General features: G+C 38.1%; 1 long non-coding RNA gene across 1 annotated transcript; it reads left to right on the top strand.

Annotated features, from left to right (window-relative positions):
* Window positions 1-103467: 103467 nt before the first annotated feature.
* Window positions 103468-273450, top strand: LOC117980418 (uncharacterized). Its single transcript, XR_008625468.2, has 3 exons — window positions 103468-103604; window positions 271566-271667; window positions 273061-273450. It is a non-coding gene; the product is annotated as an uncharacterized LOC117980418 (long non-coding RNA).
* The last annotated feature ends 14908 nt before the right edge of the window (window positions 273451-288358 follow it).

Below are 288358 nucleotides of genomic sequence, written 5' to 3'. Positions count from 1 at the left end.
GCATTCTTTCTGTGTGCCTGTCTCTGTCTAAATGCTCTCCTTTCAAAAGAGACTAGTAATATTGCGTTAGGACCTGCCATAATGACTATCTTAACTAATTACATACACAACTATTCTATTTCCAAGAAAGGTCACATTCTCAAGGACTGGAGTTTAGAACCTCAACATTTTAATTTTAGGGGGACACAATTCAACCTATAACACCTTGCAAGAAAGTTATCTTTTTTTTTTTTTTTTTTTTTTGAGACGGAGTCTCGCTCTGTCGCCCAGGCTGGAGTGCAGTGGCGCGATCTCGGCTCACTGCAAGCTCCGCCTCCCGGGTTCACGCCATTCTCCTGCCTCAGCCTCCCGAGTAGCTGGGACTACAGGCGCCCGCTACCACGCCCGGCTAATTTTTTGTATTTTTAGTAGAGACGGGGTTTCACCGTGTTAGCCAGGATGGTCTCGATCTCCTGACCTCGTGATCCACCCGCCGCGGCCTCCCAAAGTGCTGGGATTACAGGCGTGAGCCACCGCGCCCGGCCGAAAGTTATCTTTAATGTGATGAAAAGGGAATGGAATTGTAGGAACAAGTGGTGAATTTTACTTGTTGAGGGTCAGTCTTTTTAGGTATGAAGAAGTTTTAGGCATTGTGCTTTGACATAGTGGGTGCTCAACAAATGCAATTGATTGTATTTTTAATTGATCGTATTTTTAATTGATCTGGTATTTTAAAATACATTTGTCTTCAAAATCTTGTGTACCACAAAAATTTCTTGGAGAAGGCAAGCTCTTTTCAATATTTATCCCTGTGTTCAGTTTCATAGGAAAGCTATGCTCAAGATAGTAACATTCGTGCTATTTGCAAGGAAGATTGGCTTTGTAAAAGCAGTATTTATTCTTACCTATTCCTGCATGTTTCAAAAAAAGAAATGAAATTATATCCCCCTCTAATTTCCAAAGATTTAGAGGCTCCATTAATTTCTTTGGGTTTTTGAGTATCTTAGATTCGTCAGTCTAAGCTTTTTTTAAGGACAATGTCAGGTTGTAGTGTGTCTGGAATTGGTGGGTTCTTGGTCTTACTGACTTCAAGAATGAAGCCACGGACCCTCACGGTGAGTGCTACAATTCTTAAAGGCGGCTTGTCCGGAGTTTGCTCCTTCTGATGTTCAGATGTGTTCAGAGTTTCTTCCTTCTGGTGGGTTCGTGGTCTCGCTGGCTCAGGAGTGAAGCTGCAGACCTTCGCGGTGAGTGTTACAGCTCTTAAGGCGGCGCATCTGGAGTTGTTCATTCCTCCGGTGGGTTTGTAGTCTCACTGGCTTCAGGAGTGAAGCTGCAGACCTTCACAGTGAGTGTTACAGCTCATAAAAGCAGTGTGGACCCAAACAGTGAGCAGTAGCAAGATTTATTGCAAAGAGCGAAAGAACAAAGCTTCCACACTGTTGAAGGGGACCCGAGTGGGTTGCCACTGCTGGCTTGGGCAGCTTGCTTTTATTCCCTTATCTGGCCCCACCCACATCCTGCTGATTGGTCCATTTTACAGAGAGCCGATTGGTCTGTTTTACAGAGAGCTGATTGGTCCATTTTAACAGGGTGCTGATTGGTGCATTTACAATCCCTAAACTAGACACCAAAGTTCTCCAGGTCCACACTAGATTAGCTAGATACAGAGTGTGGACACAAAGGTTCTCCAAGTCCCCACCAGAGTAGCTAGATACAGAGTGTCGATTGGTGCATTCACAAACCCTGAGCTAGACACGGGGTGCTGACTGGTGTGTTTACAAACCTTGAGCTGACTGGTGTGTTTACAAACCTTGAGCTAGATATAGAGTGCCGATTGGTGTATTTACAGTCCCTTAGCTAGACATAAAGATTTTTGAAGTCCCCACCAGACTCAGGAGCCCAGCTGGCTTCACCCAGTGGATCCCGCATGGGGGCTGCAGGTGGAGCTGCCTGCCAGTCCCATGCCATGCGCCCACACTCCTCAGCCCTTGGGTGGTCGATGGGACTGGGTGCCGTGAAGCAGGGGGCGGCACTTGTTGGGGAGGCTCGGGCTGCGCAGGAGCCCACAGGTTGAGGGGAGGCTCAGGCATGGCAGGCTGCAGGTCCCAAGCCCTGCCCCACGGAGAGGCAGCTAAGGCCCAGGGAGAAGTCGAGCACAGCAGCTGCTGGCCCAGGTGCTAAGCCCCTCACTGCCTGGGGCCAGCCGGCTGCTCCAAGTGCAGGGCCTGCGGAGCCCACGCCCACCCAGAACTCACGCTGGCCCACAAGCACCGGTGTGCAGTCCCGGTTCCCGCCCGTGCCTCTCTCTCCACACCTCCCCGCAAACTGAGGGAGCTGGCTCCAGCCTCAGCCAGACCAGGAAGGGGCTCCCACAGTGCAGCCGTGGGCTGAAGGGCTCCTCGAGTGTGGCCAGAGTGGGTGCCCAGGCAGTGGAGGCGTGGAGAGCGAGCGAGGGCTGCGAGGGCTGCCAGCATGCTGTCACCTTTCAGTAGCAACACATTGGACTAGGCTTTGGGTCAGGAAGATGGATTCTAATTCTCAAGTCACTTTCCTTGTCTTAGTCTATTTGGTCTGTATAACAAAATACCATAGACTGAGTGGTTTGTCAACAACAAAAACTTATTTTTTACAATTCTGGAGGTTGGGAAGTTCCAGACCAAGGAGCCAGCAGATTCAGTGTCTGGTGAGGACCTGCTTCTTCATAGATAGCTGTCCTTTCACAGTGAGGTCACCTGGTGGAAAGGTATGTGGGGATCTCTCTATGGTCACTTTTATAAGGGTACTAATCCCAATCATGAAGATTCCACACACATGACCTAATTACCTTCCAAGGTTCCACATCCTAATATTATTACATTGGGGGTTAGGATTTTAACATATGAATTTGAGGGGACATTAACATTCATGCTATTGTACTCTCTTCATACTCAGCTTCACAACATGTAAGATAAAGGTATAGACTGTATCAGGGGTTGGCAAACTACAGTTCATGGGCCAAATCCAGCCATCTGTCTGTTTTTCTAAATAACGGTTTATTGGAATGACATTCATTTAGGTATTATCTATAGTTGCTTTTGTGCTATGATGACAGAATTGAGTAGTTATTGCAGAGACAGTATGGCCTGCAAAGCTAAAATATTATTTGGCCCTTACAGAAAAAGTTCGCTGACTTCTGAATTATATGGTTGTTAAGGTTCTTCCTGGTTCATAGCACTCTATAGTTGACTGCAGGATCCTGTCAGAGAGTATAAAATGGAACTGAAACTGCCTTTGCAAAATTATGACAGTAAGAGAATCTGACATAGTTGACTGTATCTTGCTTCCAACCTCCAAGCTGTCCTTGGTCATTCCTGGCTATAGGCCAACCTAACTTAGGGAAGAATTTAGTTTATAGTTTACCCTTAAGACAAGAATGATAATAACCCTTCCCCAAACTAAACCACCTTTGTAAAAACTAATGAAAGCCCACAAGGTTAGGAATATGAGAGGAGGCTGAATTCTGCTAAGATGTAGGCATGGTTAAGTGATAACTGGCCTTGTTCCAGGGTCACAAAATTTATAATTGTTCATATAGATAACATCACTATTATAGAACCTAAGATTGGCCTTTTGAGATGGTTTTCAGACTTTTGGCTTTCTGATGACCAACTGACTCTACTCGGTCCCACGACTCATGACTCAACCAGTCTTGTGACTCCCACCCAGAGGCTGGCTCAGGGCACAAGAACTGTTTTCCATACCCCTACGATTTCATCCCCAACTAATCAACATTTCCCATTCCCTAGCACGCTGCCCAGCAAACTATTCTTGAAAAACCCTAGGCCGGGTGCGGTGGCTCATGCCTGTAATCCCAGCACTTTGGGAGGCCTAGGTGGGTGGATCACGAGGTCAGAAGTTCAAGACCAGCCTGGCCAAGATGGTGAAATCCCATCTCTACTAAAAATACAAAAAATTAGCCAGGTGTGGTGGCATGCACCTGTAATCCTATCTACTCTGGAGGCTGAGGCAGAGAATTGCTTAAACCTGGAGGGGCAGAGGTTGCAGTGAGCCGAGATCGTGCCATTGCACTCCAGCCTGGGCAACAGAGCGAGACTCCGTCTCAAAAAAAAAAGAAAAACCCTAACCTCTGAGCTTCCATGAGACTGATTTGCATAAGAAATCCGGAGCTCCCAAGTGGCCAGCCTCACATTAATTATATTTTTTCTTTACTGCAATATTGTGGTCTCAGTGAATTGGTTTTTGTCTGTGCAGCAGGCAGAAAAAAACTGTTGGATGACTACAGAACTTATTTTAGATTAACGTGATGGATATCTGAGGATGTGGTATTATAATTTGAGACATAGGGGATTTTTAAGCGTTAAGGAAGTCAGAAATGGGGGAAGGGCCTTCTAAGCACAATAATAGTTTTGGGCCAGGTGCGGTGGCTCACGTCTGTAATCCCAGACGTGGGAAACCGAGGCAGGCGGATCACTTGAGGCCAGGAGCTTGAGACCAGCCTGGCCAACATGATGAAACCCCATCTCTACTAAAAATACAAAAATTAGCCAGGCATGGTGACAGATGCCTGTAATCCTATCTACTCGGGAGGCTGCGGCAGGAGAATCTCTTGAACCTGGGAGATGGAAGTTGCAGTGAGCCGAGATTGCGGCACTGCACTCCAGCCTGGGTGACAGAGTGAGACTCTGTCTTAATAATAATAATAATAATAATAATGATAGTGATAATAATAATAGTTTTGTAAGATTTCATTTCCAAAAGAAAGTTTGGTGGCCCAACAGAAGAGGGAAATGAACATATAAATACTACAAATGTTATTGTATAGGGAACAGGATATTATGATTTATGACCTTCATTAGTGATCTTATGTCTCTTTCTACAGCTAACTAAGCATGTGAAATGAGAGGTCATTCAACCTTTTAGAGAAGAAGTCAGCAAACTTTTTCTTAAAAGACAAATACTAAATATTTTAGGCATTGCCAGCTATACAATCTCTGTCATACAAAGACTCATCTCTGTCATTGCAGCATGAAAGCATGACACAATATGTGAATAAATAAGCATTTGCTGTGTTTTGATAAAAGTTTATGAATACTGAAATTTGAATTTCATGTTATTTTCAGTATTCATGAGATATGTTTCTTTTGATTTTTTTTCAATGACTTAAACATGTAAAAATTATTCTTATCTCATGGGCCATGCAAATACAGGTGACAGAGTAAATTTGGCCAGTGGGCCATAATTTGCAGACTCCTGTTTTAGTCTTATCATTCCTTGTGTGTAAAATGCAGATATAATTCCTCTACCAATCATTCAGTGTGGTTATGACTGAATGAGAAACATTTGTCCTTGAAAAGTTCTTTGCATGCAATAATATATTCAGATATAAGATATCATCCTTTTATAGTCACAAGACTTATTGAATTATCTACGGTTGCAGGATACACAATTCTCCTGGGAGTTGACGAGAAATTTATCTTTTTCATGAATAATTTTTGCTAAAGGAGGAGAAAAATAGGAATGCATCTTGCATATTTAATAAGTACAAGCATGATTCTATTATTCCAAATATTCCTAGAACATTGGTTGGTAAATCAAATAATTTCCTAAGCAGAAAAGGTTTTGAGCTGATTACCTCAACTTGGAAATCCTGTTGTACTTTACTTTTACTCTTCTCATTAAACTTATTATTTTCTATTTTATGAAGTTAGTTTATTGTACAGACTGGATGTGAGAAGGTGCAATCAGGAGTCAGCTTCATTAAAAACAGCTTTATTGAAATACAAGTCAGGTATCATACAATTCACCCATTTAAAGTGTACAATTCTGTGGTGCTTAGTATGTTCACAGAATTGTACAACTATCACCACAATCAATTTTAGAACATTTTCATTAGCTGGCAAAGGAACTCAATAACCATGAGTAGTCATTTCTCATTTCTGTCCTCCCCCCACCCTCTCTCCTACACTCTGGCTCCAGGCAATCACTTGTCTAGTTTCTGTCTCTGTAGCTTCATTATTTTCTAAGCACTACCTTCACCTACATTCTCTGGGTTCTCCTTCCCTATGGCAAAAGATTTCTTAGGCAATCTTATATGCCTTCAGGTATTAGTACAGTCTCATCATCAGGTGTTAAGAATTTCAGTTCAATCTTGATCAAAACTCTAATCTCTCATTCAAGTCAACGTTTCTGTCTGGCCAACCTTCCTCCTAGGCCTGCCACTGATTCCTCAGTCCACCAGCGGGGAAGGGTCACAGACTCATTCTCTGCTCTGCCTTCTCCGCCTCTTCTCCCCAATTCATCTGTGTTCTGGCTCCTCTAGAGTAAAACATTGAGCATGTGTGTGAGAGAGGGAGACAGAAAGAGAGAGAGAGAATGAGAAAGAGCACGCGCGAGAGAGCATGTATATGTGTATATCAAGTATGTGTGCTAAATTTACGAAGAAAGGGCAAGTATTATTTGCCTGATGCTGGTTTATTTGATTGCCAGTGGTTTCTTTCATGACAAGGCAACCTTTTGGCTCTTCCTCACATGGGGCACTTACAGGAACTCTTTGAGTACCCAATAAGGAGCACATTCTGCCCTCTTAGGCTCTTGACTTTCCCTTAGCTCCCGCCTATTGGCAGTACACTGCTGGCTTCCCTTCATCCTAGAGCAAGAGTCTTTTTAAGAGGACTCTGGTCCAGCTACATTTCTATGTGAGTACCTACCTCCTCTTCTCTCCACACACTCTGGGTTTCTCTCCTCCCATCTCCCTAAGGAATTCTCTTGCCAACCTTTCAGGTGGCTTGAGGAGAGAGAGGGGATAAATGTCACTCTATCCCTATAAATACCCTTCAAAGTATTTTCTGTCTTCCTTATAGAATCTCTGGGCTTCTTTTATTGTGGTTGAAGGTTTTTGGTGAGCTAAGAGTTACTGCTAGACTGGTTGAGTTACCTTTTAGCATGTCCTTCAGACATGTGTCTAGCACACCTGTGTTAAAGGCATGGGCATTACTTACCCATCATGGTCAGCACCAGGTCTCCAGGAGATAACAAGAAATTGCTGTTTCATTGGTATATAGCTATTTGTTTACCCCGACATATTTCCTTGTACTGTATTCATAAGCAATCTGAGGGCAAATTTTCTTTTAAATTTTTTTTCAGTTTATTACTTGTTCAATGAATAAGTAGACATTCAGTCCTCTAATTGCTAATTAAATGAGGATAGAATGTGCCAAGTTTTATAGTAGGTGTTGGGGATATAGCAAAGATAACAAAGACATAGCCCATGACTTTAAAGTTCTATTTTAATGGGGTATATATATATTAAAGAAGCACAAAAACCTACAGTTAATTTCAAATGTCGATAAGTGCTATAAAATGAAAATGGAGAGTCCTGTCAGAAGGCATAAATGGAGTGGGGTGAGATGAGGATAAAGAAGCAGTTGGGGTCTGACCATGCAAAGAACTGCAAGGCACTCAAGAGGATCTGGATTTTTGTCTTAAGAGCAATGGAAAGCCTTTGGAGGGTTTTAAGTACAGGAGCATTGTGTTCCCATTTTCATGCCCAGGTGGTTCAGATTCAATAACTTTTTGGCATAGAGGACATAGATAACAAATATAGGAAAGGTCACTCATCAACAGAGGGCAATGCCTCAGTTTCAGTCCCACAAATGTCCTGCAAATCCTACTGCTGAAGTCATGCTTCCAAAAACTTATTATGCTCCCTGCTGATCTGAGACTGGATTTGATCAGATGGAGCAGTGTTTAACGGACAGTCCTCTTCTCTGCAGAAACATTTTGGTGCAGTCCTGCAGATTTCAGATAACCTAATGGCGAGAATTCTGTTCTTTCAGTGGGAAACCATAGCAACAGGCCACTTAGGAGGCACACTATATAATCTATCTGTTCTTCACTTAGTATTCTGCAGTCCTGAAATAGTCATCATTGCCTAATATGAGTATGCAAAAGGTCAGGCAAATATAAGCCCCATGACAGTGCAGTTCTCTCTCTAACCACAGGGTAGGGGCAGGGAAGGCATCCTCTGTTGGAGGCAAGAATCAGATTTATTGGGGCCAGGAAGGAGAAAGGATTTGGGACCAGCAGCTCTTTGTTTTAATACAAATTGTAAACCAATCTTTAATCTCCAAGTACATAGAATTGCTCCTTTTCTAAAACTGTATACATAGTTAAACACGGTATTGTACTTGGTACAATAAATGCTAAACTGCAAGGTTTAGGGTTCAGAACGTTTATGTCCTAGCATTTGCGATGCCACAGCACATCTCCTCATCTGCTTTAGGTGAAAAATAATAATCCATAAGCCCTTTGATAATTGCATGTAGGATTCGGGACTACAAAGAGCCAAAATTTCCAGCTTAGTATCCATCAAAGCATATAATTTAAAAGGATCTTTGGTAAAAAACAGGTGGAAATGGTAAGCTCTTTAGGGAAGAGGATTCAAAACAGTTGGTCACCGTGTAATTTGGTTAGTATTTGGTAGGTGGAAAATGGAGAGCCACAGAAAGAACAAAAAAAGAGAGAGGAAAAGGAAAAGGATCTTTTTGGGCTTCCCACTATGCTAGTAAGACTTTTGGAAATGTATATATTTATATATATACACATATTACTACTACTTTGGTAAGCTGTCTGAGGGCAAGGCTTCTTTTACTTGCCCTCAGATTGCTTACCATAGTTGTAGTAATTAAGTAGTAAGGTATTTATATATATATGTTTGTATATATAAAGCACATCTTAAGGTGCCACTTTCTTTTTCTTTTTAAACCCTAACTGGAAAAGTTTTCCCTTTTTCTTTCTCCCCTGTGATCTCACTGGGTCTTGCATTTCCATTTTGATTTCTGGTGCTTGGCACTGGTACCATTTTGTGAAGTGGTTCTCCGAGCAGCCATCCCTAAGTGCTCCAGTGGGCTGTATTCTACGTCTATCACCCTCTCCCTAATGCAAGCACCACAAAGCCTGGTGGCTAAGAATATTTACCTACCACCATTGTTGATTCACATCATTGCTTTTTCAATGGCTCACTAAGAAGACCTTTAAAGAAATCACACAAGTCACATGGACATGACACCATGGCCAGAAGCCTAGGGGAACAGAGGGATGAACCCCAGTGTAAAATGGACATTTGCTAGGCGGACTGCACCTGAAGTTTAGAAAGAGAGAAATCAGAGCTCCTGGAAATGATGCCCAGAGGTATTTAGTTTGCTTCACTTCTTTATCTATCCTTTATTCTTTCATTTATTGAACAAATATTCTTCGAGCTTCTATTTGCCTGGTGTTGTGCTAAGTATTGGGGACACAACAGAGAACCGAATAGATGTAGTTCCTACCCAAAGAATATCATGATCTGCTGTGGAAACAAATGGGTAGGCAATTAGAATACAGTGTCATGAGGATCATGAGCCTTGGTCATGTGACTTTTTTTTTTTTTTTTTTTTTGAGCCGGAGTCTCGCTCTGTCACCCAGGCTGGAGTGCAGTGGCGCGATCTCGGCTCACTGTAAGCTCCGCCTCCTGGGTTCATGCCATTCCCCTGCCTCAGCCTACTGAGAAGCTGGGACTACAGGCGCCCGCCACCACGCCTAGCTAAGTTTTTTGTATTTTTAGTAGAGACGGGGTTTTACCGTGTTAGCCAGGATGGTCTTGATCTCCTGACCTCATGATCCACCTGCCTTGGCCTCCCAAAGTGCTGGGATTACAGGCATGAGCCACCGCGCCGGCTGGTCATGTGATTTTATGTGTGTGAGAAATAAACTTTTCTTGGTGTAAGCCACTGAGATTTTATGGCTGGTTGTTGCTACAGTATAGCCTATCTTATCATAGCTAACAGGCTGTATCTGGGTGAAGAGGGATTATGCCAGCCTAAGTAATCTCTTAAGCCTTGTTTTTTCATGCTTCAGGAAGAAAGAGCTTTCAGAGGCCAGGATTCATTTCACAAATTGATCTCTAGCCACAATATTGTAGAAATTGGCCTTTCTTTATTTCTGTCTTACTAAGAAAGAAAGCTAGGATGGGTATTCCTTCTGTTTACCTTATATTTATGGTCTTCCTGTGCTTTAGCTGATTTTGGCATCTGAGGAAATTTCACACCATCAATTCTCATAAACCAAGGAGGGAGTTCTGTTTTTTTCCCGGCTTCCATGTGCCTGCTTGATACAAATACAGCTGAGTAATTTTTCCCTACTTCTTGCCCTTCTAGAGCACCAAAGATGTCTTTACTTTAACATTATTGTTTTTTTCATATTGTGCAACATTTTCAAGCAACAAGAGAAATTACCTACAGCTGCCTATCAGCAGGGCTGGCGCAAAGAGATTACAAAAGAAGTTTTATTTTAAATGAAATCGAACTAGTTTCTTCAACACAAAATATGCAGGCTGTCTCTTCCAGCCGTTTGCCGGAAGGGGGCAGTATAAGAACATGGTTTGCTCATCCCTTACTGCACCAACTCATTTAAGAATCTGCATTTCAGAGTGTTTATATTAGGAATCACACTAAGTGTTTTGTGAAATTATTTTTACATGTATTTCCAGGGCTGAGAAATTTCAGAGCACTCTGAAAAAAAAAAAAAAAAGACCCAACATGTATGAGAGTTTTTTAATGGACTTGGTTTATACCCCTGAAGATCAAAGTGGATTTCTTTTCTTTTCTTTTCTTTTTTTTTTTTTTTTAAGCTGAAAGGTTGGACAAAATGTAGGCTGGAGGAAGACCAGGCACATGAATTTAAGCCCATACTGGCCTTTGTCCTGTTTCTTCTACTCTTGGTGGAATGGTTAATGCAGAGTGAAAACTATTTGCAGAATTTGGCTTTCTCATATCCTTTCTCTGACTAGAGGCAGCTAAAACTCAGCAGTCCTTTAAAAAGGATTCCTAAATCAGCACGAATTCAACATATTCAAGTGCACCAACAACTAGATATTTTGGAGTAGAAATGCTGAATCTGACAGGTGTGGTGGAAACAACAGTGGCTTCTGAGTCTGTCGGTGAAAGTCTGCGTGGACTTCAGCTTCTTCTTTATTAACTACAGGGAATGAAAAAGAATCTCTGTGACCCTTTTTATATTTGAATATCTATGATTCCAAAATCTGGAATTATTATTCTACTACTATTATTACTAATACTACTGCTACTGTAAATGACATTTATTACACTATTAATATCTGCAAGGGATATTAATGAATGCTTCCCATTCATTATGTCCTTCGGTTTTTACAGCAATACAATGAGGTAAACATTATCAACCTGATTTTATAGGCTACAAAGCTGAGGATCAGAGAAGTTTAATGAGTTGTCCAAGGTCACAAAGCTAGCAAAGGGTGAGAACTTGATCTAGATCCAAATATTCTGACTCCAAAAGTCTCTGTCTATGCTTAACCTTTGCTATGCTATTTTTTTTCTTTTAAATTCTAGCACTTGTCTCTTTCTTTGGTCTCTGACATACCCATGCGTGGTGCCAGGCTAATATGATTACTGTCTTTGGCCACTAGCCTTTGCCTCTGCCCATCCCAGTTTCTAAGGCTCCCACTACCCTCTTCCTGTATATGTAAATATTATTCATTCTTCAAGTTCTAGTTTATGCCTGTGTTCTTGCCTGACTCCTCTAGCCCATGTGAATCTGTTTTTCTCCTGGAATTTTATTGCACTTATAAACCATTCTATATAATTTAGACTCAACTCGATCTTGTCTCTCATTTTGCTCTGTGTTTTAAATAAGTTGGCTTCGTCAACATTAACCATAGTGCAAGGCTCCTGAGGATGGAAAACACATTTTAGTCCTTTTAAGCTCCTGCTATGAAGAGTGCAGGGTTGCATAACAAGTTGGGGATCAATAATTTCTTCTTGTTTGCTAGAGATAGACCTCAGGCAAAAATGATCTCTTTTACTTCCAAAAATTATGGCAGTCTATGAGAAAAATAGTTTTCTAGTCTTGCTTTAAAAACAAAACTAAAAACAAAACAACAAAAACCTAAGAAATTTCAAACCTCCCTGGCCAATATTGTTACTTATTTCACAAGTTGAACAATCAGAAATTATTATTGTTATTATCATTACTATCATATAAATGGTTAACATTTATAGGTTATTATATTCCAAGCATTGGGCTTAGTTGTTTTACATGAATTTTATTTCTGTATTCAAAATAGCACTATCAGGAGAGCAAGTCTCTCACTTTATAGACAGTATAGCAGGTTTAGAGAGGTCGAATAATTCATATAAGCTCTCACAGAGCTGGTTAGTGGCAGAACGAGGACTATAGCCTATTTTTTTTTTTTTTTCCTGATTTCAGGCCTGGTTTTCTTGTGTTTGGCTTAATTGCACCGTGTTGCAGATTTGCTTGTTCCTACAAATGACAATGCATGTCTGTTTTTCAAACATACCTGTTCCCCTCCACCTAGAAAACTGTCTAGCTTATTATTTTTAGATCTATATTTTAAATACTCATCTCCAACCAAGTGTCCAGTGGGAATTTGGCCGTCCTCATGATAGTAGACTGAATTACGGTTCTCCAAGGATGTCTACATCCTAGTCCCTGGAACCCATGAGTATCGCAAATGTTGCAGATGTTGCAGAAAGTTTGCAGAATGTGGTTAAGGGTCGTAAGATGGAATTATCCTACATCATTCAGTGGACCTTGAAGATAACCCTAATGGCCCTTATAAGAGGCAGGCAGGAAGGTCAAAGACAGGAGAAGGCTGTGTGATCATGGAAGTGGATATTGAAGCGATGCTGCCAGGAGTTCAGGAATGCTGCAGCTGTTAGAAGCTGGAAGAGGCAGGAAAACAGATGTGCCTCTGGAGCCTTTGTAAGAATAGCCTTGCCAACATCTTGATTTTAGCCCCTTAAAACACGTGTTGACCTCTAGTCTCCAAAGTATAAGAGAATAAATTTGTGTTATTTTAAGCTGCTGAGTTTGTAATTTTTTTTAAATAACAGCAATAGGAAACTAGTACTCTAAGAGTTCCATTGGATATACACACTTTCATGGCCTGAGGAGCAGGACTGGGTCCAATTGCTTATACTAAACCCTTACTCTTGCCTCTTGGAGCTACAGGGGATGAATCCATCTGAAAGGAGTGAAGAAACTAGGGCCAGCTCTAAATGCTGTCTAGTGTCTAGGCAGTAATAAGTGGGCAGTACAGGAGAAAACTGCAATCATACCCTCAATCCACTGAAGTTTTTTTTTTTATTTTGACAAAGTGGGGGAAAGCTGATGGGACAAGATGTGACTTCATAATGTACCATGGAATGAGATGGGCTTACTGTTTGAGGGTTTTAATGAAGGTAGTTCTTTATTTTGTTGTGTTTGTTTTTGACCCCTTAGTAGATGATGTAGTTTGGGTATTTAGTCCCCCTAAATCTCATGTTGAAATGTAATCCCCAGTGTTGGAGGTAGGGCGGGATGGGAGGTGTTTGAGGCATGGGGGTGGATTCCTCACCCAAGGCTTGGTGCTGTCCTTGTGATAGTGAGTGAGTTCTCCAGAGACCTGGCTATTTAAAAAATGTGTAGCACCGGCCGGGCGCGGTGGCTCATGCCTGTAATCCCAGCACTGTGAGAGGCCGAGGTGGGCGGATCACGAGGTCAGGAGATCGAGACCATCCTGGCTAACACGGTGAAACCCCGTCTCTACTAAAAACACAAAAACAAAATTAGCGGGGCGCGGTAGCGGGCGCCTGTAGTAAGCTATTCGGGAGGCTGAGGCAGGAGAGTGGCGCGAACCCGGGAGGCGGAGCTTGCAGTGAGCCGAGATCGCGCCGCTGCACTCCAGCCTGGGGGACAGAGCGAGGCTCCGTCTAAAAAAAAAAAAAAAGAAAAATGTGTAGCACCTCCTCTTCTCTCTCTTGCTCCGCTCTCACCACATGAGACGCCTGCTCTCCCTTCACCTTCCGCCATGATGGTAAGTTTCCTCAGAAGCCCTCACCAGAAGCAGATGTGGGCACCACACTTCTTGTACTGTTTGCAGAACAGTGAGTTAATTAACTCTTTTTTTTTTTTTAAATAAATTACCCAGCCTCAGGTGTTTCCTTGTAGCAATACAAATGGCCTACGACAGTAGAATTCTTTTTGTTTGGATTTAAATGTCTGTTTTCAAAATAACTACCACTCAGACCCTCGATTTTAGCACAAGGTGCTGTGGCCATCTGTCATCCTTAAGCTGCCTACTTTTCATTTTGTTCGTGAGCCGCGGAAGATAGAGAGTTGCTGACCCTGCTTTTGGGCACCAATATTATGCATTCTTTTAAAGTAGGTAACAAATATCCACCTGGGAGGCACACTTCGTTTTGGAGGACAAGGAATAATGCTGAACTACTTGAGTTTGACAATGACAAACAGAACCCACAGCTGTTATGAGCTTTGTTGAGGAGTTAGCAAGCTAAACCTTTGATGAAATCTTTTCGGAGGACATGCCAGTGAGGTCATCCATCAAGGCTGCTCCATTCCGTTTTTTCCCGTAGAGCTTAGCTGCCAAATCAGAATCGGAGAGTTGTGAACAACCTCGGGAAGTCATCTAGAAGCTGTCTCACACAATGATTAGGAACAAAGTTTTGTTCAGGAACTTTCAATTATTTGTTGTATGACCTTGGATAAGTCACTGAACTTCTCTGAGCCACAGTTTCTCCATCTATAAAATGAGGATAATTATAGTTTCTCACTTACACAAAAATTTTACCTTAGTATCTAGCACATAGGGGCCCATCAAGAGCTTTTCAGTTACAAATAGCAGAAACACAATCCAAACTAGTTAAGTAAAAGGAATGAAACTGAACATCAAAGACTAGACCTGGCTTTAGTACTTCTAAGTTCCATAATTTAAAGAATATGATTAGAGAGACACATTCATTTCTGGACAGGTTATCTCCCTGCAGGGGGCAAGGAAAGATTGCTTAGCAATCCTGGGAAAGGAAATAAACCTTTTCCTCTAAGAATGCTGGCTGAACAGGGCTAAGGAGGCCCTGACTTGGCCCCTCCATGATCCATGAATCATAGAAAGTAATTTGAAGGATAAATGTGTTCTGATTGGCCAAGCCTCTGTTTCACATTGTTTTGAATTCCTTTTGCTTGCAAGGAACAGAAAAACAAATTCAAACTGTTTGAAACAAGAAAGAAAATCTATATACTCATGATAGATTGGATTTTGAGTGAAGATCAGTCTACAAACTGTGTCATCAAGCATCGGATTTCTTCCTATCTCCTCACTCTTTGTCCTATGTCATTGCCTCATTGTTAGGTTCTATACATGGCCCTGGCTACTGAGGTTCTCCCTTGACAGGGTCAAAATGATTTCACAGCTTACACCATATGATCTCTATTTACAGAGGAGATCTCTTTTAGTGCTCCCACCTCATTTCTGGCATTCACTCTCTCTCTCTTTGACTGGCTGGCATTGGGTCACATGTCTCCCCTTGAACCCATCTCTGGGGCCTGGAGGATGGGATACAGAAACTGTGTTAAGCCAAATGTAATTCATTCATTCACCTTGGAACATGACTAAGAACGGGAAGATGAGTACTCAAGAAAGAAAATCAGAATTATTTGGTGGGGGAAAGGGAAGAAAATGCTGGGGAGAAAGGTATTGTGCTAGCACAAACTCAGTGCAGAGTTTGGTTTTCTTATTTATAAGATGGGTTCTGTTACTAGAAAGAAGATGAAAGGATATTGAGGATGTAAAACCGTTAGCTATTCGTGACACATCAGTCAATAATTGTTACTCATTATATTAGGATATTATCCATCCATTCATTTTATAGAAAGTGGGGTCCAAAAGATGCTGTGACTTCATCAAGGTAGCAGAGGTAATAAGTGGCCAAATTGGTACTAATATATTCATCAATATATTATTATTATTATTTTGAGATGGAGTCTCTATCGTACAGGCTAGAGCACAGTTTCACCATCTTGGCTCACTGCAGCCTCTGCCTCCCGGATTCAAGCGCTTCTCCTGCCTCAGCCTCCAGAGTAGCTGGGACTACAGGTGTGCACCACCATGCCCAGCTAATTTTTTTTCTTTTTTTGTATTTTTAGTAGAGACGAGGTTTCACCATGTTGGCCAGGCTGGTCTCGAACTCCTGACCTTAGGTGATCCACCTGCCTTGGCTTTCCAAAGTGCTGGGATTGTAGGCATAAGCCACCGTGCCTGACCCATCAATATATTTTTGTGAAAAGAAGATATAGGAAGTACGTAGAAGGGCCTCAGTGTTCAACCTGGATGTGGCATTAAGTAGGAGAAACTGCACAAGCATAGACAAAAATACTGAGAAAGGAAAAATGATATTTCTTTTTTATTTTTGAGACTGGGTCTTGTTCTGTCACACAGGCTGGAATGCAGTGGTGTGATCACAGCTGACTGTAGCCTTGACCTCCTGGGCTCAATCCATCCTCCCATTCCAGCCTCTAGAGTAGCTGGGATTACAGGAGCATGCCACCATGCCTGGCTAATTTTTGCTTTCTTTTTTTTGTAGAGACAGGATTTCACCACATTGCCCAGGCTGGTTTCGAACTCCTGGGCTCAAGTGATCCTCCTGCTTTCACCTCCCAAGGTGCTGGGATTACAAGTGTGAGACACCGCACTTGGCTGCAAAACCAGATTTCTAGAAAGCACAGTTGTCTTTTAGAAGGGAGATCTGACAACTATTGTTCTGGTGTTTTACTTGAGGATCCATGGTCTACAGTTTGGGAAATCACTGACACCATTAACTCAACAGCCCTGAGGCATGTTCTTTGCCTTTAGCCACTTCAGCTTCTCCCTTAGCGAGGTGGGCTAGTTAGACATGTGGCTTCTTTTTTTGAATCCATTTTCATTTTTTCTTTTCAAACATTCTTGCTCTCTTTCATAAGCAGTGCCTATATCAATTTGTGGGAAACCATTTTAAAATTTAATTCATCTCAGAATAATGAGGATCAAGGACCCATCAGCGTTATAAAGAAAATGATTACATAACCTAAAGTCATCCAAAACATTTCATGCTGAAATAAGAAATGATGAATATATCCCAAAAAGGGGTACTGAAACCATGGTCAGTGTAGGATGAGTTTGACCAGTGGGTGACTAGACTAGACCATGTGGGAATGGCAATTGGACATAAGGCAGTTGCTGGAGCAACCAGAGGAAGAACCAGGCAGATGGGACCTCATATTTATAGAGTATAGTGGCAGGTGGCAGGTCTTAATCTTGGCTAGTTTTTGAAAGGATGGATATTTGTTTGAAAGAATGTTATAGCAGGCAGGCAGATAGTACCTGTGGGAAAATTTGGATTTTTTTTTGTTTTTGGCCTTGATATCCTTTGTACCTAGTATAGTGCTTATCATATAGTAAAGTCTTAATGTTTCCTTAAAAAAAATCGACATTTAGGATGCAGAAAGGCAGCTGGCATAAAGGAAATTTGGTAGCTGGGAGAGAGGTAACACATCAATAGACAGGTTTCCTTGGATTCAGGACTTTCAGTGGTAAAACTGAGATGATCCTGGGTGTAACAGCATGGTTGCTCACCCTAGCTCATGTGGATGAATTCAGAGAGGACAGTAAGAGTAAACAGCATCCCTTCTCAACTTCCTACATGCCGTATCTGGTTCAATTCAAGGTATATGGACAAGTGTGGGACCAATTTACTTGACTTAGATCGCCTCTAGTTTGTGGCTTCTCTGGGATGAGAGGTGAAGCTTCTATTAAGCCTCAAGTTGCTTCAGAAAAACCAATCGGTGTCCAGGTTATCATGATCAAAATGGCCATGAGAGACACGCAATATGCATTGATTCTTGGCCCAACAGAGCACATATCATTTGGTTGTTAATAATTTGGTCTTTGGGGTCAAAGGGACCTGGGTTTTCACCTCTGACTTCACATAATAGGTTAGGTGAGTTACTTATTTCTCTGTTACTTCATCTGTGAAATGGGCATAATAGTCCCTACATCAAAGGGCTATTATAAAGCCTAAGTACTAAGTGCTTTATATTCTTACTATCTAAGTGTAAAGCACTCAGTACAGCACCAGCCTCATAGCAGAAGACCAATTAATGATAGATAGATGCTATCCTATGATAAAGCTTTCCCATCTGCTTTTGTGGGCTTAATGATAATACCTTAATATTTTCTAAACACAACTCTAGGTTTGAGGAGAACCCAAAGGTGTACATGGTCCAGAAAATAAATGAATTTGATTAAGACAAGCTAGTACATAAAATATGAGAAAATAACTCAAATTTAGAGTATTTTATGCACCCATTGAAGTCTGATAGGGTTGTACATTGTATGAATTATTAAAAAGCAATTCAAATCTGGAATGTTTGTGATTAGTATACTTTTACTGAAAAAAGATAACTATAAAATATAAACTTATAATTTAAAATCTGTTTTTCCTAAAAGATGTACCAGTATGGTACCTCATATAAAAAGTACCTTATATAAAACCTGTCTATTAATATATTACATCTCTCCCAGCTACCAAATTTCCCTTATGCCAGCTGTCTTTCTGCCTTATATAAAAATTATTTATATAAGCTTTCCTGAAGATAGGAAAAATAATTCCATGCCTCAAAGAATTTATATAAATTCATTGTAACTGTCTTTCCAATTTATTGACAATAATTAATGTTAACTTTGATGGGAATATGATTACTGTTATCTACCTAAGTGAATATATTCATTTCCAGAAAAGCAGATCAACCAGGTGTTTATGCACCATGAGTTTGCTTCAGCATTAAATGGGAGGTCTGCTAGTGGGTTTTGCTCTCCTTTCTGCTCCTAATTATCTGTAGTCTTAAACAGGTCACTTGTGCTCTTACGTATAACTTTCTCATTTATTACTTTTATTTTGGGGGCGATGGGAGAAGGACAAAATGACATATTAAATGTTTACTCTGGGCTGGACATGGTGGCTAATGCCTATAATACCATCACTTTGTGTGGATCACCTGAGGTCAGAAGTTCAAGACCAGCCTGAGCAATATGGTGAAATCCCATCTGTACTAAAAATACAAAAATCAGCTGGGCATGTGTCATGCGCATCCATGTGAAGAGACCACCAAACAGGCTTTGTGTGAGCAATAAAGCTTTTTAATCACCTGGGTGCAGGTGAGCTGAGTCTGAAAAGAGAGTCAGCGAAGGGAGATGGGGTGGGGCAGTTTTATAGGATTTGTGTAGGTAGTGGAAAATTACAGTCAAAGTGGTTGTTCGCTGGCGGGCAGGGGTGGAGTTCACAAGGTGCTCAGAGAGGAGCTTCTGAGACTCATTGTCCAGGAGAAGGAATTTCACAAGATAATGTCATCAGTTAAGGCAGGAACCGGCCATTTTCACTTCTTTTGTGATTCTTCAGTTGTCTTAGGCCATCTGGATGTGTACGTGCAGGTTTGGTCTCAGAGGCCTGACATCCCTGTCTTCTTATATTAATAAGAAAAATAAAACAAAATAGTGGTGAAGTGTTGGGGCGGCAAAAATTTTTGGGGGTGGTATGAAGAGATAATGGGTGATGTTTCTCAGGGCTGCTTTGAGCGGGATTAGGGGTGGCCTGGGAACCTAGAGTGGGAGAGATTAAACTGAAGAAAGATTTTTGGGTAAGGGGTGATATTGTGGGGTTGTTAGGAGGAGCATTTGTCATAGAATGATTGGTGATGGCCTGGATGTGGTTTTATATGAATTGAGAAACTAAACAGAAGACACAAGATCCAAATAAGAGAAGGAGAAAAACAGGTGTTAAAGGATTAAGAATTGGGAGGACCCAGGACATTCAATTAGAGAGTGCCCAAAGGGGTTCAGCATAATTACTTGCTTGGTTGGTGAGTTTTTGGGCTCTATCCTTGAGTTTTTTTTTTTTTTTTTAATGTTGTCGTATACCAGGCCAGGTTGATTTAGGTAAAAACAACACTCTTCATTTAAAAATATACAGAGTCTTTCTTTTTCAGCATTGAGTAAGTCGAGGCCTCAGCGGTTTTGGAGGAAAGAGAAATGCAAAGCCAGCAACTGTTTGTTAAAGAAGGATTAGAAACGGCTAGGAGAGAGTGAGTGAGATTGATAGTGTGGTGGAGATAGCCGGGGAGAGGTAAAGGGTGGAGAATAAGAGTGAGTATAAAAGAAAAGAATAGGACTTCATCAGGGTCAAAGTATTGGAGAGTGCCCTGTCAGCAAAGATCATCTATCCACTCCAAGAGGGAGTCAAGAGTGGTGGATTGGGGATAGTACCAGGAGATATCCTCTATGATGGTTTGGAGGAAACGTGTAAACCAGCAATGTAAACGGGGGCAGGGCATTTATGACTAGTTGAGAATGGTGAATAGGAGTATGACTAGACAGAAGATAGGAGGGATGACAAATTTTTTGGTGTGCAGTCCAAGTAGTGGGGGTGATTGCGTAAAGCCCTGTTGCAAAAAGTAGGGTAAGGACTAAGACCTAATAGAATGAAGGGATGTATTAGGCTCATAAGGGTTATTACTGCTCTTCAGAAATGCGAGTGAGTTTAAGGGAAGTAGGGGAGAGTATCTGTGACTTCCAGGAGGAAGAGGAGAGATCAGGCTGGCTGTCCGATGGACATGCTTTATTCTGGAGTTGTGAACCTAATGGGGAGGGTCCTGCAGGTGGATGGCAGTTGGGGTACTATAGATGACTAAGTAGCATCTGGTCCATCGAGGCTGTAGAGTTTGAGGTGTCAGATTCTTAATAAGAACTGATTGTCCAGCTAGGGTGTCTTCATATGGCTGGGAATCTGGAGTAGGCAAGAGAAGATTAGCAGCTTGGCGAATTTCCTGTCTAGCCTGCTGGAGGACTGGAAGAGAGTCGCTTAGAGGGCTGGTGTCTGGGACGAGGTTGGGGCTGAGTAAGAAGATGAATTATGTCTGACAGAAGGAAAGAAATGACCATGGTGGCCTTCTCAGACCCTGTGGGAAAGGCCTCTACCTATCCAGTGAAAGTGTCTTTCCAGACCAAGAGGTATTTTAGTCTCCTGACTCGGGGCATGTGAGTAAAGTCAATTTGCCAGTCCTGGGCAGGGGCAACTCCTCAAGCTTAATGTGTAGGGAAGGGAGGGGGCCTGAGAAATCCCTGAGGAGTAGTAGAATAGCAGATGGAACACTGAGAAGTGATTTTTTGAGGATAGATTTTTACCATGGAAAGGAAATGAGAGGTTTTAAGAGGCGGGCTAGCGGCTTGTAACTTACATGGAAGAGGTTATGAAATGACGACAGAATAGAATGGGCCTGTGAGGCTGGAAGGAGATTTTTTTTGGTCTAAGAATCATCTGCCTTGAGTGGGGAGGGACTGATAGGTGGAAACTTCAGTGGGAGAGTAAATAGGAGTGACTGATGAGTAGGAGAAAAACTGGCCATGAGGGACAGAAGTAGGAATACTGGCTGCTTCTTTAGCTGTCTTATCAGCATAATTGTTGCCTTGAGCAGTGGGGTCTGATGCCTTTTGATGGCCTTTGCAGTGAATGACCTTAGCTCTTTTGGGAGTAGAGCAGCTTTAAGAAGAGTTTTTTTATTCAGGAGGCATTAATGATGGAGGACCTTGTGTAGTGAGGAAACGTCTTTTAGTCTATATAAACAGCATGGTGGTGCAGGAGATGGAAGGCATATTTAGAATCAGTATAAATATTGACACGCAGTCTTTTTGCAAGAGTGAGGGCTCGAGTTAAGGCAATGAGTTTGGCTTTCTGAGAGGCAGTGGAGTGGGGCAGAGTGGTAGCCTCAATGATAGATGTGGAAGACACTATAACATAGCCTGCCTTTGCCAGTGATTGGTGATTGGGCCTGGAAGAACTGTCATCAATAAACTAAGTGTGGTCTGGGTGGGGAACAGGAAAGAGGGAAATATGGGGAAATGGGGAGAATGAATGGTTTAGTTAGGATGGCAATACCAGGTATCCAAAGGCAAAAGTACCTAAACATGCCTAGGAAGGAAAGGAGTTGTTGCTTTGTAGAAGGGGTTGGGGTTTGCGAGATTAGCCAGACACGATCAGCAGGGAGAGCACATGTGTTTTCATGAAGAATTATGTCGAGATAGATAACAGATGAGGAAGAAATTTGGGCTTTGGAGGGGGATGCGTGAATAGGTGTTGGAGGAGCAGGAGGGTGTCCTGTTGGGAAGATTTGTAGGAGGGGTATAAAGTAGAAGGTTATCAAAATATTCATTAAGGTGAGAAGTATATGGTTGGAAAGAAAGTAAATCATGAGAAAGGGCTTGACTGAAGTAATGGGGGCTGTCCATGAAGCCTTGCAATAGTAAGCCCAGGTAAGCTGCTGAGACTGGTGGGTGTCAGGGCCAGTCCAAGTGAAAGCGAAGAGAGGCTGGGATGAAGGGTGTAAAGGAATAGTAAAGAAAGCATCTTTGAGATCCAGAACAGAATAGTGGGTTGTGGAGGGAGGGATTGAGGACAGGAGAGTATATGAGTTTGGCACCACGGGGTGGATAGGCAAGACAATTTGGTTGATAAGGCGCAGATCCTGAACTAACCTGTAAGACTTGTCCGGTTTTTGGGCAGGTAAAATGGGGGAATTGTAAGGAGAGTTTATAGGCTTTAAAAGGCCATGCTGTAGCAGGCAAGTTATAACAAGCTTCAATCCCCTTAAAGCCTATTGTGGGATGGGATACTGTCGTTGAGCTGGGTAAGGGTGATTAGGTTTTAATGGGATAGTAATGGGTGTGTGATCAGTTGCCAGGGAGGGAGTAGAGGTGTCCCATACCTGTGGGTTAAGGTGGGGGGATACAAGAGGAAGATGCGAAGGAGGCTTTGGGTTGGGAAGAAAGGTGGCAATGAGATGTGGCTGTAGTCCAGGAATAGTCAGAGAAGCAGATAATTTGGTTAAAATGTATTGGCCTAATAAGGGAACTGGGCAGGTGGGGATAACTATAACAGATTGCATAAAAGAATGTTGTCCAAGTTGGCACCAGAGTGGGGGAGTATTAAGAGGTTTAGAAGCCTGGCCATCAATACCCACAACAGTTATGGAGGCAAGGGAAACAGGCCCTTGAAAAGAAGGTAACGTGGAGTGGGCAGCCTCCATATTGATTAAGAAGAGGACGGACTTACCCTTCACTGTAAGAGGTACCCAAAGCATCTGCGATGGTCCAGGAGGCTTCCAAGGCGATTGGCCAGTGTCAGTTTTCAGCTGCTAAGTTAAGAAGATCTGGGAAGGAGTCAATCAGAGAGACCTTTGGGCCAGAGTTCCAGGGGCTCTGGGAGTGGCTGCTGGGCGAGTTGGACAGTCTGATTTCCAGTGGGGTCCTGCACAGATGGGACATGGCTTAGGAGGAATCCCAGGCTGCAGGCATTCCTTGGCCCAGTGGCCAGATTTCCCACACTTGAGGCAAGATCCTGGGGGAGGAGGTCCTGGAGGAATGCCTGGCCACTGTGGTTTAGGTGTTTTGAAGTTCTTGTATGCTGGAGATATGGCTGGGGTTTGTCTCACAGCAGAGGCAAGTAATTGCAACTCTTCTCTGTTATTGTACACCTTCAAGGCGAGGTTAATTAAGTCCTGTTGTGGGGTTTGAGGGCTGGACTCTAATTTTTGGAGCTTTTTGTAATGTCAGGAGCAGATTGGGTAATAAAATGTATATTGAGAATAAGATGGCCTTCTGGCCTCTCTGGATCTAGGCCAGTAAAGCATCTAAGGGTTGTTGCCAAATGGGCCATGAACTGGACTGGGTTTTTATATTTGATGAAAAAGAGCCTAAACACTAACTGATTTGGGAGAGGTAGGATAAAGAAAAAGGAGTATTAACCTTGATTAAGCCTTCAGCTCCAGCCACCTCTTTAAGAGGAAATTGTTGGGCAGGTGGGGGAGGGCTAGTTGTGGAATGAAACTGTAAGCTGGACTGGGTGTGAGGAAGGGAGTGATAGAGGGATTATAGGGTGGGGGAGTGGAGGCTGAGGAAGAATTAGGACCTGGCTCGGCCTGGCAAGGAGCAGCCTGGGGAGGATGGGAGAGGTCAGATGGGTCTGTAGAAAAGGAGGATTCAAAGGACTCAGAGCTTGGGGTGGAGACTGAAGGAACAGACAGGAGAGAAAGAAGAAAGATCTGGGACGAGTTGCATTGGGAGCAGAGACTAGGGAGGGACCAATGTGTAAAAGAATGCCTGGACATCAGGCACCTCAGACCATTTGCCCATTTTACGACCAGAATGATCTAGATCTTGTAGGATAGAGAAACTGAAAGTGCCATTTTCTGGCTATTTGAAACCATTGTCGAATTTGTATTGAGGTCAAGTGGTATTGCAGAAGAAAATAAGGCATTTAGATTTTAGGTCAGGAGAGTTGAAGAGGTTTTAAGTTCTTGAGAACACAGGCTAAGGGAGAAGAAGGAGGAATAGAGGGTGGAAGGCTGCCCATAGTGAAGAGGCAAGCCCAGAGAAAAGAGAGGGTGGAGACACGGGAGGGGGTGGGTACTTGCCCCCAGGGGAGGTGGTGCTTGCCACCAAGGTGAAGGATCACAGCAGGCATCCCTGCAGTGATCAGACACCTCTGAAATGTGGGTGAATCATCAGGCAGGCATCCCCGCAGTGATTAAACACCAAGGGAAGACTGTCTTCCCGAGTCCGTGACTGGCGCCGGAGTTTTGGGTCCATGGATCAAATGCGTCTCCTCTGTCTCTACCAGAAAAGGAAAGGAACTGAAATTAAGGGAAGGGAGATATTGAAGGGTGGTGCTGAAATTCAGGAGAAAGAGGTTGAGGGACAGTGAGAGAGGTTGGAGAAGAGAGTAAAAAGAGGCCGCTTACCCGATTTAAAATTGGTGAGATGTTCCTTGGGCTGGTTGGTCTGAGGATCTGAGGTCGTAGGTGGATCTTTCTCATGGAGCAAAGAGCAGGAGGACAGGGGATTGATCTCCCAAGGGAGGTCCCCCGATCCAAGTCATGGCACCAAATGTCACGTGCATCTGTGTGAAGGGACCACCAAACAGGCTTTGTGTGAGCAATAAAGCTTTTTAATCACCTGGGTGCAGGCGGGCTGAGTCCGAAAAGAGAGTCAGTGAAGGGAGATAGGGGTGGCGCAGTTTTATAGGATTTGTGTAGGTAGTGGAAAATTATAGTCAAAGGGGTTGTTCTCTGGCAGGCAGGGGTGGGGGTCACAAGGTGCTCAGTGGGGAGCTTCTGATACTCATTGTCCAGGAGAAGGAATTTCACGAGATAATGTCATCAGTTAAGGCAGAAACCGGCCATTTTCACTTCTTTTGTGATTCTTCAGTTGCCTCAGGCCATCTGGATGTATACCTGCCGGCTTGGGCTCAGAGGCCTGATAGTGTGGTAGCATGCACCGGTAGTCCCAGCTACTCGGGAGGCTGAGACAGGAGAATTGCTTGAACCCAGGAGGCAGAGGTTGCACTGAGCTGAGATTGTGCCACTGCACTCCAACCTGGGTGACACAGTGAGACTGTGTCTCAAAAAAAAAAAAAAAAAGAAAAAAGTTTACTCTGTAGGTAAATGGCTTTCAACTGGTTCTCCCCCCCACACCCACCCCCTTCCTGTAGACATTTGGCAATGTCTGGAGACATTTCTGGTTTTCACAAACAAGGGGAGGTGATGTAACTGGCATCTGGTGGATAAAGGCCAAAAATGAAACTAAACATCTTACAATGCACAGGATGGTCCCCAACCTGACCCAGCCCTTCTTCTATGTCAAAGAATTATTATGACCATAAAATTAATTGAAGGTTTTCCTCCTTTTACCATTAAAAAATTAGAGAGAATATCTACCTGTGTTCTCTGCTTTACATACTCCTAAGATTTTGTAAATTTGTTTGTAAACAGGATTTTTATGAGTGAATTATGGATGTCCTTCTCCATTCCAGGCTTAGTGCTGAGTGCTGGTATGTGGTGAAGAACCAATTAGGTATAGTCTTTTTCTTCACACCGTTCAGTCTTGTGGATGAGTCAAACAGTGACATAGAAATACAAGAGGAAATATACATTACAACTTAAATGTCATGAGGTAAAACAACAGGGAGCCACAAAGGGAGGTTAACAGGGAGATTCTCCTTGGAGACAATGCTCAAGGAAGCCTCTCTGAAGAGGTGACTGTTGTGTTGAGACTTTAAGGGGTTGTTGAGACTTTAAGGGTTGAGTTGGTGCTAGTGTTTTAAAAGATGAGTAGCAAGATGTTCTAGTGTGTTTACAAGCTCCAAGATGCGAAAGAACTTGCTGTGTCAGAGGAACTGAAAAAAATCTATTGTGACTGGAGTGTTGTCAGTGAAAGGGAGAGAAAGGTGGAATGAAGTTAAAGAGACAAAAGAGATAGGCAGCCACCAGAGCATGTGAGTTCTTGGAAGTGTGGGAACAAACTTGGATGGTTCTGTAAATGTAAGGCAATATCATTGAAAGGATTTCAGTAGGGGACACGTTCTTATTTATGCTTTTAAAAGAGATCATGTTGACTGATATAGGAAAAAGGAATTGAATGAGGGCAAGGGCAGAAGGAAGAGGCCAGTTTGAAGGTTATTGCAATAGCCCATGCAAGAGACAATGATGGCCTGGACTTGGGTAATGGCTGCAGAGCTGAAGAAAAGATGATCTAAGGAAGACATAAGTTAGAAGGATAATCGATAAAACTTGAAGTGGGTAAATTTGGAGAAACATGAAGGAAAGAGAAAAATCAAAGGTGACTCTTAGATTTCTGCTTTGAAAAACTTGGTAGATGAATGAGGGTGCCATAGTTAGATGTCAATGACAAGGAAAGAGAAAGGAGATAGGGCACACAAATTAAAGATTTCTGTTTCGGATATAGTAATTTTGAGGTGCTTGTGAGTCTTCTAATAGGAGATGCCAAGCAATCAGTTGTAGAATACCTGTCAGAAGTCCAGAAAAGTTAGGTTACAGGTGTAATCTGGAAGTAACTTGCAAAGAAAAGTTAATTAAGGCCACAGGAATTGATGGAATCATCTGAGAAGGGGTATGGAGAAAGAACAGTAGTATGGGGTCTGGTACTGAGCACAGAGTGACTGAAATATTTAGAGATCTGGCCCAAAGAAATACAATGCATTGAATGATAACATTTTATTTGTTGGCTGGGCACGGTGGCTCAAGCCTGTAATCCCAGCACTTTGGGAGGCCAAGGCGGGTGGATCACGAGGTCAGGAGATCGAGACCATCCTGGCTAACACAGTGAAACCCCGTCTCTACTAAAAATACAAAAAAATTAGCCAGGCGTGGTGGCGGGCGCCAGTAGTGCCAGCTACTTGGGAGGCTGAGGCAGGAGAATGGCATGAACCCAGGAGGCGGAACTTGCAGTAAGCCGAGATCGCGCCACTGCACTCCAGCCTGGGTGACAAAGCGAGACTCCGTCTCAAAAAAAAAAACAACAAAAAAAATTTCATTTGTTAAAAATTTTATTCCGTTCTCTTCTCCCCTATCCCTCACATTTTAAGTTCCACATTTTTAGTCATGCTTCTTTTGTTTATTGAGCTAACTGACAGAATTCCAGCATTAGTCTTCAACCCATAGGTGCCTGTAATTGCTGGTGCAAGAAATCTTAGTGACACAAGTAGAAAATTTCCCACCTTTTCTTGTAGCTACAGAAAAGCAGATTCTATTTTACATCATAACTTCTTGTAAGACACACTAGGACTTCACATATTGTTAAGTCCTGTGAAAATAACCTTTAACCTCTAGAATCTCTGCAAATCTTATTAGTTTTGCATAATAATGTGTTGTCTTGGAAATAATATTTAAATGTACATTTTTGCTTTTTTAAAAAGTATAAATACTTGTGAATTTTCTCTGTTAAACAAACAAAGGAAACTTCTTCTTCTGCATGAAGGAAGGTTACATAAAAAAATAACTTTATGTCTCTACTAATTTCTTTTTTAAACAGAACATTTGAGAAACTTAAAAACGTATAAATTAACAGACAGAGAAGCCAGCAAAGAGGGTTGAGAAGAAGCTGCCAGAAATGCTGGTAAAAAAAACGGGGAGCATGAAGAGCAGACCGTAATGAAGAGACTTTAATGAAAGAGGTCAGTTATGTTGAGATGTCTAAAAAGATAATGACTGAAAATGTCCAATAGATTGATACAGCATGGAGGTCACTGGTAACCTTGGCCTGGACAGTTTTAGCATAGCCTGAAGATGGAGGCTGGTCTGTGCTCAGTGGTTTGAGAGGTGAGAAAAGTGAGGAAAATCTGAATGGGGGAGAAAGGTATGAAGGAAGTAGGTGTAGGAGTAGGTGTAGAAGGTGAAGGAGGCACCAAGTATCTCCTAAGCAGCATGGAACCAGCATGTGGCAGCATGTAACGCACGATCATTTTGCAAGAGTTTTTATTTTTATTTTCAAGACCTGTATAAAGTTAGTGGGATAGATCTTTTATCCCCATTTTATTGATAAGGAAATAGAAAGCCAGTTCATTACTCAACATTTCAAAGCACAGAAATATGGAGTCACAGAAGCCAGGGCTTGAAATGAGGTCTGCAGAACCCAAGCCAGTGCTCTTTCATCTTAAACACGTAAAAGGGGGAAGTAACAGAAGAACAAAACATCCAATACACATTTATCTAACCTCCCCTCTCTAACTGGGCCTATACTTGGTTTTAACTTTTTGCATGGGAATGAAATGGTGGAATATGCCTAATTCTTTCCAGAGGAAATGCTATATCTGAAAATGCTATATTTTTAAAGGAACCACAATTTAGAGAGCAATAAGCAATGAAGGATAATTTTAAAAACTTAGCAGCAACATCTGAAGCCCTCTCTGTTGCTTCAACTATGCTAATAAGAGGTGCTGGGTCCTGGAAGTATCAGTGTCAAATAAACTTTGCATAGGCTCACCTGGTTCATCCTGGTATCTCAGAAATCCAACTGCAACATAATGAGAAACTGAGTGAGTTGGTCATAGGAAATGGATGTGTTGAACTCTTGAACACCTCGAATTTAAAATAGAAAAAGTATTTTTATGTCATATTCTTTAAAATTTTTGAAACCACTGTGGGATATGATGAGGTTTCTCTTCAAATAATCTGATCAATCTTTTATTCTTTAATTCATAGTATCCCCCATTTTTCTCCTTTTTTCCTTCTTGCCTTTGTTAAATGCCCAGGCACATGACAGTACCAAGCGTTATCAGTACCAGCTCACATTCCTTTCCTTATTTGGAAAGAGGACTAACTTTCTGGCTCGTTACAGACACCCCTTCCGCTTTCCCTCCACTTTCTTTTATGTACCCACCCTATCTAAAAACATCAAATGTTTAGCCAACTGGGATTAGTTTAGATTGTATGACCTGTCCCCGGCCAATGGGGAAAGGGTACAAGGGCAGGACTTGCGTCAGGAATAAAGGCTCTTGTGCCCCTTTGTTCAGATGTGTTCTCATGGCAACTGGCCAAGGAGGCACCCCTCTGCGCAGAAGTAAAATTGCTTTGCTAAGAATCCTTTGTTCGAGTGTTCAATTTCCTTAGAATTTTGAGAGTTATTCCTAACACCACCTGTGCAAAAATTATGTCAGTGAGAGAATTATGGCAGTGGGATAGATCTGATCTAACTAACCCTCACTCTTGTCCTTATCCTTCAAGCTGCCTTAATTATTACTGGGCTTAAGCCAAGCTGACTTTGGAAGACATTTAGTTTATAGTTTAAATGATAATAGCCCTTCCCCAAAACCCAACTGCCTTTGAAAAGCTAATGAGAGGCCAGGAACCTAGGAGGATAGAGGAGCCTGAATTCTGCCAGCCATTATTCCAGAGGTCACAGGATATGCAACTTCCTCAATTACTCCTGCAGATAACATCACTATTGCGGAACCTAAGATTGACCTTGTGAAATACTTTTTTTTTTTTTTTTTTTTTTTTTTGAGACAGAGTTTCAGTCTTGTTGCCCAGGCTGGAGTGCAGTGGTGCAATCTTGGCTCACTGCGATCTCCGCCTCCTGGGTTCAAGCGATTCTCTTGCCTCAGCCTTCTGACTAGCTGAGATTACAGGCGCCCATGACAACGCCTGGAACATTTTTTGTATTTGTAGTAGAGATGGGGTTTTACCATGTTGGCCAGACTGGTCTCGAACTCCTGACCTCAGGTGATCCACCCACCTGGGCCTCCCACAGTGCTGGGATTACAGGTGTGAGCTTTTGTGATACCTTTTTAGATTTTTTTGTATGTCTGACACCGGTGATGACTCTATCTGGACCTACCAACTTCTCCTGTGGCCCCACCCAGAAGCCACTCAGTGCAGGAGAATCATTTCACACACCCCGATGATTGTACTGCCAACCAGTCAGTAGCAAGCACCCATTGCCTAGCCACCCCACCCATTCCCTGAGACTATCTTTGAAAATCCCCTAGCTTATGGGCCTTTCATGAGACTAATTTGAGTAATAACTCTTTCCCCTGCATGGCGTGGCCAACCTCACATCAGTTAAACTCTTTCTTTACTGCAATGTCATGGTCTTTGTGTGGCAGGCAGGAAGAACCTGTTGGGCAGTTACAATATTAGAATATCTAGATTAGTTCAAGATATGAAAATGTTGAGATCAATTGAAAATCGTTCTACAGCTTTTTCTTAGTCTTTGAAAATATGCAGGAGGCAAACATCAACACGGAAGTTCTGAGAAAGATCCAATTAAAAATAAGAGGCTTATTTACTGTTGCTGAAGCTTGATAACCTTACTGGAATGGTGGTCTTTGTTGAGAAAGATGTGAGACGGTTACTTCTGACAGTGCTGCCTGCCTTTCTGTCTCGGTGAGGCCTCCACCTCCAGCCTAGTCTAAATCCTGTGGCTGCCTGTAAGCCATTGCTTCTTGTACCAAATACTAATGAAGTGCTTTTTTCCCCTTTACTCTGCCCTCACAAGCTTCATATCCTGGGATCAATTTGAGCTACTTTAGAGCCCTATAAATAACCTGACTACTTAATTATAGACTCTTAATGAAACTTAAAAAAAACCCTTTTTCTTATGGAAAATTTTAGTTATTTTCAAAAGTAGACAGAACCCTTATATACTTTGTGAAAGTACAAGGAACCCTATGTTCCCATCACCAGCTTCAACAATTACCAATGGCTTTTTAAATTACCATTTCTCCTCCTCCTGTATGATTTTGAAGAAATTCTCAGTTATCATAGTAATGAAGCGTTTTTGCTTTAATCTCATCAGAATTGCAGTTGCTTGCTTTATGTATGTTAAATGTACAAAACATATTCATTGTGTTCTTACATATTATAATGTTATATTTATTGTTTCTATTATGGGAATTACTATGAATTAAACATTTGCTTTAATATTTATATACCTTGTGAATGGGTACATGGTTCAAAATTAAAAAGATTCAAAAGGATATCCATAAAAGGTAAGTCTTTCTCTCCCCACCCCATCTTCCTTTCCCTCCTAGGAGACAGCACTCTTGCTGTGTTCTTATGCATTTTTTTTTTTTTTTTTTTTTGTATTTTTAGTAGAGTCAGGGTTCTACCATGTTGGGCAGGCTGGTTTAGAACTACTGACCTCAAGTGATCAGCCCACCTCGGCCTCACAAAGTGCTAGGATTACAGGCGTGAGCCACTGCGCTGGGCCGCATTTGTTTATGAATATTGCATGCATTTAAAAATATATGTGTGTGTGTGGATGTGTGTGTGTGTGTGTGTGTGTGTATGTAAGCAACAGAGAGAGAGAGAGAGAAAGGAAGATGTAATAACTTCTGACAGTGTCTGGGTGTGGTGCTGACATATCTCTCTAAGAAGAGAAGATTAGGGCTCCAGGGAGGGGACTTATGGACAATAAAGTTCTTTTTAGTTCTTTTGAGAAGATCTGCTTTTAGGCAGATAAAGGATTTCAGGAACTCAAATGCCTTCAGTTCAAAGTAATTTTGATGCCATAGAAACTTATTCTGGACCCCTTCACGTCTTAAAGGGGGATATAAAGTTTTTAGGATGTAGCTTTTGTATATAAGGAGTTAAAGAGGAAGAAAATTCTGCTGCTAACATCATTGGGAGAAAAGAAGATCATTTTTATATGTATAAATCTGCCCTTATTCACATAGCACATGCAAGACAGGGAGATAGAACTCTTTTTTCATTGATTTCCCCTTAGAGTTCATATTCATGGTATCTGTTTCCCAACTCTAAGTCTGTCCTTGGATGCTCCTGGAATCATATTTCACATAAATGACAGCAACAGCAGCAGCAGCAACTAACACCTATTGAGCATTTACTGTGGGCCAGACACTGTTTCAGTGCTCTACACGTGTGTATTTGATCCTTACAACCATCCTATGAAGGAGATACTATTGTGAATGGAGAAACTGGGAGCAGAGAAGAAAAATAACTTGCTCAATGTCACAGCTACTAAGCAGTCAAGCTGAGATGTAGATTCTGACTTTAGAATCTGTATTCTTAAGCCCTGTGATATCTTTCTTTTGAATAACAATATTTGGGAGAAAGGATGCTTCCCAAGTGATATGGATTAGTTCACTGATGTTCAAATTCTTACCCTAGAAATGGGGGCCAGGAGTTGGATAGGCCTGTGGTTCCATGAGTCAAAGCCAGGTATAGTATAGGACAGTACTGCTTAGGGACCACCAATGAAGTCCTCACAGCAAGCATCTAGGAGAGAAGCTGAAGTCAAGTCAGGCACACAGTTCAGCCAAAGGATTACCCTAAGGGAGTTGGGCAGAATTTGAAAACAAGTGGGAGGCAGCAGGGTAGAAACTGGAGACATCAGACGTTGGGAGAGGGTAAACAGGTTCAGCATCAGGGGAAACAGGCTAATCTCTGAAATACTGGTGCCCAGTATTAGGGGCTTTTTAAAAAAGGAGTTTATAACCTTTTTTGTGGAGGAAGAGATTTGATAATCTCTTCTTGTGTTTGCCAAAAACAAGTCTGTATAATAATCACATAGAAAGCTGGTTAAGGCTGGGTGCATTGGCTCATGCCTGTAATCTTAATGCTTTGGGAGGCTGAAGTAAGAGGATTGCTTGAGCTCAGGAGTTCGAGACCAGCCTGGGCAACATAATGACACCTCATCTCTACAAAAAAATTTAAAAAACTTCACTGAGCATGGTGGTGCCTGCATGCCTTTAGTCCCAGCTACTTGGGAGGCTGCCGTGGGAGGATTGCTTGAACTTGGGAGATTGAGGCTGCCATGAGCTGTGATCATGCCACTGCACTCCAGCTTGAGTGACATTGTGAGACTTTGTCTGAAAAAAAGAAAAAAAAAAAAAAGAAAGCTGGTTAAACATTCATATTCCTGGGCCCCAACCTCTGAGATTCTGATGCAGAAGGTCTGAAATAGGATCCTGAAATCCCATCTCCAGCAGGCATCTCAGTTGGTTCTGAAGCAGAATTTCCATGGACCTCACACTGAGAGACAATGGATAAATGTGAAGAGGCAAAATTATTATCTTTTCATTGCCCTAAAATTCAGTTTAGTTAAATGCTAGAAAAAAAATGGTGTCAGGAAATTACACATTAGAGGCTAGTCAGGGTTATATATAAAACAGAAAAAAATGTCCATGAGGGTGGGGTGAGGAGGGTATTCCTATTGTATATGTCCATTCTCTGGGTCCACATTAGAAAAACAGCTAGGGAAGGGATTTTTCACTAGATAGTGCCTTTCATGCACCTAAGAATGGCCTGTTTTCTATACCCAATATATTTGAAGATCAAGGGGGAAAAGCTAGATTGGGAATTCCATTTATTCATGTTTTCATCATATACTTATATAATTAAATAATGAAACATTCACTGGGCACCTAATATTTGCCAGGCAGTGTTCCAGGATTTTGGAGACACACAAATGAAGAAAATGGATACAGTCTTTGATCTCATGGGGCCTAGAGTCTAGAAAGTAATAGAAAGAGATGAGCTTGAGTGAAAGTTCATTTTATGTTTCAACTTGGCTGGGCTAAGTGATGCCCAGATAGTTTGCAGAACATTATTTCTGGGTGTGTCTGTGAGGGTGTTTCTGGAAGAGATTAGCATTTCAATTATTAGACTGAGTAAAGATTACTCTCACCAGTGTGGTTGGGTGTCATTTGACCTGTTGAGGAGCTGAAAAGAACAAAAAGGCAGAGGAAGGGTGAATGCTTAGCTGGGCCCTCCCTATTTTCCTGCCCTTGGACATTAGCACACCTGGTTCTTAAGGCTTTGGACTTGGACCAGGACTTACGCCATTGCCTCTACTGGCTTGCAGGACTTTGGGCTTGAACCAAAACTGTACCACTGGCTTTCCTGGGCCTCCAGCCTGCAGATCATGGGATTTCTCAGTCTCCATAGTCATGTAATCCATAATCACATAACCATAATCATCCATAATCACCAATCCCTCATAGTAAATGTATTTCATATACCAGTATATAACCGATTGGTTGTGTTTCTGGAGAACCGTGAGTAACACAGCTTGCCTAGTGGCTAAGAATGCAGTCTCTGGAGTCAAGATTGCCTGGTGCAAACCCTGGCTCTACTACTTACTAAACTGTGCCTCACTTTCCTCAATTATGAAAGATGGATGATAATGATGCTACCCTCATGTAGTTGTGAAGATTAAACTAATGTTTGCAAAACAAATATGCCTGGTACATGTGTTTAATAAATAGCACTGTTTTTCCAAGGCTAGAGGTTTATTCTTCTTTTAGTGTCTTTGATCTATGGCTTTAGGTCTTTCACTTCTTGGATCGCCTCTATTTGTTCACCACTTGAGTGGAGCTCAGGTCAGGAAAGCTTCTTGCTTCTCCAGCACCTTTACTTAGAAAGGAGGTTCTGTAAGCTTCAAACTTGGCCACTTATTGCAATAGAAACATACAAATGTCTGTAATCTTGTGGATGTCCAGCTCAAAGTTTTGAATTATTCTAGTCAGAGTGGGAAAATGTTGGGGAAAGGAAAAAGAAGTGCTATTCACTCCATGTGATTTTTAGAAAAGTATTCTGCATGAATATTCATGGTCCTGGCCAGCATTAGTGACAGCAAAGGTTGGCCTAACATTTGCTCCCTCGAGTATAGTCTTTTTTATCTTCAGACAATTTTATATAAAAATATTTATATTATAGGGCTGGGAACGGTGGCTCATACCTGTAATCCCAGCACTTTGGGAGGCTGAGGTGGGTGGATCACCTGAGGTCAGGAGTTCAAGATCAGCCTGGCCAACATGGTGAAACCCCATCTCTACTAAAAATACAAAAATTAGTAATCCCCGCTACTGGGGAGGCCGAGGCAGGAGAATCACTTGAACCTGGGAGGCGGGGGTTGCAGTAAGCTGAGATAGTGCCACTGCACTCCAGCCTGGGTGACAGAGCGAGACTCTTCCCAAAAATAAATAAATAAATAAATAAATAAATAAATAAATAAATAAGTAAAATATAAAAAAATTTACATTATAAAATAGAAAGTTAGAGTTGATGCTTTTTGAGATGTTAGGAGGGGATATATGGAGCCATTGTGTGCTTTGATAATATCCGTGTCTGAGTAATTAAGTATACTTTAAACATGTCCAGATTCTACTGCATTCTTTCTCAGGAAACTGCAGAATAATTAATTTCTCCATACACACCATTTAAAAAACAAACCTGTCATGGACAAACTTTTGCAATAAAAAACTGTTTAATGAATAGACTAATTGAGAATGTTTACAAATCACATTCAAAGCTTGGGGAGCACCTGGGAACTAAAATATACATTCTGGGCCAGGTGCGGTGGCTCACGCCTGTAATCCCAGCACTTTGGGAAGCCGAGGCGGGTGGATCACGAGGTCAGGAGATTGAGACCATCCTGGCTAACATAGTGAAACCCTGTCTCTACTAAAAATACAAAAAATTAGCCGGGCGTGGTGTCTGGCGCCTGTAGTCCCAGCTACTCGGGAGGCTGAGGCAGGAGAATGGTGTGAACCCAGGAGGCGGAGCCTGCAGTGAACTGAGATCGTGCCACTGCACTCCAGCCTGGGTGACAGAGTGACACTCTGTCTCAAAAAAAATAAAAAAAATACAAAAAAATACATTCTGTTAGTGGGGATCTAGGCTAGAGTCAGGCTGGCTTTCAAATGGAAACATGCTGGTTTTTAAGACTCACATGGAGCCTTGTTTCCTGGTTGCATAATAGAATGGTGCAGGCAAGTTAGTAAATTCTGTATTTGCCACACAATAAAGAAGTCTCCCTAAAACCTGACACCCTTGCTATGAGGATTGCTCAAAAACTTTTACATCAACCCTCTTCCCAGATTCTGTTTATCTCAAAAGAGAAGACACAGGCTGATCTGCTTTCTGCAATTGACTGCCCCTAGCCTCTGCAGTGTGCAGATTTGAAATTGACTTTCTCCCTGGAGGATGGTTCTTGGACCAGGAGGGTAAGAAAAGTCAGCTAAGCCAAGGCATCTTTAAAGATCTTCTCTCTGAAGCAAGATACAAACTGTGCTCTGTAGACAACACATTTTCAATGTTCTAAATCATGACCTTCCCTACTTCAAATGAATACCAATGAAAATCAATTCCTCCTGGAGTGAGAAATAGAATTTACTGGGGTTTGGAGGTAGGTGGGAAGGGAATTTTTTATGTGACGGGAATTGTAGGCTTTCCAGGGGTTCCTGAAAGTTTTGTAAGTATTGCTTATAGGGAAAAGAGCTAAATTCCTACACATTAAGGAGAGTGGGCAGTGGGACATTTACCTCAATTTTGGAATTAAACAAATTTCAGAATCTTGTCACAAAATGGACATTCAGAGGCTTCTGAACGTAAAAGCACTTTTTCCTCAACAGAATCACTGCACTCCAGTCTGATCATGTTTATCTTTACTTTGACAAACACGGTATTGAAAAGAATTAAAGTATCGGATTAGGCAGACCTCCTTTCAAATCCTGACTATGTCACTAAAAGCTCTGCATTCTAACTTCTCCGATCATTAGTTTCCTTCTCTGTAAAATGGAATAATACCTTGCAGTTATTCTGATGATTAAATGAGATTACTATGTGAAGCAATTAATGCAGTACTGGCACTCATTGGGAACCCAAGATATGGTCCTTTTTCTCTCTCTGTATCTCTCACATCCATACACACCCTACACCCCTGATTCCCTCTGTGTATTGCTCTATCCTCTCTTGTGTTTTTCTCCCATCTGCTCATTCTTTAAGGCTCAGCTCCTATTTTTTACTTCTTGTCCCTGCCTTCTATAGAGATCTCACCTTTTCACTTTTTCTAGTGCTTGTAGTTTAGTTTATCATCCTCAGAAATGTTTTATTTGGCTGGGTATGGTGGCTCATGCCATTAATCCTAGCACTTTAGGAGGCTGAGGGAGGCGGAACGCTTGAGCCCAGGAGTTTGAGACCAGCCTGGCCAACATGGTGAAACCCAGTCTCTACTAAAAATACAAAAATTAGCCAGGCATGGTGGCGCAGGCCTGTAATCCCAGCTACTTGGGAGACTGAGGCATGAGAATCACTTGAACCTGGGAGGTGGAGGCTGCAGTGAGCTGAGATCACACCACTGCATTCCAGCCTGGGTGATGGAGTGAGAGTCTGTCTCAAAAAAAAAAGAATGTATTATTTGATTAATGTGGCAAATATAACATTCACATACTCTATGGCATCCAATATCTTGAAGGACACATAGCAGGTCTATAATAAATGTTTACTGGTTTATATTGTTATGTACTTCAGATAATAAGCCCCTTAATTTCTTCTTCTTTCTAAGTGAATCTGAGGACATCATTAATAATATTCATAGAATAAACACATGGTTTACCTGTATTTACTCAAAGCTTCACAAGCACTCTATAAGGCAGGTATTATTATCCTCATTTTGCCAATGAGCAAACAGGGTAATAAGCGAAACATAATTTGCCCAAATTATATACCAGACATAGATATTGAGGATTTAAATTCAGGTCTTTCTGATTCTAAAGCTTACATTTTGCCATATTATGTGAATTTTTCCATTAAGTGTTTGATACAAATGTAGTTAGGGTTTAAAGTCTTGGCTTTGGAGCAGAACAGATTTTCTCTGTAAGCACTCTTCGTTGTTATAATTGTCTATTCATTGGGACAGCTACAGCCTCTTTTGTTGGTCCTTCCTATGTGATTCTTGGTCCCTGTGAGCAGTGCAAGGAGGTGCTTGGATTCCTCCCCCTTGTTGAGAGGGTTTCAAGATAATTCAATCTTCTTACTCTTCTCATCATGGGCATTATTGTACCAGGCAGTACCTTTCTTAAAAGGGCAAGAGAGGCCGGGCGCGGTGGCTTACGTCTGTAATCCCAGCACTTTGGGAGGCTGAGGCGGGCTGATCACGAGGTCAGGAGATCGAGACCATCCTGGCTAACACTGTGAAACCCCGTCTCTACTAAAAAACAGAAAAAAATCAGCCGGGCGTGGTGGTGGGCGCCTATAGTCCCAGCTACTCGGGAGGGTGAGGCAGGAGAATGGTGTGAACCCGGGAGGCAGAGCTTGCAGTGAGCCGAGATCGCGCCACTGCACTCCAGCTTGGGCGACAGAGCGAGACTCCGTCTCAAAAAAAAAAAAAAAAAAAAGGGCAAGAGAGAACCATAGATGGAGAGTAATCTTGTTCAGAAGAAAAAAAAATAAAGGGCTCTTCTCAAGAGTTACATATATGGCTTTGGCATCTGCAAAAACAAAACAAAAGAAAGGAAAACACTCACTCATTTACAAATAATTTGCTTCTTAAATACAAATTTTTCCTGCCATAAAACTTTGATAAATAGCTTGAGAAGTGATATGACCCCATCTGTCTGGCTAATCCAAATTGTGTTTTCCCTCCTTAAAATTAGTGAAAGGAACAGTACAATTGCAAATAAATTCTATTTTTCCCCACAGATGAGAAGTATTTTCTATACTACAATGCTTTCCAATTATATTGGGTAGCTTCATGTTGAATAACAACAGAAGTTCCCAAATTGAGTGCTTGTGGCCAGCATCCGAAGTTCAATAATTTTGGTAATAGATCTTTTTCCTGCTTAAATGGATATGTAAAATGGATATGTAAATGAATATTAGAGGTTTCAAGAGATGTAACACATTTCTTCCAGGCCCTATAATTTCTGCTTTGGATAATAATTAGTGATTTTCCATTACATTTCTAACTTTTACATTATTTATATTTTTAAAAAAATCCTTGGTGCTAGAATTGTGGTTTCTATTTCCTTTTGGAGGATAATAAGTTCATTAGGTTAGCAAATTATTTAAGTGTTTAATGTAGTTCTCTTTGCTGTGAATTGCTATACAATTTTGGGGAGGATGATTTATAATTTCCGGCCTTTTTCCCTGCATTTTTGAGGAGGCTGAATAAACGTATTTTCTGGAATGAAGAGAGAAAAACAGAAGAGAAACATTTGAGGGAGGCACTAGAGGGTGACGTTTCAATTTTTAATGTAGTCCATAATCAAACTGGATTCCCAAAGTTGGATACAAATTGAGTATGGAAATCAATTTTATTTCATGTCTTTCTCAATTTAGTTCCTCACTTTGATTTTTCTTTCAATTGGCTTGAGTGTATCCTCAGGTAAGACTCTTTGGTTTTATGCATCTGAGCATATCTTTATGTTGCCTTTATGCATGAGAGACAAGTGATTAGGATGCCAAATTATTAGCTCACTGAATTTTTCTTTCAGAATACAATTGGTTGTTAAATATTGGGCCAGTCCAGTTTTTATTATTTGTAGGTAACCTGTTTTCTTGCTTCTCCTGGTGCTTTTAAAATGTTTTCTTTATCCCAGTAAACCAAATATTCGTCATGATGTGCTTTGATATGGGCCTCTATTGATTTCTCATGGAATGTGGTGATTGCATTCAAACTGCATTCTCAGGCTTTATTACAATTTTTTTTTAACAAGGAAATTTTTTTTTGGATTATGTCTTTGGTCATGTTTTAGCATCAGAAATTTTCCCTTGTGGTCTTTTATAGGTACTAAGTTTACCTAAAAAAGACGGTGAACTAATTCTTTGTGACCCAAGGATATTCTATTGTCCATATCATGAGACAATGTGATGCGTGAAAATAGCACTTTTTTTTTTTTTTTTTTTTTTTTTTGAGATGGAGTCTCGCTCTTTTGCCCAGGCCGGACTGCAGTGGTGCTATCTCGGCTCACTGCAAGCTCCACCTCCCGGGTTCATGCCATTCTCCTGCCTCAGCCTCCTGAGTAGCTGGGATTACAAGCGCCCGCCACCACGCCTGGCTAATTTTTTGTATTTTTAGTAGAGACGGGGTTTCACCGTGTTAGCCAAGATGGTCTCGATCTCCTGACCTCGTGATCTGCCCGCCTCAGCCTCCCAAAGTGCTGGGATTACAGAAGTGAGCCACGTCGCTCAGCCGAAAATAGTACTTTTAAACCAAGTCTATATGGATTATAAAAACACCTTTACTTCAGCGGTAAGAAGAGGCTGTTTTTGTTTTTGGCTCCTAGTTTTTGTTGTCTACATGGCGAACAGTACCTGAGTGCTTTGCTCACAATTTTGTAATTCCAGATAGGTCTCTTACTTCAAAACATCCAAGTGGTATAACCTTAATGCAAGAAGGAAATCTAGGTTGCTAGGGCCAAAAACATTAAGGGTGTGTTGGTGAAAGAATTGGTTAGCAATATTTAAAATCAACAGAAAGAGTAAAAGGAAATCTAGATTTTAAACTATTCTGATTTCATAGTGTCCATATCTTTCACTGTAAATAAGCTGGAAAGAATTATAAACATTACTTAACTGCATAGTATCACAAGCTTATATAACTGTAGAAATATACATTGATAATTGTGTTTGTCCCAATTGCTCTGTTTTGTTGCTTGGGAATATTTCTAATTCCTAGCTTGGCTCACTGTTTTCTTTTCTCTATATCTAGCATTTTCTCTCTCATCAAACTCATCTTCTTGTTTTTTTTAGTTAATCAGCAACTGTTAATCACAATGTGATTAAATATCTCATTAAAGCTGAGAGAAGTGGAAAAGGAAAGATGAAAGTAAACTCAAAATATGAGGTGAGACTTTTAGAAAGGGTAACATGTGATCAAGCCCTTTATGGATGCAGAGGACTAACCAGGCCTAGAGAAGACACCTGATAGAAAAGGTGCTGGTTAAGGAGTGGTACTGAGGGAAGAGAGAGACCCTCTCATATTGTTTTATATTGTTTTATACTCAGTACCTGTTTTAAGAAAAAACAACAAGGAAGTAAAACCAAAGACAGGCAGCCCGGCGCCAGGCCCGAAACCAGGCCTGGGCCTGCCTGGCCTAAACCCAGTAGTTAAAAATCAACTCATAACTTAGAAACTGATGTTATTCATAGATTCCAGACATCGTATAGAAGAACATTGTGAAACTCCCTGCACTGTTCTGTTTCTCTCTGACCACCGGCACATGCAGCCCCTATCATGTACCGCCTGGTTGCTCAAATCAATCACGTCCCTTTCATGTGAAATCTTTAGTGTTGTGAGCCCTTAAAAGGGACAGAAATTGTGCATTTGGGGAGCTCGGATTTTGAGACAGTAGCTTGCCGACACTCCCAGCGGAATAAAGCCCTTCCTTCTACAACTCGGTGTCTGAGAGGTTTTGTCTGTGGCTCGTGCTGCTGCATTTCTTGGTTCCCTGACCGGGAAGTGAGGTGACTGACAGACAGCCCCTTAGGCGGCTTAAGCCTGCCCTGTGGAGTGTCCCTGCAGGGGACTCCAGCCAGCCTGAGTGGCATGATCCAAAGAGCACTCCCGGGTAGGCAATTGCCCTGGTGGAACGCCTCGCCAGAGCAGCGCATAACAGGCCCCTGTGGAGGATTAACACAGTGGCTGAACACCCGGAAGGAACTGGGACTTGGAGTCCGGACATCTGAAAGTTAGTAAGACTAGTCTTTGGAACTTGCCCCACTCCATCGGAGTGGAAGTGTGGCCTGATCACCCACGGTGTGCCTGTATTGGCACTTTTGTTCTGGTTTTGACTTGGCTTGACTTGGTACGACTAGACTTTGGAACTTGCCCCACTCCCTCTGAGTGGAAGCGTGGCCTGATCACCCATGGCGTGCCTGTATTGGCACTTTTGTTCTGGTTTTGACTTGACTTGAATTGCTGGATACTTTGGTTCTGGTTTTGACTTGGCTTGAATTTTTTGGTACTTGGATTTTGAATTTTGTGATTTTGGTTTGGTATAAATGGTAAAAGTGTGCATGTGCCCTCTTTACCCATTCTTTGTCTTGTGGTGAGTATGTGTGGTGTGAGCATGGTGTTTTGTCTTGAAGAAGCATGGGTCAGGCACAAATAAGCCCACTCCACTAGGAACTATGTTAAAAAAAAAATTTCAAGAAAATTTAAGGGAGATTACGGTGTTACTGTGACACCAGGAAAACTTAGAACTTTGTGTGAAATAGACTGGCCAGCATTAGAGGTGGGTTGGCCATCAAAAGGAAGCCTGGACAGGTCCCTTGTTTCAAAGGTATGACACAAGGTAACCTGTAAGCCAAGGCACCCAGACCAGTTTCTATAAATAGACAGTTACAGCTGGTTTTAGACCCCCTTTCCCCCCACAGTAGTTAAAAGAACAGCAGCATAAGCGGCTGGCAGAGGCAAGGAAGGACCAGCAGAGAGAAAAAAAGGCCATCTATACCAATTCTAAGTTAATTTAGACGAAACAACGTCTTATTAATAGCAAAGGATAATTGAAATCCCAAACTTACAAGGTTTTCAACAAAAGTGAAGTTTGCTAAAGGTTAGCAGTGTAGCATGTATTATGGTAACTTCTAATCTTGTGGCCTTAGACAGTCTAGTCCAAAGACATAAAAAAAGTTCCCTTTAAAAAAAGGAATGGTTATCTTCCAAAAAAAAAAAATAAAATGGGAGGCAGAATTTATGTAAAAGGAGTGTTATATGGTAAATTCTTGTCCTGAAATAAATTAACTGGTTGTTTAAAAAGAAATGTTTGTAGTAAGTCAGAAAGTTGAGACATGTTGAAGAATTGTTGGCCAAACTCATGAAAAAAAAGTTATAAAAAAATTTATGCGAAAAATGTTGTATAATTTAAATGTAATAAGGCATTCTGAGTACTATTAAAAAATAGTTTATGTGCAAGGTGTATAAGAAAAATAAAATATACCTTTGGTAAAAAGATTATAAAGGGGCATAAGAATGTAGATTTTTACCTACATTAAAAGGTTAAAAAAATTATTGTTTTAAAAGTTTAAGCAAGTTTTAAAATGTTAATTGTAAAAAAAAATTCTGTGTGTAAACATATTAACTAAAGTTAAAAAGGTATCATCCAGTTTTTCTGTGAACTGGACATTAAAGTAAAAATGCAACAGATTTTTCTGAAAGCATCAACCTGCTCTTTAACAAAAGTTACAAAAGGTTAAAAAGAGTCTATAAAATCTTACCTTATGGTCAAACATAAAAAAAATTGGATAAATATGTCTACAAGGTTTTACTAAAATTGTTTAACTTTAATAGCTCACTAATATAAAGGTAAAATTTAGCTTATCTGGTATAAAAATCATACAAGAAGCATTATTAAATATAAAATGGTGTTTAGCTCTCTTTGGTCTAAAAACTAATAAAAATTGGTGCTAAAGGAAACATTCATTTTACTAGAGGATCATAAAAGTTAAAGACTTAAAAAAAACTTTGGCAATTAAGACAGCATACCAAGATGCAAATGCCTGGTTGAAATGGATCAAATATTCCATCTACACATTAAACAAAAGCAATTGTTATGCTTGTGCACATGGCAGTCCAGAGGCCCTGATTGTCCCCCTTCCACTAAGGTGGTCCTCCAGTCGACCAGGCGTGGGCTGCATGGTAGCTCTTTTCCAGGATTCTACAGCCTGGAGTAATAAGTCATGCCAAGCTGTCTCTGTTGTATCCCGAAGTCCCTGCGGGTCAGCCCCCAAGGGCCATCCAGCTTCCGTCTCCCAACACTAAGTTCACTTAGTGTCTCTCATGGCAGGGAGGAGACTTAGCATTCCTTGGAGACCTGAAGGGATGCAGTGAGCTTAAGAATTTTCAAGAGCTTATCAGTCAGTCAGCCCTTGTTCATCCCCGAGCGGGTGTGTTGTGGTGGACCTTTACTGGGCACTCTGCCAAATAACTAGAGTGGCACTTGTGCTTTAGTCCATTTGGCTATCCCTTCACCCTGGCATTTCATCAACCAGAGGAAGGAAAAAAAAATAAGACACTGTAAAGCGAGAGAAGCCCCTTATAGGTCTTTCAACCCTCATATCTATTTAGATGCAATTGGAGCCCCACAAGGAATACCAGATCAATTTAAAGCTTGAAATCAAACAGTTACAAGATTTAAGTCAATATTTTGGTAGATGACAGTCAATAAAAATGTAGATTAGATAAACTACATCTATTACAACCAACAGCAATGAGCTTTTCATGAATTAAAAAGAAAAACTCATGTTGGCCCCAGCCCTGAGGCTACCTGACCTGACAAAACTCTTTACACTCTATGTGTCAAAAAGAGAAAAAAATGGCAGTTGGAGTTTTAATCCAGACTGTAGGCCCCTGGCCAAGGCCAGTGGCCTATCTCTCAAAACAACTAGATGGGGTTTCCAAAGGCTGGCCCCCCATGTCCAAGGGCCCTGGTAGCAATGGCCCTGTTAGCACAAGAAGCAGATAAGCTAACTCTTAGACAAAACCTAAACATAAAGTCCCCCCATGCTGTGGTGATTTTAATAAATACCAAAGGACACCATTAGCTAATGAATGCTAGACTAACTAGATACCAAAGCTTGCTCTGTGAAAATCCCTGCATAACCGTTGAAGTTTGCAACACCCTAAACCCTGCCACCTTGCTCCCAGTATCAGAGAGCCCAGTTAAACATAACTGTGTAGAAGTATTGGACTCAGTTTATTCTAGTAGGCCCAACCTCCAAGACCATCCTTAAACATCAGTAGACTGGGAGCTGTAAGTGGATGGGAGCAGCCTTGCCAACCCCTGCAAAGTGACTCTGAAGAAAACTGCAAGCCCTGCTCCAGTCACACTGGGAAGCCTACTGGTCCACACACGGCCGAAGCATGAGAAAACTCATCACGGGACTCATTTTCCCTAAAATTTGGACTTGTACAGTAAGGACTTCAACTGACCTTCCTCAGACTGAGAACTGTTTCCAGTATATACATCAAGTCACTGAGGTAGGACAAAAGATTGCTACAGTCCTATTATTTTATGGTTATTATAAGTGTACCAGGACTCTAAAAGAAACTTGTTTGTATAATGCTATTCTATCCAAGATATGTAGCCTAGGAAATAACCAACCTGATGCGTGTTAGGACCCATTTTAAGCCTCCCATGATCACAGTTTTTAAAATAAAATTAAGGACTGGTCCTTTTCTAGGTGACACAAGTAAGGTAATAGCTAGAACAGAAGAAAGACGGGTCCCCAAAAATGTAACCTTAAAATTTGATGCTTGTGCTGCTATTGATAGTAAGCAGCATGGAATAGGATGTGGTTCTCTAAATTGATTAAAAAAGTGACACAGTAAAAAAAAAAAGTATATCTGTCAAGAATCATATTTATGTAAGATGTGTCAATACTGGTCTTGTGTCATTTGGGCTACTTGAAAAGAAGATAAAAAAGATCCTGTTTGGCTCCAAAAAGGAAAAGTCAGCCCCTCCTGCACGAGTGGGAGCTTCAACCTTTTAGAATTGATAATCACAAACCCCTCAGACCCAAAGTGAAATAAAGGAAAATATATAACATGAGGCATTGATGGAAAAGGACTAGATCCTAGTTTAAGCATCCTAATAAAAGGAGAGGTTCAGAAACGCTCTCCAGAACCAGTATTTCAGACTTTCTATGATAAACTAAATGTGCCAGTACCAGAGACTCCAGGAAAAACCAGAAATTTGTTTTTGCAATTAGCCGAACATGTAGCCCAATCTCTACAAGTCACCTCACGTTATGTTTGTGGAGGAACCGTAACAGGAGATCAGTGGCCATGGGAAGCCCAAGAATTAGTTCCTACAGACCCAGTTCCTGATGAATTCCCAGCCCAAAAGAACCACCCTGACAATTTTTGGGTTCTAAAAGTCTCAATTATTGGACAGTATTGCATAGCTAGAGAAGGAAAAGGATTCACTCATCCTGTAGGGTGGCTTAGTTGTCTTGGGCAAAAGCTATATAATGGTACCACAAAAACAGTTACATGGTGGAGTTCCAATTACACGGAAAGAAATCCATTCAGTAAATTTCCAAAGTTGCAGACTGTTTGGGCCCACCCAAAATTCCACTGGGACTGGAACGGCCCCCACCAGGTTATACTGGATATGTGGACACAGAGCTTATGCTAAGCTGCCTGATCAGTGGACAGGTAGCTGCGTAATTGGCACCATTAAACCATCTTTCTTCTTACTGCCTATAAAAACAGGTAAACTTCTGGCTTCCCAGTCTATGCTTCCTGCGAAAAACGAAGCATAGCCTTAGGTGATTGGAAAGATGATGAATGGCCCCCTGAAAAAATCATATAATACTATGGACCTGCCACTTGGGCACAAGATGGCTCATGGGGATATCGAACCCCCATCTACATGCTCAGCTGAATCATATGGTTACAAGCTGTTTTAAAAATTATTACTAATAAAACCGGTCAAGCCTTGACTGTTCTTGCCCGGCAAGAGACTCTGATGAGAAATGCTATCTGTCAAAATAGACTATCTCTTGACTACTTGCTGGCAGCTGAAAGAGGAGTTTGTGAAAAATTTAACCTTACTAATTGTTGTCTACACATAGATGATCAGGGGCAAGTAGTTGAGGATATAGTTAAAGATATAACAAGGCTGGCACATGTACCCGTACAAGTGTGGCACGGACTCAATCTGGGAGCCATGTTTGGAAACTGGTTCCCAGCAATAGGAGAATTTAAAACTCTTATAATAAAGGTAATAATAGTAATAGGAACCTGGTTACTGCTCTCTTGTCGGATACCTGTATTTCTCCAAATGATAAAAAACTTCGTTGCTACCTTAGTTCACCAAAATGCTTCGGCACAAGCATACTGTATAAATCACTATCAACCTATTGCACAAAAAGGCATAAGTAGCAAAAATAAGAGTGAGAACTCCCACTAATAAAAAGTGAGAGTCTCAAAGGGGGGAAATGAGGGAAGAGAGAGACCCTCTCATATTGTTTTATATTGTTTTATACTCAGTACCTGTTTTAAGAAAAAACAACAAGGAAGTAAAACCAAAGACAGGCAGCCCGGCACCAGGCCTGAAACCAGGCCTGGGCCTGCCTGGCCTAAACCCAGTAGTTAAAAATCAACTCATAACTTAGAAACCAATGTTATTCATAGATTCCAGACATCGTGTAGAAGAACATTGTGAAACTCCCTGCCCTGTTCTGTTTCTCTCTGACCACCAGTGCATACAGCCCCTGTCACGTACCACTTGCTTGCTCAAATCAATCACGACCTTTTCTTGTGAAATCTTTAGTGTTGTGAGCCCTTAAAAGGGACAGAAATTGTGCATTCAGGGAGCTCGGATTTTGAGACAGTAGCTTGCCGATGCTCCCAGCTGAATAAAGCCCTTCCTTCTACAACTCAGTGTCTGAGAGGTTTTGTCTGCGGCTCATCCTGCTACAGTACCATCATTTGGGTACTTTTTAGGTAAAGATGGTTTGTGAGTGGCTTTATGTTGCATGCTGAGTACAATGAGATTTTTAAATTTTTTAGGGCGGTGGGAACATAAAAATGAATTTTAACTATGATTACTAAGGGACTTAAGTAGGAGCATGAGTGACACTGTCACACATATGGCTGGCAGCAGGCAAACACTTCTTAGGTATGAATCAGAAAAAAGAGAGGGAAGAAAGCCAGCGAGGGCAGGGTGAGCCATCAGATACATCAGTGCACAGAAACGTCCTGAGGTCTTTACATCAGGAAGTCAAGCTAGAAATAGGGAGACCTGGGTATTAGTCAGGGTTTTCTAGAGGGACAGAACTAATAGGATAGATGTATATATGAAGGGGAGTTTATTAGGAGAATTGACTTACACGATCACAAGGTGAAACCCCACAATAGGCCATCTGTAAGCTGAGGAGCCAGGAAGCCAGTCTGAATCCCCAAACCTCAAAAGTAGGGAAGCTGAGAGTGCAGCCTTCAGTCTGTGGCCAAAGGCCCGAGAGCCCCTGGCAAATTAATGGTGTAAGTCCAAGAATCCAAAAGCTGAAGAACTTGGAGTCTGATGTTCCAGGGCAGGAAGCATCCAGCACAGGAGAAAGAGAAAAAGCATCCAGGCAGGAGGAAGAAAACAGATGGAGAAAAATGAAACAGAAGACTTAGCCAGCCTAGTCTTTCCATGTTCTTCTGCCTGGTTTTATTCTAGCCATGCTGGGAGCTGATTAGATTGTGCCTACCAGATTGAGGGTGGGTCTGCATCTCCCAGTTCACTGGCTCAAATGTTGATCTCTTTTGGTGACACCTTCACAGACACACCCAGAAAGAATACTTAGCATCCTTCAATCCAATCAAGTTGGCACTCAATATTAACCATTACCACCTGCGATATCAGGACTAAGAACTGGGAACCAGGATGCTAGACAAAGTGGTCAGTGTCATTAGTAGAATATCATAGTAATTAACTTCAAGAAATGTGATAGGATTAGGATCAATGCACCAAAACTGACATTCAGCAAGCCCCTCCAATCTGTCCCTTATGTGGGGTCAAGGCTGTTGTTTCAGTGGGGAAGGTCTTACTTGGATCCTTTGTTCCTGAGTGAAATACAAATTGAAGGACATTTGCATTTGTAAGAGACAGAGACTTGTCAGATGGCTTCATTTTCCATCTACTTCCTGTCTGCAACAGTGCCAAGTCACCTCCCAGATATTACCCGCATGCCATCTGCAAGTTGGGAGTCTTTAACTTTTTGAAAAGTCTCTGCCCCTTAGCTGCTGTGGCACCAAGTCATGGACATCAACAAACAAAGGATGATGGATTTCCAGCACTACACCAAATCTGCTACAGTTAGGGCTATCTTGGATGCATGTGTGTATGTTATGGGGAGGGAATTTTCCGTTTCCTTCATTATTTTCCTTAAAACAGAAATTTTGGGCCTTTGGTGACACTCACTCATCACATTCCTTTTCCTCATTTGTATCACTGTTGTTTTATAAAATCCCAAGAAGCAGACACACGATTTCTAAATAAAAAGTCCTTTAAGAAGAGATTTAAGGATAGTATAAATTTTCTTTTTTCAGTACAGACATACAACTTGTCTCTTGAAAGGCACATGGCCATTGGCTTAAGGAAATTGAATAAGAACTTTCAGTTAAATGTGGAGGATTGAACACATGCATTTATCTTTGCAATCTCCTAAACCTCCCAAAACGAATAAAAAGTATGTACTCATTTAAAAAAATGAAACAGAAGAGAAGATGACAACACAGGAAAGACGTTAACAACATTTTGGAAACTGAAAGCAGATGGAAGCTGAGTTAACCAATTTGAAAAATCTGAAACTAAAGTCTGCAGTGAATGAAGCCAGTAAGAGAAAAAAAATGATGTTCTAGAATCAAGAAAGGCTCAGCAATTGGAGACACCGGGCACCTTTAAAAATGGGGCATGAAAAGAAGTAAAAATCAAGGGATTTATTAAACCTTGGTGTAATGAGCATTTAGACTCCCAGATCATCTCTCTCAATCCTCCTAGCCTGGAACCTGTCCCTTGTCCATCCTGGTAGATAATGAGAGCTTCACATTGGAGAGGTTTGTACAGCTAGGGTACTGATGAGATGCTGAATATCTGTAACTTGGATGGTGAGATACCTCATTCCTATTCTTCTGAAATGCTTTCAGAATACTGACAGCCAGGCCTTTTATGCCCAGGAGGAGGTACTCACACACGCTGACAGGTGGGTGCTCCCCAACCAAATGGCCCAGTCCCTACCCCACCATCTGATTGTGACTTTAAAGTTACATGGATGTATTACTTCACTAAAATTAAGAAAACATTAAGTAAAAAAGAATAACTCACAGCCTGTTAAACCATCTACTTCTAGCAAGAAGGAAATAAAATGCTTATAATGAGGCAAGAGTGGGGGATCTAAGACCATGTAGGGGATATTTCCAAGGGTATAACATAATAGATGGGAATCCCAGGTCCACAGGTATGCATGTAAAGAAAGCCTTCACAGAGATTGACTGATTAGAGCTAGACTTGGGGAAATGGAGTTAACTCTACAGACACCTTCCTTGAAATTTTTTCCAAATAAGTATAAAGAGAAAATCTGTGCTTATCAGAGCCTTCCTGTTTTGTTCTGTTTTTCAAATTACTTTTTCCATTATTTTTCCAGGTTACAATGGCACTTCTAAAAGCCGTATGTTTCTTGCTTATATTTGTTTGTTCATTCATTCATTCCAAAATATTTTTTTATGCTCTTCTATTGCCTTCAGTACTATTCTAGGCAGAGTCCCTGAGTCATGCAGCTTACACACAAGAGGAAGAGATTGACAGAAATAACACTAGTTTCTTTCTTTCCTTCCTTTTATAGGAGTTGACTTCCCCCTCTTCTGGGGCCAAAAGCAGGGAAGTAAGATATTTACATTTTAACATTTGTTAGATTGGGAAATTAGACTTAAAACCAAAATGAGGAACCCAAACTGGAACTTCTCTATGGAAGGAATCAGCCCTTGAGGTGATAGTGGAAAGCCAAGTGTTAGAGGAAACTGCGAAACTGGAATATCAAGATGAACAAATGGGATATACTGCACTAAGCTGCAAGCAGACCACTCTGGGAAAAAGCACATGTATGTGATAGATATAGGCACAACTATTCTCTGAGGTCTTTTTGTTCAGTTTCTGGGAGATTTTCTCACCTTAATGATTCAACTATTCCAATGAGTTACACACACACACACACACACACATCCGTATACATACATCTATAAACAAACGTGTGTGTGTATATATATATATATGTAATTGTTCTCAGTAGTTCTTTTTTGTTGTGTTCTTTTTTCTTCTCTTCTTACCTCTCCCTCTTTCTTCTTTTATTAATAGTACACTGTTGTATTCACGTATATTATAGCTTGTCTAATCTTTAAAATATATAGCAAGGATAGTTTATTTAAGGTTTTATTCTCTCTGTAAAGACTGTTCCCTCCAAGTCACTTTTACTCCTTTCAAACCCTGTCTTTCATGTTCAAGGGTTTTTTTTTTTTTTTGGATGTTGGTGATCCCTCAAAAGTGGGGCAATAAACAGCAGAGAGGAATCTCCTGAGGGTATGTGTAGGGTTTCTGGACTGATCTCAATGAGTCTTTTCATTGAGGGAATTCCTGATGGAGAATCCCTCTTTTCCATACATTATCTCTACCCTTACCTATGCCTTTTATTTTCCTTAACAAAAAAGTAAGCTTTTCTTATTTGCTCTAGAGAGTTAGCCTCCTCTATCCTGTTGGGGCAGGTAAGATGCACAGACTGGCTGAATGAAGTAGGAAAGGAATCAGGGATGTAACTGTTGCTCAGAATTCTCTTACTACTTCTTTAACGGTCTTTCAAACAATTCTCTTGTTTTTAATTTTACTTTCATATCTATTCCCAGAGAACCTGATGTTGCCAATTCCAGAGACTTTGTAGATTCTGCAAAGCATATATGTTTTTTTCTTGGCTTCTTCCACTGCTGGTTTAGGCTTGAGCTTTCTTTGAACCCCTTAGTCAGTTACCACTCATCCAGCTTTAAAAATTTTGCTGCTGTTGTCTCTTTTTTGTTTGTCCTTATGATTTTGTGCCCTTTAAAAAGTTCTTTTCTGATGTTTTAGTGTAGTTTTGGGAAAGAGTAAACTAAATAGAAATTTACCTGAAGGTCTCTCTTGTTTTCCTAATTATTTTAAAAATTACACCAGTCATTCAAAAATACATGACAATATATGACATGACATGAATTTAAGATTCAAGCAATTTATCATTATATGAAAGAAAATGTGACTCTTTCCCCTCCCCTTCAATTCCATATTTTACCTCTTCTGAGATGAACAATTTTAACTATTTGATAATTATTTTTCCACTACTTTTCCTGTGCATTTGCGTGCACTTGCTTATATATGTATACATTTCAAAAAATAATTGCTATCATGCCAAATGTATGGCTTTATGAGTTGTTTGTTTCTGTTTGCTCGTTTTTTAAATTGGTAATCTTTCCATATAAACACATGCAGATACTTCCCAGCCTTTGAACAGCTGCCTAGTATTCTAGAATATTGGTACTATGCTTTATTTGTCCTTTTCTCTATTTAGGAACATTCAATTTGTTTTCATGTTTCCTCTATTACAGGGGTCCCCAACCCTGGGACCATGGTCTGTGGCCTTTCAGGAACAGGGCTGCATAGCAGGAGGTGAGCAGAGGGCAATTGAATGAAGCTTCATCTGTATATACAGCCACTCCCCATTGCTTGCATTATCACCTGAGCTCCACCTCCTGTCATATCAGTGCAGCATTAGACTTTGATAGGAGTGTCAGCCCTACTGTGAACTGCACATGTGAGGGATCCAGGTTGCATGCTCCTTATGAGAATCTAATGCCTGGTGACCTGTCACCATCTCCCATCACCCCCAGATGGGACTGTCAAGTTGCAGGAAAACAAGCTCAGGGCTCCCACTGATTCTATGTTATGGTGAGCTGTATAATTATTTCATTATATGTTACAATGTACTAATAATGGAAATAAAGTGCACGATAAATGTATTACACTTCAATCATCCTGATACCATCTCCCACCCCTAGTCCATGAAAAAACATGTCTTCTATTAAACTGGTCCCTGGTGCCAAAAAGGTTGGCGACCCCTGCTCTATTATAACAATGCTGTGGTGAACATATTTGAACATTCTTTTGCACATGTACAAGTATTTCTTAAAGAAAATGTTGGCTGGGTGTAGTGGTTTGTGCGTGTAATCCCTGTGCTTTGGGAAGCCAAGGCATGAAGATTGCTTGAGGCCAGAAATTTGAGATCAGCCTGGACAACATAGCAAGGCCCTATCTACACACACACACACACACACACACACACACACACACACACACACACACACACATATACACACAGAGCTGGGTGTGGTGGTGAGAGCCTGTAATCATACCTGGCTAGTCAGAAGGTTAAGGAAGAAGGATCCCTTGAGCCCAGGAGTTCTAGGCTGCTGTGAGCAATGATCTCACCACTGCACTGCAAACTGGGCAACAGAGCAGGGCCTTGCCTCTGAAAGAAAAAAGAAAATGCTTAGTGGTTCCTAGCCTAGGTATGTGTTTTCTAAATTTAACTCAGTTGCACATACTGAATGATTTTTCCATTAAATTGGCTAATTTTAATTTTGTTTTATAGAAGCTTTTATTTGTTCAATATATATATAAAGAGGAAATAATATCACCATAAATAGATGGTAACTGTAAAAGTAAGTGCAAATTTAATAAAAACAATATTATTGAATTCAAAGTGGATGTGATTGCCTGCTCTCTTTGTTGAATAGTAACAAGTATTGGAGAGATGTTAATATCATATTAGTACCAAATCAAAGACTTTTTCCTTTAAGTTTTTTTTTTAAAAGAAAGTTAAAATAGAATATATTTTTCACTGTGCAATTCAACATTATACAACTTCATGTTCACACACCACCTGCATTCATGTGCCATCAGTGCAACAGGTGTACCATTGACAGTATTATCTTCCTTTGTTGCTCCACCATGTTACCCCTCTTCTCAAAGTTTCTTTAGATCTTCATTGCCTAGAGAATAAAGTAAATATCCTAAGAGTTAAAGTTCATCAGCTGATCTCAACCAGCCTCAATATGGGCTGTTTTAGAGTCTGTAATGCTTTCTGAGTTTTATAAAATGACTATGTATACAGAATTGCTTTGTTGTGACATTTCAGCTTTTACATCTTTTCTTGCATTCTATTTATTGTATCTTCTCTAATACACCATTACTTCTTGTGAGTAAGACCTGGGTGTTCCATGTTCCATCTTCCCTTTTTTGATGTCCTTCATTACCTAGCACAGTGCCCTCTACCGGGCAGATACTTCATCATCAGAAGGTAAATTATTGACTTCTAAGCTTTGTTACTACAAATTCAGCTTTCATTACACAAAAGATTAGTGGATAAGATTCAACTGTGAAGCCATCTAAATTCTCATGATAGCACGATTAGAAGGTTCTTTGTAATATTACAACACGAGAAAATACAATAGAAGGAGGACATTCTAGTGGCAGCGGACACTTTTATACTGAGTTTGGGATTATGTTTATCATGTTTGTTTTCTTAATTTGAAAGCCTAAGCTCCCATATAACTTTTTATGAACTAGCTGATTTTCATGTTTCTGAGTCACTTTGGAACACATTTTATCTTAATAAGAATAACTCATGGAGCAAAAAAGACAGCAGGCTCCTTATTATCATGCTCTGCATATAGGAATTTTTGTCTTTTGGCTGCCAAACCTGTATTCCACACTGTCCAGCTTTAGAAAATGGATTGTTTTTAATGGGTGAGTTTGAGTGACAAAGGCAGAGAGCAGGCCAGTGGCCTGTCCCCTCAGTTGATAGGATTAGATCTGAGTGAATAAAGACAAGTGATGGGCTGCAGACTTTAGGGGGAAATTTGCAGTGCACATTGGCACTTCTGAGTGGCACTAACATTCTCCGTTTGCCTTACAAACCCTTTAAAATGCCATTTGCATTAATGATGGTATAATTGACATTGCTTCTCCAGAAGCTCAGAGGATTGTGGGGAGGCGGAATAAAAAAAAATTCATCTCCTCTGAAGATTCTTCTCTAGCTACAAAATGTGAAGAGACAAGGACTCCTGTCAGTGTGTGATGTCATATTAATAAAAAATCAAGCACAAAACCTATCCATCATCACAGTTTTCCCAGTAGCCTTTTATCTCATTGTACATTATCTTTCTAATTGACACATATCAGTATTATTCTGAATGGTTGATATAATTTTTTTATACTAATAATACCCAGAATTCTTCATGATCCATTTGTTCACATTGATTTCTCCTTAAGAAGTGAAACTATTGTAGTTCCAGCAATAGTTTAATGCCCCAAATACCCATGAATGTGTGTGACAGAGGAGACGTGGGCAGGGGACTCAGGATTCAGTCTCTGTTATAACTGAATGGGGTTGAAATCTTTATGAAAGAAATGACCTTTTAGAGGTCAAAGATCAACTGCAGCATGTTGGAATCATAATTTAGAAAGACGTATACACAGATGTCAGTAAGGTTTTAAATGAAAATATCAGATTTTTAACAAGGTCAGTTATAATGTATTTATTCCCTAGATTTGTGCTGGATCAGTGTATATTAGCAACATTTTAGTAAGTGTTTTGTGAATGATAGGTTAGTAGAGGACATAAGTAATTTCTAACTAGAGTTTTATAACACCTATATTAGTAATGTGTGTTTTCTTATAGTATTTTACCAAAGTTAAATCAGGCAAAAGACCAGAGAAAACCAGAGTATAAGCACAGTTTAGATTCCTAAGGGAAGAGTGTCATGTTTTTTTTTTGTTGTTGTTGTTTTGTTTTGTTTTTGACTAATGCCAGTAAAATTCTCCCCACTCATATTATGCCAAATGGAAAATATCTATCTTCTAATGATACTTGGTGTTGGAGAACACATTTCTGAGGCATTGCATTATTCTGAAGGGCCTTCTAAGTCATTCAGGAAAGATCAAATTATGTGTGGTGATGTGAAATGTTGAGGTTGTTCACACAAAAAATTATAATTTTTTGATTTTTTAATATTTTGATTTATTTTATTTTACAGACAAGATCTCACTCTGTAGGCCAGGCTGGAGTGCAGTGGTGTCATCATAGCTCACTGCAGCCTCCAACTCCTGAGCTCAAGGAATCTTACCATCTCAGCCTCTCAGAGTGCTGGGATTACAGGTGTGAGCTATTTTAAACTACATGTAGTGTGTATGTGTCTTAGGGCATGCTTAATTGCAAGGAAAACAGATCTATTCAAATGTACTTCAGGAATTTGTGGTGAAAAATTGAGGAGAATCACAGAGAAGTCAGTTTTAGAGAGTATGGCCAGACCTTGAAGTGAGTAGATGGATAGAGACTCAACTCAAACTAGCTAAAGCAAAAGAGAGATTGTTTCCCAAACCTGAAGACTCATGCAAGCAGAGTCTTCTGCTCCTCAGGCAGATGAACTTACCAAGCCAGGTGAAGGTGAATGATTTAAGAAGATCCTGCTTGTTTTTTTTTTAATTTAAATTATTATTATTTTGTAAATTTCATGAGATGGAAAGTAGAAGTAGGCGATATAAGAAGAAAGACCATGAAACTGGGTCAGGCAGAAGCAGAGGTCTCCATCTGGTGTAGCAACCTCCACACTATGGACATTTTGAACTAGAGGATTCTTCCTTTTCTTTTTTTTTTTTTTTGAAACAGAGTCTTGCTCTGGTGCCCAGGCTGGAGCTGGAGTACAGTGGCATGATCTCAGCTCACTGCAACCCCTGCCTCCTGGATTCAAGTGATTCTCCTGCCTCAGCTTCCCAAGTAGCTGGGATTACAGGCACCTGCCACCATGGCCGGCTAATTTTTGTATTTTTAGTGGAGTTAGGATTTCACCATGTTGGCCAGGCTGGTCTCGAACTTTTGACCTGGAGTGTTGCACTTGCCTCCGCCTCCCAAAGTGCTGGGATTACAGACAGGAGCCACCATGTCTGGACAACTAGATAATCCCTTGTTGTGGCAGACTGTCCTCTGTGTTATAGGGTGCTAAGCAGCATCCTTGGTCTCTTATCTACCCTGAAACACAAGAGTAAAACATTTCTTGAGACGTTTCCAAATGCCCCTGGCAGTCAAAATTGCCTCTAGTTGAAAACTTCAATACGTGAAAGTAGGTGTATGGATTTCAGACTATCACAAAACTCCTCAATCATTTATAACCTCTCTTGTTGTGGAAAGAATCCAATAAGGGGTGAAGAGAAGTGTGGAAGTTTTTTTTTTTTGTCAAGTTCTTCCTAGTGGGAGTAGAAGTTTTGATTAAAATTTCTATTTTATGGGACAAGGCGAGAATGCATTAGGGGTAGAGGGGTGGTGTAAGAAGAAGAGGTTTCCAGGATACCTTTAGTGTGTTGTATCTTTTCACAGTATGTTGAAGTGTAGTTTATCTATTTCCATGGAAATATGCGTTAAGCTAGGCTCATCTCTCCAAACTGATCTGTTGAGCCATTTAGATCTAAAGCCCTATGCTATTTAAAGTATCAGACAAACATGGCAAACAAACTGGCAGTTTATACAACAGTTTTTAGTTTTTCAGGAAACAAAGAAATTTTATTTCTGACTTGATTCTTACCTTACTTGTATAAGTCTATGAAGAGGTGCATGGTAAATACAGGATTTGAGAGTCACCAGCTCTACTCACTATTCCATCCTTGTTTTGTTTTATTTGTGTCTCAGCCAGGTAGGTGTTTCCCTTTAGTTGGATGGAAAAATAAGCCAAACAAAACAAAATCTAAAATAACTCTCTGCCCAACTTTCACAATATCGTCAATCCTATTCTTTAATGTCTCCATTGATTCTTTTAATCTTTAAATTTCATTTTTAAATTTTACTTTTTATTTTGTTTTATTTTATTTTATGTTTTGAGATGGAGTTTTGCTCTTGTTGCTCAGGCTGGAGTGCAGTGGCACAATTTCAGCTCACTGCAACCTCCGCCTCCCAGGTTCAAGCGGTTCTGCTGCTTCAGCCTCCCAAGTATCTGGGATTACAGGCATGCACCACCATGCCCGGCTAATTTTTGTATTTTCGGTAGAGACAGGATTTTGCCATGTTGGCCAGGTTGGTCTCGAACTCCCGACCTCAGGTGATCCACCTACCTCAGCCTCCCAAAGTGCTGGGATTACAGGCGTGAGCCCTTGTGCATGGCCCATTTTTTAAATTTTAATAAATTGTATCTCCACATCATTATGCTGTTTTTCCTTTCTTAGTTTACATTTGATTTTCTGCTCTTATTTCATAGAAGTTAGGTATTCTGGCATCCTTTTGAGGGGTGTTATAAAATTAGTAATGATTTTTCCTCTATTTCTACTAGTAAATGACTGTCAGAGTAATGCTCTTTTAATTCTTCAGTATGATATTCTCTTCTTAATATTTTGCATATATCATTCTTTGAGGAAATCTCTGCCTTTCTTTATCTCTATCCATCCTCAAATTAGGAGATCTTTATTCAGATAATGTTTACCAGCAGGGTTGTGTATTTTTCTTATGGCGCTTCTCACTGTTTGCTAAATTCTTGTATCAAATCAACCACAAAAAAGTAGCTCATTTCCCAATGCCTTACAGATTTCAGTACTGAGGTTCTTAAATCCTCCTGCCTGGAAACTTCACATTCGAGCGGATTTCAAATATAAAAATTATAACCCTTGCATGTATTTCTTTCAGGCTCTTTCTTTTTTAGCTTTTCTAATAATACATTCTTTTCTAGGAGAGATGCACCTCTGCAGCCCCTCATCCTGTGTCACCCAATTATATATTTTTGAAAGTTGTCATTCCCAAATACCAAGTACTGTCTCTGGTTATCTAAGCCAGAAAGGATTTAATACTTTGGAAGAAGTTAGGACATTGTATGAGTATTGGGATGGTAGAGGGGGCATTACCACTGCAGTTGGGAATGAAATGTAAAGGTCTTTTACCTTCGTGTCACTTAATCTAACTTTATTAATATATGGCGTGGACGCATCCAGTGAGCTGGAATTAGGTCATGTGCCTGGGTTGGAAAATGGGACAATAGGACCCCTTTCTTTGAAAAACAGGGCAGAAGGATGTTGTCTCAAACCAGAATACTCAAGCTGTGGGTCCAGTTGTGTCCTCCAAAAAGAAATGTTGAAGTCCTAACCCCAAATATCTGGAAAGATGACCTTATTTAAAAATGGGGTCAGATATAATCATGTTAAGATGAGATCATTAGGGTAGGTCCTAATTCAATGCCTGATGTCTTTATGAGAAGGAGGAGATTTGGACACTGACACACAGGGGGAGAAGACCAAAACATGACAGAGGTAGAGACTGGAGTGCTACAGCTGCAAGCCAAGGAACAGAACATGAAGAATTGCTGGCAACCATCAAAAGCTGAGAAGAGCCGAGGAAGGATCTTCCCCTAAAGCCCTCGGAAGGACCATGGCCCTGCTGACACCTTGACTTCAGACTTCTAGCCTCCAATACTTCGAGAAAATAAATTTCTGTTGTTCTAAGCCATTTGGTTTGTTTTCATATATTATTGCAGCCCTAAGAAATGAATAAGATACACAATTGGGGATTCCTTTGAAATTGCAAAGGATGTGGGTAATGATGGACAACCGTAGAAATCCCAAGGTCCAGTTGGGAGAGTGTATAAGGAGACATTATTCACCGTACATCCCAAAGTGGTACTCTCGAACTAGATGACTGCTCACTGAGTTTTCTTATTGGTACGCATCCTGGATGTCTCAGGCATGAGACTAGAGTGAAAGAGGAATAAAATGTCTTCCTGCCTTCTCTCTGGGTTGTTCCATTTGATGAACCCATGCATGGGTAAGGAATTTTTTTTTCTTTATCCAGTTTCATAAGCCATAGAGTTGTGAGAAATTCCTCCCAGATTTTGGCAATAGTGTATCTGTTCAACTTTATTTTAAGCTCTTTTTCAGTTGTTATTATGTGTGAATATTCATGAGACTTTTTGTTAGAAGTTAGGAGGATCTGCACCAAAGATACCTCTTTAAATTCCCCTATTTTTTTTTCTATCTTTTAAATCGTAGGTATAAGTGAAGAAGGTTTAGGGAATAAGGGCAAAAGGGGCACCAAGTTAGACATCAGGTCATATTGGGATTTACTCTAAAAATTTGTCAGCTTTCTTCTCCCTTTCCCCTATAATATGGGACAATTTTCCTATTTCTAGAGACTTCTAGATTATCTAGGGCTATCTTTACATAGGTACTGCAGTCTTAATTAACAAGTTATAGAACTGAACATTTTCCCTTTTGTAATATCTTGGTTTGTTAGTCCTTGAATTATGTAATATGTAAATAGCATGAAGCCACTTTAAAGAACTTTAAAAGTAAAATTATGCACTGAAGTACTAAGCCAACAGAATTAAGAGTAAACGAATGTGGCTGCTTTTGAATAATAATTCAAAGGATTTAATGGAGGTAAGCTTCTAAACAAGTGTAAGAGAATGAAGACATAATCTTGGACTTTGAAATACTTTTGAGAGCATCTTAAGCAATAATTTGTTAGCTTGAAATTTATTTCAAATGTCTATCCCAGGAGTGTAATTGAAGGAAAAATGGTTAGTCTAATTTAGACCTTTATGCTCTACTTTAAACTTTGAACAAGTTAAAAAAGAATCCTGTTAGGGCCATAACGAAAGGGTTTTCTTTAAAAAAAAAAAATCAGAAGTCTTCCTTTATTTTACTTATGTTGAAGATACGTTTTTTGATTAAAATGCAGTAAAAGCTATACTAGAGGAAATTTAAAGGCATCTGTTCTCAAAGTTAAGGTATTTACAAATGAAGGCTATCCAAGATAATTTAAAAAGCAGTGAGACTTGATGAGGGGAAATCAGTGTTTTATTTTCGTAATGTTACTGCCGTCAATCAACTCTGCAGAGAAAAACGAAGAAGAAAGAAACAACAAAAAGACAAACTCATTTATCTTTAAATGTTCACAAGTTGCAGGTGCTGTCTCTGCATTGGTTTGCAAATGAAAAGATTTTTCTTCTTTTTACTTATTTTCATAGACCTCCCTAAACAAGGGGAAAGTATTATTTAGAAGATTCAGAGTCAATGAAAATTGGTGTGTGTAGGAGCTTGTAAAATTAATTTTAGTTGCTAGGCCTTTAATACCAGGGTGTGTCCAATGCACTGTGCCCTTTTAAATAATCCTTTTATGTTGCTCAGGGCAGATATATTTTGAAAGTGGCACCTCTATTAACCTTAGCTGTATGCCTTTTGGAAAAGAAGTAAAAAAATCACTGGAATTATATTTTGAATGCTACTCATGCTGAACAATTGCCACAGAACATTAGTTTGAAATCTAAATGAAGTCTTGACTATTCTTTTCAGGTAGGAGAGAAACAAGGCAGGGAAGAAAAACAAAGACGCTTCTCACTCTGAATTTCTATTATGATATTGTGATGTTATATAGGAGCTTCTAGAGGAAACTCAATAATCAAAACAAGACACTTTAGAAGGGGGAAGGGAATTATCTATGCAAGTCACAGCGCCAGACAGCTAGATGACAGTAACTAATGTTTCTTGAGTGCTTATCAGATGCCAGAAGAGCACTAAATAAATGCATTTTGTGCTTCACCTCTGTTTCCTCCCAGTCTCTCACCCTTGTAGGACCCCCACCTAATATTATCATACCAGTTTTACAGATGAAAAAACTCCCAGCACTTTAGGAGGCCGAGGTGATCGCTTGAAGTTAAGGGTTTGAGACCAGTCTGGGCAACATAGCAAGATCCTATCTCTAAATAAATAAGTAAATAAGCCAGGCATGGCAGCATATGCCTGTAATCCCAACTACTTGGGGGGCTGAGGTGGGAGGATCACTCGAGCCTAGGAGTTGGAGTCTGCAGTGAGCAATGATGGTGCCACTGTACCCCAGCCTAGGCATCAGAGTGAGACCTTATCTCTTAAAAAAAAGAAAAAACTGAGGCACAGAGAAGTTAAGAAACTTGGCTGGGGTTCTCACCACTAGTGAATGGTGGACCTAAGATTCAACTCTTCGGACTGCCTCGCTAGACCTTATTCTTAACAACTCTCTGTGCTTCTTGTAACACCTCCTCCATCTCAGATCTGATTGAGAAGTGTAGAAGATGTAAAGTTCAGTGAATGAGTTGGCTGATTATTTATAAGTTTCCAGATGTGTGATGTTGTGTGGACTGTGGTGGGCGTGTATTGATTTTGTGTGTTCAGCATCTCCTCTCTCTTATTTTGGTATCCACATCCCAATTTTGCTTAGGGGAACTTTCCTTCCCTCATCGTGTTTGTCTTGGTGCTCTGCATTTCCTTGGCTAATGGGTAGATATGAGACAGAAGCCAGCCTGATCACATGCTCTGTTCCTGGAGTTTGAATCTTGAGGGGGATGATAAAGATCTAAAATAGTTGCAGAGTTTTTTTATCCTGATAGAAGTGTCTTGTGGAGACTGACGGTTTTTGCAATGAACCGTGATTACTGAAACTGCTCTTCTTGGGCCTTCTCATAAGTCTGGGGTGTTGGCTTTTCTGTAGGCTGTCCCTTGCTCCTCCCATGCATTCCTTTCTGCCTTAAGAGAACCAGATTCTATTTATTTTCCTTGCAACCAAAGAAGTTTAACAGAATCACTGACAACTGTTCCTTTTTCATGAGACTGACTTAGTGGTGTTGTGGGGAGCCTCCAACAGTTCAGCTTGTAACACCATGACTAGGGTTCACAGCTTGCGGGAAAGGTGTAACAGAGTTTTGGGCCTGTTGCTTTCTTTTTCTTCCATGCATGCATCTGCCACTTTGTGTCAAAAAAGTAAATTTTTTTTGGTAGAGATGAATTTTTGGTAGAAATGAATTCTGGTTTCACTCAGAAATTTATGGTGTCCAGTAGTGAGAAACAGGCAAAACACAAAAGAGTAGTGAGAAACAGGCAAAACACAATGAGCCTAACTCTGTTAGGCTCTTCTTAACACATTTATCTTTCAAATAAAAAAAATAGTCTTACTTGAGGCCAGACGTGGTGGTTCACGCCTGTAATCCCAGCTCTTTGAGAGGCCGAGGTGGGTGGATCACCTTAGGTCAGGAGTGCGAGACCAGCCTGACCAACATAGTGAAACTCTGTCTCTACTAAAAATACAAAATTAGCCAGGTATGGTGGTGGACGCCTGTAATCCCAGCTACTCGGGAGGCTGAGCAGGAGAATTGCTTGAACCCAGGAGGTGGAGCTTGCAGTGAGCTGAGATAGCGCCATTGCACTCCAGCCTGGGCAACAAGAGCAGAACTCTACCTCAAAAAAAAAAAAAAAAGTCTTACTTGACAGACATATATACAGATATATATATATGTAAGATATACATGATACTATATATAAGATATATATATATTTATATGAGATGACATATATACCAGTTTATATACAGATATATAAACTGGCTAAAATTATTATTTAAATTTTTAAAATTTCAATAACTTTAGGAGTAGCATGGCTTTTGGTTACATGGATGAATTGTATGGTGATGAAGTCTAGGATTTTAGTGTGCTGGTCACCCACGTAGTGTACATTGTTTCCAAAATGTAGTTTTCCATCCCTCACCTTCCTCCCACCTTCCTCACAATTTTGAATTGTGCTGTGATAAACATAAGTGTGCAGGTGTCTTTTTTATATAATAACTTCTTTTCCTTTGGGTAAGTACCCAGTAGTGCAATTGCTGGATCGAATGGTAGGTCTGCTTTTAGTTTTATAAGGAATCTCTATACTGTTTTCTGTAGAGGTTGTACTAACTTACATTCCCACCAGCAGTGTATAAGCATTCCCTTTCTACTATATCAGCATCAACATGTATTGTTATTCCACTTTTTTATAACGGTCATTCTGGTATCTTATTGTGGTTTTAATTTGCATTTCCCTGATGATTAGTGATGTTCAACTTTTTTTTTTTTTTTTTTTTTTTTTGAGATGGAGTCTCACTCTGTTGTCCAGGCTGGAGTGCAGTGGCAGGATCTCGGCTCACTGCAACCTCTGCCTCCCGGGTTCAAGCGATTCTTGTGCCTCAGCCTCCCCAGTAGCTAGGATTATAGGTGTGTGCCATGTCCAGCTGATTTTTGTATTTTTAGTAGAGATGGGGTTTCACTTTGTTGGCCAGGCTGGTTTCAAACCCTGACCTCAAGCGATCCGCCCACCTCAGCCTCCCAAAGTGCTGGGATTACAGGTGTGAGCCACCATGCCTGGTGAACTTTTTTACATATGTTTGTTGGCCAATTGTGTGTCTTCTTTTGAGAAATGTCTACTCATGTCTTTTGGCCACTTTTTAATGGGATTATTTTATTTTTTTCTTGCTGATCTGTTTGAGTTCCTTGCAGAGTCTGGATATTAGTCCTTTGTCAGATGCAAGATTTGCAAATATTTTCTAGAATGGTTAAAACTATTATCACATCTTTGGAGAGCACAAGTAGACCTATATCATCCCCTGCTTCCTTCTTTCTCCGTACTTGCCTTTTAATAATAAGCAACATTTGGCCAGGAGTGGTGGCTTATGCTTGTAATCCCAGCACTTTGGGAGGCCAAGGCGGGGAAATCACTTAAAATCAGGAGTTTGAGTCCAGCCTGGACAACATGGTGAAACCCTTTCTCTACTAAAAATATAAAAATTAGCCAGGCCTGGTGTCAGGGGCCTGTAGTCCCAGCTACTCCGGAGGCTGAGGCAGAAGGATCACCTGAGCCCGGGAGGTGGAGGTTGCAGTGAGGTGAGATCATGCCACTGCACTCCAGCCTGAGCAGCAGAGCAATACCCTGTCTCAAAAAAAGAAAAAAATAAAATAAGCAACATTCATTGCCTCTGTTTCTTGAATTGGCTGGGTTTTTTCATGTATCTCATGTGATTTCCCTTGCTTAAAATGCCCTTCTCCGGCCGGGTGCGGTGGCTCATGCCTGTCATCCCAGCACTTTGGGAGGCCAAGGCAGGCGGATTATGAGGTCAGGAGATTGAGACCACCCTGATTAACAAGGTGAAACCCTGTCTTTACTAAAAATACAAAAAATTAGCCGGGCATGGTGGCAGGTGCCTGTAGTCCCAGCTACTTGGGAGGCTGAGGCAGGAGAATGGCGTGAACCGGGGAGGTGGACCTTGCAGTGAGCCGAGATCGCACCACTGCACTCCATCTAGCCTGGGTGACAGAGCGAGACTCCATCTCAAAAAAAAAAAAAAAAAAAAAAAGCCCTTTTCCAATATGTGCACCTAGCAAACTCCTATTAAGCCTTCAGAACCTAACTCCAGCATCTTCTCTGTGACCATAGCCTTACCCTATTGTGCCAAGCTTTGTAAATCGCTTTGTCCCCTTATGCTAATCTTTGTGAGCTTATTTTATTAGGACATGCATTACATGGTATTTCAATTATTTAACTCTAAGTTTATTTCCACCGTTTGGCTGTGAACTTCCATAGTACAGTTCCTTGGATTTTTGCATCTGTAGCAAATTTTGTGACATCAAAAATGCTTAATAAATATTCAGTATACCTTGAAAAAATTCCTGAAACTTGCCATTAAAAGAACTCTATTACTGATGCACTATAAATTCAAAACTTTTTTGAAAATGCTAAAAGTCATCTCAGAAAGGATGTTTTACAACTCCTTTTTTCTTCCCTGTTCATACATTTTTGGATTACTTTACTACATTTTTAAAGTTGCAGTGCAATCATGGGAAACCATGTCTGTTACCTACACAGTTCATGTCCTCCGGACTTGATGACTGTCAGTTTTCCTGTAGACCTTTCTGTGTGTCCTACCTCTAAATCCCCAGAAATGTCATTAGCTGTGTGTTTGACAAGGCAATGCCACAGCAAGTTAGAGCAGTGAGGGAGAAAAATCAATTCTCAGCACATCTTGTACAAAGCATTCAAAAAACAGACTATGAGGTTGCTGAAGGCTATGCATCTATTAAAAGTTGTTATTAACAATGGAAACATATTTTAAAGTTGTTGGAACTTCCATTTTTTTTTTTTTTTTTTACAAACAAGCTTTATTTCAGTTTTGGGGGACTATCGTCTCCTAAAGTCCTCCTTTTGGTTGAATTTGTCTTGATTTTAAGAGGCACAGAACTATCTCAAGTAGAAGAACTGAAGATAGTAATGAGAGAATGCTCCATCACAAAAGCTGTTGTATTTACATGCAGTTAGAGACCTGCTGGTATGTATATACTCTTGGGAGCGATTTTCCCTTCTGTCCATTTCCGGTCTTCTACTACATATGCAAGTGTTTTCCAAAGGGTGTTTTGAGAAATATTGCTTTCTCTAAGTATTAATTAGTGTTGAAGGGTGGAGAAAAAAGCTTTTTCAAGTTAATTTCATTTGGAAAGCATGAGATTAAACAATGTGTAACCAGTTTTTCACCATTACATGTGTTAATTGCTGATGAAGCCTAAACCTACTTGACCATAGCACTGTCACAGATAATGTTCCATGGAGGGCACTTAGGCAAATGCTGCTCAGATAGTATTATATGAATCTTCCTGTTAAAAGAACAAGTCCACACTCATGGCTATTGAATATGTTGTAGCATTGCTAACCTTCATTCACTTGTGTTCAGCCTCCAGAGAGCCTTAGAATTAATTTGCTGTTTTCTGTTCTCCGTGAATAGGTCTTGCTCTGTCTCTTGCTTGATGACCTTTTTCTAAGTGCTTAGGATACTATGCCTTTATGTTTTTCCTTTCCTTTCCTTTTTTTGAAATAGCTGATACTAATACCAAAACATTTCCTTCCACACAACAAAACAACACAAAACAAACAAACAAAATCTAAATACCAATCCTTAATGTCTGTCATAGGAAGTTAGCCAAATTCAACAGGATGAGTTTCATAGTAATAACTCAGGATTGGTGAGTTCTGAATCTAGTGCTGCCCTGAATTTGCTGACTGGGAAGATCTTGTTGTCTATAAAATGGATATATTATAAGCCTTGTGAGCAAGTTCATTTTTCATGAATTCAACATATTAATTCAACCCGAATTTATTAAGCATCTTATACTGGTCCTAGGGCCATAGTGACTACAATAGAATAGATGTGAGCTTTTATGAAGGTTTCTATCTGGTAGGGTAGAGAGAGAAAAAAAAAGAGAATGACAGTACAGGTGGGTAGGTGCAGTGATGAGTGAAGTTTTATGAAAATACAGAAAGGCCATCTGTATATGCAAAAGATAAGTTATTCATCATAAAACGAAGTGAGAGGGAAAGGATATTCCTAGCATGGGAGAAAATATATGAATATATTTTTTATTGAGCATATAATTTGTGTCCCTGTGTTTTAGGCACTGGAGATAACAGTTTCAGTTTATATGAGAACACACATAAATAAGTGGTTATTTACAGTCAAGTTTGTGAAATGTTAGAAAGAGGTTTCTATGGGGGCACACAGTGGGAAGGATTTGTAGCTAGAACATTATGATATTGCCTGACACATGGTAGCTAAGAGTTACTTAGTTGTCAATTGCTACCTTAAAACATCCCTAAAATAGGTTGAGATATATTTACAAGGCAGGGACTCTCTGGGACACAATTGTTTTCCCAGTGTTGCTGTGACATTTACTACCTACAGCTCAATTCTATGCAAGGAACCTGTACTAACTACTGAGGCATCTCAGAGATTCTGTGCTTCTTTTGTTCATTGGCTCATTGGGTAATTCAAAGGCTTGAGAATCGTTTCTTTTTATACTCCTTCTATGGCTCAGATTTGACCCATTTGCTATTTCTATATTTAATAGTGACCATCTTTGTCACCCGAACACTGTACTTTGGCCACACTTGTTCCTGTTCTTTGAATGTGCCAAATCCCTCCCACTGCTGGGCCTCACATACATTGTCCTCTACAATTGAGGATGCTTTCTGCTCTCTTTGTTTTGAGTAACTCAGTTTACTGATAGTTTAGGTCCTAAGAAGAGTTTTTCTTAGGATTGTCTCAGACCTCCCCTTTCCTAGAGTAGGTTAGGATCCTCTGTAGATTTTCTTCATGTACTTATTACCATAGCAATTAGCAATTATGCTTTTGTTGTTTTTCTTTTTGACTTGACTAAAAGATTGATGAGGGTAGACACTGTGTTTGTATCTCTCTGTTTCTCTTTGCTGCATCTCCAGCACCTGCTACAGAGCCTCATTATTCTAGTAGGCATCCAGCAAAATAATGTTGGAATGAATGAATCAATGAAAAGTAAGACAGGTGTTTTAGTTTAGTTTTGCAGAGGATCAGAATGGAGAAGATAATAGGATGGAATGAAATGTCAAACTAGTAATTCAGATAATAGTAACTACAATTTGGAACATATGTGATGCTCCAGTGAGTCAGATTTTAAAAATTATTGTAAATCCAGACAATAACTCTGCAAGGATAAACTTGAAACTCACAGAGGCAAAGGACCTTGCGAAGGCTCACACTACAGTCTGTGGGGAAGCAGGCATGGACCCAGATCTGTGTGACTTTAAAACTTCCTTCCACCTTGTCACACATTTCATAGCATTTCATTGATAGATATTGTGGCCAGAGCAGTTAGTGAGTTATAGAGCGGTAACCAATGGCTGGGGGGGATCAAGCAGGCATAATAACCCTGAATGAGTAAGAAGAATGTTGAGACTAAAAAAGCCTTCTAAGACAAGGAGAAACACACTTTGCCCTGAATCTACAGAGATGAAATACAGGGTCTAGTGCATTGGGTGAATGAGACACAAAGCCTAGGTCAGGAGACCAGGATCTAGTGGAATAGGGATCTATTAGAGGTTCTGTTCAGAGAGATCCAGAGGTTGTTAGAATCTCAGGGCTATGATCTAGAAAAGGGGCCTGAAGCATAGGCATTGACAAGAATGTGTGCCTCTGGTCTGTCTGACACATACTGTGCCTTGTAGACCACCCTCACCCACTCTGCCTCCAACCCAGAGTCAGACCTAACCTCAGGACAGAGGCTATTATTCTACACTTATTACACATTTGTTACCACTCGTGTGCTTAGACTCTTTTGCTTCTGGCCTCTCTTTTCTCCCTTTCTTTTTTAAGTGAGCTCCGTTTGAAATTCCTGGACTGTTACTTCATTTCTCTTTTACTTTCTGCTTGATATATATGTGTAGTGCCATTTAATTTTCAGTCTTAAATTGGCTAAATTTCTTTTCCTGCCAGAAAAATGGCAAGCCCAATTTTAAATGTCCCATGTTGTTTTAATAAGACATATGAGTATACTGTGCCTGCTCGTGCTTCCATTTTACAGAGGGTCTTCTTAAAATATATATATGTATATATTTACATATATATGAATTTATATATATATCCTAGAATATATATATCCTAGAATGTATCTATGTATACCAGAATATATATATTCTTAATGTGACTGTGTGTGTGTCTGTGTGTGTATGTGTATAAAGTGTTTTAATATGAGATGTGAAGTGTCTTGAATCAATCCCCGTGGAATTCTTCCATGATGCACAAGTTTGATTTACTGTCAGTTTATTTTTCTACATTTTAATGTTTTTTGAAATAGTTTTCCAGTTTATCTGAAATTAAAAATAAGTGTACCTATTTTTTTTTCCTTTCATAGGCAAAATAGTTGTCTTTGGTATGTGGTCTTCAGGTTCGTTTTCTGCCGTGGAGTGTTCAGAACATTGCTGCCTGCTTTTCCAGACTTTCTTAACCCTGTCTTATGTCTGGGCTTATGGTGATCTGGGTGCAGGAAAGGCTTTCTAAATCACTGGTTACACTTCCTTGTTTTTTCTATGACTTTCAAACTGATCATTTGAAATGAGGTTTTATTTCAATTTGTTTCCCAAAGCAGAAACATTCTGAGATGATGCTCGATAATAATAATAATAAACAGCCACAAAATAAGACAAAAATAGCAAACACCTTCCCAAATTAGAAATCATAATTTAAAACAATGAAAAAATGTTTGCATCTGCAGTGCTCTTCCTGTGCAAGGACAGTTATTTATCTTGGTTAAGGATTTTTCCATTAAAGAAAATTGGATGATGTTTTAATTTCCCTGTGGCCCTTCAACACTTCTACAGAGGTAAAAACAAGTTGCAAAGTATTATTTTTTCATAAGTTTGAAAATATTTTATATATTGGACAGCCTGTGTGCGAATCTTTCAGGTCAGTTCTCCCTCATCCACTTTCTTCTCTGTAGAGAGTTTATATTTAGGTATTATGATGTTAGTATTGTTGCTGTCTTTATTATCATCATCATCATTGTCATCAGTATTATCCTTTTAACCAAAGCCAGCCATTGTGAAGGGTTATCATCCCTAAATTCTAAATACATAATTTCTCTTTACAAGAAAAGTAAAGTTCCATTCTTTAACATAATTTGCACATACAGAAAGAGTTAAAAACAGAGTTACCAATTGATCCAGCAATCCCATTTATGGATATATACCCAAAAGAATATAAATCATCATACCATGAAGACACATGCACATGAATTTTCATTGCAGCACTATTCATAATAGCAAAGACATGGAATCAACCTAAATGCCCATCAATGACAGATTGCATAAAAAAATGTGGTACATATACACCATAGAATACTATGCAGCCATAAACAAGAATGAGATCATGTCTTTTGTGGGAACATGGATGGAGCTGGAGACCATTATCCTAAGTGAACTAACGCAGGAACAGAAAACCAAATACTGTATGTTCTCATTTATTAGTGGAAGCTAAATGATGAAAACTATTGGGTGTTAGGCTTAGTACCTGAGTGACAAAATAATCTGTACAACAAACTCCCGTGACATGAGTTTACCTATATAACAAACCTGCACATGTACCCCTGAACTTAAAATAAAAACTAAAAACAAACAAACAAAAAACAAAAAAAAGAAAGCACCCTAAATACGTTTAGCTCCCAAACAGATCCATTCTCAACAGTTGTTTCCCCTCGTTTTACTAGAAGCAGCAGAATAATATATTTGGTGCCATAATTTCAGGTGGGCAATGTTGACATAATAAAGCTCAGGCCTGGCATGCTAAATAATCTTTCTTTTCTGCTGTTATTTCTAGAGGCCATAGAGGACATCACCAAGCAATCATAAAACATCTCCTCCACCTAGATATTATTAATCTAACCAGAAGCCTTCCCTCCACCCAGGAGAACCCAGATATACTTTTTTTTTTTTTTTCTTTTGAGATAGAGTCTCGCTCTGTCGCCCAGGCTGGAGTGCAGTGGCGTGATCTCGGCTCACTGCAACCTCCCTCTTCCAGGTTCAAGAGATCCTCCTGCCTCAGCCTCCTGAGTAGCTGGGACTACAGGCACCTGCCAGCACGCCTGGCTAATTTTTGTATTTTTAGTAGAGACGGGGTTTCACCATGTTGGTCATGCTGATCTCTAACTCCTGACTTTGTGATCCACCCGCCTTGGCCTCCTAAAGTATTAGGATTACAGGCGTGAGCCACCGCGCCCAGCCCAGATATGCTTTTGAAATTCTCAACATGGAGCTTCAGGATTCCCCTACCAATTGATCCTAGTTGGCATGTGACCTGATTATAAGATTCTTCTTCCTTCCACAGGCTTAAAGAGGAATACTGGGGTGCTCACAGAATCCAAGGGGCTGGCTGAAGGATCAGGGATGGTACAGAGCCCTCAGAGTCAGCAGCAGTATTCTCTCTGCCTTTTTTGCTATCTTTATCTTCTCTGGCCGTTGTTCTCTTTGAGATGATAAAAGCAAAAGAGGTTTGTTTTCTAAGCACAATACAAAAAGAAGGCAATGGAGGACAATGATAACCATGCAATGTAGCAAAAAAAAAAGCAAAAATGTAACAATTCTGAGTCACAGAATATGGAATAGGCTTTCTAACTATACTTTGGATTAATGACTTAGTTTTGCTGGACTTAAATTTCCCTACTTAAAAATGGAGATTAGAATACTTTCTTTACACAAATATGAGAATTTTGTAAATATTAAAATAAAATGAAAGAATAAATGCAAAACCTTTTGTATAAGAAAAACACTAAGTGCTACATTATGAAATTATCCTTTGGTTAGAGCAGTGTACTCATTAATCCAAGCTTGTTACATTCCATTTCCAAAGTGGTTTCTTTTACACAAATCTCTATCACTCAACCTCCCTGACCATAAGAAATTGAATATGAAATGAACACCTGATTCTTAGTCAGCAGTTCACAAGATAGCCTGTTTTCTATGTGGTAGTTCCAAGGGGCCTGTAGACCAAGTAGTATTATCCTAATGGAAAAGTCTTGCCCACTGACAAGTCATGAGATTAATCGGATCTTTTCTTTTAGAGTTTAGATTCAAGCCTTGTATGAATATTCAGGTAACTGTGGGAGCAGAGGCCAAAAGATAGATGGAGAAGTAAGCATGATTTTTCTAAAAGGAGAGATTTGAAGAATGAAAGAAATTCTTCTGCTTTCTTTGAAGAAGCCAACTGTCATGTTGCAGAGAGGCCCACACAGCAGGGATCTGAGGATGACATCTGGGTGGCCCTAGGGTGGTCATTGGCCAAGGGTTAGCAAGACATCAGAGGAGATTCACTTGGACCCATTCAGTCTTCCCTGTGTCACAAGGTTGCCTTGCCCACTACTGCCCTGTTTTATAAGCAAATTCTAACTATAGAAAAAGGTGGCTCTTGGAAAAACACACATAATGGCTTCTTTGGGTAATTAGCCTAGTTCTACTTCAGATTACAATGAAACTGTCCACCTGTGGTCTTTGTTTCCCTCTTTCCTTTTATCCCTGCATGGATAATATTAATCATTGTTTTAAAATGTCGAGTCTATGGTTTTTCTATCTACACTATTCTCAAGCTTTAGAAGACTCTGAGGGCTCTGTACCATCCCTGATCCTTCAGCCAGCCCCTTGGATTCTGTGAGCACCCCAGTATTCCTCTTTAAGCTTCAGCTAGTTCTGGATGTATTCATCCCACTTGAAACTAAAAGAGTTCTATTTCTTTAAAATTCATAGCATTATATACATTTTCTAAGAAAGGTATTAATGTCCATAATTTAGGGAAAGAGACACAGCTCAATTATTTGCCAAAATTCTCACATTATTAGATCTCAGATGATCTTACTCCAAAACCCATATTCTTTCAGTCTCACTAAACTGAAAGCTCTTTCTAAATTCTTTCTCTCAAACTGAAAGCTCCTTCCAAATTCTTTCTCCCTTCCTCTCCCCACTTCCCACCTCCCTTCATCCCTTCCTCCCTTCCCTTTTTTCCTCCTTCCTTTTAAATATTTATTGAGTGAGAGTAAATGGAAGATTTTTTTTTTTTTTTTTTTTTTTTTTTTTTTTTTTTTTGAGACGGAGTCTCGCTGTGTCACCCAGGCAGGAGTGCAGTGGTGTGATCTCGGCTCACTACAACCTCTGCCTCCCAGATTCAAGCAATTCTCCTGCCTCAGCCTCCCAAGTAGCTGGGACTACAGGCATTCGCCACCATGCCCAGTTAATTTTTGTATTTTTAGTAGAGACGGGGTTTCACCATGTTGGCCAGGCTGGTCTCGAACTCCTGACCTCATGTGATCCAATCGCCTCGGCCTCCCAAAGTGCTGGGATTAAAGGGATGAGCTGGCCTGAATGGGAGATTTCTGTGGAATTCTCCCAATTTGAGTGACAAAATGGTATACACTCCAAGAAAAAGACTGCTCAGGAAGCTCTCCACCATTTCAGATTCTATAGCTAACACGTGAGTATTATTGAGCCTCTTCACTCTGCCCAATACTGTATTCGTAAAAGGATATGTATGTAACAGGCAATGAGAAGAGAAATAATACCACAATGATTTAAAATCTACTTGGGGAGATGGTACATAAACCTAAATTTTATATATATATATGTGTGTGTGTGTGTGTGTGTATACACATATATATCAGTGCATGGTTAACAGGCTTGATCACAAAATTAGACAATTTCAAAACAACTGCAAAGATAATCTTGGATGCTGATTGGGTTGATCTAGTAGTATGTACAAAAGGAGTTAGAGACAGCTGTGTTTGGGAGTCATTGGGGAAATAGTCTTATGACATTTCTTTCCTACCATCTTACTTTCCTACATCTTCTTTCCTACCATCTTACTCTCATACATTTACCTCTCAAAGGACCAGAGATTTCATACATTTATCCAACATTTACTGGGCACTTAGTGGATACCAGGAGCCGTGCTAAGTGCTATGAATAAAGGGATGATGGAGGCTTGAGTTTCTAGGACAGATGAATTGCTTTATCAAAACATCAGTACATTCTTCTCATTCCTTTCCAGAAAACTTGACATTCTTACTTTTCTAAATACCATTCATATGTTTTCCATTTGCCCTCACCTTATATCCTAGGCAAAAGTCCCCAAAGAAGGCAATAATCAAAGAACAGGAGTCTTCTCAGCAATGGGTCTCTCCTACATCATCAGTGTGCAGGGGATGCACCAGAGCTTCATTTAAAAGCATTTCAGGAGAAGCAAGCTGGTAGCTGGGGAGGAGACTAGAAAATTTGTCCTAAAACTATATCGCACAGCAGGCACACTAATTTTATTTAGATTCTGTATTTGAGTTAGTTTGGGGAAAGAGGGAGAAAAGAAGATGGAGAATATTGAGAAAAATGGACAATTCCCCTGAGCTACCCCTTGGGGCTGGTATGGTTGGTAGGACTGAGAAATGTTCTACTGTTTCTATAGCTGAGTGTCTTACGAACTGAGAGCTATCTCGAAAATTTAAGGAAAAGCAGTTTCTATGGCAACACTCAAACCTTTTGAAGCGTGAATAGACAATCCTTTCTTATAACCAAAAATACAGAGAGATGGAAATGTATTAAAGGTATATTTCATATAACCTGAGTAATATATATTCAGGTTAAGTATGTACCTTCCATGACATGTTACATATTCAGGTTAAGTATGTACCTTCCATAACATGTCATATACCTGGCATAAATCCCAGAGCGTTAAGTACTGATGTACCTCAATGGCTTAATTAGTTTTCATATTCAGACTGCTAGGAGCATTACCGTCATGTTTAGGGACATGTATTGTGGAGACTAACTCTCTGGATTCATATCCTGGCTCAGACACCAATTATACTCTCACTTTTTTAGTTAATTGACCTCTCAGCTTCTGAGTTTCTCACCTTTGCAATGAAAGCAAACATAATATCTACTCATAGGGTTTTTGCACATGATAAGGAAATGAATATGTATAAGTAGCTTAGAATAGCACCCAGTAAATAATAATGGTTTAATAAATATTAACTGTTATAATTAGCAAGTTTTTCAGAGACTAAGCAGCTTTCTCTTTTTACAGATACAATTGGAATTCATAGTACATTTAAATCAATATAAGTTTAACCACCATTTCTTGGCCACCTGTGTTACACAAGGCATCATAATAGACACTGTTGGTAATCAAAAATGAACATTACATCATTTCTGCTCTTAAATTGGGTATTATTCGGTGGAAAAAGAGGAAAGAGATGTAGACAACCACTGACATCCTAGATTCCAGTGGCAGAAGGGCTTTATAGAGGGTCACATTTTCAGCTCCTCTTCTCTTCTAGCTTTAACTCCAGATACTCTAGCCTACATTTGGTTTCAGAAACACCAAGCTTATTCCTGCCTCAGGACCTTTACATATGCTATTTCTTTGCTGGATTGTGCTGTCTCAGTTCTTATATGCTGATTCCTTCTGGTCAGTCAGGTCTCAGCTGAGGTGTCATCTCCTTGGGGAGGCCTTCCCAAAACACCCTTTCAAAACTTGGTTCCTCCTTGTCATTATCTATAAGAGCACCCTATTGTATTATTCTCAGCATTTTCACAATTTATAATTATTGATTTTAATTAACTTGTTTAATTACCTGTCTCATTGACTAGACTGAAGTTTCATGAAGAAAGTGACTATTTCTGTTTTATTCACAGGTTTTTCCCCAGTGCATTTCACAGTGTCTGGTATCTAGTAGGTATTTGTTGAATGAATGAATGAATGAATGAATGAACATAGTGAATGGAAACAGAGCAGGAATTAGTAGTTTTGACTAGGAACTCCAAGTTTCTTAAATTATAATTTTATTTTTTATTATTATTTATTTTATTTTATTTTTGAGACAGGGTCTCACTCTGTCACCCAGGCTGGAGTGCAGTGGCATGATCTCGGCTCATTCAACCTCAACCTCCCAGTCTCAAGTGATCCTCCCACCTCAGCCTCCCAAGTAGCTGGAACTACAGGCGTGCGCCACCACAACCAGCTAATTTTTGTATTTTTTGTAGGGACAAGGTTTAGCCATGTTACCCAGGCTGGTGTCTAACTCCTGAGCTCAACTAATCCACCTGCCTCGGCCTCCCCAAAGTGCTGGGATTACAGGCATGAGGCACCGCACCCAGCCTTCCATCAAGTTTTTAAGAGAAAGGTGGACAATGTGGAATTGACTTTGTAGCGCTCAAAAGCAGCATGAGGAAACACATGGAGGATTTTGATGCCCTTATCTGCCTTCTGTGGAGAATCTACCATCTGATCTTTTATTTTTTATTTTTTCAGACAGAGTCTCGCTCTGTCGCCCAGGCTGGAGTGCAGTGGCGCGATCTCGGCTCACTGCGAGCTCCGCCTCCCGGGTTCACGCCATTCTCCTGCCTCAGCCTCCCGAGTAGCTGGTACTACAGGTGCCCGCCACTACGTCTGCCTAATTTTTTTGTATTTTGTTTAGTAGAGACGGGGTTTCACCATAGCCAGGATGATCTCCATTTCCTGACCTCGTGATCCGCCCGCCTCGGCCTCCCAAAGTGCTGGGATTACAGGCGTGAGCCACCACGCTCAGCCCCATCTGATCTTTAACGCACAATTGCAGAGTCATGTTTCAAGTTTCCTGCATATTCTCAGAGCCAGCTTCACCTTACCTAGCCCCTGTTATTGTGTAACTTTTCTTTTCATAGGCTTGTCATTCCAATCTTATCTTTCCACTTAGAGAAAGGTACCAGAATGGAGTGCCATCTTGTTGTCCTGAGGATCTAAGCAGGAGATTTTGTTAAAACATTCACACCCTCGCTCAAATTATGTGTTCATCAGGGAGTGCATAGATAGCACAATCATGTTTATGCAGCTGAGAGCAAGAAAAGATCAGGTGACTGATGGAGATCACTTAGCTAGGAGCTAAGGGCTTCCATTAACTATGATAACCACAGTCTAATTTCAATGCTGCTGAATGGGGACTGTAAGATAATTAGGAAGAGTGCAGGCCAGAATGCCAGTGCACATTTCTCCTAAATTAATACAGCCTCATCAAATAGATTATATTAAAAACAGACACTGTGTGATACAAGATCATGGATTGGCTTAATTAATATGAATCAACAGGCAGAGTCAGAGCCTGCATTAACCTTGACAGCAGTTGAGAGTTTGGGAAAAGTAATTGAGTAAGAATGATCTGGTGGTGAATAAATCTGGGCTCACAAAATAGCATCTGAAATGGAGTCTGGCTGTTGTGCATTGATGTAAATATTGTGACCTCCACACCTGGTCTTTCTCACAAAGGTGCTTTTCTGGGAATACCCACTAGGGTGGTGTTTCAGAGTAATGGATGGAAACTGACTCCTGAAAGACAGATGCATGGTTCCAAGTTCACTGGTGGAGACAAATCAATTAAAAAGTTCAAGATTTTCTAGCTCTGATAGCAAAAAGGACTCCCGAAATTAAAGCAAAAGTAAAATGCACAAAAAGGTCAAGACTTAGAAGTGATATTGTCCAATATATTAAGCAATGCAGGCGCTTATTGTACAGCATTTCTGATAAAGTGGCTATCTAGCCCCACTTTACATCTTTCTAGTGAGTTCTTAGCTCAGAAGTCCCACATTCCATTTTACGAAGATTTTGGGGTATCTTACTTCCTAGGCCAGGGAAAAACTTTTGTTCTGGTTTTAGGGATATTCTAGGAAATCTCCAGTTATTTCTAGTACATTCATTTTTGGGTTGCCAGATTTAGCAAATAAGAATACGAATGCCCTGTTAAATTTGAATTTCAGATAAACGTGATATTTGGGACATACCTATACTAAAAAAATTTGTTTTCTGAAATTCAAATTTAACTGGGTGTCCTGTATTTTATCTGGCAACAACCAGAGGTTGTTTTAATTTGCTTTTTTTTTTTTTTTGAGACGGAGTCTTGCTCTGTGGCCCAGGCTGGAGTGCAGTGGCACTATCTCGGCTCACTGCAAGCTCTGCCTCCCGAGTTCACACCATTCTCCTGCCTCAGCCTCCTGAGTAGCTGGGACTACAGCTACTCGCCACCACGCCCGGCTAATTTTTTGTATTTTTAGTAGAGACGGGGTTTCATCGTGTTAGCCAGGATGGTCTGGATCTCCTGACCTCGTGATCTGCCCACCTCGGCCTCCCAAAGTCCTGGGATTACAGGTGTGAGCCACCACACCTGGCCGAATTTGCTTTGTTTTTAAGTGGGATATCTTCTGCATTCACAGTGAAGAAGAATACCAAAATATGTTAAAACAAACCAAAACAAAAAACAGCATACCTGTATCTAGCATTTTTCTGAGTTAACTAACAGAATAAAATGAGTATGACTCAATTTCATGCCCTCAAAGGCATTTCAATGTATACCAGGGAAGACAGACTTCAAAGAGTATAATTCTACAATTGTTTAACATACTATACTAGTAGTATATTCATGAAAAAGTAAGGTCACACAGGAGGGAGTGATCACAGAATAATTAAGGATTACTTTTCCAATTAGGGAATAAGAATATCTTACATTGATAATGTATTCCATGCTTTTCTGCCATGCCCAGTTTATCTTCACAAAGATTAATTCTTAAAGGGATGTGGAATAATGGATTAACTTCTTGGGAATCAGCATTCAGGCAATCATAATATATAGTCAATAACCTTTAATAAAATATTCAGAAAGCAATCTTAAAATTTGTAAAAGTGGTTATTTGGTAGAAATGATTCAATAATTATAGCCAATTTATACAGAGATGATTGTAGCACTGATCCGTCCATTGGGGCTGTCAGTGTACATGGATCACCTTTGTGCTGATTGAGAGAAAATGGGTAGCTCTGATATGAGCCAATTCTGCTGCTAAAAGACACTTCCATTATTTAAGTAAAGAAAAAAATATACAAGAAAAAAATCAATGTTTTCTGTGTTCTTAATACTTAATGACTCCATTCTTTCTTAAATAGCTTTTTGGAGACTTGATCTTGCACCATCACTGTACCACTGAGACCAACTTTAACTGTTCCATAGAAACTCAATATATGCATATTTTTTAGTTTTGTCATTCAAGATTGACCAACTGTTGCTGATTAACCTTAGATTTGGCAAAGGTTCAGAGAAAGTAGTACTTCCACATATTGGCAGTACCTAATTTATATTAAATGCTAAATAAATATTTGTTGGGTAAATACTGGTTAAATGAATACTCTCTTACACAGAGTAAGTCTTTGACCTGAGACTGGGTAAGTTATAAAGACAAGAGATTTAATTCACTCATGGTTCTGCAAGCAGTATAGGAAGCATGGCGCTGGCATCTGCCTTGCTTCTGGTGAGGTCTGAGGAAGTTTTCAATTATGGTGGAAGGTGAAGGGGGAGCTGGCGTATCACATGGGGAGAGTGGGAGCAAGAGAAAGCAGGTGGAGGTGCCACACTCTTTTAAACAACCAGATCTCATAAATTCAGAGTAAGAACTTGCTCATTACTGCAAGAATGGTGCAATACCATCTGTGAGAGATCTGCCCCTATGATCCAACACCTCCCACCTCCCACCTCCAACATTGGGCATTACATTTTAACAGCAGATTTGGAGGGAACAAATATCCAAATCGGATCACACAGCAATTTTATTTTTAGGAATATGAATGAAGAAAATAATAATGGTGTGAAATGTGAAATGATTTAGGAATAAGACTGAGTGCAGAATTTTTATTTTATTTATTTATTTATTTATTATTTATTTTCTATATTTTGTATTTTAAGTTTATTTCTTTATTTTATTTTATTTTATTATTATTATACTTTAAGTTTTAGGGTACATGTGCACAATGTGCAGGTTAGTTACATATGTATACATGTGCCATTCTGGTGTGCTGCACCCATTAACTCGTCATTTAGCATTAGGTATATCTCCTAATGCTCTCCCTCCCCCCTCCCCCCACCCCACAACAGTCCCCAGAGTGTGATGTTCCCCTTCCTGTGTCCATGTGTTATTATTGTTCAATTCCCACCTATGAGTGAGAACATGTGGTGTTTGTTTTTTTGTCCTTGCGATAGTTTACTGAGAATGATGATTTCCAATTTCATCCATGTCCCTACAAAGGACATGAACTCATCATTTTTTATGGCTGCATAGTATTCCATCGTCTATGTGTGCCACATTTTCTTAATCCAGTCTATCGTTGTTGGACATTTGGGTTGGTTCCAAGTCTTTGCTATTGTGAATAGTGCCGCAATAAACATACGTGTGCATGTGTCTTTATAGCAGCATGATTTATAGTCCTTTGGGTATATACCCAGTAATGGGTTTGCTGGGTCAAATGGTATTTCTAGTTCAGAATTTTTATAATGGCTAAAAAAAGGGAAGGAAGCTAAGCAAAGCATGTTGAATTTAAAATATGATGGCTATCAGGATGCTGAGGCAGGAGAATCGTTTGAACCCAGGAGCGGAGGTTGCAGTGAGCTGAGATCATGCCACTGCACTCCAGCCTGGGCGACACAGCAAGACTCCTTCTCAAATAAATAAATAAATAAATAAAATAAAATACTATGGCTACATTATACAATGAGCTATTGACCAGCCATTAAAATTATTGTACAAGATGCACATTTATTGACATAGAAAAGCATTCACAATATATTATTAAAGAAAAAAACAATTTACCAGTGGCAGATATTCCAGTATCCCAGGATATGTGAGTGAGAGTGTCTGTGTGTGTGTGTGCACGTGCACTTATATATATGAAAAAAAAGCCTTGAAATGTTTATATCAAATATTAAAATTGATTATATCTGGATGACAGGATTCTTGATAACATTTTTTTTCTTTTTGTTGTTTTTAATTTAATTTTAAGTTCTGGGATATGTGTGCAGGATATGCAGGTTTGTTACACAGGTAAATGTGTGCCATGGTGGTTTGCTGCACCTATCAACCCATCACTTAGGTAGTAAGCTCTGCATGCATTAGCTATTTATCCTGATGCTCTTCCTCAACATTTTTCTACACCAATTTATTTCTCCTTTCTTCGACTCCAGTAACATGTTAGATCCTTAGATATGGTTGCACAGGTTGGAGGCTTTTTTAGTTTTTGCAGTCTTTTCCTCTCTGTTCTTTAAATTGCATAATTTCGATTGCTCCGTCTTCAATTTCACTGGCTCTTTTCTCTTTCATCTCCATTATGCTATTTTGCCCATCCAGTAAATTTTTCTGATTTTTCTGTTCTCAAATTGCCACTTGATTCTTTTTTATAGTTTTAATTTTGCTTCTGAAAACTTTTATATACCCATTCATTTCAATGTGTTTATCTTTATCTAATGGATTATTCTTATAATAGCTACTTTAAGGTCTTTGATAATCCCAACATCTGGGTTATCTCAGGCTTGGTATCTGCTGAGTATCTATTTTCTTAGATATTGGTTAGATAATTTTGTTTCTTTGTATGTTGAATGCTTTTGGTTTGTATCCAGAATATTTTTAATATCATGTTGATAGATTCTAGGTCCTATTAAATCCTCTGCAGAATGTTATTTATTTCTTTATTGTTTAAGCAGGCAATTGGCTAGGTAGGTTCAGACCACAAGTTCTGATTCTCCTTCTTAGGCTGGTGGTTCCAATATCATTTCAGTTTTCCAGGCCTGTCTTATGCTTTTTGAGTCTGCTTGGCACATGTGCATCTTAGGGGTTTGTCTTCAGCTGGACCAGTGGTTTATACGGCAATTCACTTCTTAAAGCCTTTGTTGATTTCTTTGAGTCTGTTGTGTACATGCACAGCTTGGACATAAGCCCAGGACTTATGTCACTTCATACACAGGATCCCCTTCTCCGGTTCTTTCCTCTTTGGGATTTCTTTCATACTCTTAACTTCCAGTGGTTTGTTTTCCTTATACCTTTGGCCAGAAAGATGCATTTCTCTCAGACTTTTAGCTTTCACTGTCATTATGAATTTCCTAGTGACTGGAGTCTTACTTTGCTGGCCAACATTTAAATTTTCACTTTAGTCCTCAATTCATTTGCTATTATTGACTTTTCAGAATTCTCAAATAGTGCATTTGGCAATCTGTTCAGAGTTTTTAGTTGTAACAGTAGAGAAATAACCTGTATCAAGTTCTCCATTTGGCTGGCACCACATGTACCCTGATATTCCATTTTTCCTTAAGTGTTTATTTTCTTAATCTTCTACCATTAACATAAGCTACATGTAGGGGTAAATATGAAGTTTAAAAATTTTTTTAATTAATGTTTTTCTATTGCTGCTGAGCAAATTAATATATTTTTTAATTTTAAAAGGAGTCAGTATTGTGAGAAATACCATAATTTTTCAGTAAATATTATAATGATGTAATATTTTTCAGTGATCAGATATTCAAACATGAAAATGATAACCAATTTAGGTGCATATATGGGAAAATAGGCAGTCCCCACTTAGATAGTGGTATGCAAATTAGTACAGTCTTTTTCATAGTCAATATGGAGATCTTGATAAATTTCAAATGTGTACATTTCCTTTGAGCTAAAAGTTCAAATTTCAGGAATATATTCTATGGAAACACACCAATGCATCAAGTAAGTGTGTATATGTTAATTGTTGCATCATTATGTGAAAATTGGAAAGAAACTCATCAACATGGCGATAGTTTAACATCCTACCATAGTTCTATACAATAAACTTATATATAGCCATTAAGAAGAACATGACACCTGTATCTACTCAGAGAAAAAGATAGTATCCACAATTTATGTCTGAGTAACAAGTGGGTTACAGAACATTATACCTATAGAAAGTTCCCTTTATGTTTATTTATTTGTTAATAAATAATACACAGAATTACTATATAGCAAGACTCACAAATTTCTATTGCTGCATTTTCAGTTTCCCTTTCTTTCATCTCCATTCTGCTATTAAGCCTATCCACTAAAATTTTCTGATTTAAAATAGTGCATTTTTCAGTTCTCAAATTTTCATTTGATTTTTTTGTAGTTTTAATTTTGCTTCTGAAAATAATCCTCTAAGGAGATTTGAGATTGGGCTGTTATGGGAACAAGGATGCTTTTCATTGTCTTTATTGCTTGAAGGTTTGGAAGACTAATAAATATTTGTATAAATTTTTTTTAATGAAAAAAATTTAAAAATATTCCTAGAAAGGACTTCAAGCTCTCTGAGAAATTCAGATTTTTATTTTCTCTACAATTCATAATTAAATGATCCCTGTTAAACCTTGGGCAGATGGCATGATGGGAGAGATAGGACTTAGCTTCAGGTGGCCCTCCTGGGAATTTCATGGTACTACTCTAAATGGTAATGAAGAAAACCTTCTGGACAACCATCTAGAAAGAGTTAGTATTTACTGGTGAGGAAAAGCATAGTGTGACATGAGGGAGGCCAGGGGGACACTGACTGTGAGACAGGGATCACAAATTCATGCCTCCAAGCTTGCCTTAGGGTATATTCGAAGGTTTGGTTATAGAGCAACAAAGGCAAGAGTGAGTGGTCCCACATACTCTGTTGAAATCAAGGGAAGGGTTTACATGCAACTGGTTCCCACTTGCTGGATTGACCACCTTAGCAGAGAGTAGCGGTTTTGTATCAAGGTCCACGTCTTTGAATTAAGTAACAAATGACACGGTTGTTAGATCTAAGGTCAAGGCAAAAGAGAGCCTTGAGAGGATCTCTCTGAATTCTAGTATACTAAATGTCCAAACAACTTACCTGGACACTTAGTCACCTACATTCTCAAAGGATTTGAAAAATTATTTCGTGTATGTGAGACTCATTTTTATGTTGTGTGTTTCATGAGGGAATGACTCCTTACTATGCTTTAATTTTCTTGAACTTGCATACTACTTGACATTTTCTATGACATTTTAATTTAATTTTGTTGTTTTTCATCTGTTTTCTCCACTACAATGTCAGCTCCGTGAAGCACTTTACTTCTTTTGTTCTCTGCTATAGACCCAGTATTGAAACGGTGCCTAACACTGACTGGGGACTCAATAAATATCGTTGATTAAAGAATGATGCATGAGGACTAGAAATGGGGTTTATACATTTTCCATCTCTTTCCTTACATTCCTTTAGTGTTAGGACTTTGACATCAATCAAGAAGAGGATTTGAAAGTGTCCTTTCCATTCATCGTTTAAGTACTCTGAACTTGGCTCAGATTCTCCACTATTGGCAACACATATGCAATGGATTTTAAAACAGGAAGAATCACAGTATTCATTTTCCTATTTGAAAAACTTATGCATTTCCTCCCCAACTGGTACTACGATTAATACATTTCAACCTGCTCTGTCCCAAATTCAGTTCATCCATTATATTACCATTTTCCCCGATTCTGAAGTGAGCCTTTGATTTCGTATTTTAATATATTTGAAATATGAATATCTCTTACTATCATTTGCATCTTAGCAACATATCATAGTTTAATTTGCAATGTTTTCTATGTCGTACAATTAATGGATCTTAGGTTTTTGTGAAGTATGATATTTGGGTTTCTCATACTTCCATTTCAGTATTTTAGAACATTCAATGGAAATTAGTGTAGTACGAAGAGAACTTCGGTTGTAAATAAAGGAACTGAATTTAGTTCTGCTAATTATGTAGGTGAAAATGAGCAGAGCAGGAACTTCACCCTTCTGGGTCTCATTCTCTGTTTTATAAAATAGAAGAAGGCATTGATCTAATATTTTAGTGAGGGAACATTTGGTTGTGTTAACCTTAAATAATGAGATTCAGAAAATATGATTAAGTATAGAGTTTATTGGAATGCTAAACTTGAGGTTAGACACCTGGAAATGGACTCCAAGAGAATGGGGTAGTGTTCCTAAGTGGAGAGTTAAGGTTTCATTTATATAGAGATGTTAGCAGGATTTTAACATTTTCCATACAAGACTAGTACATACACCACTGCAACTTAATTGGTCACAGAGTGGTACATTCTAAGGAAGGTTATTTTATTACTCCACCATGAGGAGGGATAATAATCTGAGGGGTCTTATCTCTGATGTTGTTTGGTCTTAATTATTTAGAGAAAAAAAGGCAGAAGTTGCAGCTGCATTCTGTGTGACTCAGGTTGCATAGCCATATTCCTTTCAAGGCTCAGAATAATTTAAAATTCCAACAGTTTTAAGTTTGAATTAATTTTAAGTTTGAATTATTGAATTCCACAGTTGCCATAAACAAAAACTTTAACTTAAGAGTGACTGAAGTGGATTACAAAACAATTAAGAGCATCACATGTAAACCAAGGGCAGAAAGTGATTGAGTCTCATGAATTATTGATGCTTGGGAGTAGAAAATTGTCAGAATGCAAGGAAGACATTTTCTTTTTTTTCTCTCTTCTGACCTCTTTCTCATTCCATGTACTTTCTCTTCTTATTTTTTCTGTTTGTCTTGATAAAAGAAAAACTTCAGCTGAATTAAATTTAAAGGAGTTTGAGCAATGAATGATTTATGCACAGAAAATGGAAGTGAGATTCAGAAACAGCTGGATTGGTTACAGGTTGGCTTTTGCCTTATTTGAACACTATTCAAACAGTTGGCTATATTTGATTGGCCAAAACTTGGTGATTAGCATGAGTGTAGGCTATGGTCTGTTTACACCTTTACTTGTTACAGTTTACAATGTACAGAAAAACCTTTAGGCCAAACTTAAAATATGTAAAGAGACAGTTTTTGGCTAAACTTGATTTAAGTCTATTTTCTTTTTCTCCCATACTTCCTTCCCCTGCTTTGTGACAAATTTGATTAAATATGGCTTCTCTAGCCTCTAGTTTAACCCCTGAGGCCAACTAGCATGTTTGAAGTTCAAGACTAACCTGATTTATCATGTTGATCCAGGAATTCATACCTGTGATGAAATAGAGAGGGGTCATGAATTACAAACATGGCTGAGAAGTCTACTCCAGTATTTAAGGGAAGTTAATTCTCAGAAAAGAGGAGGAAAAACTAGGCAGATATTCCAGAAGTTTCTGCAGTGGCTAAATAATCTCAGTGGACTCTTCAAGCTGTAAACCAAAAATAAAATACTAAGCCCCCCAACAGAATGAATGGATCACTTCTCTGGGCCACGGGGATTCCAAAGATACATGAAAAACTAGTTCAGGACATGATGGGAAGAGGGGTTGGACATGCCTCAGTATGCTCTCCTCCCATTAGAATTCAGGCATAGCTGACCAGCATTAACATTAAAACAGAGACCTTAAGACCAATAGTAACAATAAGATACCAAATTCCAACCTGACTCTAGGATAGCATCACATGACAGATAGCAGGCCCTGAAAGAAATCAAAGTATTTTACCCCAGAATATATTTCTTTGACATATTTTGAAACGGCCCTGCAAAGCTATTTCTTGTAGGGGAAATTTACATTCCTTAGATAATCCCCTTACCTTTCCAGGTCTTTTGCTGATCCTGAAGAGATTAGCTAAGAGTCTAGCACCTTTTAAAGATCTGACTAGGAAACATTAGCCTATAGGGGTGGCCACCTATGAGACTTTATCTACATAATAAGAACTTTGGTCTCCACAATCTCTTATCTTAACCCAAACACTCCTCTCTATTGACTCTAGGTCTTTAGATAATAACTTATCTCTTTCAAACAATTGCCAATCTGAAAATCTTTGAGTCTAGCTATGTTCTGTGAGACCCCACTGCAAGCTGTCCCTCCTTATGGGACAGAACCAATGTATACCTCACATGTATTAATGTCTTATGTCTTAAGTCTCTCTAAAATGTATAAATTCAAGCTGTGACCTAACCATCTTGGGCACATGTTCTCAGAACCTCCTGAGGCTGTGTCAGAGGTGTTTGAAACAGAGCAAGTCCATCTTGAATAGGGGCTGGGTAAAATAAGGCTGAGACCTACTGGGTTGCATTCCCAAGAGGTTAAGGCATTCTTAGTTACAGGATGAGATGGGAGGTCAGCACACGATACAGGTCATAAAGGCCTTGCTGATAAAACAGGCTGTAGTAAAGAAGCTGGCTAAAACCCACCAAAACTAAGATGGCAACAAGAGTGACCTCAAGGTCATCCTTACTGCTACACTTCCAGCAGCGCCATGACACTTTACAAATGCCATGGCAATGTCAAGAAGTTACCCTATACGGTCAAAAAAGGGGAAGAACCCTCAGTTCTGGGAATTGCCCACTTCTTTCCTGGAAAACTCATGAATAATCCACCCCTTGTTTAGCATGTAATCAAGAAATAACCATAAAAATGGGCAACCAGCTGCCCTCGGGCTGCTCTGCCTATGGAGTAGTCATTCTTTTATTTCTTTACTTTCTTAGTAAACTTGCTTTCACTTTACTCTATGGACTCACCCTGAATTCTTTCTTGTGCGAGATCCAAGAACCCTCTCTTGGAGTTTGGGTTGGGACCCCTTTCTTGGTAGTAGCTGTGTCATGGGTTATGGTCTTCACATTTGGCTCAGAATAAATCTGTTCATATATTTTACAGCTCTAAAATTGTGAGAGCAGCAGGAGGCAGCCAAATGCATAGGCAAATAGGGGTAGGATTCCAGTGAAACCCCACCTCCAAGCCAAAGAGTTTAAAGCCTGAAAGCCAAGCCACAAGTTAATTCCTCAGACCAGACTGAGAACTTGTTTTCCTGTTTGGTGTGCTTTCCTCCAATTGGTCCTCACCTTTCACCTATTTTACATATACCTACCCTTTCCTAAATGGTTTTCTACACTGTTGTGCTCACCTTTGCATGGTGTCTTTGCTTTAACCATTTTTGCATACTCACAGACCAATCAGCATGCACTCCAGATTCTGAGTCTATAAGACTCAGACCCAGCCACACAGGGGAACCATACCCTGCACCCCTCCATTCCCTCTCTGCTGAAAGCCATTTTCATTACTCAATAAAATTCTTCTCTTCCCTCTTCTCCCTTCAATGTCCCATGTATCCTCATTCTTCTTGGGCATGGTACAAGAACTCAGGAACTGCTGAGCATGGGTACAAGCTATAACACAGGTGAGCTGGGGCATGCCAGTGTGGCTGAGTGAGACCCAGATGGGGTATTTCTGTCTAGGGGGTCCCAGGCTTGCAACGTGACTGAGAGGAAGGATCCTGCATTAACTGGATGAGCCGTGATGTAGGGAAAAATTGAATTGTTTACATAGTTTAGGACTTTTCTCCTAAAGAATGGTCTTGATAAGATATTGCAGGAGGTGAATAACCTTTCCTTTATATTAGTTCAGTAACAAATATCTTACTAATAACTTCTGGACTTCTTATTTTTAAAAAAGTCCTATGTATGATGTGGCTTTTTTCACATTAGGCATGAAATTAGAGAGGAGAAAGCTTTACAAGACATTAATATCATGATTTTCCAATTTTTAAAAATTAAAATAATTAGCTTAACAATTTGTCATTATGAGGTATTCTTCTATCATTAGAAAGATAGCAATTCAGCATCTTTCTTTAGAGTTTGTATTTTTTCTCTTGTTTCCATCTAGTGAAACATTTTAATCTCATTGATGGTTCTACTTGCACTAAGACACTGTGTGTGTGTGTGTATGTGTGTGAGACAGAGAGAGAGAGAAAGAGAGAGAGAGAGAGGAGGTGGAAGAGAGGAAAGAACAAGAGCATTTATTATGTACCTACACCAATATTTTCATTAGATACTTGGGGACAGGCATGGTCAAAGCTAATTCTTTTAGGGTAGTAAATTTGTTATGTTTGGGCAAGTGGAAAAGCCAAGGTCAATAAAGTTGAGATGCCTATAATAATTGTTCACCGTGAGGAAAATGCCTAAGAGATCCTATTTCTTCTGAAATGATAAAGAACTTGTATGCATCCATACTTTGTACCAGATTCTTTTTGTATGGTAGCTCTAATCCTCATAAAAATTTGGCATGCTATTGTTCTTTTCAACTAACTGAAGAGAAAATTGAGGAATAGTAATGTTGGGTAACTCGACCTAGGTTACACAGCTGGCTGTGGTGGAGCTGGGATTTGAATGCAGACATTTCTGATTCCAGAGCCTGTTCACTTTGAATCTTTCTGCTTGCTCTTTAGGGTCGATATTCAGTGGATGACTTCTAGTTCCAACTTTTGTGAAGTTGCTGTGATATCTTAGGCAGCTTAACATTTCTGTGCTTCATTTTCATAAGGCATAATGTCTATCAAATAGAAATTGCTCAAAAAGTATTTTCTTTTTCTTTTTCTTTTTTTTTTTTTTTTGAGACGGAGTCTTGCTCTGTCACTCAGGCTGAAGTGCAATGGCATGATCTCGGCTCACTGCAACCTCCACCTCCCGGGTTCAAGTGATTCTCCTGCCTCAGCCTCCGTAGTAGCTGGGATTACAGGCACACGCCAGCATGCCCAGCTAATTTTTGTATTTTTAGTAAAGATGGGGTTTCACCATGTTGGCCAGGCTGGTCTGGAACTCCTGATCTCAGGTGATCCACCCACCTTGGCCTCCCTAAGTGCTGAGCCACCACAGCTGGCCTCAAAAAGTATTTGTTTTGATAATCACCTACATACGGGGTTAATGTGAGGGTTGTGGTGGTTGATATATGTAGAGAGGATATGGAGTAAGAGTTTGGGCCTGCTGGTGCACCAACACAACTTCAGGCTTATTTACTTTCTTTATGCTTTGGTGACTTAATGATAAAATGAGGAATCTTAAAACAACTACCATTGGGTCATTATGAGGATTAGAATACATTTTAAGAATAATTATCATGGTGCTAAGTGGATAGAAATTACACTACACATTTTAACTCCCCACCATTATAAAAGAAACTTTAGATGGGCAAGGACTTTGAAACCTGAGTGTTGAAAAAAACAGAAGTTGGGGCTTGGTTTCAATCCTTGCTTTGGTGAGGAGGTAATCTCATTTCAGTGTCTTTGGGACACAAAAAAATCACGTTTCTCTGTGGCAACTTCTGACTCCAGTTTTGTAAGCAATCCAATGGGAAAAAAAAGATAAGAATTCAAGAAACCATTAGAAGGCATGTAGAAACTTTCTGAGGTTTAAGACGTAAGTTTAATTTTCCAATTTTCTTTACTGAGACACAGTTCTATAACCCTGAATATTTATGACTTTTCACTAAGACTTAGAAATCTGAGAGCATGATAGAGGAAAAAAGATGGAGAAAATTAGCAAAAAGTTTACACTTACGATCAGGATTTGAAAGATTCAATCTGTGTCTGTCTGTATTTACATTTGCTTATAATCTATATCTACTAATTTTAATGTAGAAAAATGACTAATTTCCCTCCTATATGCCACAATTTGTACAGCAATTGGCACTTTGTCACCTTTTAAAAAATATATCACTGTAAAATATGTAGCTGAAGAAAGTGGAATATCTTCCACTCTGTAATGCAATTACATAAATCGCTTTAGAATTCAACTTAGATTTGTGAGGTTCATTCTGTGAAATTACGGGACTCTCTTGGAAGTTTGTTTTTAGATGCTGTATTCCTTACCACTGCCCACTGGTAGATTTTAATGTTCAAGGTCCAATCAACATCCTTGAATAGAACTGAATTTTGCTTCCCTTTGTCAATATAAAAATTCTCTTCCAAAGACTGCAATGTATTTACTGGAATATTCAAAACCCACTGGTAATTTATAAATAAATCTACTGGGCAAGAATTAACCTTTTTCTTTATTAGAAGAACTTAAGTCCAATTGAGTGAAACCATAGGAGAATTAAAATGAAAGAGCTAATCAGGCTTTGCTGCAATTATAAAGAAAATGACGTGAAAATGTACGTTCTGAAGAATTTAAAGAAAATGTAATACATTTTTAAATCTTGTCACTATAATGTCAATATTGCACATTATAAGACTCTTCATTTCACCTGTGGGCAGTAGATAAATATTCAGGACTGAAATATTTAAAAGTGAAAGGTTGTGTAGTTCAAATTTTATGAGAAGAGATTATATTTGAGGTCTGCTTTCTTAGGACTCTGACAGTGGAATTTTTGAAAAATTCCTCTTCAGTCTAAAGCTGAAGGTGGAGCCCTTGTGCTGTGTCCAAGAGACATTCTCAGCATTAACTCTTCCAAACTTGCTTATACAGTTTGTTTTAGTTCTGCAGTTCTCAAAAGGACATAGTCTAGGAAAAAAAAATGGTGGCTGTTTTTTAACTCTTGGATTATCACCTTGGATATCTTGTGGATAGATGGGATTTCACAGGACATGGGAAAACCTGTTGAGGTTTGGAGTTGGAGGTTTTTGCAGTGACTCGTGGTTTCGGCTCCTTCGGGGGGATAAGAGGAAACTGTCATTGTCCATGTCTGTGTGGGATGTTTCTCTGGAAATGTCTCTGCATGGCCTCAGTTTCACCATTTGTAAAATGAGTAGGTTCTCTTAGCTATCCAGGTAAGCTTGCTCTTTGAAAGAATGGAACCGTCCATGCTCCAGGTATGAGGGCAAGGGAAGAAAAGAGGTAAAAAACATTAACACACATGAAGTCCCTACTCTGTGTGCCCAGAACTTCACAATTGCTATCTCATTTTCTTTCCAACAAAAACCCTGTGAAGTAGATATTACTAGTACTCTTTTATAGATAAAGATGCCCGAGGTCAGTGACATTAATTTCTGCAAAGACACATATTGAAGAAGCGATAGGGCTGGGTTCTGGACCCAGCTTAGTCTAACTCCATTTTGGAGAGTATTGCTACTGTAATCAAAGCTTTGTGTACACTTGCAACATAAAATATGGAAAATAGTCTTTTTTTTTTCCCCGAAGTGTAAGCAGAGCCTTAATTAAAAATAAATAGCATGAATTTAAACAACGTTGAAATATTAGTTTTGACCTATGAGCACAGTGAAAATAATTAACACATTGTTTTGACAAAGACGCTGCAGAAGAGGTACTGTCATGCTGAGTATGCATGGGATCTATACATTTCACACATTTGAGAGGTATTTAAGCATTATGTATGTCATTAATTGCAAAAATCTTCACCTAGATTGTTTTTTATCTAGTTTTTCTTTTAGGTAATGTTTCATAAACACATCTTTCCCAGTTTGAAATTTTGAAAGGATTTGCAAATGGCTTTTTCAAACACTTTTATATTTCAGGAAATCTTTAATCTTTTTGGAATTTATCCAGGTGTAAGACAGAAGCAATTTTCCAAATGGCTATCCAGTTGTGCCAGCCCTCCTTATTGCATCAGTCACATTTTCCTTGCTGCTTTGAGGTGCCCATAATATAAATTTCTGTGTGCTTTTGGGTTCATTTTTGCACTTTCTATTGTAGTCCATTGATTATCTCTTCATGTGCTGTTGCCACACTGCTTTAGTTATTTTGGCTTTATAATGTTTAATTCCTCTTTGGGCTCATCCCTATTATACTCTGAATTTTTTTTACCCAGATTTTTTTTTTTTTCCTGGCTACTCTCGTGTGTTTATTATATCATTTAAATCTCATAGTTAAGATTTCCCTACATTTATAGATTAAGGAGAAATAACATTTCTATTAATGTTTAGTCTTCCTAAGAATATGTTATACTTTGATTTATTTATCATTTTACATCCCTCAAGAGTATTTAAATCCGTTTGTTATTTAGATCTTGTTAATTATTTACTTACAATATTCTTGGAGATTTATTTTTTATTGCTATTTATTTTTTGGTACTTTATGCCATTATTCGTTAGAAGTAGTTATTGTTTTTAGATATTAAAGCCATCAATTTTTGTATATTAATTTTATATCCAGCCTACTTAGTTGTATTTGCTTTTTTTGGTAACAAGTTTTTCACTTGGAATCTTGGATTTTTCTTACGTACAATCATATAATCTTCAAATACTAAACAACTTTACGTCCTTATTTGTGCTAATTGGAACCTCCGGAACAATGTCAAATAATTGAAGTGAGGGAGGATAGCCATCTGTTTTTGTTTCATAGAAATTGTTTTCTAATGTTAAACCACGTCTGCACTTCTGGTTCTACTCCAGTTGGTTATTATGTTAAATTATTTTAATATATTGCTGGATTCATTTTGCTAATGATTTTTTAAATCCTCACAAATGAAACTGATTTATAATTTCCTTTTTATTATACTCTTATTGGGTTTCATATCAAAATTAATATCGCTTCATAAAATGAACTGTGAAGTTTTTCATCTTTTTCTATGGTCTGAAACAGTTTATAACAAAGGAATTATCTGTTCCTTGAAGTTTGGGAAAATGTGTCTCTAAAACATGAGTGTTTCATAATTATCTTTTAAATTTTTTGTATGGTAAGTAGTTTGTTAAAGTTTATTATGGATTACAGATTCAATATTCATAAAACATGTTCCAAGAGAAGTTTTTATTTTATTTAGAGTTTTTGATTTATTGGCATGAGGCTGTACAGAATGTTTTCTGATAATTTTTTGACAATATAAATAAAATATCATTTTTTCACGCCAGTGAATTAATTGGCTAGGCAATGATTATCAATTGCTGCTACATCACAAAAGCAGAAATGGTCAGATCTTGATGGAGATTCACAATGTCATCTATGACGTTGTCTTATCAAATAATGGAATTTGAATCTGATGAAGCATCTAGATGTAACTGCCAATATTCAGCAAATGAAGAATATATAAGAATATATTAAACAGCACTGCAGGATATAATCAACAAACTCCAGACTGTAAGCAAACCACAGGATAAAAGACACCATTTCTTCAACAACAACAGCAACAACAACAACAACATTTATAGGGGGAAAGCAAGAGCTAAAGAGAGAAGGGAAACCTATACATTAGAAGAGACCTAGAAGAATATCAACCAATTGTAATGTATGGATCTTATTTGGATTCTGGTTTAAACAAACAAACCAAGAAAATTATAAGAACTAAAAAATATGAAAACTTAAATATGAACACTGAATCTGTGATGATGATATAGTGCTGTCTTTAAAAGGAGATACTACTTTTTAGTGATACACACTGAATATTTACAGCTGAAATGGTTTGATATCTGACATATGCTTCAAAGTAATATAGGCTGCAGGGAGTGGATGGTGATAGCAATGAAACAAAATAAGCCATAGTAATTGCTGAAGCTGGTTAATGGGTACATTAAGTTTTATTGTTCTATTCTTTCTATCTTTGTACATATTTGACATTTTTCAAAAATGAAAACCAGAAATACTTTGAATTTCCAGTTATGTTTTCTTTTTAATGATTAATATTGGTTATTTGATGTTTTCTTTTTTTGTTTTTTTGATAATGCTTTCCAGAAGTCAATAAGTCTGTTTTATTAATTTTTACAGAGAACCAGGCTTCTGTTTTATTAGTCTACATTTCCAAAATTTGATTAGTTTTCTATTATTTTCTGATTTTAAAAAATGCATCCCATGCATCCCATTCTCCTTTCTTCAGCTTCTTTTTATTTATTTATTTATTTATTTATTTGAGAGGGAGTCTCACTGTTGCCCAGGCTGGAGTGCAGTGGTATGATCTTGGCTCACTGCAACCTCCACCTCCCGGGTTCAAGCCATTCTTCTGCCTCGGCCTCCTGAGTGGCTGGGACTACAGGCGCCTGCCACCATGCCAGGCTTATTTTTGTATTTTTAGTAGGGATGGGGTTTCATCATATTGGCCAGGCTGGTCTCGAACTCCTGACCTCATGATTTGCCCACCTCGGCCTCCCAAAATGCTGGGATTACAGGCGTGAGCCACTGCGCCCGGCCTCTTCAGCTTCTTTTTAGCTGTATCCCTAGATGCTGTCTGAGACAGGAGTGAGGTTTGAATTTTTTCCCTGAGCATTTCAGTCCATAGTACTGTATCTGATCACTCTCTTTCTTCTACGAGACTGAGGATTAATTTCACGATGCCACACATCTGTATTTACTTTAGTAATCTCTAGAAGGCAAAATCTTCCTGGACTTTCATTATCACCCCCATTTTTGTCATCTGTACAGCAATCTGTACATCGCCAACCCCTTGTTGTTAGAATCCCAAAGCTTCCTGTATCCTCTGGGACCTGCGCTGTTGATCAGTAAAGTGTCCTGTGTCTCCTCTCCTCTTTGCATCATGTTCTGTTCTTATTGTGATCAAAATCTGTGTATTCTGTGCGTTCAATTCTCTTTAAAAAAGGCTGTATTTTCCTCTTCCCTCCTGCTCCATGTACCTCAAGTAGATGCTAGGATTTATATACTCATTCTCTATTACCTCTTCTAGACCAGAACCCTGTCTTATAAAAACCCCTGCTCCTTCTGGAAATGCGTAATCTCTTTTTCCCCATAATGTCCCTACCTTATTGCATTGTCTTTCTTATGATTTCAATGCCTGTTATCATGCTTGGCAAATCCAGTTGCTATCCTTCAACATCTGGTCTGTTAATTCCTTGAACTTTTAATGATCTTTTTCCTTTATTTACCAGCATAGTTTTTGATGGTTAGCATAGTTTAATTCTAAAATTTCCTTAATTTCTGTTTTTATATTTTATTATGAATACACTATGATTTTGAAAATATTTGCGAATAAATGCACATATTCCCATCACCTAAATTCTACCATTAACATTTTATTCTACTTGCTTACCACATAGCTATTCGCCTACCCATTGCTCGCTCTATGCATTAAGCCATCATATTCTTTTTTGAATAAATGTCAAAGTAAATTGCAGATTTCAGTATATTTCTGTCTACGTATTTCATAATGCATATCATTAACTACAGTTCAATATTCATTTACATGTTTATTTATTTTTTGAGATGGAATCTCTCTCTGTGGCCCAGGTCAGAGTGCAGTGGCATGATTTTGACTCACTGCAACCTCTGCCCGCTGGGTTCAAGCAATTCTTTTGCCTCAGCCTCCCTAGTAGCTGGGATTACAGGTGTATGCTACCATGCCCAGCTAATTTTTGTACTTTTAGTAGAAATGGGGTTTTGCCATGTAGGCCAGGCTGGTCTTGAACTCCTGACGTCAAGTGATCCACCCATCTCAGCCTCCCAAAGTGCTGGGATTATAGGCATGAGACACCACGCCTGGCCACGATTTAAAAATTATATACAATGAAATGCCCAACTCTTAAGTGTATCTTCACTGAATTTTGACAAATGCATATTGCTGTGTAATCCAAATCCAAATCAAGATATGGAATATTATCATGATCCCCTAATGTTTCCTCATGCCCTGTCCCACTCAATCCTTTACACTTCCAGAGGTAAGCATTGTTCTGATTTTTTAGCTCTATATCTTTGCATTTGCTAGAATTTCATATGAATGAAATCAACTAGGTGTTTCTTTCTTGAACTGATTTTTTTGCTATATTTTAAAATTAATTTTTATTTAAATAAATTTTTATTTCAAAATACTTTTAGATTTACAGAAATATTGCAAAGATAATACAGAGAGTTCTCATATACACCTCACCTAGTTTTTCCTATTGTTAATATTTTACATTACTGTGGTACATTTGTTACAACTAAGGAACCAACATCAGTACATTACTGTTAACAAATTTCTATACTTTATTTGAATTTTGATAGTTTTTAAAAATAATGTCCTTTGTCTGTTCCAGGATCCCATCCAAGATACTACTTTATATGTCTCTTTGGCTCTGTCTGGTTTGTGAGCATTTCTCAGTCTCTTAATTTTTAATAACTTTAATAGCTTTGAGGTCAGTTTTTTTGTTACTGTTTGTAGCATATCCCTTATTTTGGGTTTGAAGTATTTTTTTCCATGATTAACATTAAGGAAGGAAAGAAGATCACAGAGATGAAGTGCCATTCTTGTTATATCATATTAAGATCTAGCTGAGGTAGCGCTTGTCAGAGTCTCCAGTGTGAATTTACCTTTTCTTCCTTTCTATACTCTTATTCTTCGTAAGTAAGTCACTAAGTGCAGCCTACACTTAAACGGTAGAGAGTTAACCTCCTTGATGGGGCAGGGTCTACATAAGTTATTTGAAATTCTGTATGGGAGATCTAGTTCTTTTATGGAAAATTTATTTTTCCTTTACCAAATATTAAAAAATTATTAATTTCTATTCTATTATAAGGTAATGGCAAAATGGTCTCTACTTCTTGCAAATTATGGCTTCAGTAGGGGTTCAAAAATATGATTAATTTTTGTAAATGTTTTAAGGACATTCAAAAAGATTATACATGCTCTGTTTCTTAGATATAAGAAACTTATTGTTACTCAAGTATTTTATGACCTTTTGCAATATTTGATTACTTGATACGTTATTTTAAATTAAGTATGTAAAGTCTCAACATTATTATAATGTTTATGAGTTCTTACATTTTTAGTGGTTATTCATTTATATATCTTTACTTTGTGTTATTAGGAGCATAAATTTTCTTTTTCCTGCTTGTTTGCTTTGGGTGTAATGTAATTTCTACTAACATGAAACAGCTTGCTCTAGTTCATTTAATACCTTCTGCCTTGAATTCTATATCTAATTTTTTTTTACCGTACTTGCTTTCATTTTGTTTGCACTTACAGGTATACCTTTGTTCATACCTTGTAGTCAACCTTTTTTTTTCTTTTATATAGCATATAGCTATATAAAAATTATATATATATATTTTCTTATTAGAAGAATATAATTTGGGTACATATATAGTGATTGCTGACACAAATAGGTTTATTATTTCCTTCATATTTAATGTTTCTGTTTACCTATATTTCCTTTGTCTTATATTTTACTAAGTAAATTTTTTCTTTATTTTCTTGTTATTTTATTGTTTTAGATCACATTAATTTTAGTAATTCCTCTTAAATTTTAATGAATACATTTTAACCTAGTTTTCTAAAAAATTAAAAGTGATTAATACTTATATCTTTCTAAAAACAAGATATAAGTATTCTGCTACTTTTCTTCTCTTGGCATTCTGCATTTTTTTCTTTCTTTTTTTCTTCAATCATGCTTTCAATTTCTAGTATGATATTGATTACCTTTTAAGATAGTACTTTCTTGTTTTACTTATAAAATATCTTGTCAAAGTCTGTTTTTTTAAAAAAATTATCTTATGTTGCTTATATAATGTCTATTTCCTCTGAAGTCAGTTTTAATGTTTATTTTTATCTTTCTCTTTCATGTTCTTGTTGTCCTCAGATGTCTGGAGTTTGATAGTTTTTTTTCAAATTTATACATAAAAGACAAAGTTGATTAAAAGACTAGATGGCACGTGAGTCCTCCACAGTTTTGTTTGCTTGTTTAAGAAACAGGACTGTCACAGGATCGGGAGGACTAACTACCAGCTGACTCTTTGTAAATAATGTGTACAGGGGATAGGTTGTCTTCTTAGGATGCATGGAGGGTGGGTACCAATCTCACGCTCTCTACTTCTGTCAAATTAAGGATGGCTTTGCTCTGAGTATAGAAAAATTTATTGTGGTAATAATATAACAATTGCAGGAGCAAACACTTGTTGAGGGTTTTATATAAATTAACTAATACTCCCATAATTCTGTGAGGTAGAGACTATTATATTATTTGATATAACAGATAAGAAAACATGTACCAAGGGCTTTAATTCACTTGTTCTACCTTATGCATTTAATGTGTTAAGGCTGTATAGCTGTAAATATGAACAACACTAGTCATTCAGGCTCCAGAGACCATCCTCTTAACCACTGTAATTCTTGCTGCCTTTTACTTGAAGAGGAAAAAAAAATCATTTCAGTTTGGCACAGAGCTGCCTTTTCCTGTCTGTATGTCTGCACTTATCTTAGTTCATTTCTGCTTCATTTCTAGGCCCTGCGCTTATGACAGGAAAATTCCTTTTTCAGTTCCTCTCCTGTATGTCCTTCTCTACTCTTGCTACTATCATCAGACCTCCCACTTTGTTTAGAGTAGTGGCATGTAATCAAATTTTCTGCTATAATAGAAATATTCTGGGGCTGTTCTGTCCAATACTGAAGCCACTAGCCACTCGTGTGTTGCCATATTGGACAGCATAGGTTTAGAGAACTGTTTTTTACTGTGCTCTATCTGGGATGCATGTTGCAATCAGCCTGTCTGTACACACGGATGTTGGCTGGAAACTGGCCCACTCGTTAATTACCCTGAGGGCTGTTCCATGTCCTGATGCTCCTTCCAGTTCTTGTTGACTCTAAACTTGGAGTTTTGTTGTATCACCACTGGGAAATGTGGCTCTGTAGTGCCCTTCTCTTTTGTTTCTCTTTGATTGTCTCTCTTACTTGGACTCTTCTGTCAATCTTATTCTATTTGCTCTCTGCTTTTCAGAAATTTCTTCAAAGTTTGGCTCACTGATGAAATGATTTTCTATTTTCCAGAGTTTGTCGGTGTTTAAAAAAATACGTGTTTTTTGGTATTTTCCTAAGATTTTAGGAAGGAAATAAAGGCATTTACATATGATTATTTTATGATCTTGAGTCAGAGAGTTAATGTGCTTTCAATGATTTTACATGATATGTAATGTAATGGATGAACAACCATAACAAAAGTACTTTCTCTTTTCTGGAGCCATTAAGAAAATATTGTTCTTATTTAATATTTCAGAATAGAAGAAATGGTCTTAGTACCATGGGTAACTGTAAGCTATTTGGACCTCTTTTAGATGAATATAAGCAAGGACATTTTATTTTATATAATCTTTGCTCCTTTGTAAATAATAGATAGTCCTCTTTTCCTCTCTCCCTTTCTCCTTCACCTCTTCCTGTTTCCTTTCTCTGGCTGGTGCAGATAAGAAGTTCAAGTATATTGGTAAGCAAACTTTCTCTTATCAGTTTTTTTTTTTTTTGGTTTATATAAACATTGTAGTATTTGTGGAGACTTTTTGCCATTTCATTTTATTTTATTTTTTGGCTTATTCACAATAAGGCTACTGGTCACTAAAATAAAGGATGCGTTTCTGGAGGGACACCAATAATATTTCTGAATTGCAATAGGAAGTTAAGAGGCTGCACAGCAGATGATATCATAATGCCTCCTACTCATACAACATTCTGATATGGGGATATGTGATGTTCATGATGTTTCAAACATTTATTCAGTTTGCAGAGTGTCATGATCATAGTGTTCTTGGAGTGGGTGCAAAAGAGTAATTTTGCTTTTGAATCATAGTGTAACAAAGAAAGCTTTTAAAGACAAGGCATGAGAATAGTAGGTGCTATTTTGGCTCTGAACAAAAATATTCCAGTGAACTCTATCTGCTTCCATCATGAAGGCACCTGGTGAGAAACACCTGCTGCTCCCCTCTTCTATCATTAAGGAACTTGATGTCAGGAAATAAAACTCTTCCACTGACATGTTCTGAAAAGAGATGTTGCAAAATGTTATATGTTGAGAAGGCTTTGATTTTGAGATGGTAGCTTAGATCAACTGCGCTTTTCCTTCTCAGGATAAGTGTGTCAATATTTTTAATGACGTTGGTCATGGATATTATTTTATAGGATCTCCTTTCAGCAACAGACGTTATTAATATTTTGGTCAATATTCTTTCAAGATATTTTCCATGCTGTATGTAAGTATATGTATACTTTTATAATACTATAACCACACCAAACATACTAATTTAGGACATGTAAATTCATGTACACTTCTTCATGTTGTTAAATATTCTCCTGCAACATCATTTTATTTTATTTTGTTTTTATTTTTATTTTTTTTGAGATGATGTCTCGCTCTGTCACCCAGGCTGGATTGCAGTGGCACTACTTTGGGTCACTGCAACCTCCGCCTCCCGGGTTCAAGTGATTCTCCTGCCTCAGTGTGTGCCACCATGCCCAGCTAATTTTTGGTATTTTTAGTAGAGACGGGGTTTCACCATGTTGGCCAGGATAGTCTCCATCTCTTGCCCTCGTGATCTGCCCGCCTAGGCCTCACAAAGTGCTGGGATTACAGGCATGAGCCACCGTGCCCGGCCAACATCATTTTAAATGGCTACAGTGTTCTAACGAATAAATGTACTGTAATTTAACATCTCATTATTAAACAATCACAAATAGTGCTGTGATGAACACATTTGGATAGTTATTTTTGACAATATCATTGATTATTTCCTTAGAGTGAGGTTTCTCAACCTGGCACTATTGGCATTTGGGGAAGGATAATTATTTGTTGTAGAGGACCGTCCTGTGCACTGTAGAGCGTTTAGCAACATCCCTGGCCTCTACCCACTAGATGCCAGAAGCATCCCTACCCTGGTGGTGACAGCCAAAACTGTCTCAAGACATAGCCAAATGTCCTTGGAAGCCAAAATCCTCCCCCATTGAGAACCACTGCCACAGAGTAAATTATTTAAAAAAGAATTTCTCACACAAATCATATGCACAGATTTAATTTAAAAAAATCTATGTGGGTTTTATTTTCACTTTAAATAAAGTAATAGAAAGTTATAAAGAGACAACTTTAAATTTGTGGAAAATGTTTTTCCTAAACCAAGGGTGTCCAATCTTTTGCTTCCCTGGGCCACATTGGAAGAAGAATTGTCTTTGGCCACACATAAAATACACTAACATTAACAATCATAAACAATCTTATAATGTTTTAAGAAAGTTTACCAATTTGTATTGGGTTGCATTCAAAGCTGTCCTGGGACACATGCAGCCCACAGGCTGTGGGTTGGACAAGCTTGCAAACCTTCCCTACCAAAGTTCTTAAGGTGTAGTGTACCTGGTGATAAATACAGGTGGGGTCCTGTTTTATTGTTAGCTACAGAAAAATCTTTCTGTGTAGCTATATCTGTGAGCTTTAAGTGATAAATCTCACAGATATGGAATGAGAGAAGACCCAGCTCTCAAACTGCTTCTTATCTTTTTGACTACGTAATATTTCATGATTTCAGATTCTGTAACCACATTACACATTTTTTTTTTTACATCTAGTGTTTTCCTTTTCTAAGCAGTAAATAGACTGATTAAGTGTTTGGATTTGGAATCAGTCAAAGTAAGATTCCGATGTGATATCTTACCAGTTTCTAACTAGTTAATCTTGGGCTGCTTTAATCCTCAGTTTCTGTAACTGAAAGATGGGAATAAGGTTTACTATCCAGAGTGGTTGGAAAAATTAAAAGTCAAATGTTTTAAGGCTCTTGACAATGCTTGGCACCTACAGAGCACTCATAATAGTATCTACCCCTTCCAAATTGAAAGAATAATAATAAATTTCCTCAAATTAATTTTGTGTCGCTACACTCTCTAAGGAGGCATTTTAGCAGTAAAAGTTGTCTCAAAAGATTTTGCTGGTTGAGTAGATGAAGTTGTAATATTTTAGGGGTGTAACTTTTATAATTGTGTAAGAGAGAGCATGATAGTTTCTTCTTAATGAGTTATTTGGAACAGAAACCCATTGGATGTGGGAAAAAATACTAGAAATTTGATTTTCTGTATATTTTAAATGTCATGTTTTAATTTTAATTTTTATATTTGATAATATTAGTAAAATGGTGTGATGTATGTGACTTTGTGACTGCTTGCTCAAAATTTCTTTATTGCTGATGTGTGAGAGCAACATCTGTTTTGGAGACCACTGACTGAAGGTAGTTTTTTTTTTTTTTACTGTTTCTGTGCTTTGAGAGAGAGACAAGGAGTTGGAAATCTCACTGACTGTCAGAATCCCCACAATTCACTGTGTGTTGTTTCAACATTATTATGCTTAAAGTTTCATTATTCTTGCAGTTTTCAATCACAGCAGAGGTATATTTTAAATGTTCCCACCCCAGTTGTTCTCTCAAGATTGATTGAAGTGGGGAGCAGGATGCAGCATTTGCCTAAGTCACAGATAGCACCTGGGAAGATTTTATTTCTCTCTGTTTTAGAAATGTAAAATAAAACAAGAGATTCTTTCTCTTTTGAAAAATATAAGCTAGCTATCAAGTGACAACAATGGCCAAATTAACTCTTGTCCTAGTCCCTCTCGCCTGTCTTCCTGTGAAATAAGAATACCTTGAAGAAATGGAGACATTCCCTGATGGAAGGCATACTAGGATATCAGGTTTTAGAAGCTGGTGGAAGGGAGTGGGTTGTGTATGTGTGGGTGTGTTTGTGCACACTCAGTCATGTTTTAATAGGGGACCCAATATTCACTGGTGTCTGACAGGCTCTTTATACTGTACACTTACCATCCAATTTCGCCTTCACACAGGCAAGATAAGAGAGAAGAGAATCTCTTGCCCCTCTCATGTAAACATTTTTGTCAAATAAAGAAAGAATAGGTGGGAAGTTAAGGTCCTATTGTATCCACATTGACTTCACCTCTGCCCCTGCTACCTTAGTGTTCCCCTCCACAGACTTATTGGTATTTTATACTTCCAGAAATTTCTATGTACACAAGGAAAAAAATATGTATATGCTGTTTTCACAAATGAGAATCATAGCATGGAAATGGAAATCATGTGATAGCTATTGCTATTCAAACTACTTTTCTTCACTTTGCAATATCATTGGGATAATTTCCATATCAGTATATATAGATTTACCTCATTCTTTCTAGATCCTCACGACATTCCACTGCATGGATTTACTATAATTAATTTAGCTACTTCCTTATTCAACACTGTAATATCATCTGTATGCATCTCTGAACACTTACCTAGGGTTCAATTTATAAAAATGGGAATTACTGTTTCAAAATGTATGCATGTTTAAAATTTAGATTCAACAACAAGAGTGCATCAATATATCCTCCCATAGGTGAGAAATTTTTTCCCAAATTCTCATATGGTTTAAATTTTGGGTAAAAATAGCATTTAATTTTTGCCTTAATTTATTATTCTTGAATAATGAGTGAGATTGAGCATCTCTTCATAAGCCTATTTGCGTGTGTATCTCCTGGAAATAAGTGGTTTTATAATCATTATCAAGAAGGCCCTCCTATTGTACTGGTTGCATCTCTGTTTTTGTACTTAGGGTCACCAAGGAAGCCAGAGTGGAGGCTGCAGGGAATATGGATTTAAATGAATTTTGGCTGTACCATCAAGCAGTCTGATCACTGAGGAAATATCAAAAGCTTCACCCGAGTGACTCATCACCCAAATTCAACAGAGGTAATAGAATAACTTACATTGCTCAACGTTTTGGCTATTTAGCTGGCTGTGTGAGATCAATGGTGCCCACTTTCTCTGCTGGATTTTGCTTTGGGAAAGAGATTTATTGGTTAGATCTCACATTACAATGCCATCAGTGTCTTTGGGACCCGATTCCCAATACTCAGAAGCATAGAACAAAATTATTTAACATCTTGGCCTCAGGTAACAATATCTACTTCATTGAGTTGGATCAGGCATCAAATTCTGTGGGGATATACTATTGTCCACTGCATGAGCTCTCCTTCATCTTGTTTCATTATTTTCTGAGACTTTGCTTTTTATTGGATAGTGAAAAGCTTGTGGATAGAGATAAACCAAAGTGGCAATTTTAGGAGACATGTGAAATTGAAATGTGACTGGTCATGCATATGGATTATTAGATGTATAATGTATAATATAGCTTTCTATATGTAGTGTTACCTAGATTGGGCTCATGTGCTATTATTATGCTTTTAAGATGTATTGCTTTTTCCATGAAGTTCAGATGGTCTGACTAGTTTATATTCTCTAAACATTTCTTGTTTTACTCTTTCATCAGTTTCTACTCTTAAAAATTCACTGCATGGTCTCTACAGACAAGAAGCAAAGGTTCTGCACTGCTACAGCTTTCTGTTAAAAGACAGAGCGTCCACATTTTCTCTCATTTTACTCTGAGACGGCCAGTCTGTTTTACAGTCTCCCACACACACTTTTCTTCTCTCAAAGACATTTCCAAGTTTAATATTATATTTTAAAAAAGTCTAGAATCACGCAGGCTTTAAAAGAAATACCAGGAATTAAAAACCAGAAACAACTCCCATATAGAGCCATTTACCACATCTATCTAAAAATTACAACAATGCCTTTGCTAGTTAAATTATTGCAGAATTGCTAATATCATCTACTTTTCAAAAGCATTAAAATAAAATTGTTTAGAAGTAATGTCATTTATTAAAAAAATTGGGCAGAATAAAGAATATATGTCTTTATATTGGTATAAGATGATTAAATATTTTTCATGGAAAATGAGACATTTCAAAGATTAATCTTAACAGGGAAGTCTTTTCCTATGTAAGTATTTTATCTCTTTACACTGTATAATATTGGAGATTTTCTGATAATTCGTGGTTTTGAAAACTATAGGGTCTTAGAATTTATTCATTTGAAGATCTTTTAGCTTTTATTATGAGGGTACACTGACCAAAACAAATTATATGTCTCATGTTATTCTTCGTAGTGCATCTAGTCTGGTCAAATGGAATCATGTACCTCTGAAATAATAGTGAAAGAAAGCTATAAAAGAAGAAATTGCATGTAATTGTAGTAAAGGATAAGTGTTTACTGATCAGACAGAAAATACCAAAGACATACTTGCTCTCTGTCCCTGTGTAATGGTGATGGGTTAGTAATATTATTTTGTATAAAAAAGGCTTTTTAAACTGTATTACATTTTTCTGTACTGAAGAGCATAAAATAATCGAGAGTGATCTGTAATTCTTGCCAGAAAGAGACTTTGACATTGGATAGGATCACTTTTACAGTCTATTCATTTATCCAACAAGCATGTATCGAAGGTAGGTTTCTTGTATGGACACTGCTAGGTACAGAATTTGGGGTGTGTACGTTAGTGGTAAAAAGTTCATGTTAGTGTATGTTAGTGGTGAAAAGATCAGTAATCGTTGCACAGGGTATGGGGAGCAATCTTTTTTTTTAACTTTTTTTTTTTTAATTATACTTTAAGTTCTGGGATATATGTGCAGAATGTGCAGATTTGTTACACAGGTATACACATGCCATGGTAGTTTGCTGCAACCACCAACCCATCATCTACATTAGGTATTTCTCCTAATGCTATCCTTCCCCTAGCTCCCCAACCCCGTGACAGGCCCCGGTGTGTGATGTTCCCCTTCCTGTGTCCATGTGTTCTCATTGTTCAGCTACCACTTATGAGTGAGAACATGCAGTGTTTGACAGTAAATGATAATATAAAGAAGAATGAGAAGTAGTCATCAATGGTAAAAATGATGTAGTAATCACTGCTGATTTTAGCAGGGTGTTTACTAATTTCCCATCATTAGTGAAGGACTTGACCATCCATTGTGAATATTATGTCATCCTCCCAACATCCAACTGCCTCTTCTTCCTTATCTTATACCTACTGTGCAGTTTATAGATGGAAAGATGCTTTCCAGGATTTGTAACCCCTTTCTCTGTGCTAGGGTGAGCAGGTCTGAGCCAATTAGTGCAAGGAATTCCCTTGCCCCAGGCAATGGTTCAAGAATGCGACTTTGTGAATGTGAATGGGAAGAGCCATTTCTCATGTGAATGGGAAGAGCTATTCACATCTGGACTACAGGCCATGAGAGGTTTTTCTGAGAATGGCTGGAAAAGTTCTCTCACTATTTTGGGAGAACTTTTTGAAGTGATCATTTTGTTCATTCCTTTGCTTTGGAAGAAGAAGCTCCTTGTACCTGTGAGGGAAAGCAAGCCTGCTGACTCCACAGAAGGCAGAACAGAGGGAGTAAAAAAGAAACCACTTCTTGAATCTGTGGCTTAGCCACTGAAATCAAACCCAGCCTGAAGACTCTTGTTTCTCTGGACTTTCAGATTAGTGGGCCAGTAATACACTTTTGTTGCTTATGCTAGTATGAGTTATATTTCCTCTTACCTTCAACTAATCTAAATTATACCCAGAAGTTATCTCTTCCATCTTCATAATGATTCTGTGAAATAGATGTTATTACTGTTATCATTTTAGGGGTGAGGAAACTGAAGTCTTAAGGTTAGAACACTTGTCCTGAACCACAGGGGCACAAAGTGGAAAAGCCAGGACTTTACCTGCGTAATTTAATCCAATGACCACATTCCTAAGCACTGTATTCTATAGCTTCACATGCTTTGTGGATCCAGAGACAATGTCAGTCAACTTGGAAATGTAGAAAACTCATCACTATGGTGGAAGCATTTGATCTGGCCTGTAGGTAGAACTTAAATCAATAAGAGATGGAGCTGAAGCAACAGCTTTAGAGTAGAGGAGGTAAAGTAGCTGAGGCTGGCATCTAATCTCCGTGTAGTTCCTTAAGGGGGATGATAGGAGATGGGACCCATAGGAAAGCTTGGGGGTCCCACAGAGGTTAGAAGACAAAGATTGAGATCAGAAAGACGTGGCAAAATTAGATGGAGGAGGTTAATAAAAGGAGGATTCCCTGAAAGGGAATGGTCAAACAGTGGAGGAATCAGAAACATTGAGGCTGGTACCCACCTACCTGTAGTTTTTGAGATAATGGGATGGTAGGGTGAGGGACGGGTTAGAAAAGAAAATGATCACCAGGATTTGCATATACTTAGGAGTTCAGTATCATCATAATCAGGGAAGGGCCATGTTTCAGTTTAGGAGAGAAGGTGGAGGAAGTATTGCCGGAAGGACTGAGTCGGAATGTGGGTATAAAGGTTCAAAAAAGCACAGTGAAGGATCGGTTACCAGGGATATGGAGGATGGATGTATGAGGATAACTGTGCTGGGTTTGAGATGGCTAGTGGGCTGGAAGCATGTGCATTTTGGTCACTAACGATTAAAACTGGGAATCGTGGGAAGGAAAGAGGCTGTTTCCAGCTTGAGCAGCTTCCCAGGTTACATTTACATACGTGGATTCCTTCACAATACTGACTGCCAGTGCACCATGTCCTGCCGGCAGAAGGGAGCTGAGGTGGCTATGGCAACCTGAAAAACCTCAAACTATTAATATTCACAAACATATGGAGGCTGCAATTCTTTAAAAACAATAACATCAGCAGTGGCAGTGGCAACAGGAACAAGCATAGTAAGTTGTAACTCTCACCTCTGCAGAAACACGGAGCTGCATATATTATTTTTTAATAATCAGCCACAAATTAACTAATTGCTGCAATCCTGAAACCCGCTTTTCCCTGTAGCTTGTCATTATCAGCAGATGTCAAAACAAGTAAAATAAATGGACTAGATTTCCTTGAGATGTTTGTTGATAATAATTGTTTGCCTCAAAAAAATGAAAAATTGTATGTCTGGCAGCAAAAGCTCCTTCCTCGGTTATTACTTTAAAGTTTCTTTTTCATCTTTGAATATCTGGTAGAGATTGTTAGACTCTGCCTTCCTCCTTTTCTGAATCATCAAATTCAGTGGTTCAGTTGAAGAACCACTGATTAAAATCCACTGTGGGGTTGCAATTAGAAATGCACATTCCTGGTTCCCCACCCTAGAGATGTGGATTCATTAAGTCTAGAGTAGGACCCAGGAATTGGTATTTTAAGTGAGCTCCCCCACATAATTCTGTTGGTGAGATGGTGAGAAACAAAGCTTTGGAGAGCTGGTGGCTGAAGCTTACAATAGGGAGGTGTGCTCTTCTGTTTTGGAAGTTGTTTTTGTTTTTGTTTTTTTTCTAACCCCATTCTTTCTTCTTCATCATAAATCTTTGCTCCTAGAGACAGAATGTTATGATGGAAAAAGCTCTGGGACCAGCATGAGGTCTGGATTGGAGTCCCTGGTGTGGCATTTATAAAACGTGAACCCTAGACTGAGACAGGTAAACTTATTCTGAGTCTCAGTTTCTCCATCTTTGAGATGCCCTAAGAGTCTTCCTAGAGCTCTAGTGATGATGTTTAGAGAGTATCTTATCCAATACCTAGTACATAATAAGTGCTTAAATAATACTATTATTATGACCTTGATTTCTCCTTGGCACTAACTTGTTGCACCTGCCTCTGGGGTTGCCAACACAGAAATGTTACCTTGTAGAGGATTACTTGTGTCGAGCACACACTAGGGGAATTTTTCTGCTCTTTTACTCCCCTCTTTCCCTTTTCCTTAGGCTTAGAAAGAAAGCCCATCAGTGAGGACCTGAGCCCAGTGATGAGGTGAAGAAAGGGAAGTGGTCCTCAAGAGAAAACAGCAGAGCAAGAGTATGCCGGCAATGAGATTCTCAGAAACCCCCAATCCTGCACAGGGAACTAAATGAAGTATGGTGCTGTCAGCATTTGTAGCATCTGTTGGTGGCACTGAGTAGAGGAAGTAGATGCTATTATCTTTGCCATATCTGCCTTTTCTTCTTGAAAGTTGACAAGGTGAGGTCGGTTGGGGACAGAAGTTAGAGAAGGATTCCCTTGTTAACATTGTCTTCTCTGTGTTCTGTGTCCCCTCTGTGTACTATAGACACAGAGACCTGGTGAAATGGTGAAGAGAGAAAGAATGCTCAAAGTTCTGTGTGTACTGCTTGTGCATTCCACAAAACCTGTTACCCATCTGGTGTTTTGGCATAATAGAAGTTTCTAGTTTCAGAAATATCATTGAATAGGGCCTCATGGATAGGGGTAGATATTTTAACTTTTGGCTTGGATCATGGATTCCATAAAGACAGAATTTCTTGGAAATTCTCAATATATTTCTTAATGCAGCAGTGCCAAATGGCTTTAATAGTTTTGATATAGATTGTAAATTGATGGCTTATGGGCAGAATTTCTCTTTCAAAATGTCTACTTCTTATCAGTATTATATTTTAAAAATGAAATTTCTCCTATGTAAACAAATAATTAAGCAAAAGCAACCAAGAAATTTTGCCTTTAAATTCAAATTTCAGGCTTTTTTTTGGAATAGTCCAAAGACGTGACAATATTGGCTGAGGAGCAGGAATTGAATGTACCAGTTTGTCACAGGCCCCACCTGCTCATTATGTTTCTTGCCTGGACTTCAGAGGCATTGGGAGCTCAGACTTGAGTACCAGCTCTAGACTCAGACTGCCCTGGTATAAGTACCTGCTCTTCCAGTTATCCTATATAACTCTGGGCAAGCTAGTTAATCTTTGTGTTATTTTTTTTGTCTGCAAAATAGGAATAATGTCTTAGTCAGTTTGGGCTGCTATAACAGAATAAAAAAAGAAAAAACTTCCCCACAATACTGTTGTTATATCTTAGAAGAAATAACCCAAGTACCATATTACTTATGCAATTCATATGTAAGTTTCCTCAATTGTCCTGCAATTATCTTATGTGATTTTTCTAAAAGAAGAGTCCAATGTTCACATGTTTGGATGAATTTTAACCTCTTTTAATCTAGAGTAGTCCCTCCATCTTTTTTTTACATGTTAAAGTGAGATATAGTTGAAATAAAACTGCATATATTTAAAGTGTATAATTTGATAAGTTTAGACATGTATACATGGTGAAACTATCATCACAATCTAGGCAATGAATGTATATGTCACCCCCAAAGCTTCTTGGTTCCCCTTTGTAAACTTTCTCTGTTGCCCTCACTCTACTTTCCTCCCTCATCCTCTGGCAACCACTGATCTTTCTGTCACTAGAGATCATTTGAATTTTGTAGGTTTTCATGTAAAGGGAATCATACAGTATGTACTATTTTGTGTCTGGCTTCTTTTCCTCAGTGTAACTATTTTGAGATTCCTCCATGTTTTTGCATGTGTCAATAGTTCATCCTTTTGTTGCTGCACAGCATTTCATCTTGTGGATATATCACAATGTGTTTATCCATTTACCTGTTGATGCCATCTGGGTTGTTTCCATGATTTGGCTTTTCCAAAGAAAGTTGCTGTGACTATTTGTGGTCAAGTCTTTGTATAGACATTTGCTTTTTTTGTCTTGAGTGTATTTCTAGATTGGAATGGCTGAATCATATAGTAGGTATATGTTTAACATTTTAAGAAACTGCAAAGCTGTTTTCCAAAGTGGTTGTAGCATTTTACATTTTCACCAGCAATGCAAGAGAGTTCCAGTTCCTTCTTGCCAACATACTTGGTAAGGTATGTTTTTAAAAAAATTTAGCCATTATAATGGCCGTGCCTCAGTCTTTCTTCTTTCTTTTTTTCTTCCTTACTTTCTTGCTCTCTTGTTTGCTTTATTTTTTTGGTGTATGTCTGTTTTTGGTTTTCATGACATTCACTTTCGAAGAGTTCAAGAAAGTCACCTTGTAGAACCATGTGTATTCAGGAGTTTTTGAAGGTGTTTTAAAGGACACTTTATTGGGCCCTTTTATTTTGTAGTCTTTGGCAGGCAGTCACTTTGTGGATTCTCTGATTGTCAACTCCAGATGAGATGGATACAAGGCAGGAGGCGTCTGCCCACGCCATAATAATGGGATTGTCTTATGAAAGTTTATTCTGGAAAAAAAAATCAGTATTAAATCTTAAAAAAAAAAATTATAATCCTATAAGAAAGCTCAAATTGGCTGCGCGTGGTGGCTCATGCCTGTAATCCGAGCACTTTGGGAGGCTGAGGCGGGCGGATCACGAGGTCAGGAGATTGAGACCAGTCTGGCCAACATGGTGAAACCCCATCTCTACTAAAAATACAAAAATTAGCTGGGCATGGTGATGCGTGCCTGTAATCCCAGCTACTTGGTAGGCTGAGGCAGGAGAATCGCTTGAACCAGGGAGTCGGAGGTGCAGTGAGTCTGTCTCAAAAAAAAAAGAAAGCTCAAATTTTACCCAGCTTTGGACTTTAGTATAGAGGTGGAGTATCTGGAGTGGCATGCCAAATTTGGTTGAATTGCACTTTTATATGATAGGCTTCACTCCCTTAAGCTAATATGGCAACAATTTCTGAGTAAAAATGGCTATTTCTGCTGTAAGACCTCTCTTTTCTTTCCAAGGAAATTGACTAAACAGAAAAATATTTCAAAGGGCTAGAGTTCCATTTGCTTAATTTCTTACATTTTGGGCCCTGACTGGGAAAAAACAATGGACTGTGAAATGTTTGACTCCATGAACATACCTTCCTTCTGACTAGTTCACCCAGTAACGATGATCAGCTATCTGGCGCAGATGCCTTTAGGAATATTGCCTTGTATGGTAGGATATTTGTAGATGAATTGATAATGATAATAAGGACATTTGGGATAATACTCCCTCCCCATTTTAAAAGCATACTTTGAGTCATAAAAGGAGTTGTAAAAGAAATACTATCAGAAAACTAAGAAACCTTAAAACGTGAATAAGAACTTCTTTTCTTGTTTCCTTTTTTCTTTTTCTTGTTTTAAGATTATAAATTCACAGTTATAGTGAACCCTTGAAACAAATTAGTAGATATTTGAGGTTTAATATTTAAAACCTGGTCTCCCGGAGCTCTCAAGGCCACCTAGGGTAAAGGTCACCTTATGTATTAGTCAGGGTTCTCCAGAGGGACAGAACTAACAGGACACATGTGAAAGGGAGTTTATTAAGGAGAATTGGCTCACATGATCACAAGGTGAAGCCCCATGATAGGCCATCTGTAAACTGAGGAAGAAAGAAGCCAGGAGTGGCTTGGTCTGAGTCCAAAAGCCTCAAAAGTAGGGAAGCCAACAGTGCGGCCTTCAGTCTGTTGGCAGAAGGCCCAAGAGCCTCTGGCAAACCACTGGTGTAAGTCCAAGAGCCCAAAGGCCAAAGAACCTGGAGTCTGATGTCTAAGGGCAGGAGGAATGGACAAAAAGCATGTACACGGAAGGAGGATGAAAGCCAGGAGACTCAGCAAGCCAGCTTCTTCCACCTTCTTCTGCATGCTTTGTTCTAGCCACACTGGCAGCCAATTGGATGGTGCACACCCACATTGAGGGTGGGTCTGCCTCTCCCAGTCCACTGACTCAAACGTCAATCTCCTCTGGCAATACCCTCCCAGACATACCCAGAAACAATACTTTACCAGCTATCTAGGCATCCTTCTATCCAACCAAGTTGACACCTAATATTAACCACATCTTATTTCTATTATATTCCATAGTGCAATGAACCAGAAATCAGAAAAAGCTGTTTGGCTTATTGATATGGAATTATTTAACAAGCTAGTTATCTTCACCCCCATGGGATGGCCTTGACAACTGAAAACTGTCAAATCCTTTTGGGATGCATATGATTAGAGGGAAGCCTTAAACTCTAAGAGTAGTTATATAACAAGAATAACCTTTCTCTTGCAAGATGGATCAAATTTTCTAAATGGCAGTGGATCAATATTTCATAGCTAGAAATAGCTAGAATGGATATCAGATATCACAATAATAAAATACCTAACGGTTATTATTTTCTTCTATATCAGGTGCTATACTTTGCATGCCTTATTTTATTTCATTCTTTTCAGCAGCCCTTGCCCTTTGTACTATTATTTCCCCCATCTTAATGAGGAGTCTAAAACTAAAGAGGTTAAGGAAGTTGATTAAGGTTATATAACTCATTTTCCTAACACTTTCATCTTGCAATTGTGGGTTGATTAGGTACTTTCAAGGTCATTTGTAAGTAGCAATTTATTAGAAATTATTTTTGGGCATGGGATTTAGGAAGCAAAAATTTCTGGTTGCCTGACCACAATTGTTGTTGGTTTTCAGACCTTTCACGATTTAATGTGCCTGCCGAGAAGTTCTTTTTCCCATTGCAAAGGCTCATAATATATGGAGACTCCAGAGCCCAGTTTGACTTTCCTATGAGATGCTTATTGACTGAGCCATGGAAAACTCTGTGTTGCTGAAGAAAAATTAAGTGATGTCTTGTGTGAATAAGTCTCCTGTTAGTTGCTGAAGTAGGGGTTTAATGCTTGTTAGTTTTTTTCACTCCGCTCTGTAGGTCATGTCCATGTTTAATGTAGTGGCAGGCAAGAAAAATGATAAAGAGAGAATGTGCAGGCAGAACAAATAATTTGTCAAACAACTTCCTCTAAGCATTAAAAATTGATCAAGATAAATTATATCAAGTGTCCTGCATTTAATATGAGAACTTCATTACAGATAATAAAGCTTTGATTAGCTTTGCTGTGGAAGATAATCTTCTGTAGGCAAATGCAGGATGCCTCCTGGCCTTAGCTCATGTTGCTTTTGGATCTTGTGGATGGGCACTTATCTATTCCCCTTAATGGAAAAGTCCCGTAGGCTGTGATGGTTGTGAGAATTGGCACCCATAGATATGCTCAGGTTTCGAGAAGCAATAGTAATAGCAATATCCAGTAATAGCAAAATCGCAAAAAATAGCAATACCAAAAAAGCATTTTTGGTAAGTGAGTAATAGTAATAGCTTTCTTTGCTCCAGGTTTTGGGCCATTACAACTCTGTAACTTGGTTGTAAGGCAAATGATAATTCTTATTTGACAGGTAAGGCATGAGAGTATTAGAGAAGCTAAGTAAGGTGGCCAAATAACTTTGCTACAATGTGTAGAGATGCGACTAAACCCCAGGTCTGCCTAAACCCAAGTCCTGTTCTCTGAATGATTATGCTGTATTGTGCCTTCCTCTTTACAATGCCTTGAATAAAACATAAATGCTACATTTACTTAAACATTTCTCCCTTTTAAATAGAAGTTTGTTCTAATTTTCCAAGGCATAATTAAGCTGTCATATATATAGGAAATTACAAGTTTGAGATAAATTATAGGTACAAACAATGGAGAATTAAAAATGCATATTGCATTAGTAAGGATCTCAGCAGGAAAGGGATGGCATATTCGTATTAGGTAATTTGAGAAGATTTTAATAAAGGGATTATTATAAGAGTATAGGTGGGATCAATGTCTTAGTCTGCTGGGCTGCCATAAGAAAATGCCAAAGACTGGGTGGCTTAAACAAAATAAATTTATTTCTCACAGTTCTGGAATTTGGAACTCTGAGGTCAGGGTGCCAGGAAGGCTAGATTCTTCATTAGGGCCATCTTCTGACTTGCAGATGGCTGCCTTCTTACTATATTCTCAAACAGCAAGAAGAGAAATGGAGGGAGAGAGGAAGAATGAGAGAAAGTGAGAGGAGGAGAATGAGAGAAAGAGTCAAGAGTCAAAGAGTTGAGAGAGAAAGAAAAAAAGGGAGAGAGAGAGAGTGAGAGAAAGAGAAGAGAGGAGAAAGAAGAGAGAAGAGAGAGAGACAGAGAGAGCTTTGGTGTTTCTTCTTTTAAGAGCACTAATTCCATAATGAAGATCCTACCCTCAAGACCTTTTCTAAACCTAATTATCCCCCAAAGGCCCCATTTCCTGATACCATCGCACTGTGGAGGTAGGGCTTCAACACAGGAATGCTAAGAGGACACAATTCAGTCCACAACAGTTAGGAAAACCACAAGGGATACTTCAGTACCCTGGGACTAGAAACATTAGGGAGTTATTCTTAGACCTGCAGGAACTAGAGAGGATTTGACCACTACTCTGGAAAGCCAGGAAATGGATGTGGTGTAGGCTACCTGACAGGACTTTGAACCCTGGCTGGGTCATGCAGCCAGCCAGCAGCAACACCATCGTAAAGGGAGTGGGGCCTCCACTCTTCTGCCTCCCTCTGATTTCCCCCTGTGTTTCTCAGTGGTGGATGCGAACTGGAAGCTAGTGAGAAGAGAAGCCCATTGTTGTTGTTGTGTTTACTGCTCTGGTTGTCATCTTATTTTCCTTTGGATACCTGGAGAGATTATACTTCCTTGTCCCATTACAATTGTGTGGGGTCACATGGTTTGTTTCAGCCAATGAGTTGTGAGAGAAGTGACAGTCACTTCTAGACAGAAATAGTTAATTACTCATGCAACGCACTTTAAGAATATTTTTTCCCATTATCATAATAATCAGCGATATTTAGGATGGTTGCTGCTCTGTCAGCTGGTGCCAAGAGTAAAATCATGGCCATGTGGGATGAGAAAGAAATAGACCTTTGTTTTTAAAAGTCTCTTTGAGATTTTGGGATGGTTTGTTACCAGAATATAACATGCCCATCCTGATGGTCCTTATTTGCAGGAAGAATGAACAAACTTTTCCCTTTTAATTTGGACAGAACATTTGTAAAGCCTGTGATTACCAAAGGAGCTCATTTACATAATTTTGAAACTTTAGCTAGTCAATGTGTCCTTGTCATGACCTTAAAATTCGCAAGTTTAATATTGTATTCTATCTCACAGTAGAAGGATTTCTAAATATAACTCTTATTAATGCCAATGCCTCTTTGCATATTGGAGTGACACTCTAGCCCTTGAAATTGTAAGTTTGAGTGAGAACAACGCATGAAAGACAGATCAGAATCAGGCAGGCAGCTTCTCCTGGGAGGATAGGAATTAATTTGAGTTTTGAATTTCTTCTTTTGATATTCTATTATTCTCAACAATAGTGAGTAATTTTAAGATGGAGAATTGAAGCTGCCCAGGCCTGTTCTATTTTCTCATGTCTAGTTCACTCTTGTTATTCAAATGTGTCTCTCATTTATTACTTTTATTTCTTGACAAATAGGCCTATAGACATGTACATTGCTTTTGTCCTGAATGTTAAACAGGAATAAAAAGGTTCTCAGCACAGCAAATTTACAAGAGTGTGAAAATTCAAAGTTGAGTGCCCCCAAACCAAGACCATGCTTTAATTGCCTATTGTACTTCGTCTTGCTTTGGGGAAGGAGATATATATATATATATATATATATATATATATATATATATATAAAATATATATTTATTTCATACATTTAAAGTTAAACCAAACTAATACAAATATTAACCAACTACAACTGTTAATCAATTTGTGTGTGTGTGTGTGTGTGTGTGAAATTATTTTGGGCACATACTACTAATACAGTCTTTATCTATCAGTTTCAGTGAACAATTTGTAAGCCTACTGCTTATCCCAGAGTGGGGGAAAGTGGGATCAGATATGAATATGTACTTCTCTATCTTGTCCACTGTGTCTCCCAACATTTTAGCAGCCAGCTCAAGAATCATATAAGCAAATAGCCAAGAATTTCAAAATGAGCTCTAGGATGTATGAAATATAAAAGGACTTTTCTAAGTGACATTATTACTGAAGATTAATGGATGAATGCATGCCTCAAAAAAGGATGAAAGGTAATTAGAATCTTACTGATTACTGGCTCAGAGAACAAGATGATCAAATAAAATTGGGGTGGGAGAGTTGTAAATAGTGTAGGGAGAAATCTGGCTGCTACATAAGAAATGGACTCTGGAAAAGAGAAAGACTATGTCTGTTTTGTTTGGTGGAGTTAGTGGAAAAGGTCTTTGGAAGAGGCTGTTGTTCTTATGGGTTTCATACTTAAGAAACCCAGTCAAGTCAATTCCTGTGAGTTAACTTCATTACATCCAAACCTGACTTACTAGACTTCATATATTCTTTTAAAAATTTTTAATATTTTACTAATAGCAACATCTGTCATATGTTACCACATCAATTATTTTATTTTATTTTTTACTTTATTTTATTTTATTATTTTTATACTTTAAGTTTTAGGGTCCATGTGCACAATGTGCAGGTTTGTTACATATGTATACATGTGCCATGTTGGTGTGCTGCACCCATTAACTCGTCGTTTAGCATTAGGTATATCTCTTAATGCTATCCCTCCCCCATCCCCCGACCCCACAACAGTCCCTGGTGTGTGATGTTCCCCTTCCTGTGTCCATGTGTTCTCATTGTTCAATTCCCACCTATGAGTGAGAACATGCGGTGTTTGGTTTTTTGTCCTTGCGATAGTTTGCTGAGAATGATGGTTTCCAGTTTCATCCATGTCCCTACAAAGGACATGAACTCATCATTTTTTATGGCTGCATAGTATTCCATGGTGTATATGTGCCACATTTTCTTAATCCAGTCTATCGTTGTCGGGCATTTGGGTTGGTTCCAAGTCTTTGCTATTGTGAATAGGGCCGCTATAAACATACGTGTGCATGTGTCTTTATAGCAGCATGATTTATAATCCTTTGGGTATATACCCAGTAATGGGATTGCTGGGTCAAATGGTATTTCTAGTTCTAGATCCCTGAGGAATCGCCACACTGACTTCCACAATGGTTGAACTAGTTTACAGTCCCACCAACAGTGTAAAAGTGTTCCTATGTCTCCACATCCTCTCCAGCAACATCAATTATTTTAAGAATTCGCTCATTTAATTCACAAGTTAAATTGTATATAGTTATGATGGAAAACATGATTTTTTGATATATGCATACATTGAAGAATGGCTAAATCCAGCTATTTACCATATGCATTATCTCATATACTTATTATTATTATTTTTTGCAGTGAGGATACTTAAAATATACTCTCAGCAATTTTTAAGTATAAAATATATTATTAGCTATGGTTGTCATGATGTACAATGGATACCTCAAACTTATTCCTCCTGTCTAATTGAAATTTGATGTCCTGTAGCCAACTCTGCCTGACCCCAACCCAGACTGCCACTCCACCAACCTCTGATAACCATCACTTTACTCTCTGCTTTTATGAGTTCCGTGGTTTTAGATTTCATATGTAAATGAGATCATGTAGTATTTGTCTTTTTGGTCCTGGCTTATTTAATGTAATGTAATGTCCTCTAGGTTCCTTCAGGCTGCTGCAAATGGAAGGAATTTCTTCATTTTTTTTAAGGCTGAATAGTATTATATTGTGTATACACACTACATTTTCTTTTTCCGTTCATCTGCTGATGGACACTTAGGTTGATTCCATATCTTGGCTATTGTGAATAGTGCTGCAATAAACATGGTAGTGCAGATGTCATTTTGACATTCTGATTTTATATTCTTTGGATATATACCCAGTAGTGGGATTTATGGATCATGTGTTTGGTAGTTTTATTTTTAATTTTTTCTGGAATCTCCGTAGTGTTTTTTACAATGGCTGTACTAATTTACATTCCCACCAACAGTGTACAAGGATTTGCTTTTTTCCACATTTTTGCCGATTCTTGTTATCTTTTGCCTTTTTGATAACAGCCATTCTAACAGGTCTGAGGTGGTATCTCATGTGGTTTTAATTTGCTTTTTCCCTGACAATTAGTGATGTTGAACTTTTTTTATATACTTGTTGGCTATTTATTTGTGTTCTTTTGGGAAATGTGTATTCATGTCTTTTGCTCATTAAAAAAATCAGGTTTTCTCACTATTGAGTTGTTTGAGATTCTTAATATTTTGGATATTAACTCCTTATGATATGTATGGTTTGCAAATGTAGTCTCCCACTCTTTATGTGAGCTCTTCACTTTGTTGATTGTTTCATTGCCTGTGCAGAAGCTTGTTAGTTCAATATAATCCCATTTGTCTAATTTTGCTTTTGTTGCCTGTGCCTTTGAGATCATATCCAAAAATCATGCCCCAACCAGTGCCATGGAGCTTTTTCCCCCTATGTTTTCTTCTAGCAGTTTTACAGCTTCGGATCTCACATTTAATTCTTTAATCATTTTGAGTCAATTTTTGTGTATGGTGTGAGAGGAAAGTCTAATTTCATTCATTTTCGTGTGTATATGCAGTTTACCCAGTACCGTTTATTGAAGAGACTGTTCTTTTCCCATTGTGTATTATTGATATCTTTGTTGAAAATCAATTGTTCCTTCACATTTGGATTTATTTCTGGGCTCTCTATTTTATTCCATTGGTTTGTGTGTCTCCTTTTATGCAAATACCAGGCTATTTTGGTTACTATAGATTTGTGGTAAATTTTGAAATGATGCCTCCAGTTTTGTTCTTTTTGTTGAAGATTGCTTTGGCTATTTGGGGTCTTTTGTGGTTCCACATAAATTTTAGAATTTTACAAAATATTTCTAGGAACAATTGCATATATTCTCATTCCCACGTCACACAGAGCCATCTTTTGAGAAATTCACCCCAACAGTTTACTTTTCTATCTTAGTCCCTGCCATCTTTAATGAATGCTATGTTAGGGAGATAGAAACAGTTGTTAGATTAACACAGATGGCTAGACAAGGGACTAGGAAACATAAATGGGGCAAGGAACTAAGAACTATATATGGGATAAATATGAAGGGAATCTGACATTTCCTAGCTAGTTCTGGATTAAAAATGAGTTGAGAGGTGGGTGGTTTAATACAAACTTCTTATACTAAATGGCCACACTTTTGGAAAGTATAAGTGCTGGGAAGAGAAAGATAATGTAGACTTTTTAGTTCAAATTTGTTGCTGTTTTTTTTTAAAGACCAAACAGCTGTTTACAGTTATTACCACAGTCTACAGAATATTCTGTAGCTGGGAAAAATAGAACCAGCATGACTATGCTATTGCAAGTAATTACACCTTCTACTTTATGATATTATGAATATTTGTGACAAGCTCTTGTCATTTTAGGTAACAGATGGGTGCTTCTCTTGGTAATTTTAAAGCCCTTGATTGGCTGGACTTCTACATGTTCTTTATCAATATGTATTATATACATTTAATGGAGGACTCAAAATCATTCCTTGTCTTCTTTTTAGAAGATGAACAATACATAAGCCTACTCCTTTATATCAGTAAAACAACTTAATGTTGACCATCTACATTTATAGTATAATATTATGGCTGAGCAAAGTCTTCTTGAAGCCTTATAAGATCCTGAGCCACTAAGAAAAATTAAATTATGCTATCTATTGAGTGTATTCAGAAATTGTTGAATTAAAAGATCATCTGCTTTAATATTTAGCTGATCAGATAATTTAATTAACCATAGTTTCTCAATGTTTTAGCTTTCTGCATAATGCAAAATATTTAGATTAGCTGATAAAGTATCCAGTTAAAATACAAAATGAAATTTTAGACTGTAGCACACAAAGTGTATCTAACCAGTTTCTTATTGTCATTAAAATATGTTTAAAAGTAGTTGTTAAATATATTTTTGTCACCAATTTTATTTCTTGTAAAATAAGGCAGCAAATGCAGGCATTCATTTGCTATACTGAAAACAGCCTTGAAATATTGGCCAAGAGGGTACATAATCTTTCATCTACGAGTGTTTTAATTATCTCACCACTTTGATGTTAGGAACCCAAGAATCAGAGTTCTACAATAATTATTTGGATTATAAAGGCAGGTATTGTTTCTGGTTTTAGTCTTTTTCAAAATGTGGTACTCTGTTGACATGGGTTTCATAGCATGTACTTTGTTAAAACTTACTTTGGTGCATAAGCTTTTTGATGTGCTACTGGATTCGGTTTGCCAGTATTTTATTGAGGATTTTTGCATTGATGTTCATCAGAGATAATGGTCTAAAATTATCTTTTTTCGTTGTGTCTCTGCCAGGTTTTGGTATCAGGATGATGCTGGCCTAATAAAATGAGTCAGCGAGGATTCCCTTTTTTTCTGTTGATTGGAATAGTTTCAGAAGGAATGGTACCAGCTCCTCTTTGTACCTCTGGTAGAATTCGGCTGTGAATCCGTCTGGTCCTGGACTTTTTTTGGGTGATTGGCTATTAATTATTGCCTCAATTTCAGACCCTGTTATTGGTCTGTTCAGATATTCAACTTCTTCCTGGTTTAGTCTTGGGAGGGTGTATGTGTCCAGGAATTTATCCATTTCTTATAGATTTTCCAGTTTATTTGCATAGAGGTGTTTATAGTATTCTCTGATGGTAGTTTGTATTTCTGTGGGGTTGGTGGTGATATCCCCTTTATCATTTTTTTATTGCATCTATTTGATTCTTCTCTCTTTTCTTCTTAATTAGTCTTGCTAGTACTAGGTCTATCAATTTTGTTGATCTTTTCAAAAAACCAGCTCCTGGATTCATTGATTTTTTGAATGGTTTTTGTGTCTCTATCTCCTTCAGTTCTGCTCTGATCTTAGTTATTTCTTGCCTTCTGCTAGCTTTTGAATGTGTTTACTCTTGCTTCTGTAGTTCTTTTAATTGTGATGTTAGAGTGTCAATTTTAGATCTTTCCTGCTTTTTCTTGTGGGCATTTAGTGTTATAAATTTCCCTCTACAAAATGCTTTAAATGTGTCCTAGAGATTCTGGTATGTTGTGTCTTTGTTCTCATTGGTTTCAAAGAACATCTTTATTTCTGCCTTCATTTTGTCATGACCTGAATGACCCCATAGTCACTCAGGAGCAGGTTGTTCAGTTTCCATGTAGTTGTGCGGTATTGAGTGAGTTTCTTACTCCTGAGTCCTAGTTTGATTGCACTGTGGTCTGACAGACAGTTTGTTGTGATTTCTGTTCTTTTACATTTGCTGAGGAGTGCTTTATTTTCAACTATGTGGTCAATTTTGGAATAAGTAAGATGTGGTGCTGAGAAGAATGTATATTCTGTTGATTTAGGGTGGAGAGTTCAGTAGATGCTTATCAGGTCCACTTGGTGCAGAGCTGAGTTCAAGTCGTGGATATCCATGTTAACCTTCTGTCTCATTGATCTGTCTAATATTGACAGTGGAGTGTTAAAGTCTCCCATTATTATTGTGTGGGAGTCTAAGTCTCTTTGTAGGTCTCTAAGGGCTTGCTTTATAAATCTGGATGCTCCTGTATTGGGTGTATATATATTTAGGAGAGGTAGCTCTTCTTGTTGAATTGATCCCATTTCCATTATGTAATGGCCTTCTTTGTCTCTTTTGATCTTTGTTGGTTTAAAGTCTGTTTTATCAAAGGATTGCAACCTCTGCTCTTTTTTGCTTTCCATTTGCTTGGTAGATCTTCTTCCATCCCTTTATTTCGAGCCTATGTGTGTCTGTGCATGTGAGATGGATCTCCTGAATACAGCACACTGATGGGTCTTGACTCTTTATCCAATTTGCCAGTCTGTGTCTTTTAATTGAAGCATTTAGCCCATTTACATTTAAGGTTAACATTGTTATGTGTGAATTTGATCCTGTCATTATGATGTTTGCTGTTTATTTTGCCAATTAATTGATGCAGTTTCTTCATAGTGTTGATGGTCTTTACAATTTGGCATGTTTTTGCAGTGGCTGTTCCTTTCCATGTTTAGTGCTTCCTTCAGGAGCTCCTGTCAGGCAGGCCTGGTGGTGACAAAATCTCTCAGTGTTTGCTTGTCTGTAAAGGATTTTATTTCTCCTTCACTTATGAAGCTTAGTTTGGCTGGATATGAAATTCTAGGTTGAAAATTCTTTTCTTGAAGAATGTTGAATATTGGCCCCCACTCTCTTCTGGCTTGTAGAGTTTCTGCTGAGAAATCCACTGTTAGTCTGATGGGCTTCCCTTTGTTGGTAACCTGACCTTTCTCTCTGGCTGTCCTTAACATTTTTTCCTTCATTGGAAACTTAGTGAATCTGACAATTATGTGTCTTGGAGTTGCTCTTCTCAAGGAGTATCTTTGTGGTGTTCTCTTTATTTACTGAATTTGAATGTTGGCTTGCTTTGCTAGGTTGGGGAAGTTCTCCTGGATAATATCCTGAAGAGTGTTTTCCAGCTTGGTTCCATTCTTCCCATCACTTTCAGGTACACCAATCAAATGTAGATTTGGTCTTTTCACATAGTCCTATATTTCATGGAGGATTTGTTCGTTTCTTTTCACTCTTTTTTTCCTCTAAACTTCTCACTTTATTTCATTAATTTGACCTTCAATCACTGATACCCTTTCTTCCACTTGATCAAATCATCTGTTTAAGCTTATGCATGCACCACGTAGTTCTCCTGCCATGGTTTTCAGCTCCATCAGGTCATTTAAGATCTTCTCTACACTGTTTATTCTAGTTAGTTATTTGTCTAATCTTTTTTGAAGGTTTTTAGCTTCCTTGCGATGGGTTCAAGTATCCTCCTTTAGCTCAGAGAAGTTTGTTATTACTGACCTTCTCAAACCTACTTCTCTCAGCTCCATCCAGCTTTGTTCTGTTGCTGGTGAGGAGCTGTGATCCTTTGGAGGAGAAGAGGCACTCTGGTTTTTAGAATTTTCAGCCTCTTTGCACAAGTTGGCTTCATCCCTAGGATGCAAGTCTGGTTCAACATATGCAAATCAATAAACGTAATCCATCACTAAACAGAATGAAAGACAAAAACCACATGATTATCTCAACAGATGCAGAGTGGCCTTCAACAAAATTCAACAGCCCTTCATGCTAAAAACTCTCAATAAAATAGGTATTGATGGAATGTATCTCAAAATAATGACAGCTATTTATTAGAAACCCACAGCCAATATCATTCCAAATGGGCAAAAACTGGAAGCATTCCCTTTGAAAACTGACAGAAGACAGGGATGCCCTCTCTCACCACTCCTATTCAACATGGTGTTGGAAGTTCTGGCCAGGGAAATCAGGCAAGAGAAAGAAATAAAGGGTATTCAATTATGAAAAGAGGAAATCAAATTTTCCCTGTTTGCAGATGACATGATTGTATGTTTAGAAAACCCCATCGTCTCCACCCAAAATCTCCTTAAGCGGTTAAGCAACTTCAGCAAGGTCTCAGGATACAAAAATCAATGTGGAAAAATCACAAGCATTCCTATACGTCAATAACAGACAAACAGAGAGTCAAATCATGAGTGAACTCCCATTCACAATTGCTACAAAGAGAATAAAATACCTAGGAATCCAACTTACAAGGGATGTGAAGGACCTCTTCAAGGAGAACTACAAACCACTGCTCAATGAAATAAAAGAGGACACAAACAAATGGAACAACATTCCATGCTCATGGTTAGGAAGAATCAGTATCATGAAAATGGCCATACTGCCCAAGGTAATTTACAGATTCAATGACATCCCCTTTAAGCTACTAATGACTTTCTTCACAGAATGTAAAAAAAGTACTTTAAAGTTCATATGGAACCAAAAAAGAGCTCACATTGCCAAGACAATCCGAAGCAAAAAGAACAAAGCTGGAGGCATCACGCTACCTGATTTCAAACCATACTACAAGGCTACAGTAACCAAAACAGCATGGTACTGGTACCAAAACAGAGATATAGACCAATGGAACAGAACAGAGCCCTCAGAAATAACATCACATATCTACAATCATTTCATCTTTTACAAACCTGACAAAAACAAGAAATGGGGAAAGGATTCCCTATGTAATATATGGTGCTGGGAAAACTGGCTAGCCATATGTAGAAAGCTGAAACTGGATCCCTTCCTTACAACTTATACAAAAATTAAGTCAAGATAGATTAGACCTAAAACCATAAAAACTCTAGAAGAAAACCTAGGCAATACCATTCAGGACATAGGTATGGGCAAGGATTTCATGACTAAAACAGCAAAAGCAATGGCAACAAAAGCCAAAATAGACAAATGAGATCTCATTAAACTAAAGAGCTTCTGCACAGCAAAAGAAACTACCCTCAGTATGAACAGGCAGCCTACAGAATGGGAGAGAATTTTTGCAATCTACCCATCTGACAAAGGGCTAATATTTGGAATATACAAAGAACTTAAACAAATTTACAAGAAAAAATCAAACAACCCCATCAAAGTGGGCAAAGGATATGAACAGACACTTCTCAAAAGAAGACATTTATGCAGCCAACAGACACATGAAAAAATGCTCATCGTCATTGGTCATCAGAGAAATGCAAATCAAAACCACAATGAGATACCATCTCACACCAGTTAGAATGGCCATCATTAAAAAGTCAGGAAACAGGCCCAGCGTGGTGGCTCACGCCTGTAATCCCAGCACTTTGGGAGGCCGAGGCGGGTGGATCACGTGGTCAGGAGATCGAGACCATCCTGGCTAACACGGTGAAACCCCATCTCCTCTAAAAATACAAAAAATTATCTGAGTGTGGTGGCAGGTGCCTGTAGTCCCAGCTACTTGGGAGGCTGAGGCAGGAGAGTGGCATGAACCCGGGAGGTGAGGCTTGCAGCAAGCTAAGATCACGCCACTGCCCTCCACGCTGGGCAACAGAGTGAGACTCCATCAAAAAAAAAAAAAAAAGTCAGGAAACAACAGATGCTGGAGAGGATGTGGAGAAATAGGGAAGCTTTTACACTGTTGGTGGGAGTGTAAACTAGTTCAACCATTGTGGAAGACGGTGTGGTGATTCCTCAAGGATCTAGAGCTAGAAATACCATTTGACCCAGCAATCCCATTACTGGGTATATACCCAAAGGATTATAAATCATGCTACTGTGAAGACACATGCACCTGTATGTTTATTGTGGCAGTATTCACAATAGCGAAGACTTGGAACCAACCTAAATGTCCATCAGTGAAAGACTGGATTAAGAAAATGTGGTACATATGCACCATGGAATATTATGCAGCCATAAAAAGGATGAGTTCATATCCTTTGCAGGGACATGGATGAAGCTGGAAACCATCATTCTGAGCAAACTATCACAAGGACAGAAAACCAAACACCACATGTTTTCAGTCATAGGTGGGAATTGAACAATGAGAACATGTGGACACAGGGCAGGGAATGTCACATACTGGGACATGTTGGGGGCTGGAGGGGGGCTGCGGGAGGGATAGCATTAGGAGAAATACCTAATGTAATTGATGGGTTAATGAGTGCAGCACACCAGCATGGCACATGTATACCTATGTAACAAACCTGCATGTTGTGCACATGTACCCTAGAACTTAAAGTATAAAACAAAACAAAACTTAATTTGGAGATGTAGTTGGAAACTGTGATAGTTGTATGGGGATAGCTTCTTATGGCTGTGTCAGGTACCATGTGAGAATGTATAAGGTGAGTTCTTGATGAGTCGTGTTTGAAATATATTTGAAGTAAAACTAGTTTTAGTCAAGAAAACAAAACGGATACATTTGGCGTTTGGAGATTGCTTTGAGATAGGTCTGTCTCATATTAACTCTTTGCTTTTGGATACGTCTTTCTCATATTAACTCTAAAAGAGAGCTTCTTTATAAGAGCATTTGAATTAAGGGGAGGCAGGAGAAAGTTGTGATCCAATAATACTTATCCCCCACAAGATTATCTGGAAAAACTCGGACTTTTTTTTTTTGTCTACACAAAAATTGACTTTGATTGATTTTTGTTGCATTAAGTAGAAAAATTCTCCAATGTGGATGAGTCCCATGAGAATGAAATAGAAGAGTTGGGCTCATGATGAAAATTAAGCAGATCTGCAGTTGGCAAATAGTCTTGTTTGTTTTGAAAATTAGTAACAGTTAGATTCGTTGTTCTCTTGGCCTTTTCCTTTCCATCCCTGATAGATTGATGTTTCCACCTGTCAACCTGAAGAAGTAAAAAGGACTGTGCATCTATAATATGTTTGTGGCTATTTGATCACTGTAAGTAAGGGAGATCTGTTTTTTAAGAATCTTTTGGAAAAGGTGCCCAAAATTCCCACTGAACTGTTTTTTCCTTATCATCTTCCTTCCCCCAAGTAAATGAGTTAACAGTGGAACTTTTTCTTCTAATCTACCTCATGGAACACTAAGATGAGAAAAAAAAATTAGCTGTGTTATTTCCCTCTTTCATTTCATATTGCTTTTTGTGGTAGATTTATGGTGTGCTACCCAAATTTCTTGCCTGGTCCTCCCCTTTTCCCTAGCATTTGCTACATTTAACATCAAAGCACTCATTCACTTAGCTGTTATTTAAAAAATTGAATTAAGATTTACAGTACACATGTTTAAATTATTTTCTACTTTATTGACAGCTCACAGCTGAGTGCCTAACAAGGAATTACCTTCAGCAAAGGCGAGTCTTCTTGCCCAAGATTATGTCTCCTTTTCAGGAACATCCTATCCAAAGGCAGGCCAATGTGGGGCATAAGGGCTTGGCCCTCTTGCTTTTATTTGGGACATTCCAACTACAGAGAACCCCATGGTATCAGCCGAGGTCTCTGTCACAACTGCATCACAGTTCATGTTCTCATTATGTCCAGTACTCTATCTTTCCCATCACTGCTCTTGGATTTTATTTTGAAAGTATTTCTTAATAAACCACCTGAAAACCTTAATCTCAGAGCCTGTTTACTAGGAAACCTGACCTAGGACAGTTGGTATCAGCAAATTCTAAATGACAGTTGTACTCTTAAATGAGATCTTGGAGATGGTTATGTGCAAGGCAGCCGGCAATAAGGACAACCATTACTGCTGGTATGTGGAATATAAATAGCCTGTGGCATGATGTAGCAGTCCAGTTATTCAAACTTCCATTGGTAGTAAACCAAGATCAGATGCTGGTGGAAGGAAATAAACTAGAAGATTCAATATCTCTGGTATTTAACAGCTTTGGGGGAAATAGTAATCATAAGGTCTGTGGAATTGAATGTCTCTTGCTGAGTGGCCTTGGTACAGTGGAGAAAGACAACAAAAGGCTGAGGGTGATTGATCAGTGACTTATCTGTGAAAGCCAAAGGACCTCAGTAGTAAGATATAAAGAAATTCTAATTTCTGAAAGCCAGAGAAAAAGAAGTGCTGAATATCAGTACTTGAACTGGGCTTCCTGACAGCAGAGAATTTGAGTTCTCAAGGCCAGCAATTCTGCCATTCAAGGTAAGAATCTTGGTTGAGAAGGAATGGAATGCTGAATTTGGGCTGGGGACATTTGAGTCAAAGTACCTGCAACTTAAAACTTCCGATTTCTGGCTGTGCATGGTGGCTCACACCTGTAATCCCAGCACTTTGGGAGGCTGAGGCGGGTGGATCACTTGAGGTCAAGAGTTCGAGACCAGCCTGGCCAACATGGTGAAACCTCATCTCTACTAAAAATACAAAAATTAGCTGGGCATGGTGGCGGGTGCCTGTATTCCCAGCTACTCGAGAGGCCGAGGCAGGAGAATTGTTTAAACCCGTGAGGCAGAGATGGCAGTGAGCCGAGATCATGCCATTGCACTCGAGCCTGGGCGACAGAGTGAGACTCCATCTCAAAAACAAAACAAAACAAAACGAAAAAACCCTTCTGATTTCCGTGAACCTTCTGGGCCTATAGAAGTAGCTCATTCTGGTTGGGCGAGGTGGCTCACGCCTGTAATCCCAGCAGCACTTTGGGAGGCCGAGGCGGGTGGTTCATGTGAGGTCGGGAGTTCGAGACCAGCCTGGCCAACTTGGTAAAACCCTGTCTCTACTAATAATACAAAAACTAGCTGAGCATGGTGGCACATGCCTGTAATCCCAGCTACTCTGGAGGCTCATATGGGAGAATCCCTTGAACCTGGGAGGCGGAGGTTGCAGTGAGTGGAGATTGTGCCATTACACTCCAGCCTGGGCAACAAGAGCAAAACTCCATCTCAAAAAAAAAAAAAAAAAAAAAAAAAAAAAAGAAGTAGCTCATTCCATACCATTAAAAGCTAGCAAAACACATTACTTGAAGATGATGCCAAAATTAATATACCTAATCAACTTTCTTTTGGTTAGTGTTGGCAAGACATACCTTTTTTCATCCATTTACTTTTTAACCAATTTTTGTTTATATATTTAAAGTTAATTTCTTGTAAGGTGCAAATAGTTGCATCTTCCTTTTTTCTCTAATTTACAATCTCTGCCATTTAATGAAGACTTCAAATCATTTACATTTAATGTGATTATTGATATGCTTAGGTTTAAATCTTTTCTCTTGCTATTTATCTTCTATATGCCCATGTGTTCTTTGTTTCATTCCCCCTTTTTCTGCTTTCATTTGGATTTGTATTTTTTATGATTCTGTAATTCTTTGCTATTTTAGGGGTTGATTTAGAATTTAAAATACAAACGTTTAAGTTATCACAGTTAACACTTAAGTGCTTTTATACCATTCTATTCATAGTGAAAATAGTGTAAAATCCTTAGTATAGTATTCTCCTATTTTTCTGTTCCATTTTTTTTTTTTTTGGTTGTTTCAGGTGGGAGTAGAGATTCAGTCTCAGACTTTATCTTGACTGAAATTAGAAGTCCTTTGTTTTATATAAGAATATACACCAGAAACAGCCTGTGCAGCAGTGACACTAAACAACTAAATAGACAATTGTACTTTGAATATCTGATGTCAAATTAACCACTCTGGTGCTGGAAACAGCCATGTTGGCAAAGACGAAGGCTATTCATGAGCCCACAGCTTGGGCTTCAACTCACCTATGTTAATCCAGCTATGATACTATTTAGGTGTAACCTGCCAGCAATAGACAAATGCTGAGCCCTTAATATGACACCATTCCTCAAGGCTAACTAGCCATTTGATTATATTGGACACCTCTCACCCTGGAATGAGAAGAGATTCGTGTAGACTGGGATTGGAATTGATTTTGGGTATGATATAGGTTTTCCTGTTCATAGGGCTGAGGCTAGCTCCACTCTCCAAGGGGTTAGAAGTGTTTGGTCCATGGATATGAATTTAACATAATGCATCATCAGACAAAGGAATCCACTTTACAGCAAACAAAGTGTAACTTTGAGCACATAGCTATGATATCCACTGTTCTATCTTGTACCACACCATCCAGAAAATACTGGCCTGCCAGAGTGACAGAGTGATAAATGAGCAGCTTAGTAAGGGCACAGAACATTTTATATGTTCTTAATCAATAACCATTATAATGTGCTGTATCCCTAATAAATATTCCAGACTACATAAGTCTGGGAACCAAAGAAGTGGTAGAAGGAATTGACCAGTTTCCTATCACTTTCAATGATTGCATTATAGAATTTGTCTTTCTTATCCCTACAACTTTGGGCTGTATAGGTCTAGAGATTATGACTCCCAGAGGGAGAGTGCTTTCACCAGGAGATGCAGAAAGGATCCTATTAAATTTTATGGCTGAGGTTTTAAACACATTAGAATCTTTGTGCCAAGAAGTCAGAAGGCAAGTAAAGGAGGCAAGTAGCAGTGAAAATTGACCCTCATCATCAGAAGAGGGTAGGACTGTTGTCCTCCAGTGAACACCAGAGGATCCACTAGGTGTTTCTTGGTACACCTCCACCCACTTGTGATCATCAATCGACAAGTGCAGTAACTGTAGTATAAAAAAGCTGTGGTAGGCAGGGGCTTACATCCTGGGGCTTAGACTGGCAGAGGTGCTGAGTGTGGGGGAAATCTAGAATCAGTAACAGAGGAAAGAGTTGATGAATATCAGTTGAGACACTGAGAAGAGCTGCAGTGGTGGAGGGATTGTCATTTATCTCACTAACCTTTCACTTGTGTGTGTCCCCAGGAAGAGAATGACCAAATCCTGGAGGAAGTATTCCCAGATGAGGTGGACTTAATTACTACTGATGGATATGGGTGGAACAAGGGGTAGACCCAAGAATGTGGTGGAGTGCTGCCCAGAACACTCACATCAGTATCAAGGCACTCATTCCACCAGCTTCCGGAAGCATTAACTGCTGAGAGGGCACAGCTGAGACCCTCCCACAAAATGCCCTCGGCAGGAGGCCTTTGCCTCACCCAAGTTTACATTTGCTCTTCAGGAGTAACCTACATCCAATTACAAAGCAAGAGTGTAAGGGCCTGTTCCCCCTGCCTCAATTCAGGGCAACGTAGAAGACTAGACTATTAGAAGAGTAGGCTAGTTTCAGAGATCTCCAAGGGATTGGCTGTGGCCAACTTCTTCAGAGTTCAACTTTTCCCACTGCTCACTTATTCTTCTTTCACTCTGTTACAAATGTTGATACTGAAATCACCTCCTAATGAACTTCATGCCTGCAAATTTCCATTTCAGAGTCTGTTCTCCAGGAAACTTAATCAATAGCACCTTTCCTTACCCTTATTTAATTTTATGCCACAAAACAAATTATCAGCCTTCAGTCAATATAAAATTGTACTTGGAGTATTAATATCAGATCTATAAGAAATTGTCATAAATTACTTGTTTTAGTGATCCAGAATTTATTAAGCTTTCTCCGGTAAGGGTATACTAATTTTCCTCTGGGATCTACTCCTTTTTCCCTTATTTTGTGTGCTTTGCATGACGTTGACTTATTCCCAGCTCAAAAGATTGACTTGAGATTTAGGCCTAACCATTCAAAGTATCACTTTTCTCCTGAACTCTTCCAAAGTTCAGAAATAAATATGCCACTCAATAAGAGCCAATAAGGCAAAACAAAACTTATGTGAGCAGCTAAGGAAAAAGATATGTGGACTTTGCCTTCTGGATTTGAACATGCAAGCCCGTGGTCTGGAACTGCTGGTAACCATTTTGCACTCTGGGAGAGTGGAACCAGTAGATGAAGGGAGTCTACCTCTTTATGTCATTATTGAACTCCTGGATCAAGACATACCTGAAGCAAACATATTCTTGGAGTTTCAATTGTATGATTTCAATAAGTTCCTTTTTAAAAATAAGCTATTTGTGCCGAATTTCCTGAAAGTCTCGTTGCTGAAGCAGTATCTTACTGAACTAAGTCATGGACATGAAAAATTAAATTACTAAAAGTGCTTTGGATGGAGAAAGCAATTACCTGAAGAGAACTCTGCTCTGAAAAGTGTAAGGTGCCATTTTGAGCACTTCTAGGAGTTCTAAGGAAAGTTTAGGTTGATATTTTCCCCTTATCTTACAATATGTTCCATTCTTGTTACCATGATAATTACTGTAATCATATCAGCATGGTCTAAAAAGGTCCTGCAGTTAATAGTGGAGAAAACAGGAACACTTTGTTATATTTTGCCTAATTGTTAAATATGGTATTTGCAAATTTAGAATCTTCTTCAGGATAGAGAAAAATGCCCCATTTATGCCATAATTGCACTGGCTAAGAACAGTCTATTTTAATATCTCTGAATCTCTATTTCCTAATGCGTACAATGGGGAAAATTCTTCCTGCCTAACATGAAAGTTGTAAAGATAAAATGAAATGATGTACACATAGGTACTCTGTATATTATACATGACTAAGTAATTGTCTGTGGCTATTGTTGGTGGGTATCCAGCAATAAATAAATAAATGATGCAATCCTAGATCTTCTAATTTGTTCATAGCTAAAACATAATATGGTATTTGCATAGATACCTAATTTTTTAACTTCTTAAGGAAAACAATAAATTGAAATATATAGGACAGTTATTAAGGAGTCATTGCCTATTTGTTTATTTATTTCAATTTGACTTATTTGCAGTCAGATGGATAAGAGCCTCAGTTCTTAAAGAGATTAATCCTTAGAGTCTAGGAGCAAACATTATCCAGACTTCCTTTCTGGGACTCCTTCTTATTGTTTTTAAAACTTTTGAGAGTACCCTTAAGCACTGAATTTATGTCAGGATGTTGAAATTGTCTGCCTATACAGAAATTGCTTCCACTAAACTGAGAACTCCTTGAGGCTAGAGGCTATCCGTATTTCAATATTCTCTCAATGCCAGGCAACTCACACTGATTTACACACTGCTAGTATTAAGTCTGTTTGTTCACGATTTAAATGTGTTGAATTTAAATTAAGGACATTCATTTTGTAGTTTTTATAACTCTCCTAACATATCTATTGTTTTTTGCTTTAGCTCTAGTTTTGCTACCTGATTAATTTATAGTAGAGGATTAATCTAGAAGAAGAAGTTTTGATTATTAGATCAAACTTCCAGGGCTCTTCCTGGACCAGATGAGAAAGACAGATATTAAATTCCTTAGCAGTTATTTAAAATGCTTCTTTTTGTTTTTTTGGAGACAGATAAAATCTCTCTTTATTGCCCAGGCTGGAGTGCAGTGGTGTAATCATGGCTTGCTGCAGCGTTGGCTTCCCAGGCTATAGCGATCCTCCTGCCTCAGCCTCCCCAGTAGCTACAGGCATGCACCAACCTGCCTGAATAAAATTTTATTTTTTTGTACAGATGGAGTCTCTCTATGTTACCCAGGCTGGTCTTGAACTCCTGGGCTCAAGCAATCCTCCCGCCTCAGCCTCCTAAAATGTTGGGATGACAGGCAACGGCCACCATGTTTGGTGATTTAAAATACTTGTAATCACAACAGTAATGTGTGTTTGATGGGAAATTTAAATATGTGGAATAGTAGAGTGTAAAAATTATTAATAGCATTGGGAATCTAGCATATATATGTAATATTTATATATACAACATGAATGTCCTCAATTTAAATTAAACAAATTTAAATCGTGAACAAACAGACTTAATACTATCAGTGTTTAAATCAGTGTGAGTTGCCTGGTATTGAGAGAATATTAAAATACTTATAGCCTCTGGCCTCAAGGAGTTCTCAGTTTAGTGGAAGCAATTTATGTATAGCATATACATATTATATATTATAATATAGCATATATATATGCTATAGATATAGCATTGGGAATGCCATGCACACACACACACACACACACACACACACACACACGGAGAGACAGAGGGAGAGAGAGAAAGAGCAAGATATATGCCAGACAGATGATAGTGATTCTCTTTGGAGAAGGGAAGGGATTGAGAGAAGGTCATAAAAGGGGAGTTAATAATTTTTACATTCTACTATTTAACATATTTAAATCATTCATGTGGATAGGGTGTGTAAATCATTCATGTGGATAGGGTGCATTTGTACACACATGTGCACACACATGATTTCCAATGCTATATATACATATATGTATATAAATAAATAATATCATACTCTGAAGATTGTTTTGGAACTTGCTTTATTTTTTTCTTTTCTTTTTCAATTAGTGATATATCTGGGATGACTATCCAAACCAGCATATAGAAATCGTTTCGTGATGTAAAATGGTTGCATTGCATCTGTAGCATAGCATAATCATGATTAATATACATATTTTCCTATTGGTAAAATTTTTGTTTCATTTTAATTACAAAAAGAAATAATAATATTTTAGAATGTTTATCTTTGAACATGTCAGAATCCTGTAGCGTAGATTCATAGAAGTGGAATTCTGAGTAAAAAGACATGCACATATAGAATAGATGCCAAATTACCCTCTAAAAAGGCTGCACCAATTTCTACTTCCACAGTTTTGGTCTCCATACCCTTGTCAAATATAGACATTTATTATTTATTTTTACTTTTTACTGACCGATGTGTAAAAAATCATATTTTATTGTTACTTTATTTGCATTTCCCTAATTACCAATGAAATTTTCTTGAACATCCAATTCTTTATTCTCTGGTAACCCATATACTCCAGTTTTTCTACTTAGATTTGAATCATTATTTTAGAAATTCATGTGTTAGTAAATCACATTATTTTTCCAGCAAGGGATGATAAGAGCAGTGACTCTTAATCCTTTTAAATCTTTGAATTATTTGACTCTGTGACTTACTGAAAAGCCAAAAGATATTCCCAATTACTTTCTCCGTTTCCAAGCCAATTCCTGTCTTCCAGATATCCTACTCACTGGGGCTCTGATGGGTAGGTATGCTGCATTTAAAGCAGGATAGTTCTTTCTTCTGGAAGACTTTGAGAATCAGATGTAATAGTAAGAATAAATCATATCTACTGTTGTTTAATGAGTTTCTTTTAAATTTAAACACTTAATCAGGTTTTTTTGCATTTAATCCTTTCATCAGCCTTATGAAGAAGTTATTACTTATACTCATTTTACACATAAACTAAAACTCAGAAAATTAAATTGTTGTCCCAAATTTCATAGGTAGTAGGTGCCGGACTCTAGAGCTGTGACGATTCTGTGGTTTCTTTATAGCCTTGTCCTAGTCTGTCTCTAATTCACACTCCATAGACTTTTTTTACATATAAAACTTTAGTAGGAAATAAAACAGAGATTACAAAACAATACCATTTCCTTTTTTATGCAAATACTTCAATATTCCAATATTTTTACTCACTTGCTAAATAAAACACACAACTGGAAACGCTAAATAACTCTGTTAGTCTAAATCTTTTAAAGAATAAAATGTTGGGTAAAAACCCAAAATTGACTAGTGAGATATGTATGACCTTGTTTATTATCTATCATAGGCAACAAGATGATCCTTGAGACAGAGAGTAGAGCACTTACAGGCCTTGTCAGGAAAATGTGACTAAATCCTAGGTCCTTCAACCCCGTAGCTATCAGCTTTCATTTACTGATGTTCTGTGAGGAAATTAAGCCATGATCAGGCTATTCTTTTCTCAGTTTTCCCGAGGATGGTATGCTAGTAATATTCTATATACACAGGAGATAGGTTAATTCATTAAATATGATGGATGTCTTGGGCCATCAGGGCTTAATGCTCTCCTGGAATCCTTGTTGAGAAGTGCTGATAGACTGTCATCTTTCATGAGTCTCTGTCACTTGAGTACTGTTAATTGTTTAAACTTTAAAAACAGACACACATGAAAAATGACTCTTAGTGTCCATGAGATAACATTTCTGTGACTTTTTGATACCTGAATGTCACTCAAGTAACAAGTCCACTTAGTAATAAACTTGTTCTACATAGTACCTGACTATTGATAATTTCAGTGGCAAATCTGTTAAAAAGGCTTATTTTTACTTTCATCTTCCCACTACTCAAAATGTACGATTTCTAAGAAATGTCATGTGGCCACAACCATGCTATGTTCTTCCAGAATTTTCTTTCTTTCTTTTTTTTTAAATACTTGGCCTTAATTTTATTTATAATCTATGGAGTTTTTTTTTTTTTTTCTTCCAGAATTTTTGTCAAAGATTTTGTAGTTAACAGTCTCAGGGTAAAGGCTCAGGTTAAGGAAATTGCCCAATGTTCGTTCATAGCTGGTTAGTGACAACGTCTAGATTTCTATTTAAGTCTATCGACTTCAAAGCTCTTTGGACTAAAGTATTGTTTTTCCTAGGTAGCCAAAAAGATTGAAATAAATGCAAATGCCTTATGGCTTATAAGGTAGTTATCTTACAACTACCTTCATGATTTCAAAAACAGCCACTCGAAAATGACAGTAACAGTAACAGTGACATCTAAAAACACCTGGTGAAAACACCAGGAGGTAATATGCTGTAGTGAAAAACAAGTAAGTCATTTTTGATGTCATGAAAATGCAGACTAGATGTAATTTAGATGAACACTCAGTGAACACAGAGGCTTGCACTTCTTTACCTTTAATGAGAGGAGACACGCTTATTGAGAGATACAAGGTTTCTGTGAGAGATGCCTCCTCTTGAAGTAGGTTAGATAAGGTGGTCATAGTGTCTCTTAAAGGGGAGCAAACCTGCCAAATAAATGGAGATAACAATCCGCTCTGCAGTGTATGAACTGCATTCTGGGCTCATGGTTGAACACTTTGCAGCAAGGAGGTAAAAGAGCAGAAGGGAAAATCCCCAAATTCATGCAAGTGCAGAAACCCATGATTAGTGTCTTTGGGCTGACTTATGCTCATTATAATAGTAAAAGACACCCTTGGGTAGAGAATTAAGAGGCTTATGAGACATGCAATGTATGTACTAGCATGTACAGCAAGATCTTTGTAATCCCCTAAACTTGTTAAATAAGATCAATCTGTTACTAATACCATAAAACTTGCCCCAATACCCTATAACTCAGGCTCTTAAGAATTCTGGAGAGACAAAGGTAAAGCTAGAGATCAGACTCACTCCTACAACCTTGAAAGACATTTTGAATTTGATGATAACATGAGATCAAACTGGCACCTGATAACTCAAAGAAGAAAGGTTTTATGAAGAGTTTATAGAAGCCCAGGTGCGGTGGCTTACACCTGTAATAATCTCCGTACTTTGGGAGGCGCAGCGGACAGATTGCTTGAGGTCCAAAGTTCAAGCCAAGCCTGTCCAATATGGTGAAACCCTGTCTCTACTAAAAATACAAAAATTAGTTGGACTGTGGTGGCTCGTGCCTGTAATATAGCTACTTGGGGGACTGAGGAAGGAGAATCGCTTGAACCCAGGAGATGGAGGTTGCAGTGAGCTGGGATCCCGCCACTGCACTCCAGCCTGGGCAACAGAGACAGACTCTGTCTCAAAAAGAAAAAAAAGAGTTTATAGATGAGCTCCTGCCCATTATGACAATATTTTTCTGTCTCCCAATTTTTTTCTCATTCTTACTGCAGTTTCCATAACAACCCATATCCCATAAGCAACTGAAGTTACTAATGAGGAGACAGTTTTCACTAGCTTTTTGATGTTTGGGAACCTTTTTCTTATTGACACTCTGTGATTTTCAGGGAACCTTTGCTCTTATTGACACTCTGTGATCTACAACCCTGCCAATTAGGTTGTAGTTTCCAAGCATTCTAGACACCCCAGTGCCTACTATAATAACAGTTTAAGTTTTGTGGTTGTTACACCAGTATCAATAAATTTAAAAAAATATAATTTTCTTTGAATGCATGTAGGGTATAAGAAAAACATACTTTCTTCAGTGTTAGCTAGTCTTCAGAAAGAAGAAAAAGACTTACTCGTCTTAATAAAAACAAAGGTAAAGTGTTATTGTGATTGTGGGAAAAGGATTTTTGTAGCGCTTGATGTGGGAAAAGAATGATTTCAAAAACTTCGCAGTTTATCAGTCTCTTGATTATGACTGAAAGAAAAATACATAGTGTGCATATTTAATTTTTCTGCCCTTAGAAACTGTTTTTTACGATTATTTTTGGTTATTAGGTATCTCTCATGGAAATATATAGGATGAGGAGACACCAACATGTATGATTTAATCCAAGTATCATCTACCTTACACATTATTTATATGAAATAATATAAAATATAGTATCTGTGTGTCATATTGATCTTATTATTGTATACCATATATTGGGACTTATGTTTTTAGTTTCTCTTTAAAGCCTCTTGCCTCACTTGTCTCTTTTATTCAGCTCAGTTCCCAAAGCTTCAACTCATGAGTTGAAATTGGTAGAGGACTGACTGAACTATCCCATACTATAAGGAGTATCAAGGAATCATAGAATGTGTTTTAGCTTACTAGATGTAATTTCAATGTATAATATTTGCAAGTGACAAGAATTATACTTACACTCACTGTATGTATGTGTGTGTGTATCTATTATCTATCATTAATTCATTCATTTTAGTCGCTTGGAGATTCTCTAATGTGTCATTGTTATCATAATTTCCTTTAATTCTTATAAACATGGTTCTTTTAGTATTTCGAACATATTTATGATCATTGTCTGGTAGTCTGTCTGCTAAGTTAAACATTTGGAAACTTTTAGAAACAGTTTCAGTGGATTTGTTTTTTTATTACTAGCAGTCAAAATTACATATTTCTTGTCAGACGTCACTTTTTTCTTATTGAAAACTGGACATTTTTGGCATACTGTAGCAACTCTGGATTCTGATCTTTCCCCAGCTGGGGGTATTTGCTGCTGCTATTTTGTTTACTTGTTTAGTAAGTTGCCTGTGCTAATTCTATGAAGCCTGTCTTCCTCTGGGTGGACACTGCTGTCTCTTCCGAGTGATCTTTTTTTCTTTCCTTCCTTCCTTCCTTCCTTCCTTCCTTCCTTCCTTCCTTCCTTCCTTCCTTCCTTCCTTCCTTCCTTCCTCCCTCCCTCCCTTCCTTCCTTCCTCCCTTCCTTCCTTCCGTTTTGTTAAATCTGGCTTTCTAGGGGTAACCTTGGGTGAGCATAACTTGGTATTGGGCCAGTGATTGGTCAGAGGTCGTGTTTAATCATCTCAAGCCAGTAACAGTTCCACTGTTTACTAACGGATATATTTGTGGCTTGGGGGATGCATTCAGAATTCAGTCAATTTGTTAAGTCTTCCCTGGCTTTTACTTTCTGCTCAGCCTGCTTGTTTCACCTCTGCATGGGTGCATGGCCTTACGCACAGCCTTCCAGACTTCCAGGGATATGTACTTGCTTATCAAGTCTCACTCATTCCCTGCATCTTCCTGTTAAATTTCTGGCTAGTCTGCCAGTTTGTTACTAGACCCATCCAGGATCATCAAGTCAGGATAGCTGTGACCTTTGATTTTCCCTATTCTTTTAACATCACTGTGGCTGCTGTTTCTGACTGTGCCCAGGCACATGGGTTTCTTTTTCTGACCTTTGCTGCAAATTAAGACATCCCCTCCTTGGGCAATAAAGCTGCTGTTTTCACTGCTTGCCCCCGACCTTATAGAGCTACTAAGCTGATGGGTGCTGGGAAAGACAAGTAGGGAGCAGCTTCAGGCTAAAACCCCACAGATTCCCGCTGTTATTATCCAGGGTTTAGTTTTTCTTTATTATTGAATCTGAGTGTCTTATTTTGCTTTATGCCTTTGGTCCATTTCTAAAGAAATTGTACCTTTGGTCTATTCCAGAATCCTGAAATCTTAGTGTTGGACAATTTTGTTCAGTTTTATCACTGCTTTTTAAGAAGAGGATTTGATGAATTCCTCTCTCCACCATCCCAAAGCCTTGTTCAATCCAGTCACATTTTGGCAGCTGTTCTGTTTAAGATTTCTTGAAAATTTCTGTCATTGAACACAATTTGTTGGCTTTCTAGGCATTTGGCACATGTTGCCCACTAGTAATTGTCTTTTATTTCTTTAGAACTTGCTTATAGTTGCCCAAGACATCTGTACGATGTGATGACATTTTCTTTAACATTTCCCTTATCAAATGCTAGTTTAATAACTTTACATTGGTTAGTATGGTGAAATTTTTCATGTAATTCTAGTATTTAGTTCTCTCTCTGAGGTATGTCTATCTAACTCTACTCTGGAGATAGTCATGTGCAATCTTTGTGAGATGCAGAAGTTATAAAGTGAAAATTCTCAGAGGCTCTCTTTCGCCTCCTGTCCTGTTCATCTCTGGTTGATGGTTTTTCTGAATCTTTTCAACCAGTTTCTAGACCCTAATCTGTATATCTGTGTTCAGTGTTTTCTTATTTATATTCTTTGTCTCTTTATAGTTGAAAGAACTAATACTGCTTTGAAAATTACTTTTAAACCTTTAACAATTTCCTGCTTACGTGGGATGGTAAAATGAAATTTCTCTGTACTTATGCCAGAAAATATGAACTCTATCCTGATTCTCCTCATCTGTAAACTAAAGAGATTGGAGTAGTTCAATTTCAGGGCTACCTCTGGCTCTATTGTTCTGTGATTCTGTGAACTTGAATTCCTACATTAACTATGAAATATAGCTATTTAAAAATAAATTTGGTGTTATACATTAAAACCTATATAATCTCTGTGTATAATAAAAGGGATAGATACATATTAATTAAGTGTTCACTTACTGAAATTGTCCTGAGAGGCGAGTGAAATTTAAGAATTGAAATCATTTTTTTTCTTTTTCCATGCCATGTTCTCAAACACAAACTATCTTTTGGAGGTGATTGGGGCCCAGCAGCTTCCTCTTTCACAGCTAGTGGAGCACTGAGAATTCAGTGCACTGGCAGTCAGGGTTACAGGGGGGTTACTGTGAGTGTCAGTAATGGGATTTCAAATACTAAATAGCCTTCCGCTTCATATCCATAAGGCTTTGCTCTTTCCTGAGCTTAGTGCTGATTTTAAAAACGTATTTAGCCTATTTTGATTTGTGCTAATTATTCAGAGTGTATTACATATCAATGTGAATATTGAGACTGAAAACATTCCCAACATATTTATTGCAACTACACACCCTGAGCACATGCTTTGTTTGTAAATGAGCCAATGTAATACTTCAGCAAACACCATATAACAATATATTAAGTCCTAGTGCAGTGGGTCATGCCTGTAATCCCAGAACTTTGGGAGACCGAGGTGGGAGGATCACTCGAGGCCAGGAGTTTGAGACCAACCTGGGCAACACAGCAAGACCCTTTCTCTACAAGAAAATAAAAGAATTAACCGGGTGTGGTGGTGTGCACCTACAGTCCTTGCTACCTGGGGGGCTGGGATGGGGAAGAGCACCTGAGCCCAGGAGTTTGAGGTTGCAGTAAGCTATGATCTTGCCACTGCACTCCAGCCTGGGTGACAGACAGATACCCGATTTCAAAAAGAAAAAAAAAAAGATACTTATATGAAATACAGTGTATTTTATAAGGTAATGCTAATTCTTTTTTTTTTTTTTTTTGAGACAGAGTCTTGCTCTCTCGCCCAGGCTGGAGTGCAGTGGCACCATTTCAGCTCACTGCACCCTCTGCCTCCTGGGTTCAAGTGATTCTCATGCCTCAGCCTCCCAAGTAGATGGGATTACAAGCATGTGCCACCACATCTGGCTGATTTTTGTATTTTTAGTAGAGGTGGGGTTTCACCATGTTGGCCAGGCTGGTCTTGAACCCCTGACCTCAAGTGATCTTCTCATCTCTGCCTCCCAAAGTGCAGGGATTACAGGTGTGAGCCACTGTGCCCAGCCAGTTAATGCTAATTCTAATTTGAAACATTTTAAAGAAATTATGATCATTTATTTACTCGCTATTAAAGAGGGTAAACTTATATTTTAAATATCTTTCCAACTCTCTGCTTCTTTTTGGTTGAGATTTAACATTAATCTTGGCTCTTTTGATCCACCCGAGTAATAGGAACTGTCTTTTACTGACCATCTACTATATGGTAAGCCCCATGCTAGGTGCTTTACAAGGAGGACATCTGATTCTTGAAATAACCCTCCACGGTAGGACTTGCTTTGTGGATGGGAAAACAGGCTAAAAAATGTGACTCAGGCAGTCACAGCTTGTAGGTGGTAGAAACAGTTTTCAAAGACAGAACTCTGCCTCCAAAGTTTGCATCCTTTCCATTACCCCACATATACCCTCCCTCCCTACCTCCCCTGTTGGCTGTGATAAGGGATATATGTGGATGTTGGCTACTTTTTAATTTATTTTTTGATCTGTTCTGCATCTGTTCATTTTAGGAACTGTCTTTTTTCCCCCAACTTCCTGCAATTCTTTATTTTTTTTTTTCCTTTTGAGACAGGGTTTAGCTCTGTTGCCTAGGCTGGAGTGCAGTGTCTTGTGATCTTGGCTGACGGCAATTTCCGCCTCCTGGGTTCAAGCAATTTTTTTTTTAAATACTTTAAGTTCTAGGGTACATGTGCACAACGTGCAGGTTTGTTACATAGGTATATATATGTCATGTTGGTGTGCTGCACCCGTTAACTCATCATTTACATGAAGTATATCTCCTAATGCTATCCCTCCCCCGTCCCCCCACCCCATGACAGGCCCTGGTGTGTGATGTTCCCCACCCTGTGTCCAAGTGTTCTCATTGTTCAATTTCCCCTATGAGTGAGAACATGTGGTGTTTGGTTTTCTGTCCTTGCAATTGTTTGCTCAGAATGATGGTTTCCAGCTTCATCCATGTCCCTACAAAGGACATGAACTCATCCTTTTTTATAGCTGCATAGTATTCCATGGTGTATATGTGCCACATTTTCTTAATCCAGTCTATCATTGGTGGACATTTGGGTTGGTTCCAAGTCTTTGCTATTGTGAATAGTGCCGCAATAAACATATGTGTGCATGTGTCTTTATAGCAGCATGATTTATAATCCTTTGGGTATATATCCAGTAATGGGATGGCTGGGTCAAATGGGATTTCTAGTTCTAGATACTTGAGGAATCGCCACACTGTCTTCCACAATGGTTGAACTAGTTTACAGTCCCACCAACAGTGTAAAAGTGTTCCTATTTCCCCATATCCTCTCCAGGACCTGTTGTTTCCTGACTTTTTAATGATCACTATTCTAACTGGCATGAGATGGTATCTCATTATGGTTTTGATTTGCATTTCTCTGATGGCCAGTGATGATGAGCATATTTTCATGTGTCTTTTGGCTGCATAAATATCTTCTTTTGAGAAGTGTCTGTTCATATCCTTTGCCCACTTTTTGATGGGGTTGTTTGAGTTTTTCTTGTAAATTTGTTTAAGTTATTTGTAGATTCTAAATATTAGCTCTTTGTCAGTTGGGTAGATTGTAAAAATTTTCACCCATTCTGTAGGTTGCCTGTTCACTCTGATGGTAGTTTCTTTTGCTGTGCAGAAGCTCTTTAGTTTAATTAGATCCCATTTGTCAATTTTGGCTTTTGTTGTCATTGCCTTTGGTGTTTTAGTCATGAAGTCCTTGCCCATGCCTATGCCTGAATGGTATTGCCTAGGTTTTCATCTAGGCTTATTATGGTTTTAGGTCTAACATTTAAGCCTTTAGTCCATCTTGAATTAATTTTTGCATAAGGTGTAAGGAAGGGATCCAGTTTCAGCTTTCTATGTATGGCTAGCCAGTTTTCCCAGCACCATTTATTAAATAGGGAATCCTTTCCCCATTTCTTGTTTTTGTCAGGTTTGTCAAATATCAGATGGTTGTAGATGTGTGGTATTATTTCTGAAGGCTCTGTTCTGTTCCATTGGTCTATATCTCTGTTTTGGTACCAGTAGCATGCTGTTTTAGTTACTGTAGCCTTGTAGTATAGTTTGAAGTCAGGTAACATGATGCCTCCACCTTTGCTCTTTTTGCTTAGGATTGTCTTGGCAATGCGGGCTCTTTTTTGGTTCCATATGAACTTTAAAGTAGTTTTTTCCAATTCTGTGAAGAAAGTCTTTGGTAGCTTGATGGGGATGGCATTAAATCTATAAATTATCTTGGGCAGTATGGCCATTTTCATGATATTGATTCTTCCTGTCCATGAGCATGGAATGTTCTTCCATTTCTTTGTGTCCTCTTTTATTTCATTGAGCAGTGGTTTGTAGTTCTCCTTGAAGAGGTCCTTTACATCCCTTGTAAGTTGGATTCCTAGGTATTTTATTCTCTTTGAAGCAATTGTGAATGGGAGTTCACTCATGGTTTGGCTTTTTGTTTGTCTGTTGTTGGTGTATAGGAATGCTTGTGATTTTTGCACATTGATTTTGTATCCTGAGACTTTGCTGAAGTTGCTTATCAGCTTAAGGAGATTTTGGGCTGAGACGATGAGGTTTTCTAAATATACAATCATGTCATCTGCAAACAGGGAAAATTTGACTTCCTCCTTTCCTAACTTAATACTCTTTTTTTCTTTCTCCTGCCTGATTGCCCTGGCCAGAACTTGCAACACTATGTTGAATAGGAGTGGTGTGAGAGGGCATCCCTGTCTTGTGCCAGTTTTCAAAGGGAATGCTTCCAGTTTTTGCCCATTCAGTATGATATTGGCTGTGGGTTTGTCATAAATAGCTTTTATTATTTTGAGATACATCCCATCAATAACTATTTTATTGAGAGTTTTTAGCTTGAAGCATTGTTGAATTTTGTCAAAGGCCTTTTCTGCATCTATTGAGATAATCATGTGGTTTTTGTCTTTGGTTCTGTTTATATGATGGTTTACATTTATTGATTAGTGTATGTTGAACCAGCCTTGCATCCCAGGGATGAAGCCAAGTTGATCATGGTCAGTACACTTTTTGGTGTGCTGTTGGATTCAGTTTGCCAGTATTGTATTGAGGATTTTTGCATCAATGTTAATCAGGGATATTGGTCTAAAATTCTCTTTTTTTTTGTTGTGTGTCTGCCAGGCTTTGGTATCAGGATGATGCTGGCCTCATAAAATGAGTTAGGGAGGAGTCCCTCTTTTTCTATTGATGGGAATAGTTTCAGAAGGAATGGTACCAGCTCCTTTTTGTACCGCTGGTAGAATTCGGGTGTGAATCTGTTTGGTCCTCAACTTTTTTTGGTTGGTAGGCTATTAATTATTGCCTCAATTTCAGAGCCTGTTATTGGTCTATTCAGGGGTTCAATTTCTTTCTGGTTCAGTCTTGAGAGGGTATATGTGTCCAGGAATTTATCCATTTCTTCTAGATTTTCTAGTTTATTTGCATAGAGGTGTTTATAGTATTCTCTGATGGTAGTTTGTATTTCTGTGGGATCAGTTGTCATATCCCCTTTATCATTTTTTATTGCATCTATTTGATTCTTCTCTCTTTTCTTCTTAATTAGTCTTGCTAGTACTAGGTCTATCAATTTTGTTGATCTTTTCCAAAAACCGGCTCCTGGATTCATTGATTTTTTGAAGGGTATTTTTGTGTCTGTATTGCCTTCAGTTCTGCTCTGATCTTAGTTATTTCTTGCCTTCTGCTAGCTTTTGAATGTCTTTGCTCTTGCTTCTCTAGTTCTTTTAATTGTGAAGTTAGGGTGTCAATTTTAGATCTTTCCTGCTTTCTCTTGTGGGCATTTAGTGTTATGAATTTCCCTCTACACACTGCTTTAAATATGTCCCAGAGATTCTGGTTGGTATGTTGTGTCTTTGTTCTCATTGGTTTCAAAGAACATCTTTATTTCTGCCTTCATTTCGTTATGTACCCAGTTGTCATTCAGGAGCAGGTTGTTCAGTTTCTATGTAATTGAGTGGTTTTGAGTGAGTTTCTTAATCCTGAGTTCTAGTTTGATTGCACTGTGGTTTGAGAGACAGTTTTTTATAATTTCTGTTCTTTTACATTTGCTGAGGAGTGTTTTACTTCCAACTATGTGGTCAATTTTGGAATAAGTATGATGTGGTGCTGAGAACAGTGTATATTCTGTTGATTTAGGGTGGAGAGTTCTGTAGATGTCTATTAGGTCCACTTGGTGCACAGCTGAGTTGAAGTCTTGGATATCCTTGTTAACTTTCTGTCTTGTTGATCTGTCTAATGTTGATAGTGGGGTGTCAAAGCCTCCCATTATTATTGTGTGGGAATCTAAGTCTCTTTGTAAGCCGCTAAGGGCTTGCTTTATGAATCTGGGTATTGGGTGCATATATATTCAGGTTAGTTAGCTCTTCTTTTTGAGTTGATCCCTTTACCATTATGTAATGGCTTTCTTTGTCTCTTTTCATCTTTGTTGGTTTATAGTCTGTTTTGTCAGAGACTAGGATTGCAATCCCTGCTTTTTTTGTTTTTCGTTTGCTTGGTAGATCATCCTCCATCCCTTTATTTTGAGCCTATGTGTGCCTCTGCACATGAGATGGGTCTCCTGAATACAGCACACTGATGGGTCTTGACTCTTTATCCAATTTGCCAATCTGTATCTTTTAATTCAAGCATTTAGCCCATTTACATTTAAGGTTAACATTGTTATGTGTGAATTTGATCCTGTCATTATGATGATAGCTGGTTATTTTGCCCATTAGTTGATGCAGTTTCTTCCTAGCGTTGATGATCTTTACAATTTGATATGTTTTTGCAGTGGCTGGTACTGGTTGTTCCTTTCCATGTTTAGTGCTTCCTTCAGGAGCTCTTGTAAGGCAGGCCTGGTGGTGACAAAATCTCTCAGCATTTTTTTGTCTGTATAGGATTTTATTTCTCCTTCACTTATGAAGCTTAGTTTGGCTGGATATGAAATTCTGGGTTAAAAATTCTTTTCTTTAAGAATGTTGAATATTGGCCCCCACTCTCTTCTGGCTTGTAGGGTTTCTGCTGAGAGATCCACTGTTAGTCTGATGGGCTTCCCTTTGTTGGTAACCTGACCTTTCTCTCTGGCTGCCCTTAACATTTTTTTCCTTCATTTTAACTTTGGTGAATCTGACAATTATGTGTCTTGGAGTTGCTCTTCTTGAGGAATATCTTTGTGGCGTTGTCTGTATTTCCTGAATTTCAATGTTGGCCTGCCTTGCTAGGCTGGGGAAGTTCTCCTGGATAATATCCTGCAGAGTGTTTTCCAACTTGGTTCCATTCTCTCCGTCACTTTCAGGTACACCAATCAGACGTAGATTTGGTCTTTTCACATAGTCCCATATTTCTTGGAAGCTTTATTTGTTTCTTTTTATTCTTTTTTCTCTAAACTTCTCTTCTCATTTCATTTTGTTCATTTGATCTTCAATCACTGATACCCTTTCTTCCACTTGATCAAATTGGCTACTGAAGCTTGTGCATGCATCACATAGTTGTCGTGCCATGGTTTTCAGCTCCATCAGGTCATTTCAAGTCTTCTCTACACTGTTTATTCTAGATAGCCATTCGTCTAATCTTTTTTCAAGGTTTTTAGCTTCTTTGCGATGGGTTCGCACATTATCCTTTAGTTCGGAGAAGTTTGTTATTACCGATTGTCTGAAGCCTTCTTTTCTCAACTCGTCAAAGTCATTCTCCGTCCAGCTTTGTTCCATTGCTGGTGAGGAGCTGCGTTCCTTTGGAGCAGAAGAGCTGCTCTGATTTTTAGAATTTTCAGCTTTTCTACTCTGGTTTCTCCCCATATTTGTGGTTTTATCTACCTTTGGTCTTTGATGACGGTGATGTACAGGTGGGGTTTTGGTGTGGATGTCCTTTCTGTTTGTTAGTTTTTCTTCTAACAGTCAGGACCCTCAGCTGCCGGTTTGTTGGAGTTTGCTGGAGGTCCACTCCAGACCCTGTTTGCCTGGATATCACCAGCAGAGGCTGTAGAACAGTAAATATTGCAGAACGGCAAATGTTGCTGCCTTATGCTTCCTCTGGAAGCTTTGTCTCAGACGGGCACCCGGCTGTATGAGGTGTCAGTCGGCCCCTACTGGGATGTGTCTCCCAGTTAGGCTACTCGGGTGTCAGAGACCCACTTGAGGAGGCAATCTGTCCGTTCTCAGATCTCAAACTCCATACTGGGAGAACCACTTCTCTCTTCAAAGCTGTCAGACAGGGACGTTTAAGTCTGCAGAAGTTTCTGCTGCCTTTTGTTCAGCTATGCCCTGCCCCCAGAGGTGGAGCCTACAGAAGCAGGCAGGCCTCCTTGAGCTGTGGTGGGCTCCACCCAGTTCGAGCTTTCCGGCTGCTTTGTTTACCTACTCAAGCCTCAGCAATGGCGGATGTCCCTCCCGCAGCCTCGCTGCCACCTTGCAGTTCGATCTCAGATTGCTGTGCTAGCAGTGAGTGAGGCTCCATGGACATGGGACCCTCCAAGCCAGGCGTGGGGTATAATCTCCTGGTGTGCTGTTTGCTAAGACCATTGGAAATGTGCAGTATTAAGGTGGGAGTGTCCCAATTTTCCAGGTACCGTCTGTCATGGCTTCCCTTGGCTAGGAAAGGGAATTCCCCGCTGGGAGCTGTAGACTGGAGCTGTTCCTATTTGGCCATCTTGGAACCTCACTCTGGGTTCAAGAAATTCTTGTGCCTCAGCCTCCCAAGTATCTGGGATTACAGGCATGCGCCACCAAACCCAGCTAATTTTTGTATACATTTTTTAGGAGAGAGAGAGTTTCACCATGTTATCCAAGCTGGTCTCGAATTCCTGGCCTCAAGTGATCCTCTTGCCTCAGTCTCCTAAAGTGCTGGGATTATAGGTGTGAGCCACAGTGCCTGGGCCCCACATCCTCCAATTCTGAAAGGGTTCTTAAATATGTGGTCCTGGCCGGACATGGTGGCTCGTCTGTAATCCCAGCACTTTGGGAGGCTGAGGTGGGCAGATCATTTAAGGTCAGGAATTTGAGACAAGCCTGAACAAAGTGGTGAAACTCCATCTCTACTAAAATATAAAAATTAGCCAGGCATGGTGGTGTGCACCTGTAGTCTCAGCTACTTGGGGGTCTGAGGCGGGAGAATCGCTTGAACCAAGATCACGCCACTGCACTCCAGCCTGGGTGACAGAGCAAGACTCCCTCAAAAAAAAAAAAATTTAAAAAAAAGTATGTGGTCCTGAGTTTCCTACCAAAGCATGGGCATGTAAAGCAAATAGGGATGGTATAGTCAAATAACTGACACAGACTCTCAGGGGTGCTGTTGTTATTGAATTTGCAGACTCTGAGGACCACATACACCTCATCTCTGTATTTATATAGTGCAGGTTAACTAGAAAAGTAGAGATAGGCAAGGAGTGAGATACATGATGACATTGTTTGAACCTGTCAACTATCTGTGCCTGAGGCCACCTCATGCCCCTGTTACCTCTAGGATAAGTGAAACAATATATTCCTGCTGTTGCTTAAGCCAGCTTCCTTGAGTTTCTGATATTTGCAACCAAAGAATTCTAGCTGAAAATTTCTAATACATTCTTACCCTTAAAGGACTTGAATAGTATGCAAGGCTTTCTCCTGATAGCCTTGGTTGATTTAATACTGAATATTTGATGGTTGCATGGCTGTTACAGGTGACTGGCCCAAACTCCTTGTGCTAGAGCTTCAGTGAGGGAGCTATTCTCTTTCTCCCTCGGGTATGTGAAATGAATCCTGACTAGGTTGAGATGCTGAGTCATGTTAGACAGTTGGGAAGAGAAATCTGGGGGAATAAGATGCACATGACTTTAAAAGGATAAGCCTTCTTAAGGTTACATTTAATGTGATGTGCCAAAGTTTCTGTTCTTGGTGCTGAATATTCATGTTTAGTGAGGAGTCCCAGAGGCTTCACAACGGTGTCACTTTCTACAATTTCAGAGTGAAGAGAAATGTGCTTTCTGCTGATATTGTGCCCAAGGAGGAGTTATAGGTAAGCTGGTGAATCTTTTTTAACCATTTAAGTTCTGACAAGCTGTTTTTTTAAAAAAAGCTGACAATTCAGAAAATATTGAGAGTGCCATGAAAACTTTTATTCAATTCCTGGTAAACTTGTTTTTAAAGGAGGATACATGAAGGGCAAAAAGGCATAAATTACCCATGTTTTATTAAACCCCCATTAAACTCAGTATGAGGTGCATGCATTATTTTAAAGTTATTAACTTCTAGACTCAGTTTAAATTGCCGTAAATTACATCTGGATGAACAACTTGGCCACCCTCTTCGCTCCAAATGTCATGGGATGATAACAGGGTTAATGCCCATCAATGATAGACTGGATAAAGAAAATGTGGCACATATACACCATGGAATACTATGCAGCCATAAAAAAGGATGAGTTCATGTCCTTTGCAGGGACATGGATAAAGCTGGAAATCATCATTCTCAGCAAACCAACACAAGAACAGAAAACCAAACACTGCATGTTCTCACTCATAAGTGGCAGTTGAACAATGAGAACACATGGACACAGGGAGGGGAAAATCACACACTGAGGCCTGTCGGAGGGTTGGGGGCTAAGGGAGGGATAGCATTAGGAGAAATACCTAATGTAGATGACGGGTTGATAGGTGCAGCACACCACCATGGCACGTGTATCCCTGTGTAACAAACCTGCATGTTCTGCACATGTATCCCAGAACTTAAAGTAGGATAATTTAAAAAAAAGTAAATGGAAGCCAGATGAAACCTTGATTCATTCAGGTGGATAGGATTTATCACTACTCCCTGTTAGAATGCAAAGCCTTGCAGTCTTTTTACTTGCCAGCTTTTTTAGTCCTGCTACAGGGAGATTTCTTAATAAATATTATTCAGTCGGATTTGGCTTGGGAGAAGCAAAGTGAGCATCAGGAGAAAGTGAAACATGGTTAGATTAGGAAAACAAAAGAAGCCCTCCTACCCGAGGCAATTAGGAACAATGGGTGGTGAATTAATTGAGAGAGTTATTTGGCGAGAGAATCATAAAAAATGAAGCGCATACACTCGACTTACAGTGGCATTAAGTCCTAGTAAACTTAAGGTAAATTGAAAATATCGTAAGTCGAAATGCATTTAATACCCTGAAAAACCATCGGAAAGTCGAAAAATTGTAAGTTGAACCATCCTAAGAATGCGACATTCTCTATTCCTTTGCCATTTTCGTTAAAATAATTTGAGGCCTTCCTTTGAGATGAGCCTCAATGATTGACATTCTGCATCTTTTTTCGTGGCTAAACTACACCCATGACGCTTTGTCTCTCACATCCTGTTTCCAGATTCTAGTTCTTCAAAAAGGGTCAGAATTTTAAAATCTTTGTGGAGCTGCTGGCTTCCACTCTCCATCTAGACTTTTGTGGATGTAATGCCTCCACCTCATTCACACCAAATTATATAGCAATTTTTGATAGTGGTCACATTTAGAACATGTTTTTGAAACATCCAATTTAGTTTTCATAGCAAAACACCTTTTCATTCTTTTTGAACTCTTATTTCAGTTGTTTATGTAATAGTTAATAAAATGTTTTAATTACCTCAACAAGTGCAGCTGGTAGAAAGCCAGTAGGAACAAACAAACACAACTGACTCTTACAGCCCAACTGGTGGGCCCATAATTGGGTGGAGTGCTAGGAGGACGCTGTGATATTGTGATACAATAAGAAAAATGTATTTGGTTTCTGCTTCTTGTTCCTAGCACATAGTGCCTAAAACCTTGAAATCTCCAAAGTGATATCTTTTTGAACACTAATGAGACGATTGGTGCCTGGGGGCCCCTACATAGCTTCATAATGGGGGCTGCTCACCAGAAAGAGAGGCAGGATTAGAGGGTTGGAAATTTCAGCCCAACACCCCAACCTTCTAGGAGTGGATAGGAGCTGAAGATTGAGTCAATCACCAATGGCACATGATTTAATCAATCTTATCTACATAAAGAAGCCTCTATAAAAACCCAAAAGGACTAGCTTTGAAGGGCTCAAGAGCTTCCAGATTGCTGAACACATGAAGGTTCCTGGAGTGTGAGGTACCCAGAGAGAGCATGGAAGCTCCTTACTCCTGCCACATGCTTTGCCCTCTGCACCTCTTCCATCTGGCTGTTCATCTATATCATTTGTTATATCCTCTAAACAAACCAGTCAACAGTAGTGTTCCCTGAGTTTTGTGAGCCGTTCTAGAAAAATAATCAAACTCAAGGAGGGGGTCATGGGAGCCTTGATTTATAGCTAGTTGGTCAGAAGCACAGGTCACAACTTGTGGCTTACAATGACATCTGATGTGGGAGCAGTCTTGTGGGACTGAGCTCTTAATATGTGAGACCTGACACTATCTCCAGACAGGCAGTATTGGAACTGAAGTGAATTATAGGACAACCAGTTGGTATGTGCTAGAGAACTGATTGTGTTGGGAAGAAATCCCCCACAACACCTTGGTGACCAGAGGTGAACTGTGCTGTGTTGAGTGTGTGAGAGGAGGAAAAACACTTTGGTTTTCTTATCTCTTACAGACTCCTATAATTTTATTATGACATGGGTATTAGACAGTTTCCTGAGTTTATCAGAGGGAATGAGTGGGTTTGTTAATCTAGTGAGTAATTTAGCTGAAAATTAATTAAGAGATTTTTCCAGAGGAAAGTGTTCATAGAGAAGGAACTGGTTTTTGCTTGTACTTATTTATAGATTTTTTAAAAAATGGCTGGACTTTTCTTCAATGCACAAGTTAATAAAAACACAACTTGTACTATGAAATTAGATTCCCTTTCTGTGTCTCTGCTCTCAGAATGAATAAGCCAATTAGACGTGAACTCTGGTTTCTGAAGTAGCCACGATGGGCAGGTTGGGAAGGTAATAGATGGATCCTTGCTTCTGTTTAAACAAGTGAAAGGAAAAGACTGTAAAAATCCTGGGATTGCCAGGATACACACTTTTTAAAATTCTGCCTTGAGACCCGATTCAATCCCAAAGACATTCTCCATTGAACTTGTTATCTCACTGTCATTGCCTATTCCCCGATGGGGAGGAGTGTCATGATGATAGAATTGGAAAGTGCGTGCTGCCCTTGACTGTCCATTGTAACCATGTATCTAGCATTCTCTTAATCAAAATCTCACAGCCCTTGTTTGTAATCAGGTCCCACTCCCATATCCTAGCAAGGGAAGCTGAAAAATGACAGAATTGCAATAATAAATGTTTAGTGGCTTAGAGTAGCCTGTAGGTCTTCAATCATTAACGCCTCCTTTTTCTCTACTAAGCTATATTGCCATTAGAATGTGTAAAAACACATTTTTAATCTATTATTGATGAATGGGGAAAAACCCTCCTTTTTAATGAAAAATACTGTTTGGGTATATTTGGGTCTACAGAATTGTTGAATATGTCATCTACTGAATATTTAATGGCTATAACGTTACTGGAGGGTAGAGTAGAAAGCAAGAGGATAAGAAATAATGTTCACATTTTGGTAGATGTGGAGTGGTAACTAGCTTCTACCATTTATGCCATGTGTGAACAACTGCTAGGGTTTGCTACAGGGACATGACAAGCTGCTGTCACTAATGGAAACTCAAAAACATTTCCATTTATCTTGCTTTCTGAATGTTGCCTCATAATCGGAACACAAATCATAAATAATGAAATCTAAGCCATGGGTTCCTCGGGAGTTGTGGAATTGCATTCCTCCTGACGAAAAAGATAGATTTCAGATAACCAGGGCTTGTTCTTGCGTATAATCAAGGGTGAGGATTCTGTACATTTTATGCTCTTCCCAACCACAAAAAAGACACAAAGAGTGAAGAAGTGGATCCTGGCCAGGGGTGGTAGCTCACACCTGTAATCCTAGCACTTTGGGAGTCTGAGGCAGGAAGATTGCTTGAGGCCAGTAGTTCAAGACTAGGCTGGGCAACACAGAAAGACCCTATCTCTAATTTTTTTTTTAATTAGCCCCACGTGGTACCATGTGCCTGTAGTCCCAGCTACTCAGGAGGCTGAGGTGGGAAGATTGCTGGATCGAGGAGTTTGAGGTTCTAGTGAGCTATAGTTATAGAACTACACGCCAGCCTGAGCAACAGAGTGAGATCTTGTCTCAAAAACAAGGAGCTGGGGGGGACTGAATCCCGAAGAAATGCTTCTAATGTTAGGGAAAGTCTATTTTACGTATGACATTACTTTGCATTTATAGTATTAGATGACATTATATAGAGAGAATTGTTTTATATTAATATGGATAAGAAAATTAGGTACTTTTTAATAGCTTGTTTCAAAGACTTTCTGACTAATTTCCCTCCTTTGTTTTGAGTTCTAGCTCCAACTCAGCCTGAAATTTCTAGTTAGGAAAAAAATGAGAAAAGCTACATTTGGTTCCACAGGTAGAAAACTATGGTTAAAACCATTAATACATGTATGTTATTATATTTTTATATATGGAATTATAAATCAGCTAATGACAGTGGGCCCAATTATATTTCTAGTTGTTTCTGCTGCTGTTCCTTATGACACAGGTATTTTAAAATGTAAAAGTGCTTTTAGTAACTCTGGAGATGAATGCAGAGAAACTGGTTAGTGTTAAAAAAATCTATTGAACTTTGCATTCGATCTTTAGCACTGAGATGTGGTTGTGGGCACATACATAAAATGAGATATTCTCATTTAGGTTAATAGAAGTGGTATTGCAACCACTAAACATGGCTATGAGAAATCTTCTCATGATGCTTTAGTAAAAACTAAAAATTGTATCCTAAATAATTGAAGAAATATTAATGATTCATGCAGGTTAGAACACTTGAAAGGCTCCACTTGTCCTTTACAACACCACCTCTTCTGATTGTCAGGGGCTTGCATTTCTTTCAAATTACCAGTGTTGATTTTTCAAGGACATGCACCTCATGCAGATTTATCTATTTATTAATGACTCAGCAAGTAATATACCAAAAAATGACAATCTTGCCTATTACATAATGACATTTCTCCCTTTCAGAGCAAAGTATTTTTTATTTTCATTTGGCCATACTGAAGGATAGGTTACCGAATGATGGATACAGTCTAGGTTCAAATTCTAAAAGCTTTCAATATTTGCAAGTAAACAATTTAATTTTGTACTACCAAAAAGAACTGTTCTGCTTTTAGGGTGACTCTGTGTCTGCTAAGATGGAAAGAGATAGAAGTAATATAATATATCAGAAGCAGAAGAATAACTGATTCCTGACAACTAACAAAAATAAAGTAATTGCAGGTCTTGGTTCAGCCATAATTTTGTGGCCAATTGTGAGAAGTTTTCATATAAACATCCGTATACATATACATAAATATAGACAGTAGTAGTTATATATATAAATATCAGATCGTCTTAAATAGGGCAAAGATTTTTTTTCACTTAGGGGTGCTATTGAATATTGAAAATATGGCACATATTCTCATATGAGAATATGCTATATAAACTTCTAGTCTATGGAAAAATACACTTAAATTTTACAACTGCTTGTGTAGTTTCAGTATTTTTTGTTGTTGTTGTTGTTAGCTCATCAGAATGAGAAATGCAAACCTCAGTTGTTCTCAAGGGCTTAATAGCCAATCTTGTTCAACTTTTCCTATATTATTGATTTATTTTGGGCGTTAATCAAGTGTGACCCTGATCTAAGAACTTGATGCTTCATTTGGGTTGGTTCCAAGTCTTTGCTATTGTGAATAATGCCGCAATAAACATACGTGTGCATGTGTCTTTATAGCAGCATGATTTATAGTCATTTGGGTATATACCCAGTAATGGGATGGCTGGGTCAAATGGTATTTCTAGTTCTAGATCCCTGAGGAATCGCCACACTGACTTCCACAATGGTTGAACTAGTTTACAGTCCCACCAACAGTGTGAAAGTGTTCCTATTTCTCCACATCCTCTCCAGCACCTGTTGTTTCCTGACTTTTTAATGATCACCATTCTGACTGGTGTGAGATGGTATCTCATTGTGGTTTTGATTTGCATTTCTCTGATGGCCAGTGATGATGAGCATTTTTTCATGTGTTTTTTGGCTGCATAAATGTCATCTTTTGAGAAGTGTCTGTTCATGTCCTTCGCCCACTTTTTGATGGGGTTGTTTGTTTTTTTCTTGTAAATTTGTTGGAGTTCATTGTAGATTCTGGATATTAGCCCTTTGTCAGACGAGTAGGTTGTGAAAATTTTCTCCCATTTTGTAGGTTGCCTGTTCACTCTGATGGTAGTTTCTTTTGCTGTGCAGAAGCTCTTTAGTTTAATTAGATCCCATTTGTCAATTTTGGCTTTTGTTGCCATTGCTTTTGGTGTTTTAGACATGAAGTCCTTGCCCAAATGTCCAACAATGATAGACTGGATTAAGAAAATGTGGCACATATACACCATGGAATACTATGCAGCCGTAAAAAATGATGGGTTCGTGTCCTTTGTAGGGACATGGATGAAATTGGAAATCATCATTCTCAGTAAACTATCGCAAGAACAAAAAACCAAACACCGCATATTCTCACTCATAGGTGGGAATTGAACAATGAGATCACATGGACACAGGAAGGGGAATATCACACTCTGGGGACTGTGGTGGGGTGGGGGGAGGAGGGAGGGATAGCATTGGGAGATATACCTAATGCTAGATGACGAGTTAGTGGGTGCAGCGCACCAGCATGGCACATGTATACATATGTAACTAACCTGCACAATGTGCACATGTACCCTAAAACTTAAAGTATAATAAAAAAAAAAGAAAAAAAAGAAAAAAAAATAGATAAATAAATAAATGTTCAATACTCCTTCACAGACTGTTTTATCTTCCAGGCACTCCCCTCTTGACCATACCGCATCCTTCCCCAGTTTAAAAAAAAAAAAAAAAAAGAACTTGATGCTTCAGCATTCCATGGACTTTGGCCTGAAGTGAGAGAGTAAGCAGTTAATCACCTTTGGATGCCATCCCGATGTGCACCATTTAGTAGCATTATCAGTTTTTCCAGGCTTTGAAAATATTTCAATATCAAATTTATTATAACTTGAGGACTGTTAAGTCAAATTGTTTGGGAAAGTTGATAAAGATATGTCAGCATTGACTATTTCAGGCTACAGTTGATTGCCTCATCCTGTAGCTTGGACCAACTATGGTCAAAAGGAAATTATACATCATTGAGTTATGCTATTATTAATCATATGGCGAATAGTAAAAATAGTAAGAGTAATGTACTAAAGTGGAAGAAAGTTTTCAAACTTCAGGCCCTCATTTATGATTAGGAGGCATTTGAATGCAAGATGGTTTTGATTACATATCTGAATATTAATTTTTTCGTACTTTTCCTTTCCAACTAATTGAGTCAGAACACCTTTGTGAAACCATGTTTAGTACTTGGATCCAACTAAAATCCTCTAATAAAGGCTATTCATGTAAAAACAAAATCATGATATATTTTTCTTTCTTGTTAAATAAAATGCAGATTTTTAGGATTTTTGAAGTCTGGTAGAGTCTAGTACATTCGTTGCTACTACATACATGAGCTACTTGCATCTTTATCTACTTATCCTGACATCCCTTCTTTGACTATGGAAAAACTGTCTGTTTTCCTACCTGAGACCAACACTTCCTCTGGTTCATTAGCTTCCATTTTCCTGTGATTTTCTAAGGATATTATCTAGACATTCTTCTCTCTCCTGTAAATCAATTTTTCCACTGTAATTTTTGATCAGTATAATCACATGATGGAAAATTACCTATTAAATAAATCTCTTTGTTGTATTTCCTCCTCTCACTCCTATCACATTCTTCAGGAACTCTATGACAAAACTTCTAGAAATACCTATCCCTATCAGCTGTGCCCAAGATCACTCCTCTCATTCACTCTTGGCCTCCCCCTCAATCTGTCAAAATTGTGCTTGTCAAGATCATGAATGATTTTCCTTTTATTTGATGTAATGTTCAGTCCCCAGTTCTTATTTCCTTTGACCTTTCAGATCATTTGACACCAGTGTTCATGTCCTAATTTTCAACTTAGTTTTGTGGATACCAATTTTCTTGGTTCTTTTTGTACCTCACTGGGCTCTTTCTTTCAGTCTTTGCTAGTTTCTCCTTATCTCCCCAACATATTTGTGTTGCCTCAGGGCTAAATCTTTACATCGTGACTTTTCTTTAATCCAGACTGCCCTACTCTGTGAATCTTTCAGATCTCATTACTTTAATATCTTCTAAATATTAACAACTCCAAAATTTGTCCTACTCTTGACCTCTTTCCTCATCTCCAGACTCATGTATTCAAATGTCTGCTTGTCATTCCACTTTGATATACTGTAGACATATTAAACTTAATATTATAGATACTAAAGTGAACTCCAATTTTGCTCTTTCTTTTCCAACATTACTCTTCTAAGAGTCTTTCTTACTTTAATAAATGGAAACTCTTTCCTTCCAGTTGCTCAGACAAGACAAAACAAAATAAAAAAACACATAAAAAGCCCCAAAGTAAGCAAAACAAAAGAACAAAACCAAAAACCATGCAGTTATCCTTTATTCCTCAGTTTTTTTTCAAAATCTCACTTCTAAGCCTTCAGGAAATCCTGTTGGCTCTATTGTCAAAATACACAGATAACTGATCTCTTTCTTGTCCCTTTCATCATGACCATCATAGTTCAACCTGCCCACGTTACTGCTTTCATCATCCAACTCATCTTCCTGCTTCCACACTTCTTCTATGGTCTACACTCAACACAGCAGTCAGAATATATTTTTTAAACATAAGTGAGATCATGCCCTTCTCAGAGTCTTCAAGTGGCCTCTCTTTTCTTCCAGAATAAATACTAAAGACTTTTCAATAGCTTAGGTTTTCAAGATCAGCTCCTCCACTACTTCTTTAACCTGATTCTCTACTCTTTTCCTTGTCACTCAGCTTCCCAGGCATACTGGTCTCCTTGCTGTCTCTTAAATATTCCAGTTAAGGGCTTGGTGCGGTGGCTCACGCCTGTAATCCCAGCATTTTGGGAGGCTGAGGCGGGCAGATCACCTGAGGTCAGGAGTTTGAGACCAGCCTCAACATGGAGAAACCCCATCTCTACTAAAAATACAAAATGAGCTGGGCGTAATAGTGCATGCCTGTAATCTCAGCTACTCGGGAGGCTGAGGCAGGAGAATTGCTTGAACCTGGGAGGCGGAGGTTGCGGTGAGCCAAGATCACGCCATTGTACTCCAGCCTGGGCAAACACAGCGAAACTCCATCTCAAAAAAAAAAAAAAAAAAAAAAAAAATTCCCAGTTAAGCTGTTGCTCCAGGGAATTCCTTGATTCTTCTTTCTGGAACACCCTTCTCCTAGATATCCCATTACTTACTACTCTGTTTCTGCAGGTCTTGTTCAAATGTTACCTTATTAGTGGAGCCTTTTCTTGTTACTGGATATAAAATAATATCACTTGTCCTAAGTTTGTTTACTATTTTATCCTGCATGGAAAATATATGCTCTGTGAGATGAGTGTTGGTGAAATATGAACTAAATATCTGTGTAATATTGACTGATGCTTCTGAAACCTGAAGGATCGTCACAATCATCTAAGTGGCTTGGCGTGTTAATTAGTCCGTTTGCATTGCTATAAAGCAGTGGCGTCCAATCTTTTGGCTTCCCTGGGACACATTGGAAGAAGAAAAATTGTCTTGGACCACACATAAAATACATTAACACTAATGATAGCTGATGAGATTAAAAAAATTGCAAAAAAACCTCACGTTTTACGAAAGTTTATGACTGTGTTGGGCCACAGTCAGTCATCCTGGGCCGCATGTGGCCCGTGGGCCGTGGATTGGACAAGCTTGCTATAAAGGAATACCTGAGACTGGATAATTTATAAAGAAATGAGGTTTATTTTGGCTTATGCTTCTGCAGGCCGTATAGATAGTGTGGTGCCAGCATCTGTGTCTGGTGAGGACCTCAGGAAGCTTCCAATCATGGTGTAAGGCAAAGGGGGAACTGGTGTATCACATGATGAAAGAGAGAGGAGGAGAAGCCAGGCTCCTTTAAACAACCAGCTCTCCAGTGAACTAAGAGAGTGAGAACTCACTTATTACCATGGGGAGGGCACCAAGCCATTCATGAGGAATCTGTCCCCATGACCCAAAAACCACTCATCATCATGCCCCACCTCTGACACTGGGTATCACATTTCTACATGAGGTTTGGAAGGCATAAACATCCAAACCATATTACTTAGTAAAAATGAAAATGTCCAGGTTTTATTGCTTAGTCACTGCAGCATCCAAATGGCCAGTAGAAAAGTGCTTGCTGCATAGTGGATGCTCAATGAATATATGAATGAAGGACTGAATGTGTGAATAAGATGCACTCCCCACTGTCCAGGGCAGAAAATGTGTGGTTTTATTTCTCTTTTTACTAATGCATTTCTTATTCTGTGCAACACTTAGTGAAAGGCACCAAAGCAAGTAGAAAGATATACTTTCTTTCAATATTTTTTCTAGTTAAAGAGATTACCATCATAGCTACAAAAATTAAGACTTCTTCTATTTGCTACAATCCCACAGAACAATCTTCTCCAATATTTAGCCATTTGAGTTCCACCTCCACCCTTTTTACATACTATTTTTGTTTAAGTTACCATTATATAAAATAAATAGAATGAAAATATAAAAATAAAATTGGAAGAATTCTTGGTGTCTAATGGAACAAAAGATTCTGACAGGGCTCTTTTACTTAGTTTCCTGTAGGTGACTTTATCCCCATTACTTCTTAAAAGCTGCTTTGAAATTGGATTCTAGGCAATATTTTAAATTAGGCATATCATGTTTATCCATTTCATATCATTCCCCAACTAAAATAATTTCTACACCTGTCATGGATGTGGACTATTCTTTAAGTAATATTACCTCAGAAGACAGAAAATATGCCAGGAAAACGGAAACATATCATCACCCCCAAGGCTTAGTTTCTGTCCTCTAGAAGCTAACAAATCTCTGATTATGACGTTAGAAAATGAGCATGCAAACTAAGTATTAATGCAATGTAGATCAGTGCTTCCTAAATATAGATGACCACAACAATCATCCAAGTATCTTGTTAAAAATGCAAATTTCCAGATTTTTTCCTTTCAGCGACTGATTTAATACGTCTGAAGCAGAGCCTGGGAAGCTGGATATTTTAAGTTCCTAAATGGTTCTGATGGGCTGGGAGATGTTTGAACTAATGCTATAGGCAATAAAGGTTAATGAACTAGAGTAGGGCTCTCTTCCCTTGGAATGAGGTTTTCAGGTGTCGAAAATGTCATTGGACTTTGATTAATATATAGATCAAGTTCAGGTAGACAAACATAATTTGGAGCGGGAAAGAACAAATTTATGGAGTGGCATAATTCGACATAAAACAGTTATGGTGCTCTTAACTCTAACAAGATAAAACTAAAAGAAGCTGAAATCATGAGGATATTTATTATCCATTTAACAAAAAGTCTAGATGTGGGGACAGATTTTAGGATTAGCTGATTCAACAGCTCGATGATGCCTTTAAAGGACGATGCTTTCTATATCTGTTAGCGAACTACCATTCTTGGTGATTTCACTTTTACTATTAGGACCACCGCATCATGGCTGCTACATGATTGCTAGAGCTCCAGGCATCATGTCCTCATACAATTACACCCATGAGGTGTATATGAAAGGAAGGTCGAGGAGAGTTTCCTTACATGTCTTTTAATTAAGAATGAAAACCATTCCCAGAACCTGTTAGAAGAATTCCCCTCATATTCCATAGAGCAGGATAGTGTTTTATGTCCAAATGTGAACTTCAGGGGTGTCTGAGAAGGTGAGTATCTGATGTTTTCAGCCTTTATAGTGCCAAGGTAGTCTCTGCTAGCAAATAAGAAAACAGATAATGGCTGACGAATGAGCACCCAAAATGTCAGAACAAAAATGGTGGCTTCCTGGTATAAAAATTGGGGAGTGCACGTTTGTAATTTAAATTTGTGCACATGGCTCTCTCTTTCACCTTTCTTGCCAAGGCAAAGCCTTTCTCTACCTTTCAGGAGTATGGTAGAACATTTTTGTGAGTGAAAGAATGAAGATAAGAATGTGTTCTTGAAGAGTCATTGCTTTAGTAAGTATAACTGTCTGTATAGAAGTTTTACTAGCCTTTTTCTTCCATGCCTATTTGAAAGTGTTATAGACGTAGGGTTTTCTATAATGCATATAGGATTTTTTTCATAAAATAGCCACTGAAAATACTTATTTTTAAATAATTTTAACTTTAAATGTATTTTAGATTAGATTTATAGCAAAATTGTGAAGATATTAATAGTATAGAGAGCTCCCATATGCAATACAGAGACTTGGGTTACATTGTAATTAATATATCTTAAATAAATATCATACATTTGTCACAATTTGTGAATCAATATCAGGAAATTATTAACTGAAGTACATAGTTTATTCAGATTTTATTTGTTTGTACCTAATATCTTTTTTTTTCTCTTTCTGGATACCACATTTCTTGTCTCCTTTGGTCTGTTTGGCTATTAAAGTTTCTCAGACTTTCTTTATTTTTAATGTCCTTGACAGTTTTGAGGAGTACTGGTCAGGTAATTTGTAAAATGTTCCTCAATTGGAATTTTTTTGTATTTTTCTCATGATTAGACTGGAGTGATGTGTTCCTGGAGGAATCACAGAGGTAAAATGTGATTCTCACCACACTATATCCAGGAAACATACTAACAGCATGAGCTATCACTGTTGATACTCCCCTTATCACCTGGCAGAGGTAGTGTTTGTTTGGTTTCTCCTCTGCAGATTTACTCTTTTTTTCTCTTTTTTATATTCTACTCTTTGGAAAAAAACCACTCTGAGCAGCCCACACTTAAGGACTGGGGAGTTGGTTATGCTCCATCTCCTTGAGGGGTCAGTATCTACATTCACTCTTCAGAATTCTGAACAGATTTGTCTATTCGCCCCCATTTATTCACTCATTTGTTAATATCAATATGGATTGATGAATGTTTATTTTATACTTTTGGTGGGAGAATAAATCCCTATTGTTTTAAGCCTCCGAGTTTGTGGTAATTTGTTACAGGGACCCTAGAAAATAATACTGTTTAAGTTTATGGCTTCAGCATTTTCTAGCTAGCTAAACAGATTCTGGCTTTGTCTCTTTGAATGAGTCTTTCTCTTTGGATTTTGGGATGGCAGTTCTCTCTGCAAACTCAGTTCTCTAAAGAGTCCAAGAAAAGTCATTGATTTTCAGTTTGTCCTTATGTCCAGCTTTTTTTGCTAAGGATAGATATAATGACTTCCAAACTTTAACATGGTGGAACCAAACATGAAGTTCTATGCTGTCATTTTTAGATCTATTTATTCCTCATTTGGGATATCTTTCCACTGTATGACAAATGTTCAATGGAAGACGCGAGTTTCTTTTTTTTTTTTTTTTACCTCTATCATGAATACTCTCCTACTCCTTCAACTTCTGGCAATATCATACTTACACTTTGAGCCCTAGATCAGAATGTCAGCTATACGACACTTCAGGTTTCCCTTCTCTGCCTAAGTACAACAAATCTTTCTCTCCACTATCTTTGTTCACAAAGCACTTTGAAAATTCATTGATTATAGTGCTTGACAAATTATATTATAGGTATTTCCTCACTCAAAAACAAGTGTTCTTAGCATATTTTACGTACATGATGCTCGTATTGCTATTATAGTTTAATAATTATTTTTTAATTTGTTTTTTATATTTGTTTCTCACTTTAGAATATTTTCCTAAGTGAAAGATGTGTTCTTATTGTTCAACACTGTATCTCTGTTCATTTATTGAACAAATATTTTTGAGTGTTTACTAAATGTTAGGCATTAATCTAGGAACTGGGGATATAAGTAACAAGAAAAATGTGTTCCCAGCCCTCTTGCAGTTTAGTAGTGAAAGCAAATAACACATACACACACACATGACTGTGTAAACAGAAGCACTGTGAAAGAAATAAATGAGATCTTGAGAATTAGGGCTAACTGTTTGTGTTAGGGGTTAGTCTGCATAGATATCTCTTTGGAGGTGACATTTAAGCTGAGATCCAAAGGATGAGAAAGAATGAGACAACAGAAGATAGTAGAATTGTGATTCAGCTTTCAGACTGCGAAATCATATGTATGACACTAAGGTAGAAAGGAGTTTGAATTATTTCACACTGTGACTCCTGAGAGAAGGAGTATACCACACAACTTTGTATTCATTACGTACACACAGCAGCACATCCTTTTTGTTTTGTTTTTTTTAAAGATAGGGTCTACCTCTGTCACCTAGGCTAGGCTGAAGTGCTATGTCACTATCATGATCATACTCCTGGACTCAAGTGATCCTCCTGCCTCAACCTCCTGAGTAGCTGTGACTACAGGCATGCACCTCCACTGGTTTAAAAATTTTTCCTTTTGTAGCTATAAGGTCTCACTATGTTGACCAGGCTGGTTTTGAACTCCTGGTCTCAAGGGATCCTCTCAGCCTCAAGGGATCCTCCTGCCTCAAGGGAGCCTCCCAACTCAGCATCCCAAAGTGCGGTGATTACAGGCGTGAGCCATTGCACTTGGCCAAAGTAGAGGGGTCTCTGAGTAGGTCGGCATTTGGTAATTGTCTAGTAGCTGTCAAACACCATACTGGACTCACATGATATTTCATTTAATTCCACAATAGCCTTGAAAGGTATTCTCACTTTTATGTAGAAGAGGAAATGGAGCCCCTGAAAAGCCAGATTTCTTATCCAAGGCCATGGAATGAATAAGTGGGAGAGATGAGGAGAAATTAACAGACTGGTATATATGCTGAATTTTTACCCTAGTCACGATACCATGGTGCCTCCAAACAATAAATTACTGTTGTTGAAAAAATGAATAAATTAAGACTGAAAAGCCTTGTAAATATGGACATATAAAACACCTTTATACTATAGTGGATTTAGTCTTTTATCAGAAATATCTTTGGGTATTTTAAGTTATCTAATTTTTGTAACTAAATTGTTCTAACTTGATTTTGCAATACTCTGCTCATTTCTATGACAACCATTTATAGTGAACCAATGCTTACCACGCCTAGGATTGTCAGAAGCTCAGGTTTTCAACCTGGATGTTTATGTCTTAAAAGCAGGAGAGTAAACATCAACCTGTGGACAACCATTAAGCAGCAGATTTTATGCCCTAACCCAATCTAGAAATGTATCACTTTCAGATGAACAAAACAAAATGCATTTTAATTTAGAAAATGTTTGGTGGCATTTTATCCTCAACAGGTTCTAAAATGTAAGATCCTTTTCACCTGTAGCCTCTGCAACTGATAGCCTTCTGTTCACCAGCATGGAAAAATAGGTCTCATATTAAGTGATGGCAGCAGAAAGCATCTGTTTCTGTCATTTTGACTGTACATCAGCTTCTCACATACGCAAATGTTGTAAGCTCTTAAAAAAAGAGACTCTTGGTATAACTGACTTTGTATTAAGGGGTGTGAAATGTTTTGTTTTTTGTTTTTGAGACACAGTCTTGCTCTGTTCCCTAGGCTGCAGCGCAGCGGCGCCATCTCCGCTCACTGCAACCTCTGCTTCCCAGGTTCAAGTGATCCTCCTACCTCAGTCTCCCAAGTGGCTGGGACTACAGGCGTGCACCACCAGGGGTGCGAAATGTTATTCCAGACCTTGCTTTAACCCATAGGTAAACTTTGAGTGCAATTCATGACCAAAGACTTGGGAAATCTGATTGCTTCAGGGAATGCCAAAGCTAGGTTAAAAATATGGAAAAATATAGTGGCATTTTTTTTTTAAGTAAAATGGGGAAAATGGTTAACTTAGTATATAGAACCCTGGGCTAGGGTCAGAAAATCAGTTTCCAAGCTTTAGTTCATTCTGGCCAGTTATGTCAACTTGAGGAGGCTGTTTTTTTGTTCCTTATACAGTCCTAAAATCTGAGACACAAGGGCTTCGCCGTCTAGGGCAGGGCATTCCAAAGTTAGGAAAGTCTGCTACTGATGATTTGTACGATGATTTTAAGCAGTAATGTGGCATGGCATTCAATACCTTTGAATCTTACAAGTTGAAACATTTCCCTCTTGTTTACTCAGATTTTCTTAGGAGGAGGAAGCCTGAGTTTGGGCTAGTGTGTCCTTGGGACTTCTCAATACCTTGTAATCTTCTTTTTAATAGAGTGAGGCTTAAGCTCAGAGTCTTTGACCAAAAAATAGCTAACTAGGCAGCAATAATACTATTTTGTTTTCACTATACCAATTTTTAGATTACCTTCTAATTGTGGCTAATGCTACTGTTAATTAGTTACTTTCAAATTTTTTTCATTTTAAATGTAACCATTTAAGTAACAAAAGCATTCAATTTAAATAAAATAATGTTAGTAAGCAATAGTAAAGATGATACATAAATATAACAATTATTCATTCAGTCAGCAAGTATTAACTATCTACTAATGCCAGTCTCTGTTCTAAACATTGGGGGAATATAGCAAAAAATAAGCTAGATATGATTCTTTTTCAGAAGCTTAATTTTTTTTTTTTTTTTTTGAGATGGAGTCCTGCTCTGTTGCCCAGGCTGGAGTGCAGTGGCATGATCTTGGCTCACTGCAACCTCCACCTCCTGGGTTCGAGTGATCTTCCTATCTCAACCTCCTGAGTAGCTGGGATTACAGGCACGTGCCACCACACCCAGCTAATTTTTGTATTTTTAGTAAAGACAGGGTTTCGGCATGTTGGCCAGGCTGATCTTGAACTCCTGACTTCAGGTGATCCACCCACCTTGGCATCCCAAAATGCTTGGATTACAGGAATGAGCCACCATACCTGGCCAGGAAGCTTAAAATTTTGAGGGAAAAGAAAATAACAAAACAAATTGAGTAAATATAAAATATTTTATGTTGTGATAAATTATATGAAAATAAGGCAGAGTAAGGGATACAGAAGGCGTGTCTGTGTGTGTGTATGTGTGTACAATTTTAGTTAGGATAGTTGGGAAATAGTTTTCTTAAGAGGAACGGAATAAATAGAAGGAATAACCTATGCACAGATCTTGGGGAATGTGATTATAGCCAAAAGGAGTAGCAATTCTCAATGCCAGAAGCAGGATAAACTTGGTATGCCAGAGAAACAGCAAGAAAGCCACGTGGCTAGACTTGAGTGAGTAAGGCCGATAATGTAGAAAGATGAAGTCAAGGAAGAGGGAAGATGAGAGCCTACAGGGCCTCACTGGCCATGGTAGGGAGTTTGTATGGTATTCTGAGTGTAATGGAAAGTCTCTGGAGGTGTTTTAGTTGGGGTAGCCACAACCTGCTTTATTAAAGAAAACATTTTCATGACACTGTTAAAGAAGACTTCTATAATGGGGGTTTTGCACTAAATGAGATAAAGTGAGTTCAACTCCAAATACAATGACAAGTGATGATTATAGCCAAGGAGCAGGGTGGAGGTCAATAGATGGCAAATTACTAAGAAGAAGCATTAGGAGTAAGGAGGACTCTGGCTAAATGGACTTGGCAGGATTCTTGCTGATCTCAGACCAGAGTGATAAGAAGTCAAGAGAGATCAGATACCAAAAGTGGGGGATGAATAATTTGATCAGGTGTCAATGGTGGGGGATTCCTGATAAACTGACCCAGCAGGATTCTTGGCTAAAATTGGACTAAATGGGCCAAGGATAGAGCCCAGAGTTGAGGCCTAGGTGAAAAGAGGGCTCAGAGGATCTTGACTTACATTTGGCCAAGGAGAGGGTCTTTGTTTGCTTTATAATTTAGAAATACTACTTTGGAAGTTTTATGGGGAACTTAATGCAGGGAGACACCGGTTGAAACGACGAGATGAACAGGAAGTGACTGTAGTGTTCTAGGCGAGTGATGATGGAGGCTCTGACTCATGATCTAAGTACAGTTACGTAGGTTGAGAATCAAGTAAGGGCTGATGTATATCTAGAGCTCTGTTCTTCAAGTGCCCTGACACAGGTTATATTCCACTGAAGGAAGGAGAGTCTTTTTTATTTTATTTTATTCTGGGATACATGTGCAGGATGTGCAGGTTTGTTACATAGGTAAACGTGTGCCATAGTAGTTTGCTGCGCAGATCAACCCATCACCTACGTATTAAGCCCAGCATGCATTAGCTATTTTTCGTGATGCTCTCTCTCCCCTTGCCCCACCCGACAGGCCCCAGTGTGTGTTGTTCCTCTTCCTGTGTCCATGTGTTCTCATTGTTCAGCTTCTACTTTTAAGAAAGAACATGCAGTGTTTGGTTTTCTGTTCCTCCATTAGTTTGCTGAGGATAATGGCTTCCAGCTCCATCCATGTCCCTGTGAAGGAAATGATCTCATTCCTTTTTATGTCTGCATAGCATTCCATGGTGTATATGTACCACATTTTCTTTATCTAGTCTATCATTGATGGACATTTTTAAAAAAATCTTTGCAAAGTCATCTGCTGCTAAGCCATGTGCCCACAGGAGGACAACATTTTTCTAAATCTCTTAGGTGTCCCACTTTCTCATTCAACTATATGCCTACCCCAAATGGGCACCTTTAAACTCTTTGCACGATGACAATTTTAAACTAGTAGCATCCTTGCTTCTACTAGGGCTGTGTGATGGAATTGGTGAGGAAAAAAATGGATTCAGGATACATTTCAAAAGTTTAACCAATAAGATTTGCTAATGGATTGGATGTGTGGGTTGAAGAAAAGAGAAACATCAAGAATTTTTCCAATACTTTTGGCTTGAACTACTGAGTGATGGGTAGTGCCATTTACAGATTTGAGGAAGCCCACGGAAATAATACATTTGGGCACTTTAAAGGGGGCAGGGTTTTGTTAAAGAGTTTCATTTTGGACATATTAAATATGAGATGCCTATTAGATATCTCAGTGGTGATGTTTAATAAAAAGTAGTATATATGAATTTGGAGCTCAAATAAAATGTTACAAATGGATATATGTTTAAGAGTTAATGTATAGATGATATTTAAAGTCAAATGGATGACTAGTGAACAAGTGTAGATTGAAGAGAGAAATAGACTGAAATTGAGTCCTGGAACATTTCAGCTTTTAGAGATCGAGAAGAGAAGAAACTGGCAAAGAAGACTGAAAAGAAGTGGCCTGTGAGGTAGGAGAAAATATCAGGATAGTGTGGTATCCTAGAAGCCTAGTTAATAATGCACCTCGAGATGGATATAGTGATCAACTGTAGTAAATACTGCTATCAGGTTCAGGAAAATAAGAACTAAGAATTGATCATCAGATTTGGCAAGATGGGGATAATTTATTACCTTGACAGATATAACTTACTGGTGTATAAGAAACAGAAAGCCTAATTAGAAAGGATTGAAGAGAAACATAGAAGGGAAGAAATGGGATCCAGAAAAAATGGAAAAAATTTTTTGAGCAGTCCTGCCATAAAGGGGACTAAAAAAGAAGAGTGGCAGGTAAAAGGTGATGTCGGATTGAGGAGATTCAGTAGTCAATCATACCCATCGTCATATACATAAGTAGCAACACTGTTCCTATCAGTGAATCACAAAGATGGGATATGAATGAATGAGTTTTGAGAAACTTTTTCCTATTCGAATATTCCTCTGTTTGTAGATAGAGATCTTAAAATCCAGGAGATTAATTGGGTGGTCCACATTCTGCAGCTTGCTAGTGGGCTAAACTTTCTGATTCCTACTCCAGAATTACCCTCGCCACCTATGTTGTTTGCATGTGTCTAATCTCTGGGCTAGGGTACTTGGGAAAGGACAGAAAATTTATTATTATCTATGTTCATCTTATCTTTAAGAGCTCAAAGATGAGAAAATTTTCAGAGAACAGTGGATATACATTATCAAAGTGTTGAATAGCTGAATTTGTGAAATAGACACTCAGTTTTGTGGGCGTGTAGGGAGAGAATAGTGTTGACTGAATCATTGGTGGAAAGAATTTTGGGTAAAAAGAAAAATGTAAATGGCAGACATTCAAGAATGATGCTGATGTCTTTATAAGACAATAAAGTGGGTAAATTGATTAGCGTCAAGGGCAAGAAATGGGTAGCATTTGAACGAGATTGGTAGATAGGGTGATTCTAGGTTGTTATTAAAGGACTCTGGGTTCTTGGCAGAAGTTTCAGCCTATTGATTAAGAAATGGAGAGCTACTGAAGAGCTCTGGGGTGGGGAGTTGGAAGACAAACTTATTTTATTTGTGGAAAGAGGTGGAAGAATTCCAAAAATCTGAAGGTGAAGTCACAGTTGGCTACTAAGGTGACAGCAACAGGAATTTGTGAAGGAAGGGAAGCTCATAGGAGATGTTCTATTTAATTTGACTTATGGGCCAAATTTTCAAGAGACATTAGAAATCAAGTGTGGAGCTTGAATAAATGGGAGGAATTAAAGATAGAATTTTATGAGGTCATTGCATGAAGTTGAGTATTGAGTCTACAATGCTGTAGTACAAGATTTCTCTTGGAGTATGAAAGAAGATACAGGAACTCAAGACAGTTATTGAAAATATTCATACTCTAATTTTTGAGTTTCCATTTCTGCTGCTCTGAACTGTGGTTAGTGTTACCCACCCCACCTACCATACTCACAGTGGTTGAGAGGGTCTCATGGAGTGAGGGATGTGAACATTCTTTGGAAAAATGTGGTGTTATTTCAGATGCAGTGTGAAATTGCAATGACAAATGATAGAAATGTGATCAAACAGGATGACATTACAAATTCTTTTTTTAAAATAATGAGATTGAGAAAAGGTAAAATTATGTATCAGTAAGAGTGGCTTTCATATGTTTCAATGAGACTGGCTCTTGGATACTCCTGCACATAGGAGTTCCAACATGTAGTTCCAAACTTTAGTTGGAAACTGTAAAAACAACTGTTAAAGAACATTTTTTTTTTTCTGATTCAAATGGAGAGAAAGCAAGTTGTGTAACTGTTGCTTAAAAGAAGCAGCTGGTAGCATATGTCAAGACAATTTGCAGCTATTATCACCTCTTAAAGATACTGAGAAAATTGAATTGCTGACTAATGTGGTTGGGGGTGAAGGTCACCTTTCAGCAACCCAGTGACTGCAGTATCGTCTTACTTTAAGATTCCTTCTTACAAAGTTGCATTTGAAAAAAAGCTTTCCTCTTACAACTTACATCTTATTTTAAGATACATCAAATTTGACTGTGTAAATATATATGTATATGCATATATTTACATAGTATGTATTTATAAAATAGAAGAAAAATACATCCTCCTCACCCCATACTGTTTCCCTTTTGGCTATAGAAACCAGTTGTGGGGAAGTGGGGGGATCAGGAGGAATTTGGATGAAGATAAAAGGAAAAATAAACTAACAGAAAGATCATTTCAAAGCTTTTTTAAAGTCATTTTTTGTACCTTAGAGTGGTGATACGAGGCAGATACCTTTGTTGCTTGTACAGGTACCATTATCTGCTGGTGTCTTATTGAAAGAAAGCCTGACTTGATGTGAATAAGTGTGTATGGGGAACTGAAACTGCTCTGCATTAAAATGTAAAATGCTCCCTGCCCTGTGGGCAGGGGACATTTTTGCAGATTACTTTACATTTGGGAAAATATTGTCTTTCTTTGAAAGTGTGTTTTCCTGTATGTATGTGTATGCATTAGTTGAAATTGTGATGCGGCATATCTTCACCTTACGCTGGTGGTGACCGTTCAAAATACATTGTGCTTGGCGTATCCTAGTGACACAATAAACACTGTATATTTGGAGAACTGAGTAATGAAGGGATCAAATATATTTAAATCCATCAAGATCTACTAGATTTGGAGTGTCAAAAGTTTCTCCCACTGTGCAGTGTTTTGCTGAAGCCTTCTGTGGCCTTTTTCCAGATTGAATAATCAAATCAGAGAATGTACTCGAATGCTTAATTGTGTACCACCATGATACACACTAACCCAAAGTGACCATTGATGACATTCTACTTCTGTGCTTTGCCCTTCACCTTGAAGTTCCTTCTCCTTTCTCTTTATCCTTATTGCAAACTCATCACCTTCTTTTCTGTTCCTTGATCAGAATAAACGTTTCTTCATTACTCTCCAGACAGGTGTTAGTTTATCTGACTTTAGTCAGCCTCTCTCCACTCTGTAATTTAGCACCCATCTTCAATGTTTCTTGAATTTTATCTAGGCCAGGTAAGCCCCTGAGGCACCTTCAGAAGCAAGTGGGAGGTGCTCTAAGCTCCTTGTTCAGATTCAGTTTAGTTTGCTGAGTATTGGTCCTGGGGTTGAGTCAGGATTCCAGAGAAGAAAAATGCTAACTTTTTTAGGACTCACAAGTCTACTGCAGCCTATGAAATATCCATGAACATAATTTTAAAAGTAGTTCAGTGCATTCTCCCACACTGGAAAAGTACATTTTCAAAAGGAAATAAAAGTTAAGTCTGTTTCCTAGTACAATCAGAGCCCTATTATCAAGGTGAAGCCAATTTTAAAATATAAGGATTTTTAGATACAGTAAACCCTAGAAAATTTTTATTTTAAACTTTTCTGCTCCTCAGCTTTCTGGCTTTAAAGATAACCTTCAGAATATAAATTGATGCAGCAAGCGCTGAAGCCCAGAACCAAGAGTTCTGATGCAATATCTCAAAGAATGTTGCAGCCTCTCTCTGCTATACAGATTGCTAAGAACACTGTCAGAACTTAAAATGGAACAGCAGTCAGGTTTTGTTAGACATTAACTCAGTACTTGCCTTGAGAGTTTAAACTCGGCTACCATTTAAGAGCACTGCATAGCCTGTTTTACCATGAACACCTGCCTCTTTTATTCTTGATTTTGATGGAAGGTTTCAGAGAGTGTATGTCTTACACACTTCAAATGTATAAAGCAGAATAAAGAGCTGCATAGTTCTGCCTCCTGGAAGAAATAATTGGCTTGTAGCTATTTTTAGCTTCAATTCCATTTACAGGAATTGTTTAGCACATAATATTTACCAAGATTATATATGAAAATATAAAACAAAATCATCATCTTCAAGGAGCTCACTGTCTGATGAGGATGAGTAGGACAGTTATATAAAAATCATTACCATATGTATTATAAAAGCAATATATATCAGTTCAGAAGTACAAAAGGCCCTGTCATTATTACTATTATTATTTATTTTAAATAATGATTATTTCTCTTTTTTTTTTGAGACAGAGCTTCACTCTGTTGGCTAGGCTGGAGTGCAGTGGCACAATCTTGACTCACTGCAACCTCCGTCTCCCAGGGCTCAAGCAATTCTCCTGCCTCAGCCTCCCAAGTAGCTGGGATTACAGGCGTATGCCACCATGCCCTGCTAATTTTGGTATTTTAGTAGAGACGGGGTTTCACTGTGTTGGCCAGGCTGGTCTCGAATTCCTCACCTCAGGTAATCTGCCCACCTCGGCCTCCCAAAGTGCTGGGATTACAGGCGTGAGCTACCGTGGCTGGCCTAATCATGATTTTTTCTCAACGATGGCTATAATTAAGTGAGTATTTTGTATTGGGTACTATCCTAAGTGCTTTGTGTATTTTATATCAGTTAATCCACACAATGACTTGTGAGGTAGGTACACATTCTATGTAGGTTAGGAAACAGGCTGAGAGGAGTTAAATGACTTGTCCTAGATCCTGCAGTTTGTAAGTGAAGAAGGAGGAGTTTAATTTCTATTCCATCTGACTTTAAGCCCTTTGCCTTAACTACTTTGTATAATTGCTTCCCTGGAAAGGTAAATGCTGATGTGGGATCTGGGAGATGAAAATTCCAGAAAGACAATTTCAGCAATCTCAAGGAACTACAGATGACAAATTTTCAGAGACATTCTTTGATATATATATATATATATGTATATCAAAATATATATATATATTTTCTTTTCTTTATGCACTAGAGATTTCACAGCAACAAGCTTATTATGACCACAACTAATGAACACAGATGGGGTTAAGAAAACATTCAGAATATAAACAAGTTCCTAGTTCATTGCAACCTATTGATAGCTGCTCACCTCATGTAGAAGTATGAACATATATATGTAAAAACAAATAGAAAACATTCTGCAGATTTTGAACTGCAAGATGGTTTAAATGTTGGCATATACATGAATCAAATCAGTTTTGTTTTTCCCTCTATTGGAAGGTGCTATCATAAATAGCATTTGGCTTTTCTTGATAGGTGGTTAATTTTAAGTAGAACACTGAAAAGGAACACATTTATGTGTGGTTGATTCAATTTACTCAAATCTAATGAAAAGATATGTGCATTTCCATTTCTTTAATATCAACAGATATAAAGTAAATGGTAAATATAGCTAAAACAATTTAAAAACTCTTTTAGTGGGTCTTTAGAAGCTGAAACTGCAATATGTATGCTGTCTTACTATTTTAAAAATAACTTATCTATTCAAATATTCTCTACAAGTTTGTTATTCACTCCAATGTGAATTTTAAAGATATATACATATGGATATCAGACATTCTTACATTTAGTGGGAAGCAAAAGTTGGTTACCTTTATTATCCCTTAAAACTTCAAATTCTACTGATTATAACCATTACTTACCTAACTTATAAGATAAAGCACTTTTAGTAACCTTGCTTGAAAATGAATGAAATTCTTATTTTGCTACACAGATCATCTCATTATTCACCATTTTCCTTAAATAATAATTTGGTTTTGGCCTACAAATAGAATGGAATTCTCGTTATTAGAGTCTTACTGTCTTTTAAAATTCTATTTGTGCTACTCTCTTGTAGTTGAGATAAAATGCAGAATTAAATTTTGTATCAAATTGGATTAAAGATGTTAATAACTTCCTCTTTGCCTCCACAACCACCTTCAGGGGACCTGTCCTGCCACTGGAGCCACAAAAAGAAGCTCTTTGAGCTCTAATACCTTCACCTCCAGCCCCTCTGCTCTAATTTCTACTTCAGACCGCTCCTCTAGGGAACCAGGAGTGGATTCCTGACCTTAGTTGGGCCAATCCAATCTGGACCAGAGAACTGAGGTTTTTGTGGGCAGCTAAGCTAAACGCCCCAATGCATTCTGGTGTTGAGTTCTTATTTCAAGATGTCCTAGGTAAGAAAATATTGTACTGTGGACCAAACTTACGGGAAGCTGGTTTAAAGAATGAAAGAGGCACATCGATGCACAAAGACATGTAGAATTCATCAGACATATCCTCCTCATTACTCTGTAGTCCCCACCCCAACACCCTCAGGTAACTAGCAGCTGTTTGTTTTTGCTTTTTTTTTTTTTTTTGGTTTTCTGGAGGCCCTGCTGTAATTCTTACAGTGAGACTGGTTGAGAATAAAATAAAACCAATTTTTACTTGAAGTATATCGAGTAGTTTCTATGCCTTGCAATCAAATGGGTCCTGTATAAGATGGACAAAAAAATGATTATTTATTTTCAGTCCTTAGTAAGAGTGAATGCTCTATCAACCAAGGACTGTTTGATATGTACTTGATGCAGGACAAGTGTACCTCAAACTTGGGGCTTAGCCTGGGAGGGTTCTTGGCTTCACCCAGGAAAGCAAGGGTGAGCCAGTGGTGTTAGACAGCAACTTTTATTGAAGCAGCAGTGTACAGCAGCAGCAGAGGTACTGTTGCTTGTGCAGTAGGGCTACCCCATAGGCAGTATGCCCAGAGTAGCAGCCCAGAAGCAGTTCTGCAGCCATACTTATACCCACTTTCAATTACATGCAAATTAAGAAACAGACTATGCAGAAATTTCTAAAATAAGGGTGGTAATTTTCAGGTTGTTGCCTTGGAAAGGGGTGGTAACTTCCAGGTATTGCCATGGCAATAGTAAACTGACATGGCACTGGTTGACATGTCTTATAGAGAGGTGCTTTCATCACTTCCCTGTTTTAGCTAGTCTTCAATCTGGTCTGCAGTTCTAGCCCCACCTTTGAGTTAAGTCCTGCTTCTTACCTCATGCTTAAAGCTAGTAAATTCTGTGTAGTGAATATATGTTGTTTTCGCCTGTCCAGAACCTAATTTCCATCTCATAATTGCCATTATTTTGATAACTGTACTTTTATTTTCCTTTTGGCAAGTATCTCTTCTCACTTTTTAACCCACATAATTTGGATAAAGTTGATTCCTATCTCCAGACTTTTCAGAATTGGGTATACTATTGGGTAGGTACATGGCACTCAATTCCAGGAGTATGTAAGAATGTACAGTTGAGAGAGAGAAGCCAAGGGGAATGTAAGCTTGGAGGTGCTGAGAGCTTTCAATTGGGAAGAACTCATCAAATGATGATGCCAACACAGAGAGAAACTGTGCAAGCTGTAGAAGGGTTGATCTCTGACAACATTGTTGAAGCGCTTGGATCCAGCTGTGCCCAAGGAAGAATGATTCATTGAATTCTTCAGTTTTTGAAGCCAATAACCCTTCCTTCCTCCTGACGCGCTAACACAGTTTGAGTTGTTTCTGTCACATGCAACTCATAATGTTGACCAAAATACCACGTGGAAATAACATGGGAAACAGAAAACGTGGAGTCTTCTCCAAAGTAATTTACCATGTAGTAGGATAAAGAAGATAGACAGGCATGCAATAACTAAAAAACAGTATAAAACATATTATTAGATGTCAGACTGTGAAATAGTCTAAACATTATCTCATGACATACTTGCAGTAGACAATATGAAATTTCTACTTAATATGTAGAACCTCTATTCAACCTTAAGTTACCTATTTGACATTTGAAATTGCTGCCCCAGCTTCAGAGTCAATAGATATGAAGACAAAGTACCTGGGATGTGGCACAAAAGCACATGTATTTTGCATCAGGTAAACATCATAAGGAAATAAAAAGAAAAATAATAAAATTGCTTGCATTTTGAATTAGATAAAATAAATATAATAAGAAATTGTAAGAAAATTAAACAAACTGATACTTCCACAAATAGCAAAAACAGTAACACAAATAAAAAAATTAAAATGAAAAGTAGAGTAAAGAAGTATGTTTCTTTTTTTTTTTTTTTGAGATGGAGTCTCGCTCTTTCGCCCAGGCTGGAGTGCAGTGGTGTGATCTTGGCTCACTGCAATCTGCGCCTCCCAGGTTCAAGTGATTCTTCTGCCTCAGCTTCCTGAGTAGTTGGGACTACAGGCGCGTGCCACCGCGCCTGGCTAATTTTTATATTTTTTAGTAGAGACAGGGTTTCACCCTTTTGGTCAGGCTGGTCTCAAACTCCTGACCTCAAGTGATCTGCCCACTTTGGCCTCCCAAAGTGCTGGGATTACAGGCGTAAGCCACTGCGCACCACCAAGAAATATGTTCCTAAAACTGACTATGTTAACATTTTCCTTTGGTTCTTAATTGCCACTTGGAATTCTCTTGTCTATGTTACTGTCTACCACATCTAACCTAGAAAGTAAATCCATTTCAAACCTCCCTGATTCCAATTTACTTTATTCATTCTTACATATACAGGTAGGCTTGTGTGGCAGTCATGTAGAGCAGAACAGAAACAAGTCTGGTTGAGCCCTGGAAGTTTTTTTTTTTTGGTGTTTTTAATTTTTTTTTTTAATTATTATACTTTAAGTTTTAGGGTACATGTGCACAATGTGCAGGTTAGTTACATATGTATACATGTGACATGCTGGTGCACTGCACCCACTAACTCGTCATCTAGCATTAGGTATATCTCCCAATGCTATCCCTCCCCGCTACCCCCACCCCACAACAGTCCCCAGAGTGTGATGTTCCCCTTCCTGTGTCCATGTGTTCTCATTGTTCAGTTCCCACCTATGAGTGAGAATATGTGGTGTTTGGGTTTTTGTTCTTGGGATAGTTTACTGAGAATGATGATTTCCAATTTCATCCATGTCCCTACAAAGGACATGAACTCATCCTTTTTTATGGCTGCATAGTATTCCATGGTGTATATGTGCCACATTTTCTTAATCCAGTCTATCATTGTTGGACATTTGGGTTGGTTCCAAGTCTTTGCTATTGTGAATAGTGCCGCAATAAACATATGTGTGCATGTGTCTTTATAGCAGCATGATTTATAGTCCTTTGGGTATATACCCAGTAATGGGATTGCTGGGTCAAATGGTATTTCTAGTTCTAGATCCCTGAGGAATCGCCACACTGACTTCCACAATGGTTGAACTAGTTTACAGTCCCACCAACAGTGTAAAAGTGTTCCTATTTCTCCACATCCTCTCCAGAAACTACCATCAGAGTGAACAGGCAACCCACAAAATGGGAGAAAATTTTCGCAACCTACTCATCTGACAAAGGGCTAATATCCAGAATCTACAATGAACTCAAACAAATTTACAAGAAAAAAACAAACAACCCCATCAAAAATTGGGCAAAGAACATGAACAGACACTTCTCAAAAGAAGACATTTATGCAGCCAAAAAACACATGAGAAAATGCTCACCATCACTGGCCATCAGAGAAATGCAAATCAAAACCACAATGAGATATCATCTCACACCAGTTAGAATGGCAATCATTCAAAAGTCAGGAAACAACAGGAGCCCCGGAAGTTTTAAAAGAACTCCATGAATAGGTTTTTGGTCATCTGTGATTCTCCAGAAACTGTTGTTGAATTTGGGGTAAATATGCATTTTTTTCCCCTAAAAGAATTCAAACTTTATCAGTCTCTAAAAGGAATCTATGACCCAGAAAATGTTATAATTTCCTTCCAATTTAGAGTTATCTATAAGAAATTATTTCTCTTAGTTACATATTAATGTATGATATTATATTAAATTATTGGCCTGTTTAAACTATGAACAGTCCTAATGTCCTAAATAAATCTTAGAATTTAATACATTTTTCCCATGTAAAACATACCCATGCAGACCTCAGCCTGTATTCATTCAGGTTCAGTCAAGTAATATTTGTTTCCATATGTTTAGCTTAATAATGTATAACAGTATTACCTGTAGCAAAATTATATTTGATCAATGTACATTTATTAACTATTCCTGCTCCTTTGTGGATGTTAGCTTTATTCTTCTTGGCTGCTTTCCTCCATTTTTCAGGAACAAGATTTCATATAGCTCTTGACCCACACATGTCTCAGCTTTTTCACTATTAAAGTTCTATTTCTTTTTGAAATAAGCCAGGCACAGAAAGATAAAATTTCTAGTTCAAAAAAAATCCCAGGGAAAGTGTTTGGTTGGCCTCACATGCCTTCCACTGGTTTCCTGTGGCCAAGGGAGTAGATACTACAGTTAGCAGCTCTAATTAGAACATGTTTTGAGCGAGAAATGAAGATAAAAGAGCATCCCCTCCCCCAAAAGTCCATTATTCACAGGAGATACTTGGTATGGTGGGAAGATAATAAATACTGGAGGGAGAAGTGTGTTCTAGGAAGTAAAATGAAATATGCTACAAATATTTGAAATAGCATGGAAAGGTGATAGTTCAGTTTGAGCAACAGGTTCATTCTGGGATATAAGAAACATAGGTTAGAGAAATAGGCAAGGACCAGGTTGGGAGAACTATGTATATTCTGGTAAAGGATTTAAGTTGTATCCTGCAGGCCACTATGTTGTAAATATGGCAGGAGACTCATAGGGTGGAGGGAGATTTGTTAAAATGCAGATTCACAAACTCAACACTAAACACAAAGAATCCAAATAACGGGGCGCCTGAGAATCTGCATTTTTATTTTTATTTTATTTATTTATTTTAATTTTCCTTTAAGTTCTGGGATACATGTGCAGAACGTGCAGGTTTGTTACATAGGTATACATGTGCCATGGTGGTTTGCTGCACCTATCAACCCATCATCTAGGTTTTAAGCCCCACATGCATTAAGTATTTGTCCTAATATTCTCCCTCCCCTTGCCCCCCACCCCCTGACAGGCCCTGGTGTGTGATGTTCCCCTCCCTATGTCCCTGCGTTCTCACTGTTCAGCTCCCACTTATGAGTGAGAACATGCGGTGTTTGGTTTTCTGTTCCTGTGTTAGTTTGCTGAGAATGATGGCTTCCAGCTTCATCCATGTCCCTGCAAAGGGCATGAACTCATTCTTTTTTATGGCTGCATAGTAGAGAACCTGCATATTTAAAATACACCTTGTGTAATGCTTATATACCCAACTAAAGATTGAGGGTCGCTGCTAAGGAGAATAGAAAACTATTCTAAATAGTGGAGGAACAATACAGCATAAACTAAAATATCTGTTGATATGGCTATGGCCTCCAGATCAATTAGAGATTGCTGTATACCAGTGTGTGTGTTTGAGGAGCCTGTGGGTTGCATCTCCTGTGTGCACATCTTAGAGTGTTTTTGTTCCAGTTAAATATTTCCAGGAAGGCATCGTGCAGTGGAGTAGAGTTTTAAACATGAAGATGATAGTAAAATATCTCCATTTTAACCTACTCAATGGAAAACTCTAAAAAAAAAAAAGAAAACCTTGGATCCCCACAAGCATGAAAAGTTACTAAATAAGACAGAAAGATTCTGAATGACACATTAGTGAAGGGGGCTATCATGCCCCCTATATCTAGAGGTGTACTGCTAGATCAGCATATTCTCTTTAATAAGGAAAGTTTAAGTGTAAAATTGTTATCCAGTTTGCCTAGGTGTTCTGGTTACGTTCATCAGTTAATTTTATTTATCAGTATCTGTGAAGTTAGGAAAGGGTTTTTGCTACATTTGTTCTTGCCTGCCAATGCAGAGAAGATGGATGAGGCCCAAGAAGTAGGACAAAGGTTTGCATTGGGGATTTTTAGAAATTAGCTTCATTATTCTCTGGTGAACTTGGGGACAATTTCTTAGAAAACTGTCCTTTCTTCCAAGCTATTAAAAGTGATTCTCCTAACCATTTCAGGCAATCTTTCTTGCTAGCAGAAATCCAGCAGAATAATTTTCTCATGAGAGTAGTAAACACACATACACACACACACACACACACACACACACACACACAAACAATGCATTCTCTAATGTTTGCTAGAATAAACATATATGATTTCATGGTTAAGTAGCAAAAGCTTTGGCCCATGGAAGGAATGCTTAAAAGTTGGCTTATTTAATGTGGAAAAAGGTAGTAAGTTAAATGTTTAAATTTCTTAAAATTAATTTTAATTTTTTTATTTTTCAGCACCTAGTTTAAAGACTTATAAAGTTCTACAAAGCTATTGGAAGAATATCTATTCCCAGGCTCTCCTGCCCATTTCTTGCATTCCAGAAGCAACCATTTTCAACAGAAGTTTGTAGAAGGCACCTGTACATTTCTGAGCAACAGCTTATGGCACTATTCATTTTGTTTTAACCAACATCTATTAACTTCTCACCATGGAGGAGGACAATTTACCTCTTCTTCATCACATTTCCCTGCACAGGCATGCATAAAAACATAACCTCTCATTCAGCCAAAATATTTATGTCATTATTTTGAGTAGACCAATTTTCAGCCTTTATGTTTACTATGATCTTGTAAATTCTAGTCACAACAGTAGTATGTTCTGACCACTACTCATTTGTTGCAGAACTTCCCATTTTTCCTTAATTGCTAATAGTAATGTTTTTTTCATATACGTGTGTGTGTATATATATATATATATTTTTTTCTCACTTCTCTTACATTTTTCTATATCTCCTTTCAGCCTGCTCAAACACATCAGGTATTCTGATACTTTTACCTTCTTTTCTTCTTTTTTTTTTTTTTTTTTGAGAGAGAGTCTTGCTCTGTCTCCCAGGCTGGAGTGCAGTGGCGCCATCATGACTCACTGCAACCTCCGCCTCACGGGTTCAAGTGATTCTCCTGCCTCAGCCTCCTGAGTAGCTGGGACTACAGGTGTGTGCCACCATGCCTGAGTAATTTTTGTGTTTTCCTTAGTGACTGTATTAGTTTACATTCTCACCAGCAGTGTAGAAGTGTTCCCTGTTCACCACATCCATGCCAACATCTACTGTTTTTTTGATTTTTTGATTATGGCCATTCTTGGAGGAATAAGGTGGTATCACATTGTGGTTTTGATTTGCATTTCCCTGATCATTAGTGATGTTCAGCATTTTTTTATATGTCTGTTGGCCATTTGTATATATTCTTTTGAGAATTGTCTATTCATGTCCTTGGCCCACTTTTTGATGGGATTCTTTATTTTTTTCTTACTGATTTGTTTGAGTTCACAGAGCAGTCAGACAAGAGAAAGAACTAAAGTAAAGGGGAAATCAAACTGTCACTGTTTGCTGACAATACGATTGTTTACCTTGAAAACACTAAGGATTCCTCCAAAAAGCTCCTAGAACTGATAAAAGAATTCAGCAAAATTTCTGGATACAAGATTAATGTACACAAATCAGTAGCTCTTCTATACAGCGACAGCGACCAAGTAGAGAATCAAATCAAGAACTCAACCCCTTTTACAATAGCTGCAAAAAAAACCAAAAAACAAAAAACAAAAAAACAAAAAAAACCCTTAGGATTATCTAAGGAGTCAAAGACCTCTACAAGGAAAACTACAAAACATTGCTGAAAGGAATCATAGATGACACAAACAAATGGAAACACATCCCATGCTCATGGATGGGTAGAATTAATATTGTGAAATGACCGTACTGCCAAAAGCAATCCACAAATTCAACACAATTCCCATCAAAGTACCACCATCATTCTTCACAGAATTAGAAAAAACAATTCTAAAATTCATGTGGAACCAAAAGAAGCCCACATAGCCAAAGCAAGACTAAGCAAAAAGAACAAATCTGGAGGCATCACACTACCTGATTTCAAACTATACTATAAGGCTGCAGTCACAAAACAGCTTGGTACTAGTATAAAAATAGGCACATAGACCAATGGAACAGAATCGCAAACCCAGAAATAAACCCAAATACTTACAGCCAATTGATCTTCGACAAAGCAAACAAAAACGTAAAGTGGGGAAAGGACACCCTTTTCAACAAATGGTGTTGGGATAATTGGCTAGCCACATGTGGAAGAATGAAACTGGATTCTTATCTCTCACCTTATACAAAATCAACTCAAGATGTATTAAGGACTTAAACCTAAGACCTGAAACTATAAAAATTCCAGAAGATAAAATTGGAGAAACCCTTCTAGACATTGGCTTAGGCAAGGATTTCATGACCAAGAACCCAAAAGCAAATGCAATGAAAACAAAGATAAATACCTGGGACCTAATTAAGCTAAAGAGTTTTTGCACAACAAAAGGAACAGTCAGCAGAGTAAAAAGACAACCCACAGAGTGGGAGAAAATCTTCACAATCTATATATCTGACAAAAGACCAATATACTTCTTATACTTTTCCTTGGAAGGGTATTAATGCTGTTAATATATATGAAAAGTATATTGTGCTGTGTATTTAGGTATTATAGCTCTGTAAAAGTTTCTCTAGAAGGTCTTTTTGGAAGTTTTAAACTTTTATTTAGGATAATAATATGTGACATCTCATTGAACAGTGAACTGCATATGGAAGTAATTGGAGGGCTTAATTAGTCAATATTACAGAAATTTTAATTAATTCAGTTTATATGTATTTTAACTTTGTTCTGCAAAGTTTTTTTTATTGGTAGCGTTTTAGGAGCCATAACTGACAAGGAACAGGATTTTTAGTGTACTGCCTTTTAGAAGACAGTAAGAACAAATTATTATTTGGGGCTCAGGCTCACAATTTCAGGTAACGACAGAGGCCATCTGGTGTAAGGAACTGGTGTTAAGCTGCTTATTTTATGACCATTCATGACACTTGCCCACTTATATGACTCTCTCTGTCTTCTTAGTGTGCTGGAACAGAATACCAATACCACAGACTGGGTAGCTTAAATGGCAGATGTTTATTTCTCACAGTCCTATTGAGGTTGTAAGTCTGAGATCAAGGAGTCAGCCAGCATGGTCAGGTTCTTGGTGAAAGTCCTCTTCCTGGTTATGTCTTCACGCCAGTTTTCTTCTCCACACACCATGAAATAGATCCCCTGTCTATTCCTTTTCAAATTTTTATTTAATAAGGACACTAATCTCATTATGGGGACAAACCCTCATGATCTAACCTAATCTTGGTTACCTCCCACAAACTGCTTCTCCAAATACCATCACATGAATTTAAAGGGAAACAAATATTCAGTTGATAGCAATGACCTTTGCTTTATTTTATTTTTAAGCCATTTGATAGACCATTGTATTCATTAAAAAATAATATAAACCCAATCAAAATGAACTTTGTCCTTAAAGGAACTATCTAACCCACAATTTCCACAGACTGCTAATTTGCTATTGCCTTTGACAGCAGCAGCTGGGCTAAACACCATGCATTCTAAAGATTTTTGCCAAGGGTTCCCTGCATTTGATCTATGCTTTAGGCTGAGTAGACTTAAGAGGATTACAATCACTACAGCCTTATTCTTCTTTGAAAATAAATGAATCAAAAAATTGGGTTCATTTATCCATAGATCAGAAGATTCAGGATCTTGCCTCAACCCTCTTGTTGAATAGCTGTGTGTTCCTGGGAAACTATCTTCTTTTAAGACTTTATCTGTAAAATAGAAATAATGCCATCCTGCTTTCCCTCACAGGATAATGAGAGTCAAATAAAATGATATAATGGAAGTACTCAAATGAAATATATAATCTGCTTTACGAAGGCAATGAGTTATTATTTAAAAGAAAGTGCAGTAGGTTATATAAAAATAAGTATAGAATATATCATTGCCTCCAAGATTTTAAAATCTAAGATAATATATGAGCAGGAACATAAGTGCTCCCTGCACATTTTATTGTAACTGGAGAAAATTGTGAAATCTGGATATAAAACAAGTGTCAAGATTCTGGAAATGTGCCCATCTACAGAAGAGCTGTTGCCATCATGTAGAATGATGATTCCATTTAAAATTCTGATAACTGCTATTACAAGTGACTTTTTTTTGGAGGGCATTATTTTCTGCTCTTTTTGCTTGTTCATACTAGGTAAGTAGCAAAATTTGGGCACGGTGGCTCACACCTGTAATCCCAGCACTTTGGGAGGCCGAGGTGGGCGGATCACGAAGTCAGGAGATCGAGACCATCCTGGCTAACACGGTGAAACCCAGTCTCTACTAAAAATACAAAAAATTAGCTGGGCGTGGTAGCGGATGCCTGTAGTCCCAGCTGCTCAGGAGGCTGAGGCGGGAGAATGGCGTGAACCCGGGAGGCAGAGCTTGCAGTGAGCCGAGATTGTGCCACTGCACTCCAGCCTGGGGGACAGAGCAAGATTCCATCTCAAAAAAAAAAAAAAAAAAAAAAAAAAAGAAAGTAAGCATGTACTTTTGTGAATCCCTAAATGAAGTGAAGTCATCAGGAAAAGAACAGCTCTTTCAGAACCTCTCTTTGGGCGTTTCTGTTGTGACCCGGTCTTCACTTAAAGAGCCTCAGATGAACCCAATGAGCCACCTTTGGTTTCCTAGCCTGTGCAGTGCAGCCCTCCTCCTCTTGCACATCAGGTGGACATCATGATCTTTCAGGTTGCCATCACATCCATCTCCTTTGGCAGCTTTGTTCTTGTTCTTAAGTCTTATTGGTTGGTTCCTTCACATACAAAAATATCTAGGTAGAATTATTGCTACTGTGGTGGAGTGATTTGTCAGCCTTTATTTAAACCTAGTAAAATACCAAAGAAACAAGTGAAAGAGGGTCTGTGGCTTAAGGATTTCTTATCTGAAGGTTACCAGTGGCTTCTTGTGCTCACTTCAGTTCATAGTGTTGGCAAAGATTGACAGCGTGTGAGTGTATTTATTTCAGTTTTCTTATAGTGGATTTTATATATTTATCTATGCTGATGAATGGGGTGCTCTCTGTCTAGGTGCCCAACATTTGGTATTTTTTAAAAGGATTTACATCTTTGGGTAGAAGTAATGGCCCATCCTGTCATAAATTCCTAGACATTTAGCACTGCTGTGGTGCCTGTGTGTGTGTGTGTGTGTGTGTGTGAGTGACAGTGGGCAAAGCGGCCTATGTAATATTGCAGGAGCATCTCTTAACAGAAGAACTAATGTAGGGGACGTGTGAACCTCCCTTTCCCAATGTGTGCACCTGGCTTCAGATTCACCCATACAGCTGAGGTTAGCAGCAGTCTTTCAGCAGATTGGGTAATGCTTGGTGAAACTCTTCATCATTTACAGTGTTTATTTTCTCTCCAAAGCATAGCCTTGGAATTAGACAAATCTTAAGTTCAAAATTGATTGCCATTTGCAACTACGCAACCTTGTATATATTACTTAACCTCTCGGTGTTTCAGTTTCTGCACCTGTAAAGTGAGGATAGTAACCTGACACAGGTTTACTGTGAGGTTTAGGTGTATTATGTGATATATGAAAGACCTAAAATAGTACCTGACATGTAGAAGGAACTCAGTAAATATTAGAGATCCTCTATCCTTTTGTCAATCATTTTTATCCACTTGTGTTCATTCATTATAATAGCATTAGACATATCTGTTCAAAATTCCCATTAGTCAATATTTTACTTTACAGGATTTTGCAACCTCGATTTCTCCAGAAACTTTACGTCTTTCTACATCTCAGGTATTCATCTTGGAAACTCTTAAAAATAACTCTGGTTAGTAAACTTAATAAAAGAAAAGTTTTTAAAATAAATCTCTTTTGATGAGACTTTTTGGATTATAGTAAGAATTACCTGAGGATAAAATATTAATTTGGTTTTAAATCAGTGCATTGCAATGATATATGTTGATATTATTAAACTCAACTTTCCCCACTCAACTTTTTCACTTGGGGACAAACCTTCTTAACCACGATCAAGTAGTGAGTCCACATGCCACAGCAACACACATGCCAAAGGGCTTTGCAAACATTGCACATTCAGGATAAACTTTCATTTAACTCATTGGAGCAAATCTAGGTATTTAATAACCGTTAGAACACCATAGATGAGTTATGTTAAGTTCATAGTATACTTTGATTTGAATTATTTAAAGACATTCAACACAATAAAATCGATTATCTCCTGTGGTTTTCTGAAAATGGACTCTATGATTTGAAAATCCTTTCACTAAAGGAGAGAAAAAGGGGAATTTGGTAGCAAAGGAGCTATATTTCAGAGGTTCACTTACCCACTATTAAAAATTGCCTAAGCAGGAGCGAGGGATTTTTAAATTATTAAAATGCTAGCAGGGGATAGTAGAGTGTGTGTGGTATCCCTTCCTTCTCTGCTCACTATGTTGAACATAAAACTAATGTAATCCTATCAGTCTCCTGTTTAAAAATTTTATCTTTTCATCACTGAGTGCAGGAGTAAAACACTCACTTCTTTCCAAGGCCTGGCAGGAAGAAAAATGAAATGGGCTGGTCAGGGTTGGTGGCCAACTGGATCGGGTATTTTTCTAAACGACTGCTGCCTTTCACCTCCACGATTGCTGCCACATTTGAGTTTTCAAGAGAAAACAAAAATATGGGTTTTTAACATGTGAAATCTCCCTGTTATGTAATCTATAGGAAATGAAAAATGTGTCCTTTTATGAAGCAAATTTGAGCTGCACTGACTCTTTAATCATAAAAGGCAACATCCGACTGATTTTTTCTTTCCCTCCCACAGATTAAGATATTAATACTTATTTCTTAATTGACAGATAATGATTGTACCTATTTCTAAGGTACAGTGTGATGTTTTGATGCATGTATGTGTTGTCTAATGATTAGCCCCATTAGGGACACTGCATCCGCATCAATGGCTGCTCTCACCCTTTACACATATGGAACACCTGAACTCCAATGTTGAATTGTTTGACTTCTCCAGAACACATCAGTTGCTTTCCTGCCTTTTTGCACTTCGCATGCTCTTCCATTGGCCAGCATGCTCTCTCCTTATCTTCTCCTCTTTTCATGTACCAGCTCAACAAAACGTCTATATTTTCTTTTAAGTATTAGCACTTGAGAAGTCTTCTGAGTTTTCTGTGAGCATCTGTTTCTGGGACCAAGAAGAATTCATTGGTCATTAGTCTGTGCTTCCATAGTCCATTGCATTATAATAACTTATTGGCATGTCTATTTCATTATTACTCCTCCATCTCTGTTCACTCAGCTATTGCAGGGAGAGGAAGCACAGTAGCTGCAGACAAATTGTATATGGTTGGGTTTGGCAAGAAGAGAGCCTCTGGATTTGTTATCAGGGCACAATTTCCACCATTTCTGCTCAGGATGAAGCTACAACATGCAGACATAAGCTAAGCTTCCAGGTTGCCCACCTGAGCTGCTTGGCAGAGTAGACATTTGACATTTGAGTCAGGCCATGGGGAACAGATAACTTACAGTTCTCTCCTTTCTTGGGCTGGTTTTATAATCTTAGTTCTGCCCAAGCCTAGATAATCTTGTCTGACTTGATCCAGTCTCCCAGCCTTGGCACTTGCATAGAGAAGCCTTATGAGGGAGGCACAAGAAGGGAAGACCTTTTATCACATAACTAGAACTGTTGAGCATTTATTTTCCACGATCTCTACAATAAAACCTCATTCTCAACTGCCATTGCTACCCATCATGGTCGCCCCAGAAACCAGCTTCTGATTCCAAGCAGATTAGGAGCCTTTCAAGGGGTCAGGAGCAGTATCTTATTAATCTTTGTATCCTCAATGTCTAACAAACAGAAGGATCTCAAATACTTATTACATGAACAGTCTAGAGGGGAAAACAACTATGAAGATGTTATAAGATCTTGGTTTTCATTTATTGCTAACATTTTGTGACCTGGGCTGTGGAATGTACTACAGGTTCCATGACCAATTTTACATTTGCTAAATAAATAAAATGAAGGCTAACAGAGCACCCCATTTACACTTTCTTCACATCTTAGGCAGATGGAGCAAACAGAACTGGCTGTGGTTTTATTTGCTTAGCCCTCATTGAACTTGGAATTTACCCAGTGTTTGCTCAGCCCAGTCAGAGATCTCATCAGAATCAATGGCTGCTCTCACCACAATTTCCCTGCTTTGTACTTAGAGATTTATAGGTTGAAAAAAAGATTTTATTTTGAGGCCAGAAAGTCATTTTGAGTAAGCATGAGACTGGTTGAACATACTGGGATGTTTCTTCTCTGGCTTTGTCTAAAGATTTTTAAAAAGCCAAGATATCAGAAAGATAATTAAATTAAGAAAAATACAAAATATTTACTGAACATTTAATATATTCCATCGTCTGTACAAAGCATGTCACAGAAATGATATCTTTGGTCTGCAACTTACCTGTTGCAGATGAGAATTCTGAAACACAAGCAGGCTAAATAAATCACCCCAGGTGCTTAAGCTTCTATCTGGCTTCAAAGTCTGCCCTCTTTCTATGATACTACAATCTGTGAATGCAGTTTCACTTCAATTGTCTTCATAACTCAAATTTCCCAGGAAATGATTCTAGTAATTCTAAAGTTCTCTAAATTAGGAGCAGCTTGATGATTGCAGAGCCTTCAGAAATAAAAGGATGAATGAAAGTTCTGTACCCAAGAAATAAGCTCTCTGAAAGTCCTACATTTTATACTTTGGTGTTAGTCTTGCTTTCTGTTTTTTTAATATTAAAGTTACAGACAGATAAAAAGCAAACCTGTGGTAGTTACTACTTACTCTGCTTCTCTTCATGATGAGTATACTAAAATCAGCAATCAGTTGGCTTCATCTTGCAACCAGCACCTCACATGTACTTGGAACTTAGCATAAAAATTTGTATTGGGAATTTTGTGAGATATTACTAATGCAATATCTAGTTTAATGCTGAGTACAGGGAGAGAAGAAATATTGGGCTTGGTTAAGAAAATGGGATTTGAAACTTCAGTCAGGAACATTTATATGTTGTGGTAGTAAAACATTTGACTAACAATGACTATAAAAAGTAGGGGCTTATTTTCCTTTTCATGGCAAGAAATCTGGAGATAGATGGCTGCTGGAATTGGTTTAATGGTTCAGTAATATCAGGGTTGGCTTCTCTGCAATGCTCTTGGTCTTTTTCATATGGTGACAAGATGGCTGCCACAGCTCTAGGCATCAAATCCACATTCAAAGCAGAAGAAAGGAAGAATTATGTCCATTTTGGCAGTTTCTTCAATCAGAAAATGAAAGGCTTTTCTAGAAATCTCTTAAATCTACTTCTGTTTATAGATTGTTGGCCAATACTTGTCATAGCCATCTCTTGCTGTAAGAAAGTTTGGAAAATTGAGTATTTCACTTTTCTAGCCACTACAGGGGAAGGCAGCATGAAAGAAGGATGAGGGAACTGACTCTTGGATCTGCCAACTAATTACATTTGCTGTTGAATCATCATTGTAGGATTAAATAAAATGTCTGAAAATCACTTAGCAGAGAATAAGACTTAGAGGAAGCAGATGTATCGTAGTTATTATCAGTATCAAGGAAATAAGTGATTGTTAGCTTGGCAATCTCACCACTTTTTTTTTATCTTACACTATCTTTTCATGTGAGAAACTCACTGGAAATAATGATATTCTGTCTTTAAAAAGTAAAAATTTACCACTTTCTCATATTAAATTTCTATATATAACTTTAACTTGGGTTGATGAATTTAAGATATAAACAAATGATTTCTAGGTTCTGGTTTGTAGTATTTCCTACTCCCACAGAAATATGGAGAAAATAATCACATTTGGGGGCAGGATACCATACTCTCCAAGCCTTTCTCTGCCCAGCAACATGATTTGATTTGTGATAAAAGGAAAAAACAAGATTCTGAGAGGTTGAGCAAAAAGCAAATGATGTCCTCAATGCCCCAGGTTTCCCTTATATATAATTATTGACAATTTCCTGTCCATCCATGAAAGACATCACAGGAATAAGGTAAAATTATTATTATTTTTTTAATTATAATTTAAGTTCTAGGGTACATGTGCACAACGTGCAGGTTTGATACATAGGTATGTATGTGCCATGTTGGTTTGCTGCACCCTTCAAGGCATCATTTACATTAAGTATTTCTCCTAATGCTATCCCTCCCCCAGTCCCCCACCCCCCGAAATGCCCCGGTGTGTGATGTTCCCCGTCCTGTGTCCAAGTGATCTCATTGTTCCCTTCCCACCTATGAGTGAGAACATGGGGTGTTTGGTTTTTTGTCCTTGTGATAGTTTGCTGAGAACGATGGTTTCCATCTTCATCCTTGTCCCTACAAAGGACATGAACTCATCGTTTTTTATGGCTTCATAGTATTCCACAGTGTATATGTGCCACATTTTCTTAATCCAGTCTATCATTGTTGGACATTTGGGTTGGTTCCAAGTCTTTGCTATTGTGAATAGTGCTGCAATAAACATACATGTGCATGTGTCTTTATAGTAGCATGATTTACAATCCTTTGGGTATATACCCAGTGATGGCATTGCTGGATCAAATGGTAATTCTAGTTCTAGATCCTTGAGGAATCACCACACAGTCTTCCACAATGGTTGAACTAGTTTACAGTCCCACCAAAAGTGTAAAAGCGTTCCTATTTCTCCACATCCTCTCTAGCATCTGTTGTTTCCTGACTTTTTAATGATTGCCATTCTAACTGGCATGAGATGGTATCTCATTGTGGTTTTGATTTGCATTTCTCTGATGGCCAGTGATGATGAGCATTTTTTCATGTGTCTGTTGGCTGCACAGATGTCTTCTTTTGAGAAGTGTCTGTTCGTATCCTATGCCCACTTTTTGGTGTGGTTGTTCGTTTTTTTTTCTTGTAAATTTTTTAAGTTTCTTGTAGGTTCTGGATATTAGCCCTTTGTCAGATGGGTAGATTGCAAAAATTTTCTCCCATTCTGTAGGTTGCCTGTTCACTCTGATGGTAGTTTCTTTTGCCATGCAGAAGCTCTTTAGTTTAATTAGATCCCATTTTTCAATTTTGGCTTTTGTTGCCATTGCTTTTGGTGTTTTAGTCATGAAGTCCTTGCCTATGTCCTGAATGGTATTGCCTAGGTTTTCTTCTAGGTTTTTTATGGTTTTAGGGCTAACATTTAAGTCTTTAATCCATCTGGAATTAATTTTTGTATAAAGTGTAAGGAAGGGATCCAATTTCAGCTTTCTACATATGGCTAGCCAGTCTTCCCAGCACCATTTATTAAATAGGGAATCCTTACCCCATTTCTTGTTTTTATCAGGTTTGTCAAAGATCACATGGTTGTAGATGTGTGGTGTTATTTCTGAGGCCTCTGTTCTGTTCTATTGGTCTATATCTCTGTTTTGCTACCAGTACCATGCTGTTTTGGTTACTGTAGCCTTGTAATATAGTTTGAAGTCAGGTAGCGTGATGCCTCCAGCTTTGTTCTTTTTGCTTAGGATTGTCTTGGCAATGCGGGCTCTTTTTTGGTTCCATATGAACTTTAAAGTAGTTTTTCCAATTCTGTGAAGAAAGTTATTGGTAGCTTGATGGGGATGGCATTGAATCTATAAATTACGTTGGGCAGTATGGCCATTTTCACAATATCAATTCTTCCTATCCATGAGCATGGAATATTCTTCCATTTGTTTGTGTCCTCTTTTATTTCATTCAGCTGTGGTTTGTTGTTTTCCTTGAAGAGGTCCTTCACATCCCTTTTAAGTTGGATTCCTAGGTATTTTATTCTCTTTGTCTCTTTGTAGCAATTGTGAATGGGAGTTCACTCATGATTTGGCTCTCTGTTTGTCTGTTAATGGTGTATAGGAATGCTTGTGATTTTTGCACATTGATTTTGTATCCTGAGACTTTGCTGAAGTTGCTTATTAGCTTAAGGAGGTTTGTGGCTGAGACAATGGGCTTTTCTAAATATACAATCTTGTCATCTGCAAACAGGGACACTTTGACTTCCTCATTTCCTAATTGAATACCCTTTATTTCTTTCTCTTGCCTGATTGCCCTGGTCAGAACTTCCAACACCATGTTGAATAGGAGTGGTGAGAGAGGGCATCCTTGTCTTGCGCTGTTTTTCAAAGGGAATGCTTCCAGTGTTTGCCCATTCAGTATGATACTGGCTGTGGGTTTGTCATAAATAGCTCTTATTATTTTGAGATACATTCCATCAATACCTATTTTATTGGGAGTTTTTAGCATGAAGGGCTGTTGAATTTTGTTGAAGTCCTTTCTGCTTCTATTGAGATAATCATGTGGTTTTTGTCTTTGGTTCTGTTTATGTGATGGATTATGTTTATTGATTTGTATATGTTGAACCAGCCTTGCATCCCAGGGATGAAGCTGACTTGATCTTGGTGGATAAGCTTTTCGATGTGCTGCTGGATTTGGTTTGCCAGTATTTTATTGAGGATTTTCACATTGATGTTCATCAGGGTTATTGGTCTAAAATTCTCTTTTTTTTGTTTTGTCTCTGCCACGTTTTGATGTCAGGATTATGTTGGCCTCATAACATGAGTTAGGGAGGATTCCCTCTTTTTCTATTGATTGGAATAGTTTCAGAAAGAATGGTACCAGCTCGTTTTTGTACTTCTGGTAGAATTCGGCTGTGAATCTGTCTGGTCCTGGACTTTTTTTGGTTGGCAGGCTATTAATTATTGCCTCAATTTCAGAGCCTGTTATTGGTCTATTTGGAGATTCAACTTCTTCCTGGTTAAGTCTTGGGAGGGTGTATTTGTGCAGGAATTTATCCATTTCTTGTAGATTTTCTAGTTTATTTGCATAGAAATGTTTATAGTATTCTCTGATGGTAGTTTGTATTTCTGTGGGATCGTTGGTGATATCCCGTTTATAATTTTTTATTGCATCTATTTGTTTCTTTTATCTTTTCTTCTTTATTAGTCAGGGTATAGGTCTATCAATTTTGTTGATGTTTTCAAAAAAACAGCTCCTGGATTCATTGATTTTTTTGAAAGTTTTTTGTGTCTCTATCTCTTTCAGTTCTGCTCTGGTCTTAGTTATTTGTAGCCTTCCGCTAGCTTTTGAATTTGTTTGCTCTTGCTTCTCTAGATCTTTTAATTGTGATGTTAGCGTGTCGATTTTAGATGTTTCCTGCTTTGTCTTGTGGGCATTTAGTGCTATAAGTTTCCCTCTACACACTGCTTTAAATGTGTCCCAGATATTCTGGTATGTTGTGTCTTTGTTCTCATTGGTTTCAAAGAACATCTTTATTTCTGCCTTATTTCATTATTTACCCAGTAGTCATACAGGAGCAGGTTGTTCAGTTTCCATGTAGTTGTGCAGTTTTGAGTGAGTTTCTTAATCCTGAGTTGTAATTTGATTGCACTGTGGTTTGAGAGACAGTTTGTTGTGATTTCTGTTCTTTTACATTTGCTGAGGAGTGCTTTACTTCCAATTTTGTGGTCAGTTTAAAAATAAGTGTGATGTGGTGCTGAGAAGAATATATATTCTGTTGGTTTGGGTTGGAGAGTTCTGTAGATATCTATTAGGTCCACTTGGTGCAGAGGTGAGTTCAAGTCCTGGATACCCTTGTTAACCTTCTGTCTCATTGATCTATCTAATATTGACAGTGGAGTGTTAAAGTCTCCCATTATTATTGTGTGAGAGTCTAAGTCTCCTTGTAGGTCTCTCTGGACTTGCTTTATGAATCTGGGTGCTCCTGTATTGGGTGCATATATATTTAGGAGAGTTAGCTTTTCTTGTTGAATTGATCCCTTTACCATTATGTAATGGCCTTGTCTCTTTTGATCTTTGTTGGTTTAAAGTCTGTTTTATAGAGACTGGGATTGCAAACCCTGCTTTTTGTTTTGTTTTGTTTTCCATTTGCTTGGTAGATCTTCCTCCATCCCTTTATTTTGAGCCTATGTGTGCCTCTGCACATGAGATGGGTCTCCTGAATGCAGCACAATGATGGGTCTTGATTCTTTATCCAATTTGCAAGTCTGTGTCTTTTAATTGGGGCACTTAGACCATTTACATTTAAGGTTAATATTGTTATATGTTAAGTTGGTCCTGTCATTATGATGTTCACTGGTTATTTTGCCCGTTAATTGATACAGTTTCTTCATAGCATCAGTGGTCTTTACAATTTGGCATGTTTTTGCAGTGGCTGGTACCGGTTGTTCCTTTCCATGTTTAGTGGTTCCTTCAGGAGCTCTTGTAGGGCAGGCTTGGTGGTGACAAAATCTCTCAGCATTTGGTTTTCTGTAAAGGATTTTATTTCTCCTTCACTTATGAATCTTAGTTTGGCTGGATATGAAATTCTGGGTTGAAAATTCTTTTCTTTAAGAATGTTTAATATTGGCCCCCACTCTCTTCTGACTCGTATGGTTTCTGCTGAGAGATCCACTGTTAGTCTGATGGGCTTCCCTTTGTGGGTAACTTGACTTTTCTCTCTTCTTTCCCTTAACACTTTTCCTTCATTTCAACCTTAGTGAATCTGACAATTATGTGTCTTGGAGTTGCTCTTCTCGAGGAGTATCTTTGTGGTGTTCTCTGTATTCCTGAATTTGAATGTTGGCCTGCCTTGCTAGGTTGGGCAAGTTCTCCTGGATAATATCCTGAAGAGTGTTTTCCACCTTGGTTACATTCTCCCCATCACTTTTATGTACACCAATCAAACATAGATTTTTTTTTTTCACATAGTCCCATATATCTTGAAGGCTTTGTTCATTTCTTTTTACTCTTTTTTCTCTAACCTTGTTTTCTCGTTTTATTTCATTAATTGGATCTTCAATCACTGATACTCTTTCTTTCACTTGATCAAATCGGCTATTGAAGCTTTGCATGCATCACCAAGTTCTTGTGTGATGGTTTTCAGCTCCATCAGGTCATTTAACATCTTCTCTACACTCTTTATTCTAGTTAGCCATTTGTCTAATCTTTTTTGAAGGTTTTTAGCTTCCTTATGATGGGTTTGAACATCCTCCTTTAGCTCGGAGAAGTTTGTTATTACCAACCTTCTGAAGCTTACTTCTGTCAACACGTCCGAGTCATTCTCCATCCAGCTTTGTTCCGTTGCTGGCAAGGAGCTGCAATCCTTTGGAGGAGAAGAGGTGCTCTGATTTTTAGAATTTTCAGGTTTTCTGCTCTGGTTTTTCCCCATGTTTGCAGTTTTATCTACTCTTGGTCTTTAATATTGGTGACCCACAGATGGGGTTTTGCTGTAGATGACCTTTTTGTTGACGCTGTTGCTATTCCTTTCTGTTTGTTAGTTTTCCTTCTAACGGTCAGGTCCCTCAGCTGCAGGTCTGTTGGGGTTTGCTTGAGTTCCACTCCAGACCCTGTTTGCCTGGGTATCACCAGCGGAGGCTGCAGAACAGCAAAGCAGAACAGGAAATATTGCTGCCTGATCCTTTCTCTGGAAGCTTTGTCCCAGAGGGGCAGCCGCCTATATGAGGTGTCTGTCAGCCCCTACTGGGAGGTGTCTCCCAGTTAGTCTTCACGGGGGTCAGGGACCCACTTGAGGAGGCAGTCTTTCCATTCTCAGAGCTCAAATGCCATGCTGGGAGAACCACTGCTCTCTTCAGAGCTGTCAGGCAGGGATGTTTAAGTGTGCAGAAGTTGTCTGCTGCCTTCTGTTCAGCTATGTCCTGCCCACAGAGGTGGAGTCTAGAGGCAGTAGGCCTTGTTGAGCTGTGGTGTGCTCCTCCCAGTTCGAGCTTCTGGGCGGCTTTGTTTACCTACTCAAGCCTTAGCAATGGCGGACGCCCCTCCCCCAGCCAGGCTGCTGTCTCGCAGATTGATCTCAGACTGCCGCATTTACAGTGAGCAAGGCTCTGTGGGCGTGGGAGCCACCGACCAGGCATGGGAGAGTATCGCCTTGTCTGTTGGTTGCTAAGACCTTGGGAAAAGCACAGTATTTGGGCAGGAGTGTCCCGATTTTCCAGGTAGTCTGTCATGGCTTCCCTTGGCTAGGAAAGGGAAATCCCCTACCCCTTACACTTTGTGGGTGAAGGAATGCCCCGCCCTGCTTCAGCTCACCCTCTGTGGGCTGCACCCACTGTCCAGCGAGTCCCAGTGAGATGAACCATGTACCTCAGTTGGAAATGCAGAAATCACCCACCTTCTGTGTCAATCACACTGGGAGCTGCAGACCACAGCTGTTCCTATTTGGCCATCTTTGACTGCCCCCCATGGTAAAATTATTTATTTAATTATTTCACTTTATCTGATGAGTATGCTCATGTTGATCTAGTACTGTCCTTGAGAAAGATGTGGAAAACTTGGCAAGAAGTGGGGGGTCCCTATAAAATGATGTTTGACTTGTAACAACAAGAAATAAGTAGATTGATGATTTCTAATTATCTTCAGCTGTCTGGTTGAAAATGCAAAAAGAGAAAAATATGTTAGCAAGAAATTTGCATTACTCAAAGTAAGTAAGATTTTATTTGATATTCTGGAAGAGGGTTTTGTTTCTTTGTTATTTGGTTTGTTTACCCAAAGCCCTTGGGAATATTTTATTTTTCAGACTAAGCCTTCTCTTTTTTAGAAGTTTCTCCTTGGGTCTAGGACTACTTTTAGGTAAAAGGTGTACTGTAACTGTGAAACATTGTCCTGGAAGCTGAATAAGTAATTTTGGTTAACTAGCATGTCACACCTGAAATGTACATATTATTAATAGTAATAATAGAGAGATATTTAAAGCTGTAATGAAGCATTTTATTTCAAAGTATTGAGGGAGAAAGGGAGAAATGGAGAAAATTACTGTGTTAAGTTACTTAGCATATTCAGTCAAAACAGTAGATTAATAAGGTTTTAGGAAGAGTTTTACGAATATGACTAGGTGTATCAATTATCTATTGTCATTATCATGTTGTATAACATTATTACTCCAAACGGAACTCTGGGTAATAAATCAACCCAAAACAAAGAGGTTTAAAATGCATGCATATATTAATTCTCTTGAGTCTATAGTTTGGCTGGATAATTCTGCCTGTGTTAACTGGGTTGTTTTGAGCTGGGCCAGTTCATACATCTGCTGTCAACTTGCAGTTTAAGAAGAGACTATCGAGATTAGGGTGACTTTTGCTTGGACAACTAAACTTTACTCCTAAGTCTCTCATATCTTTGCATCAGACTTGCCTAGCCATGCTCATTTGGTGGTGGTAAGTTCCAGGAATGAGTCAGCCCAATTATGCAGGAGAGCAAGCAGAAATATCCATGCCTTCTGCTCTGTTTGCAACACATTGACTAATATCCCATTGGGCAAAACAAGTCGAATGTTCAATCCCAGAGTCACAGTGAGACAGGAATACAGTTAAGGGCAAAGATCCGGGGTATAGGGAAGCTAGTATTTGGGACTATTCATGTAAACAATCTACCACATCATCCTAGTTTTTATTTGTGTTTGGGAAGTGTAACAGGAAGAATAAGCTTTGTTCTCTGAGTACTTCAGGTAACTTTGGATGTAATATTATTGATTGGCTGCAGAATCATTGAACTAGTTTGTATAGGAAACTAGTTTGCTTGTTTTTTCAGATGGTAATGATGATATTCTTAGACCTGCTACCATTTTTTAAGAAGTTTTTTGAATACTTAATTAATTAATCATCTCTTCACCATACATACCTATATGTTTCTTCTCAAAGATCAAGGCTTACTCTTTCTTTCATACAGCAGTTATTATACTTGATTAAAGGGAAGCCCTGTCAGTGAATGAAAAATAATCAAGAGTGTTCATTAAAAAAAAAAAAAGTCTTTCAAGTGTTTCTGGAAGAAGTATATTACGTTAGACAATAGGAGAGGAAAGTATCTACTGATTGGGATAACTTCCATATTGGTGTAATGCACCATATTAAATATGATACTTGTTAAAGATTTCTAAATTTAGGATGGTGTATAAATTGCATAGAGCCATTGAAAAACTTTGCACTATAAGCACCTCTGAGATGTGACTTTGTCATAGTTGCTTAAATATCTGTTTGCAGTTATGGAAAGTCACTGTCACTATTAGAAAAATCATGTTATTGCCTTAAAATTTTTCTAACTTTTGAAAAATTTTCTTATATAAGAAGATACTCTGACAAACTCAGAATCTCACATTTTTCAGTTGAGGAAATAAGTGTTTTCCTTAGGCAACTTTAGTTTCCAAGGCATATGTTAAAAATTACATATGCTTCTGGCTCACACTTAATTATTACTAACTTATTCTAATCTTGCCACTGTAAAGTAGAAAAAGTCCAGGCGAAAATTTCAACATGGAAACTTAAATGCATAAGGGAATAAAAAGTGAAAAACCACAGCAATTATTTTCTAAGATGTAAAGAAAATGTAAATGAGTAGTTTTCGAGCTTATGAAAGATATATGAAACCAGATAAAGCAGCCATCTGTTAAAATAGTTCAAAAGCACAAATTTGGTTAGTTATTGACTTGTCCTAATAAGCTTGAATGTTGTTAGTTAACCCACAAAGAATTTCAATCTAAAGTCAACTCTTCATTATTTTTCAATCAGCATTTCATGATCAGTGTCAGATCACCGCAGCTCATGCACAGCAGCAGGTGGACCAGATACTGAACATTAAATTAGCAAAATAACAAGGCAAAATTCTCCTTGCAAGCTCTGATTCTCTCCTTGCCTTCCTCCCACGTATACAAATCCAGAGACAAAAAGAAAAAGGATATTAGGACAAACTGCAGTTATATGGCACAGGGATTCTTATGTATTTAACCTTGCTTTGTTTATGTGCTGGCTTCTGCGATGGCATTGTATGTGATAAATAGCTGGTTGTCTAAGATGTCTCTGTTATGCCTCTAAAGATTATTTATACTTTCTCAAGAACAGAACACTTGATAAACTCAATTCGTAACTTAGGTACTCTTGTTTCTACTTAAAAGAATATTCTGGCTACTCTCTTTTCTATTCTACCCTCTCCACAATATACACATCCATCACTTTTCAAAATGGCTGCTGGCCTACTTATGGATACGGTCAGGAAAGAACATTGTCAGTCTTTTATAGACAGAAAGTAGCCATGTTTACAAATATTAAGAAAAATCTTTCATTTCAACTCAGACATCCTACCCCTACAAGCTAACCAATATGATCCTCATGCTACGTGATTGAAGTTTGACTACTTTACCACTTTTACTCAGTATATTCTCTGTTGAAAATTATATAAAAGGGACAAAACTGTGCATGTTAAAATTCTCAGAGCAGCTATAGTTTTTTCCTAAAGAAAGCAAGGCTTTTACACATCCTATATCACCCAGCAGCTGAGGGATGCCGAGTTGGCTAAAATTCTACTCTTGACTTTTGACAGATTCTACTCTAATTACAAGAATAAAAAAAACATTTTTTCCCCAAGAAGGACAGCTGTGCTTTTTATAGGCATTATATTATTTATGATTTATGGCAAATTATAAGAAAATAAAAGTCATAATTGCATCCACAATTGCAGTTAAAGTAAATTTTATTGCTATAATTTTGCAACACAAACAAAAACAACTCAGTATATAGAATAATAATGACATCATTGAATATGTATTTTTAATGTCACATTAAATGTAAAACAGATTATTTATGGTATTGTTACCAAGAATACATGTATCATTTTGAGTAAAACAAATTCTACTCATATTCTATTAAGTATCTTAAAATGCAATAAACATTTCTGCTGTAAGTATCCATGAAGATTGAGGAAGATTAAGTTTATAGAACCTAAAAATAAATGTTAGGTTTATTTCCTGTGTGACTAGTGGTAACATAACAAGTGAAAACTCTAGAAGATGAAGCTTTCTAAAGTATAAAAGATGAATCTATTAAAGAGAGCCATGAAGTATCCAATCACATGGAGAATTTTCCAGCAGCCTAGGTGAGACATAACTTGAGCTCTGTAGGTAAGACATAACTTGAGCTCTGCTTATGTTTGCAATAAGGTATGCCAGGTTTCCCAGCGCAGGTGTTCTGCTGGGTTATGGGGGAAGACCCTTAATGCTGAAGCAAGGATAGGCTTAACTGTTGGCATCTATGAAAAGATGATATAATGGATAACTTTCTGCTGTAGAAATAAGCATATGAGTATAATTGTCAGGATGGCTATTATGAGAAGACTCCTTTTCCAAAAAAATTCTGAAAGCCACATTGAATGAATTTCCTCAGAGTAAGTGAAATTCACAATGACAACTTCATAAATTCCAAGTGTTCTCTGATGACGTTTTCATTCTTTAGAACAGGTATCAGCAAACTGTAACCCACAGGCCAAATGGGGCTCATTGCCTGTTTTCTGTTTTTTTTCCTTAGACCTTAGACCTGATTTAGGTTTACAAAAGAATTGAACAGAAACTATAGAGTTCCCATATATTCTGTCCACCCAGACCATAGTTTCCATTGCTATTAATATCTTCCCTTTGGTATATTTGTTAAAATGTGTAAACCAATATTGATGCATTTTTATTAACTAAAGTCCATAGTTTACATTAGGGTTCACTCTTTGTGTTGTACATTGTATGGGTCTTTCCCAGTACATAATGTCATGTACACACTATTACAGTGTCATATGGAATACCTTCACTGCCGTCAAATTCTCCCATGCTCTACCTGTTCATCCTTCCCTTCCCTACCCGTAACCATTGTCTTTTAGTTTGACTTTTGCAGAATGTTATATAGTGAGAAACATACAGTACGTAGCCTTTTCAGACTGGCTTCTTTCGCTTAGCAATATGCATTTAAGGTTCTGCTATGTCTAGTTGTGATTTGATAGCACATTTATTCTAATTGCTGAATAATATCCCATTGTACAACTGTATCACAAGTTGTTTATCTTAATTGCTTCCCATTATTGGAGATCATGAATAAAGCTACTACAAACACCCGTGTGCAGGTTTTTGTATGAACATTAGTGTTTAACTTATTTAAGTAAATATCTAGGAGGACCATTGCTGGATTATTTGGTAGTATACTATGCTTAGCTTTGTAAGAAACTGTCAAGATGTCTTCCAAAGCAGTTGTACCATTGTGCATTGACACCAGCAATGAGTGAGAGATTTTGTTGCTTCACATTCTTGCCAGCATTTAGTGTTGACAGTGTTTTGTATTTTAGCCCCTCTAGTGGGTGCTTAGTGGTATCTCTTACCTGCTAATTCCCTGTTTTTATATATATAATTTTATTGGAACATAGCCATGCTCATTCGTTTACATATTGCCTGTGACTGCTCTCATGCCATAATGGCAGAGTTGTCACAGACACCATATAGCCCACAAAGTCTAAACTATTACTGTCTGGCTCTTCACAGAAAATGTCTGTGGGGATTTGCTTTGGAGTATTTTTTTCTGGTCCTTTCCCTGTTGACTTTTTAGAGTTTATACAAAATACCTATCAGATATTTATGTTTGTTTCTCTAGAATAATCAAAAAGTATTGAATATATTTTACTAGAGAAGTGGAATAAATTCATTATCAATGCAATAATCTAAAAGGTTCGTCCTTCAAATAATTTGACCAAAGTGACCTTTTTCTTCTCCTCTTTGTTGAATAACACTTTTTGGGAGACATTAAATATGCAACAGTTGCTCAAAGCCAATAAATTATACCATAAACCTTATAGATACAAATAGAACAATCTCGAAACTGTAAATGAAGTTTGTAGCATGTGTAATGTGTGTACCTATATATGTAAATATTTACTAATCAAGAAAAATTTTTGCTTGTAATCCCAGCACTTTGGGAGGCTGAGGCAGGCGGGTCACGAGGTCAGGAGATCGAGACCATCCTGGCTAACACAGTGAAACATCGTCTCTACTAAAAAATACAAAAAATTAGCCGAGCGTGGTGGCAGGCACCTGTAATCCCAGCTACTTGGGAGGCTGAGACAGGAGAATGGTGTGAACCCAGGAGGTGGAGCTTGCAGTGAGCAGAGATCATGCCACTGCACACCAGCCTGGGCAACAGAGTGAGACTCTATCTCAAAAAAAAAAAAAAAGAAAAGAAAAAGAAAAATTTTCATGACTGAAAAAATCTCACTTGTTATCAAGATTACTCCTTCATTGCCAACCTTTTTATTATGCTCAGCAATAAAAATGAACACACTACTGATGCACACTATACCATGAATAATCTTAAAAGATGTCAGACACAAAATAATACATGGTTTTCATATATATTTAGTATCAACCATTAATATAATTATCTTGAAAGATAGAGGTTGGTTGCTTGGGAAAGAATGGCATGAAATACATTGAAAAATGGAAGCTATTATGGCATTTAAAGGTAAAAACTAATTTATTCTCATGAGTTGCATGTGAACTATTTATTGGTCACAGTATGCCTTGGAGCAGTATTTCCAAAATCTGGTTGCCACATATTTTCATATCTGAATCCAATCCTACTGATTCATGATCTGAATTATGAAGCACCCAAGGTGATTCTGATATTGTTCCATCATTTTTGGTCATCGTTTTTAAATCTACTGTACCAAAATATCAAAGGAAGGAGTTCTTTGGAAAGTGAGAACCAATGTTCAGTATCTAAGTGATGCTTGGAGAAGTTAGTCCATTTTAATTGGTAATTAGTCTATTAGTGTTAAATAAAATTTCTTTTGATGATGTGTGAAACGAAATTTCTTTGATGATGTGTGCATGTCCAGTCTCTTTCAGAAAGATTTTATTTTTTGAAATAGAAAATATGGATTCCCTCCTCTGATTCCTCTCTGGGGGTAGGGGAGCTCTTCCAAAATGCAGATCTGGTCCTGGCTCCCCTCTGATACTCTCCATTGTGACTCTCCTTTTCCCTCCAGAAGTCTCCTTGGCCTAGACTATGAGGCCTTCCACGTGGGTCATTGAGAAAAACGAAGCAACCCTGCCACAGCGTGCATGGCTTGGGAAGCAGAACCTGCTCCTGCTCACCCCTTCAGCTGAGTGCCATGTGCAGGATACAACCTACTGGCCATCCTTGGAGGCCCTGACTGAGTCTCCTTGCTCCTAAATTCAATCTTGCTTAATAAAGTAGCCAAAATTTTGGTTCATGGCTCGTCCCATGAAGTCACCAACTATAAACTACTGATTACACGGCCACAGGTTGGGTGTGGACGTAATGCCTTTACAAACTGTCACAGTCACAAAAATGTCAACAGTGGAATAACATTGAACTGCTGAGTCACTGTAGTCATCTTTGGTGAAACACTTAAGTTGTAATATTCAATTTCTCCTAAAATATTCATTTTTTAATTCTTGACCAGAAACCTCCATGAGAGTTAGATAATATGCTGAGAAGAGAACAACAGATCTGCCCTCTGAGGCAGTGAAATTGTTTTCTGTGGCTGATTCTGCCTCTACCTACATATAGTTAAAAAAAATTCACACATGTTCTATCTTGATGTCTTTATCAGAATCTAAGTTAGTTATTATTCTTCCTGTGCCACATTACTGTGTATCACATGTAAGTAAAAGCACTATAAAGGGAGAGGCACATCCATTTCTTTTCAACCCACATTTTAGCCTCCCTGGTTCAGTTTGGCACCTCTTCCCTATATTATTATGAAAGATTCCTCACTGGTGTCCCACTCTGAAGACAAGCTTCCCTACAGCCCACTGTGGACGGCTGTTTTGTTAATCTTCCTAAACCACGTATAGGAGAGCAATTGCCCTCTACTTTTAAAACTTATTAGTTTCTGGCAGGGCAATGTTTAACAATCTTTTATCTAGCATTTAAAGCCCTCTGGAACTGGGTCTAACACAAACCTTCTCCAGTCAATCTGATTTTATGGCTGCTCTTCTTTCTTTTTTTTGTTTTTTTGAGGCAGAGTCTCGCTCTGTCATCCAGGCTGGAGTTCAGTGGCGCGATCTCAGCTCACTGCAACTTCCGCCTCCCAGGTTCAAGTGATTCTCCTGCCTCAGCCTCCTGAGTAGCTGGTATTACAGGGGTGCACCACTACGCCTGGTTAATTTTTGTATTTTTAGTACAGACAGGGTTTCATCATGTTGGTCAGGCTGGTTTTGAACTTCTGACCTCATGTTCCACCCAACTCGGCCTCCCAAAGTGCTCAGATTACAGATATGAGCCACCATGCCCAGCATTATGATTGCTCTTCTGTGAAATTAATTTTTACTCTGTGCCTCTACATGTGCTATTTCCTCTGCCTGGAATGCATTTCTCACCCAGCATTGCCGTGATAGAATTTCTATCTCTCTTTTTAAAACCCAGCTGAAATATTAACATCATCTGGGTTTTGCTATCCATCTGACCCAATAGTAATTAATATCTTTTTTCTTTGTACTGCTATGGCACCTAGCAATTTCAAAAAGCATCCTTGCTAATTTGTTTGAGTTCATTGTAGATTCTGGATATTAGTCCTTTGTCAGATGTATAGATTGTGAAGATTTTCTCCCACTTTGTCGGTTGTCTGTTTACTCTGCTGACTGTTCCTTTTGCCATACAAAAGCTTTTTAATTTAATCAAGTCCCAGCTATTTATCTTTGTTTTTATTGTATTTGCTTTTGGATTCCTGGTCATGAAATCCTTGCCTAAGCCAATGTCTGGAAGGGTTGCAAAAAATGTGGAACCAACCCAAATGCCCATCAATCAATCAGTGGATAAAGAAACTGTGGTGTGTATATATACGATGAAATACTACTCAGCCATAAAAAGGAATGACTTAGTGACATTCACAGCAACCTGGATGAGATTGGAGAGTATTATTCTAAGTAAAGTAACTCAGGAATGGAAAACCAAACATTGTATGTTCCCATTTATAAGTGGGAGCTAAGCTATGAGGATGCAAAGGCATAAGAAAGACAATGGATTTTGGGGACTCAGGGGGAAAGGGTGGGCAATGGGTGAGGGATAAAATACTACAAATTGAGTGGCAGTGTATACTGCTCAGGTGATGGGTGCACCAAAGTCTCACAAATCACCACTAAAGAACTTACTCATGTAACCAAACACTACCTGTTCCCCAGTAACCTATGGAAATGAAAACATTTTTTAAAAAAGTATCCTTGTTCCTTATGCTTCCTCTTGGGTAGATATTTATATACCTGCTTTGTATATAAATGTATGCATTTCCTATTTCAATGTTTCTGAAATTGGAGTATGTTTTTAAAATCCTATGTATAGTTAGATTTTCTTTTTTCTATGAATTTCTTATTTTGGTTCAACTTAAATTCATGGTGCCTTATGTCCAGTGAAATATAGTCTATGCCTCGTCATCCTTTGCTGTAATGTGAGTTTCTTGGGAGGAAAGTACCATGTCTTACACAATTTTCTATTTTCCACAGCTCCTTGCACATAATAGGTTATCGATAAATTCTTTTTAAAGGAGCAAAATACATAAAATGATATAAAAATGAAAGATATAATATACTATTCTGTGGGCTCTGTGTGAAATAAGATCCTGCAAGGTTCTCTGAAAGTTCAAATCAAAAATCCCTCTCCATTCTTCATATCATTTGTGCCTATTGTACCCTTGTGATGATTTACTGGAAGAAATATGATAGACTTTGTTTCCCATGATGTTTTGAGCATGATCTGTTTGTTTTTTTCTCTGAAGCCCAGCTTCTGTATTAATTTTTATGCCAGAATGTTTAAGTAGGCAATAGTATCTTTTGCCTTGCTTTACTAAAGTAATCTTGCTCAGCCAGCAGGGAAGTCTATTAGTATATTTCTTCGAATCTATTTACAACAAATTCTTTCTATTTATTAAGTAAAACTCTTTGCTGAAGTCATCCAAACACATTTTGATGCTACTTCCTAGGCCTAAGTTAGAAGAAACATCAATTCAAATTGCCTCAATAAGATTTCCAATTATTTATGTGCTTCGAATATTGAGAGGTTTACCTGGAAACTTTAATTTCCCTCTCTTTTGTACCTTTAAGTTTCTTCCTCCATTTTAAAAATAAGACTTTATTGTTTCAGAAATTTTCTTCACTTGGTCTTTGAACTAAAGCATATCCTTGTTATTTCTCTTTCTCCCCTTGGGTTATTGATCTAATTTTTGAAGGATAAAAGCAAAATAAAAAAATAAGAAACCTAATCTATAATATTGTACAACAACTTTATTTTTGATTATGCTTTTCTAATCTCTATCTAGATAACAAAAATAATTACAGCGGTGAATATTTTATGTTTACCTTTTGCCATGCTCTGAGGGAAGCATTTTACATCAATTATCTTATTTAATCTTTCAGTAAACCTATGGGGATGAATTATTATTATTTCTATCAAATGTAAGCCGGATCATATCACTTCTCTTCTCAAAGACCTCCAAGGCTTTCTCATTTCCTCTGAGATTCTCTCTGCGTATTATGAGGCCTTCATGGTCTGTCCCCTAGCCCCCACCCCACCATTTTTCTGACCTCCTCTGCCACTCTGCTCTTCACCTTTCTGTGCTCTCCATCTGCACCTCTTTTCTTGTGAGGCACAGTCTTGCCTCAGAGCTTTTGTACTTGCTACGTTTGGAATGCCCTTTCCCTGGATGGTTATCTGCATGACTTGCTCCCTTACTTCCTTCAGGTCATCATCCAAAGTCATCTTCGGGGGACACCTTACCTGGCCCTATCTAAAATGCCATCCCTCAGTAATTCATAACCCATTCTCTGCTTTCCTTATTTTGCTTTCTATCATTTCTCACATTTTAATATACTGTATATTTGTCTGCAATCTCTTATATTAACTCACTCATTTAAAAGTGAAAGTCAGGAATTGGAGCCTCTTTTGTTGACTTCTGTATTCCCAGACCCTAGGACAGTGGCTCAAACATAATAGGCAAATGATAAATATCTGTTGAATGAATAAATGTCTGAATGAGAGATATCAAGTAATTCAGAATCTTTTAATTGGTGGGGCTAGAATTAAACACAGATGATTTTATTTTTGCACACTCAACTTTTAAATATATATTAAGAATTTATTGGCTGGGTACAGTGGCTCACACCTGTAATCCCAGCAATTTGGGAGGCTGAGGTGGGTGGATCACCTGAGGTCAGGAGTTTGAGACCAGCCTGGCCAACATGGTGAAACCCTGTATTTACCAAAAATATAAAAATTAGCCGGTCATGGTGGCACGTGCCTGTAATCCCAGCTACTTGGGAGGCTGAGGCAGGTGAACCGATGAACCCGGGAAGCAGAGATTGCAGTGAGATGAGATGGTGCCACTGCACTCCAGCCTGGGTGACAGAGTGAGACTCTGTCTCAAAAAAAAAAAAAAAAAAAGATAATAAATAAATAAATAATGTTTTAAAAAAGAGTTTGTTATGTGAAAAAAAACAGAAGTTTTCCTATAGCTTCTCCGTAAGTAATTCATCTATATTATATTGTTTGGCAATGTAGACCAAGACTCTGTGCAGAATTGACTTGGAGAACTCCTAAATGTTTTTCAGAAACATTGTTAGATGCATAATGCATTAAGTTGTCTTCTTTCTATTTGTTTTTTAATTGAAATATGTCCATAATCTTCTCATCTCTGAACCATCAAATTATACTGCAGTCTGTTGATCAAGATTGATTCTGAGCATGGGGAACACATTTTAAACAAGAAAGAATTTTGTTTGTTGTTTGTAATGTAATGGCTAATGCACTGGAAACAGATTGCACGGACATTAAGCTTCTGTCCACACATCTATGTTCAACAAACCTAACAGTAAACATTTGCCTTGATTACTACTTCTACTGAAGAGATACTGAGTCACGGGTCCAATTTTTTTCTAATATTCTTGCCCTTAAAAAATTTTTTATTGGTCAGGCGCGGTGGCTCATGCCTGTAATCCCAGCACTTTGGGAGGCCGAGGCAGGCAGATCACGAGGTCAGGAGATTGAGACCATCCTGGCTAACATGGTGAAACCCTGTCTCTACTAAAAACAAAAACAGAAACAAAAACAAAAACAAAAATTAGCCAGGCATGGTGGCGGGCCCCTGTAGTCCTAGCTACTCGGGAGGCTGAGGCAGGAGAATGGCATGAACCTAGGAGGCGGAGGTTGCAGTGAGCCGAGATCATGCCACTGCACTCCAGCCTGGGTGACAGAGCAAGACTCCGTCTCAAATAATAATAATAATAATAATAATAATTTTTATTATACTTAAGTTCTGGGATACATGTGCAGAATGTGAAGGTTTGTCACATAGGTATACATGTGCCATGGTGGTTTGCTGCACCTATCAATTCGTCATCTACATTAGGGATTTCTCCTAATGCTATCCCTACCCTTATCCCCCAACCCCCGACAGGCCCCAGTGTGTGATGTTCCCCTCCCTGTGCCCATATGTGCTCATTGTTCAATGCCCACTTATGAGTGAGAACATGCAGTGTTTGGTTTTCTGTTCCTGTGTTAGTTTGCTGAGAATGATGGTTTCCAGCTTCATCCATGTCCCTGCAAACACATGAACTCATTCTTTTTTTTTTTTTTTTTTTTGAGACAAAGTCTCCTGTCAACCAGGCTGGAGTGCAATGGCACAATCTCAGCTCACTGCAACCTCTGCCTCCCAGGTTCAAGCTATTCTCCTGTCTCAGCCTCTCAAGTAGCTGGAATTACAGGCATGTGCCACCATGCCTGGCTAATTTTTTGTATCATTAGTAAAGACAAGGTTTCATCATGTTAGCCAGGCTGGTCTCGAACTCCTGACCTCGTGAGGCCTCCCAAAGTGCTGGGATTACAGGCATGAGCCACAGCGCTTGGCCTGAAATCATTATTTTTTACGGCTGCGTAGTATTTCATGGTGTATATGTGCCACATTTTCTTTATCCAGCCTAACATTGATGGGCATTTGGGTTGGTTCCAAGTCTTTGCTATTGTGAATAGTGATGCAATAAACATACCTGTGGATGTGTCTTTATAGTAGAATGATTTATAATCCTTTGGGTATATACCCAGTAATGGGATTGCTGGGTCAAATGGTATTTCTATTTCTAGATCCTTGAGGAATCGCCACACTGTCTTTCACAATGGTTGAACTAATTTACACTCCCACCAACAGTGTAAAAGCATTTCTATTTCTCCACATCCTCTCCAGCATCTGTTGTTTCCTGACTTTTTTAATGATCACCATTCTAACTGGTGTGAGATGGTATCTCGTTGTGGTTTTGATTTGTATTTTTCTAATGACCGGTGATGATGAGCTTTTTTTTGTATATTTATTGGCCGTATAAATGTCTTAGTTTGAAAAGTGTCTGTTCATATCCTTCACCTACTTTTTGATGGGCTTTTTTTTTTCTTGTAAATTTGTTTAAGTTCCTTGTAGATTCTGGATATTAGCCCTTTGCCAGATGGGTAGATTGCAAAAATTTTCTCCTATTCTGTAGGTTTCCTGTTCACTCTGCTGATAGTTTCCTTTGCTGTGCAGAAGCTCTTTAGTTTAATTAGATCCCATTTGTCAATTTTGGCTTTTGTTGCCATTGCTTTTGGTGTTTTAGTCTTGAAGTCTTTGCCCTTGCCTGAATGGCATTGCCTAGGTTTTCTTCTAGGATTTTTTATGGTTTTAGGCCTAACATTTAAGTCTTTAATCCATCTTGAGTTAATTTTTGTATGAGGTGTAAGGAAGGGGTCCTGTTTCAGTTTTCTGCATATGGCTAGCCAGTTTTCCCAACAGCATTTATTAAATAGGGAATCCTTTTCCCATTGCTCGTTTTCATCAGGTTTGTCAAAGATCAGATCATTGTAGATGTGTGGTGTTATTTCTGAGGCCTCTGTTCTGTTCCATTGGTTTATATATTTGTTTTGGTACCAGTACCAAGCTGTTTTGGATACAGTAGCCTTGTAGTATAGTTTGAAGTCAGGTAGTGTGATGGCTCCAGCTTTGTTCTTTTTGCTTAGGGTTTTCTTGGCTATATGGGCTTTTTTTTGGTTCCACATGAAATTTAACATACTTTTTTCTAATTCTGTGAAGAAAGTCAATGGTAGCTTGATGGGAATAGCATTGAATCTGTAAATTACTTTGGGCAGTACAGCCATTTTCATGATATTGATTCTTCCTATCCATGAGCATGGACTGTTTTTCCATTTGTTTGTGTTCTGTCTTACCTCCTTGAGCAGTGGTTTGTAGTTCTCCTTGAAGAGGTCCTTCACCTCTCCTGTAAGTTGTATTCCTAGGTATTTTGTTCTCTTTGTAGCAATTGTGAATGGGAGTTCACTCATGATTTGGCTCTCTGTTTGTCTATTATTGGTGTATCTGAATGGTTGTGATTTTTGCACATGGATTTTGTACCCTGAGACTTTGCTAAAGTTCCTTGTCAGCTTAAGGAGTTTTTGGGCTGAGACGATGGGGTTTTCTAAATATACAATCATGTCATCTGTAGAGATAATTTGACTTCCTCTCTTCCTATATGAGTACCCCTTATTTCTTTCTCTTGCCTGATTGCCCTGGCCAGAACTTCCAATACTGTGTTGAATAGGAGTGGTGAGAAGGCATCCTTCTCTTGTTCCGGTTTTCAAAGGGAATGCTTCCAGCTTTTGCCCATTCAGTATGATATTGGCTGTGGGTTTGTCATAAATAGCTCTTATTATTTTGAGATACATTCCATCAATACCTAGTTTATTGAGTGTTTTTAGCATGAAGGGCTGTTGAATTTTATCAAAGGCCTTTTTGGCATCTATTGAGATAATCATGTCGTTTTTGTCATTGGTTCTGTTTATGTGAGAAATAACGTTTATTGATTTGCATATGTTGATCCCGCCTTGCATCCCAGGGATGAAGCTGACTTGATTGTGGTGGATAAGCTTTTTAATGTGCTGCTGGATTTGGTTTGCCAGTATTTTATTGAGGATTTTCACATTGATGTTCATCACAGATATTGGCCTGAAATTTTCTTTTTTGTTGTGTCTCTGCCAGGTTTTGGTATCAGGATGATGCTGGCCTCATAAAAAGAGTTAGGGAGGAGTACCTCTTTTTCTACTGCTTGAAATAGTTTTAGAAGGAATGGTACCAGCTCCTTTTCCTACCTCTGGTAGAATTCGGCTGTGAATTCATCTGGTCCTGGGCTTTTTTTGATTGGTATGCTATTAATTACTGCCTCAATTTCAGAACTTGTTATTGGTCTATTCAGGGATTCGACTTCTTTCTGGTTTAGTCTTGGGAGGGTATATGTGTCCAGGAATTCATCCATTTCTTCTAGATTTTCTTGTTCATTTGCATAGAGGTGTTTATACTGTTCTCTGATAGTAGTTTGTATTTCTGTGGCATCAGTGGTGATAACCTCTTTATCATTTTTTATTGTGTCTATTTGATTCTTCTCTCTTTTCTTCTTTATTAGTCTGGCTAGCAATCTATCTATTTTGTTAATGTTTTCAAAAAATCAGCTCCTGGATTCATTGATTTTTTTGAAGTGTTTTTCGTGTCTCTGACCCCTTCAGTTCTGCTCTGATCTTAGTTATTTCTTGTCTTCTGCTAACTCTTGGATTTGTTTGCTCTTGCTTCTCTAGTTCTTTTAATTGTGATGTTAGGGTGTTCATTTTAGATCTTTCCCGCTTTTTCCTGTGGGCATTTAGTGCTATAAATTTCCCTCTTAACACTGCTTTAGGTGTGTCTCAGAAATTCTGGTACGTGTGTCTTTTTTTCTCATTGGTTTCAAAGAACTCATTTATTTCTGCCTTAATTTTGTTATTTACCCAGTAGTCATTCAGGAGCAGGTTGTTCAGTTTCCATGTAGTTGTGCAGTTTTGAGTGAGTTTCTTAATCCTGAGTTCTAATTCGATTGCACTGTGGTCTGAGAGACTGTTTGTTATGATTTCCATTCTTTTGCATTTGCTGAGGAGTGTTTTACTTTCAATTATGTGGCCAATTTTAGAATAAGTGCTATGTGGTGCTGAGAAGAATGTATATTCTGTTGATTTGGGGTGTAGAGTTCTATAGATGTCTATTAGGTCTTCTTGGTCCAGAGCTGAGTTCAAGTCCTGAATATCCTTGTTAATTTTCTGTGTCGTTGATCTGTCTAACATTGACAGTGGGATGTTAAAGTCTCCCACTATTATTGTGTTGAAGTATAAGTCTCTTTGTAAGTCTCTAAGAACTTGCTTTATAAATCTGAGTACTCCTGTATTGAGTGCATATATATTTAAGATTGTTAGCTCTTCTTGTTGCATTGATCCCTTTACCATTATGTAATGGACTTCTTTGTCTCTTTTGATCTCTGTTGGTTTAAAGTCTGTTTTATCAGAGACTAGGATTGACACCCCTGCTTTGTTTTTTTGCTTTCCAACTGCTTGGTAAATCCTCCTCCATCCTTTTATTTTGAGCCTATGTGTGTCTTTGCACATGAGATGGGTCTCCTGAATGCAGCACACTGATGGGTCTTGACTCTTTATCCAATTTGTCAGTCTGTCTTTTAATTGAGGCATTTAGTCCATTTACATTTAATGTTAACATTGTTATGTGAGAATTTGATCCTGTCATTATAATGCTTGCTGGTTATTTTGCCCATTAGGTGATGCAGTTTCTTCATAGTGTTGATGGTCTTTACAATTTGGTTTGTTTTTGCAGTAGCTGGTACTGGTTTTTCCTTTCTATATTTAGTGCTTCCTTCAGGAGCTCTTGTAAGGCAGGCCTGGTCGTGACAAAATCCCTCAGCATTTGCTTGTCTGTAAAGGATTTTATTTCTCCTTCACTTACAAAGCTTAGTTTGGCTGGATATACTATTCTGGGTTGAAAATTCTTTTCTTTAAGAATGTTGAATGTTGGTCCCCACTGTCTTCTGGCTTGTAGGGTTTCTGCAGAGAGATCTGCTGTTAGTCTGATGTGCTTCCCTTTGTGGGTAGCCTGATCTTTCTCTCTGGCTGCCCTTAACATTTTTTCCTTCATTTCAACCTTTCTGAATCTGACAATTATGTGTCTTGGAGTTGCTCTTCTCAAGGAGTATCTTTGTGGTGTTCTTTGTATTTCCTGAATTTGAATGTTGGCCTATCTTGCTAGATTGGGGAAGTTCTCCTGGATAATATCTTGAAGAGTGTTTTCTAACTTGGTTCCATTTCCCCATCACTTTTGGCTACACCAATCAAACGTAGGTTTGGTCTCTTCACATAGTCCCATATTTCTTGAAGGCTTTGTTCATTCCTTTCATTCTTTTTTCTCTAATCTTGTCTTCAGGGTTTATTTTATTAAGTTGATCTTCAATTTCTGATATCCTTTCTTCCGCTTGGTCAATTCAGCTATTGATACATGTGTCTGCTTCACAAAGTTCTCATGCTGTGTTTTTCAGCTCCATCAAGTCATTTATGTTCGTCTCTAAACTGGTTATTCTAGTTAGCAGTTTCTGTAACCTTTTATCTAGGTTCTTAGCTTCCTTGCATTGGGTTAGAACATGCTCCTTTAGCTTGAAGGAGTTTGTTATTACCCATCTTCCGGAGCCTACTTCTGTCAATTCATCAAACTCATTCTCCATCCAGTTTTGTTCCCTTGCTGGTGAGGAGTTGTGATCCTTTGGAGGAGAAGAGGCATTCTGGTTTTTGGAGTTTTCAGCCTTTTTGTGCTGGTTTCTCCTCAACTTCGTGGATTTGTCTACCTTTGGTTTTTGATGTTGGTTCCCTTTGCATGGGGTTTTTGAGTGTTCATCCTTTTTGTTGATGTTGATGCTATTGCTTTCTGTGTGTTAGTTTTCCTTTTAACAGTCAGGCCTCTCTTCTGCTGGTCTGCTGGAATTTGCTGGAGGCCCACTCCAGAACCTGTTTGCCTGGGTATCACAAGCAGAGGCTGCAGAACATAAAGATTGCTGCCTGCTCCTTCCTCTGGAAGCTTCGTCCCAGAGGGTCACCTGTCAGATGCCAGTTGGAGCTCTCTTGTATTAGGTGTCTGTTGACCCCTGCTGGGAGGTGTCTCCCTGTCTGGAGGCATGGGGTTCAGGAACCCATTTGAGGAGGCAGTCTGTCCCTTAGCAGAGCTTGAGCACTGTGCTGGGAGATCTGCTGCTCTCTTCAGAGCCGGCAAGCAAGAATGTTTAAGTCTGCTGAAGCTGCACCTACAGCCGTCCCTACCCCCAGGTGCTCTGTCCCAGGGAGATGGGAGTTTTATCTGTAAGCCCCTGACTGGGGCTGCTGCCCTTCTTTCAGAGATGCACTGTCCAGAGAGGAGGAATCTAGAGAGGCAGTCTGGCTACAGTGGCTTTGTGGTGCTGCAGTGGGCTATGCCCAGTCTGAACTTCCTGGCAGCTTTGTTTACACTGTGAGGGGAAAACCGCCTACTCAAGCCTCAGTAATGGCGGATACCCCTCCCCATATCAAGCTCAAGTGTCCCAGGTCGACTTCAGACTGCTGTGCTGGCAGCAAGAATTTAAAGCCAGTGGATCTTAGCTTGTTGGTTTCTGTTGGAGTGGGATCCCCTGAGCAAGAGCACTCGGCTCCCTCACTTCAGCTGCCTTTCCAGGGGAGTGAGCAGTTCTGTCTCACTGGCGTTCAAGGCACCACTGTGTATGAAAAAAACAAAAAACTCTTGCAGCTAGCTGAGTGTCTGCCCAAATGGGCTGCCCAGCTTTTTGCTCGAAACCCAGGGTCCTGCTGGTGTAGGTACCTGAAAGAATCTCCTGGTCTGTGGGTTGCAAAGACAGTGGGAAAAGCGTAGTATCTGGGCTGGATAGCACCATCCCTCACAGCACAATCCCTCATGGCTTCCCTGGGCTAGGGGAGGGAGTTCCCTGACCCCTTGTGCTTCCTGGGTGAGGTGATGCCACACCCTGCCTCTGCTCACCCTCCATGGGCTGCACCCACTGTCTAGCCAGTCCTAATGAGATAAGCCAGGTACCTCAGTTGGAAGTGCAGTAATAACTGCCTTCTGCGTTGGTCTCACTGGGAGCTGCAGACTGAGGATGTTCCTATTCGGCCATCTTGCCCGGGACTCCTAAAATTTTAAGCTTTTATTTGAATACAAACACTGAAAAAATGTTGTATCCTTTAAATACACTTTTTGGGAGACTAGTTTGGTGACATGCTTCGGGAACAGGAGCTAGAGTATAGTCGCTCAGCTAATAGGAGCAGAAAGTCATTTATTAAAGTGATCATAGCCAGCCACCTTGTTAATGTCAAGGATGACTTGAACTGACCGATTTGATGGCTGCCTCTTCCTACCAGAGGGCCCAGTGCCTGAAATGGCTCGCATATGTAATTTAGGTCTTCATAATTCCCATCAACTTAATGATGTACATAAAGCTGAAATAAAATTACTTTTCCCAAGATAGAATATACACATTCTCTCTCTTTAAATATCCATCTTTTAGAGACAGAAAAGATAATGTGGTTGATTGGAAAATGATAGCTTAATGCCTGTTTGGTGGTTTGGGTTATCTAATGAAGTATTCAAAATTGTCCTGTTAGTGCTTTGGAGACCATTGGCACTATTTTATGTATGTTCTGGATAGAAAGGGACAGGACAAGCATCTTAGCCTAGTATTCCAGACTATACTTACTATATTCTACTATAAGCTTATACTTTCAGGTTAGTATTTGAGTGACTTGTGTTTGAATCACAGTTTTATAAAACGACATCCCTTTATAAAATCTCCTGTCATCTCCCAGGTTTTAATATGCTACTGAGGTCTCTGATGCTCTAATTCTCTCTCTTTACTCCCTGTCTTGTGAAACCCCAAGCCATGCATCTACTATTTTTTAAAACATCCTCTTTCCTCCGTTAGATATCACTATAACTGGTCTTCAGATTTAGAAAGATAAAATCCTGGGGACTGAGTTTATCATGAAAATTCCCATTGAAATAGAGTAGAGAAGAGAAATGGAAAAGAGGACGAGCAAAAAGAAAAAAAAAAGACCAAATTCTTTATAACTGGGTGCTAAGTACATCAAGCATCAGTCAAGCATAAAATTTTCATTTTCTCATTCAGAATTAGTTTTATGTAGGATCAGGCTTATTACTGTGATTGATTCCCTAAAAGTCAAGCCAGATAAAAGCAACATACCTGATAATCTGTAGTTTGTTCATGAATGATTCAGCAATGTGGAAACAGACATATTTTCTGTTCCCTTCTCATGGGAAGGGAATAATTTTTTTTACTTCCACATATATGAACCAAAACATTATAAAGCAATTTCTACTTCCACATATATGAACCAAAATATTTTAACTGCAATTACCTCTTTAATTACTCTAAAATTTGAAGTTTGCCTTTGATTTGAACTTTATGCTACAAGTATAATTGGGATAATGGCAGTTTTCTTTTTCTTCTTTTAGAGAATCTCCAACATACCTCTTTTCATTATTTCTGAACTCCTGAAAGACAGTACACATGGTGTGTCTCTGCCAAAATTTTGCTTTCAGACTCAGAATTAGTGCTGAGCAGAATGTACCCTTAATCACACGTATCTTGCTAAAGCATACTTATTCAAGTCTTTATCTTCAAGATTCTCCTAAAAGTAGGGAAAATGGTAATTAAAGGACTGGCTCCCTTCCTGCAAGCCTTAATGTCATCATTTGTGGAAAAAGTATCTGCCGTGTTCTTTGCTGCCAGGGTGGGCATTCAATCTCACATCCATGTTTATTTATTTGTTTACTTATTCATTTATTTTTTAAGTGGTTATCACTTTCTGGATTGTAGATACAAGATTCTTGCCAAGGTTGTTTCTTATTTTGAGCAAAGAATGTGAGTGTGTATATAAGTGGGATAGTAAAGGTAAAATCATAATTTAATTGGAAGATGTGCTTTCACAATAGATCAGTCTTTTTCTGGTAGTCTTTGTCTGGATCTCTCCCTCCAGAAGCAGATCCTGAGACAAGACAAGGATTTGAGTACAAGTAGTTTATTTGGCAGGTGCAGGAAACGTGGGTAGGGAGGAGGGGAAGAGAGTCATGGAAATGGGGGTAGCCGATGTTGGGAGGACTATAAAGGTAGCTTCTGCTGTCAGTGACTAAACCTTAGTACCTCTGGAGAATTCTGGGAAATAGTGTTGTAAGGTTAAAATAAAATTCTAAGCCGCCAGTGACTGAATGGACCCCCTTTTGTGGCCAAGGGGACCCCAGAGAAACCTTAAAGCAGAGTTCCCAGCCATGATGGGATGGGAGATCAGACACACTTTGTTATACCCCCTCTCTTTTATCATTTAGACACAAGTGATTGGCATTAATGGTAAAGTAGAGATCATAAGACTGACAGAACCGGCTCTTTGTGGCAATAAAATACCAAATTATAAACAAGACCTAAGGCTGTGCTAGGCAAGGGTTAAGTCATGCACCCCTTCAGTCAAAGAATAAACAATACTCTACCCACTCATTTGGTTCAGCAGTCTGCACTTCCCCACCCTTCCTGGACATAGATCCTAGTGCAGGGGGCGTTAACTGCTGCATACCCAGGCAGATCTCGAGGCATCTGGAGCACTCACTCTCCTGGATTGGGAGTTTAGGCTGCTCTTTAACCCCCTGCAGAGAATTTGGGGTTGAGGAGGTTTCCCAGCTCCTGGCCTAGGCCCACATCTAGGTTTTTGGTGGCTGCCCACTGAATTCTCCCTAAAGCTGGTGCTTGTGCCTGCCATTGAAGGATCTGTAGGTGGACCTACCTGGTCTGACTGTGTCCTTCATGATCAGGGAGCTCAGACCACTGTACCTTCATAAATCAGCCCATTGCCTGAGGCAACAGAGAGCTTTGGCCAGTAAACAAGGATCAGTATACATCCAGGCACATTGGCTGTAGCCAGCTCTTACCTGTAAGCACCAACTATTGGCTTGTAGGTAGAAATGAACAGCCCAGTGTAAAGTCTGCCCAAAGTAGTGTGTAGGGCTATAGAAACAAAACCAAAAAACCCTACTTAGCATTCTCTACAGTCATACCTGCCCCCAGGAAGATGGGAAAAGGAAAAAGGAAATAAATAAATAATAATATAGGAAAAGAAAGAAAAAGAAAAAAATTCTACCTACATGAAAATAATGACAAAAATTAGAAATGCCAGCATCTCCAGATGAGACAAAAAACAGCTCAAGAATTATAGCACCTTGGGAGGCTGAGGCGGGTGGATCACGAGGTCAGGAGATCAAGACCATCCTGGCTAACATGGTGAAAGCCCATCTCTTCTAAACATACAAAAAATCAGCCGGGTGTGGTGATGGACACCTGTAGTCCCAGCTACTCGGGAGGCTGAGGCAGGAGAATGGCGTGAACCTGGGAGGTGGAGCTTGCAGTGAGCCGAGATCACACCACTGCATTCCAGCCTGGGTGACAGAGTGAGACTCTGACTCAAAAAAAAAAAAAAAAAAAAGAAAGAAAAAATAGTTATAGCACCATGAAAAATCTGTATTTATTGATACCATCAAGGGATCACATTAGCTCTCCAGCAGTGATCCCTCACCGAAATAGAAACTCAGAAATGACAGATAAAGAATGCAAAATTCAAAATATGGATTGCAAGGAAGCTCAATGAGATCCAAGACAAGGCTAAAAAATCAATACACAGAAACTTCTAAAGAAATCCAGGAAATGAAGGAAGAGATAAATATCTTAAAAAGAAATCAGTCAGAGCTTCTGGAATTGAAAAACTCACTTAAGGAATTCAAAATACAATGAAAACCTTTATCAATAGAGTGGGCCAAATGGAAGAAAGGATTTCAGAGCTTGAACACCAGTCTTTTGAATTAACCCAGTTAGACAAAAATTAAAAAAAAAATAAGCACAGTCTTTGAGAAATATAACATTACGTAAGGTGATGAATTATAGACATTCCTGACAGAGGAGAAAAAGAAAAGAACCTGGAAAACATATTTGAGGGAATAATTCAAGAAAACTCTCTTAATCTTGCTAAAGAGGTAGATATCCAGATACAAAAAATTCAGAGAACATCTGTGAGATACTATACAAAATGAACATCACCAAAGGCATATAGTCACCAGAATGTCCAAGGTCAGAGCTAAAGAAAATATCATAAAGGCAGCTATAGGATAAGGTCTAATCATGTACAAAGGGAACCACTTCAGGTAAACAGAGGACTTCTCAGCAGAAACCCTTAGAAGCCAGGAGAGCTTAGGGACCTATTTTCAGCATTCTTAAAGAAAATAAATTCCAATCAAGAATTTCATATCCTGGCAAACTAAGCCTCATAAGCAAAGGAGAAATGAAAGCTTTTCCAGAGAAGCAAGCTCTGAGTGAACCTGATACTACCAGGCCAGCCTTATAAGAGCTCCTTAAGGGAGTTCTAAACATGGAAATGAAAAACCAGTGCTTGTTACCATAAAAACACACTTAAATACATAGCCTGAAGATCCTATAAAGCAACCACATGATAGAAACTACAAAGCAACCAGCTAACAACCTCACAATAAGATTAAAACTTGACATATCAATATTAACCTTAAATATAAATGGTCTAAATGCCTAATTTAAATGCACAGAATGGCAAGTACTATTAAAAAACAAGATCCATCTCTCTGTTTCAAGAGACCAGTTTCACATGTAATGACACTCATCGGCTCAAAATAAAGGGTTTGAAAAAGATCTATCATGCAAAAGGAAAAGAAAAAAGAGGGTTGCTATTGTATCAGATAAAACAGTCTTGAATGCAACAATAGTAAAAAAGGACAAAAAAAGGCATTATATTATAATTGTTTCTATTCAACAAGAAAACATAACTGTCCTAAATATGTATTTAACCAACATTGGAGCACCCAGATTCATAAAGCAACTGCTTCTAGACCCATGAAAAGACTTAGTCACACAATAATAGTTTTGGACTTTAACACTCCATTGACAGCACTAGACAGATCATCAAGGCAGATGACTAAAAAAGAAATCCTGGATTTAAACTCAGAAATTCTGGACATAAATGCAACGTAAACGTAACACTTGATCAATTGGAACCAAGACGTCTACAGAATACTCTACTCATCAGCCACAGAATATACATCCTTCTCATCCGCAAATGGAAGGTAATACAAGATCGACCACATGCTAAGCCATAAAGCAAATCTCAGCAAATTAAAAAACAAATGAAATCATACTAACCATACTGTTGGACCAGAATGGAATACAAATAGAAATTAATATCAAGAAGATCTCTCAAAACTATACAATTACATGGAAACTAAACAATTTGCTCCTGAGTGACTTTTGGTAAACAATGAAATTAAGACAGAAATAAAAAAAATTATTTAAAGTAAATGAAAACAGAGATACAACATACCAAAATTTATGAGATACAGCAAAAGCAGTGTTAGGAGAAAAGGGGTTTTTTTTGTTTTGTTTAGTTTAGTTTTTAAGCTTTTATTGTACGTTCAGGGGTACATGTGCAGGTTTGTTATGTAGGTAAACTTTAATCACAGGGGCTTGTTGTACAGATTGTTTTGTCACCCAGGTATGAAGCCTAATACCCAATAATATTTTTTCTGATGCTCTCCCTCCTCCCACCTTCCGCCCTCAAGTAGTCTCTAGCGTGTGTTGTTTCTCTGTGTCCATGAATTCTCATCATTTAACTCCTACTTATAAGTGAGAACATGTGCGTATTTGGTTTTCTGTTATTGCATTAGTTTGCTAAGGATAATGGCCCCTAGCTCTATCCATGTTCTTGCAAAAGACATAATATTTTCTTTTATGGCTGCATAGTATTCCATGGTATATATGTACTACATTTTTTTTATCCAATCTTTCACTGATGGGCATTTAAGTTGATTCCATGTCTTTGCTATTGTGAATAGTGCTGCAAAGAACACACATGTGCATGTGTCTTTGTGGTAGAATGATTTATATTCATTTCAGTATATATCCAGTAATGGGATTGCTGGGTCAAATGGTTAGTTCTGCTTTTAGCTCTCTGAGGAATCACCATACTGCTTTCCACAATGATTGAAGTAATTTACACTCCCACCAACGGTGTATAAGCATTCCCTTTTAGAAGAAAAATGTATAGTACTAAATGCCTACCTTAAAGTTCTAGAAATGACATCACACTGAGAAGAACTAGGAAAACAGGAACAAACTAATCTGAAAGCTAGCAGAAGAAATAACTAAAATCAGAGCAGATCTGAATGAAATTGAAACACTCATATCCATATAAAAATCAATAAAACCAAAAGTTGGTTATTTGAAAGGATAAATAAGATTGATAGCTAGCTAGCTATATTAACAAAGAAAAAGATAGAGAATATCCAAATAAGCACAATCAGAAATGAGAAAGGTGACATTACAACCAATCTGACAGAAATGCAAAAGATCCTCAGGGACTATTGTGAACACCTCTATGCACACAAATTACAAAATCTAGAGGAAATTAATAAATTCCTGAAAATATACCATCTCTCAAGAATGAATCAGGAAAAAATTGAAATACTGAATGAGTTCCAAAATTGAATCAGTAATAAAAAATTTGCCAATCAAAAAAGTCCTGGACCAGATGGATTCACAGCCGAACTCTACCAGGCATACAACAAATCACTGGCATCAGTCCTACTGAAACTATTCCAAAAAACTGAGAAGGACCTCCTCACTAACTCATTCTATGAAGCATCACCCTGATGGCAAAACCTGGCAAACACACAATGAAAAAGGAAAACCATTGGCCAATGTCCCTGATGAGCATAGATGCAAAAATCCCCAACAAAATACATAAAAAAGAATAACTCGAAATAATAAAAGTCATTTATGACAAAACCACAACCAATATTATATTCAATGGGCAAAAACCGGAAGCATTCCCCTTGAGAACTGGAACAAGACAAGGATGCCCATTCAACACTGGAAGTGTTAGCCAGATCAATCATGCAAAAGAAAGAAATAAAAGGCATCCAAATAGGAAAAATACAAGTCAAACTATCTCTCTTAATAAATTATATGATCCTACACCTAGAAAACCTTAAAGACTCCATCAAAAGGCTCCTGGAATGGATAAACAACTTCTGTAAAGTTTCAGGATACAAACTCAATGTACAAAAGTGAGTAGCGTTTCTACACACCAATAATGTTAAAACTTAGAGCCAAATCAAGATCACAGTTCCATTTACAATAACCACACACACACACAAAAACATACCTAGGAATACATCTAACCAAGGAGGTGAAAGATCTCTGCAAGGAGAACTACAAGACATTGCAATAAGAAATCAGAGATGACACAAACAAATGAAAAAACATTCCATGCTCATGGATTAGAAGAATTAACATGGCTAAAGTGACCACATTGCTCAGAGCAATCTACAGATTCAGTGCTACTCCTTTCAAACTACCAAGATTATTTGCTACAGAATTAGAAAAAACTATTTTAAAATTCATATGGAACAAAAAATGGACCCAAATAGCCAAACCAATCCTAAGCTAAAGGATCTAAGCTGGAGGCATCAGGTTACCTGGCTTCAAACTGTACTATAAGGTTACAGTAACCAAAACAGCATGATACTAGCATAAAAACAGACACATAGACCAATGAAACCGAATAGAGAACCAAGAAATAAGACTGTACACCTACAACCATCTAATCTTTGCCAAAGTTGACAAAAATAAGCAATGAAGAAAGAACTCCCTATTCAATAAATGGTGCTGTAATAGCTGTCTAACCATATGTAGAAGAATGAAACTGGACCCCAACCTTTCACTATATACAAAAGTTAACTCAAGATGGATTAAAGCCTTAACTGTAAGACCTCAAACTATAAAAATCTTAGAATAAAATCTAGGAAAATGATTCCGGACATTGGCCCTGGGAAAAAATTTATGACTAAGTCTCTAAAAGCAATTGCAACCAAAACAAAAATTGACAAATGGGACCTAATTAAACTAAAGAGCTTCTGCCCAGAAAAAAACAAAAAAAACAAAAAAAACAAAAAAAAAAACCAAAAAAAACTATCAACAGAGTAAACAGACAACCTACAGAATGGGAGAGAATATTCACAAACTATACATCCACCAAAGGTCTAATATCCAGAATCTATAAGGAACTTAAACAAATCAATAAGCAAACAACAAATATCTCATTAAAAACTATGCAAAGTACAGAACAGACACTTCTCAAAAGAAGACATAAAAGCAGCCAACAAAAATAGGAAAAAAATGCTCCTCATCACTAATGATCGGAGAAATGCAAATCAAAACCACAATAAGATACCATCTCAAATCAGTCAGAATGGCTATTATTAAAAGTCAAAAAATAACAGATACTGGCAAGGCTGCAGAGAGAAGGGAATGCTTATACATTGTTGGTGGGAACGTAAATTGGTTTAGCTCCTGGGGAAAGAAGTTTGGAGATTTCTCAAAGAACTCAGAACACCATTCAAACCAGTAATGCCATTTCTGGGTATATGTCCAAAAGAAAACAAATCTTTCTTCCAAAAGGACACATACACCTGCATGTTCATTGCAGCACTATTCACAATAGCAAAGACATGAAATCAACCTAGGTACCTGTCAATGGTGGATTGGATAAAGAAAATGTGTTACATATATTCCATGGAATATCACACAGCCATAAAAAAGAACGTAATCCCACTTTTTGCAGCAACATGGATGTAGCTGGAGGCCATTATCCTAAGCTAATTAACACAGGAAGAGAAAACAAATACCATGGGTTCTCACTTGTAAACGAGAACTAAACACTGAGTATTCAGAAACATAAAGATGGCAACAATAGAAACGGGGACTATTGTGGGTGGGGGGCATGGATTGAAACTAACTTTTGGGTACTATGCTCTGGATCTGGGTGACAGAATCATTCATAACCTAAACCTTAGCATTATGCAAAGTACTCAGGTAACAAACATGCACAAATACCCCTTGTATCCAAAATAAAAGCTGAAAAATACACCAAAAAAGCACAAGCAGGAACTTGTTCCAAGTAAGGTCAATCCAGCTCAGTAAATTATCCTCAGTTTCAGGCATTCAGTGGAGGTCTTGGAACATACCCTCTGAATATAAGAGGGGACTACTCTTATCTTGGATTAGAGACTGATGTTAGTAACTTTCTTCAGATAAGAAGGCCACTGACCATGGGCTGGTAATGGCTGGTTTACAGAGATTGTGCACTTGTGTGCCTTCATGTCCCGAAGAGATTTTTTGATTTATAGTATCTAATTGTAATACATTTAAATGTTAAGTCTCTACCCCAAAGTGAACATAGGTTGTATGTTATATGCATGTTTGTTCAATATGCATGTGTCAGGAGTACCTTTGTATTCATAGCCCCTCCTGTCACTTGAATATGTGTATTTAGCCAATTTCTTGAGCATAGAGATCCCACTCCAACTCCTCCTTTGAAGTGCCTGTTTCTGTTCTTGGCCTGAGGCACGCTTCCCATCCTGTGGGATGGCCACCTTGCAGACTGTAACTCTTTAAAAGAAATACAATCTCCTCTTTCCTTTTATAAATTCATATCTTGTGATTTTTTTTAAGTTAATAGTGTAAAACACACACTTTGCCTGCAGAGTGGATAAGCTAGCCATCTGCCTGCTCTGTGCAGGCAAAGCGGCCTTCCATGGCTTCCCAGAATTTCAGGTAAAGAGATGCAGATATTGCCAGTTGGTATAATATTTGTGCAGGAACAAACTAAAGTCACAACACCCAAGGGATATGGGCAGGGAACCAACAGCATCTGCTAGAGGCTGATAGTTTACAATTTTATGTTCATCATTTCTACTTATAAAACATGGAAAACACCTCACGTGTATTTCTTGGCCCATTTTTGGTACTCAGAAGTTTACTTCCTTCTTACAGTTTTAGGTGGTTAAATCAAATTTTTACATCACAAAATAACTTCTGACATGATTAATCTTTATACCTGAAGACAGGTTATTATCAATGAAAAGATAACTTCAAAACTAGTCTTATCAAGTTATAGTTTAGGGTGCTGTGTATTCAATCAAAACCATTTTAATAAGTTATCTTATAGCCCTGCTATTTGTGATTGGACTTTTTTCATATGTTTGTTTGTTTATTTATTTATTTTATTATATTTTGAGACAGAGTCTCACTCTGTCGCCCAGGCTGGAGTGTAGTGGCATGATCTTGGCTCACTGCAACGTCCGTTTCTCAGGTTCAAGCAATTCTCTTGCCTCAGCCTCCCAAGTAGCTGGGATTACAGGCACCCAACACCTTGCCTGGTTAAATTTTTTTTTTTTTTTTTTTTTTTTTTTTTAGTGGAGACGGGGTTTCACCATGTTGGCCAGGCTGGTTTAGAACTCCTGACCTCAAGTGATCTGCCTACCTTGGCCTCCCAAAGTGCAAGGATAACAGGCATGAGCCACCACGCCCAGCCTCTTCATATGTTTTTAATGCTTAGAGTAGACATATGTTAACCAGCCTACAAAACTATAGAATATTAAAGCTAAAAATAAATGTACAGATTACATAGTCAGGCCCTTTACCACCCCACAGCTGTTTATCAGATGTGGAAACTGAAACTCAATGAGAACCACTTGCTCAAAGTTATGTGAATAGTTTTTCTTTCCATAACCCTGCATAAAATAGTGAGAACTCTGGATTCAGGGTAAATGTCTTGTTTTTGGGGACTGAGATGATAAACTTCTAGACCTTATATGAAGATCTGTGTCTCTGTTTTTGGCCATGTCTTGGAAGTTAAGCCATTTGTTCTTGCATGTTTTGTTTGCTTGTTTGTTTTTTCTTCTTGGGGCAGAAGTATCGTAATAGTAAATTTTTCTTATCTGATGCTTGTTACATATATTTTGGATGGTCTATTTATTTATGTGTATATTTAAACATGGGCTTGAACTTGACAGTCTGTGTCTTTCCTGAACCCAGTCTGCTGGGCCCACTTCATACCCACCATTCTGTTCTGATGCTCGAGTTCCTGTCACCTTACTTCCAGAAAACTTCCTGGACTGACTAATATTATAAAGAGATTATTAAAACTGAGTGGAGTAAATGTATAACCAAGTAGAAATACTTAAAATTCTTCCCATGCCTTATTCTTGATTCTTACTAGATACTTAATTTTTTTTTTTTTTTTGAGACGGAGTCTCGCTCTGTTGCCCAGGCTGGAGTGCAGTGGTGTGATCTTGGCTCACTGCAACCTCCGCCTCTCCTGCCTCAGCGTGCTGAATAGCTGGGACTACAGGTGCCTGCCACCACGCCCGGCTAATTTTTTGTATTTTTAGTAGAGAGGGGGTTTCACCATGTTAGCCAGGATGAACTCTATCTCCTGACCTCGTGATCCACCCACCTCGGCCTCCCAAAGTGCTGGGATTACAGGTGTGAGCCACCATGCCCGGCCGATACTTAAAATTTATAATAAGGAAACAGAATGCCTAGACATTCAAACATTGACTTTCTTTTGATTTTATTAATTATTCTATGTTTCTCAACATCAAGGCTACATGACCTGCAGAAATCTTCTTGGAAATTATTAAGGGTGTATCAGAATTACTAATTTAAAGAAATTTTCTTAGATGGCAGTACATTTTTAACTGTCAAGACAAAAATCTTTTTTAATAGAGATGACGGTAAACTAAAAGGTATTCTCAAACAAAATACAGTAATCTAAAAACCAAGGGATGACACAAAGGAATTTGAATTTTGTGAAAATTAAGAAATTCACTCCCAGTTTATTCTTGAATCAAAGAGAAAATTAACATGAACACTGAAAACTCTAGAAAACATGCTCAAGCCTATTGTTTATAGTACAAGCTATAAGCAGTGTCCTAATGCCCACATTTAGGAAAGAAGGCTAAAATAAAAAAAACCTAGATAAAGAAAAATAACCAAAGAAAACAGAATATCAAGAAAAAGATGTATCTCAATTTTATAAAATGTATAAAAAGGAAAGCAGAAAATAACAAAAAACTCTTCAGAAAACCAGTATGAATCTAGTTCTTTGGAAATGCCAATAAAACCAATAAACCCCTTAAAGTATATTTAGAAAAGTGATGGAGTGTAAAAACATTGAAAATGACCAAATAGTAGCACACATATATGTTTGTTAAATGAGGAATTTGTAGGGGGGGAACTAGGTACTAGGCATTGTACTAAGCACTTTATTTCATCTTCACAATAAGCCTTTGAGGTGAGCACCAGTTTCATCTCCATTTTACATGTGAAGAATGACAGAGACTAAGTACTATGTGCAAGATTACACATCTGGGAATTAAACCCAGGCATTTTAACTTCAGCATCTTCATTTCTAACCATTAGCTGGAGATGGTAGTTCATATTCTCTTTGATGTAGTTCTAATAGGAAACCACAGTGTGGGTTCAATGAATCTCCATTCTAAGAATTCTAGTGTGGAGTTTAAGGTACTTTGTGGTTAAAGAAATTTTCCAGGGAAACACCTGCTGATGGCATCATACTTTTCAAAGGTTGTTGTTGCAAATACATAGAAGTATCTTATGGATCATCATCTACTGCAAATGTGGGAAATCTAGTATCTGATGGTGGAAGGGGACTGGTGAACTGCAACTCTTTCAGCCATACGTTCTGTGATTTGCCTGGTTAACAGGGGGAACTCTGCAGAAGGGTATACATCTTCTCTCCTATAAGATCTGGCTATGGCTCTCAAGGGACATTATTAACTGGTGGGAATTTCAGTAACATGAATTCTTTAATATTGGACTTTGTTCCCCATCAACTGAAAATTTTTTTTCTGGGATAAAGAACAGAATAGAATTTACTGAAAAAAAAAATCTTACAGCTATGGTTGAGAGTTTATATTTGATAGACTTTTTCCCTACAACTACATTTTTTTAAAACTACATTTTTTTTCACATTTACTATACTCATTACCTTGAACATGCACAATTTCCAAATCTATTCAACTGTCTGCTTTTTTCCTCAATAATGCAAACCATGTATATGATATCTGTATCTAATTTAACAATTTGAATTTCCATTAACACCACGGATAAAACCGATAATCTCTCAGCATAACATATAAGTCCTTGCAGAGGAAGATATTGTGATTTAAATTATGCAAGCACAAACTCCTGATATTTAAATAAAAATATTCTCCCTAATCTGAGCATCTCAGGATATTCTTTCATAAAAGAGAGAGTAGTATGGAAATAAAGTCAAATAATTTTGGAAGGTACATTACTATCTGCTCCTCGGTTGAATGCTAGTGACCACTGGGCCTCGATGAAGGGAAAGATGCAAAGAAACAGTGTGGAGGCTGGTGCAACTTTTAAAGCAAAATAGGAAAATGCATTAATTAGTTACTGAAAGGGTAGGAAATAGCACGTGTGTTCAGTTAAACATCTAATTAAGTAGTTACTGAGTTAGTAAAAATACATTTAGGAACTCTTTTAGGAAAAGACCCTTACTGTACTGTAAGCTAGTACTTATGTCAAATCTTTGTCTTTATTTTCCTTACATGCTTGAAGTGCTTGCCAAGAACTGGAACATAGTAGGTTCTCAAATATTTGCTTGAAGGAAAAGATTATATATATATACTAGCAAAATATATTAATGCAGAGCAAATATTTTATAGCTAAGGCAGAAAGAGTTTTCTTTGTTGGTATCTGATGAGAACTAAAGCATGTCCCAAAATTAGTAGGATTTTTCTCAGGACTCTGAGCAGCTCTCTGGAGAGGTGCAGATGTAATCCTGGTTTAGAAATTATTTGCAACAGTAATGAAGCCAATGAACTTGGAAGATGAAAAGAGATTCACTTCTAAAGAATTACAGTGGACTTTGTCAATTTATTAAATTATATAAATCCAATCTATTTAAGTCTAGTGGCAAAAGCTTCTTTTTTATGTGATTGTCTTGGAAAATCCTCATTTAGACCACCTTGACATATTAGGTTATGGAAGTATTTCTTTCAGGCTTAGGGAAATTTTAAACATGAGTTTCTTTTAGTGGAATATAGATTTTTATTAAGGGCAAGTAAATGTTCCTGTTAATTTTCTAGTAAAATGCACAGATCAAATCACCTGGGCACTAGTAATTAGAGATTCACCTCAGTGGTAACCCTAAAGTTGTCTCATGAAAAAAGAATGAGAGGCTGAGCACGGTGACTCACGCGTGTAATCCCAGTACTTTGGGAGGCCGAGGCGGGTGGATCATGAGCTCAGGAGATAGAGACCATCCTGGCCAACATGGTGAAACCTTGTCTCTACTGAAAATACAAAAATTAGCCAGGTGTGCCAGTGTGCACTTGAGTCCCAGCCACTCAGGAGGCTGAGGCAGGAGAATTGCTTGAACCTGGGAGGCGGAGGCTGAGTGAGCCGAGATCGCGCCACTGCACTCCAGCCTGGGCAACAGAGCGAGACTCTGTCTTAAAAAAAAGAAAAAGAAAAAGAAAAAGAATGAGAAAGGGGGCAGGGGACAAAAGTTTTACAATCTTTAATATCACTTCGCAGATGATTATTAATTCAAAATATTTTTAGCTCAGTTCTTCATAATCAGAGCTCATCAAACTATTGACTACATTCAAGAGGTAAGCAATTAAAAGGAAGAAGTCAACATAGTGAGTTAAATTTACCTAATCTCAGTGATTATTCTGGCCCATGTTATTAGCTTGTGTGACTTCCTGGGATGAAACTTTTGGATTCAACAGTCACATAATTATTGACTTGGTGGACATTTTTAAATAAATGTATTTTCTAACAAACTTAAAATATAGATAGGATCAATATCAAGTGATAGTATTGAAAGATTTTGTCCTCGAAAGAAAATTCTTAGGTAAAAAAGTGATAATTCAATAACTTAATTTGACCTTTAAAAATTGTATTTCAATAAATGGTTAAGGTTTTAAACAAGAAATCTTTTTTTTACATGATTTGAAATTTAAAACTAAAACATGATAAGAAGGACTGATATAAAGTAACAATACACAAAATTTTCACAATTACTAAACTACCATAAAGTCGTTTTAGAGATGTTGACATTTATATAGTTTGCTTACAGTGACTGTAATCTATTCAGAAGGTCCAATGGATGGGTCTTTAACTGGCAGGTGGTTTCGAGAGAATGATACAGGGAAATTGCATTATTAGCTTCTTCATGCGAAATCCAAGAATCCTTCCTCTGACTTATCTACCTATTTAAATAGTTTGCTTAAAGAAGAGTTGTTCCAGGACCATCACTAGCTAGATCTTGAGGCCAGTTAAGGCTTGGGGAAAGAAAGAATCTTTTATCTATTGATGTCCAATTAGCTTGGGGTCTGTTTGATCTACATGGAGTTAAAGTGTAGGCTCATTTACTCTTTTTTCTTTAATTTATTGTTTAAATGTCATTTTTTAAAATTAGGAAAGTAATACATACTCACTATTAATATTGAAAAATGAAGCAATGATGCATGAAGAGAGAGGTTTTTTTCTCCCATTCCACTGCTTTCCCATCCTAATCAATGTTATTGGCATCAAACATAGCTATTATTCCACAACTTTCTGCTTTTTCATGCAACTTTATGCAAAAGTACATCAAAAAATGTGCATGCTTTGTTGATGGTGTTTTCATAAAAATGAATCACATTAAATATATTACTTGGAAATTTTATTTCTCATTTAACAGTGCAAATAGACCTCTCAAGACAATTGATATATTGTTTCTGTATCAGAAACACCGGGATAACTTGATAAAACACAGATTACTATGCCCTACCCTCTGAGATTTTGATTCAGAAGGCCTGGTGTAGGCTGGGTGCAGTGGCTCACCCTTGTAGTCCCAGCACTTTGGGGGGCCGAGGCGGGCGGATCACAAGGTCAGGAGATCGAGACCATCCTGGCTAACACGGTGAAAACCCGTCTCTACTAAAAAAACAAAAAATTAGCCAGGCATAGTGGCGGGCGCCTGTAGTCCTAGCTACTCGGGAGGCTGAGGCAGGAGAATGGTGTGAACCTGGGAGGTGGAGCTTGCAGTGAGCCGAGATCATGCCATTGCACTCCAGCCTGGGTGACACAGCGAGACTCCGTCTCAAAAAAATAAAAAATAAAAAAAAATAAGGCCTGATGTAGAGCCAGAGAATAAGCATTTCTAACAACTTTATAGGTGATGCTGTGGCTGCCTATCCAGGGGCCACAACTTGAAAATCACTGGTCTAACCTAGTTTTCTTTCTGATGGCTATCCATTATTGCATGCAATAGATGTGCTGTGATTGCTCCAATCATTTCCTGTTAGTAGTTCTTCATTTTTTCCTTTTGTTTTGCCACTATAAAATACTATTGCAACAAACATCTTTGCTGATATAACACAAGGATTTTTATTTTCATAGACTAGGTTCCCTAATGTGAGATTGGTAGGTCAAAGTTGGTAAACATTTACAATTTTAGTATTCACTGCTTAATTAGCCTTCAAAAGTGGTCATTGCAATTCACAAATTATTACACATCAGAGATTATATCTCTGTTCCTTCTTGGTGCTGCATTCTCACTGCATTAGTATTTCTATATTAGATGAATAAAAAATGGCGTCTTATTGTTTTAATTTGCATTCCCATAAGCCATAAAGAGTTTAGGAGAATTCTTGTATTTTTATCAGCCTCTTCAGCCTTTGCCTCCGTCCATTTTTCCCTTCCGCTATTTTTCTTTATCATATTTATGGAGATCATTTTATTTGATCTTTTATTTTTAAGCTTTTATTTTAGGTTCAAGTGTACACACGCTGGTTTGTTATATAGGTAAACTCATGTCCAGGGATTTGCTGTTGTACAGGTTATTTTGTGACTCAGGTACTAAGCCTAGTACCCAGTAGTTATTTTTTCTTTTCCTCTCCTTCCTCCCACTTACCACCCCCCAGTAGGGCCCAGTATCTGTTGTTTTCTATTATGTGTCCATGTGTTCTCATCATTTAGCTCCCACTTATAAGTAAACATGCAGTATTTGGTTTTCTGTTCCTGAGTTAGTTTGCTAAGGATGATGGCCTCCAGTTCCATCCATGTTCTGCAAAGGACATGAGGAGATCATTTTATACAGGGACTACAAATCCTTTATTTGTATTATTATTAATAAAGGACATGTCAAATCTTTTATCTGACATAAGCATTGAAAACATTGAAAATATTTCTCGTTTCTCTTTTAATATTTCTCATGTTATGTTTGTCATAAAAGATGCTTTTATATAATGAAATATGTCTATACTTTTCATTACAACCTTTAGGTTTTCTATCTTGCTTATGATAATCTAAGATTATACACATATTCTTCCAAAGTTTCTTATAATATTTTAACTATTTTAGATTTTGCATTTAAATTTTCACTTCATCTGGAATTAATTTTGAAGTATTACATGAAATTGGAATACAAGTAGCAGCCATCTGCCCACTTTAGGGAATGGGACATTCTTGCCCTCAGTGTGATTGCTTCCTGGACTTCAGGGTTGGTATGAACATGTGGCAAGTGGTCAGGTGCAGCCTTTCTGGAAGAGGAGCCCAGGCACCTGCTTGCTGATTTCCCTCAGGGAACCAAGACATCTGAGTCATCATTGGTGACCCCAAATACAGTAAGCTCTCTGCCCTGAGGCTGACCTCTAAGCTTACGACAGACACATAAAAGAATAATTTCTGGCCAATTCTTGGTCCCTAAGAACACCTCAGAAGTGTCCTATGTCCCACCATGCCTCATATCCAAATGTGGTATCACTTAGGGTGTTTGGAGTGAATCAGCCATCTGTGTTCAAGTTGCCCTCTTTTCAGAATACAAACATTACAAAACTAATACATGTTTACACACATTGGGTAAAAAGTTAGTAAATAGAGATTAGCAAAAAAAAAAAAAAAAGAACAAAATGCAGGAAAAGTCACCCATATTTTGACCACCCAGAGACAGACAGTCCTAGCCTCTTGGTGTATAGCTTTTCAGATTTTATAAATAAATCAATAACAGATAAGCAAATGAATACATGAAAAAATTACCAGTTTGATGCTGTTTCAGATCTGTTCCCTATTTTTGAATCTTTTGTTTGCTTCCAATTTTTTGTTGTTATATATTCAAAGAGATAAACATCATTTTAGTTACATATTTTTGGCAAAGATTTATTATTATTTCTTTAGAATAAATTCCTAGAGGAGTGGTTGTCCGATCAAAGTGTATATTCATATATAAAAGGTTTCCAAATTGCCCTCTCAAAAATTTCTAAAGCTTATATCCCCAAGCCACGTATGAGAATTCCCATCAGTGCATAACTCTGTAGAACAAAGTTTATGTGACCGAGTGCAAACCCATTTTCTCTTTGAAAATAATTTATTCCTTCTATAGTAGACATTTTATTTTTATTATTTGACTGCTGGGGACTGATTTTTTTTCTTCCTGTGGGCAAAAACCATTTTGATATTTCACGCTCAGGAGTATGTTTCACATCAGAGTGAACGACCCCTCCCTTTTCCAGGTCTGGGCATGTGGTTCCTGTGAACACATCAGCGTATTTGATATTCTCATCCTCTAGGGCTAAGCACGTCACCAAGCTGAGTTTTTGCATTAATTTTGGAATTTTACTAGAATGAGAGAAAAGAAGAGTCTCTCTCTCTCTCTCTCTCTAAGATTTTGAAAACAACAGAAAAATTTAGAGCAGAAAATGGAAGCAGAAAAAGAAAACTGGGGAGAGGAAGAGAGGGACAGAAAGGGCAAGATAGTTTAGCTGTGTCTGAAGCCCAAACTACTGCTGGACTTCCAATCACTTCCATTGGTGAGTATACACCTTCCCTTTACTTTTTATGTTAAAGGTACAAATTCAGATGTTTGTTTTTTAATTTTATAATCATTCAATCATCTGGAATGTACTGTTAAGCTTTTAAAGTAAAATAACTACTTGTTAGTCATCACAAATATTTGGAACCAAATGAACACGTTTGCCATTTTCTTAGCATTTTCCATTACAAAATGATTACTATTGTATTACAAAAAGCTTCACACAAGAGTAGATTGTCTCCTTGAGAAAGAAGGAGAACAGACCTAAGAGAAAACTTTCATTTTTTATACCTTGCCCACCTTTGAGCCTTGGTGATTGTATGAGCAATCTAATGGTGACAAGCAATTTGGGTTCCTTGATCACCTCATTAATCACATTAATGATGTCAGACACCAAAAGGAAGGAAGAGAAATCACTTTCCTTATTGTTTTATGTCTTTTTATTAGGGCCCCCCATCAAGGAGTTTTAAAGACATTGACAGGGAAAACAAATAGGCAGTTGATATTAATTTCACTGAAAGTAATAATGAAGCAACCAGATTTACAGCAAGGTAGCAGTAACCTGGTGGGACCTCAAATAGCAAGGTGTTGGAATTCAAGTTACTTTTCGCTTAAATAAAATTAATTTAATCCAAGAGTAGTGACAGCAGGTAGAGGTTGGGGAGGAAACAGATTGTGTTTTAATTTTCAATGTTTAAATTACTTTTCAGGGAAACAACAGGTTGGAGAACAGGATCATTGTTTGAAAAGATGATCATTAACTCTGGAATTGATGCTTATTTGCACAACTCATTCTTAGGCTTGATGGGGCTCCAAAATTTATTATTGCACTTGATATGAAAAAAGGAACACCTCTCTTTTGGGAATGACCCAAGATTACAGTCAGGGACAAGAGTAACTGCTACAGGTCAATGTTGAAGAGAAGTTGAAAACCATACTGCAACACAGCCCATTTTTCTTTTCTTTCTTTTTTAAGATAATTTCAACTTTTATTTTAAATTCATGGGGTACAAATGCAGATTTACTACATGGTTATGATGCTGAAGTTTGGGGTATGATTGATCCTTTTACCCAGGTACTGGATATAGTACCCAACAATTAGTTTTCAGCCTCTCCCCCACTCCCTCTCTGTTCCATCTAGTAGTCCCTAGTGTCTATCATTGCCCTCTTTATGTCCATGAGTACTCAGTGGTAAGCTCCCATTTATCAGTGAGAACATGCAGTATTCAGTTTTCTGTTCCTGTGTTTATATGCTTAGGATAATGGCTTCCAGCTGCATCCATGTTGCTGCAAGGATGTGATTTCATTCTTTTTTATGGCTGCATGGTATTCCATGGTGTATACACACCACAGTTTCTTTATCCAACACACTGTTGATGAGTGTCTAGGTTGATTCCATGTCTTTGCTATCGTGAATAGTGCTGTATTGAACATATGACAGAACATCTTTCTGATAGCCATCAAGAAATTTGAGCTTCAGGTATGTGTGGTGGATGAGATATAGATTTGGTTAATTTGATTAAAGAAGGATGAGTGCAAGAGTGCTAAAACATATATCAGTATAACATTCAATTAAATGCTGGGAGCCAGTTGTCAACAACATATATGATTCTACTGAAAAATGTAAAAATATATGACATGTACTTTTGATTTTATTCACTCTACATAGACAGCAATCAAGGACACTGGAGGTATTTTAACCTCTTATTAATTACAATGATCAGATTTTGGCTTAATTGGGTTTTGTATCTTATACCAAGAGACTGTACATAATACATGCCAAGTACTGCACCAGGCTCAGAAAATCACGCCAGTATTGAGCAAACACAATTTTCCTTTAATTTTTCTTCCTTAGAAAGCCACTGTATACTTCATTTATTCATTCCTTAACAAATATTCTAGAAAGTCTTGTAGAAAATAGGACCCTAATGATGCCGAGACCAGCTCAGTCGGGGAGACCCTAACCCAGCAGCGCTAGAGGAATTAAAGACACACACACAGAAATATAGAGGTGTGAAGTTGGAAATCAGTGGTCTCACAGCTTTCAGAGCTAAGAGCGCCAAACAGAGATTTACCCACATATTTATTAACAGCAAGCCAGTCATTAGCATTGTTTCTATAGATATTTGATTAACTAAAAGTATCCCTTATGGGAAACGAAGGGATGGGCCGAATTAAAGGAACAGGTTGGGTACTAAACTGCAGCAGGAGCATGTCCTTAAGGCACAGATCACTCATGCTGTTGTTTGTGGCTTAAGAATGCCTTTAAGCGGTTTTCCACCCTGGGCGGGCCAGGTGTTCCTTGCCCTCATTCCTGTAAACCCACAACCTTCCAGCTTGGGCGTTAGGGCCATTATGAACGTGTTACAGTGCTGCAGAGATTTTGTTTATGGCCAGTTTTGGGGCCAGTTCATGGCCAGATTTTGGGGGGCCTGCTCCCAACAAATGATAAATATGATAATCACGTTTCCTATCCTTTTGAAATTTGTATACTTGTAGGGACTAAAACACAGTAAGCAGGTAAATGAGATATTTTCTGATGCAAATAAGAACCATGAGAAACACAAAGAGTTGACTAAGGAATGAAGTTGTGGAAAGTATAAAAGAAACATAAAGAGTTGACTGAAGTATGAAGTTGTACAAAGTTAAGGAACATGTTTTTGAACAAGTAAGATTTGTACTGAAGCCCAAATAAGAAGGAGTTACCTCTGTAGAGACTGGAAGAGAAGAAAGAGAAAAAAGATTATTTCATGTAGAGGAAAGTGAGTGCAAAGTTAGAATAAACTTTGAAATTTTGAAGGAACGGTGTCAGGATATGAGGCTTGAGAGAGAGGCATGTGCAATCAATGCAGAGCCTTTTAGAAAATGGAAAGAAGATTATACTTTATTCTCTATTCACAGCATAATTTATCATTTTCAGGATAGTCCTCTCTTTTTTTAAAATGAAAATAATATTACAAAACAAAGAGCTCAATGTTATTTCTTTAAGTGTGGTGTCAGGTTACATTTTCAACTAAGTAAATTAGGAAAATCTATGTACTTGATACATCACAGGTCCCACCTATTGTGAGTTAATCTCGTTACATCCTATTCCACATCACAGAGGTAACATGCCACTGTAGATGGTTATACGACTTAATCATCAATTAATAGCCAAAAGTTGTTTACATTGATTGATATCAGATATCTCCTTCAGACTTTAAACCATCTATCAAAAGTCACTTAAGACAGGCATAAGGTGGCTAATTCAAGAAACTTTGGGATAACTTTCTCCTTCATTACAGTTTGGGAATTAAATTTTGGATTCTGAAAATTTTTGAAAAAATTTTCAAAATTATTTTTATTTTCATACTTCACCTCAGGGTTCTTTCCTGTTTTCAGATGCTTCTAGAATAAGAGATTCGAGATCCCTTCCAAAGAGTCTGCAAAAAAGCAGCCCAGATACTCTTTTCTTTCTGAATGCCAGGTTTTCCGTCATCTACTTCCAGTCTAGATCTCGTGCTTCTGTACCATGAATAAATCACTAGTTTTAACATCTTAGACGTCCTTCAAAAGGATAGATTGTTTCTGGAAAAAACAACAAATCAAGGTACTTTGTAATGCTTCCTCAGATGCTTAGTTTGGGGAAGTCAAGATGTAACAGTTGGTAACATGTTCTTTTGTTGTTGTTGTTACTACAACAGGCAGGAACCATGTTTTACTGTATTCTGTATCCCTGTATCTTTGTGTCTTAGTATGGTGTGGCACATAACCTTGTGATCACTGATGCAAATTAGGAGTTTTTTTCTCCCAGCTGTAATTAAGTGTAATTGATAAAATTGTATGTATTTAAGGTGTACCACATGATGTTTTGGCATAGCTATACATTGTGAAATGAGTGTGATACCACAATCAAGTTAATTAACATGTCCATCACTCAATACTTCTTTTGAGAGAACATTTAAGATCTACTCTCCCAGCAAATTTCAGGTATACAATATAGGATTCTTAGCTATAGTAACCATGCTATACATTAGACTCCAGAATTTATTCATACTGTATAACTAAAACTTTGTACTCTTTGATCAACATGTCCCCATTTTCCTCATCACCCCTTCCACTTCCCCTGGAAACCACCATTCTACTATTTCTATGAGTTTGATTTTCTTTTTTATATTCTACATATAAGCAAGATGATGCAGTATTTGCCTTTCTGGGTTTAGCTTATTTCATTTAGCATTGTGTCCTCCAGGTGCAATAGACAGCAATACAATAAAAGTAGGGGACTTAAATACCCCACTTTCAACAATGAATAACATGGGAAACAAGGGAATCAATAAGGATCAGTGGAATTGAACAACAGTATAGACCAAATGGTCAGTCATGACAGACATATACAGAACATTCTATCCAACAGCAGCAGAATACACATTCTTTTAAAATGTGCATAGAGAGGGCGGTTCCAAGATGGCCAAATAGGAACACCTCCAGTCTACAGCTCCCAGTGTGAGCGATGCAGAAGATGGGTGATTTCTGCATTTCTAACTGAGGTACTGGGTACATCTCACTGGGGATTGTCAGACAGTGGGTGCAGGACAGTGGGTGCAGTGCACCGAGCATGAGCTGAAGCAGGGCGAGGCATTGCCTCACCCGGGAAGCTCAAGGGGTCAGGGAATTCCCTTTCCTAGTGACGGAAAGGGGTGACAGACGGCACCTGGAAAATCGGGTCACTCCCACCTTAATACTGTGCTTTTCTGACAGTCTTAGCAAACGGCACACCAGGAGATTATATCCTGTACATGGCTCGGACAGTCCTGTGCCCATGGAGCCTTGCTCATTGCTAGCACAGCAGTCTGAGATCAAACGGCAAGACAGCAGCGAGGCTGGGGGAGGGGCGCCCGCCATTGCTGAGGCTTGAGCAGGTAAACAAGACGGCCAGGAAGCTTGAACTGGGTGGAGCCCACTGCAGCTCAAGGAGGCCTGCCTGCCTCTGTAGACTCCACCTCTGGGGGCAGGGCATAGCCAAACAAAAGGCAGCAGAAACCTCTGCAGACTTAAATGTCCCTGTCTGACAGCTTGGAAGACAGTAGTGGTTCTCCCAGCATGCAGCTGGAGATCTGAGAATGGACAGACTGCCTCCTCAAGTGGGTCCCTGACCTCTGAGTAGCCTAACTGGGAGGCACCCCCAGTAGGGGCAGACTGACACCTCACACAGCCAGGTATCCCTCTGAGACAAAACTTCCAGAGGAACGATCAGGCAGCAACATTTGCTGTTCACCAATATTTGCTGTACTGCAGCCTCCACTGCTGACACCCAGGCAAATAGGGTCTGGAGTGGACCTCTGGCAAACTCCAACAAACCTGAAGCTGAGAGTCCTGACTGTTAGAAGGAAAACTAACAAACAGAAAGGACATCCACAACAAAACCCCATCTGTACGTCACCATCATCAAAGACCAAAGGTAGATAAAACCACAAAGATGGGGAAAAAACAGGGGAGAAAAACTGAAAATTCTAAAAATCAGAGCGCCTCTCCTCCTCCAAAGGAACGCAGCTCCTCACCAGCAATGGAACAAAGCAGGATGGAGAATAACTTTGACAAGTTGAGAGAAGGATTCAGATGATCAAACTTCTCCGAGCTAAAGGAGGAAGTTTGAACCCATGGTAAAGAAGTTAAAAACCTTGAAAAAAGATTAGACGAATGGCTAACTAGAATAACCAATGCAGAAAAGTCCTTAAAGGACCTGATGGAGCCGAAAACCAAGGCATGAGAACTACGTGATGAATGCACAAGCTTCAGTAGCCGATTCGATCAACTGGAAGAAAGAGTACCAGTGATGGAAGATCAAATGAATGAAATGAAGCAAGAAGAGAAGTTTAGAGAAAAAAGAATAAAAAGAAATGAATAAAGCCTCCAAGAAATATGGTACTATGTGAAAAGACCAAATCTATGTCTGAATGGTGTACCTGAAAGTGATGGGGAGAATGGAACCAAGCTGGAAAACACTCTGCAGGATATTATCCAGGAGAACTTCCCCAATCTAGCAAGGCAGGCCAACATTCAAATTCAGGAAATACAGAGAATGCTACAAAGATACTCCTCGAGAAGAGCAACTCCAAGACACATAACTGGCAGATTGACCAAAGTTGAAATGAAGGAAAAAATTTTAAGGGCAGCCAGAGAGAAAGGTCAGGTTACCCACAAAGGGAAGCCCATCAGACTAACAACTGATCTCTTGGCAGAAACTCTACAAGCCAGAAGAGAGTGGGGGCCAATATTCAACATTCTTAAAGAAAAGAATTTTCAACCCAGAATTTCATATCCAGCCAAACTAAGCTTCATAAGTGAAGGAGAAATAAAATACTTTACGGACAAGCAAATGCTGAGAGATTTTGTCACCACCAGGCCTGCCCTACAAGAGCTCCTGAAGGAAGCACTAAACATGGAAAGGAACAACTGGTACTAGCTACTGCAAAAACATGTCAAATTGTAAAGACCATCAAAGCTAGGAAGAAACTGCATCAACTAATGAGCAAAATAACCAGCGAACATCATAATGACAGGATCAAATTCACACGTAACAATATTAACCTTAAATGGATTGGGTTAAATGCTCCAATTAAAAGACACAGACTGGCAAATTGGATAAAGAGTCAAGACCCATCAGTGTGCTGTATTCAGGAAACCTGTCTTACCTGCAGAGACACACATAGGCTCAAAATAAAGGGATGGAGGAAGATCTACCAAGGAAATGGAAAACAAAAAAAGGCAGGGGTTGCAATCCTAGTCTCTGATAAAACAAATTTTAAACCAACAAAGATCAAAAGAGACAAGGCCATTACACAATGGTAAAGGGATCAATTCAACAAGAAGAGCTAACTATCCTAAATATATATGCATCCAATACAGGGGCACCCAGATTCATAAAGCAAGTCCTTAGAGACCTACAAAGAGACTTAGACTCCCACACAATAATAATGGGAGACTTTAACACCCCACTGTCAACATTACATAGATCAACGAGACAGAACGTTAATAAGGGTATCCAGGAATTGAACTCAGCTCTGCACCAAGCGGACCTAATAGACATCTACAGAACTCTCCACCCCAAATCAACCAAATATACATTCTTCTCAGCACCACACCACACTTATTCCAAAATTGACCACATAGTTGGAAGTAAAGCAATCCTCAGCAAATGTAAAAGAACAGAAATTATAACAAACTGTCTCTCAGACCACAGTGCAATCAAACTAGAGCTCAGGATTAAGAATCTCACTCAAAACCGCTCAACTGCATGGAAACTGAACAACCTGCTCCTGAATGACTACTGGGTACATAACAAAATGAAGGCACCAATAAAGATGTTCTTTGAAACCAACGAGAACAAAGACACAACATACCAGAATCTCTGGGACACATTTAAAGCAGTGTGTAGAGGGAAATTTATAGCACTAAATGCCCACAAGAGAAAGCAGGAAAGATCTAAAATTGACACCCTAACATCACAATTAAAAGAACTAGAGAAGCAAGAGCAAACACATTCAAAAGCTAGCAGAAAGCAAGAAATAACTAAGATCAGAGCAGAACTGAAGGAGATAGAGACACAAAAATCCCTTTAAAAAATCAATGAATCCAGGAGCTGCTTTTTTGAAAAGATCAACAAAACTGATAGACCACTAGCAAGACTAATAAAGAAGAAAAGAGAGAAGAATCAAATAGACGCATTAAAAAATGATAAATGGGGATATCACCATCGATCCCACAGAAATACAAACTACTGTCAGAGAATACTATAAACACCTCTATGCAAATAAGCTAGAAAATCTAGAAGAAATGGATAAATTCCTGGACACATACACCCTCCCAAGACTAAACCAGGAAAAAATTGAATCTCTGAATAGACCAATAACAGGCTCTGAAATTGAGGCAATAATTAATAGCTTACCAACCAAAAAAAGTCCAGGACCAGATGGATTCACAGCCGAATTCTACCAGAGGTACAAAGAGGAGCTGGTACCATTCCTTCTGAAACTATTCCAATCAATAGAAAAAGAAGGAATCCTCGCTAACTTATTGAGGCCAGCATCATCCTGATACCAAAGCCTGGCAGAGACACAACAAAAAAAGAGAATTTTAGACCGACATCCCTGATGAACATCAATGGAAAACTCATCAGTAAAATACTGGCAAACCAAATCCAGCAACACATCAAAAAGCTTATCCACCAAGATCAAGTGGGCTTCATCCCTGGGATGCAAGGCTGGTTCAACATACGCAAATCAATAAATGTAATCCAGCATATAAACAGAACCCACGACAAAATCCACATTATTATCTCAATAGATGCAGAAAAGGTCTTTGACAAAATTCAACAGCCCTTCATGCTAAAAACTCTCAATAAATTAGGTATTGATGGGAAGTATCTCAAAATAATAAGAGCTATTTATGACAAATCCACAGCCAATATCATACTGAATGGGCAAAAACTGGAAGCATTCCCTTTGAAAACTGGCACAAGACAGGGATGCCCTCTCTCACCACTCCTATTCAACATAGTGTTGGAAGTTCTGGCCAGGACAATCAGGTAGGAGAAGGAAATAAAGGGTATTCAATTAGGAAAAGAGGAAGTCAAATTGTCCCTGTTTGCAGATGACATGATTGTATATCTAGAAAACCCCATCGTCTCAGCCCAAAATCTCCTTAAGCTAATAAGCAACTTCAGCAAAGTCTCAGGATACAAAATCAATGTGCAAAAATCACAAGCATTCCTATACACCAATAACAGACAGAGAGCCAAATCATGAGTGAATTCTCATTCACAATTGCTTCAAAGAGAATAAAATACCAGGAATCCAACTTACAAGGGACGTGAAGGACCTCTTCAAGGAGAACTACAAACTACTGCTCAATGAAATAAATGAGGATACAAACAAATGGAACAACATTCCATGCTCATGGGTAGGAAGAATCAATATTGTGAAAATGGCCATACTGCCCAAGTTAATTTATAGATTCAATGCTATCCCCTTCAAGCTACCAATGACTTTCTTCACAGAATTGGAAAAAACTACTTTAAAGTTTATATGGAACCAAAAAAGAGCCCTCATTGCCAAGTCAATCCTAAGCCAAAAGAACAAAGCTGGAAGCATCATGCTACCTGACTTCAAACTACACTACAAGGCTACAATAACCAAAACAGCATGGTACTGGTACCAAAACAGAAATATAGACCAGTGGAACAGAACAGAGCCCTCAGAAATAATACCACATATCTACAACTGTCTGATCTTTGACAAACCTGACAAAAACAAGCAATGGGGAAAGGATTCCCTATTTAATAAATGGTGCTGGGAAAACTGGCTAGCCATATGTAGAAAGCCGAAACTGGATCCCTTCCTTACATCTTATACAAAAATTAATTCAAGATGGATTAAAGACTTAAATGTGAGACCTAAAACCATAAAAACCCTAGAAGAAAACCTAGGCAATACCATTCAGTACATAGGCATGGGCAAGGACTTCATGACTAAAACACCAAAAGCAATGGCAACAAAAGCCAAAATTGACAAATGGGATCTAGTTAAACTAAAGAGCTTTTGCACAGCAAAAGAAACTACCATCAGAGTGAACAGGCAACCTACAGAATGGGAGAAAATTTTTGCAATCTACTCATCTGACAAAGGGCTAATATCCAGAATCTACAAAGAACTCAAATAAATTTACAAGAAGAAAACAAACAACCCCATCAACAAGTGGGCGAAGGATATGGACAGACCCTTCTCAAAAGAAGACATTTATGCAGCCAGAAGACACATGAGAAAAATGCTGATCATCACTGGCCATCAGAGAAATGCAAATCAAAACCACAATGAGATACCATCTCACACCAGTTAGAATGGCAATCATTAAAAAGTCAGGAAACAACAGGTGCTGGAGAGGATGTGGAGAAATAGGAACAATTTTACACTGTTGGTGGGACTGTAAACAAGTTCAACCATTTTGGAAGTCAGTGTGGCGATTCCTCAGGGATCTAGAACTAGAAATACCTTTTGACCCAGCCATCCCATTACTGGGTGTATACCCAAAAGAATATAAATCATGCTGTTATAAAGACATGCACACGTATGTTTATTGCGGCACTATTCACAATTGTAAAGACTTGGAACCAACCCAAATGTCCAACAATGATAGGCTGGATTAAGAAAATGTGGCACATATACACCATGGAATACTATGCAGCCATAAAAAATGATGAGTTCATGTCCTTTGTAGGGACACGGATGAAGCTGGAAACCACCATTCTCAGCAAACTATTGCAAGGGCAAAAAACCAAACACCCATATTCTCACTCATCGGTGGGAACTGAACAATGTGAACACTTGGACACAGGAAGCGGAACATCACACACCGGGGCCTGTTGTCAGGTGGTGGGAGGGTGGAGGGATAGCATTAGGAGATACACCTAATGTAAATGACGAGTTAATGGGTGCAGCACACCAACATGGCACATGTATACATATGTAACAAACCTGCACGTTGTGCACATGTACCCTAAAACTTAAAATATAATAAAAATAAATAAATAAATAAATAAAAAATGTGCATAGAAAATTTTCTGGGATAGCTCATATGTTAGGTGACAAAACAACTCTTAACAAATTCAAGCAATGGAAGAATATCAAATAATTTTTCTGACCACATAGTGTCTAAAATCAGAAATCAATACCAGGAGGAAAATTAGAAAATTCACAAACATGTAGACAACAAACAACATACTCCTAAACAACAAATGTGTCAAATTAAAAGAATCAAATGGAAATTAAAAAATATCTTGAGACAAAGGTAAATAAAAACACAATATACCAAAACTTATTGGATGCAGTGAAAGCAGTTATAAGAGGGATTTTATAGTGGTAAATTACTACAATAAAATAGGAAGGATCCCAAATAAACAAACTAACTTTGCACCTAAAGGAACTAGAAAAAGGAGCGTCAAACTAAGTTAGCAGAAGGAAGGAAATATTTATTGGAGCAGAAATAAGTAAAACACATACCAAAAATGTTCAGTGAAACTAAGAGTTGGTTTTTTTGAAAAGGTAAACAAAATTAACAAACCTTTAGCTAGTTTAAATTTTAAAAAAACAGAGAAGACTCAAATAAGAAATGAAAGTGAAGACGTTATAATTGATAACCACAGAAATACAAAGGATTATGAGATTGCTCTGAGCAATTGTACACCAACAAATTGGATAACCTAGAAGAAATGGATAACTTCCTTGAAACATACAACCCACCAAGACTGAATCATGAAAAAATACAAAATCTGAACAGGTTAATAACAAGCAAAGGGATTGTATCAGTAATCAAAAACTCCCCCCGCCCCTCCAAGAAAAGTAAAGCCCAGGACTTGATGGCTTCACTGAAGAATTCTACCAGACATTGAAAGAAGAGTTAGCCAATTTATCTTAAAGTGTTCCAAATATTAAAGAGGAGGAAATACTTTCCACCTCCTTTTACCAAAAACACTACCTTGATACCAAAGGCAGACAAGGATGCTACAAGAAAAGAAAATTACGACTAATATTTCTGATGAGCATAGCTGCAAAAATCGTCAACAAAGTATTAGCAAACAGAATTCAACTTCACACTGAAGTGATGATTTACATCGTGTAATGTCAGAATATGAGTACTCAAGGGTAATGAGTTTTATTTCTTTTGTTGTCATCGTTTGAAGTAACGCAAAAACTAGTTCGTGTTGGCTGCCTAGCTTGAAATGTCCTCCCCATGAGAAGATTTTGAATATTTAAATTATTTGATTGGTTGGTAGTGCATTTATTATAAAACGTGTGTAAGTGATTGGCTCTGCCTTTATTCCAGGAAGTAGCAGTTGGCTCTAAATGAAATTTTTGGCTAATGATGTAAAACTCCATAGAAATCTTCATTGGTCCCTTTTACAGAGCCTTTAGTGTCAGTCAGTGTAGTCTTATCTTAAAGCCCATGCTGGGAAGATGACTTGCCCTGGAAACCTAAGACTGCTACCCATTGGTTTCTAAGTCCACTTCGACTAATATTCATATAACAGGAGCATAAATGTAGAGCTATGTGCAAAAACGTTTTTACCTCTCTGAGAGGCTGGGACTTAGGGGAACTAGGTGCTGACAGCAGTCAGAGTCTGTACTTGAATATCCATTACTCACTGTGAATGTTGACTGAATCATGCTGGCATGTAGGAGGGGAACCTATGATATTAATGCACGGAATTGTACCTTAATAATTCCCTTTGAAGGGAAACCTGACATATGGAAACCCTTGCTACATACTTTGTTCAAGAAGTAATACCCAGGCTGATAGAAAGGCTAATTTTACCAGTAGAAGCAGATCGTCTCTCTGTTGCCTAAGCTAGCAGCTTAGGAAAACCATGTTACATCCTTAACACGCTGAGGCTGTTTAAGCAATCTTTACCTAATTGTATTTATGGTTAGAGGTGGAGAGACAGAAAAGGCAAAGGCAACAGTCCAATTCTCTAATCTCCAATTTGAACACATAGGTATGTGGCTGGTAATTTAAGAAATAATTCTATCATTGTAGTATCTGAGATCTTATACTAGGAGGAACCATGGAGAAGAGTTGGATCTAGATGGGTAATGGCAGTATGTGTTTTACTTTCTTTTGCTTATCTTTCCTTCCCTTGCATTTTTCCAGATATGAGCATGAATTACATTCCAAATAAGAAAGGCATATTTAAAATTATATTCAGCATTTTCTGGCAACAAATTTCAGCTACTATCTTTTACTCTCTTTCCTTTTCCAAAGGATTGAGTCCCGGCAGAATGCAAGGATTGCGAGACCTTATCTACTCATTTGAAAACATTCTTGAGATCCATCACAAGTAGCAGCTGTTATAAGAACTTTCTACTCTTTTGAACACCGAATCCACCGTGATAAACTTCATTTATCCTCCTTTTGTGAACACTACAGATTCATCTATCCCTTGTAGTGTGATTTGCTATCTTATTTCCTGACTCTGGATTGCTGCTTCCAGAGTGCTTGGGAAATGAATTTATTCTATAATGCTGTTTGTCGTGTTTCTCCTTTCTCAAGTTACTGTTCTAACGTATTCTTCGGTGTCTAAAATAACTCTTTACTCAACATAGCTCTTGTCTTTTTCCTTTGTACTTGCCAACCATTTTATATGGGCAATTTGTGTAGGTCTATGCTAAGAGCCTCTTTGAAGAGAAAGTCAATTATGGCTGCTTTGAACTCCCATCAAATCAAAACTTGTTATTCGAAATTCTGCCTGTGATTTCACTTTTACTAAACCATGGACAGTTTTGGCATAGTTATCTTTATCTTTTCCAGTCAATGAAAATTTGGGTTTAAAAGAGTAATCTTTTTTGTTTTCCATTTCTAATGATGCATTTATTTAACTGGTCAAAATTATCACAGTTTTAGAATAACAGATTTGGAGGGGGCCTCAGAGACCATCTGGTTCAACCCTCTCATTAGTCATGTTGAGATAAATGAGCCTCAGAGCTCAAACACATGGTGACTAAACTAAAACTAGAATCCAGAGCTCTGGTCTCCAGGCCCACGTATAGCCTTCCTACTATATCTGGTTTATTTTACTCTCAATGGGAAATGTAGTTTTATTTCCTAATTTTCAAAACAAAGTGAAATAAGGACTGCAATCTTGATTTATCAGGGGGACATTGGTTTGCAAACAACAGAACCTGACTTTGGCTGTTTAGGGCAAAAGAGAATTTGCTGAAAGGTTATCAGAGGCTCACTTAATTCTTTAGCACAGGTCTTCAAAACAAGGAGTGATTAGTGAAACTCAGAAGGAGAAACAGCATGTTTACTGAGCAGGATAGCCCTAATGTTCCCTTCAGCTTGACTAAGATTTAGACAGGTTCTTCCTGACTATATACCTTTGAGGTTCCTTTTCTTAGAGTATTTACTTTTAAAAACTTGCAACTATAAATTCTGCCCCTTTAAGATGTAAATCTTTTTCCAGCCTCCTGCCAGTTTTGGAACCCAGGGATGTCTTTCTAAAGGACCTGGGAGCTGTCCCTTTGAAATATAACTTAGAAAAAAAGACAGCCTCCTAACTCCCAGTCTCCGTGGGAGAGTAGGAGCTTAACTTCAATAAGAGACAATTAGCAAACACAGATGGACTAATTACATTGGCCAGTCTCCCACCTAAAGTCCTCCAGCAGTATCTACTGGCTCACTCAGTGCTTAAAAATTCTCAGGCATTTGTTAAAGTAAGGTTAAGTTCAATCTCTCTCTGCTATGGTGACAGTTTTGAATAAAATCTTCCTTGCCTGTTTAACTTGTCCAAGTGTAACTTTTCTTTGACATCATGATGCCACTAGTAAGAAGGACTAAAATTTCGACCATTTTCAGTATCTTTTCCCTTTCTCAAAATTCAGTTGAAGGGAGGAATTATCTGTTTGCTCTAAGGGATGCCAGGTCTCTCAATAATCTCACCAGATTTTATCCAGTAATCTAACCCCTTAACAAACTGAGTGCAGTTTGGAAGAGGAAATGAAAAGCTAGACAGCCAAACAAACAAACAAAAAACCTGTTGACTAAAACCTTTACTGTCATTCTGAGTTTCTAATGAATATATTAGGCCTGGGACTCTTTGGAAGTATATAAAGGAGCTATGTGAGAAGTGCCTAAGATATCATAGCTTTATTTTTTTCCCTTTCCAGTATGACACAACTCTTGGCACGTGAACAATAAATACTCCTTTAGGGTAAGGCAGATACGGTATAAAGGTTTCATCTAGCATGAAAACCACTACTTATTAATAGTGGTTGCAATGAAATACTGGATTGAGAATTATTCAGAAGTCAAATCTGGGCTCAGTGGAAAAGGTACAGGTAAAGGGTTAGTAGTTGATATTTATACCATGCATGTTAGTCTAAGTCCTCTGAGATTGGATTTAACATGCAAAGTTTTTACTAGGAGAAACACCTTTGAGAGAAATGGAGTGGGATCTGGGGAAGGTGGGAGAACCATCAGGTTGCAACTCAAGTCTGATCCTCATTGAAGATGACAGCAAAAGAAGATTGTGGGGAAGGTGTGGCAATGCCATTGGGAATCTTCATATTAAAGTTGGCTGTCAGGGGAGTCTCCTGTTTCCCAGGGATGGGCCTGCCTTAAAATCCCTGCCGTGTTCAGTCATTGGCCTCAGCACAAATGCAGACAAGGGTTTCAGAGTATAGCAGCTGAGTCCCTGGCCAGTTAAGCTTCCTGTCATTGAGTTCTGCAGGCAAATTCTCATGAACACCATACTATGTAACTGTTATCCTGAGTTACGATATTGAAGCACCCAGTTCAGACTAAATGAACCCCACTGACATTCAAATTAATGGTGGTGGCTCAGGAAACAAATGAATGTCTACTTGTAGAGAGATTGATTAGATATCCTCGTTTATTGAATAGGATATATTCAACAGCAAGTAATGAAAAAAATTAAAACAGTGGCTTTAAACAATAAAACATTGAATTATCTCACATAATAAGAAGCATTTAGGTGAACAATTCAAGATTTGTTCAGTGTCTGAGTGATGTCATCAAGAAGCCAGGCACTTTTGATCCTTTTGTTCTGCCACCCTTGACGTACTTGTTTTTATCTTGAAATGTAGTAACTAAATGTGTAGCAGCTACACAATGGCTGCTAAATTTCCGTCTATCACATTTCCATTCAAAAGTATGAAGCAGGACAGTGGCCAGAGCAGTTAGAGAATTACTTCTTTTCTATTGTCTGGGAAGCATGGATTGCTGTTCCAGAAGCCCCCAGCATGTTTCCTCTTATGTTTGATTGGTTTAATATCATTCGCATGCCATTAATTCATGGCAAAGATAATGGAATTAGAAAATAGAAGAATGACTTTTTCCCATCAATGAATTACAAATATAAATATTTATTGCCCCATTCCCGGGATTGGAAGAGGTACCTCCTTGCCTTAAATACGATGTATTGCTGGCAATCCGATACCTAAACAAGCTAGTGTCGCTATTGGCTAGGGAGAAGGGTGAGAAAGGCAGTTATGCAGGGAATCAATATTGTCAGCTATGACTCCACACCTAGGGAGGTTTTGAGTGTGTAGACTTGTGCAGTGTTAGATCTGAAGAAAAGTCTGGAGCATGGACACTTCCCAAGAAAAACAGGCAGAGATAGAAACTATAAGATGTAAAAAAGAGGGCTTTAAAGGTCTCAGAAAAGCCGTGGAAAGGTCAAAAATATTTTTGTCAGGCACATGTTAAAAGGGTTATTGGAATAAGTTTCTGGAAATAAATTTGGCAATGATGTTAAATGCATTAAATTTATATATATATATGTATTTTTTTTGACTGCCTCAAAAATTCTACTCTCAAAAATATTTACTATGGAAATAACCAGGTAGGCATGCAGGGATTTACACACAAGCATTATCAAAGCATTGTTTATAATTATATAGGCCTGCAAACAAGTAAAAGTTTATGTTTTTTGAAGGACATTTAATGCTTTGAAGGATGATAAATGGTTCTTTGAAAAAAAAAACAGGTTTACGAAAGTACATCCTCAGGGAGAAAAACAGCAACATATTCAGAATCGTTATTTTTACATGTTAGAGTTGCTGTCACTTTTTAATGCTATTTTTATAGTGCTTCTTCCAAAATTTATACAGTACAAGTGAAATAAATTCTGTGAAAGACCACTTCAGTTTTGCCCAGGGTTGAATTTCAATTCAATGTTGATTTTAGATATGGAATCTTGTAGTCAGCCACTGAAGTTTGTTTAACCTTCAATGCAGAATTTAAGTTGCATGTAATGAAAACTCATTTACAACTCACAGCCTGTAGGTGAGGAAACTGAGGCCAGATAGGCTGAGTAACTTGTTCACGTGTTCGTAAGTGGCACCTTCATGTCTCACTTGGAAGACTATTACTAAGCTACTGAAATCTCCCTGTTCATTCTGCCTAGCTACTGTTGGTTCTCCATTCAGCAGCTAGACTGAACATTTGAAAACCTAAGTCCTAGAATGAAACACACTCAAACTTCTAGGGTCTTCTCATCACGCTCAGTAACACCCACAACCCTTACCACAGACAAGCTATCTGCCTACCTCATCTTGTACAATGCTCAGTCTGGTCACAATGACTTTCTCATGCTCCTTAGACCTGCCAAGCTTATTCCTCTTGAGGACATAGGTGCTTTTCTGGGAAAAAGTACCTTTGGCTCCCTTTTCTGGGAATACTCTTTTATTAGGTCTTAAAATGGCTCACTTTCCTACCTTCATTCAAGTTTCTTCTCAAATGCTTTCTCCCTGAAGAGGACTTCCCTGCCTACTTTATCACATTGGTCCCCTCTCTCCATCACTCCTCCCTTTTTATTATAGATTCGTATCATTTTTTTATAACATGGATTGCTTTACTCTGTGCTTAGTTGTTTGCCTGTCTTCATTCCTAGAATGTAAGTCCCATAAGGGTAAATATTTTGTCTTGCTCTCTACAGTATCCCGAGTACCTCAAAAGTGACTGGCATATAGTATAAGCTCAATAAAATGTGTTGAATAAATATATCAGTGACAGAGTCCATGTTTTTTGGACCCCAAATAATATGTGCTTTTCATTATACCTTAATCCAAATAATTGTATGGTCATAGATTATTTTAGATATGTATCAGTTCATAGGTTATTAGAATATGCTTTTCATAATTCTTCATTAAAACTAGAACATAAAACCGTTATTTATAAAATAGTTGTGCATATAGCAGAAGGTAAAAATACCTTAAATTATTGATAATTTTATTTTCTGAGTTTATTTCAAGAGAAGAGAACATTTATACTCACCGGAAACTCAGTTTAGCTTATCTATAAAATTTTATTGCAATTTATTTTTGCCTACTGCTTAAGCTCTGCTATGAATTAAAATAGGTAATTAAGTAGTAAACTATTTATAATGTATTTTAGCCATTAGTAAACTGTAAGTATTCAAAGCATCATTAGTATCAAAGTGTATAAGGATGGAAAAGTTTAGCATGCCATTTACAGTAAATTATGCAACACTTTAAAGCAAAGCAAGTGTTTCAGTAATGTGTTAATGATTCTTGGGTATAATGTCAAGTGACTGAAATGATGGTAGGTGGGCAATGAGAAATGAGTTTGAAGCTGATGAGTTCTTGATGATGTTATTTCATCATTTGCCCTTTTATTGCTCTTAGTATTCAAAATTCAATTTGAGTTACCTCATTAGATAATTAATAAATATCTCATTTCTCAGTGATATATATTCTATTTTCATAATTCCATTTCAAGTCTTAGCTTTAATAAAAATTATAGCCCTGACCAACATCTCCATTTAGACAGGAGGAATAGGCTGTGGTGACTATAGTTAATGATGATGTATTATATATTTCAAATAGCTTAAAAATAGATTTTAAGTGTTCTCACAATAGAGTAATGTGAAGTATTTGAGGTGATGGGTATGAACCCTGCCCATAGAAGATGGCTAACTTAATAAATGTGCGTGTTCTGGCTGCTCCACCAACAGGCCGGCCCCATCTCTCTCCCTTGCCATGGGTCTCCCTATTCCCTGAGACACAAAGATATTGAAATTACATCAGTAAATAACCCTACAATGGCCTCTCAGTGTTCAAGTGAAAGAAAGATGTCTCTCACTTTAATTCAAAAACTTAATGATTAAGCTTAGTGAAGAAGTCATGTGTGATGCTCAGACAGGCTGGAAGCTAGACCTCTTGCACCAAATGGTTAACCAAGTTGTGAATGCAAAGGAAGAGTTACTGAAGGAAATTAAAAGGGCTACTCCAGTGAACAGTTGAACGCTAAGAAGAGAAAACAGCCTTATGGCTGATATGACAAAAGTTTTCATGGTCTGTATGTAAGATCAAACCAGCCATAACATTCCCTTAATCCCAGGCCTAATCCAGAGCAAAGTTCTAACTTTTCAACTCTATGAAGGCTGAGAGAGGTAAGAAAATGCAGAAGAAATGTTGGAAGCTAGCAGAGGTTAGTTCATGAGGTATAAGAAAAGAAGCCTTCTGTATAACATAAAAGTGCAAGGTAAAGCAGTAAAGGCTGATGTAGAAGCTGCAGCAAGTTATCCAGAAAATCTAGGTAAGATAATTGATGAAGGTGGGTACACTAAATAATATATTTTCGATACAGATAAAACATCCTCATATGGGAAGAAGATAACGTGTAGAATTTTCATAGTTAGAAAGGAGAAGTCAGTGCCCAGCTTCAAAGTTTCAAAGAACAAACTTACTCTTTTGTTAGGGGCTAATGCAGCTAGTGAATTTAAGTTGAAGCCAATGTTCATTTACTCCTCTAAAAATCCAATAGCCCTTAATAATCATGCCAACTCTACTCTGCCTGTGCTCTATAAATGAAGCAACAAAGCCTGGATGTTAGCACGTCTGTTAACAACATGGTTTACTAAGTATTTTGAACCCATAATTGAGGCCTACTGCTCAGAAAAAAAGAAGATTTTTTTTCAAATTATTACTGACCATTGACAATGCACCTGGTCACCCATGAGCTCTAATGGAGATATACAAGAAGATTAATATTGTTTTCATGCCTGCTAACACACATCTATTCTGCAGCCTATGGAGCAAGGAATAATTTTGGCTTTCAAGTCTTATTATTTAGGAAATACATTTTGTACAGCTATGGCTGCCATATAGTGATTCCTCTGATGGGCAAAGTAAATTGAAGATCTTCTGGAAAGGACTCATCATTCCAGATGTCATTAAGAACATTTATGATTCATGAGAGAAGGTCAAATAGGAGTTTAGAAGAAGCTAATTCCAACTTTCAAAAATGGCTTTGAGGGGTTCAGGACTTCAGTGGAAGAAGTAACTGCAGATGTGGTGGAAATGGCAAAGGAACTAGAATTAGAAGTGGAGTCTGAAGATGCTACTGAATTGCTGCAATCTCATGATAAAATGTGAACTGATGAGGAGCTTCTTCTTGTGGATGAGCAAAGAAAGCGGTTTCTTGAGAAGAAATCTATTCCTGGTGAAGATGCTGTGAACACCATTGAAATGACAACAAAATATTTAGAATATTACATAAACTGAGTTGATAAAGCATCAGCAGCATTTGAGAGACTTGGCATCGGTTTTGAAACAAGCTCCGCTACAGGTAAAATGCTGTCAAACAGCATCACATGGGACAGAGAGAAATTTTTCATTAAAGGAAGAGTCAATCAATGTGCCAAATTGTATTGCTGTCTTATTTTTAAAAATTGCCACAGCCCTTCCGAACTTTAGCACCTACTACCTGATCAGTTATCAACTGATGACTACTACCTCAGCAGCCATCAACACTGAGGTCAGACCATCCACCCGCAAAAAGATTACACTCACTGAAGGCTCAGATGATTAACATTTTTTTAGCAATAAAGTATTTTTAAGTTAAGTTACATACATTGTTCTGTAGATATGCTACTCTATACTTAATATTCTACAGTATAGTGTAAACATAACTTTTATATGCACTGGGAAAACAAAAAGTTTGTGTGACTTGCTGTATTGTGATGGCTGGAACTGAACTTGCAATATCTCAGAGGTATGCCTGTATTAATGAAGGCTGTCTGAGAAGACAATTATAGACCTGTTTATCTTTGTTTAATTCAGTATTTCCTATATTTTTGACTATACAAAACCTTATGCAAGTAGGTAGTTACATATATGTGTATACATGCATTATTGCATAATATGTTAGCACTTCTTGGAACAACTGTTTTCCTTAGAAAAAAATTTTGGGAAATGCTGATTGTGTGAGACTTCAGCTTCTCATGACATCCAAAATAATTAACTTTCTGGAAATAAAAGTCTTACATTTTCATTTCACTGTGCTGAAGTCAACATGGTATATGCCTTAATGCTGACCAAAACACTCATTTTAAATTGGGGAAAGATTAAGAACAAAAACTCAAGGTCTAAGAAGAGTTTTGAAATTGGAGGCATCAATAGGACACTCTATGATCAGCATGTTTCAAATGAGAGAAAAAAATCGCCTTTTGCAGCAAAAAATTTCAGGTTGTGGTTTTTGTTTTAGTTTCTTACTCGCAGTGGGTTTTGAATTCAGTAGGTTGTCAGCCAGGCTCATATTTGAAGATTATGTAATGATGCCCCAAGCGGAAGTGCTTACCACTTTATGGTGTCACTCATTTATTCAGCAAGTATTTATTGAATGCTTACACTGTAGTGGCTGCTTGTTATACATTAGTTAGTAAACAAAGCCTAGCCCTCACAAGGCTCACAATCTTGTGGGAAAAACAAGGAATAAGTAACTAAACAGGGTGCACAACATCTAATTAAATGTTGCCAGAGATAAAGCATGTAAGAGATAATGAATTCGTTAATTAGCTAGATTTAGCCATTCCACACAGTATATATATTTCAAAAGAACATGTTGTACATAATAAATATATACAATTTCTATTTGTCTAAGAGAAAAAAAGAAAGAACGAGTTACCAGGTGTTGGGTGGAGAATAAGGGTGTGAGGAGAGGATGTTTCTCTTTAGATTGGGTGACTCTGGAAGGACTCTTGGAGAAGATGGCATTTAGGTTGGGCCCAGAAAGATGAAAAGGAACAATAAGGGATAAGCAGAGAAAAGAGAAAGAAAATTCCAGGCAAACAGTTCAGCACATGCAGAAATCCTAAAGTGGGAAAGATCTGGAGCATCTGAGCAGCTTCTGACTCAGCTCTGTGACTCAGTAGCAGTGAGTATACTGTAGAGTGCTGATGGGGAGTACGTGGGCCAAGTAGGTGGAGCCCAGTCTTGCAGAGCCTCACCTTTGACCATAAAAAGAGGTTTAAGTTTTATTTGAAATTCATTTGAATGCTAGTGAAAGCTTTTATTTTTTATCAATATACTTTATTTTCTAGAATAGTTTTAGGTTCACAGCAAAATAATAAAGAATTTTAATTGGGAAATGATGTGATCAGATTTATATTTTTGTATGATCACTGTGGCTACTATTAATTTGGGTATGGTGTGAGTTTAGAAGCAGGGAAGTTAGGCAGGGAGATAATGCAGTTATGCAGAAGAGAATTGATAGTGGCTTTCACAAAGGTAGTGGCAGCAGAGTTGGAGAAGAATGTATGAATCTATGAATATTTTTCATATGGCAACAATAGATTTGCTGATAAATTTTATGTGCTGTGTGAAGGAATGCACTGGTTCTTATGTTTCTGGTTTAAGAAGCTGGGTGCCTGGAAGGCAATTTAATGTCATAGGGAAAGCTAAAGGAGGGACAGATACGGAGGGAGAAGATAGCAGTCTGGAATTGGGTTTTGGAGATTTCTATGGAATAACCTAGTGGAGAAGTGACTATGAAGTTGATGTGAGTCTGGAACTAGGGGGAGAGATAGAGACTGGAGCTTTCCATGGGGGGGAACTTCTACATTGATTACAGAATTCTAGAAGATGTAATACACAGAATCTAATCAAATGAGGAATGATTTACTACTAAATTTTTGTTCCCTAGAGGCAAGTCCTTCATACATCTCATTTTACTTATATGTCAGATTTCAGAAACTGTATTTTCCTCATTCATATTTTCAAAACCTAAAATTAAGTAAGTCTGATTCTTGACATTTCATGTATATAATCCCGGAAGCAGAGGAAGAGCCAGTTACATGCTACTCGGAGGTGGGCAGTACGCCACCCGGCGGTAAAACCACCCTAAGTAACTCACGGCTGATTATCCCCCAATGGACAGATTCATAGTGGGTGTAACTATGTGAGCCCATTTTTTATTGGTTTTCTAATTCATTTATAAGCAGACGGTGATGACTCAGTAAAATTCAAATACACACCTCATATTTCACTTCTCTTGCATTTTTAGAATGATGACCCTTGGGTTAATCTACATGATAGAGCAGAGATTCATTTTAATAGAAGAACTCGCAAGGAGGGAAAAATGAAAATGTAGCCTGATGAAGACAGCCCTGGTCTAAGACATGCCCTTATCTAAATCTCCTATCTGCTCTTTATGACTTGGAGGATATCACTTTATCTCATTTATATATATTTTTTCCCTTAACCTTATGGAGCTTAAACAAATATTCAGGGAAAATTTAAACTGAAGTAAGCTTTGAAGTAAGAATGTCCCGAAGTTTCCATTTATTTGGCTTTGTTGTCAATGCTGTAAATACATTTAGCCACTGTTTTTCTAGTTGACATATGGTTATAGGATCTCAGAGATTAAGTGCTTTCCTGTATGTGTGGTATTGTTAGATATAAAATATAGACTATTCATTTCGTGCATATGTTCTCTTTCTGCTAAAGGAAAAAAAAAGAACAACCTTTACAAAGAGGTTTTCTGCTCTTCACTTTATCGACCGACAAGTAAGCAGTTGTTTTGATTCTGGGATTCTTTCTATTGACAATTCTGTGCCTCTTTCCATTTAATTTTATTTGCCATTATGTCCCACTAAGTAATTAGCTCTGCATTTTAGAAAATTTAGAAGCTAAAGGGAGTGATTTGAAATAGTTGAATATTTTTCTTTTTTTATAATAGTTCAAACTGTGTTAAGATTTATCACAGACTTTTAAAATGTGAGAACTACTTGTGTGTTTGTGTCTGGATGAAAATTATGTCTGAGAGAAAAACAAAATTATCTCTAAGAGACTGAGAAATCAAGATGAGGTAAAAAAAATAAAACAAAGCAAAAACAACACCAAAACTATTGTCTTCCCAACGTATTTATGTAAGAATAACTTATAAATATTTACATAGCTTTCAAAGGAGAAATTTATTTGCAGTTATACATTAGGTTTAATTTGTGGACAATCAAGTTCCTCAAGGGTTTCTTCTTATACTAAATTCTCTCACCAGGCAATAACAAGTATGACCTGGATTTCAATTATCAAGTATATGTGACTATTCCAGATTTACATCTCCAGACCAGACCTCCTGGGAGCTGCAGACTCTCTATTCCAAATGCTTACTCAGCATTGCCACTTGGAGGTCTCAATGGTATGGTACTCTCAAAGGTACTTCCCTCACCAAATCTGTTCTTCCCTAATATTTATCAAAAATATAGGCCTGCTCTGTAATCCAGGCACTATATGAGTTACTACAGTACAGCAGAGAACAAGACAGTGTCTGCCTTTATGGGGGTCCAGTGAGCGGAAGCCAGAGGTAGAAATGGAAGTATCTTCATGGATACTTCTTCTTCCATGTCTAATTTATCATCATGTCATGCCATTTTTATATCAGTTCATCTACTTTGTGACTATCTAGCTTAAGCCACAATTTTTATCCACACAATTTTTATCACTTATGTTCTCTAAAGTGTACTTCTCACACCTACTCTGCACTTTTCTAAACCAATTCCTACAAGGGATAGGCAAAGAAGTCTTTCAAAACAGTTTTCTTGCCACATAATATTCTCTCTTAAAATCCTTCAGTGACTTTCCATTGTTCCTATTTTAAAACCATAGTTTTTAACATATCCCTCAGGGTGCCAAATAATCTGGCCTCTGCTGGCCTTTCTAGCCTGACCTGCTGCTCCTCTTTGTCCTTTATCTCTGCACTTCAGCCATATTTGCATTTTTAAATGTATTCAGTGTCTCATAGTGCAGTCTTATTTACCTTTCCTTCCTCATCTCAAATCTCATTTTCTCTATGAACCCATCCTTAACTTCTCAGACAAGATCAAGTTATCATTATATGCATTGAACTTCATAAAACATGCTTCATATATTTGTATAATATATGAGTTAATATCTGTCTTTTCTAACGGTGTACAAGTTTCATAATGGAAGAGATTTCCATCCGTTATTTTCAATTTTATACCTTTTACATCTAGAACAATGTCTAGCACACAGCAGATGCACAATAGATAAAATATTGATGCTTCAGGAGTATGTCATATTACACTTATCAGGACCTGTAGCAAATGCAGTCAGTCATATCCCCTCAGCCTATCCTAGGACAATCACACATGGCTTCTGTGTCTCTTTGCCTAGTGGTATTATCTAGCTGCAAGAGCATGGCTGCCAAGGAACACGTGGAAGTGCTGTAGAGTTAATTTCCCCTGGAGTGATGTTCAGCCAGTGAGGGATGGGAATCTCAGGGTGTGTTGCACAAAGACTCTCAGAGGGTCCTCAGTAGCACTGACACCCAATTGCCTACAGCAACAACTTGCTCATTTATTCACCCCTTACTAACACATCCCCTCCTCTGCTCTCTCACTTTTCTACTTCTTCACAGTACTTCCTGGCATCACCTCCCTGCAAAATCACTTGCACCCACATCATTGTCTCAGAGTTTGTTTATGGAGAAACCCAAACTAAGAAGGAGCTAGAGCATCGCAGAATGTCAGGGGTACTATTCTAGTGGCACTAATCACGTTGTATTCTATTTTTCAAAGTACCACTTACATTAGAGCACGAAAATAAAAATTATGAAAGAAATATTTCAGGACGAGATTTTGATAATAACTAAAAGTTTTTTAGTTAAAAACTTTCAACTAGGCTGGATGCAGTGGCTCATGCCTGTAATCCTAGCACTTTGGGAGGTCGAGGTGGGTGGATCACCTGAGGTCAGGAGTTCAAGACCAGCCTTACCAACATGGTGAACCCCTGTCTCTACTAAAATTGCAAAAACTAGCTGGGCGAGGTGGTGGGTGCCTGTTATCCCAGCTACTCGGGAGGCTGAGGCAGGAGAATCGCTGGAACCCTTGAGGTGGAGGTTGCAGTGAGCCGAGATCATGCCATCGCACTCCAGCCTGGGTGACAGAGCGAGACTCCGTCTGAAAAAAAAAAGGCAAGAAAAAACTTTCAACTAGTGTTTATTGAATACTTTCTGTATTTTAGGAGTAGAAGGGAGGAAGGGATGGATGAAAATTATATACCTACTATGTACCCATAAAAATGTAAAAAAAAAAGTATGACTTTGACCTTTTTGAATTTATGCTTCTATTGAACCTAAAACAGTTTAGTATATGATATGAGACTTTCTATTTCGAAGTGCTACTTTTGGCCTAAAAGATGATAACTGCAACTTGAGAGGCTCAGAGCCGAAGCTGGTAGAGTTTGTCTCCTTGATGAACTGAACTGTCCATTTTATCCTAAGCATTAAGCAGGAATAGATTATCTGGTTTTTTAAAATGTTATTTATTGTGTCTTCCCTCAGGCAAAAATAACATTAAGAATGACACAAAATAGCCTACTTAAGAGATCACTGCCGGAGTTCATCAAGGTTTCTGATTCTTCCTACCCTCTTGAGTGTTTTGAATTTTCTTCTCAGTTGTTTTTCAGTCCTCCACTTAATTCAATTCAACTAGTACTTATTGAACAAGAAGTATGTACCAGTATCTGCGCTAGACACTGTAGAAAATTCAGATACCTTTGAAATATGTACAATTTAGTGAGGGATATAGATAATTATTATTACACAAGTGTATATTTGAAATAAGAATGTTTAAAGAAATGGAAAGAACATGGTTTTGAGGACAAACAGGGAGATCATTCTAGAGAAAGAACATTGCAGGTGGGTATTGAAAGATGTGATGCAGCATTATGAGGCAGTAAGTGAGGTCACATGGTCTCTAGGTGTAGGCGGAAATAGTAAAAGTAAAGCACAAGTAGGAAGGCACAACCAGGAGCAGAGGGGGGTGGCCAGCCAGAACACAAGTGTGCGGCTTGCATAATGGAAGGAAAAAGTGGAAAGTCGGGTAGGAGCCTGGAGTAAATGCTAAATTCATAAGGACTGCCTTTATTCCACAGGCAAAGGAGCAGGAGCACATCAAAGGTATGTGGCAAGGGAATACTAATAGCAAGAATATTTTGATTGTAAATAATAGAAACTTGGTTCCAACTAGCTTGAGCAAAAGGGGCATTGATCTCAACTAGTCCGAACAAAATAGAAACATAGGAGGAGCAGGCATGGCTGGGCTTAGATGCTCAGATGATACTGTGAGGAATCTTTTTCTACCTCTGGGGTCATTTTTTTTCTCTGGCATTTTCATTATTCAGCAGTAAGATGACCATTAGGAGCTCCAGGGTTGTATTCCTAATCGCTTTCAGTGGAAAGAGACATTCTATATTTCTTTGCTCCAGGGGAAAGAAAACCAAAATAAAAGTTTTTTGTTTTTTTTTTTAATAAAAAGGCAAAACCCCCAAAACTCCATGATCTTAACTCTCATTGGCCTTGATTAATTCATATGCCCCATTCTGAACCAATTGCGGTGGCCAGGAAGAAGGCCTAGCTACACAATTTGTGGGGCTTAGTGAGTAATGAAAGTGTGAAGTTTCTTGTTCAAAAAGTAAGAAAAGAGTGCTGTTAAAGGTGATTAAATATGAAGTTTCTTTCTTCCATGCTCACATTCAACTTGTCGTGGTGCTTTTTATTTGCTGTTTAATGTCATTCTAAGTAAAGAAAATTTAAATTTTAAATGATTAGCATAGACCTTACCATTTGTCTTTATATATGCAATGCCAGTTTTAAATGACATTTAATTCATATACAAATTCGTCAAAATTACAAAATTTATGTTGTATAAACTTTCTCATGCATATGGATTTTGTTCTTACCAGAAATGTAGAGATGCTGCATCATACTAACTTCACTTCTTGATATGTCCTCATTCTGCCAATATTCTCTAGGTCCCACTCATTGATGAGTAAGGAAGGACCAAAAGAAAAAGGAACTCTGAGTTGCCCCGTTTTTTCCTTTCCTTCTAGAATGTCGTCATTATCAGCTAAGTGGTTGCCTAATACAGGAATGTTACACTGGAAAAAATGAATATGATAGGGTTCTCTGGTCACCCGTGTTTCTTAGAATGCAATTGCCTTCTTTTCCTATTGAAGGAAATTCTGGCTCAAAAGAAAAATGTGGCTTTCAGGGCCCTCAATTATTCAGTTTTAGATGCAAATGATACCTTCTTGCTTTGAATATCACTGAACTCTAATGTACTGAAATTCTGTATTCATGGGGCCATGTGAATGCTACATGCAAATGTTATGAGTGAATGGGGTAGCATGGAGTGATGGACATTGTGCATATTTACTCTGCTCACATGGAAACCTTATTGTCTCATTGGATTTTACTTAAAAAACACAAGTTCAGAAACAAAATTATTACCTATTTTGAGACAGAGGCTGTAACGCATTAAGCCAATTGTGAGACCCTTCCGACTACAGGGTCCTATATATTTACATGGCTCACACATTCCCCAATGAAGCTGGCCCTGCAAGGGGACAAGGAGTACTGTGTCTTACTTTGGATCACTTGCTCACCCTTGGAGCTGTAATTCTCAATCAAAATGGTCTGACTCAGAAAGGAGGAGGGGACGATTCTCCAAGAGAAAGGGAGAATGGATTTTGGGCAAATGCAACAGATGTTCATTATAGGAACAGATAATCAGGGGGAATTGTGTATTCTCTTTTCCTCATCCACAAAATCCAAAGAAGTGTCCAGCCAAAGAATAATTGGAAATTTTTTCCTGCAAAATACCTCTTTATTTCTTGCTTTGCTTCATGGGAAATTCACCTCCGTTAAAAAAGAATAATCTAATCTGTCTGTATCTATTTTCAGAATTGATGCTATCTAGTACTTGTGAATAATCTTAAATAGGTAATCTCCTGATTGTTTGTGAATGGAGATGACCATATCTGTAGTGTAAGACTCCAAAGAAAATTTTCTCCAGAATGTTGGTGATGGTGCTTGGCAATGTGGAAGGTTGATTCCATGTGCTTGAATTGTTTTATCACATGACTATGTGTACATGTCCTTGTTATGTAGCCAAGACCAAGATGCTAGTAAATACAATCTTCTTATTTGTATTTTTGATAATACAAAAATAATACATGAAACATAGTGCATGCTTATTAAATATTTCACTAACTGTTGAATGAGTGCCATATTGCATGATTGCTATTCTTTAGTCTTTACTCAGAGGGGTTCTATTTTCTACATTTAAGTAGCAGTGACCACAATAGCTGGATGTGATATTCATTTAGACTTAAAAAATTGCATCATATTGTCATTCTGAATAATTTTCCTGGGTGTCCACTGTCCAGGGCTTGTCTTACAAAAGTACATCTGAAGATTTTCCAGGTTTTTGAAAGGAGTTCATTTTGGGAAGGTTGACATATCCCATGGCTCATTCAATGTAAAAGATAGTTTAATAAGAAAAGATTGGCCACATGGCCTGCATGTACTTTTTCACCCCAATGTTTTTGCCTTGATCCTCTTTCTGCCTACCATACTCTTTCCCCAGATATGCAAAATACTTGCTACTCATCTGTTTTAGGTCTTTTCTCAAATGTTATCATCTTGCTGAAGCTTCCACTGAACACACTATTTAAAATTGAGCCTCTCTTCCTACCATGGTATTTCTATTCCCCTTTCCTGTTTATTTTTCTCTAAGGCACTTGTATCATTTGCCAGATAATATATTACTTATTAATTTTTATGTGTCTGTCTCTAGATACTAGAATATAAGTCCAATAGATCAAGGACTTTTTCTGTTTTATTTATCACTGTATCTTGAGTATCGAATAGTTTCTGGCACATACTATGCTTAGTAAATATTTGTTCCAACTCCGTTGAGTTGGAAAAGACCATGGCCCACCGTGGAGATTGTGGCAGCCCACGATGGGCCATGGACCACATTTGGAGAAATCTGACTGACAAAGCACCAATTTATTGGTATATTAAAAATATTTTTCCAAGGCCCCTTGGATTTGCATCTTTTGACCCTTTCCTTTAGATTTGAGAAATTCTGTGTGTCACTAAAGGTAATCTGAGCAGTTCACATGTTGGTATTTTTCCAGCTGAAAGTACGTTCGTACAAAGGAGATTAGAACTGGATGGCCCAGAACCTGCTGAAGACAAAAATAGATGAAAAGATTGAGTTGTGACAGAATAGAGTATTCCTAATCACCAACTGAAACCAAAACCAAACTTTTCCTTTATAATTCTATTTTGGTTTCAACTTAATAAGTTGAATTTACTTTCTGAATTCAGTTTTTTTTCCTTCTAGCATCTCTTCACAGGTCCAGAGTGGTGAAAACTGAAATCAGTTTAATCCTTTAGAGCTAGGCTTATAATAATAAAATTGCCAAAAAAAAAGATACCAGTGGGATAGCAAAAGATAGTTCATGAAATGAAACAGCAGGTTGGTTGGAGGAGTGATTTCTGTGAGTAACTAACATGTAAGGAGCATTTGCTATATAGTAAATACCTTAATAGGTGTTATCCATGTTTGTACATGAATCTTGTTAGTTAATTCAAACAATTCTATGCGATTACTATTATTGTTTTCCTTTTACTAATATGAAGCTGAAGCTCATGAAAATTAAATTGTTTACAATCAAACAGCTAGTAATTACTGAATCTGAAATTCAACTCCATGTCTGCTCTTACCCAGAATTTATGCTCTAATCAATATATGCTGGACTGCGTTAGAGAACTTAAATTTTCTAGCAGAATAAAGAAATGGATTTCATTGATTGGTGATTTCTTCAGATAGGTGGTTGAAGCCTCTTATATTTACATTCATTCAGTGCTTTGCACTTTTCAAAATATTTTCATATTACCTCCCTCTGTCTTTTTCTCTGTCTTTTTCTTCATCTCTCTCTCTCTGTGTCTTTGTGTCCCTCTCTCTCTATCTGTCCCCGCCTTATAAATATATTTATTTTATTTTATTTTTTGCCAGAAGCTACTGTTTGTATGGTTTTTGATGATTGAAAAGACCAGTATATTATTGCCCTCTGAGATATCCTTGGAATGAATGGAATAAATGGATACTTTTCAGGTCTGTCTCTTTTCTCTTGACTGTAAATTTGTTGAAATGAGACAACATTATTTTATTAATAAAAATTTGATGGTAATTGGGACAGGAGCTAGGCTATATTAAAATGAAAAATACCTTTTGATATGCAAATGTTTTCTTCCTTAGGAAAATTAATCACATACATATGGTTTCAGGGGAATATTTAAATCACTTCCGGCATTAGTTTTCAAGGACCTTAAAAGCCTTCACATACTTAGTTCTAAAAGCACAGCATTAAACAGCTGAGCAGACCCTCTATGAGCATTTGTTTCAGCTATTTTATTTTGTGTTGGAAAACAATGCATAGAAAGTTGACTTGTGCTAAATCACAGTTAGTAAGTGGCTGAGTGAGATTTGAACACAGATATGCTGTTTGTTTTTTTTTTTTTTTGCTTAAAAATCATTTCTCCAAATCACATGAACATAAAATGCACAAACAATACTTGCAAACCCAAACATAGTTCTACAAAATAACATGATAGCTGAATTAAACTACTGTATCTAATTCTAAATACTAATATAATATTTCTCTTATGAGAGCCATAATCCAGAATTTTCCCTAATTTGGATAGTCCGCTATTCTTGTTTTGTTAGAGAAAGTGGAGACTGAGTTTACTGCCTCTACTAATACTGTTGCCGTTGCTACTCCTGCTGCTGTTTTCAAGCAATCCTTTATTGAGTGCCTATGAGAGCAAGGTGCTGTGATGGATACATTATGTGTTTATCAGTGAGGTCAGTCAGGAAACAGATACCACCCTAACTATTTTGAGAAGAAAGGAATTTAATACAGGGGATTTGGTGCTTAGAAAACCACTGGATGGTCTCCAAGAGTGAAGGTCAGGAAAGGCTGTCACTTGTTTTCTATTTGCTGTAGATTTTTAGAGGATCAGGAAATTGCTGCTTTTTCTCATGTTGAGAAAATTTATAAAATGTGTAGCATCAAGGAAGGTGACTCAAGGAGAGAAGGTCAAACGACTGCTTGTCACTGCCAGAGGAAGAGAAATATGCTTCGGCCACCTTCTGTCTTACAAACTCACCAAAATTGGTAGAACCTAATCTGTATCCAGAATCCTGTCCGTAAAGGAGCCTGGGAAATCCAGCTCTTAAGCTTCTAGTCTTTGCTGTAAAAGGGAAAGTACAGAAAAGGGTGAAAAGGCTTCCAAATCTCAACAGACAACTTACAGCAGACTATTTACTGTCTCATTAAATTCTGTGAGTAAGCATTATAGATGAGGAGACCTGGGACTTAGAAATATTAAGGAACTGTGTTAGTAGCCCTGGCTTGCATAATAGGCAAGCCGAAAATGTTTGGTAAAGCCGAGAGCGATAAAAGATAATGAAATAATTTGTTATTTGGTATTTCTAAAAGAAGCATTAAGGCAGTCCTTGTGGGAAACACCAGGGACTTTACTGAACTTCCTTGCTCTGATTTTATGACTCTATCTCTTTCTATGTTATCTACCTATCTATTTTGAACTATAAAAATAGGGTGTGACTTCCGGTCACACAGCTGAACAGTGGAAGAAGAAGGCTTTGAAGTCAAAAAGTCTCACTCTGGCACCTAGAATTAACCACCAAGCCAAATGTGTTGTCATCGAGGGCACTGTACTTAACATGATTATTTTTTAATTAGCATTCACTGTCATATTTTCTTTTGTTTATCCTGTGTCTGCAAAATATACTTTACTTACTGTCACCTGATTCTGAGAGGAAAAGAAAAAGGTTTATTATATTTTAGACCTATTGATTCAAGCTATAGAGCAAATAGTCACGTATTTTTCTCCTTGAAGAAATAAAGATCCCAAAGTAAATAGTGTTGACTTTTAGGGTGAAGTGAAACCAAGAAAACACACATGAGAATACGAGAATGAAGGTTTCATACTATATAAGGAATGGCAGCCACTCATCTATGAAGACAAGAAACTGAGGGGGCTGCATGTTATTATGAAAAAGGTGGCAAGCGTTGCACCAACAGGCAAAACCCTTGGGATCTAATCCCAACTACTTGTGTGCCTTCTAGAAAATTACTTAAACTCTGTGGATACGTTGCACAAATGTGAAAATTGGGGTTAGGTGGTTGCAAAGATTTTTTTCTGCTCTGAAATTCAAATTTTGTGGTTTGTGAAACATTATAATAATATAAAGTTTATGCTTGCTTACCATCAACTGCTGACATTTTTCTTTTGTCTTTGAGATTTTGAAAGTTTAATAAATTTGAAATGAGGCAATTTTGAAGCAACTTATTTAAGCACAGATTTTGCATATTTCTAAGTACATTTCAGACAGGCAAAATTTTCACTTTTAAACATTTCTGTATCTGTTGCATAAATTTTTAGTCCCAGCAGACAACTCCCAAGCTATTTAAAGAAAAAGATTTTTACAGATAATTACTAAATTTGCAAGTGTATAGGGTGCGTTATCAGTTTTAGACCAGAGAAAACTAATCAGAATATAAGTTGGAAAAATAGCTGCATCTGCTCAATATCTGATTATTTTGAGGTTCAAAGCTGTACTTTTATTGAAATTAAACTGCTTTTGTGTTTTTCTTCATTTTAGTTTTAAAATTGATGGGCTAGAAAACCTAGCCATTTTAACCAACTCCAATTGAAGTGATTAATTCGAGGTATAGCTTATTTTCATCCAAATTGAATTAATGTATTAGAAGAAATGGATCACTCTTTTTTGTCTGATTACTTTTAATTGGTTCCAGCTTAATAAGCAAACATTAGTTTAATGAAGTTTCTGAGTTTATTATGGTCTGAAGCATGTTGGTGTGAGGTGGTGTGCTTTGGTTCCAGGATTAACTTGTCACCTTAGGGCATAGCTGCTTTATACTAGTACAACATTTTGTCTTTGAGGATGGAATATAAGTTTATTCATTATCTAGAGTATGGGATGCATAGGGTAGAGGGCATTTTAACCTCTCTATCTGCTCTGTTAGAAAATGTATTGTGATAGACAAACATTGGAGAGAGAGAGAAAGAGAGAAAGGTAAGGAAGTAAGGAATGGCTGCAAGAAGTAACATGTAGCAGTTATTTTCCATCACTGGTGTCATACATGGGTAAAAGCATGGTCCTGCAGTTAAAGAAAAGTTGGCTCTAGTGTCAAATGAGTCACCAGTTATACCTATTTTGTAGGACAAGACACCTTATCTCTCTGGGTCTCAGTTTCCTCACAATGAGGGGTTGACCCTGGTGATTTTACCTGCTCTAAGATTCCATGATCCTATTATGTTCAACTACTGTGAAAATTGACCATAGTTAATTCAGTTGTTGGTAGTTCATTTCAGGCTCATCTTTTTTAATGTTTTGATAACAAAAATAAGAAAGAGACTTCTAGAAATTGACAGAGAGAGAGCCATTCAAGGAGACAATCTTATCCTTCAGTAATACAAATTCTATCCACTTCAGGAAGTTCAGATTAGTTTATCCCGCAACTCTTTGCTTAAGCCTTTTTTTTTTCCCAGAAGTTCTACCTCTCAGAATTTGCTAAAAAGTTGCTCTATTCTTTGAATTTTTTGTATATTGAGGATTAATGTTCATCTTTCTCATGTATATATGTTTCTAGGGTACTTACTTTCTTAATATTTGGAGGTACATATTCAACGAATGCTATTTTTCTTTTTATAAAATCTCATAAATGTAAAAATATTTAATTTTCTTTTCCACATTCTTTGAATTCTTTTTAATTTTTGTGATGGATCTTTGATTTTAATAAACTTTTAAATATAAAATAGTTTTAGATTTATACAAAAGTTGTGCAGATAGATACCCCACACCTGATTTTACCTATTATTAATATCTTACATTAGCATGATACACTTATTACAATTAATGAGCCAACACTGACACATTATTATCAACTAAAGTTCACATTTTCCTCATATTTTCTTAGTTTTTGCCTAATGTCTTTTTTCTGTTCTAGGATTCTATCTATGATACCACATTTCACATAGCCCTGTTTCCTTAGGCTCCTCCTAGTTGGGACAGCTTCTCAGACTTTGCCTGATTTTATTGACTTTGATGGTTTTGAAGGAATGCTGTTCATGCATTTTGTAGAACATTTTTCAGTAGTGATTTATATTGTGATTTGCTTATGATTATACTGGTGTTATGGGAATTTGGGAGGGAGACCACAGAAGCAAAGTGTCATTATTATCATGTCATAGCAGGGGCACATACTAATCAACATATGCAACCACTGTTGATATTAACCTTGATTATCTGGCTGAAGTAGTGTTTGTCAGGTTTCTCTATTATAGAGTTCTATTTCTCCTCCTTGAGAATGGGGTATCTTTGTAAATTATTTGGAATTCTTCAGCATGAGAAACTTATTAGTTCTCTCTCATCTATTTATTTAATTAGCTATTTATATTAATATGGGTTAATGGATATTTATTTTATATTTTAGGTTATAATCGAAAATAATTTTATCATTACTCTTCCTGCTTTGGCCATTAGGAGCTCTTGCAATTAGCTCGTGTGCCATTATTTTGTCATATACCTATCAATGTGGATTTCTTTCTTTTTATTCTTGAGTATAACATGCTCCAGACTCATCTTGTACATTTACTGCCGCAGTCCTAGAATCAGATATTTCTCTAAAGATATTTGGTTCCTTTATTGGAGAAAGGTATTAGAAACCAAGATCTGGGCTTTAGGTGTTGCTACTAGTGTATTGTCTCTTGTAGACCGTTATAGTTGACAGAACAAGAAAATACATGTGTGTATGCTAAGTTGTGCATAAACACACACACAAGCACATCCCTAAACATTTCCATCTGCATCTGTATTAAGCTAGACAGGAGTTCATACTGATGTTCCCAACTGTAAACATTACCACATGGATTTTTCTTGTCTTGTCTCTTTGCTTGTCTGTTATCTACCACTCCAATAGTGAGAAATCTTGCTCTCATCATCCATCATCCATTTACTTTATTGTAAAATTACAATATACACATGTAGTTTTAAAATAACTGTTAACTATATCCCCAGGGAAAACAACTTTATCAAGGAGAGTGTAGTGCTTATGTTAGGTTTCCTTTGTGTTTAGTCTTACAGTCTTCACTCCTTTCCAAAGTTACTTAGATGAGCACACTCTTCAGCAAAGTTGTTCCATGCATTTTTCATGCATTTTTAATAGTTATGTTCTTTTGTCACAGTCTGCATTCCATATTTGAATTTTTTTTATGAATGCCAACTTAATGTCTTTGGATATTCTGTTTTATTTCTTTCAGTTACTTCTCATCCCTTTCTTTCTTCCCACCTTCCCATGAATGTATCTGCTAGCATGCCATTTCTTGCATTGCATTATGATTATTTGTTAACATATCTATCTTATTCTCTACTGATATAGTTTGGATTTTTGTCCCCACCCAATTCTTATGTTGAATTGGAATCCCTAATGCTGGAGATGGGGCCTGGTGGGAGGTGTTTGGATCCTGGAGGCAGATCCCTTATGGCTTGATGCTGTCTTCATGATAGTGAGTTCTTGCAAGAGCCTGTCATTTAAAAGTGTGTGGCTCCTCTTCCTCACTCTTTCTCTCTTGCTCCTGCTTTCACCATGTGAACTTCCTGCTTCTGCCTTGCCTTTCACCATGAGTAAAAGATTCCTGAGGCCTCCTCAGAAGCAGATGCTGGCATTATGTTTCCTGTACAGCCTGCAGAACTGTGAGCCAGTTAAACTTCTTTCTTATAGATTACCTAGTCTCAGATATTTCTTTATAGCAATGCAAGAATGGCCTAATGCCACCCACTACACAATATACTCTTCCTGAGCTGAAATTGTCTTCTCCCTAGTGCCTCGTATGACATTTGTGATGCAGTAAGTGCCAATTAAATGTTTGGATCAATGAGTCTTTGAGTCTTAGGTGAACAGAGTAACATTGTCATGTACCAGGCTTATATAGTTGGGTTTGGATAGAAAGTTAAGCTGCTTTTTAGCTGTTTACCTGTAAAATTTGACCTTATACACAGTGTAATATCGAAGAGTGTAGTCTCTGTAGTCAAAATGTCTAGTAGTGGATCCTGGCTCCACCACTTACAAGTTATGTGACCTTGGAAAGAGAACTTAACTTCTTTATCCCCCAGTAAAATCTGAGTAATAATAAAATCAAGCTCACAGCATTATCCTGAGTTGAATGAGAAAATACTTATAAAAGCATTTGAGACAAGGTCTAGCACATATGGCTTTAAAAAGGCAAACATTATTATTATTGAATTACTTTCATACAATGTTATTCTTAAGAGGCATATCTAAACTATTCTTTCTCTTTTTCCATTTCCTTTGATAGAATAATTTAATCTCAGTACTCTTCCTTTATTTTGATAGATTTGATTATTTTCCTCCTAATATTTGTGTGTGTGCATGTCCTTTCCCTGAGCAGTGAGTAGAATGATTATTTCTCAGAGTAGACTCCCTAGTTTGGCTTCTGGCTTGAGAGGTAATTATTTTGGCATTATCTTCCACTGCCCTGCATTTGCCATCTGTGGGCAACATCATTGAAATCATCTGAATTTTCTGTAGTCTGGCAATATTTTATCTTTTTATTGGCTCTACCTCCAACTTAAGTTTTATCTCCAAAATGGGGAATTTGGCTAATTTCTGAAGTAGGCCTGGATATTTCAGGGTTTTGTAGGACATCTGTAGTTTGCAATTTGGAAAGGTACCTGTCTTCCTTCCCAAAACCCTGTTAAATATAAGAGAAAAGAATAACTTGAAAATAAAAAATGACTGAATTTAGTGTTAATTTTGGTTTATGCTCTCATTTTATTAACTCAGAATTATCCAAAAATGACCCGACTTTGTAATTTCTATACTACAAATGGAAATTATCTTTTAACACTGAGACTTTTTTAAAGAAAATCCATGCCTCACAATACTCCAACATGACTGTCTAGTTCTGGATTCTGTCAATTTCCCCATAGGTCTTCCAACTGCTCGATGTTCTTTTAAAATGCCATTTTCAAGGACTATTCAACAGGCTGAGTTTGCATCCCCAGAATCACTACCTTTCATGTCATATGAAGGATATTCTCACTCTGTCACATCCTTCTTTTCCCGTGCACATTTGTTATTTATCTTGCATCTGGATCTATGCCAGAGCCGCCTGTAAATCTTAACAGAGTGCCTCTTAGCCTCTGAATTCCCTTTATCTGTCATGGAAGCATATTCTTGAAAGAACTCCAGGAGGGCAGTTATAATGAGTGATCCTCTCATTTTCCCCATTCTTTCTTTCAGACTTGCCAAAGAAGCTGCTTATTTCACAGAAGGATGGTGCTGGCTGAAAGATACTTCCTTGAAACTGAGAGATTGCTTCCTTAGACAGGACTCCTTGAAGAGGTATTTGATTTGCATTTTAATTGTTGGAGCTAAAAACCTAGCTCAAAACTTTAGTTATCTGCATTGTTTCTGTTTGCATTCTTGCAGTGTGTCACTTGGGAGCATATAGAAGTAAATTAAATACGTATGTTTGGTTACACATTAGAGTTTCACATTTACTTGATAAAAGCTGCAACTATCCTTTAGACAATAAGTACATACATAAATAATAAAAAGATTGATAATGTCTAGAGTTGGTAAAAGTATGGGGAAGTAGTTACAATCATGCTTACATCTTGCAGAAAAATATTGATTGCGGCAACATTTTGGGGAGATTAATGTGGCAGCATCTAGCCAAGCTTTAAGACTCTTTAATTCCTTTATCAATTCATTTAATAAAAATCAAGTGAGCACTTACTATGTGCCAGGCACAATTTTAGTTACCAGAGATATGGCAGTAGAAAAAGTAAGTCCTTACCCCTGTGGGTGGTACTCTTATTTGGAGTAGGACTGGAAACAGAAAATAAACAAATAAACAAGTAAATCCAAAGTAATTAATGCTTTGAACAAAATAAGGTGAGGTAGGAAGAGAAGAGCTACTTCTTTTGGGGAGGTATGTTACTGGTTTTATTTAGCATGTTCAGGAAGGGCGCTGCTGAGAAGGTGACATTTGAGTGGAGACCTGAAGAATGTGAGAGAGTGGGGCATGCAGACACCTAAGGAAAGACAGCTCCAAGTAGAGGGAACAAGCAAATGCAAGAAATTCTAAGGTGAGGGCTTGCATCGTGTTGGATTCAGGGAATAGTGCTGAGGCCAGTGTGTCTGGAGTGAAGCGACTGTGGTGGGGAGTGGTAGGAGATGGTGTCAAAATGATACCGAGGGTGAAGATGAGCAGTTCACAAAAAGACACAGGTCATCGAAGGACTTTGTCTTTTGCTCTAAGAGAACTGACAGACCACTGATGGATTGGGGCAGAAGACTGACACGTCTAAGTTTTAATTTTTATGTGCATGATAAAAGAACAAGGACAGAACAGGCACACTAGTTAGACTATTGCAGCAATCTGGAGGCTATTGCTTTTAATTTCTGTGTAAATAAACACATGAGAACATAAGGCTCTATGTGCAGGGGTGTTTGTTGCAACACTGTCTTATATCACCTCATTACAGAAAACACTGAATGCATACTATATCGATAGGGGACTGGTTGGAGAAATACTGCTACATTCATACAATAGAATAGCATATATGTATTATAAGAGTGAGTTAGGACTGGGTGTGGTGACTCACACCTGTAATCCCAGCACTTTGGGAAGCCTAGGCAACAGGATTGCTTGAGGCCAGGAGTTCAAGAGTAACCCGGGGAACATAATAAGACTCCATCTACAAAAAAGTTTTAAATATTTAAAACTTAGGTGGGCATCATGGTGTGCACCTGTAATTCTAGCTACTCAAGAGGCTGAAGTGGAAGGATTGCTTGAGCCCAGGAGTTTGAGGCTGCAAGGAGCTATGATCACATCACTGTACTCCAGCCTGGGCAACAGAGTGAAACCTGTCTCTAAAAAAAAAAAAGAAAAAGAAAAAGAAAAAGAAAAAGAGTGAGTTAGAATTTTGATCTACTTGGTCTGATGTCAAAGCTTGTGCTTTTCTGTGGTTTAACTCCTACATTACATAACTTCAAGACAAATGGTTCTTTTTTTTATTGTACTTTAAGTTTTAGGGTACATGTGCACAACGTGCAGGTTTGTTACATGTGTATACATGTGCCATGTTGGTGTGCTGCACCCATTAACTCTTCATTTAACATTAGGTATATCTCCTAATGCTATCCCTCCTCCCTCCCCCCACCCCACAACAGGCCCTGGTGTGTGATGTTCCCCTTCCTGTGTCCATGTGTTCTCATTGTTCAATTCCCACCTAGGTTCTTTTCTTAATGGGAAAAAGGCCATGGGTCTTTGAAGGCTAGAAACCTGTTAACATTTATTTTCATACTCAGACAATTCATGATCTAGCATAGTTGTTAGCATATAAGACTCACTCAATACTTAATTATTGAATAAATTGGGTGGGAATTATAACTAAATATCCTGTAATTTTTATATTTACCATAGAAATTACATATACTGACACTGAGGAAAATTTTCATAATTTACTTTTCTTTTCCAAATGGAAATCTCCCTTGTGAGTAAGATTATAGAATAGCACGAACATGCAGAATGTCTTTGTGTGTAAATTAGTGAGCATCATGTGAGGAAGAGCTATAACTTACTATTTGGGATCTCTGTATATACTTTGCAGGGGAAATCACATCTGAATGTTCCTTTATTATATCATGCGCAGAACTCTGAATTCTGAATGAAATTTAGGTTCAGGCAATTAAGGCCATAAAAAGTTTGTTCTTTATGTGGATTTATCTACTTCAACTTTTATTTTAAATTCAGGGGATATATGTGCAGGTTTGTTACAAGGGTACATTGCATGATGCTAAGGTTTGGGGTTCTTTACATTTAAAGAATGTAAAAGGGTAGGAGGAGAAGAGCTACTTTTTTGGGGAGGTATATTACTGGTTTTATGTAGCATGTTCAGGAAGGACCCCTTCCCCTAAATTTAAAGAATGTAAAGAACTTTGGGTAGGACTAGCTTGACCTCTCATTTTGATATATTTTTTTAAAAGACAAATATCTGGCCAGGCATGGTGGCTCATGCCTGTAATCCCAGCACGTTGGGAGGCTGAGGCCGGTGGATCACCAGGGTCAGCAGTTCGAGACCAGGCTGGCCAAAATGTTGAAACCCCATCTCTACTAAAAATAGAAAAATTAGCTGGGCATGGTGGCAGGCACCTGAAATCCCAGCTACTTAGTAGGCTGAGGCAGGAGAATCACTTGAACCAGGGAGGTGGATGTTGCAGTGAGCCGAGATCGCGCCATTGCACTCCAGTGTGGGTGACAAGAGCGAAACTCAGTTTCAAAAAAAAAAAAAGACAAACATATTTATTTTCCTAATAGTTAATTATTTACACTCTTCATTTTTCTGGTATCTAAAGCTTTTATCTCACTGCAGTGAACATTTAAGGTAATTTTTCAGTGGGATTTCTCTGCCCAAGACCTCCTTCACAAGCTTCTTTGAAGTAATATTATCCTAATGTTGCTCTTAAGTTGTTTTAAACCCTCAAATATATAAATAAAACATTGAAAATATTCTTTTATTCTAAAGAATATGCATGTATGTGTAGATATTGCAAGTGATATTAAGCATAAGTAGAAAAATGTACATAGAAGAATGTTATTATCCATGATCTCATCAGCTGGTTATATCCATAAAACATTTTGTTGAATAATCTTCCATGCTATCATTAATTCATTCATTGGCTTACTTATTTAGTCATTCAGTTTCTTTAATAAATGTTACTGCTTTCCTGCCTTGTGCCGGGTACTGGGTGTTGGGAATATATTAGTGAAATAAGGCTATGAGGTCTTTGACCTCAAGGAGCAAATAATACAGGAAGAGAATCAGACAATAAAGAGGTATTTTTGTATATATAGGTAAAAAAATCACATAGTGAGAAATTCTATAAAAAGAAGTACAACAGGGTGTGGGGAAAGGAACATGAGGAGGGGGTGTTCATGATGCTATTTTATTTTTATTACTTTGTATTTCAATAGTTTATTGGGGAAGAGGTGATGTTTGGTTACATTAGTAAGTTCTTTACTAGTGATTTGTGAGCAATGTATAATGCACAGTATTTGTAGTCTTTTATCCCTCATTCCCTTCCCGCCCTTTCCCCCTGAGTCCCCAAAGTCTATTGTGTCATTCTTAGGCCTTTGCAGCCTCATAGCTTACCTCCCACTTATGAGTGAGAACATATGATGTTTGGTTTTCTGTTCCACAGTTACTTCACTTAGAATAATAGTCTCCAATCTCATCCAGGTCACTGTGAATGCCATTAACTCATTCCTTTTTATGGCTGAGTAGTATTCCATCATATATATATATGTATATATAAACCACAGTTTCTTTATCCACTCGTTGATTGATGAGCATTTGGGTTGGTTCCATGATTTTGCAATTGTGAATTGTGGTGCTATAAACATGCATGTGCAAGTATCCTTTTTGTATAATAACTTGTTTTCCTCTGGGTAGATACCCAGTAGTGGGATTGCTGGATGAAATGGTGGTTCTACTTTTAGTTCTTTAAGGAATCTCCACACTGTTTTCCATAGTGGTTGTACTAGTTTACATTCCCACCAGCAATGTAGCAGTGTTCCCTGTTCAGTGCATACACACCAACATTTACTGTTTTTTCATTTTGTGATTATGGCCATTCTTGCAGGAGTAAGATGGTATCACATTGTGGTTTTGATTTGCATTTCCCTGATTGTTAGTGATGTGGAGCATTTTTTCATATGTTTGTTGGCCATTTGTACATCTTCTTTTGAGAATTATCTATTTATGTCCTTAGCCCACTTTTTGATGGGATTTTTGTTTTTTTCTTGTTGATTTGTTTGAGTTCATTGTAGATTCTGGATATTAGTCCTTTTTCAGATGTATAGATTTTGAAGATTTTTTCCCACTCTGTGGGTTATCTTTTTACTCTGTTGACTATTCCTTCTGCCATGCAAAAGCTCTTTAGTTTAACTAAGTCCCAGTAATTCATCTTTGTTTTCATTGCATTTGTTTTTGGGTTCTTGATCATGAAATCCTTGCCTAAGCCAATGTCTAGAAGGGTTTCTCCAATGTTATCTTCTAGAATTTTTACAGTTTTAGGTCTTACATTTAAGTCCTTTATCCATCTTGAGTTGATTTTTGTATAAGGTGAGAGATGAGGATCCAGTTTCATTCTCCTGCATGTGGCTAGCCAATGCACATGGCTATCCCAGCACCATTTTGGAAAAGGGTGTCCTTTCCCCACTTTATGCTTTTGTTTGCTTTATTGAAGATAAGTTGGCTTTAAGAATTTGGGTTTATTGCTGGGTTCTTTATTCTGTTCCATTGGCCTATGTGCCTATCTCTTATACCAGTACCATGCTGTTTTGATGACTATGGCCTTATGGTGTAGTTTGAAATCAGGTAATGTGATGCCTCCAGATTTGTTCTTTTTGCTTAGTCTTGCTTTGGCTATATGGGCTCTTTTGTGGTTCCATATGAATTTTAGAATTGTTTTTTTCTAATTCTGTGAAAAGTGATGGTGGTATTTTGACAGGAATTGCATGGAATTTATAGATTGCTTTTGGCAGTATGGTCATTTTCACAATATTGATTCTACCCATCCATGAGCATGGGATGTGTTTCCATTTGTTTGTGTCATCTACGATTTCTTTCAGCAGTGTTTTGTAGTTTTCCTTGTAGAAGTCTTTCACCTCTTCAGTTAGGTATACTTCTAAGTATTTTATTTTATTTTTTGCAGCTATTGTAAAAGGGGTTGAGTTCTTGATTTGATTCTCAGCTTGGTTACTGTTGGTGTATAGAAAAGCTACTGATTTGTGTACGTTAATTTTGTATCCGGAAACTTTGCTGAATTCTTTTATCAGTTCTAAGAGTTTTCTGTAAGAGTCTTAAGGATTTGCTAGGTAAACGATTATAGCATCAGCAAACAGTGACAGTTTGACTTCCTCTTTACCGATTTGGATGCCCTTTATTTATTTCACTTGTCTGATTGCTCTGGCTAGGACTTTCAGTACTGTGTTGAAGAGTAGTGGTGAGAATGGGCATCCATATCTTCTTCCAGTTCTCAGAGGGAACTTTCAACTTTTCCCCATTGCGTAATATGTTGGCTGTGAATTTGTCATAGACGGCTTTTATCATATTGAGGTATGTCCTTTGTATGCTGATTTTGCTGAGAGTTTTAATCATAAAGTAGTGCTGGATTTTGTCCAGCAATGCTTTTTCTGCATCTATTGAGATAATCATGTGATTTTTGTTTTTAATTCTGTTGATGTGGTGTATCACATTTATTGACTTGCATATGTGAAACCATCCCTACACCCCTAGTATGAAACCCACTTGATCATGGTGGGTTATCTTTCTGATATATTGTTGGATTCAGTTAGCTAGTATTTTGTTAAAGATTTCAGTGTTTATGTTCATCAGGGATATTGGTCTGTAGTTTCTTTTTTGATTATTTCTTTCCTAGTTTTGGTGTTAGGATGATACTGCCTTCATAGAATGATTTAAGGAGGGTTCCCTCTTTCTCTATCTTGTAGAGTAGTGTCAATAGGATTGGTACCAATTCCTTGAATGTCTGGTGGAATTCTGCTGTGAATCCGTCTGGTACTGGTCTTTCTTTGTTGGTAATTTTTAATTACCATTTCAATCTCGCTGCTTGTTATTGGTCCGTTTAGGGTATCTAATTCTTCATGATTTAAGCTAGGAGGGTTGTATCTTTCCAGGAACTTATCTCTTCTAGGTTTTCTAGTTTATGCACATAAAGGTTTTTATAGTATCCTTGAATGATCTCTTGTATTTCTGTGGGGTCAGTTGTAAAATCTCTTGTTTTGTTTCTCACTGAGCTTGTATGGATTTTTCTCTCTTCTTTTCTTGATTAATCTTGCTAATGGTCTGTTAATTTTATTTATCATTTCAAAGAACCAGCTTTTTCTTTCATTTATCTTTTGTATATTTTTGTTTCAATTTCATTTAGTTCTGCTCTGATCTTGGTTATTTCCTTTTTTCTGCTAGGTTCGGGTTTAATTTGTTCTTGTTTCTCTAGTTCCTTGAGGTGTGACCTTAGATTGTCTGTTTGTGCTCTTTCAGACTTTTTGATGGAGGTGTTTAGGGCTACAAACTTTCCTCTTAGCACTGCCTTTGGTGTGTCTCAGAGGTTTTGATACATTTTGTCACTATTATCATTCAGTTTGAATAATTTTTTAATATCCATCTTAATTTCATTTTTGATTCAATGATCATTCAGGAGCAGGTTGTTTAATTACCATCTATTTAGATGGTTTTGAAGGTTTCTTTTGGAATTGATTTCCAGTTTTATTCCACTGTGGTATGAGAGAGTGCTTGATATAATTTCAATTTTCTTAAATTTGTTGAGGCTCATTTTGTGGCCTACCATATAGTCTATCTTGGAGAAAATTCCATGTGCTGTTCAATAGAATGTATATTCTGCTGTTGTTCGATGGAATGTTCTGTATATATCTGTTAAGTCCATTTGTTCCAGGCTATAGATTAAATCAATTGTTTCTTTGTTGACTTTCTGTCTTAATGACCTGTCTAGTGCTGTCAGTGGAGCAGTAAGGTTCCCCCACTATTATTGTGTTGCTGTTTATCTCATTTCTTAGGTCTATTAGTAATTGTTTTATAAATTTGGGAGCTCCAGTCTTAGGTGCATATATTTTTAGGATTGTGACATTTTCCTGCTGGACAATACCTTTTATTATTATATAATGTCCCTCTTTGTCTTTTTTAACATCCATTTCTTTAAAGTTTGTTTTGTCTGACGTAAGAATAGCTACTCCTGCTCGCTTTTGGTGACCATTTGCCCGAAATGTCTTTTTGCACCCCTTTACCTTAAGTTTATGCGAGTCCTTACGTGTTAGGTGAGTCTCTTGAAGGGAGCAGATAGTTTGTTGGTGAGTTCTTATCCATTCTGCAAGTCTGTATCTTTTAAGTAGAGCATTTAGGCCATTTACATTCAATGTTAGTATTAAGATGTGAGGTAACATTCCATTGATCATGCTATTTGTTGCCTATATACCTTGGTTTTTTGTTTTCTATTTTTGTTTTTTAAATTGTATTTTTGTTTTATAGGTCCTGTGAGATTTATGCTTTAAAGAGGTTCTGTTTTGATGTGTTTCCAGGATTTGTTTCAAGATTTAGAGCTCCTTTTAGCAATTCTTGTAGTGGTGGCTTGGTAGTGGCAAATTCTCTCAGCATGTCAAGCAGGCAGAGAATAAGCATGTCTGGTTCATAAGAGGGATTCAGATTGAAGAGGAAAGAAAAAATTAGAGAATAAAAAAAGATACGACATTTAAAAGCAAGTATCTTGATGAAATTACTTGGTAGAATATGTTAACAGAAAATAAAAGAGATGTGAAGATTTAACTTGAGGCCTAATATTTTGAAGCCAAAAAGAGGAGGAGGTTCCAGCAAAAATAAGCAAGAGGGAGTGATCAGTGAGTAAAATAAAATCTGTGAGTGTTTATAACTATCAAAAGCCAAGTGTAGAAAGTGTCAGGAGAAGTCAAGTCAGGGGTATAGGTGATCAATTATGCCAAGTGTCATGGAAAGATTAAAGAAGATCAGGACTAAAAATTGATTGTTGGCTTTAGCAATGTGGAGGTCACTGGTGGCCTTGGGGCAAGAATGATTTCAGAGAATTTATGGGGAAGAAAGCCTGAGAAGAATGAGCCCACAAAAGAAATAGGAAGTAGAAATATATACTTTATATTTTTAAGTAAAGGGAGATAGAAAAATTCGGCTGTAAAAAGTGTAGTAAAGATAGGGCACTCAACTTCTTTGAAGTTGGAGGTGGATAGGTAAAGGAAAAAAATTATTTTCTTAATTGGAATTTATTTCAGTAGGCTTGCTGAGTCCAGTGCATAAGTAGATGAGTTAGAATCAGGTAGGAATACAGAAGGTTTGTATATGGTAACAAAGGAGGACAGTATTTTGGCATGGAGGCAGACAGTTGAGTAGTTTGTTGTTATAAGAATACAAAAGAAAGAAAAGTTGCCTTTTCTTTTCATTTTTAAGATGCAAGATCTTACTATGTTTCTCAGACTGGCCTCAAACTCCTGGTCTCAAATGGTCCTCCTGCCTTAGCCTCCTAAGTAGCTGGAATTATAGGTGCATGACACTGTGCTCAGCAGAAAGGTGTTTTTTATTGCTTCCAAGAAGAAAAGTCATTAGCTTAGAGTGAAAAGAAAGTGGAACCATTAGAGGGTTGAAGAAAGAGAGTGCTAATGAATTAGTGAAGTGCAGGAGCATTGTCAGGCCCACTTGAAATAGTGGTCATACCTTTAAAGTGAGAGGATTGAGCTTAGTTGTGTTTTTCTGTTTTTCTCCAGCCACATTGTATAGCATGAGTGCAAGTAAGGACTAGCAGAGAGTGGGTCCTAGCCAGGGGTAGAGTGTTTTTTTTTTTTTTTTTTTTTTGAATGAGTTATACATAGAGACGGAGCAAGAGTGTTTGGGGTGTTATTATAATAATGGCCTATAGAATCTAAGTTGGCTGAGGATGAAATGAGGACCTAAAGAAGGTGACAATCATAACCAGTGGAAAGGTAGTTGAGCCAATGTATTTAAGTCTTTATCAGGTTGAAAATTGTTGGAATCGACATATTGAAGGAATGATATGGAAAGAAAGAAGATATTCATCATAGAACAAGATGTGTAAAATTGAGATTTTTGGGGGTGATTCTGTGATTTGTAGTGACAAAATCTAGGTGTGGCCCTCTAGCGGCTGCCTATGGGTTGCTAGCTATACCCACATATATGTACACACACATATACTGTTGTCATACACATCTGTTTCTTAAAAACTCTGCTTTACTGAGCTATAATTCATGCGGTGAAATGAAGCCATTTTGAATATATAGTGTTCTAAGTTTTGACTGATGTATACATATATTTTAGCTAAATGTATACAAACTTATACATATAATCACAACCATAATAAAGATGTAGAACATTTTCATAACCTTGAAAATTCTCTTATGCTCTTTGTATCAATTCGCACTCCACTCCCACACCCAGGAAGCCACCGAACTTCTTTCTGGTAGATTAGTTTATATCTTTAACATATTTATATAAAAGTTATCATTTTGTATGTGCTCATTTTTTTGCTCAGCATATGATTTTAGAATTTACCCATGTTGTTTTGTGTACTAGTAATTGTTCAATTTTTAGTGATGAGTAATATTTTATTTTATTTATTTATTTTCATTTTACTTTAAGTTCTGGGATACATGTGCAGAACGTGCAGGTTTGTTACATAGGTATATGTGTGCCATAGTGGTTTGCTGCATCTATCTACCTGTCATCTAGGTTTTAAGCCCTGCATATATTAGCTATTTGTCCTGATGTTCTCCCTCCCCTTGGCCCCCATCACCCGACAGGTCCCAGTGTGTATTGCTCCCCTCCCTGTGTCCATGTGTTCTCATTGTTCAACTCCCACTTATGAGTGAGAACATTCGGTATTTAGTTTTCTGTTCCTGTGTTAGTTTGCTGAGGATGATGGTTTCCAGCTTTATCCATGTCCCTGCAAAGAACATAATCTCATTCCTTTTTATGGCTGCATAGTATTCCATGGTGTATATGTACCATGCTTTCTTTATCCAGTCTATCATTTATGGGCATTTGGGTTGGTTCCATATCTTTGCTGTTGTAAATAGTGCTGAAATAAACATATGTGTGTGTGCGCCTTTATAATAGAATGATTATATTCCTTTGGGTATATGCCCATTAATGGGATTGCTGGGTCAAATGGTATTTCTGGTTCTGGATCCTTGAGGAATCATCACACTGTCTTCCACAATGATTAAACTAATTTACATTCCCACCAACAGTGTAAAGCGTTCCTAATACCCCACAGCCTCACCAGCATCTATTGTTTCTTGAATTTTAATAATTGCCATTCTGACTGGTGTGAGATGGTATCTCATTGTGGTTTTGACCAGCATTTCTCTAATGATCAGTGATGTCGAGCTTTTCTTCATATGTTTGTTGGCTACATAAATGTCTTCTTTTGAGAAGTGTCTGTTCATATTCTTTGCCCACTTTTTGATGGGGTTGTTTGTTTTTTCTTGTAAACAAAAGTGCTTCAGATGTGTAGATTGCAAAAATTTTCTCCCATTCTGTAGGTTGCCTGTTCACTCTGATGATAGTTTCTTTTGCTGTGCAGAAGCTCTTTAATTAGATCCCATTTGTCAATTTTAGCTTTTGTTGCATTTGCTTTTGGTGTTTTCATCATGAAATCTTTGCCCATGCCTATGTCCTGAATGATATTGCCTAGGTTTTCTTCTAGGGTTTTTATGGTTTTGGGCTTTGCACTTAAGTCTTTAATCCATCTTGAGTTAATTTTTGTATAAGGTGAAAGGAAGGGGTCCAGTTTCAATTTTCTGCTTATGGCTAGCCAGTTTTCTCAGCACGATTTATTAAATAAGGAATGCTTTCCCCGTTGCTTGCTTTTGTCAGATTTGTTGAAGATCAGATGGTTGTAGATGTGTGGTGTTATTTCTGAGGTCTCTATTCTGTTCCATTGGTCTATATATCTGTTTTGGTACCAGTACCATGCTGTTTTGGTTACTGTAGCCTTGTAGTATAGTTTGAAGTCAGGTAGCATGATGCCTCCAGCTATGTTCTTTCTGCTTAGGATTGTCTGGCCATCCAGGCTCTTTTTTGGTTCCATATGAAATTTTAAGTATTGTTTTCTAATTCTGTGAAGAATGTCAATTGTAGTTTGATGGGAATAGCATTGAATCTATAAATTACTTGGGGCAGTATTGCTATTTGCACAATAATGATTCTTCCTATCCATGAGGATGGAATGTTTTTCCATTTGTTTGTGTTCTGTCTTATCTCCTTGAGCAGTGGTTTGTAGTTCTCCTTGAAGATATCCTTCATGTCTATCGTTAGCTGTATTCCTAGGTATTTTATTCTCCTTGCAGCAATTGTGAATGGGAATTCATTCATGATTTGGCTTTCTGCTTGTCTATTGTTGGTGTACAGATATGTTTGTGATTTTTGCACATTGATTTTGTATCCTGAGACTTTTCTGAAGTTGCTCATCAGTTTAAGGAGTTTTTGGGCTGATACGATGGGATTTTCTAAATATAGAATTATCTCATCTGCAAACAGAGACAATTTGACTTCCTCTCTTCCTATTTGAACAACCTGTATTTCTTGCATAATTGCCCTGACCAGAACTTCCAATACTATGTTGAATAGGAGTGGTGAGAAAGGGCATCTTTGTCTTTGTGCCGGTTTTCAAAGGGAATGCTTCCAGCTTTTGCTCATTCCATATGATATTGGCTGTGGGTTTTTCATGAATAGCTCTTATTTTGAGATCTGTTCCATCAATATCTATTTTATTGAGAGTTTTTAACATGAAGCGGTGTTGAATTTTATTGAAGGCCTTTTCTGCATCTATTCGGATAATCATGTGTTTTTTTTTCATTGGTTCTGTTTATGTGATGAATTACATTTATTGATTTGCATATGTTGAACCAGCCTTGCATCCCAGGGATGAAGCCAACTTGATTGTGGTGGATAAGCTTTTTGATGTGCTGCTGTATTCGGTTTGCCAGCATTTTATTGAGGATTTTTGCATCAATGTTCATCAGGGATATTGGCCTGTCATTTAGTAAGTAAGATCAGAGCAGAACTGAAGGAGATAGAGACATGAAAAACCCTTCAAAAAATCAATGATTCCAGAAGGTGTTTTTTTGAAACACTTAACAAAATAGACTGCTAGCTAGACTAATAAAGAAGGAAAGAGAGAAGATCAAATAGACATAATGAAAAATGATAAAACGAATGTCACCACAGAAATACAAACTACCATCAGAGAATACTATAAACACTTCTTTGCAAATAAACTAGAAAATCTAGAAGAAATGGATAAATTCCTGGACACATAGACCCTCCTAAGACTAAATCAGGAAGAAGTCGAATCCCTGAATAGACCAATAACAAGTTCTGAAATTGAGGCAGTAATTAAAGTGTACCAAAAATAAAAATAAAAAAAGCCCAGGACCAGACGGGTTCATAGCCGAATTCTACCAGACGTACAAAAAGGAGTTGGTACCATTCCTTCTGAAACTATTCCAAACAGTTGAAAAGGAGAGACGCCTCCCTAACTCATTTTATGAAGCCAGCATCATCCTGATACCAAAACCTGGCAGAGACACAACAAAAAATGAGTAATATTTTATATTATAAACAGATCATAATTTTTTTAGGTTTTCACCTGACAATATTGTTTCCAAATTTTGACTACCAAAAATAAAGTATCTATGAATATTTAGGTACAAGACTTTTGTGGACATAAGTTTAATTTTTCTTATTTAGGTAACTAGGAGTGGGATTTCTTAGTTGTATAGTAAATATATGTTGATATATAAGGAAACAGCCAAATTGTTTTCCATTTTGTGCCATTCTGTGTAACTGCTAGCAATGTATGAGAGTTCCATTTATTCCACATCCTTGCTAGCAATTTTTAATTTTAGCCTTTTAGGGGTTACATAGTGGTTTTAATTTGCATTTCCATGATGACTAATAATGTTGAGCATTTTGAAATATACTTTTTGGCCATTCATATACTTTTTTTTTTTTTTTTTGAGATGGAGTCTCTCTCTGTCGCCCAGGCTGGAGTGAAATGGTGTGGTCTTGGCTTGCTGCAACCTCTGCCTCCCAGGTTCAAGCGATTCTCCTGCCTCAGCTTCCCGAATAGCTGGGATTACAGGCATGTGCCACCACACTCAGCTAACTTTTTGTATTTTTAGTAGAGGCGGGGTTTCACCGTATTAGCCAGAATGGTCTCAATCTCTTGACCTCGTGATCTGCCCGCCTCGGCCTCCCAAAGTGCTGGGATTACAGGCATGAGCCACCACACCCGGGCTCATATATCTTTTTATGTGAAATATCTCTTCAAATAGTTTGCCTATTGAAAAAATATTTATTCTTACCATTGACTTGCAACCATTCTTCATATATTCTGGATACATGTGCTTTCTCAGATGTGTATATTGTGATTATTTACCCTAAGACTGTGGCTTGACTTCTCATTTTCTTAATTCTATCTTTTAAAGAGCAAACATCGTTTTTAGCTAATTTTGATAAAGTCAAATTTATTAAATTATCTTATGGTTCATGCTTTTTGTCTCCTATTGAAAATATTTTTGCATCTCCCAAAATCAAATGCTTTTTCCTGATTTTTCTTCTAATATTTTTGTGGTTCTAACTTTTATGTTTCAAGTTAAATTTGGTGTGTGTTCTGAGATCATTGTTGAGGTCAAATTTTCTTCCTGTGTTCAAATATTCTACATTCTTACTACTGTTTTCTCTATACAGTCTATCAATTACTGAGAGAGGAGAGTTAAAATCCTCAACTCTCCAACTATAATTGTGGATTTGCCTACTTTTTTCAGGTTTGGTAGTTTTGTTTAATGTATTTTGAGTTTGTAAGTATATATATATATATATATGTTTATATCTTCTTAGTGAACTGTCACCTTCATCATATGTAATGTCCTACTTTATCCCTGACAATATTTCTTGTTCTCAAGTCAGTATTAATATCTAGCTTTCTTATGATTAGTATTTTTATGATGCATATATATAATATATATATACCTATATATGCATATATCTTGCTATTCATTCTCTATTCTTCCCACCTGATCTTTGTTCATATTTTTCACTCCTGTTCTATTTGGAATTAATTAATAGTTTTTTGTATTTTATTTTTATCTCCACTATTGGTATATAAGATATACCACATATTTTGTTTGTTTGTTATGAAATTTTATGCATCGCAAACATATCAAAGGCCATCTTCAAATAATATTAAACTTTGTAGCATTAAAGATCCTTCATTTGTGCTAGTGATGCCATATGTTCTTATATGTTAAAGTTACAATATTATATGCTTACAATTCTTGCTTTAAAGGAGGATTTTTTAAAATACTAAAAAATGAGAAAAATGTATTATTTTGGACACTCTGTTCCTTTGTATAGATTCTAATTTGTATCTAATGCCTTTTTTTGCTTGAAGAACTTATTTTAACATTTATCATTCTGAAGAATAGATTCCATTTATTTGAAAAGGTTTTATTTCATCTTAATTTTGAAGGAAATTTCCTTAAACGTAATAGTCTATGTTTACTGTTTTTTTTTTGTATTGTTTCAGAACTTTAAATCTGTCAATGTCCTCTGATTTTCACAATTTCTGATGAGAAGTTAGTTGTTCTTATTACTGTTCCTGTAAGTAATGTCTTTTTTTTTTCTCGGAGCTTTTAAAATTTTGTCTTTTTTACTGGTTTATGCAGTTTGATTACAGTGCCTTTAGTGTAGTCTTCCTTGTATTTATCTTGCTAATAGTGTGTTCCACTTCTTAGAATGTTTGTCTGTATAGATTTTATCCAATTTAGAAAAAAATACAGACACTATTTCTTTAAATATTTTATCTGTCTTTCCGCCTCTTCATCAAGGACTCCAATTATAAATATGTTAGATCATTTCATATTATTACACAATTTACTCAGTCTCTGTTAGTTTTTTGTTATATTTATTATTTAATACATTTTATTGTGAATATTTGAGGTGTAAATCATGATGTTATGGAATACATATAGATAGTACAGTGTTTACTGTAGTGAAACAAATTAACATAGCTATCATCTCACATACTTTTTTGTGATGAGAGCAACTAAAATGTATTTAATTAATAAAAATCTCCAGTACAACAATGTTTTTAAAAAATGTTTATTTACATAGTTTATTTGGGAACAGGTGTTGTTAGGTTACATGAATAAGTTCTTTAGTGGTGATTTGTGAGATTTTGGTGCACCCTTCACCGGAGCAGTATATACTGCACCAAATTTGTAGTATTTTATCCCTCACCCTCTTCCCACCCTTTCCCTCTGAGTCCCCAAAGTCCGCTATGTCCTTCTTATGCCTTTGCATCCTCATAGCTTAGCTACCACTTATGAATGCGAATATATGATGTTTGGTTTTTCATTCCTGAGTTACTTTACTTAGAACAGTAGTCTCCAATCTCATTCAGGTTGCTGCAAATGCCATTAATTCATTCCTTTTTATGTCTGAGTAGTATTCCATCGTATATATATGTACCACAGTTTCTTTATCTACTTGTCCAATACAATACAATTTTATTAACTATAGCTCTCATGCTGCACATTAGATTTCTAAACTTATTCATTAATTTGTATCCTTTGACCTATATCTTTGTATCCTTTGGCCTATATCTTTGTTTTTGAGCATTTTCTCTCTCTCTCTTTGCTTTATGTTGTATTTTTCTATTACTAAATTTCAGTGCTTTTAAATTTCAGTGATTTTATACACTAAAATCTACTTAGTCTACAGGGTCTAAACTGCTATTTATCCCATGCAGTGATTTTTTTCCTCCTTCAAATGTCATATTTTCCATTTTCAAAAGTCCCATTTGGCTCTTGTTTATATAATACATTTCTCTTCTCATATTAGTGATTTCCTTGAATGTTTGAACATATTAAGCATATTTCTAACAGACACTTTAAAATCATGTTCTACTAGTTCTATCATATCTACTGTTTCTTGGTTTTTGTCTATTGATTGATTTTTCTTCTGTAATGGGCCATATTTGTCTACTTTTAAGAATTTTTAGTAATTTTTAATTGAATACTGACCAGTATAAATTTTGTGTTTTTTTGAGTGTTGGATTGTGTTGGCTTTCTTTAAATAAGGTTGCACTTTGATCTCGAAGGTAGTTACTTGAGTGTCAGCTTGATAATTACAAAACTTGCTTGTAAACTTTGTGAGGGGAGATGTGGAGAAGCCTTTACTCAGGACCACAAAATATGTCAACCTTCTGGTCTCTTGACTGAATATGCTTGATGTTCAGCAAGGAATTCTTGCTATATAGCTTGTCAAACTTTGAATGATACCCAGTCTTGTGTGAACTCTGGTATTCATTTAATAGCAAATCAATTGCTTTGACTTTTGGAATTTCATTTTATGCATGCATGGCTTAAATAGATTTAACAAGAA

Source organism: Pan paniscus, chromosome 4, assembly GCF_029289425.2.
Source record: "Pan paniscus chromosome 4, NHGRI_mPanPan1-v2.0_pri, whole genome shotgun sequence".
Classification (NCBI taxonomy): Eukaryota; Metazoa; Chordata; class Mammalia; order Primates; family Hominidae; genus Pan; species Pan paniscus.
Note: the sequence above shows the minus strand (reverse complement) of the source record. Positions and strands in the feature narration are given on the sequence as shown.